Here is a 238,036-nt window from a genome sequence, read left to right on the forward strand (position 1 = left end):
TTCATCAGCACTGATCCTGTTTTGTTTCCACTAAGCAGACTGGGTGAGCATGTATCTGAAGAAAATTTGAGAGAGCATGAATTCTGCTCTTTTAGCATGGGTGGGGTAGCCTAGTGGTTAGTGTTTGCTCATCATGAGACTCAAGTCTGATTCTCCACACGGGTAGTGTTTGAAGCTCATTTCTGGTGTTCCCCATTGTGATAGTGCTGGAATATTGCTAAAAGTGAAGTAAAACCACACTCACTCTTTCAGCAGAGTGGTGGGTTGTTTGCAGGCCTTCCCAATGTTGGAACTTAATTTGGTGTTTGGTGATCAATGCTTGGGTTATGTGTCATGTTCTTTAATAATAAACTTGAAATATAGATGTGCTTATACATCATGAGGTGCACTTTTTAGGACACCTTTAGTACTGTTTACAAAAGGTACCACATGCACATGTGACTCTTAAGACATCAGAAGTTTACATGTTTGGGACAGCTTTTGAAAATATGAATAAAGTGTAAAATGAGAGGTAGTTGTTTATGAGGCCTCATATCATACCAGTCACATCACAATCAAGGATATCAACTGTAAATATTTGCATTGAGGTAAGAGTAAAGCCAATATCTGTGGCATCCTATGAATGTAGCTGAACGCTGACTATCATGTTCTCTGTGAACATGTTACAGTGGACATTTTCTGTCCAAATCATGGTGTTACTTGTCTGTGTATTCAGAAATGTTGTGGAGCATCAGCTGACCAGGTAAAACATAACCATTGTCACATTTTCCCATAAAATGACAAAAGAATTCAATTTTGTTTAAGGTGTTTTATTACAAAACAAAACAGTGCAGCCTGTCTTCCAAAGAAGTAGACTTGAAGAATACCATGTTAAACATAATGATATGTAGTACTAAAGTCATTAAGTTGGTATACACACATACCTTTATGTCTGTCGAAAAGAATCCAACAAACAAGTAATGCCATTGGCTAACCAACAATGAATGTGTCAGTATATGGTAGTTACAATTCTATGACACTGAACATTATACCCTTTGTATTTGCAAGAGCTTAGCTACCACTATAAAAAAAACAGGGCTATAAAATAATCTGGTATTTTGTTATGAACTCATGATAGGAAGCTACCTTTCACAAAAAGGCCAACAGAAACAAAATATGGAAAGATCTGGAGCAAATATAACTCACAAAGCTGAATATTTTAAGAAGGGATGATTTTCTTTTTTCTAAAACTTACAGCATACTTATTAGATAGTAAGACATTGCATCACATGTCATATATATATCAGTTTTCTGCCTATATCGTGAATTTCATTTTTCACAACTTTCTTATTTCTGGCAAAGGGAAGCAGTTTAACATGCTTTCCTAGTACACATGCAGACAACACATGGTTGCAGTTATGTGCAGCCTTAATTAAGAAGAAACTATCACAAAAGTCAGTTTTAATAATAGTCAAGTTCATGAAATATGGTATACCTTTACTATTCAAATGTTTACCACATGCAGCATACACTAATAATTAACCATGTACAGTGATGTGGACGCCTGTGCCTAGATATTCGTCAGCATTAAATTCTGTTCATTTGCTTTCGACGTTAACTTCTACATTGCTGGGGGTTTTTCACATCCATCAGAATAAATGCAATTGATCTTATACCCCAACACCCCAACATACATCTGCAGCTGCTCCGAAGTACAAAAAGATATGTATTATTTTTATGATGTATAAAAACAATATGCACAGCAATCAGAGCTCACTTATGTATGTGACAATGGTAAAATATGGCAACAGAGCCAGTTACCTGATAGCACTTCCTAATGCTCATCCTACAAAACATAGCTCTTTTAATTATTTTAAAATGTCATAAAAATAGATGCATGTAGAAACAGGATGCTTTTGGAAATACTGCATTACAAAACAAATGACAAAGTAAAAAAGAACAGAAAAGGGGAGTTTTCTTGACAGGGCAGAAAATACATCATGGCAAGTTATTGGCATGCATGACATGTCCTGCTGGAACACCAGTTGACTTGAACTACCTTGTTGACTTGAACATTAGCCACCCAGTTACAGTTAAGTTATTAGAAAACATGTGAAGAAGCACATTCTAATCCTGCTGATTTGATGACTGATAGTCAATATGAAGAGAAAACTGACAGAGGATGTCTGTACAAGGGGTGGTTACATTAGGTACTGATGTGGTAGCCACTGGTGGTTCATACAACTGCAGCAATCAGTATCTGTGAACTGTGACAGTGATACTGCTTGTCATGGTGACATAAATAATCTCTAAACATTGGAATTACTTGTAGTTTCTGGGATACCCAGAATATCATAATGTTCAGAAGTTCCTTAATGATGCTGTACCTTTCTTTTTAATTGACTCTACATTATACATGAATCATTAGTCCCATGCACTTCGAATAAAGCATGCAAACCCTACAGTCTATGGAGTTTCAATATTTCCTTTGGACAGATGATAGTAAATTGCATTTCAAACTTGTGGTCAATTTCTGAATGTACTGGGTCAAAAGTTCTTACTTTCAGAGGTTTTTAACTATTTCTATTTGTCATACACCCTTGACCAGAAATGGAATATTGCCCTGAACACCTACAGTTTAAGGAATTTTTAAGATGTTCTCTGGGCTCATTACAGTAAACAGCATTTCATACTTGTTAACAAGTTGTGACTCTACCTTGTCAATAGTTCAAATTTTGAGAGATTATTAACAATTGTATTTGTCACATGACCTTAACAACATATTGAACTAACGCCTTTAAAATTTACAGTTTATGGAATTTGGACCTGTTCTCTGGGCTGATGATACCAAATTGCATTTCAGACTTGTGGTTAACTTCTCAATGTACTTGCTCAAGACTTTTATTTTTTACAGATTTTTAACTTTTTTATTCGTCACATGACTTTCACCAAAAATGGAATAACGCCTTTAAAATCTACAGTTTAGTTAATTCGGACATGTTCTCTGGGCTGATGATACCAAATTGCATTTCAAACTTGTGGTCAACTTCTCAATGTTCTTGCTCAAGACTTCCATTTTTTACAGATTGTTAACTTTTTTATTCGTCACATGACTGTCACCAAAAATGGAATAACGCCTTTAAAATCTACAGTTTAGGGGATTTGGACCTGTTCACTGGGCTGATGATACCAAATTGCATTTCAAATTTGTGATTAACTTCTCAGTGTTCTTGTTCAAGACTTTTATTTTTTACAGATTGTTAACTTTTTTATTCATCACATGACTTTCACCAAAAATGAAATGACGCCTTTAAAATCTACAGTTTAGGGGATTTGGACCTGTTCACTGGGCTGATGATACCAAATTGCATTTCAAATTTGTGATTAACTTCTCAGTGTTCTTGTTCAAGACTTTTATTTTTTACAGATTGTTAACTTTTTTATTTGTCACATGACTGTCACCAAAAATGAAATGACGCCTTTAAAATCTACAGTTTAGGGAATTTGGACATGTTCTCTGGGCTGATGATACCAAATTGCATTTCAAACTTGTGATTAACTTCTCAATGTTCTTGCTCAAGACTTCCATTTTTCACAGATTGTTAACTTTTTTATTCGTCACATGACTGTCACCAAAAATGAAATGACGCCTTTAAAATCTACAGTTTAGGGGATTTGGACCTGTTCACTGGGCTGATGATACTTTCACCAAAATCATGAAAATTATAAATGCCATAGATCTGTAATCAGCAAAGTCACAATTTCAAGATATATCTGTCTCATATATCTGCCAAGATCTGTTGAAAGATATGAAATGGTTTTCAAGTTGTGCTCTGGGAACAAAGCCCACCCCTCCATTTTGAGACCAAGAAAGTAATACGTGGAAACCAAAAACCAAAAAGGCACCACCTTGGGGTCTGCCACACATATCTAGAAAGTTTTGCTAACAGATATTAAGAAGTTTGAGAAGTTTGCTTGAAACACACCTCTCACTTTTCAGGCTAGGTCCAAAAAATTTCCATGGAAACCGAAAAAATAATAAATCACAAGATCCTATACATAGCAAAAGGCACCACTATAGGTTCTGATTGATATATCTACCAAGTTTTGCAGAAAAACATTGAACGGTTTTTCAGTTCTGCTCCGGAAACAAATCCCATCCCTCCATTTTGAGACTAAGTCTGAAACGTTTCCATGGAAACAGAGAAAATAATACATCACAAGATCCTGTACATAGCAAAAGGCACCACTTTAGGCTCTGATTGATATATCTACCATGTTTTGCAGAAAAATATTGCATGGTTTTTGAGTTCTGCTCCAGAAACGAAGCCCACCCCACCATAAGACTAACACCAAAATGTTCCATGGAAAAACAAAAAAATAATATAAATGCCAAAAATCTGTAAATAGCAAAAGGCACAATCATAGGCTGAGATTACTATATCTATCACGTTTGGTCTAAAAATATCAAATGATTTATGCTCCAGAAACAAAATGATTACGGACGGACGAGACACCTTTAAACCACAATTCTAACGATACTTTCAATGGCACGACTGTCAAATGTGCAACGTGAATGTGCCGTTGGCATGTGGAAAGCGGGAAGATCAGTTTTTGACGTTGCAAGAGCAATGTAATGCACATATCGTACTGTGTATGACTTGCGAAAAAACAAAAAAACTGGCACCACTTCTGATTGCAAAGGGTCGGGTTGTCCATTTGTGACGAGCAGAAGACCGTCAAATCATCCTACGTCACCTACGTGACACATTTCTGCTGGCTACACGAACCAGGGCTGAGATGTTAAGAAGACGACTGTCCTCACAGACCATTTGAAATAATTTGTGGGCAGCCAGTCTCCATTCTCAACGTCCATATTGTGACTTGACATTCTGTATACCCTTGTTTTGGAAAGGAGATGTAGCCTAATGGAACTGACTGTGGCACTGTCAGTGTATCGAGTACATCACTCAGTTCTCAGCAATGAAATAATAACAATTTAACCATCTTACCATCTTTTATAGTGCCCTAAAGAAAGAATATTTCTTTTTTGACTCAGCATACTTAAAAACTTGTCTGCACACTTTCTGCAGAAGTCATCAGACTAGAAAAGAAGCAACTAAATATTAGAAAATAGTTTTAATTACTGCATGGATACAAAATTTCAAGAACACAAAATTCTTACACAAAATCATCAAATCACAGCTGTCAGATGATTCAGTCAGCACTGAAGGCTGTACACAATGCATTTCAAGAATAGTCCGAGAAAAAGAAGATGCATTTCATTTCCTACCAGTCTCTTGGGGTGCCTGAGGCTGGATGGAGCTCCCCTGAGCAGCTGCCACAACCTGTCATCTGCCTACTGACTGTTCGCCATGAAGCGCCGAAAGTGCGGATATTGGTGACTGAAATGAGAGAGAGAGTGAATGAAATATTTAGTCTACAGAAGGCTGTGCAGGCTCCAAGTGATCAGGGGAATGATCTGCACCAGCCACAATCAACCATGAGGGGCCAGGTAGGGGACAAGACTTCAACCGGGACTTAAGACCTTGTCGGAGTTTAAGACCTGCTATAGCAGGTCTTCAACTCCAACAGGGTCTTAAGTTCCGACGGGTCCTTTTCAGAAAAGGTAGGGCAAAATGAAGATGCTTTTCATTTCCTACCAGTCTATTGGGGTGCCTGAGGCTGGATGGAGCTCCCCTGAGCAGCTGCCACAACCTGTCATCTGCCTACTGACTGTTCGCCATGAAGCGCCGAGAGTGCGGATATTGGTGACTGAAATGAGAGAGAGAGTGAATGAAATATTTAGTCTACAGAAGGCTGTGCAGGCTCCAAGTGATCAGGGGAATGATCTGCACCAGCCACAATCAACCATGAGGGGCCAGGTAAGGGACAAGACTTCAACCGGGACTTAAGACCTTGTCGGAGTTTAAGACCTGCTATAGGTCTTAAGTTCCGACTGGTCCTTTTCAGAAAAGGTAGGGCAAAATGAAGATGCTTTTCAAACGGAAAGTGGTGACTGAAATGGGAGAGAGAGTGAATGAAATATTTGGTCTACAGAAGGCTGTATAGGCTCCAAGTGATCAGGGATCACAGAGATTGTCAAGAAGGGATAAAAATAATTCCATAAATACTACGAAATTGTTGATATTTGAGTGATTTCCAGTTATGACAGAAATATAATTGACTTTTAAGAGTCAATAAGTGTACTGTCTGTAACAACAACTTTTACGCAACGGTATTCTAGAGAGAACAGGCCTGCTGCAGACATATTAGCTGGTGGAGGTTTTGGCATAGTGGTTATTTTTATGCTTTATATTTAATATGGCTTCATACCAGGAACTATTAAATTTACACTTTAAAAGAATTTATCTGTCTACTTCAGATACAAGACCAAAAATGCAGAGAAATGAGTTGTCATTCTAGGAAAAATTGGGGACATATATATTTCTTTTTTTTTCAAAATGTGAACGAGCTGACTGCGTGACTAGCATTGCCTGGGTAACCTGTCTTACATCAGTGCACTATCAGAGTTGACCCACTTTTGACGTGCGCGGAAATAGCCTAATTAGGTGTGGCAATATGCATCGCATAAGTATTACGTCGGCTGACAATATGTTTTACTGTGTATGGAAGGATTGCAATGAAAAGTTAGGACTGGGCTGAGACATGGCATAGTCTAATGTCAGCCAGTGGATGTTCTCGAGATGGCTTTCGAAATCGCTTCAGCTCCGCCAATGCTACCTGTAGGAAACTGCGTCTAAAAAATTCAAAAGCACATTATATTGAATAAACGGCACATAGGGCCCGGCACATATACTAAATACTTACACATACCTCGTATGCATCTTGTGGGTGAGACATTGCATAACGCAAGAGGCCTGTCATTGAGACATGTATTCTATCCTTAGTTGAATGGAAACCATTGTTGCCCATAAGCCCCGCCCACTAATGATTATTCATGTTCAATCGGGACTTAAGACCTGTCGGGGTTTAAGGGCCGCACACACGTGTCATGTAATGGACATGGGCGTAGGAATAGCACAGTTCACAGTTACAGCAAGAGTCAACCATGGGATGTGTCCGTCATTTCAAGTCTCTGATCAAGCATACACAGTGTGACTCCTTCGCAACGAGTGCGGCCACCTCCAGCAGCAATACACACCCAGACTCGACGTCTCATCGATGTCAGCCTACGAATGACGTCATCCGTAATCCTATTCCAGTCGCTCCTGTGAGTGTCTGTACGTTCTTGTCGGTTCACTTGGGGTGGTGTGTTTGTGCTGTAGAGGTGTTCCCTGTCGTTGTTGGCGAAGAAATAGTATTGCCACGGGTTGAAGAATGTCATCTCTGTATCTCTGAGGGTTGAAGTATCCACGGATAATGCTCAATCGTGTACGCTGATGCCCACAAAAACCCTTCCTATACCATAACACTCGCACCCGGCCATCATTATGGAACGTGGTGAATCGACTTTCATCAGCAAGCGACGTACAGTCCTTGCCCACTGCGTAACCAACGACGACGATGTTCCTGGGACTGTGCCATTCCACGCCAAGAACGTCGAGCTCTGACCTGTTGCACGTGGACGTCGTTGCACGGTAGGTCGACTGATGACATGTCCAAGAGCTGTTGCCACCGTTTTTATTGCCGTGATGACCCGGTTGCGCAGATGTAGTCTGCCTGATCGTGACTATCTTGGGTGCTGCCTCGAATAGCCTGATGATGGTACCACGTGCACAGTTCAGGGCCCTTGTTGTTGGTGCCCATCTTCCTCATACCTAAGGCCCTCTCTCTTTTGCACTGGCTTGACGGTCAGTAGGACGCTTTGGACCATTATCTAAAATCCATACGCATCCGACGTTCGACCATTAAAGCAAATTTCAGTCATGTTTCCCTGTTACATTGTTGAACTTTTTGTCTCTTTCAAGACAGGTGTGACAACTTTTCATGAAATATTCCATATTTTTCGTTATAGACCTACATCTGATAGCCAGATGGCAAATGATTTGTCAGTAGGGCAGGTAACCGGACGGATGGGTAATGAGTTGAACCCGGGTACCCGTCTCATCACCCGGATCACGTTATGAATGAATGAAGTATTAATTGAAAGATTTTATTAACTTTATTTACAACGAGATCGTTGTCTTGTGTTTGAGACTGTGGACAAAACGTGCACTTAAAACTCACAAGATATGAACTGTCAACAACTAAGCATGTCACGTGTAACATGGGATGTATGTGGTGAATTGTTTACATGTAACATGTCTGAACTGAAGAACCGACTAGTGTGATTCAGTATTACCCAGCTATCAGGTTCACATAGAAAGAATTATTCAGTTAACATGATTGGATTGAAAACGAAACTTAACAATGTTGCATGAATAGTGTCGACTTGAATGTAACTTTGAATGTGATTGGTTGGTGTTGTAATGAGGCAAGCTAAATAATTTTTATTTAATGACCCGGTGACCTTTGATGTATTGCTGGAAATGATTCATCAAGTAAAGCAACATGAAATGTAGATAAAATTTAATGATTCGATAAACGGGAGTGTGAATTTGATGTCAACACTGTTTTCTGTGTTTCATCCAGTATGCTTTTCAAAGAATAAGATGTGACAGCGTATCATTACCACGATGGTGTGCGTTGTTCAGTGCCTCTTCACATTACTTTGTTACTTGTAAGATAAATGGTACACTTGTATATTGCCTGTAGGTTGTTGGTACGGCGTTTGTTAGTACCTCCTTGTTTCCTACGGAGGAATGTTTGTTGTTCAGATGTTTCCCCATCGATGACGTACCAGAGCTACAGATAATTTTTCAAGCAGTTGGGTACAATGTATTTACTCCCATGTCTGTTTGTGTATGAGTAATTGCATTTTTATGAGGAGTAACTTGCATTTTGTATACTCCCACTAGTAAAAGGAAATGAGTACATTTACACATAGTTTCTTGTCCTTATTGGGTACTTAACTCTTCTACATATGTAAATATAAATACATCCCAAGAGACTAAAAGCTTTTAGTAATTGTTATATTGCCAAATATTTAGCAGCCATTTCTATATACTCAACAAGAAAGTCATGTGACAATTAGAGTAACCCCGAACAGTGGCTTCGGTATATAGTATAGTATATGTTTATATAAGCATCGCTTACGATTAGCTAATGCTGTTGTAGAGTTTGTGCGCCACGACGAATCATACGCAAGTCAATTTATTTAATTGAGCAATGTACGCAAGGTATTATAGACCTACAGGTTTTACGTGATTCTGACATGTTGCTTGTGCTCCCAGATTTGTAATTGATTGAGTCAATGTGACATTTACATATTGAGTAAAGTACGCAAATACGCACCTTATCAGAAGCTGTGCGTCCCAATCCATCGTGACTTTGTTGAACTGGGAACAAAATGCATTTTTGGCTTTGTGCCTGATGCAACGGATTCACAATATTTCCAGACGCCGCTCTTGATCTCTGTCATGACAGGTATATTAAAGGGGAATATTTCGCAATTAGTGTTACAACGGGTACCCGGTCGGGTGCACGGGTAGGAAATTTGTACCCGTCCAAGCCCTATTTGTCGGGTCCAAGTCAAAGTCGCCACACGTCAAAGTGGCAAAAAACCTTCCAAGTAAAAGTGGCCACAAACCCCTAGTCTAAAAGGCCATACCAAAAAGTCAAAATGGCCCCACAAAAAAGTCATACATTATTTTATTATGTTTCAATACTCATATCATTTGTATAATTTGATATCAAAGTGTAAACATTAGAAACGAAGTTATATCAGACACAACTTGATGTTCATTACACATAAACAAATAATTTTATACAAATAAAAGTATAAGAACAATAACAATAGGCACAAGGATTAACAACTAATTGACCAATGTCGTCTAGATAGCTAGGCACTTCTAGATTCACATATTAATTAAGGTTACACAATGTATGTAATCACATGTTGATAAGTATGTAACGAGCCAGTGAGAGGATACGTTGACATTACACCTTCTGACCCCTTGAAGACTAAAATGAGAATATAACATGATATATGTAATGTTTGCGTTATATTTACAACATTGCATTACAAAGTATATATACAGTAATGAAGAACTACAATGAATTACCAGTATTTACTACACACACACACACACACACACACACACACACACACACACACACATATATATTCCTTCAAATTTGCAGTAGTTCCTTCCATTACGTAAGGGGGGTAGGGGGGAGAGGCGCTGTATTTGTCAACATTAAATCAAACAAACTGCAAAACAAGCCTGTATACCGCATTAAAAGAAGGACGGTTTGGCGTATGAAATTATGTTTCTGTAAAGCTTTTCATGTTTACATAATGAGACCTGGCTCTGAAAACATGATCTCTCCTTCCTGAAAGTCAGTTGAACCTTTTCTTAAGTAGAAATATGATTATAATGTATTTTGTTGTCGGAAGGATTTTATTTTTCTGTTCTTTGTGGTTACAAATATTTGAAAATATACCTTTGGCAAATCCTCGAACATTTGATTGTCAAGAACAAATTAAGGAGTGTGTACCTCCGAAATACGGGACTGAAGTCGCCATGAAAGTAATTATTACCCCAGAATAATTACAACATTTTCCTCCATTGTTCAGTTACACCAGGGATACTCTACAACAGGGATAGGTCACTCGCTTGCTTTCTTTACCATTTGTACTACCATTTGTACTAATTAACGTGTAACACAGGTACCGTAAGACAGTGACTGGGCTCGCTCCCAGCGCAACTTCAGCTGTGTTTAACAGAACTTCAACCAGTTTATTGTATCACTCGGAATTTTACAATAAATGAATGAAAGAATTGATGATTAATTCAGATATCTCATTGCATGTGGGGAATGGAATGGGCATTAACAAAATGTAAACTGACACTGTCACACTGTCCTCAAAATTAAAGTGTAAAACTGTCACAAAGCGTTCTAAAACAGCTTTCCAGTTTTGTCAAATAATAAGATCAACGAGAAAGAAAGAAGTTATGGAACTATAACCCCCAAGCATCAATGGCGAATCAGATCAGATCGGCAATATGTCATATTTTTCACACACCTCAAATACATCCTAACATTTTGTTTTAGATTATGAAACTATCACTATTACTTGCAAACACATTTCACCTGATGGTATATCCCTCCTCATATGAATTAAAGGTGTATGTAAAAGATGTTTTTGAGGAAGTAACTAGGAATACTCAAACAACGGCGTATAAAATTGTAATGGCGGATCAGAACAGATCGGCGATATGTCATATGTTTCACACACCTCAGTTACACCCTAACAAATTTATAAGTCATACAACTGTCACTATTACTTGCAAATACCTTTCAACTAAAGGTCTGTTGTCCTTCTAAAAATTAAACGAATGTGTGAAAGAAGTTTTTATCTGCACCGTTTAGTCTATCTTCGCGGTGAATCGAGAATAGAAGCCAGTGAGCTAGATATAACATACCGACTTGAAACTTTACTACAAATGTACTGTCCGAATACGACACTAGTACCAATTATTTGACTTAAACTGAAGTGACAAAATAGTTAACCAATCTTTCACATGTTGTTACAACACTCAGCGAACTTTATCAGCTGTTGAAAATAAACCGGGCTCAATCTCAAACACTACGCTGCCACCATATTGGCTACACTGGTTACGTAACGACCCGAGACATAGGTTCAGCGGCTTCTCGAGGAGTTTCTTCTCCCACTTATATAGGCTCCCTGGTTACAGGGAAATGCTAAACCGCGTTTCTGGTCATGATCAAATTCCTGGTCGACCCCGCGAAAACGCCCTTCTCAGATGAAATGTAAGGGAATTAACTCTCATTTCGCGAACTCACCAGAAAGATTCGATGTTGTTGTCATAATGACGTCAGAGAAAAAAGGTCACTTGCATCTAGCTATGTCGCAGTTGGAATTACTTCAGACATCTACCGGTAATTTACCGGTTTGCCTATTTGTGCGTGTTTTTTTAAAACTAATACTTTTAATTTTAGCTTTCATATTTCAATACTTGTTCATTCCAGGGGACATATACTTGAATGAGGGTAGGGTACATTTATGCCATACCACAATAACAGATCTTCCAGTACCGACAGAATACCAGTCCACTGCGTGTAATGTTTACTTTTTAAACTTAGGTACAATATGAAGCCGATATAAGCTTCCTGTCATCTCTTCAACAGCCTGGTTGCGAAAGGGACCTACACGTCCCTCGTCAACAATCCACACTTTTGAGGTCGAACAAAACTTCCAAATGCATGACACACGCAAATGCGCTTCACATTCTTTTGAAGAATTCCCTCATACCATTTTATTTTAGAATTTAAAAGGACAATGTACATTGTCACTGGTGTAGAGATTTTCTGGATGAAATCATGTCAAGTAATTTATTTATGAAAATGCATGCTGTGTTCAGAAAAGTGCATCAGTTTCAAATGTAAACAAAGCAAACTTCTGATTTAATACTACTCTAGTTACGGATTCATTTGTCTATTTGTTCCATTCACAGGATCACATTAAAAACTATTTCAGCAATAAAACACATACACTACCTGATGATATTAATCTGGTAAATTCAACAGACATTTTCTGTCATTAACTTTTAAAGGGGCACTGATGCGGAGCAATTTCCGTGGACTGGTGTAAACTTTTGTTATTGTTTTTCTCCCGTGAGTACCCGGATGATATCCCAGAATTCGTGACTGGTTAGTGACCTCTGCTGCGCAGTCCGTAAGCGCAATTGATAGTTTAATTATAGACAGATCAACTGAGGTGAAGTCATTTGTACTTCATTACAAATGTATTATGAAAACAAATGAAACACTTTGAAGGTTAATCATCTGCCAGTGGTAGAAATGGTAAAAAACTATTAGGACGGAAAAATAACGAAGCCAATGTACGTCTCTATATTTTGTCTCATAACCCTAATTAGTTTATTGTCATATTTGTATGATTCTGAAAATTAATAAAAGAACATACGATTTGCTTATACTCATAGTAAATTTCTAACAGCAACATTTATACATTGTATAGATTGCCAATGTAGATCCTATTTCACACACATACGCGATCTAGTGTGTGTTTTCTGTCATACAGATTCTGCTGAATGCTACAACAAATAAATTAAAACAAAATACAAATAATGAATGTAAAACAGACTAATTTGATAGCAACAATGTCAGGCTACTACCTTGTTCAGGAATGTATCCATCAATATCCACGTAAAAGAAATCGTATTCCATTCATCTGCAGCTGGAAAATAATCCTGCTCTGTGTCGCGTGTCTTACAACTGTCTCATTTGTGAAAAAGTAACACATCGTTTCATGTCTTTCGTTGGTGAAAACCAGATAAACCTCTCATTGGTCTCCCAAGATAGCACACCTGGCAACTAACTGTATGATGTCCACTATTCTAAGTAATTTAGTTAACCAATAATGAGCAATCAATCAATCAACGCAAGGGTGGTTAATTCTTTGAAGGGAGGATGTTGTTTTTGCACTCACACTTTACGACAGGGTGTAGTCATCTACACACACTGCCTTTAGACAAATCCGCTAGAAGATAAAAGTAATTAATCAATCAGTGTGTTATCGGTTAATCCTTTGATCGATGTTTGTTGTTGTAACTCAGCTGATAAACCCTCTTGCATCACTTACATGCACATGTTACATAACATACAATACATTTGCCATTACAGACCTTAATTTATAATGTTGAGTATTTACTCCAGACAGGAGAAATGCCAAATGGGAACCTTTGTTGAGTAACTGAAGTGGTGTTGCTACTAATTATACCTGTTATAAATTCATGAATTGACCATCAAGAGAATGATGACAAATAACACGTGTAGGTTTACACCATCAAACGCGAGTTACAGCAAGGAAGATGTAATCTCTGTGTCGCATGCAGCCTGAAAACACTTATGGGCCGAAACTGTTTTGAGGATACCAACGGAATTTTGTTACATAAGGAATACACACAGGCATTTGCTGTGTATTTGGGTAAATACGTGAAATAAGGGGTTTTTTTTACGTGAGACAATTTTCAGAAAGTCATCGTTTTTCTTTTGTTTACGAATTCAAATAAATCAACTGTGTGTTTTATTATCATAAATAATAAACCATTGTAGCTACCATAGCTACCAAAATTTACGTATGCTATTTGCTATCACAGCTGAACCAACACTCAAAACTACCTAAACATAAAGCTTTGCAGTCTTCCGTACTGAAACAAATGGCTTGCTACGTGCCTGTAGACATCATATTTTCATGTAACATGATTAAATATCGAGGTTACAAACACAGAAATAGGATCAAATTGGATCAGTAAGTATACCATCCAAGCATCCGAAAAGAACTACACTGCTGGGATATATATGGTTACGATCAGACAAGGAATATCATGGATATTTTAAACAAATGGCATGTGATGGGCATCCGGCCTCCTGACTGTTTAGGTGAAGAAATTCTGCTAATATGGACAGGAGCCCAGTTCCTTTGTCCGTCACGGTCGAAGGAGTGGGCGCTGACCATTTGCGGTCTGCTTTCGTAATTAGACCGTTGGCGAGAAGCATTATTCGCTCCGCATCAGTGCCCCTTTAATGGCCATCTCTTTTTTCAAAATACATCATATGTTGCTTAGCTGTAACTAGTAGGTGAGCCTGTAGCAAGTGTTTTTAACTTTGGTGTGACATTTACTGCTTGCCATTTATCGGTGCATGGTGAAAAGCAGAGAAATTGTCTGTTTTAGCATGTAACAAAATCTTGATCAACATTTAGCAGTGTCTATTTCTCAAACCGCTGAAGGAGTCGCAATTATATTTATACCATAGGAAACTTAATGTTCTACATTTCTGTGTAATGTTACAGCCCTACTCAAATCGAGGACCACGTGAGCGCAATTCTCGAACAACTTTCAGTTTTATAACCTTATGAATCTGTGTGCCTGAAAAACAATTGGGCATCCAGAAGGTTAACAAACAACTCTTGTGGCATATGATGTTTATGGTAATACATATACAATGTGACAGTCTGGGTGAAACTTGTTGGGTGCATTATTTGTTTGCACCAACACTGAAGACAGAAGGGGAAATATGAGGCCACATGTTCGAACAACACTTTGATATCCATAGTCGGTGCATTTGAAGCACACCACAGAATATTGTTTCAAGATAATAACTGTGCCTAGAGTTACCATAAGAAACATGCTTTTGCAACTACATCAGTTGGGTATGATAAGCACCTCATTATGTTGTATATATTTCTATGTAACAGTACATATTCAAGAATGAAAGGGGCGGCGGGGTAGCTTAGTGGTCAAAGTATTTGCTTGAACCTGTTCTGATTTCCAGCATGGGTACAATTTATGAAGCTCATTTCTGGTGTCACCCATTGTGATATTGCTGGAATATTGCAAAAAGCAGCGTAAAAACAAATTCATTCATTAAAGAATAAAAAGTGGAAATAATGTATGAACTCTCAATTTTTATTCTGATACTGATTTATATGGAAAAGTAATAGAGATCATTTGGCAATAATTTGTGGCACACTAATCAGTATTCCACTGTTTCACACTGCACCTGAACCAATAAGAGCATCATATTTCCATAACACATTCATTGCATAATAGACATTGCAGAAGTCGTAGGTTTAAGCCATCTTTTATTAACTGCAATATATCATTCTAAGAAGAAATGTGTTATTACACAGAACAACAGTTTGTAGTTTTTATGTTATACTGAATGAGCAATGACTTTTATGTCTCACTAACTTTTTGGAAATAAGATCAGTAAATTGTAAACGATAATTGAACACTTCCAGCCATATTCGGGTTAAAATGTTATCACTCTGATGACCATGTTTGTGTTTTAGTAAGATTGGGTCATCTGTTTGTAAAAATGCAAGGTAACATTCTTTGAAAAACACAACATTTTTAACTAAATGTTGGGCAATTGTAAAAAATCTGACAATGTTACTGCTGATATCATTCCAATCTTGGGACAATGACTTCTTTTTAGTTGGGGATTGGTCGCTCTAGTACCTTAAAAATGGCAGTCATGAGGCTGAACTGTTCACTCTCAATCACCTCTGTTTAAAAAATCAGAATTGTTTATTTCTTTCTTGTAGGTGTGTGGGTTAGATTTGCTAATTATGTTCTCTCATATCCAGGACTGGATTTCACTGTAAATACTGTTCATTGTTTATGAAAATAGTTGTAATAACAATGCATAACTTTATGGAACATTGTTTCAACAAACAAATTGGCGCACCATGAGTGGGCCACCAGCTGTTGGCCACTGTCGGCTTGCACATAAATGCACAACTGATGTTGTGTTACCTGAGTGGTAAGAGGGTCCAGCAAGTTTCACCAGCCATAGCATGTTTAGAATTCAGCACCACAACCCCTCGTGAGGATGTTCTCTGCAGTAGGTGACGGGTCACAGACACAGGAAACCTGTTTGTGAATATCCACTGGACACGAATTTGCAACCATCGGATTGTTAGCCCAACAGCTAACCAACTGAGCTACATCCACACTGTCACACAAAGTGTATAGTTATCTAATCATTCCTGAGATGTTACAGTAATGAATGGAAATAGTCGAATAGGTCACGGAGAATTTCAAGAGTTACAAGTAGCCTTTGTGTCTCTTGATTTGAATGTATAGAAAATTGACAAATGATCCTGATTGTCATTTGGTGTTTTAACTGCCATGTGGTGTGAAATGAGCTGAAATGGTGCAAACTGAAAACAGCAGTTGTTGACGTCAGGTGTCGGACATTAAATTCACAGTGTACATGAATGACATTCTTTTTAAAAAAATCGAGTGATTTTGTAACAGAAAGGTGTTGAAGGGAACACAGTAAGGATAATGTGGATCACACTAAGTAATGAGGGAGACATGAGCATGTCAGGTAAAGCCATGAGGGTTAGTCTTCGAATCATTGCTGCAGAGATTAATGCTTCCCAGTGTTGTGTGTTAAATGACTTAAGCCCAAGTTCCAGGATAATTTTATTAGCTCAATTTTTTTACATTAAGCTTCTTATGCAAAATCAATTGTGTATGTAACTAAAAGTAGCAAGCGAAAATTCAGTAAAATCAGTCAACTGCTAGTGACTGGCAGTATTCAAACAGGAGGACACACGATGACAACTCTCCCTCCCAGTGTGGAATGAAAAGTATGGCTCATCATTGAAAACCCATACAAAATCCCCAGATGTGGAGACAGTTCCACCTATGCAATGTCATAATTTTTGTAGGAAACACTTGATATTTTTGTGTGAAATAGATGAATATATACTTTATCATTCAAGGTTATTAAAATAGAAACTTTAAATGATATTAAAGATAAAATTTACATTTTTGCCTGACATGATCAAAAGCCCAGACTGGAATATAATGTAAATAAATAAACTCCATTCTTGTGTAATAATGAAAATTACTGAATGAAAACAATCTATATGTATATTAGTTGCCATTTAGTGCTTCATAAACTGATTCTTGGCATAAATTGGGCATCTGTCGCTAAACAAGTACTGTAAACTCAGTATTCAATATTCAATGCCAAAGCTTGTAGATATTAGACTTCAGTGAAAGGAGCTTATACGCACTCGTTGAACAAGATAACCTCATTGCTATGCTGGCATCATAGGGCATTGTTTTGAAAACATGCTTTGGTACAAAATCACATAAAATTGCATAAAGGGTATTAGTTTATAGTGCTGCATTCTAAAGGTTGGCTTTAGAAAGTGTCAATTTCTTCATATACCATGTAATAGGCATGCTTACCTTGGAGCTGTGGGATAAATGTTTGATATTTGAATTTCTAATAAATTTGATATTGGAAACTAATTTCATCACACATGGTGTCACCACCCAAAGTTCTACCACTTCAGATTTCTAGGCAATTTTGTATTAGGGAGAGGGTGTATGTGTGCGGAAGGGTCCATTCTCATCAGGTTGTATTTGGAGGATGTGTCAGAGGAGATGGGAATCTTCATACTCAAAATTATGTGTTGAGAGCTGATAGCAGACATGCAATATGTGAGATATAATAGGTCTTTAAAATATCAGATTTTTTAGAAATTGAAAATCTTTACTAATTGTATCTGAAATATCAATCAACAACTAAAGTGATATGATGGACAATGTAATGTACACCTTGAAATGTTTACCTTTCAGAAATCAAATACTGTTAACCAAAACATAAGCTACATACATGAAACCAATGTATTCTATCCACTATTTATTCTCCTTTCAGCTCTCCAAGAGGGTTAAGTTGATGTAATCCAGGAAGTGTGTACAGAATTTCAAGATACATTATGGCCTCTTCAAATAGCTGTGACCAGAGAGCTGGGACAAGTGAGAAAAGCACAAAAGCGTTTGACCCAACTTTAACTCTTGAACGTTCTCAATCTGATGCAATTCTTGGTATTCCAAAAGTGGCTGTGAAAAAGCGTACTCTTGAAGTGTCTTTGTCAGCTGACAATGCAGAAGAAAAGAATGAAAAAGAGGAGAGAGTATCTGAAAGCTCTAAAGTCTACTTTGATCTGTCAGAAGTCGGACCAGAAAAGCATTTGGTTGAGAGCAAGGATTTAAAGATACGTTTGAAACTAACTCCAGCCTTAGAACCTATTCTGCAAGAGGCTGAAGATGAGGCTGTCCAAGGAGAGACATTCCAAGACAGGCTGCTGCTTACTTGTGGCAGTGATACATTTGTTCCAGCATCACCAGACAGTGATGACTTTGGAAATGGCGGATCTTTCTATGCCAAGTATCCTCTTCGTTTCCCACATGGATCGTCTTTAAACAATTACCGCCACAATCTCAAGCTGAGTTATCAAACACTGTCACAGAAGCTGGAGGGCTACATTAACGATTTGAAAAGTTGTGATCTGAGTACCCAATGCACCATTTTAGTTCAAATACTAGATGTGGTCAAAGAGGCATGGGACACCCCTGTGTATGGACGTGATCTAGCATATGGGCTTTGTGATATAATTCGTATGGAGGGTCTGCTGGACAGACTAGTATACAATTGTGCCTCTCCTGCGAGGGATCTCCTTTCGGCTTCTGCAAACCTACTGGAGCAAGTGATGTCCACCAAGAACAGAGAGCGAGTTGCCAAAATAGGTTTAGTTACCATTGTTAAAATGACAAAGTCTGCTGTAGGGGACAATGTCATAGCCAAAGCTACAACAGGCATTCTGGAAAATTTGTTCAAACTGTCTGAAGACACATGCTGTAAAGTGATAACTCTGGGAGGACTTGATGTCATTCTACACTGGTGCCGTTGTAGTGACAATCACATCTTGAGAAGATGCGCCAAAGCACTTGCAAACTTATCTCTCTTTGGGGGTGCTGAAAATCAAGAGGAAATGGCAAAAAGACGTGTTCCTGAATGGCTGTTTCCTCTTGCCTTCAATCAAGACAACAGTGTGAGATACTATGCATGTCTAGCAATCTCTGCGTTGGTAGCCAACAAGGAGCTGGAAGCAGCTGTACTTAAATCAGGAACTCTGGATCTTGTCTTACCCTTTATCAATAGCAACAAACCATCTGTGTTTGCTCAGAGTGATCTTACACACAAACAAGGTCGAGATAAAATTTGGTTGAAACACCTCATTCCTTTGTTGTTCAGTAGACGACAGGAAGCTCAGGCATTGGCGGCCTTCCACTTTGCAATGGAAGCAACTATCAAAGCTGAACAGGGCAGGCAAGAGGTAGGTCAAGGCTTTAGAAAAATAGAGACTGTCTTTTGTTGCTTAAAATAGTTCAAAAACCCAAACATCAGTTGAGCTTATGTCATGGATATAAGGATCCTACTATCTCAGGATAACACAAGCTACCTGTGAGGTGCTAGAAGATTAATAGTCTCCAGACAGGTACCTATTTTCCATAGAGTGAACAGAGGCAGTTTTGAACTCACTTGCCTAAGGTGAAACCATGTAGTAGTATAATTAATGAGGGTTTTGGATCCCCATTCAAAACACTAAACCCTATATGACACAACCCGTATCCCACACAAGCTCACAGTGGACACAGTGAGCCGGGCTATTACCATTACTACGCGAATGTCTAAATGGAGAACTGGGTCACAGCAGTGCGCGGTCTCCCGTCGGCTGACAACCTATTAGAGAAATGATTTACATGAGGTATGAATCCTGCAATATGTCTACGATACGAGAATTAAAATTACAAGCGCATGAAAAGGGATTGCGAAATTACTCTCATATGGGGAAGTCTGAGCTCATTGAATTACTATGGGAACTAGCCCCTATACAATTACGATTCACACCTACTCAGCGTGTTTTGGGGAAATATGTGAGAGGATGGAAGTTCAAAGAAACATAGACATTGAAGATGTAAGGCAATTGGTATTTGAAAAAGTGAATGAAGAACTGAATGATTTAAAAGGTATTAAATTTTAACTCAAGTTAAAGATGACACTAGAGAAACAACAGGGGAATGATGCTATTGACCAGACAATTGTTTACTTCAGAGGTAATCAAACACAAGGAAGCTACAACACAACCTGATACTATCAACTCTTCTTTTGACAGTTCATTCGAAAAAATTCGTGAATCACTAGAACGTTTCACTAATATGGGGTCTGGTTGGGTTATTGTTATGATTAATATGGTCTACCTGGATATAGCAAACTATAAGCTGTTGAGAGGCGGAACATACTTACCCCTGCCTAAGTATTATAAGAACAAGCACGCTATTGTTAATGTTAAAAATCGTGGTAATGATTGTGGGAGGATAGCGGTAAGATCTGCTAAATTTCTTGCTGAACGTCATTCTGACAGACTTTCCAGTTATCCGGAAGATGATGGGATAAATTGGGATGGTATTGATGAACCCACCCCTATCTCTCGGTGGACAAAAGTTGAAAAAACAGAATTCAGACTTAGCCATAAACGTATATGGTCACAAAGGTAATAACGTAATAGTGCACAGGATAAGCCCTTTAATGTACAAGGATGGTCGTAAAACGATCAATTTATTTATGACACAACAAGGTGGAAAACATCACTACACATGGATCTAGCATTTCAGCCGACTGTTGTACGATCAATCGAAACATGGGGGAAAGAAACACTTTTGTGAAAGGTGCCTTCACGGGTTTTCTAGGGCTGATCTGCTTGATTCACACAGGGATGATTGTCGAGGTGTAGTGGAGACAGCCGTACGGGTAGATTTGCCAACCGAAAACAAAAATATCTTGAAATTTATCAACTATAAAAATCAGATGCCAGTACCATACATTATCTGCACTGACTTCAAAGCTATCAATAAACCAATCGATACGGTGGCCCCATCCCCTGATAAAAGTTTCATGCAAAGATACCAACAGCAAGAAGTGTGTGGGTGCTGGCTGCTGCTGGCAGATGTGTCTGAGATATTCAGAAAAATGTGTTTGAAGCAATATGGGTTGGACACGGCATGGTATTATTCTAGCCCTGGGCTATCATGGAATGCCTTACTAAAGAAAACAGGTGTGGAGTCAGAATTATTCACTGATTATGATATACATCTATTTATTGAGAAAGGGTTATTTCTGTGGTTTCAAAACGTTATGCTAAAGCTAACAACAAGTATGTGGAAGGCTATAACCCTAATAAACCTTCAACTCATCTACTCTATCTCGATGCGAACAACCTGTACGGCTGGGGTACGAGTCAATATCTACCGATAGGGGGATTCGAATGGGTGTCCGGCTGACAGCTGGATGTTATGAGTATTGCAACTGATTCTGATAAGGGTTATATACTTGAAGTGGTTATATACCCAAAGGAATTGCATACATCACACAACAGTTACCCCTTGGCACCCGAATGGTCGAGTGTTAACCCAGACTGGATGTCTGAATACCAACATAACCTGATGAATGGTGAGGTTCTTGAGAGGCATTTAGAAGTTGGTATTCTAATATACGACAAACTGATATGGATGTCAACTTCTTCTTTATTGTTTTCACAAAGTTTCATCAACATAGCAGATGAAAAATGGGATTAAAATATACAAAAGCTGGTATGGTGTTGTTACAATGGATTAATCAGGAGAAGCCAATGTATTGATAGGTGTACAAAGGTTGGGGATGATAGACTAACAATTTACGAAGGCTAAGATACTAAGGGTGGGATGATGCTGTAACGGTGGATAGCAGATGATTGGTGAAGCCTCGTGTCTAATTGATTTCCCAGGCATTGGGTAGGTAAACCCCTTGGTCTCTGTTCATCTATGGGGCTAATCTCTTGATGTTGATGGCTTCTGGGAGTTTGCGTCATCGCCAATCATGGACGTTCGTCGCTATGATTGTAGTTGCTTGCCAGTCAATGGAGTGTGACGGATTGTTGACAATATGTTCAGAAAGGGCTGACTTTAGATCTGATTTTCTGTGGTCTTTCAGCCTGATGTCTATGGGGCGAGATGTCTCTCCTACATAGCTACTGCCACAGGCACACATAAGCTTGTAGATGCAGCCCCTGGGCTTGTGAGTGGTCTTGGTTGGTGTACATCTGCCATTGGCCTTCAGAATGGTATACCAGCAGTTTTCTTGAGCAGTCGGCTGATGTGGTGGCTAATCTGACCTTGTTAGGGAATGTTAATTCTAACTGGGGATGGTTTTGGTTGGCGTTCTTGCTGTCGCAGGGTTGATGACATGGTTCTGTCTACAACTTGTTTTGGATAGCCGTAGTTCTTAGATGGTCTGTTTCAGTTTGGAGATGGTCAGAATCACAGATTTGGCTTGTGTGGTCAGGGTGGAGACAATTGCACATTCGATCTTGGGGTGATGGTTATAGAGATAGTGAATATACTGGTCGGTGTGGGTGGGTTTTCTGTAGACGGAGAAGGTAATCTTGTTGAGGTAGTTGTGCAAGGACACATCTAGGAATGGTAGTTTCTGTTGGTCTTCTATTTCCATCGTGAACTGGATGCGCAGGTGCTGCTTGTTGAGATGGTCAAGGAGGATAGCAGGGTCATGGTCGGGATCTAGAATGGTGAAGGTGTCGTCCACCTTTCTGTATCAGCAGAGTGGTTGGAAAGGGGATGTGGCCAGGGCTGTCTCTGCGAAGCTGGTCATGAAGATCTCGGTGATTAGCGGTGACAGAGGTGAACCCATGGGGAGCCCATGGATTTGCTGGTAGATGATGTCTTGCTAGGTGAGGTTGGATGTCTGAAAGCAGCTAGAGACTAATTTGACAATGCTGTCTGCCGTGAGTCTTGTGTCCAGGCTGCTGATACAAGAGTCAAGTTTAGCACAGAGGATGTGGATGGCTTCATCAAGTGGAAGGTTGGTGAACAGGTCTACAACATCGTAGCTAACCATTGTGCCAGTTATATGGGAGTCTGAGAGTTTCTTCACAAATGCTGCAGAGTCACTGATAAATGATTTACCTTCTTTGCCTAATGGTGAAAATAATTTGGAGAGGAAATGAGCAGTGTTGTAGAATACAGAGCCACGGGAGCATACAAGTATTCTGGTTTTTACAGGATTTTTGTGTATTTTGACAGTTGCACATGCATAAGGAGGTTGGCAATTGATGGGATTCAGTTTGTTGAACGTGGAGTCACTTATTTCATTAATGTCATATTGGGCTTTTAGGGTCTTCTTATGCTGCCGTTCCAACTGGGTTGTTGGGTCTTTGGGTAGGGTCTTGTAGGTGGAGGTGTCACTCAGAGTGGTATTGACAAGGTTGAGGAAGTCTGGGGTGTCCATGACAACAACTGCTTTCCCTTGTCTGCTTCCGTCATGGTGATGCTGTCATCTCTGCGTAGTTCTGCTATGGCCTTCTCTTCATCTGATGTGAGGTTTCTGCATTGTTTGGGGGTTTTCTTAATGAGTTCTGCTATCTTGCGTCGGAGATAGTCGATATTGCCACCTGGAGCCAGTTGTTGTAGGCTGCTTTCTATGCCAGTAATGAATTCATCTGATTTGATGGTGCTACAGGTTGGTACAAATTTCAGGCCTTTCGACAGGAGGGAGGTCTGGGCTGGTGTCAAGGTCTTTAGAGCTGAGGTTGACCACTGTTTTCCGATGGTATGCTTCCCGGCTGGTGGTGGAGGTGATGTGGGAAGTGGAGGATTTAGCTGCTGCTTGTTGCTTGAGTTTGTTGAATTTTATTACCTGACAGGACTTTATCTTCTCTTGAAGAGAGCTGTTGTTGCTGGAGGTCAGGGATCGAACTTTCTCTGTGAGGTCTTGACTGAGTTTGGCTTCTAGTTGGATGGACGATTTCAGAGGGTTGTCTTCTACGAGGGCCTTCTTGCATTGGAGGTGTTGGACTTGTGCCTTGAGGAGTCTACTGCTGGCCTGATGCAGGATCTTGGAGACGGCTGGTGTGCATGGTGTGATGGGGGATCTGAGTCTGAGTCCATTGGGAATCAGATTGTTGTCTATGCATCTAAGCAGGAACATAAAGTGATTCTTGGTTTTGACGATCTTGGAGTTGATGGCTGAGTTGGTGTTGAGAGTTCTGATTGGCCCATCTCCATGAAGATGTCTGATGAGGTTCTTGAGAGGCATTTAGAAGTCGGTATTCTAATATATGTCAAAATGTTATGGATGTTAACTTCTTCTTTATTGTTTTCACAACGTTTCTGGGCTATTCCTTTCCCCTTCGTCAAGTGGATGCTAGCCAACAGTTAAACAGGATATATATACTAGTAATGTACATAAAGCCAGAGAGGTGATTTAAGCATGTATATACAATTGAAACATAGCAGATGAAAAAGGGGATTAAAATATACAAAAGCTGGTATGGTGTTGTTACAATGGATTAATCAGGAGAAGCCAATGTATTGATAGGTGTACAATGGTGGGGGGATGATAGACTAACAATTTACAAAAGCTAAGATACTAAGGGTGGGATGATGCTGTAACGGTGGATAGCAGATGATTGGTGAAGCCTCGTGTCTAATTGATTTCCCAGGCATTGGGTAGGTAAACCCCTTGGTTTGTCGCTATGACTGTAGTTGCTTGCCAGTCAAAGGAGTGTGATGGATTGTTGACAATATGTTCAGCAACTACAATCATAGCGACGAACGTCCATGATTGGCGACGACGCAAACTCTCAGAAGCCATCAAGAGATTAGCCCCATAGATGAACAGAGACCATGGGGTTTACCTACCATAACATTTTGTCGTATACTGATGAATGGGTCTCTCACAAATGTAGAAAAATTGGTGCCTAATTTGTGAAGCAAGCCAGGTCGAGTGAGGAAAAAAAGACCAGGAAACTGATAGCCAGCCCTGCGTACAATAGAAGTACTATATTCGATGATGATCTGGCGGCCATACATATGAAAAAGAGCCACATTAAACTTAATCGTCCGGTATATGTCGGCATGAATATTCTAAACCTGTCTAAACACCTGATGTATGACTTCTACGACAACGAGCTTAAGAAACAGTATCCTGATAGGGGGACTTGCAGTTCCGTAGGATCCGCCACATGTGAGGTGCTGTACACGGATACTGATTCACTTTTGATGGAGATTCAAACCGAGGATGTGTATGAGGATATGAAAACCAATATACACCTGTACGACACCAGTGACTACCCGAGAGACCACCCTGTGCACAGTCAAATCAATAAAAAGGTCATAGGCAGGATGAAAGACGAATTTGCTGGGACACCAATCGCTGAATACATGGGGTTGAGACCTAAGGTGTATTCGATCAAGAAAGCAATCGACGCTGAAATAAGAAAGGCTAAGAGTGTGAAAAAGAATGTGGTGAAACGACACATCAAGCATACCCTATCAAGCATACCCTGCCTCAATTCCTTTTGGGCTCCTCTTCTTGGTGACTTGCGTCACTCGTTCCTTGGGTGTCCCCACTTGGGGTGTATCCACCTGGGATGTCTCCATGTCCACTTTGCTCTCCGCAGGACTCTCCACTTTGCTGTCTGCAGCATCCCTCTAGTATAATATTATTGTTATTACTTGTTTTATTAAATTTACAATGCTTTGCTGTGATAATCCCTGCTGTCATAGGAGCCAGATACATGCCATATTTGTGGTCGTCTAAATATTGCTTTCTCTTACCACCCACGACTAGTGTTAAGTCTATCACGCTGCTTGTTGTCCTTTTTTTCCTCTGCGTCTAGCATCTGCTCTAGTCATTCATCCGCCTCCATTTATAATATAACATTCTAGTTTTTATTTTTAAAAAATAATATCCAACATACGCTAAATACATAGAGATAAAGGTTAGAATATACAAGACTAGAACTTCAAAAACAATGGGGGTCTCCCCCATACCCCCACCGCAGGTCATTATTAATCTATTACTAGGTAATTACTAAAACATTACTAAAATTTAGTAACATTTACTAAAAATTACTAAGCCGAACCGAAGGTCATTACTAAAAATTATTGGGGGTGTGGGGGCTTCCCCCACTTATGGATGGTTTGCACGAATCTCACATTGTCTATATTAAGTTGCGCATCCATAATTACATATAAATATAATTTCAATTTCAAATGTGATTGAGCCTTCTTAGCTATGTGAATGGTTATCCCCTCACTTCCATTTTCGATGCGACGCCCACTACCATGTACACTGTTATCATCCATTGATCTCATATCCAACCATAGATATGGATAGATCCAATTCACTGGTCACGTTGTCTACTATTGAGTTTCGTCTGATTGCAGGCAGTTTCTTTATTTCATCCCACTGCTGGTATGCTTTCATTCCATGGCTAAATAACTGATTAGTCACTTTGGTGATTTCTGGATTGAAAAATTTCTTGCTGTCTCTTTCAAATGGATCATATTCCTCCACGGGTATGATCAATATACCTTTCATCGATCGCGCTGGTACATTCAAATTGATATTCCAAACGGTATCGTTGTGAGGCAGTGTCCTATCATAGAGGAAGGTCATTTTTCCAGAGTACTGGTTTTGAATCTGCCAGGCAAGATCCGGACTAGTCACCATGTCAAACTCCAACGATATGTTGTCCATCTCGTAACTACCTTCATCACCGTTTGACGTACGCACGACTTTGCTGTAATCATTGAACGTAAGTTCGTATTCAAGCCTGTCGCTTGAAAAATATGATCAAGACTTATTGTTTTAAGACAGAGAAAGATTGGGATGAGGGTGTGCATTTGTTGTTTGCTGTCAGTCAATTCAGGAATGTTTAGGGTTTAGCCCCTTTGAACTTGTATTTGGTCACAGTGTGCATGGGCCTCTAAAAGACTTAAAAGAAGAATGGCTCAGTGACAGACCTGAGATCAATATCTTAGACTATGTGGCTACTTTTAGGAACAGACTATTAAAGGCAAGTGATTTGGCCAGAAGAAACTTGAAAGTTTCACAAGAAAAAATAAAGCTAAACTATGACAGGTTGGAAACCGAACGTGTCAATTGTATTGCCGCACTCTCCCCAGCTATTGATTGTACTAAAAACAATTGTGAAAATGTTGACAACATAGATGATTGTGTTAGCAATGTGAAGTTTGATGATCTTAGTGTTTCACCAAAGTTGAGAAATTGTGATGTGTTAGCTCACCTTGATGAGAAACCATCACATTTATCCCCTGAGCAGAAAGTTCAAATGTCAGATTTGATTTATGAGTTCTCTCACTTATTTCGACCCGTGAAGGTCCCGGGGTAGAATAGGCCTTCAGCAACCCATTCTTGCCATAAGAGGCAACTATGCTTGTCGTAAGAGGCGACTAACGGGATCGGGTGGTCAGACTCGCTGACTTGGTTGACACATGTCATCGGTTCTCAATTGCGCAGATCGATGCTCATGTTGTTGATCACTGGATTGTCTGGTCCAGACTCGATTATTTACAGACCGCCGCCATATAGCTGGAATATTGCTGAGTGCAGCGTAAAACTAAACTCACTCACTCACTCACTCACTCACTTATTTCCTGATGTGCCTGGTCAAACTGATATTGTTAGCCATGATATAGATGTAGATGATGCTGTGCCTGTGAAACAACACCCTTATCGGATGAATCCAGTGAAGCATGAAATTCTGCGGAAAGAGGTGAAATATATGCTGGACAATGACATTATTGAACCCAGTGACAGTCTGTGGAGTTCACCATGTGTTCTTGTGCAGAAGAGTGGAGATGGTTGGCGCTGCTCTGCTGACATGAAAGCTGTCAATGCGCTCTCATGAACTGACTCGTATCCTATTCTGAGAGTGGACGATTGCATTGATTGCCTTGGTCAAGCTAAGTATATAAGTAACTTTGACTTACTGAAGGGCTTCTGGTAGATTCCACTTACAGACCGTGCGAAGAAAATATCAGCATTCGCTACACCAGATGGACTGTATCAGTACAAGGTGATGCCATTTGGTCTGAAGAACGCTCCAGCGACGTTCCAGAGACTCGTCAACAATGTCACATCAGGCCTTGATCATGTCGAGGCGTACATGGATGATGTCATCAATTACGACATGGAGTGGGATGACCATCTTAAAAGGACTCGTGCTTTCTTCGAAAGACTGAGGCGAAGTTAACTGTGAATCTTGCCAAGTGTGAATTCGGGAAGGCACAAGTGGAATTATTAGGGCATGTTGTAGGGCACGGCCAGGTACAACCAGTTCATGCTAAAGTTGAGGCAATTGTACATTTTTCAGTACCTCAATCTAAGAGAGAACTCATGAGATTCTTGGGTATGGCTGGCTATTACAGAAAGTTTTGCAAAACTTCCCAGATGTTGTATTTCCACTTACTAACCTTTTGGGGAAAAATTTCAGTGGGATAGCAGTTGTCAGACTGCATTTGAAAAAGTCACAGCCATGCTCACGAATTCTCCAGTATTGCAGGCACCAAATTTTGAGAAAGCTTTTTAGTTGCAAATTGATGCAAGTGATGTTGGTGCAGAAGCTGTCCTTATTCAAGAAGATGATTCAGGAATTGAACATCCAGTTTACTTTTCAAAGAAATTTGACAAGCACCAAAGAAATTATTCTACCTTTGAGAAAGAGACATTAGGTCTTTTGTTAGCTTTACAGCATTTTGAAGTGTACCTTGGTACTACCACTTTGCCAGTTGACGTTTTTACTGATCACAATCCTTTGACTTTTCTTCACAAAATGAAGAACAAGAATCAGAGACTTATGAGGTGGAGTTTGGCCTTGCAACAGTTAAATCTTGTGATCAAACACATTAAAGGCAAAGACAATGTTTGTACTGATGCACTTTCCAGGTTGTAAATGTATGACTTGATGATGCTGTATGTATCTGTATTTTGTCATAGTAATTCTGCAAGAAGTTTCTCATATTGCTCATATTATTACATGTCATGTAGTTATGTTATCATTGCTATGATTGTAACAGAAAGTTTCTGCGAAACTTTCTTTTCTTCAAGGGGATGAGTGTTACGAGTGTGTATTTTCTGTATATACTCCTAGGCCAAATGTAGTGATATCATGAAAATCACGTAATATGATACACCCAGCCTTATCACCCATACTGCATATCTTGACCATGTTGAACACCAGTGCTTGTCACGACACATTAGACAATGTGGACACTGTTTCAACAGTGGACTGAACCCAGTTAGTTTTTAGTAATTGGATACCTCCTCTAGCCAGTTTCACATCAACAAGAATTTTTGGAGGGTGGGAGGTGTCATACTAATTACTGAACAACACGTTTACTGCTGCTGTGAGATCCTAAAAGATAGGGACTTTTCTAGCATTTGGCCTAGGACTATATATTTTGTTATTAATTCAGTATTAATTATTATTGGGTCACAATGTTTAGTGTTTTGAATATTAATTATTCAAAACATTTCGTTTTAATAGCTGGTCAACACTTTTAGCATTCTGGTTTTCCGGAATTTATCTGCTCCTAGTTTTTGATGTGTCTACTTCCGGGAAACTTATCCTAGGGCATTCTACAGTGTTGATGATGTTCGTTTGTGCCCGAACTTTCTGGAAATGACTGTATATATATAAAAAGGCTGGTTGCTGTGTTGAGGGCGACACTCACACTCATTCACATCACTGCCACGCTTGAAATGCTGTCAACACCTGAATCTACATTATCTGCTGTCGCACCGATCACTGTGTTTACATTCTGCCATAGCTGTTCTCTCTCACACCAAGACTTTGGTGAGTTTACTATATTGTATTTTGTGTCCCATTGACTTAGATTTTGTCTCTCTTGAATTGTACCTGAAATCTGCATTGTTACATTGACTTGTGACTTTGTATACCTTGCTCTCATTGCATAATAACAGAAATTTTGCCACAGACATAAGAACATGTCATGTGTACAAGTATCACACCTGCCTAATTACATAATGTGGCAGAGACATGACACATGTGCCCTAGTCATAAATAAATTTATTTTGTTTATGTATAGCCCGATGTTCATAAATATTCGAATTTTTGGACGTTTATGACTTGTCTTGTACCATTTAGCTGGTTCACAAGGGGATTTCTTACATTGTTGTCACAGTAAATTCTTAACCGTAACAAAATAGATAAAAAATACAATAGAGCCTTAAACTACATAGATGGCGCTGACACCACCCTAATGGCAGCTAGCATTGGATTATGAGCAGTAGGAGTTGGATTGTTGACAACAGTCGTAGCCGCTCCGGTGGTGTTAGGACAGTAGTGATGGGAACAGTTGGGTTGGTGTTTAAATTTGTATCCCGCAAATTGAATCGTAAAGCTAAACACGATGAAATTAGAATTCTTGCTGTATCAAAGTTAAACTCGATAGAAGATCACGTTTCAACCAAGTTCAATGATAACAAAATCTCAAAAGACGAGTTTCATTTGATCATAGGCAAACTAGAAAAATACAACAAAATGAAGAATGAGATTAGATCAACAGTTCGTAAAACCTCTATAAGCGAGGACGAGAAAAAAAAGCACATAAAACAAGGGATACAACAAGCTCAACAGGCATTTATCACGAAAACCAACGGCATAATAGAAGATACATGTTAAACTGCTTCACTGAAATCAATATAATTGGGGAGACCCCCGCACCCCCCAGCCAGCTGCAAGCCACCATGCCACCACCTGCTTATTCACTCTACGTATTATAATGGAAGAAATGTGGTGGGTTGAAGATATATCTTTGGCTGATGTCGAGCCTCTGATTGTTAACAAACTCAGAGAATTAAGGCACAGCATCTATCAGTTGACTATTGTTGTTGGTAGAGATTGCTTCTAAACGTTTTTTATGACTATTGATTTCAGTGCACCAATAAGTTTAGATATGTGTGTTAAAATCTACCTAAAAGAGTTCATAAGACATAAATATGGCAATAATCCCATAATTGACATAGTTACTCCCATAATGATATATCACTTAAATGGATGGGCCCAAGGCAGAGTCAACACGACCCACTGCTGTGACTCAGTTCTCCATTTAGACATTCGCATAGTAAAGGTAATAGCCCGGCTCACTGTGTCCACTGTGAGCTTGTGTGGGATACGGGTTTTGTCATATTGGGTTTAGTGTTTTGAATGTTGGTCTAGATCTTTGCTATTGATATTAATTAGTAGTTTAATTAATGGGGGGTCCAAAACCACCATTTGTGTAAGGGTGATTACGTTCAGAAATATCCAATGATATAACATGCATCAACTTGAAGGTGATAATGTTACATAATCCAGTGTTGTATTATTTGAGTTGCAACTTTCACTTTATAGATTAAAATAGTAAGAACTATGGTCATGGTGCTACTTTAATACAAACCAAAATTGTTCTATATTAATTTTATTGTATGTTGAAACATTATGACCTGTCCAAGTTAAGGCTTTTCACAAACACATCATGTTAACATGTAATAGTCAAGCTATGACAAATCTGACTTCATCAAGTCATGTGTTTATGAGGTTGTTTCAGGATGTAATGGTAATGTGTTGGCAGTTGTCATTATTATTGAAGAGCTTGTATGATGTCTTTGAATGAAATATGGAACATACCTAATATTTGTTATCTCCCTTGAAAATTTCCTCCCCTTTGTAGCTTGTTTGTTCACTGAAACAATAAAAAGTTAGGCTGCCCTACTTCCAGAGAGCAAAACTGGAGGACAGGCATACTGTTACCAATGACATGGATGGAGTGAAAGAAAAGACTTCGAAGTCTGCATATAGACACCATTGTTGTGTTTGTTGGAATTATCATGTGAAGATCGTCAATGGAAAAATTGTCCCTCTTTACTGCTGTCCAGCAAAGAAGATCTTACAACATGTACAAAGGGCTTGGTTTCGGCAAATATAAATTTTCAGAGAACATTTTCATTTCATCAAACAGAATGACAGATCGTGTTCATCACATTTCAGTAATGGCAGATACATTGCTGGTAAAAGTTTACCCACAGTATTTTTCCAAAAAGATTTACTAACATCTTTGAAGTGACAAGGTGAGAAAAAAATGTTTTCTAATGCTATATTTCCACAAATATCTATCCTATCGAAAGTGTCGGCAGTTGTTATGAGCAAACAAAATTTTAAATGATCCTACTCTCATGCTCTTTTCGGAATATTCATCATTCCTTTCTGGATGAAGGCTGTTTATGCTGACTAGTGTTAGATGTATTAACAACAAATTCAGTGAATGACTTATTTTAAACAATATGATTATGATTGCATTAGCTAATTGATTATGTATGGCTGCTTCATGAAAGAAAAGAATGGAGAACTGCATACAGTGCAAAACAAAAACAAATTTCCTTGGGGATAATAAAGAATTATCTTATCTTATCTAAACATTGGGCCCCAACATCTGCATTTTATTAGTTTTATTCAAACTAAATGCAATCAGAATATTTTATGAAGTCTCTAAACATATTTAACAATGTAAAGAAGCCCAGATACTCTCCTCTCTTTCCAAGAGTATGCATCTTGATTATTGTGGGCCAATGGATGCATCAGATATTAGCACATGCATCAATAAATGTGAGCAAACATAGGAGACATTCACAGGAAAAGTTCATTCAAGTGTGCAGACTGACAATAGTCATGCCCCATTTATCTGAACCACAGACATGTGGAAAACTTGCTTTCCAAACAAAAATTCATTAAAACGAATTTACAATGCTGTAAAATTACTCACTTATTCGGAAATCTGTTTTCCATAATTGGACGGTCATTTACACATACAAAATGCTAAATTAAATGCAAGTTTTTGTCTTGTGTATCCGGATGGCTGAGCACCAGTCAGTACATTTACACATGCAAAAATACCTATTGGCCTTGTGAGCCCTAACATAAAAGAAGACAGGAGTCTTTGATGTGTGAGAAGATTAACTACCTGTAATTAGCATGGTGATACAGAGTTAAGTGAGTCCGTGAAACATCACATACTTTTGGTAATAGCATGGGTATCACAGACTTTGATTATTCTCATGGCTTGTTACCACGGTTTAAGTCTAGACATAGTGTATCAAGCAGGAAATATGAAGGTGATGTGCTTGTTGATATATTATCAATCAATAATGATTACATCCGAGACCTATTATGTTCGTTTCATTGTACATGTACATGTGGTCCATAGTTCAGATATCCAAAAATTTGTTTTATCTGGACTATTTCAAGAAAAAGACAAGTGTTTTGATAAACGGGTCTCGACTGTACACAGTCATCAGTTTAATTTGTTTCTTGTCAGACTGACACAGTAAATGAAATATAGACATTAAAGGTCACATGCACCCAAAAAATCAGACATAATTAAAACATAATTATCACTTATAATATATATTGCTGCTTGGTGCGCAGTGGAATTGAAAAGTTGTGTGTACTATTTGGGGAACAAAACGTGATTCTCTTGGCTATAACTGTATGAAATAATCTAACCAACAAACATGGGGAACTAAACGTGAATCTCTTATAATGGAGAAAGAAACTTAATATGAAACTTTAAATTCTATTACCTATACTATCTATTAGTATTCCAAGATTGCTGCACTGTTACAGCTACATATGGGCTACTTCTAATTGAATGAACTGTCTTGAACTGGAATATTTTGCAAATGTGCCCATTTGCGACTATGCTTTTGCCAATCTATCACTTGCAAATTGCCAGTCACAGCATTCGTTGTCATTGCAGACATCTGGATACCTAAATCACCACTGATGCTTTCAAGCCTGAATTCTACAGGTTTTGTGTCAAACGATTCTGTGTGACCGTTAAGAACATTTACAAAGATCTTCTGTGGTTCACCCTGTAATCCCAACTCAGCTGCAATGTCCGCATTGATGTACGACTTCGTGCTTGCATCATCAAGCAAAGCATTTACTGTTATGCTCTTCGTTCCGTTCTTTAGTACCACGGGAACAGTGCGAAGACCTATCAACTTATTTGACATTGGTGGTATTGTTGCATGAGATATTTCGGTTTGATCATGTGTTTTAGACTGTGTGTGCTCTTCATCATGACCCATTTTAACCACCTGCTCAACAACCCGTGGTTCCGCTTTATTTTTCTCTTGGTTGCCGCTAGTAGAATCAACACTGAGTTCATTTGGTCTGAGGTTTGTGTTATGTAATAATCTGTTGTGATTCTTTGCACAACCTGATATACCACATGCCCTATTTTGACGACAGCTGTTCCCAAGATGATTGCCCTTGAGACAACGGAAACAAAGCCTCAGTCATTTAGCTACATTCCATCTATCAGGAACAAGCATACTTTTGAAAGTCTTGCAGTTCCTATGTCCAGAGCCTAGGCCACAAACTATAACATCACTGACAAATGTGCTAGACATTTTTTGTTTGGGGTTTGATCTCTTACCTTGTGTATTCAATCCGCGTACTGCCTCCTTTGCCACAATCTGAAATTCTGCTTCTAACATTATCCATTCTCTGAGAGTCTCTGCTGACTCCTGCCTGTCCCTTTCAAACACCCATTTTTGATATTGTGCTACCATAGTCTCTGTCATCTTTTTCAACAAAGTGACGTAAAGGAGACCATTTCCCAACTCCTCTACCCTATCTGATTCTCTCATGTTTGCGACTGCCACATCCAAAATATCAGCAAATTTCTCCAGATCCTCAACATGACCCTCACGGATTGGTTTAAAATTACTAATTTCCTCATTTTGGATTGCAATCTGTCGCCGTTTCCCACCAAATTTCCTTTCAAGACGTTCCAGAGCAACATCATAAGCTGCTGAACTATGACCTAAAGACTGAATTGATTTCAAGGCTTCCCCCGACAGATATTGGCGTAATTGCAACAACTTATACTCAGGTGTAGCTGGGGACTGATCAATGCAAGTCATAAAGGCAGCCTTCCAACTTTGGTAGGTTTTCACGTCACCAGAAAAGACAGGTATGGAAACACGCTTTAACTGTTTCCACATATCGTTCCCTATGGCTTGATTATCAGACTTACCTGAGCGTGCTGTTTCACTAACATGCAGCGGTAGCTTATCATCCTTACCTTGGTTAGGTCCTTTAGATATCAAACGTTCATGGGCAGCTTCCTCAGATTGCTGCCTAAATGCAACACGAGACTGTCGCCGAGACACAACACTTTGTTGCTGGACACCCTCGTTGAACAGCCTATGCAACCCCTTACCGGAAAGAGAGCTTAGTTCTGATCTGCTAGATTCAGATCTAATTTGTAAATATCTCTCTACAGATTCAAGAACTGTGTTGTTTTCCTCCTCTAATCTACTAAGTTTGTGATCCAACTTGTTAACGTTCTCACGATCGTCCAGTTTAACATAAACCTTTGAAAGTTCCAGCATAACATCTATTGCTTTCACAAAAAGCTCATTCAGGTGATCTACGCTATCCCTTACCTGTTTCTGTGGTGGTAGATCATCACTTTCTATCAAAGAAACGAGTTTATTCCGAGCTTTGGTACAATTCGATTTGGCTGTTGCCTTTTTTTGTTTTAACGCGAACACTCGAACACGTTCGTCTGTCTCCGACAGACATCTAGTTATCGAAGTTGTTGCCCTAGGCTGGCTAGCTGTCTCAGTTTCCGCCATTATTGGGTGGAAGCTTGCTATCTGTCTAAATTTCAAATAAGTTCTATTTCTATTGGTTCTATCTAATGGAACAGAAAACCACGCTCTGCTACCATTGGTGCGCAGTGGAATTGAAAAGTTGTGTGTACTATTTGGGGAACAAAACGTGATTCTCTTGGCTATAACTGTATGAAATAATCTAACCAACAAACATGGGGAACTAAACGTGAATCTCTTATAATGGAGAAAGAAACTTAATATGAAACTTTAAATTCTATTACCTATACTATCTATTAGTATTCCAAGATTGCTGCACTGTTACAGCTACATATGGGCTACTTCTAATTGAATGAACTGTCTGTTCAAAATTCTATTTAACTATATAACTGCATCCTACCTGGACAAGCTAATACAAATCGTGACGATAAGTCACCTTACTCAAACAATCCTGTTCAACACACTGATCGATTCGTCAGTGTCCCACGTGGTCAAGATCACGTGGTCTGCTCGCACGTGAAAAAGCATGCTTCTCTGTGACCAGCGAAACATGGTGCGTTTGTGCGATCCGTCCATATGTTTGGTCTCTAGACCACTGCTTGAAAAAAACAAATAAACAACATTATAAGTGTCTCGTGATTCAAAAGTGCAATATTTTGCACTTGGGCTTACTTTCCTCGAAACGAAGCCTTCGGGATACCAAACCCAGTCATAGTGGGTGGGTGTGCACTGAAGTGTAACGACAGCTTCCGATTGGAGGTTCATTTGCTGATACGTTGAGGGCTCATTGTGTGTTTAGAAAGATGATATGTTTGATGGGCATTTCAGAACTATGGCAAGTCACAAGAAAATGAGAATCTTTATGGATAACAATTTCTTTTATTGTATTTGATGCGTCGTTTCATTATGGATTCATTTACCATTGTCAAACAAAATCATATACACTAGAAGACACTGTTATCCATAAAGAGTGTATATAGAGATGTTGGGCTTTGTAAATACATGTTCTCTGAATTTGCATTCGATCCGATAAAAAATCATTGTGAACTACATTGTAAAGATGGTGAACTACTGCGTGGCTGGAAACTGTCATTCGTCCAAGTACAAAGCAGGACTTGAAACTGACAAGACTTTGCACCAGTTACCCTTAGATCCAGCCATGTGAGAAAAATGAATGTAGTTTGTTTGCAACCCACAGACATAAGAACATGTCATGTGTACAAGTATCACACCTGCCTAATTACATAATGTGGCAGAGACATGACACATGTGCCCTAGTCATAAATCAATTTATTTTGTTTATGTATAGCCTGATATTCGTAAAGTTTTAAATTGCATGTGGTCAATGATTGAAGCTATGTATTTAGCAGACAGGCAGGCAGACATATAGGTGTCATTAAACCAGACATTGAGTTTTCTCTGTGACAGAGGCTGCTTACCAAAATCAACAAGTTTTTATATGCAACGAATAGATTATTTACTTGTTTGTGTACACAACCAAGATTAGACTACTGCTCATTGTGACTTCAAACATCAAGTATTCAACAATATTCAGTAAGCCTTAAATTTTAGCCTGAGTATTTTTTTTTTTAAATTGAATGGATCTAGGTCTTACACATTATAACAATATTATTGTACTTAAGCTAAAAAATTTAAAGTTAACTTAATTCAACATAATATATAACAGCAAATTAGAATTTTACAGTTTATTTAACACGATACTGTGAAAGTTTGAAGAAGCCAGTTACCAAAACACAATAATTCATACTCCTGTTTATGGATCTCGGGGTCCAAGTGAAATCCCTAATCTAACTGGCGTGCTGGTTTGCTTGTTGGAATTAACTCAGCAAAGAGTTCGAAGTCACAACAAGCTAATTACAGGTTTATTTACAAGAAATAGAATAACAAGGGTGGCCACAGAGAGTCGGTACAACCCTCTGGGCTGAGGGCTAGAGCTGACCTGTGTTGGGAGTCTAAACCCTACTCATGGACAAATGGAGGTGTAGACTATTTAACTATAATTAAAACAATAAAAAGATTATGATTTGCTGACTGATGCAAAAATGGGTGTAACCTACAATAGGCAATGAAAGACAGAATAAACAAAATGGGGTGTGTCCTACCAGAACAACTTCAATGACCATACAGGGGGAGTACTTAATCCTGTTTAATCCTGTTCTAAGTGGCATTAATCTTGTTGGCACATTTAGTGGATGCGTGATTGCTTACTCTGGGCTGGATCTTTAACGACCCTTAACTTTTGCATAATGTTTGCATAATGTTATTTTAATGTAGGTGATGGCGATGATGTTTACCTCATCAAAGCAGTTTATTAACCTGTCTAGACATAACTTTCGTCTTAGTGAATGGTTTGTCTTACAGTGGAGTTCTGATTACCTCAGGGTAGGATTTTAAGGATTTACTGATACATGATGAAACTAATATTCTATGTTTATATTTTTCTAATATCATTAACCAGGTATTGCTTGTACTGGTTACAATTCATAATTTCATTATACTCCCTTGTAAGTCGGTTGCATTTGTTTAAGATACTGACATGGTCATCATATCTGAATGATCACATTTAGTTTTAGCCCCCTAAAAAGGTGATACTAATAAACCGAATAATGTGTAAACATAAAGTAAAATTCATAATTAATTTACAGTGATTTGTCTGCAACAGTTGTTGAAACAAGCAGTAATAATATTTATACCTTATCCAGCACTACATGTACATCCAGCTGACTGGATTTGACCAGACACCTTTACCATACCCACACACAATAGTCAGGTTTCCTTGATTTCCTTGCAGCACCCAGAATCGATGGAATCAGTTTCCACTTGCCAATGAGAATGGGAGGGAACGGTATCTATTTTACTGTATGCAATTGAGAATATGATTAGAATGTTCTCAACACTTGAATCCCATTTTCATAAACTCAATACTTTGCCAAGTGTGGTAGTAAACCAGGTGACTTTGCATTCTTGATTCTCTCCTGCAGGCTGGAAACCAGGTTTTCCACTGCTGCGCTCTCAAATGTTAAGCCCTGTCTTGTCGCACTCAAGAAGTCTCCCCAGGTCATTTATTATGCTTTGCTTACTTTCCACCATTTTGACTCAAACTTCAAGCTCACAGCAAGTTATCAAACACTGATGAGAAACTCCTTCATGGCCATCCTGTGTGTTTTGAATGGTGCTCTTTGTCATGTGATTGGATTGGGGCTCCATTAAGGGGCTCAGGGGTACTTTTCTATAATCCTGAGTCACATTTTTGACAAGTGTCAGCAGAAGCAATAGTTTGGATATGCTTCAACTAAAAGACATCTGGTACACCAGTCACACATGATATGTCTAAAGGGGCAGGTTTTTCCTTATCCTGGCTCATGCTTATTATGCTTATCTCCTTTTTCTATGCAAATGATAGTGGAACATTTGTATCAGTTGTAGTTCCCTTGAAGAAGAAATCCTTTTCTGCCAAAACAGTCATGTGACTAGCCATGCTTGTCACTCTGTCCTTCATCGCCCAGGGGGATGGTTGAGTGAACACTGGAATCCTCTATACAGCAGCGTATTCTTTGTTTCTATTTAGATCTTTTATGCCTGTTAAGCATGTATGGTGTTTGGCTATATTTATTTAGCTTTAATGTAACAGAAAATTATCCATATTTTGTGATATTTATTCATCATAATGCCTGTCACCCCCAATGCCCGTCATACATTCATCCATCTTCTTACAGCTTGTGTTTAATTTATCACATCTGCAGTTTTATCGTTACTGTATTTGTGTTGCATCAATAGACATGTGAGGGAGCAGGTAAAGAAGTCATCTCAAGTCACAGGTGATAAAATGGAGATAGTACCCGTAACCGTATGTTGTTGATTACTTCTGAAATTCAGGTGATTTGCTGGTCAGGACTTAGCTGTGTCTAAGAAGAAGTCTCCTACTTCTGAGCTGATGCCATTGGAGAGTAATAGGAGGAAGTCCACATCATCTGCAGTGCAGATGAACCTGTCTTTATCTAGGACCTTGTCGAAGTCAACTCCTTCCAGTAAATCAATGCATCAGAGGTTGTTCAACAAAGACATTGTGCCTCCTGACAAAGCAGACATATATGCTGACACACCAATACCAGTGGAGCCTCATCGCAGCAGCAAGAAAAAGCAGGTGATTCTTCAGTGTTCTCAAACACTTTGTCAACACTGTATGAGGTCCAGCCTACAACTCAGAACTTCAAACCTGGGAGACTTCATGAAACAGTTTAAATCGCAGATGGTGGCTATGATGGAGTGTCAGTTTGCTGATGACATGTCAGAACATTTTGATGACAGATGGCATTCGAGGAAGCATGGACCTTCAAGAACCTATTCCTGAGTGATCTAAATCCTCATCCCACAAGTCTATGGCTGAAGATGGCATCCACGAATGCTCATGATCGATAGGATTTTCATGTTTGGAAGACTCAGCCATCATGGGGGAAGAAAAAGGAGGTTTCACAAACATCTGTGAGACTACAAGAGACAATGAAGTCAGCGAACTCTCAACATTTGGGAACGTACTCAGAGAAAGAAGAAGGGAATCCTCTTTGAGATCCAGTCACTTTACATCAGAATCCCGCAGCCCTCACAGATATAGATCTGTCTGCCATCTGTCACAAGATGGAAATGACAGACGATTGGAGAAGGAAAAACATTCGCAAAGGCACAGTTCATCGGTCCCAGAACTATTTGAGGGAATATATGCAGAAGAGGGTGATTACGTCCTCTCGGAAGCAGAGGTCACATCTTGGATCGTTAACTGCTTGGACTTGGCGTCCCCCTCCAGGGTATTGAATGCAGTGTTCACATACAAGATGCTAGAAGATGACTTCGACACCCTCACGATTCCACTAATTGAACCGATCTAGAAGGTGTCTACAAATGTCCATACAGCATTTGAGGAAGCCGGAATCCAGAATCAACATGTACCAATGTTCAATGCTTTTAAGTTCCTTCTACATCACATGGACCCCTTCATGACCATGCCGGACCTGGATGATCACTTGAAGTTGATCAGCGACTCCCATAACAAGTTTTATAAGATGGAAGACAAGAAGATTGTTCAACTCAAAGCCATGACTAGAAGAATGTTCTGTGGCCTAGCTACACGCTGATCAACAGGGCACTGATATCCAGGTTCCAGACTGAAGAGAATATAATGATCCTATCAGCACCAATAATTTTGACCAGCACTTCATGTATGATCACCTGGCCTTGACATAGGCAACTCTCACCTTGCTACAAAGACAAGGTCTACTATCAACATGTTCATTTAGTGACAGGTTCACCAAACATTTGCTAAGAGCTCCATGGGTGGCGCGTACCATCTTCAGTGGGGAAATTAATGAAGCTGCCAAGGAAGTCACACATGATTCCAGAGAAGTTATGATGATCACGTCCATTGATATGTTGGCCAACGTTGACCATCAAATTCAAACAGGTACAGCAACAGGTCAAAGTTCTCTGTAATACAGAATTCAAAGGAGAAGAAAGTATGCTTTAGCTTCAGAGGTAGGAAGAGTTCCTTTCGATGCTTATCCGGAAACAGCATGGAAACTCCCAGAAGTTCCAGAGGATCAACATGTTGAAGATGGGTTTAGGAACAACTGGACACTTCCACCCCAAACCATTCCTGTACAACATCGTAAACAGTAAGTGGATGTCTACAAAGGTACTGGGAAAATTGGGAAGTATTGGAGGATGACTGTGTCTCACAAATATTGCAAAATGACTACAGGGTACAGCTGACTGCCACACCACCACTGACCCTTGAAACATAAGTTTTCAATTAAACAGACGACCAGGCAGAAAAGTTAAAAGAGCCATCAACTCGCTGTTGGCCAAGAACACTGTAGAAGTGATAGATCAACATCATCTGGCGCCCAGCTTCTACTGCCCAGTTTTCCTGGTACTCAAAACTCCATAGAGAAATTCTGGTTGATATACAGCATGAAGAGATTCAACCAAGACTGTCTCGTCAAGCCAGAGAAATTCAAGATGATGCACCTACCTCAACTCAGACAACTCTTCCATCCAGCAGATTACTTGTCCAGCATAGATCTACAAGATGCATATCTACACAACCTGATTCTTCGGATGTCGAGAAAATACCTGAAATCCCTGTTCAGAGGTCAATATTTCCAGTGGAGCATCCTGCCCTTTGGAATATCGTTGTGGTTATTTACATGAGTGACCAAGTCAATCATCACCTGTCTACATCATAAAGGTCTATGTAGTGCCTTCTACCTGGATGACGGGATACAAGTTCATCAAGAGGCCAGTCCACTCAGATGGCAGTTAGAAGTCTCAAGCATGACAATATCATTTTGGTTGAGAGCCCTTATACTGAAGGCCTACAAAGCAGCAGGAGTAGAACTTCCAAGATCTTCTAAGCCAAACGAACTCAGAGCTTTGGCGTCCACTCTCACTGTCCAAAGAAACTGCTTGATATCATCTACAATGGAGGGCTGCTATTGGAAGTCTGACAGAGTTTGCCAGTCACTACCTCAGAGACATCACTACTGAAGACGTCTCCAGCATTCACCAGTTTTGGCCACTTGTAGCACAACAACTAATGGTTCCACAAAGGCGAGTTATAAATCTCACCTTTATCACATTGACTTGTTGATAACTTTTACTCAGGAGAGTTTTGGTTGAGAATCCATGTGCACCATCTAGACCAGACTATCATGAGTGATTAAGACTGTGTACAGGTAACAATCTTACCCATACACTTATAGCAACAATGTTATACTCACTGGGTTGTATATAGGTAACTAATAAGAAAATACTAGTAAATTTGTCTTAGAGAAGATATGACAAGATGTAGCCTCCCTGAGATGACAGTGGAAGTTGGAAGACCACGATCCAGGAAGTGCCGTTAAGCAGTTCCCATGTGTAGAATACTTGACCTATTTAAGGACAGCTGAAGAATCCACGAAGTGGCCTGACCCACCACCATTTCTGTTAGATTCTGGAAGCATCATAAGCATGAGTCAGGATAAGGAAAGATATGTAATTTTTCAGCAAAATTTATATTTTATACTTATCCTGACTCATGGTGTCAAACCCTCCCAACCTCCCTGCAGAAAGCACTTTTGGTTTCCCAGCAAAGCCAGGTGCAAGGGCTTATTCAGGAGAGCGACAAGCATGGCAAGTCACATGACTATTTTGGCAGGGAAGGATTCAAGGAGGCAACTCATGGGTAAGTGAACTTTTACATCCTGTTCAAGGGAACTGCAAGGGATTCAAGTGTTCCACTATCATTCGCATCAAAGATGGAGATTCGCATAGAAGAAGGAGATAAAAATAATAAGCATAAGTCAGGATAATTTTAAAATATCAATTTTGCTTAAAAATTATGTTTTCTAAATCCATCAACTCCTTACTTGCAACAGATAATTGTTGTTATGAACATGTTTGCAGTACTTTAATTTACCAGTATTCAATCAGGGCCTGCAGCCGCTGGTAGGCTTTGAAATCTACAAGCCCGGAATGAAATCTGCATGCCCATTTTGTCAAAGTCAAACCAATAAAAACAAAAAAGACTAAACTTTACACAATTTCATGCTGTTTCTACAAGATCAGTTACCCAGGCCATGGTGCAAAGAGAAATTTTTAGTTGTTTTAGACTGGTATTAACATTCATAGGTACAAAGCGCATAAATACCAGGTTGTGAAGCTGTATGTTATCATAACTTGATGGATCATGAATGATTCCAGAACATTAATGAAGGACTAAAATATGGGAAAAAATTCCAATTGAAAAAGCATAAATGACAGATGATTTACTGAAGGCCACAAGGGCCTGGGCATATTTGAAACTGCTGGCCTGATACAGTTATTTCAAACGTTTGTTATGAGATGCTTAAAGTGAAACAACAGCTGTCACTGGTCTGCACCTGGTCTTTCAAAACACAAAACTTTCTCTGGCAGGTAAACCATTTGCTGCTACTTACATTTATTGCAAATATCAAATCATCATCATTGTCATCATTAATGTTATTTTTGAACCTATCATTGTTGTCTTCAGATATTCCATGAGATTTGTGCTGTACAGCCTCTAAAGAAGATAGCCGGCAGCCCTAATGCTGTGGCCTCAAAACTAGCAGCAGAGGCTCTGAAGGTGATAGGTGAAAAAATCCCACATCGTCTGTCACAACAGGTGCCTCTCTGGACTGTAAATGATGTCTCCTACTGGTTCTCTCAGGTACCACTAGACACTAAATGTACACTATTCAATTCTACTGGTTTTCTCAGGTACCACCAGTCACAAAATGTACACTATTCAACTCTACCGGGTCTCTCAGGTACCACTAGACACTAAATGTACACTATTCAATTCTACTGGTTTTCTCAGGTACCACCAGTCACAAAATGTACACTATTCAACTCTACCAGGTCTCTCAGGTACCACTAGACACTAAATGTACACAATTCAATTCTACTGGTTTTCTCAGGTACCACCAGACACTAAGTGTACACTATTCAACTCTACCGGGTCTCTTAGGTACCACCAGACACAAAATGTACACTATTCAACTCTACCGGGTCTCTCAGGTACTACCAGACACTAAGTGTACACTATTCAACTCTACCGGGTCTCTCAGGTACCACCAGACACTAAGTGTACACTATTCAACTCTACCGGGTCTCTCAGGTACTACCAGTCACAAAATGTACACTATTCAACTCTACCGGGTCTCTCAGGTATCACCAGACACTAAGTGTATACTATTCAACTCTACCTGGTCTCTCAGGTACCTCTAGTCATTAAATGTACACTATTCAACTCTACCTGGTCTCTCAGGTACCTCTAGTCATTAAATGTACACTATTCAACTCTACCTGGTCTCTCAGGTACCTCTAGTCACAAAATGTACACTATTCAACTCGACCGGGTCTCTCAGGTACCACCAGACACTAAGTGTACACTATTCAACTCTACCTGGTCTCTCAGGTACTACCAGTCACAAAATGTACACTATTCAACTCTACCGGGTCTCTCAGGTATCACCAGACACTAAATGTACACTATTCAACTGAACTGTGTCTCTCAGGTACCACCAGACACTAAATGTACACTGTTCAACTCAACCGGGTCTCTCGGGTATCACGAGTCACTACTGAGTTTAGTATGTTTTATCGCTAAGTTCACCTGCCAGTTCATTAGCGAGATGCATGGAGAAGCTAAGTACTATGTTGCTAAGTTACTACCATATATATTGTCAAAAAATCCACACATGCACGCTGACACACACCAGTCCAGGTGAACTGAGGCCATGGTTGATATGAGGGGACACACAGGTGGTCTGAATTGATGACTATGTTGATCAGGCCCCCCTAAGTAATGGAAGGAATTACAGCAAATTTGAAGGAAATGCATCTCAAATGTAAACAAACGCAGCCCACTTGTGAAACAATTGAAGCGACATCAGTAGTTTAGCGGTAATAACAGAAACACAACGCCCCTATCAGAAACAATGTCAGTAATACTTGAAACAAGATCAGCCATCTTCAGAGATTTCTCGGCTCAGTTCCGTGATTTGTTGGTCCCGTTCTGAAACTCAAACATCAAAACATGGCATCACTGGAAGGAGCACCCGTCTCGGTGAGTTTTGTTTTTAGTTTCTACTGTTTTCATTTTCATAATTATCCATCTTTGACCACCCATGTTGTATGCTTTTAGGTATGAGGTGTTGTTGGAGCTATAAATTATTTTTTTAGGAAAAGATCGTCACTGCTAAAGAGTGTCATAAGTCATGCCACCTGAGGTTGTTTACGTCTGAACATCGGAAGCATCCAGGGGCATGACTTATGACGCTCTTTCGCAGTGACGATCTTTTCCTAAAAAAAATAATTTATAGCCCCGATAACACCTCATACCTAAACGCATTCAACAAAGGGTGGTCAAAGATGGATAATTATGAAAATGAAAACAGTAGAAACTAAAAACAAACTTCACCGAGACGGATGCTCCTTCCAGTGACGCCATGTTTTGATATGTGAGTCTCAGAACGCGACCAACAAATCACGGAACTGAGCCGAGAAATCTCTGAAGATGGCCAACATTGTTTCTGATAGGAGCGTTGTGTTTCTCTTATTACCACTAAACTACTGATGTCGCTGCAATTTGTTTCGCGAGTGGGCTGCGTTTGTTTACATTTGAGATGCATTTCCTTCAAATTTGCCGTAATTACTTCAGTTACTTAGGGGGTCGTGTTGATGCATGTATCCCAAGTGTGTTGATTCATGCTTATGACGTTAATCATTATATTGTCAGACTCAGTCATTTAAAGACTGCTGTCATTTGTCATAGGTGGAAAAATTACGTGTTGTTACTTGATAGACAAACATACCCACAATACTTGAACTAAAATCCTGTGCAACATCATGTTAATGACATAAAGCCTGGAGCTTATGCTTGATTTGATTCATCAGGTACGGATGTTTTTCACAGCCACGGTGTCACCTACATCTGCATCAGTACACTTTGAATCTGTTGGCCAGCTACATTTGCGTTAACTCACATTTCCTTGCATGACCTAAATGAACATCTGAGTTGGTTTAAGTTTCAGAATTGTTTTGCTAGCACAGTCAGCAGTGCCATGATATCACAAAGTCATAGTTCTCACACTCATATTCACACTGACATAACAAAGCTGTGTGCATTTAGTTCACTTTCATAACATATGATCCAAGGTACCTAACACAGAAAACGAACTGGCATAGACATTCAGACTTTATCAATAGTCAGTTATGTTTTCTGCAAATCTTCATAATCTGACATCATTTTGGAATTGTAATATTTGACATGGGCCGGTCTCAACATGAGTTGACTACCTGGGATCACTGATAGTAAAACTAAATAGTATTAAATGCATCTCATAAACTGATAGTTCATTTAGCTGGGATTAAATGTTTTGATAACCCCAGTCCATTGTTATGTACAGAGTGTCTTCTAGGTTGTATTGAAGACTAATTTCATTCTTTGATAGTTTTTCCATATCATAAGACAAGCAGACAACATGTTTTCCCTAAATATTATTATAATAATCTGTCTGCTTCAAAAATGTATCAACTGCTGTCTTCCATACACACAAAACTCATTCAAACTTTGTCATATTTGAAAAGAAATTTGCCAATTTGATATTGTCTTGAATGATATACATGTGCAGTTTTCCTGTGTGAATATCGTTAATGTGACCCGTATTGGAAATAAACTTGTAAGTTGTCAGTAACCTGTAAGTTCATTCAAGACACCTAATACATTGTGTAGGAGGAAAGTGTTGATCATCAGAACAGCTGCTGTGTTTCATAGGTTGGGTTCAGCAAGTATTCAAGTCACGTAGAGGAAGCTGAGGTTGATGGTGATCTGCTGCTTATACTCAATGATGATGATCTTAAGGAAGGCCTGCAGATGAGCTCCAGCATTGTGAGAAAGAGGTAGGAGCCACTCTAAGGACCACTGTGGGCACTACTTGATAGGATATTTGGCCAACAAGCTATTGACACTCTGCTTTTCTCAGTTTGGGTTGATTAACACATACAGCCGTGACAGTCACTTTTGATTACTTAACTTAAATTCTAGAGATTAGACTCATTTGTACCACTGACTCCAGGACACTTAGAAAACACGTAAGGTTTTCTCACCATGTTAAGCTGAAGACCTTCATGTTGATTGGTAATGCTATTATCTTCACAAATAGCTGTGTTTATTTGACAATGAAGAGGAATTAATCTTCAGAATTTTCAACAGAAGTTATTAGAGCCAAAATTATTGGGTTTATGGCATATCAAAGGTAATAAATATTCTTAGAGTTATTTTGTCTCAATGTTGTCTCATGTTCCAACGATTATGTGTTCAGCCCAGTTATATGTTATCAGTAAAATCTGCATACCCTTAAGTTTCATGTTGAAGTCTTAGATTGCTTCAGGCTTTTCTTATTAAGCTGACACACCTTGATGTATCTGGAATACTATTTAAATTGGTTTACACCCATTTCACTCATATCCCCACATATAAATAACTTTATTCAATTTTTTAAACAGGTTCTTACGAGAGTTGAAATCTCTGAAGATCTCTGCTGACTACTCCTCTTGTGATGCAACAGGACTTGACCCATGGCTGATGAGCCTCACCCCAGACCTCTCTCAGTACACCTATTACATGTTACGACAGGGGGTTGATAAGTTCATGCTTCGCTGTCTAACAGAAGATGAGCTAAGGTGTGAATGTGGAATCAACAATAGTATCCATCGAAAGAAGATCATACAGAATCTTGATGGTAAATTTCAAATTGACTGGTTTCACATGTCAGTAAAGAAAAGTCCTCAAGTCACAATCTATTACTGTACCTCCAGTTTATTTATTAAGGTTTGTCATGTGACTACAACCTCTGTAATTGATATTTGTGTAGGGAAGCAGGAGGAACAACATAAAAATTAATAGAATTTGTGTCCACACAATCCATAGGGATGCCGTATTACGACATTAGCTCCCAAGTCATATATTTCTACATGTGGTGTCAGTGACAATAGACAAATGAAGTCTTTACTTAGAATGTTAACATGGCAGAATTCTAAATGACGGTACACTAAACAGCAATACAGGTCACACAAAGCAGACCAGAATTTCCATGGAATCTTAAGTCTGGAGCCTGAATTCTATGTCCTAATTTTTATTTTTGTAATGTTTTCATGATGACAAGTTGTCACCAAAACCATTGTATATATTTTGATGAAATTTGCTATCGTAACCTGTGTAGTTTGGGATTTTGGCCTTTCAGTGAAAAGGGGTTTAGGCAGGGGGTTTAAAAATCCCTTTGCCCAGTGCTTGGTAAAGACAGATTTCATTTTGGTCGGTAAAATAATGGTAATATGATAATAAAATAGAGTTATCTTTCTTTGCTATTTGTCAATCATCAGTCGTGGTCTCACAGTAAAGCTACAGAGACTGAAGCAAGCATTTCTTTGAAAAACTGATCACTCACTGACAAGAAAGCCTGCGTGCACTGGAGTCAACAGTCAGGCCAAGACAGAACAGCAGATGAGTTTCACAGTTTGATGTAAAAATAATGCCACAGAAACTAATCAATAGATTTTTACCAGAAGGAGGGACAAATCCAAAGCAAATATTTGCTCCAAACAGTTAAAAGATAAAAATTATGATAGTTCAGAAGTACATCTTGAGTGTGTGTCATGTTATTTTCACAGTAGTTAAACCAGTGATTTGGAGTTTTTGACAAGCTACAATAAAGGTATAATTTCCTTTCTACAATATGAGACTGAGAGTCAGAAACTCTGCTGAAAAAATAATAACAATTATTTCCAGTAAAGCAGAAATAAAAAGTCTAGTAATCATGATCATCAAATACCAGATCTTGGGCAAATGTCATCTTCACATGACTCTTGTTTCAGATTCAGTATTAATTGTTTTGACTTGAATCATACCAATGTGAACAAAAGTTACGTACTTTGAACAGTAGATGTCCTTAATGTTACTAAGTATTGTTAGTTGTAAATAATTTTTTTTTCCTTATTCTGACTCACGTTTATTTGCTTTATCTTTCCCCTCTTCCAAACAGTTAAATGGAAACTTGAATCCCTTCAATTCCCTTGAAGGAAGGTCAATCTCACACCGTTGAGCTATCTCTCCTCTCACCAAAGACCCCACATGACCTCAGCATGCCCTGTCCTCACTCTCTCCTCAACCGCCCAAGTGGACAGTTGGGCAGTTTCTTCAGGCTACTTTTGTGGCTTAGAACTCAATTCTTTTTGGATATATAGCTCAAATTCTGCCATGGATGCTTTTGTTGCTATTTTGTTTATCATATTTGTAACAAAATATGAATAAATTTTGACTAATTATACCCTGCTTCGCGCTAAATGCGTGGCAGGGTATATAGTATTATGCTCCATCCGTACGTACTTATGTGTGTATGGATTAAAATACCTTAAGAAACATTGACTAGATGCTATTCATATTTGATATCTAGGTTTATCACAGTAAAATGAAGGTCTCAGTCAGGATTGGTGAACTTGACCTTCATCTCAAGGGCACAAGCTTTTTACTTTGTCAGAGAGATATCTCAAGAACTGATCACTAGATTTTCTTCACATTCAATATCAAGCTTTATCTAGGGAAGGCACAGGGCCCAGTTGATTCTGGTGACCTTCAGACAGACAGACAAACAGATATTTTATTCGGTATAAAGGCCAAAGGCCCACAATGCAAAATAAATTAGTTGAAGTAGGTGCACTTAAAAGTGACAGGATTTATGTTTTCAGAGTTGCAGCTCCAGTTTCATGTAGATATTTACAAAATTCACAAACATTTATGATGATATTTTTGTCTTTACTATTAAGTACGTGTATTAAGTTTTGTTAGCTGACATTACCATACAAAAATGGAGTAATAAACTGATTTCTAGCATCATTATATAATTTACAATAAAAAAGGACATGTGTTTCATCTTCAATACCATTCATATTATCTAATTTACAGTACAAACAGACTCTGTCAATCAAGGGTATGCCATTATATCTTCCTACCTCTATACCTTATCCAAAATTGCTACACCTAAGCTTTGCTAGAAGAGATTTTAAATAAAGAGACATTGATAATGCTAGATAGCTTTCCACATGCAGTAATGATTTAAAGTGTTTGAATCTGAAAGGTTATGAACAGTGCCAGACCATGATTGTTTGAGATTATCAGAAAGCTGAAGTTTAAAGCGCTGCACAAATGCCTTGCTATCACCGACATCCTGTGAGAGTCATACAAACCCAAAACCAAATGAAAATAATACATTTTTTCTATATTTGTAGCCCATGTTGTCCATCCTGAATCATCAAGAGATTTCAACATATCATAACACTGAAATGGGAGTCAATGTGATTCTAACTGAATTAACCTACACCAATATTTAACTACTCTTGACATATAACTATATTGTAATGGAAGCCTGCCACATTCCCCTAGAACCATACTACCACTTACATTTCCGCCAACTCTGAGGTATTGCCTGCAAATCTTAATCTGAAGGCCTTCAATAATTTCACCTAACTTCAGATCCATAACACAGTATAGGCATAGTGACAGAATCGAACAACCTGAAGAGATCCTGAGCTGACAGATTACCAAAATTTCTTCGTAATAAAAGATAGATATAAATGCTTTATTACCTTGAGAGAACAGACAGTGGTGAGCCTTAGTCCATGATAGCCTAGGAATAAAAACTATGCCCAGATATCTATAAAATGACACAACTTCAATTTGTTTACCCTCAAAGAACCAGTTTTCATAATGTCTTAAATATCCTGAGTTTCTAAACACAATAATCTTTGTTTTGTCCAAATTGATCTTCATACCAGTATGCCTGCAAAATAACTCCAGTGCATTTAGCCTCTTCTGCAACTGAAGAGCAGTGTCTGTAACTCCTGACACATCATCAGCAAACATTAATGCAAATAATGAATAATTGGGGACTCAAAGTCCTAACACAAAGGCTGCCATTTTCGAATGGATGCTAAGATATTATAAAATTTGCCAGTTATTCCAACGTCCTTTAGATAGTGAAATAAAACTTAATGATTAGCTGTATCAAATGCTTTTGCAGCATCTATAAAAACACAATGAAACCTTCCCCTTTTTTTGTGAGCATACTTTTGTACAACAACATTCAATGAAAACATATGGTCATCAGTGCTATAATTAGCTCTAAATCCAGGGCACCCGTGGCGAGCCACCTCCTCCTGGTGGGTGCTGGGTAACGCCAAGAGCTTGCTGACACCCCCATAGTGGACCCGGGGGGATATTTGGTCCACCAACCCGTTTGCCGTGGGTTGCTGCCCTGTGTCGGTGGAGGACGGGAGTCTGGGGGTTGAGGGCACTGGGGACCTGTGACTGCGTCCCCTTTGCTCAACACACCCCTTCAACCCTTACTTCACCTAGACGGGAGGTTGAATGGGCCCGGTTCAACCATTCGGCTGGTCATGCCAAGCCCTGTGCATAGATTATAAATATATCATTGCACAAATATGATTTGAAATTGAAATTTTGGTCTTGGATTTATTGGCTTCTGAAACATGTTTGATTTTGAATTATGTTGTTTTGTAATTTGCCTAGAGTCGTATGCCCAGAAGGCGGTGGCTCATGGGCCAATCTGGTAGAGTAATTACTTTATGATTATTCTACTTCAGTATATCATCCGAGTATCCTTGGTGTTGCAAGCTGGAGGCCTGCTTGCTTTAGCATTGTCCTTTGTGATACTCCGTGGTGAGTGGGGAGCTCGTATGATGAACCAATTTACATTACCCATGGCTTATGAAATCCCCCCCCAAGAAATCAAAACGTCAACTTGAAATTGATCCTGTTGATACTGACCATAGACCGTCTTTATCGATTGAGTACTGGCCACGTTTCCTTGTAATTGAAACTCCTGACAAGACATCATTAAAATTGAACCCTTTTGCAGTATCTAAGGGTATTCAAGATATTGCTGGAGATGTGAAGAATCTTAGACGCTTACGTTTGGGTGCCCTGCTCGTTGAGTGTGGGAAAAAGCAGTAAGCAACCAATCTGATGGGTATTGATTCTTTTGTGGGCATTCCGGTCACGGTCTCTGCTCACAAGACCCTGAACACAAGTAAAGGTATTGTCAGAGATCGTGATCGGTTGCTTGCTGATATGTCAGAACTTGACATAGCATCCGAAATGAAAGATCAGGGTGTGCTTTATGTAAAGCGTTTTTCAACACGGAAAAGTAATGAAACAATCCAAACAAATACCTATCTGTTTTCCTTTTCTTCTCCAAATGCTCCCAAGTCAGTGAAGGCAGGTTACTGTAACATCCAAGTTGAGACATACATCCCCAACCCTCTAAGGTGTTTTAAATGCCAGAAATTTGGAACTTCTTCGCAGTCACGCACTGAATCTCAATCTACAGCTGATAGACAACAAACTGCTAAAGGTAAATCTAAGCCTAAGCCTGATGCTTCAAAACAACGAAGTGGTAGAGCTCCTAAAGGGTCACAAAATAAAATTCAGTTGTTTAATAAATATGGGTCTCTTGAAGACATTGACGTTTCTGAAAACGTCCATTCTAGGGCACATAGCTTGTCGCCCTCCAAAAGAGTGCGGGGTAGATCCCCAATAAATCCCCCCAAAAGATAGTTTATTCCAATAATATTGTACAGTGGAACTGCAGAGGATTGAGGACTAATTTACACGAATTACAGCTATTAGTCCAAGAGTTTACGCCTTCAGCGATATGTCTCCAAGAGACATATTTAAAACAAACAGATACATTTGACCTTCGTCATTTTAATGCATATCATTCTTTTTCACCTCCGGGTGATAGAGCCGCTGGCGGGTCATTCATTCTAGTCAGACAAAACGTTATTCAAAGCCCTGTTTCACTTAATACTAATATGCAGGCTGTTGCTGTGAGAATTACTTTACATGTAGCGTTTATGCTATGCTCTCTCTATATTTCGCCATCTTCAACGTTTGCCAAAACTGATCTTCAAGCCATGTATGACCAACTCCTGAAGCCCTGTATTATAATGGGAGATTTAAATGGACACAACCCACTCTGGGGTAGTGTAACTACAAACACTAAAGGTAAGTTGTTGGAGGACTTTTGTTCTGACAACGATTTATGTATTTATAATGATGGCTCCAATATGTATTTACACCCTGGTACAGGGACTTATTCTGCCCTTGACCTGTCACTCACAAATTCAGAACTACTTAATGAATTCGAATGGTCAGTCCATGATGACCTCTGTGGAAGTGACCATTTTCCTACTAGATTAAAAGCTGAATCTGATCTTCCTCCATCATCAAGGCGGAATTTTAGAAAGGCAAACTGGACTTTATATGAAACACTGTGTGCTGAAAAGCTTAAACCTGAACGTTTTATTGACGTTCCTGATGCTATTAAATGTTTTTCTGATGAACTGAACTCCATAGCTGATGAGTGTATACCAAAGTCCTCTGCAGTTCCACACATAAGAAAACCATGGTTCAACGATGACTGCAAGCAAGCTAGGAAGGCAAGGAGAAAAGCAGAACATTATTTCCGGCGCCATCCTATGGTGCATAATTTGAATAAATTTAAAATTTAAAATGCTAAAGCACGGCGTACATTTAAACAGAACAAACGCCAATCTTGGCAAAATTATGTATCTAAAATAAATTCTCGGACACCTATGTCCAAGGTATGGAATATGGTCCAGAAAATTAAAGGTAAAGGTACTAAATCTAGTGTCAATCATCTTAAACATGGAGATCAAGTACTTACCGATAAATCAGATATCGCAAATAAACTGGGTGAAACACTCTTCCTCTTCTAATTATTTACCTAAATTCCAGCAGTATCAAAAACAACAAGAAAAGAAAACTATTAATTTCAACTCAGATAATGGGGAAAATTATAATGAAACTTTTTCTATTCATGAGCTCCATACTGCTCTTGATAAAACTCATGATACTGCTACAGGAGCTGATAACATACATTATCAGCTCCTGAAGCACTTACCAGAATCCTGCCTAGAAACTCTCCTAAATATTTTTGATGATATTTGGACATCGGGTAACTTTCCTTCAGCATGGCGTGATGCCATAGTAGTACCCATACCTAAACCTGGACGTGATCATACCGATCCATCCAATTATTGGCCGATTTCGTTAACTAGCTGTGTTTGCAAGACCATGGAACGCATGATAAATAATCGACTTGTTTGGTACTTGGAAACAAATAACCTTATAACTGATATACAGTGTGGTTTCCGTAAAAACAGAAGTACGGTCGATCACTTAGTGCGTTTAGAATCATTTGTTAACAATACACTAATTAATAAACAACATGCTGTGTCTATCTTTTTTGATCTCGAAAAAGCATATGACACAACCTGGAAATATGGTATTTTATATATATAATATTTTAAAAGACTTGCATGACTTCGGCTTTCGAGGTCGTTTGCCTCAATTTATTGCCAACTTTTTAAATAACAGACAGTTTCAAGTTCGAGTGGGTTCTACCCTGTCTGATCATTACAATCAGGATCTGGGTGTTCCACAAGGCAGTATTCTGTCTGTCACACTTTTTAGCATCAAGATAAATAGTTTATCAAAAGTTTTAAATGATTCAATTGATGGATCGTTATTTGTGGATGATTTTAATATTTCTTGTTGTGGGAAAAATATGCATACTATTGAACGGCAACTGCAGCTTTGTTTAAACAAAATAAATAAATGGTGTCTTGAAAACGGCTTTAAATTTTCTAAATCCAAAACTAATTGTATACATTTTTGCAGAAAGTATAAACCACATAAGGACCCTGAACTGTCTCTAGATGGCACTCCCAACAAAGTTGTAAAGGAGGCCAAGTTCTTGGGCCTAATCTTTGACTCCCACTTAACATTTCTGCCTCATATTAAGTCCCTTAAAACTAAATGCCTGAAGGCTCTTGACTTGTTGAAAGTTGTTTCCAACTCAAAGTGGGGAGGGGATCAAGCAACCCTCTTACACCTATATCGATCACTCGTATGTTCGTGGCTGTACCCTCAAAGGGGGTTGAAGTATTGTAAAATTATTGTCCTGCTGAGAGGGTACGTAAGTCCAAAAACATTCACAGTAAATTTAAGTCTACCAGGATTTTAATCGTAGTATTCATGTTCTTTTAATTTCGGCTAACTTTTCGTACAATTGCCAGCAGCTGAAGGAATGGTGTAAATCCAACTAGGGACCATGCAGGTAGCAAAGGTACTGTAAGTCCCCATGGTTCCTAGTGTGGTGATCTACCTTCTGTTGTTGGCGATCTATAGTCTGTTTTTATATTGTATTGTCTAAATAGTGCTATTAGTTTTAACTTTCCATGCTAGTTTTAATTGAATTTGTGATATTCTAGTTGTTTTACTGTCCTTCGTTGACGGGTTTTTACAATGTTTATATGCTCTTTTTCATTGTTGAATGTTCTCGTCACGATATGGCTGAGATATTGCCGATGTGACGTTAAATATTAACTCACTCACTCTAAATCCAGCCTGGTACTCTTTAATTGTATTATTACTCTTTCACCACTTCTGCAGCCTAGATGTTAGAATGCATGTAAAGACTTTACAAAGTGAATCTATTAAAGAGATACCCCAATAATTACTGGGGTCTTGCTTTAATCCTGACTTGAACAGAGGACATATAATACTTGTACCTCACACAGCTGGGAAGTTGCCTGTCATAAATATTTAGTGAAAGAGTAATGTAAGATGATGAACAGAATATGGTTTCGATGATTTGATAAATTCCACTGCTATGCCATCAGGTCCAGGAGATTTATTGTTTTTCAGCTTTTCAATGTTATGGCTCACCTCCTGTTCAGTAGTGATATCATTAAGTCATCATCACACACAGTATCACACACTGCACCTGACGTGTCACATGAAAGTACCTGGTGACCTTCACATAATCTTCAAGATCCTGACAACACTTTGAAGATTTCAGCATGGTTCACTGCATTTTAAGCTTGTCAGTGAGATATCTCAAGAACTGTTCACTGTATTTTCTTCATATTCATTATCAAGCTTTATCTGGGGATGGTGCAGGGCCCAGTCGATTTTGGTGACCTTCAGTTAATTTCAAGGTCGTCCATACATACGTATGGATTGGAATATCTTAACTGTTTTTTCACAGTAAAAGAACAGTCTCAGTCATGTTTAGTGACCTTGACCTTCATCTTAAGGTCACAAGGGGACCTTAGCGTTTTACCTTGTCAGCGAGATACGTCAAGAACCATCCACTGGATTTTCTTCATATTCAACACCAAGCTTTATCTAGGGAAGGTGCATGGCCCAGTCGATTTTGGTGACCCTCCGTTAATTTTCAAGGTCATGGCAACTGTTTTTTGGTGAGTTTCATATACTTGTCAAGGTCTAAGTGACTCTTCAGAATATTTTTGTGTTTGAACAACTACAGTATCAAGAGCGTTTGATGTTTTTGTTGACATTTTACTTCATTATAAGCTACAACCTTCATTTTCATTTCTTTTTAAGTTTGATTTGATAATATGCAAAGGGGGATTATGTCACCTTAGTGACAATGCTTGTTCACACTTTCACTCTGCTCTATGTGACGGTTTCTAACATGTAAACATTGATACCATCACGTCTCAGCATTCAGTTCACACCCTGAGTGTGCTTCTTTTGCCGGATTTGTGTTTGATGTTTCCTTGAATGCATTGTTATTGTATGCAATTGCATCTTTATTGGCTTATATTCTATTATATTAGATTAGATTAATGTTTGAAGTGTGATTGTTGACTTTTCAAATGTGAATTGAAAATTTTACACCTAAGTCACACCACCTGTTATTAGATCCAGCTAGCCTGTGTTGAGGTTGGTGGTGCAGTCTCTCAGGTAAGAGGAAGTCCCCTCTGAAAAAAACAAACCGTCATCACAACATAGAAGACTTGGACATATCCTTGAGTGAGGCAGTCCTCATCATCAAGGCCATGTTCATCTACATTTCCACAGTCAGTGAAGTCCTCAAGGTTGTCAGGTCATCTCTCTCCAGCAGGACACCTCCAGCCACTCCAACCCTCCAGTACTGGAGTCTGAGGTCTTCGTTTCACAGAGGTCTTCCAGTGTAGCTAGATCATTGAGGTCGGCAAACCCTCCTGCTTACAGTCGGCTGTTGCTGGTGCAGATCCAGTTGCAACAGCAATCAGCTGAGATCCTGTTACCATTTAGAATTCTGTCTTGACGCCGGTGTCTGCAGATGAGTCTATAGTCTTCATCCCATAGCAGCGTTTGTCATCCAACACAGATGGCTACAATCCAGATAACCTCATCAATGACATCACATGGACAGCGGTTGCAGTTTGCAATCAACCTGTTGACACAATTAGGTTGGCTGGTGGATCATGTCAAGTCGGAGTTGGAGCCATGCCAAGATCAACAGTTCCTGATTATCAGGTTCCTGACTGTATAGAATCACATCCTGGTTCCAGACGATCACTGACTTAGCATCCAGTCATGCATACTAGACACCTTCAACACTCTGCTAGACGTGGTCTACTGACGTCAGCAGGCTTTCAGTTCATGTGATTTTATATTGATTCAGATATTTTTGCATACAGTCAAATCCCACTGATTTAAATGCCGACGTCTCAAATACTAGTATTATGCATAACTCAGAGTACCTGTCGGTCCATTCACTTCATTCACAAATTGTCATCATTTGCTTTCCTGTTACATTAATTTGTCTCAAGAATATACACGATGACTAGAGAAGGAAATTTGATCCCATGAGATTAGAAAAACAACTTTATAGCTAATCCGAAGCTATTCAGTGAGAAGGTAATTGATGAAGCTAACTGATCCAATAAACAAACCAGCTTGGCTTATGTCTTTCTCTCCATTGACAGCTGCAGTCAAAAGCAGATTGGTGATTTTATGAAACGAAGAATTAGCATAGCATAGAATTAGCATAGCATAGAATTAGCAGATTGAGTTAACTCAATTAAATCAGTTGGTTTATATAGCAGCATTCATTCATGATTTGTATATCATGGCAGAGTTAAAATGTTTCCAGCAGTCAGGCCAATAACCAGTCTAAATTGTAGGGTGAGAACCAGATCAGAAACATGAACTCCATAAGGTAAAAGAGGATGTTTGCAGCGATCACTGCTGTGGAGGCAGGTACCAAATCCAAGAGACTTTGAAATTCCACCCAACCCTCTTTCCACTTGGTTGAAAATGGCCAGTCAGATTATAGAATCCATGTTACAGTCAGGTGCAAAACATCATCTTTTTTTTACTTAAGAAACTCTTGAGTTCAGAGATGTCAAATGTCATGGTGGTAAACAATCAAAGGAATGCTTAACTGTCCTTGTCAGTGCTAATCAGACTGGAAATGATAAGGTCTCTATGGTGGTGATAGGGAAATCTGCTAAGCCGCATTGTTTTAAGAACATCAAAACTATGTAAGTGTTGATGATAACATTGAAACATGCCCCTTCTGGTTTTTGTTATATCCGGAAGAGTAATGTACATATTATAATATAAATTATTTATAATAATAATAATAATAATAATATGTATAAACCCGAAGTACATTACCCCCCAAACGACAAGATAAACGCCTCCGACTTCACACACATGAAAATCGTGATGAATCTGGATGGAACGAGTTTTAAAACAGCCTTTATTGATATCTTCAAAAACTATATCGTGACCGTCAGTAATGCACAGGTGGTGGTAAACTGGAATCAAAACCCAATGCAGTTTTGGCAAAACCAACTCAACTTTGCTGCATGGTTTGCAATGACAGGGTCGGGTGTGACACTAGACTACAACATAGACGAACTGAGTAAGGCAGTCACTTCAACGAGACGCACCTTGAAGGAAATAATTGCTTCTCTTCCCCAAGATAAAGGGTGGAGTATGATCGATAACCCGTACGATAAACGTGCATATGAACGTATTTGTGGGGAGTTCATGTTTCCCACAAATAAAGACTTTCGCCTTCCAGGTCTGAACTCGACACGTGGTTCTATAAGTCCCAAACATTTAGACTCGCTTACACTGATGGTTAGTACATACCCGGATACCATATGTTTATGGGCCCCACAACGAATAAACAGATCCATTTCAGCTGCATAAAGCAAACCGATCCTGGGGCAGCCACTGCCTGGACGAAAATGATCTCAAAAACATTGGAGGGGTTCACTCCTGCTGGCACCATCCGCTTTAACGACTCTATTCAAACGTATGTGTGGGCTGTGTTGGGCTCACAGACGCAGACGCGCTCCGGTATCATAGGTAGTGGAACCGCTTACAACACGCAGAAACAGTTCGCTGCTAACATTGAGGATGCGATAGCATCGCCGGTAGATCTACCTAGTGCTATAAAACGATACCAGGACACTTTGCAATATGCCAGGTCAAAAGTCAACTACGTGTTCGGTGTGGAATTGTACATGGCTCCGAGTGATATGCGTCTGAGAATAAATAAAATAACAGGCTACAACAATGAAATAATCATCGCCACAGCCGACAAGAAATTGGGTGTTAATGCAGACGTCAACGTCTCCTGCATACCACCACCCACTGGGGGTGTGGGGGGAACCCCCACTGTGGCATCACCAGTGGGTATGGAAATTGCCTGACTGGCAGGTTTCCCCCACCGTGCATGTGTCCAATCAGCAGCACATTGATCATAAAACAGCATTGGTTGTCGGAGGGGTCACCGTCAGCTTGTGTCTCATTTGGCTAAAAATGAACCCCAAACCCCTCCTAGCCACAACATACAAAAACTCAGCCACGGCGACAATGAATGCCCACAGATTTTGACCAAACCATGTGGCAGTTTTACTCAGCGTGCTTAGCAACCATGATACGATATTTCCTAGGATACGAGGCAGGGCTGCTGCAGTTTAACCAGGGCCTCTCCTAGTGATTTCAGATATTTTTTTTATCCAGTCTCTGGCATCACCGACTGGTGTGGGGTGTGGTGAAACCCCAATGTGGGAACCCCCTCCAGTAACAGATAGTACAATAGTTGATATGATGAAGCCCAGTGCTGTCAGAACACTGGCAATGGTGATGCCTTGCTCTCGGAACAATATTCGTATCCTTACGGCCAGCGTGGTCTCCTCGTTCAGTATTCTATTGATTGTTTCCCGAATGCGGTGGATCTGGGATCTCAGCTGTTCACGATTCGAGGAAGCGGATTCTAATCATGGGCGTCTCTCGTCTTCTAAAGTACTAATTCGTTCTGTGATACGATGCTTTATATCCTTGTCTTCCATTTCGCTGAGTTTGTTTTTTTCACGAGCTATGTGCTCATTGAGTTTGTTCAGTTTTCCCATGTTGTTCATAAGTTGTTTTCAATCTTCATTGTAATCAACATCAGGAGGAGCAGTAGCTTCAAAATCATCCATTTGGATATCGTCCATAGTTTTGAAATTATATGTATATTAAATATATTAATACATAATAATGTCATATGGTAGAAAACTACATCCTTTTCGAAGATTAAGAGAACCACTAGGTGTCAGTTGGTTAGTTTTACAAACAACCCCAGCAAGATAGACCAGAACCAAGTACTGTAGGTTAGATTCCCAAACTTGGGTGAGAATGACGAACAATGATGTAGGTAGTTACAACATCTCGACATGGTGACTAGTCCGGATTTTGCCAGGCACAATCGAATTCAGTACTCTGGAAAAATGACCATCCTATACTATAGGTTACTGCGACACAGAATGATAGTACATGACAAGAGCGACACGGTATGGAATATCAACATGAACGTGCTGGTGCGATCAATGAAAGGTATTTTAATTATACCAGTGGATGAATACACCCAGTTCAATAGAGACAGCGAGAAATGTTTCAACCCAGAAATTGTCAAAGTAGAAGTGACCATAGAAGGAGTGCCTAATAAGTTATTTAGCCATGGAATGAGAGCATACCAGCAGTGGGACGAAATAATAGAGCTACCAGCGATCAAACGAAACTTAATAGTCAACAACGTGGATATATACTCCATTAATATCGGTGATTACTTAACCAGAAAGTATCCGGTGTGGTTGGATATGAGATTGACAGATGATAACACTTTACACGGTAGTGGGCATCGTATCGACAACAGAAGAGTGGGTATAACTATTCAAATAATGAAGAAGGCTCAAAGATCTGGTAATTTAAAATTATACTTATATGTAATTATGGATGCGCAACTTAATATAGACGATGGGAGATTCATGCAAGCCATCTATTAGTGGGGGACACCCCCACTAGAGGGGTCTACCCCACGATCCACACTGCGCTATAATTTGCAGGCAGATGGGTTGTGGGAAGACCATGTTCATACTGGATTTGTTGGAGGGATATTATAAGGAAGTATTTGTGCCCTACTATAGACGTGAACAAGACCTACAAGGATAGAGCTTGGGTGATGATGGACCCAGACGTACACAGAGTCGACCTGGGGACATGGCTACAAGAGTGTTTAAAATCTTTTCACAATCAATTTAAAGGAAAACCGATGTTGTTCATACTGGATGACTGCAGCGCTAACAGAGATAACAAAAAGAGAGACATGCTATTGTACCTGGCCTTCACTGTCCGGCACGCAAATCACAGCATCTGGGTGCTGACACAAAAATTCAACTCTGTGTTGAAAGATTTGAGGGAGCAGACGCGTTGGGTGGCATTATTTCACTGCAAGGACAGGGATTCGTTTGAGGAGTGTTTGAGAGAGAACGATGTGATGAGTAAACCAGACCGGGAATGGATGAAGAAACAGCTCGCTGAAACTAAATAGACCAACCAGTGGATTACCAAGTAATAGTTTAGTAATGGCCTGCGGCCGGCCTTTATTGTTAATGAAATTTTACTAATGTTTTAGTAATTTTTAGTAATGTTTTAGTAATTTTTAGTAATGACCTGCAGTTGGCCTTTGTTTTAGTAATGCCGGAGTTTTTTTAATGAAATTTTATTAATGGTTTAGTAATTTTTAGTAATATTTTAGTAATTTTTAGTAATGACCTGCGGTAGGCCTTTGTTTTAGTAATTCCGGTTTTTGACGTTCTAGTCATGTGTAACCTAACTTTTATCTCTATGTGTTTAGTGTATGTTTGATATTATTTTTTGAAAATAAATACTAGATTACTATATAATAAAATGGAGTGTGATGAATTACTAGGACAGATGTTAGTTCCATAGGAACAAAAGGACAACAAGCCATGAGACAGACTGATAACACTAGTCGTGGGTGGAAAGGGAAAACAATATTTAGGAGAAAACATCACTGCTGCTAAAATTCGGAAAATGTCAGATGAGGAAATAAATAAATTATACACTAGGTATGAGACACAACTCAGGGCTGAGATGACAAAAGTTATAGGTTTTACTATTACACAGATTTACACATTGCGTCGCACTTTTTACCAATCCCACCGGAACGTTGACTATTTGCGGGAGGACTTAGAGAAGGATCCGTTTATCAATAATGCCTTGAGCTACCTCAGTTGTGCTTTGTATCACAAATACAGCATGTATCTAGCCCCAATGAGGGCAGCAACCATCACGACAAAGCACTGAGGTAGAAGCGGAACGAAAACGGCACAATATGTTATATGCTGTAGTAAAGCTACAGGCCGCACAGGCCGAATACACTATGAGGCGAATGTAGAGACTAGATTTTATCAATGATCAACTCAGGCGCGAAGGTCATTCCATTAGAACTTTCAAGGACGTCGACGAAGCTATGAAAGAACACTACATGTTAAGTGGTAAACAACTGGAACCATTAGGCAATGCGCCAACGATTTCTCAATATTACACTCCTTCAGAGGGTCAGAAAGATCGTGAGTTGGTCTTCGTGGCACTGAATGTAGCAGCGACAGTGTTAATTGTTAAACAATTTGACTAATACCCAATTTTCTAGTGGGTATATATTTTGGTGCCGGTAAGTATATTTACCCTATAGCTTGTTTTTATAGCCAGACTTTGGCATTTTTTTCGTGCGGCTTTAGCTAATTCTTTTATAGCGTCTGCCCCTTTCCAATATCCTTGCGAGTAGAAGTAAATTTTCACCATTATGCATATAGAATTTAAATACTTTCACGACTGTAAGTGTATGTATTGACACCATCCGAAGCTATCCATCATTTTGTATCCATTGGCGATAGAGACGTCTTATTCAAAGTCGACCTGTATATTTTATGTCTGTCACTAAGAAGTATGTTCATCTGGTGTTTGAACATTTTCTTCTCGAATAGGGCCTGTTTGTAGAGGGTATGCTTGATATGTTGTTTCACCATGTTCCACCTTTAGCCTTTCTTAGTTCGGTTTCGCCTGCCTTTTTAATAGAATACATCTTAGGTCTCAACCCAACATATTCGGTGATTGGTGTGCCAGCACATTCATCATTCATTTTACCTAACACCTTTTTGTTGACTTGGCTCTGCAAGGGGTGGTCTCTTGGGTAATCACTGGTATCGTACATGTGTATATTGTTTTTCATATCCTCATACACATCCTCGGTTTGAATCTCCCATCAGCAGTGAATCAGTATCCATATACAATACCTCACAGGTGGGGGCAGCCCTATCAGGATACTGCTTCTTGAGCTTGTTGTAGTAGAAGTCATACATCAGGTGTTTGGACAGGTCTAGAATACTCATTCCAACATAGACTGGTCGATTAAGTTTAATGTGACTCTTTTTCATGTGTACAGCTGCCAAGTCATCATCGAATATAATACTTCTATTGTACGCCGGGCTTGCTATCAGTTTGCTGATCTTGTCTTGATCTTGTCCTCCTCATTCAACCACGTTCTACTACGTTAATGCGTTTTCATAAATTCTCCATCGTTTTCCCGAATATGGAGTTGTTCATTACGTTTATAGGTTTTTCTCGAAGTCATTGGTGGCCAGGTCTGTGTTCATCCTGATGTATGGTTCCATCCAGGGGCTTTGATCGAACTTCAGTATTCTATGTACTTCAGTCAGCTTCATACCCAGCGATAGATACAGCTGTAAATTGTGATAGTGAACGATATACTTTGTTTTGTTCATCACATTCAGTACAAGTTTTTCAATGGGGGATACCCCCAGTGGGGACACCCCACACCCCCAAGCAAGTTATGTTGAGATTAACCTTTATCCGTTCAGGAGCAAGTGAATAGCTGTTATGAGATTGATGTAATTCCACCGGGTACTCTTAGTCCACTTCTAGGATATAGCTGGTGGAGGAATCCGGCGCTATACTCATCACGGTGTGGCTTGCCCCCGTCTGGATCTATTTGAATCCCCATGTTGGTAGATACTGACTCATAGCCCAGCCGTACAAGTTGCTAGCATCAAGGTAGAGGAGGTGGTTTGTAGGTTTCTTAGGGCTATAGCCTTCCACATACTTGTTGTTAGCTTTAGCATAACATTTTGATACCATAGAAATACCACCACGTAACCCTTTCTCAATAAACAGATGCATATTGTAATCTGTGAATAATTCTAACTCCACACCTGTTTTCTTCAGTAAGGCATCCCACGATAGCCCAGGACATGAATAATACCATGCGGGGTCCAACCCATATTGCTTCAAACACATTTTTCTGAATATTTCGAAAACATCAGCCAGCAGCAACACATCCGTTTTCAAATAGATATCATGGTAATCACCTAGATTCTTACAATCCAGTTTTTCCCCATATATTTTTTGCATGTTCGTAATCGTCTTGCGAGACAGACGCGTCTGACAGCTTGCTTTAGAAGCGGTCAGTGGGAGGTAACTCTGTCTCATTAAATTTAGACCAGTCATCCATATATTCATACAGATAAATACCCTTACATAGCAGCAAAGCTCTAGTTTTCTCTTCTGTGTACCGATTTAATTGTAGCCAAATCGTCTGGGTTATTAGCCTTTACCAAACTGTCTAGAGACGACAACAGAAACTGAACACTATCTATGAATCTCAACTCATTTAGTGAAAAGGATTTATATCTTTCCATGTGGTTTCTTATACAGGATATGTTGCCTTCTACCTTTGAAATAGCTTGCATAATCAAGTGTGAGTCATACCCGCGTAGATTGTGAAATAAAACCGGTATATGAATAAGTTCAGGATTTATCATTAAAGGTCACATGCAACCAAAAAATCAAACATAATTAAAACACATTTATCACTTATTCATGACATATCATGTACATTGCTGCTTTTAAAAAAACAAATAAACAAAATTATAAACGTACAATCGCGATTCAAAAGTGCAATATTTTGTACTTGGGCTTACTTCCCCCGAAACGAAGCCCTCGGGAGACTGAACCCAGTCATAGCGGGTGGATATTCACTCAAGTGTAACGACGGCTTCTGATTGGCTGTTTCATTTGCTGATATGCTGACTGTACATTGTGTGTACAGAAAGATGATCTGTTTGATGGGCATTTTAGAAGTATAGCCAGTCACAAGAAAGTAAGATTCTGTATGGATAACAACTTCTTTTTGTGTACTTGATGCGTCGTTTCAGTGTGGATTCAGATACTGTTGTCAAACAAAATCATATACACTAAAAGAAGTTGTTATCCATGAAGAATGTAGAGATGTTGGGTTTGGAAAATACATGTTCTCCGAATTTGCACTCGATCCAATCAAAAATCATGTCAGTAGAGATGGTGAACTACTGCATGGCTGGAATCTGTCATTCATCCAAGTACAAAGCAGGACTTGAAACTGACAAGAGTTTGCACCAGTTTCCGTCAGATCCAGTCATCCGAAATAAATGAATGTAGTATGTTTGCAACCCACAGACATAAAAACATGTCATGTGTATCACACGTGCCTAATTACATAATGTGGCAGACAGGGGACTCGGATGCATGAGTCATAAATCAACTTATTTTCTTTATGTCGTATAGTCTGATAGGTGTTAAGTTCAAATTGCACGTGGTCAATGATCGAAGTTGTGTATTGCATGTTGTCTTTAGCAGACAGGCAGGCAGACATATAGGTGTGAATAAACCAGACACTGAGCTTTCTCTGTGACAGAGACTGCTTACCACAATCAACAAGTTTTTTTACGTAACGAGTAGATTATTTACTTGTTTGTGTACACAACCAAGATTAGACTACATCTCACAACCTCAGACGCTGGGCATGCATACTGTTTCAAGCTCCGCGAACCTATTCACTGTGCATGCGTCATGGGCGCAGCGCAGCACATCTGTTGGAACCAGTTTTCCCCCCAGCGCTGGGGGGAATTTAGTGAAATGTTTGAACTCCGATTTCGCGGGCTTTTTTTTCATTGCGTTTTTTTATCAACTTTAAAGGTTGAATTGGCATTTTTTATGATTTGTTTCGGTAAATGCATACCGAAAGGTACCAGAATCTGCAAAGTTGTGTTTTACGTTGCATGTGACCTTTAACTTCAAATTACACTCATTGTGAGGCGCACCTCTGTATTTGCTGGTAATGTGAGAGTGGTCTCTAACTGAATCACCATTCAGAGGTTTATGGCACATGTGACAATGTGTGCTTTTGTTATGGGCTTTCCGATCTGCTTGGGTCATACGCTTTGGTGTTTTGTCATACAATTTTTTCATGATTGCTTTCTCTTCGTGTTGTAAAGGCTTTAGAAATTGTTCTTGATTTTTTTGTGTGAAACAAAATTGATTGAGATACTGTATCGATTGGTTTAATGATAGTTTCGAAGTTGGCGTAGATAATGTATGGTACTGGCATCTTATTTTGGCTGATAAATTTCAAGATATTGTTGTTTTCGGTTGGCATATCTATTCATATAGCTGTCTTCCCTACACCTCGGCAATTATCCCTGTGTGAATTGAGCAGATCGGCCCTAGAAAACCCGTGAAGGGACCTTTCACAAAAGTGTTTCTTTCCCTCATATTTCGATTGATCGTACAACAGTCTACTAATATTCTTAATCCATGTATAGTGATATTTTTCACCTTGTTGTATCATAAATATATTTATTGTTCTACACACATCCTTGTACAATAAAGGACTTATCGTGTGTACTATTACATTTTTACCTTCATGTCCAAATACGTTTATAGCTAAGTCTGGATTTTATTTTTCTATTTTATTGATCTGAGATATGGGGGTGGGTTCATCTATTCCTTCCCAATTTATCACATCATCTTCCGGATAACTGGAAAGTCTATCAGAATGTGTTTCAGCAGGAAATTTAGCAGATCCTATCGCTGTCCTCATACAATTGTTACCACCGTTTTAACATTAACAATGGCTTGTTTTTTGTTAAAATACTGAGGTAGTGGTAAGTAGGGTCCACCTCTCAACGGTTTATAGTTTGCAATATTCAGGTAGATCATATTAATCTTATCAACCACCCAACCAGACCCCATATTAGTGTAATGTTCAAGTGTTTCTCGAATTTTCCCAAATGACCTGTCTATAGAAGAGATGATAGTATCTGGGTGCATGGTAGGTTCTTGATTACCTCTGAAGTAAACAATGTTCTGGACTGTTGTTTCATTCGCCTGTTGTTTCTCTAGTGTCATCTTTAATGTGAGTTGAAATTTAATACCTCTTAGATCATTCAGTTCTTCGTTCACTTTATCAAATACCAATTGTTTTATATCTTCAACGTCTATCTTTCTTTGAACTTCCATCCTCCAACCTCTCAAATATTTTCCTACAGCACGCTCAGTCGGTGTGAATTGTAATTCTATAGGTTGTTGTTCCTTTAGTAATTCAGTGAGCTCAGACTTCCTCATACATGAATACCCTCGCATTCCACAGTCATGAGCTTCCTTTATTACTTCTTTCACAGTAGGTGTTTTTTTATGATCTAGTAAATCTAGTAATGTTTTCTCATACGAGAATACCCTCTCAATCCACGGTCACGTGCTTGCTTTTTCAACTCATTCACTATAACCGTGTTAGAGTGTTCATAATACATGTTAAACATTTCTCTAATTGTATGTCATTGTGTGTAATCAGCTGCAGGCTTTATCGATCGTGTGAGGCCGTCTGCATTGTTATATTCAACTCTCTCAGTCGGCATGGATTTTATCGATCGTGTAAGGCTGCTAGTTCACATTTAAATATTTAACTGAAGTCAATGTCTTAGATTAATATATTAGGATACCCCTAGTGGGGATTTGTCCACACATTTAAACTGTGATTATTTTATAGGGTGGGGGAATCCCCCACATCCCCTGTTTAAGCGTAGTTGGGGGTTTTCCACCACTATTTGTGAATGGTTTTTGCAGACGAAAACTAGCTGTATAATTAGTCTCAGATGTGGTGCACCTCTGGTTTTCCCGGCAAATTTGCAGGGGATCTGAAATGTGGTCCCGTACCGCTATTCCCTATACTACTTGCAGGGGTCCACAAGATCAGCTGATGTTAGAGTTGGTCAACATCGCAGACAACGTCAGCCTGTGCAGGACGGCCTGTCACATCCGAGGGGCAAAGAACATCTTAGCAGATGCCCTATCCAAACTGGTCCAGATGTCATCCAGAGGCGTTCTAGTTGTTTAGCAGTAGAACATAGACATCCCTCTCATCAACCTGTTTGCAACATGATTCAACCATCAGGTGACAACATTCACCTTGCTGGTGCCAGATCCACTAAGACGGTTGGCTGGACCTACCCATCCAAGTTGGAGCATGGCTGCATTGAGCATTGAGGGTCTACTTAGATAGAACTGCTGAGAAGAGAAGGAAGGTCAAGCATCTCTTCATCTCACTGTCTCCCCCCACAACTGTTGACATATCTCAGATGGCATCTCTTTTTCAATCAGAGCAGTGATCCTAAAAGTCTACAAACAGCAGGTTTAGAGCCTCTGAGGGTGTCAGACTTTCATGAAGTTAGAGCACTGACCTCGAAACTCGCCCTACATGGGAACTGCTTGATATCATCCATCATGGAAGGTTGCTTTTGGAAGTCCAACCATTATCTATGAGACATTTCAACTGAAGATGTATCCGGTATACACCAGTTCGGGCTATTAGTAGTAGCACAGCAACTCTCAATGCCAGCCAGATGTTGAAGAAATCTCACACTAACCTTAACATAAGGGTACTTCCAGATATTAAGACAATCAGACGTCTAGTTTAGCTGAAGTCCACAAAACGTGAGTTCAGTCACAGGGAATACCGTAGGTATGCCCCACCACCTACTCCATCAAATTTAGTAAACAAGTAAGTATGAGTCAGGATAAGCAAAAATATTTTCATGATGAAATTGATATTGTATACTTATTCTGACTCATGAGGTGAAGCCCTCCCAGGCATCCCCTCTCACCACTTGGGCTTCCCTGAAAGCTTGTGGGGGGGGGGGATACTTTCAGGAGAGCGCGAGGACAGGGCATGCTGAGGTCATGTGGGTGTCTTTGGCAGCAAAGAAGGGAGGTAACTCGAGGGTGAGTGATTTGTACATTTGCTTCAAGGGAATTGAAGAGATTCAAGTTTTCACTTAATCATTCGGAAGAGGGGAAGGAGAAATCAAATAAGCATGAGTCATGATAATTATAAAATACCAACTTTATCGTGAAAATTACATTATTTCAGATTTATCAAGTCCTTCTTCGAGCCGACAAAATCTTGTGATGGCAGTTGGAGACCTTACATCCAGTCTTGGCAGTGGTCTAAGGGCAAATGATGTATTTCTGTCCTACAGGCGCTCCAATGGCTCACAACTAGCAAGGTATGTTCTGTATTTGAAAACAGTCATTATGACACATTTGCTGCTACACTTTGGCAGAACAATCAGTTTCGTTTTGGAATTGATTAACTTACCACATATTTCAATGTATGAATGAAATTTTCTTTCTACTAAAATACTTTCTTGCCAAGTGGAAATTTATAGTTTTGGTAGTAGATTAACAGTGTTTGAACTGAAGTTTTTGCCTGTTTGATAGCTGCACCATTGGCAAAATTCATGTAAATTAGGATGTTCTGTGGTATTGTCAGAATCAGATCGAACCTGCAATATATTTTGGAAGACCTGTGATAAGGACATTTCCCAGAAATCATCATCGTTTGAGTAGAACTTTAATGATTTGAAGAGCATTTTGAGACCCTGATTTGTCATGTCAAGCATCGAGATCAGTGCCAATGTAATTGTCAGAAGAATGTTTATCAGTTCAAGAAGCATATGTAGCTCACTCACACTTGTAAGAATTATTCTTTGGTTGGAGAGTCCAATTGAGGTAGATTTTATCTGTGTGTAGTGTTAAGGTTTTTCAGGTGGTGACTGTCTCATCACATGCCAGTTTGACCTCACCTTGTAACCTTGTATGACATATTTCATGGTGCACTGTCTTAACCTTAATGAACCTGATATTTCACATGGATTGTCACTGCTATGGCACAAAGCCATCTGATCCTGTTTTAGACATGCCTTCCATGGCAGCAATGTTATATGTCATTTAAAGTTTGTTAGTCTCCATTGCCAGTTTTGTATATGTATCTGCAAGCTAAAGTGTATTTCAATTGTGAGAGGAAAATTGTTGTTTGCAAATGTCTAATTGATTTTGCTCATTCTTCTAATGCCCTGATATATTTCAGAAAGATTCAGATAAAAATGAGCAACAAAACTGTCAGGGTTTTGCACTTAGATGTAATTATATGAGTACTTTTATGTGAAACTTGAATATGGTTCCTTTATCAATCAGTGCTAGCATATGAATAGTTTCTGTTATCTTTCTGAGTCCATATTCTGGATATAGCCTTTGTTAATGAGCTACAGGGCATTGGTAACAAAGTGTTTTCAACTCACAGGTGTCACCAAAGTGATATTAACTATCTTAGACACACATCCCTTCAGGCTTTTTCACAAATCTTTTGATGGAACTAAAACTTTGTAAGCATTATCCCAGCTATGGTGTCTCTGTAAAATGGTCACAAATTTCAGATTTGATTTATGAGATATGGAACTTGTCATATTTGCCACCTCCCTTTTTTGCAAATAAATTAAGATTAACAATTTATCTGCACCAAGTACATTTTGTATTGAAGATATGATACTGTTTTACCTCACCTGAAGCTCATGTGTGTTTATGCTGACACAAGTCATGCAAGATTGTTTATGGAAATGTCAAGAATCTGACACCTGAAATAGAAGGGTGAAATTGTTAGATGCTACTTGCTCTGTGTATCTGAAAATTCACATACTTGTTCACACAATGTAACTCCATTTGTTCAAGATGTTTGAATCTGGTTTTCAGTACGCCATATTAAGAAAGTTGTTTATGGCTAAGAATGTGTCATTTCTTTGACCAAATTGTTATGTACAATGCACTCTGTCTAACTCGGACTTTGTCTTTCTCGGATTGCTGTTTATACCAGACTGAACTTACCGTCCCTACTTGTCAGACTGCTGTCTAATTTGGTCTTTTTTTAGTTGGACCCAAGCTGGTCTGAATTAGACAGAGTACACTGTGTATATTTGTTGATAGTTCCCTTGCTCAACATGTACTTCATTTTACAATATTTTTTTATTTTGACAAGTATTACAATTTAGCGCTCAAGTATGTTGAAATTCTCATAATGATATATCTCAGAAACTGCAGTACCAAAAATTATGAAAGTGATGACAGTAAAACATTTTTCAAGCTGTTTAGTTTACTAAAGCATCCTTCCTTGACATTTCAAAGTGTTCACTCAAAATTCAGTTGAGCTCTAGTTATGCTTTTTGCACTGCTGTTACTGGTGATCTTAGGTAACTAACATTTGTCAATACCCTTGTTTTAGTTTGCTGAAAGTTCACCTGCAACTTCGAGGATTCTCAGTATTTCTGGATATTGATCGCTTAAGGGCTGGGAAGTTTGATGAAAATCTGTTACTGAGCATCCATCTCTCCCGTAACTTCATCCTCATCCTAACACCGAATTCTCTTGACCGATGTATTGGGGACAACAACAGGGAGGACTGGGTGCACAAAGAAATTGTTGCTGCTCTGGACAGTAATTGTAACATTGTGCCCATTATGGATGGTTTTGAGTGGCCACCCCTGGACCAGCTTCCAGACGACATGAGAGGTGTTGTTAGATTCAACTCAGTCAGGTATCTTAATTTTGTGCATGCAAAATGTTTGATGACATTAAGCCTTTACACATTTATGCATTACTTTCATTAATTATATTCTTACTACCTAAGGGACCACATGTTTTATAACACACCGTTATCAAACTGTTTCATAACAAATGGGATTGTTTTCTGTACCATGTAGTCAGTAACAGTAGGAATCCTGCGTGCTGTTGTATTGTTATCTGACATCCATGTCACAGTGACCTCAGACCATTAGACACCCACAAAACACTGATTGTTTTGTCTAATGTTGACAGCATTAAAACTCTCATTCTGTTCAAAGGTTACCTAGGAGGTTCAAAGGTTCAAAGTAAACCTTGATTCATAGTAAAATCTAATGTTTTTCCCCACAATGATTGGTCCCAACTCCTTTTGACACCAACAGTGTCTTGCACCAATGTGCAGATATGCAGGCTCCATCTGTGATGGCACTGACCTCTTGTGCACTAGTTGTTGCCTATGACTGACCAGATCAACATCAATGCACTTTCTTGTGTCAATTGCACATGGCTGTGTAACCGATGGCACATGCGAAAATAATATTTTACTTTGAAACAATACCAGACCAAAGACATATATTTGGCTTTGACCAACTTTCTGATTATTATCACACAACACCCTGACATGTGAATGCTTTATATTTTATCACAGTCATGTTCACATGTACATCATGAAAATCATGAACACATAATTAGTGTTTTTTTTCTCACAAAAATCATTACATGCTCTCAATGAATAATCACTTTCAAAATCTATATACAATCATACAACCAGGTTCTCCAAATCTCCCCAACATAGAATATCCCTTACTTTTTGTGAATAGTACATCAACATGTTATTTTGTAAATGAATGTCAGTAATGGGCAAAGTTTGAGTTATAAGTAAATTACTAATATTGTCTCTCTGAGTTTCATAATCAAATACACTTGTACTGATATGGTATCAAAAATGCTAGATATTCGATTGTTAGATGTGTTTCCAAAAACACTCACAAAAACTAAAAGGGATGCTTTAATAATGTACTTATCTTTTTTTTTCACTAGATGGGTGCACGACTATCAGGATGCCTGTGTGGACAAGCTTGAGACTTTCCTCACACCAGGAAGTGGGGTCAATGGAGGCAAACATACGAAGGGTTTGTCACATCAGGCCTCAACACAGAGCAACATGTCATCACCATCCCAGGATGATGCACACCTCCGTCCAGCTGACTGTTTAGCAATCAAGTCGCACACCAGTTCACACTCTCTACATGACCTTGTATAACGATGGCTGATATACGAACTTGATATTCACCCACCATGTATGACGATAGGTGATACAGGAACTTGATAGTGACTCTCCATGACAGTGAGAGCCATACTAACTATAATGTAAGGAAGTGCAAAACTTCATGGCTCATGCAACAGCAGGATGTTGAGACACTCTTGTACACTTACCTGTTTTGAGACAATCAACTACTTTTTGCAATGCATTTTAGTAGATTTTTTTCATGACACGCTACTTCTTTAAAGAACAATCACAAACACAAGAAATAAAACTTGATTCTTTTTGAAACGACTCCTGAACTTGATGGTGTCCTATTCATCAAGCAACAGAGAATAGCCTATACGATTATCTTCTTGATGATTCTTCAGGATCTTCTTTTGTAGTCTCACTGGGTGGAGTAGATGTAGGAATTTACTAATATGCTGTAGTATCATTGGCACCAACTGATTCTGATTGGACATGACATCTGCCTGAGGTGCTCACTGGTTCCATTGTAAGTTTTACCCTCATACCCTCATCTTCATATATTTCTTACCGGTAAGTCTTATGCTTACTGTAGAGTGCATTCTTTACAGGATCGGTATGGGCAGTGTGTCTAAAGCAGTCCTTTCTCCATGGTCATTAGTAGAGGATGATGTGAAGGTAGTAAAGTTCTAATTTGCTCCCAGTCAGCTGTTGAAATCTTCTCTTGGTGTGTTGCACAGATTCAACAATCCAGTGTAAGGATCCTCATCTGCCTTGTACTTTCTTGCCTGATTCTGACCTTGACTGTAGCTCCACTTCTCACTTAACTTCTTGAGGCTCTCAAAGTTGGATTGTGGTCCTCCTTTCCTTATCAGGCATATCTGATGGAATGATGTTTGACCTTGATTACTGGTGTTGTGGTTGTGGCATCCTGCAGAAAATCAAAGGAGTTCATGTAACTGGCTACTGTGATTAAGTTGTTTCTCTCTTCAGTGAAGTGTAGATCAGTTCCCAAGCTGTGCTCCAGACCTGCCAGACCTTGATGAATGTTCAACATTGTCAGTGTATTAAGGTCAGATCAACACTAGAAGTGGAAACTTGTCCTTGGGCTAGCTGTCATGATGGTGTGCTTCAGTGTCCATGCGAAGTGTCTCTTGGTTCAGGGAGGCTAGATTTGATGTAGGCACTTGTATTTGACATGAGGGAATGTGAGATTATTCATAGTGGCATGCTGTTTGGCTTGTTATCCCGCGCTGCACATTAAATGTGAAGCGGGGGATATAGTATTAGGCTCCTTCTGTACGTACGTCCGGATTGGAATATCTTAAGAACCGTTGACTAGCTCCTATTCATGTTTGGTATCTAGGTTTATTACAGTAAAAGAAAGGTCTCAGTCAGGTTTTGTGACCTTTACCTTCATCTCAAGGTCGCTAGGGGACTTTAGTGCTTTACTTTGTCAGCGAGATATCTCAAGAACTGCTCTAAGAATTTACTCCATATTCAGCACCGTCTAGGGAAGGTGCATGTGGCATTTATATTTTTCATGATTTCCATGGAAACGATTCAAACTTAGTCTAAAAAAACATCAAGTAACCTTGAGATTTTTTATCCTTCCAAATATGTGTGGGTTGGGGGATATGTCATCTTCTGATGACTCTTTTGCCTTTTGCTATTTACAGATTTTTGGCATTTTTATTTTTTTTGCTTTCCCATGGAACGTTTTGGTCTTAGTCAAATGGTGGGGTGGGTTCATTTCTGGAGCAGAACTCAAAAACCGTTCAATATTTTTCTGCAAAATTTGGTGGTGCCTTTTTCTATGTACAGATTTTTGTGATTTATTATTTTCTCGGGTTCCATGGAAACGATTCAGAATAAGTCTCAAAATGGAGGGATGGGCTTAATTTCTGGAGCAGAACTAAAAAACCATTCAGTATGTTTCTGCGAAATTTGGTCGATATTTCAGACTTGGTCTCAGAATGGAGGGATGGGCTTCGTTTCTGCAGCACAACTCGAAAACCATTTGATATCTTTCAACAGATCTTGGCAGATATATGAGACAGATCTTGAAGTGGTGCCTGTTTACAGATATATGGCATTTATATTTTTCATGATTTCCATGGAAACGATTCAAACTTTGTCTAAAAAAAACATCAAGTAAACTGTCAGATGATTTGTCCTTTCAAATATGTGTGGGCTGGGGGGATATGCCATCTTCTGATGACTCTTGTATGTCATAAGTATTTTGTTGCATGTAAGAATCATTTGAATATGTGGGGTTAGAATCATCAGCATTCCCCTGTAAACATCTTAATGACTCAAAATAGTTGACACATTGCTTCCTAAACCTGTTTCAAACTAAAATAAGCTATCGAGTCCGCATACTTTAACAGTTCAATACTTCAGGTTCATTTGAAATGATACACAGGCACTCTGCTATTGTCTACAGTTCTTATTTTCGTTTCTTATGTATATAAAGTTATATCATTTTCAACAATCCATTTTTTTAAAAACTAAGATACTATGCCAATAGCAAACTGTCATGTTCCATGGGTGCATGGTGGGCAAGTTGTCTAAGGCCCCAGTTAGTGATCCAGTGAGCTTAGTGATCCAGTGAGCATGGAGGTGCCTGGATCAAGCCCACCTGTGACCAGGTTTTAAACGCTATTGTATACTAGGAGTAAACTTTGTGTGCAGACTTTTATGTATAGGAGAAGACCATGTAAAAACAGAGGGGGAGGGATTTCCCGACCCCAGTGGTTTTATATTGTCTACCCAAAACCAAGGAGAAGTGTTTTCTCTAACATATATACCACCAGTGATGAATAATTACAATTTAATAAAGCTACATACCATAAATGAAGCACAAGTGAAATCAGTTTAAATACAGACACTATAAATGGATAATTCAACCCCACTTCCTTCCTTTAGCCCAGTGTCTGCCAACAAAACTGAGATTTGCTGTTCCAATGTTGCTAGGATTTGTACTTTGAAATTATTCTTAAACAATATTCTTCAGTTGATTTCAAACACTCATATATCATTTGAATGTTAATGTTCATATAGAGTTAGGAAAAGATAATTACAAAAATAAAACCTGGGAAGAGGTCTTACTTTCAAAACAAAAAACTCAAATGCAGTCATTCAGGGAACACAAGAGATGACCTAATATAAAGTGAGAATTACACTTTACAGTTTATATAGTGTTGCCACAACCCTCTGCACTTAAATGAACCCATGTATCTGTTGGAATATGACCAGATAACACCTAGATGCATGTTCAGCAATGTGCTTTAAACTTAGACATTGTACTGTGACTGTGTTTACAGTTTAGAACCTGCAACCCTTTTGCTTTCTAGCTTGGGGGTTATAACCACTAGACTGCAAAGGATCACCGTGAAGAATGAGATTGTTTGTCAGAGTGAAATGTGTGTCCTCACAAGACAGGTAGTGTGGGCAGTGCACATGCATTGCGCATGGAAGGCAAGGTGTTTACTGCCAGTCTCATCCCAGATGATTTCAGCAGTAAATACCAAATATTGAAATTATATCTAAAGTATATCTTCAGTTGGTTTAAGCTTGATAAAACATTAACCCTCAGGGTTTCATGCGATTTAGAACCCTTACCTTCGGGATTTTAAATCTCATTGAAACCCTCTGGCATGTTTTATCATACACATAAAAATATTGACTGAATTTCTCTTTGGTCCCCAAGCACTGGTATAAGTATTCTTTAGGGCATATCAGATAATTACCAGACATTTTTGAAAACATTAATGTAACCTTTTCTCAAGTTAGATCAATTTGTACATGTTTTTACTGATGAGTACAGCATTAGGACATATTGTTTCTCATCCTCATTAGCCATACGTAAATATCGTGAGAGAGATTTCCACAGCAAATGTGTCTTACCAACATGGTTCTGTCTGCTACTGTGAAGATTTTCTGAAAAAAAAAGCAACAAAAAATCCTGAAGATGACAGAAAATATATGTTTGAATGCGCTGATGTAAATAGTGTGCATCCCAGTTGGATGCATGGTATATATTGTCAAATGCAAACAACTTGTTTTCTTTGTGGTGTGTTGTTGGGGATATATTTTTCCACTTCAAAATTATGCTTGTATTACCCAAATCACATGAATCAGTCATATCTGAACAATTCTGTGATGGTAGTAAGATAATCATCACCTTTTTATCTACTGTCATACCCAGCAATCTATGACAACATTTTGAACTGATCTCTAACTGATATGTGGTGTCTATTTTCTGTATTGTTACTTTAAAGTTACACATTTTGCTGTTTTAATGATTCCTGAAAGGATATAAATTTGGTGTCAAATAGTATGCTGAACCACAGAAGAAATACACTTTGTTTTGGATTATGAAAAAGTGACAAGGAATTTTGTAATAAGTGACATGCACTTGAATAAGAGGTGGAACATTTGTCAAGTGTCAAAAGCTGGTGATAAGACCCACAGATAACCACCTTCAAGTTGATGGGATATAGATGCAGCTGTTTCACATGTAGATCAGAGTGCTTGTGTTGTCCATGGCAGTGAGGGCAATAAAATACCAGCAAAACTGTGACCCTTGTCATCCAGAATAGTGACTTCACAATGTCAAGGCTTTTCATTCCCACACAACTTATTGCAGAGATGAGAGGCTGCTCATGATCAGTGTATTTCAGAAAGAGATCACACCATATACGGACAAAAACGTCCATGCTATGGTCAGCTGTTAAACACCTGTTTCAGAAATATCCCGATACTACAACAAATCTTATTAACACCATCTTCTTTTTAATTATGTTTCTTCTGTGGTTCTGTATATACTTGTTCACAACATGATTTGGTGCTAACGTTTTACATACATGTGTATCAGTATGGCCTTTTTGCTGTTTTTAGGAGTATCGTACATGATAGTGACCTAGTTTTGTGGTTATCCTTTTTACTGACAATATGACAAGGGTATACGTTTACACGATAATTGGATGGTTCATTGAATAGCCCATCCTAATGTGATCAAATGTCGATGGCAACTGTGCATATGTCAGTTATGCGTATGTCTATGTACTATTTGTCGATACCATTGGTGACATGATGTTTTACTTTAAATATTGATCTGTTGTCATTTCCAGAGATGTAAATATCTGGTTAGAAGAACCATCCGCTTGTTATGCTGTTGTACAAAGCCTGTATACACAAACACTTGATCTATTAATAAGTTACAAAACACAAAATTATTTGTTTTCATGGTGGAATACACTAATAGTTACAAAATATAGTTTCCTGAAACAAAGATGAATTGAAAAGTTTTAAAGAAAGAAAGAAAGAAAAGTTTTGAAAATGTAATTATAATAATATTTGCCATTGAAAATCTCTATATCATGAAGTTACATAAACATATTGTTTGTTCTCTTTAGATTGTGCATTGTAACAGTAAATTACAAATGAAGTATTAACATATTCACAGGAAGTCCTGTATAATAATTCAGTCTGTTAGCAATATAATGACAAAACTGTTTGACTTTGAAGGTATACACAAATGATACTGGATACTTTTTCATTGTTTGTGACATGCTGTTGCATATCTTACATGATTTGTTTAAGAATTGGAAATACACCAAGTATATACCTGTATGTCAACTTGTAGCATTGACTCCGGTGTGTGTTTCGATCTAATGGCTGATGAATAAAGTATGATGCTGCCCTACCATCCCCATGTCTACTTACATGTATTATCATGTCAAACAAGTAAAATTCTGGAGGATACTGTAAAAGGATACCACAAAAGATCCCAGCATCACACATGCCGATAACATGCCTTGGAGTATTTTATGAGAGTCTATCTCTTGCCATGTCAAGAAAACAATAAGCCTATAGCTTTGGGATATTGTCTGGAGCACAAGCTTCACATGTGAATTCCAGTGCACTTACTAAGGTTACAGATTGCCAATGTTGACCAAAATTTTGTTAAATGCCTTTGGGTGTATATCAAAAGACTTCTTTCTACAATAAAGGTGTTTTTGTGTAGTTTCTAAGAGCTTTATCAAGCAATATCTTACGGGGTGTGGTTTAGAGGGCATGTGTATGTAATTATATACACACATGCATGCACGCAAACACACACACACCAGCACACATATATACAAGGATGTCATTGTACTGGTGATTGGATTTGGGTGTAGTAGCAAATGTGTGGAAAGTCTGTACTGTATGAGATCTGATGTCTAACAGTAATCACTGTTATCAGGCCAGCATTATGACTGATTGAAACCTTTGATGACCTGATGTAAGCTGGATGTATATTACAGCCTTGATAATGGTTTATTGTCCCTCCACTTATGCAGAACAGGAGACTATGTATTCCACCAACCCAAACACAACCTCAGAATTTCGTGAGAGATGTGCGCATGCGTAAAATAGTAAGTTTGGCACTTTGCTTAGAATGGTCAGCAACTAATTAATGAAGCTCTCAAGTTTTTTGCAACAAATTCGGACTATGGATACAGACAAGTTTCTGATTTACGGGATCTGTTCCAGAAGTGTCTTGGAGACAATCTGTGGGTCAGAAGAAGGCACAGCTTTCATAGACCTTTTCTTTGAATCACTGACGGACACAGTCTGTGGTCAAAGAGTGGAAACAAAATGGCAACACCTAAAGTGAACGACAAAATCTGAGATATTCAAGAGATATTCAATACCAACGTACACAGGCTCTAATTACCATGGCTTTGATCCCAGCGATCCAGGCGACTGACCACTTAATGGATGTTGCCCTAGGTGAGACATCTGTCAATGTGAAGAACCTTTTGGTGAAATCAATGGATGCCATTAGACTCCTGTCGGGCGCTCTAAGTGAAGTAGATAAGAAGATGAGAGAGGTGTTTAAACCCAAGGTTAGGGCACCATACAAAAGGCTTTGCACAGAAAAAGTGACGACCACCAAGTACCTGTTCGGGTATGATCTGGAATGCCCCCACTTACCCTACCTACGGCAAAGGAAAAGGCCCTGCTTTTTTACCAAAAAAGAAGGGGGAGAGAAAATATCAGTAGACAGTCAACCCCTCATGGACAATGTGGCATCACAGGTGAGCAATTTCAGTCTCATGAATACTCACAATAATTTTGTGGCGGGTAAAATCAGTCCGTATTCAGATGTATGAAAAAGGACAACTTCTGACAGATGGATTATATCCTCAATTAGGGGAGCTCGCATAGAATTCACCTTACCCCCAGAACAAGGATATATTCCTACACCTATTCTTTTTAACAAATATGAAAGGGAAAAGATTGCTGTTCAATTGAGTCACATGTTAAGGGCAGGGGTCATTGAAAAATGTGAGCATCAGTGTGGTGAATTCATATCAAACATTTTTATGGGGGATAAGAAAAATGGTTCTGTGAGAATTATTCTAAACCTTAAACAAGAATGTTGATAATCATCATTTTAAGATGGTAACTTTGAAATCTGCATTATATTTCATGCAGAAGAACTGTTTTATTTTGCATCAGTGGATCTAAAGGATGCATATTACACCATCCCAGTTAATGTGTCAGATAGGAAATACCTTCGTTTTGTTTGGGATAGTGAACTTTATCAGTATGCCGTTTTTCCTCATGGATTAAGCTCAGCACGTCGGATGTACACAAAGATTCTGAAACCTGTATTGTCTCATTTAAGGAAACTTGGTTATGCAAATACGGCTTACATTGATGATTTCGTTGCTAGTAGGAGAGTGAGTGAGTGAGTTTAGTTTTACGCCGCACTCAGCAATATTCCAGCTATATGGCGGCGGTCTGTAAATAGTCTGGACCAGACAATCCAGTGATCAACAACATGAGCATCGATCTGCGCAATTGGAAACCGATGACATGTGTCAACCAAGTCAGCGAGCCTGACCACCCGATCCCGTTAGTCGCCTCTTACGACAAGCTGAGTCGCATTTTATGGCAAGCATGGGTTGCTGAAGGCCTATTCTACCCCGGGACCTTCACGGGTCTGCTAGTAGGAGAAACAAAGATTATGTGTAAAAACAATGTGCATCACACTGCTCATCTAGTGGATTCATTAGGATTTCACCTGAAAAATCAGGGTTATATCCAACTCAAGATGTATCTTATATAGGATTCACAAAAAACAGTGTGGATATGACACTCAGGATTACACAATGGAAAAGTAAGAAACTTACTGCACATTGTAAGCAGGTTTTGGAGTAAGAGTGTTTGACTATCAGGGAATTTTCTGCGTTGATAGGACTGCTAATTGCGAGTTCCCCTGGAGTGCAATCTGCACCAGTTCACTTCAAAAGATTAGAAATTCAGAAGAATAGGGAATTGAAACTCTGTGAAGGCAATTATGAAGCCTCTACATATCGCTATGAAGAATGCAGAGAAGACATTTTGTGCTGGACACAGAATAAGTGTGAATTTTACAATGTGCTCAACAAGAAACAGCCAGATGTTGTAGTGAAATCAGATACCTCAACCTTAGGCTGGGGCGGAGTGTGTGGGGATAGTCATGCTGGGGGAAGATGGTCTGATGTCGAGGCATCCCATCATATAAATTACCTGGAAAAAATGGCTATGTGGCTCAGTCTTTAGGCCCTTTGTAGAGATAAACTTAGTGTGCATGTCAGATTTCTGAGTGACAGTGGTACAGCTGTAATATCAATCATATGGATGGTACTAAGTATCTATGCATTAGTGTAACAAGACAAATTTGGCTTTGGTGCATACAGCGAAAAACCTGGATGTCAGCTGCTCATATTCCAGACATACTTAACACTGAAGCCGATTGGGAATCACGTGATTTCTCTGAGGATGCAGAATGGGAATTAAATACAGAGGTGTTCTCCCATGTGTGTAGTGTTTTTGACTCTGCCAACAATATATCTATTTGCCTCCCGAATAAACAAAAAAGTAGATAAGTTTGTATCGTGGCATCGTGACATCGCTTTTTCTTTGTCATGGCAGAGTGAACTCAATTAGGTTTTCTGCCCTTTCAGTCTCCAAGGAAGGACCTTGCAAAAACTCAGCCACAACAAAGCCCAAGCGATTGCAATCGCTCCACTGTGGACAACCCAGCCTTGGTTTAACAGGCTGTTAGAGCTGTCAGTACACTGCCCCAGACTGCTACCCAAATCAAGAAACCTGCTATGACTCAGACACCTGTGAGACAAAACCCATCCTCTGTGGCAGAAACTTTCGACTGGCAGCTTACAGATTGTCAGGGAATCCCTTGAAGGTGAAGGACTATCACAGAAAACACAAACATCATCCTGCAGTCATGGCGTCCCAGTACACAAAAACAATATGGGACATATTTCAGGAAGTGATGCAGTTTTGCTGTGAGAAAGACATCAATCCTGTTGCACCAACTCTTTGAGAAAGCTTGGAATTTTTCAATGCACTGTTCAAGATGGGCATCAATTATTCTGCCATGAAAAGTGCCAGCTCCGCTCTGTCTAGCTTTGTGAGTTTTGGAGGTACTCCCATAGGACCACATGCAATGGTGGAACGCTTTATGAAACAGGTTTTTAATATACTGAACATCATTGAAAACGCACCACCTGTAAATTTTGAAATAAGGCAATAGAATCTTTTGGAAATGGAAAATTAATGGTGGGAATTTTGATAATAACACACTAGATCGTAAATAACGCTCTACAGTAAAAAACGGATCGTTCGAACACATCATCGAACACATCACATGAAAACAACAAAATTCATGCACATGACACACGAAGGGCACAAATTGCATGCAGAAAGCATGCTGTTCAGGGGTATAAATGACCTTCGGCACAAAACCGTTCTCATTTTCGCAGTACTTTCGTAAGTAAAGTTTTTTCGCCATGCCAAGATTGTCACCAGAGGAACGAGAACAGGCCTTGGGTATGTTGCAGGTCGGCCCTTCAAGCAGAAACATTGCACGACGATTTGGGTGTCATCATTCAACCATTCTGAGGCTTGCTAACAGATACCAACAAACAGGAACCAGCAGGGACCGGCAACGCCCAGGTCAGGCACGTGTTACCACCCCTCGTCAAGATCGAGACATTGTACGGCGCCATATTCGGGATCGAACCTTGCCCGCTGCCAGAACCGCCAACGCTGTCCAGGGTCGACGTGGTTTGATCAGCGCTTCCACCGTCCGACGCCGTCTCCGTGCGGCAAGGTTACGTTGTCGACGCCCTTACGTTGGACCCATCCTGACTGACAGGCATCGCCGTGAACGCCGACAATGGGCTGAACAGCATCGTGTGTGGTTGTTACGACGTTGGCATGGTGTGGTGTTCTCCGATGAGTCGCGTTTTCACTTGCGAAATGCTGACGGGCGTCTACGGGTATGGCGTCGACGGGGTGAACGTTATCATCAGGATTGTGTTGTGCAAACCGATCGGTGGGGTGGAGGCAGCATTATGGTGTGGGGGGGATAAGTTATCACCACAGAACCGCTCTGATTGTTTGTCGTGGCAGAGTGAATGCCGTTTACTACCGTGACAACATTCTTCAGAACAACGTCGTTCCCTTCTTTCACCAGCATCAAGATCTGCACACATTTCAACATGACAATGCACGAGCCCACACTGCACGTGTTTCGATACAGTATCTGGCTAACAACAACATTCCTCTACTTCATTGGCCTGCATTGTCACCTGATTTGTCACCCATCGAACACTTGTGGGATTACATCGGCCAACGCCTCGCACGTCGTCCGCAGATCAACAACCTTGGGGAACTCGACAATGCCTTGCAGCAAGAGTGGAATGCAGTGCCTCATGACTTTATTCAGAGACTTATCCGTTCAATGAGGAGACGTTGCACAGCTTGTGTTGCTGCTAACGGGGGTCATACACGCTACTGACTTTCCATTTTGACCCCATCTTTATTTCATTGTCAGCTGCATTAAATCTTCACTGTTGTGCTTGATTGTTTTTTGCTTCTTTTCTTTATCAAACATTGGTCTACACAAATATGTAAAATTTACATAGATTGCTCACTTCTGCTCTTAGAAATCCACAATTTTAGGGGTGGTGCGTTTTCAATGATGTTCAGTATATTTGCCCTGCTTTACACAGATATACGACAACATGAGATGTGTCCTTAGTTCTAGATTACATTAAAACATTGGGTAGCCCTAGTCTAGAGAGTTTACTGTGGTTAAGTAGCCCTAGTCTAGAGAGTTTACTGTGTAAGTAGAACACTAGCTACACTGATATTGTTATTGTCTGGACAAAGACTGCAGTCTCTACATCTAATAGACTGTAAAAGTGTAGAGATCAAGGACAGTGAACTTGTTATCAGATTTGGTGATCTTTTAAAACAAACCTGGCATAGTTTTCACCAAAGAGTATTAGTTTTAAAGTCATACCCACAAAAAAGGTTGTGTGTTGTGGAGTCTATGAGACTTTACCTACAAAAATATGCAAACTTGAGGGGTGAAGAATCACCCCTGTTCATCTCCACGCAAAAACCCCACAAGAGGGTGACAAAAGACACTATTTCATGTTGGGTGAAGGCTGTCTTAACTTTCTCTGGAGTGGACACATCTGTGTTTAAGCCACACAGCATCAGAGCAGCCTCGACTAGTACATACAATACTCAACACTGCAGGGTGGAGTAATGAATGTACTTTTAGGAAGTACTATGACAAACCCGTAACAGTAACTGGTGGAGAATTTGGGGAAGCTATATTGCAAGCTAACACTTAAATGACATCTAGTAAAAACATTTAATTAATGTGATAAATTTGTAACATGTTTCTTTTGATACATTGTTAGTAAACTTGAGACCAACATCAATTAGTCTGTTTTCCATTTCATTTCACAAATGTGATGAAGTGTTATAAATGCATACCTTACTCTAAACATCTCACGGAATTCTGAGGTTCTGTTTGGGTTGGTGGAATTTACAGTTAAACAAGACTTACCTGTAAGGTGATGGTTGATGGTCCACCAACCTAAGCAGAAATGAGGGATTACATGCCCATCCTCTCTCCCACCCATGGATATCTTAAGGTATACATTTATTGCTGAAGTCTGATTATTTTACCCATGCGCACATTTCTCACGTAATCCCTCACTTCTGCTTAGGTTGGTGGAATTATAGTCAACCACCACCTTACAGGTAAGTCTTGCGTAACTGTAAATTCAGCAGCATTTGTACATCTGTCCATCCATATCCAAATTCTTGTTACTGCGATATCCCATGAACTCTTTTTCCAATACCTTCAACTTTGGTGACAGCCAACATTAGGGGATTTCGCAGACACCAGTCAAATGGGGTGACCTTAACCTTATTTTCAAGGTAACCATGGCTTGTTAACGCTATATCTTATAAACTGTTGTACCTAATGTCTTCAAATTTGGTGACAGCCCACATTGGGGCATTAGGTAGACACCAGGCAATTTGGGTGATCTTGACCTCATCTTTAAGTCTTTGACCTCTTTTCTAGCTCTTGTTAACACGATAGACAGCTTTTCCGTAAAGGACAGACTCTTGGTTGACTTGGTGAAGGACTTCACCTGGTTTACTTCCATCGCTGTACCATCCAGTGGTACATCACCATCAACAAAATCAACCTCAAATTTCAGATTGTGCCCAACAACCTTGACTCGCTTAAAATAGCTGTGGAATTCCTTGCTTTTATCGTGAGTCTTGACATTCATCACCAGAGGATCATCCAATAAATAAATATGTGAAAAACATTAATCAAACTCCAACCTCCAGAACTGATTGACATATATAAACGATTAAGAGAGGAACGAGGGTGGTGTGCTCTGTTATCAGACATGATCCTTCTGGTCAGGCAGTCAAGACCCTGGATGTCTTGTTTTGTCCAATCAACTACTCCAAAGAATTAGGAGAGGACTGGCACAGCAAAAGTATTGGTGGCTTTGACCTTGTTTTGAGCATTTAGCTCTGAGCTCCAGATTTTCTTTAAGCGAGATTTATACTGAGCCCAAAGTTTATCTTGAATCTGGGCATTCTGGAGCTTGTCTCGAATTCCAAGATAGGTGTACTTTGATCTTCCACAAGATGCTCAATAACTCCTCCCCCTTGTAATCTAACTGATCTATCATTAGTTACCTTGCCAAGTTTCAAATGAAGAGTATCACATTTGTCGAGTCCAAAAGTCATACCAATATCATTAGAGGACTCGACAAGGGGAACCTGTTCTTTCAATTTGGTATCACTTCTGGCAGGGAGCTCAATGTCATCCATGTAGAGGAGATGAGTAAGAGGTGTTGAGGATCTGTGCTGAGGAGGTCCGGGATGGTAACCCTCATCCCTATTCCAAATGCAGAAGCTATTAAATTAGATTAAGTACACAAACTAGAGGTGGGCCCTAGGATATTCTCTCTACTCATTTCTCAAAGTTTTAAAGTTGTTTTGCAGTATAATAAAGAGTGATGGGTATTTAGAAGGTGTACCACCTTTTATGCATTTTATGTAAAGACTTGCTAAAAAGGTTAGTTATACTTTAGGCATTTCTAATACAAACTGTCATTCACACATGAATGTATACTGTAAATCATTAAATTTTTAGGAGCATGATATTTTTGCGAAAATTGCGAATGACTTGAGCATGCAAAAATATCATGACACAATTTGCTGGCAGAATGCAATGAATAATCAGCAAACAACCTGTCCTATCTTCGCTTTATTATTCACCAGTAAATATGTTTAACAATAGATATTAAGCAACGACAACAACGCGAAGAATGACTAACTACTAGCATTACTCGTACTCAAGTGTCACATGTCAAACAATGGATATCTGAACAAAAGTCACTCAATCAGTATGTCCAATAGTCCAGACAGGCGCCATCCGCGCAACACACATTTCTTAGTGACTGTTTGAAAGGCCGAGACCATCCAGCGGGCATGGATAGGTTTCATGACAATTATTTGGAGATCAAAAGCTTCGCCCACACTGACTAAACTGGTCCTTCATCAGTGCCAATTTATTAGAGTCATTCCATTTCATTTAATCCCTTTGAACTTTGTGTTTTAAGGAAAACATCACTGATTGCATACATGCCGAAGTACTCCACTGAATGGTGTTTATAATTAGTGGCAAACTTTAATATGTGATTGGATTTACTCCACGTATAACTTTCAGATGCAAGTAAGCTTTGAAACTGTCAAACTAAACTATGTTTTGAGACTTAGGCAAGTCGCAAAAATATCGTGACGCAAAAACGTCTGTTGGTCGCCACTCGCAAAAATATCGTGACGCAAAAATTTCGTGATTTACAGTATCACATCTGCACCATACATTCCTGAAAACAATCGTAACAGTTATAAATGTAGCTAAGCGCATGTACAGGCCGCCATTTGTTTCGTCCTCAAAATTTGGCTTATCTATGGACACATACTGTACTGAGATAATCTTTTATGGTGTTGTTTTTGTAAAGGAAATATTACAGCCATTCATTGTTATGTGAATCTCATCTTAATACTTTCTTGGACCTTGAACTTCATGAGTCATTTCTCAGTGACACTCGAGATGCAAGGTTTCAAGAACTTCTGTTCCCTACCTGGACACAATGTTTGAAGCCCATTTCTGGCATCCCATGCTGTGATACATGTACTACTGGAATATTGGGGACATGGTGGGCAGGCTGGCTAAACCGCCAGGCTAGTGATCCAGCGAGGTTGAGGTTTCAGGATCGAGGCCACCTGTGACCGAGTGTAAAAACCTTGGAGTCAACTTTGTGTGCACTCTTTCAGTGTTGTCACAACCCCTAGAATACAGTACACAACCCTGTGCACTTAAAAGAACCCACGAATCTGTTGGTATATGACCAGATGGTGGATACATGAACACGTGCCTACACCTAGTTGCGGGTACAGCAACGTGCAGTAAACTTGGACAAAGTGCTGTGACTGAAATAATAATAATAAGAGTATTTATATAGCGCTGACTTCCACAACACAAAGGCAATGCTCAAAGCACTGACAAGTCACAGTCAATATGCACAAGATAATCCACAGATTTATGAAACATATTTTTGAAACAGGTATGTTTTGAGTCTCTTTTTGAAGAGTGGCAGAGTTGGCACTAGTTTTAGATGAAGGGGCAGAGTGTTTCAAAGGGTAGCAGCTGCATACTGAAAGGACTTGGCACCAAATGATTTGAGTTTCTAAGAAGGTACACACAGGAGAAACTGATAATGGGAGCGTAGAGTTCTGGAAGGAGTGTACAGTGTCGTGAGGTCTTGAAAGTAGAGAGGGCCCATGTTGTGAATTGCCTGGTAAGTGAGAATCAGTGTTTTGAATTTGATGCGCTCACGAATATGAAGCTAATGGAGAGATCGTAGAATGGGTGATATGTGACAAGATGACTTGCTTCTTGTTATAATACAGGCAGCAATGTTCTGAATTGTTTGTAACTTATTGATCAATTCATTTGAAACCCCAAACAATAAACTGTTACAGTAATCTAGGCGAGAGAGGACTAAAGTTCTCATGTGTCCCAGTCCACCCAACTGTCAATTGGATACCTCGTTAGAATGAGAGAGCTACGATAAACTCAGTGCATCTAGTGGCAGCAAGAGTTGTATACTCCCCAGGGAGTTGAGATTGAGATACGATGTGCTGTTGAGATTGACATCCAGTGATCGAGGGAAAAATACCAGTGCCTTGAGCATGCACTAGTGTGTGGATATGTGCGCTATATAAATATCCTATATCTATCTATCTATCTATCTATCTATCTATCTATCTAATATTGCTAAAATCAATGTGAAACTAAACTCATTATCTCAGGAACTTTGATGATCATACTTTTATAAAAATCACAAACACTTGGTCAATTCCAGCCTTTAAATGGAAACTATCTCTTGGACTAGAAGTAAAAGAATAAACAGACAAAGAAATATATTGCACAGAATGAATTGCACTTGAACAATGTGGAGGGGTTACAGGCATCAACACTAACAACTGCAATTTGTATTCTCTGGTGTGCTCATTACATGTTCAAAACAAAGGCAATCCTACAAAACCACTGAAAAATTATCATACTTATGTTGGTGGGAACTAAACGAACTGTTCAATAACCATATCTGCAACAAATCACTTGCTAATACAGAAAACAACCGGTAGGTGTCAGGAAGGTCACAACTGAATTGTTCCCCTCTGAAACTCCTGCATAACACTCATGGGTCATGACATGAAGCAGACATTTCACCATGACAAGCAATACACAAATGGCAGGTCTGCTGTGTTCTCACGTGAAAATAAGTTTTGGGTTCTTTAATGAGCTTAAAGGAACAAAATATTATGTCAGTATTAGAACAAACATACCATATGATCGCAGTCCCAAACCTGCATGTTTGAAAGGACACCAAAACATGTACAAATGTAGATATAAAACCAGAAAAAATCCAGAACTTATGTGTTGATAACTACTGCTGACTATACTGAGACATTTCAACTCGCCTCAAATAAAAATGGATGAATAAAATGGTCTTGGCAACTATATTAGTAACAGACTGAAACCTTCTGAACATACTCAGGCTTCATAATTCATGGAAACCAGCATGTTAAATTTCAGCTTCCCAGGTTTTGGGAAGGATTATGGGAAAAGAGTGCAGCATGAAGGAATCTACTCTGGTAGATATGCAGAAGACCACACTCTGGTCAGACAAACAAAACAAGACAACACCAATCTTTAGGTGAAGTGAGCTAAAATATAAACTGACTACAAGATGTTGCAAGTATATCCCTTCTTCAACACAAAACAAAAATGCAAAATCTGTAAAACAAAAAAAAGGATGGTTTGATAGAATTGTTCTTCCCAGAGTTACAACATGATAAATACAAACAAAATCACAATCTTGCCTTTTGTGTATGATTTCTATACATACTTTATAGACACAATGTTATTAACCTGTGTAAATGCTTGTGTGAGGTTCATCTGGTTAGCAATATCAGGGCAAGCACAAACAGTCCAAGATGCCAAAACAGTAAGAACAAAGACTGTAATACCATGAAATTACTGCAGTAAACACGAATGTATAAAACAAAAATATTTTTCCAATGTTAACAACAAACATCCCAATTAATAGTTTGTGGGTGACTATAAAGCATTAATACCAATGTTTCAGAGTTCAACAGCATAATACCATAATGCCACAGTGTATCACAACTGGCCCATTCCAGATTGAACAGGCTCTATAACATTAGTTGTGGCACTGGATACTTCACTGACATTAGTAAGTAAAACTGAATAAAGAAGAACATCTGACTAGTGTATTTAGACCAGATAATATCATTGTACATGGTCTCTAATCATACTTGTTGAACACTAAATAGCTTCTTCACAGCAATTCACAGAAAACACAAATACTTAAATCATTAATTAATTTAGCAATACAACAGACATTTTTCAGATGCAGGTAACTGGCCTCTATCATTGGATGTGTTTTTCATCTGCATAAACAATTCTTTGGTAGAGGACATGCAATCCATTCCATTTATCAAGCTTTAAGATATTTTCATCTTTTGATCTGCAAACAAACATATTATAAATTCCTGGGAGTATTTCCAGGCAACACAGGTAAGGATTCTCTAAATATTCTTTATCCTTCTTTAAAGAATGTACATGCATGGAAATGCACTGGAATGCATGGGAACTAATGCATCACTATTTACTGCAGCTTGTAAATGAGAAAGTCTGAGATCACAGTCATACTACCAAGATGCCAGGAGAGGAGAAACTTGTGTCACTTATAGGCTATTAAAGGACTGTTAATAAAAGGAATACAAAGTTCATAAAGAAATGCTATTAAACAACATTCAGAAAATGTAAACCAGAAGTAATGTGGAACCCAGTATCTTGACTATGACCTTTGTGGATGTATCCAACACTGTGATACAAGTTCAGGCCAAATAATGCAGCAGCCAGCATCTTGAGGCTTGTACTATGTATATACTGCATCTGTCAGCATCACCTTCATACACCATCGTACATGCACAAGATGGAGGTGTGGATAGTTATCACTAAAGTCACAATTAAACTAGGGCTGGGCTCTTGTTACAGAAAAAATACTGACACACAAAACATATTTATGTGAGACATCCAGTCCCTAACTGACTGATCTTTCCTCATATTTGGATACTAAGACCCAGTAAAATACATCATGTTACTCCAGTTATATACTAATCCAGCATGTACTAATTCAGGGACAGTTTGAGAAAAACAAGAAGTTTATGATATTAAACACTGTCATGACGGACCTCTACCAGGTTCATGTCAAAATTGTCTTTGAAACTACGTAATGGAAATACCTTTTGAAAGCATAACTGTTTATCATTGACACTTGCTTGCACATTGTGATAGGACATATACAAGTCAGCATTATTGATTGCTACAGGTGTGTTCAGGTGAGCTAAAAACAGCCATATTACCCTGTGTGAAAATCATAAAACAACTGAACTTAACAGATGTTTACACTGAAAAGCACTGATCCTGAGAATAGCAATCGCAAAGAGTACATCATGAAACAGTTTCAGGTTTGGATAAATACCAAAATAAACCAACTGAGATGTGTATTGCATAAAAGCCATCAGTACTGCCCAACATTAAAACCAAGATCAGAAGTAAGTCCAATTACATAAAATTAGTATTAGTACAACATACCATAAGTTTAAACAATCTTGTGAAATGTTTTACCACACACGTGAGAATATTATGCATGATACCATCAGAAATCTCAACTCTTATAAATGAATAAACTTTCTCAACCAATGTAAAACATTGTGGCTTATCAAAAGGGCACACAGAATGTCACAGAATGTCAATGCATACCAGCTTTCTATGATGAAGTCTACTGTCAGTATACTGCTGACTATCTATCATGTATTCTGGAGGATACCACTGAATGGCCCTGGTGAGAGCAGATTGCTGTATATGCGTTGTTAACTAGTTGTGGTTACTTAAAGTGAGCTGTTGGACAGGACCCTATTTAGGAGCTGTCTGGACTAGTCACTCTCTTGCCTGTGTCAAAACTGGCTTCCCTCTCATAGCCAGGGCTGCAAGCTTCCCCCTTGCTGCTCTCATTGCTGGGACTCCAGTGGAATGAGGGTTGTACAGAATGCCGCTCAAAGGATCCCTGACTACCCATACTGACCAGCTGGCTACGTTTGGTGATTGTGTTCACTTCTCCACGGAGGAACTGTTCCAGTTTGTCCACACAGGCATCCTGGTAGTCATGGATCCACCTGAAGATAAACAGTTCATCTGTCTTTCAGTCCTACCAACTTGGTGCTCTCACATTAAGCAATCAAAATATGAAAAGTCATAGTATTGACGCATGTTTATGTGCCTTTTGTCAGCTGTGATACTAGTTTAGTAGAGTACCAAATACAACAACAGCAACAAATGAGCATTGGCACCCATGCTATTTCCTCTGTAACAATGACATCGGAAACATCAACTGCTGAGGCCACATTGAAAACGTAACTCAATCCCCTACAAACAAGTCATATCAATCACTGGTAAGGAAGATTCAGCTTTATTTGTCCAGACATTTCTGAGGATAATAATGTTTACAATGTACAATGACTGAGCAATAGCCATTAAGGAGGTCAAATCAAAGTCAGCACTTAAACTACAACGTATCACCAAAAGAAGAATATAAATGTTGAACTCCACTACTAGTTTCACCTGTACTAATTAGAGAATACATCAGATTATGGACTTTAACAGAAGACAACGCTATAAGTGGTTCCACATCATTATAATTCACTTGGATATGTAGTCAGTGGTTCAAAATGTCAAGACTATCTTGGGTACCAGTTCCAAACTTCCTAATAACATGTACCTGATGAATTCTATTGTATTAAGCTTCCAGTGAATTTACATTTTAGTTTGTGCAACAACTAGCTGCATTTTCCACGATTTTTCCATTAAGCCCTCTTTTGTATTTGTATCTACCAGTACATATGTGACAATGTCTTAATATGCCAGGATGCCTTTTCCATAATTTGTCCATTCTAACTGGTTTTGCATTTACCGGTACCATGATATGTTACAGTACCTGTATATACACTGGGTTCACCACATGACCTTCTTCTTTCTCCATCTCATCATTGTTTTATGTTCCCACCCTCCTTCGTCACGATATGGCTGAAATATTGCTGATGTGACGTTAAATATTAACTCACTCACTCTCACCCTCCTGACTGACTTCTCCATAGGTTGTGTGGGTCCTAATTGTCTATGAGCTGGCTTTGTCTATTGACTATACATGTAGTACATGCCTATGCACTAGGTTTTACACAAGTTGTCAAAGAGATGACACCTATGATACCTATGTGCAGGTCTCTGCCAGCTGCCATACAGGTAAACATACCTATGTGCAGGTCTCCGCCAGCTGCCATACAGGTAAACATGCCTATGTGCAGGTCTCCACCAGCTGCCATACAGGTAAACACACCTATGTGCAGGTCTCCGCCAGCTGCCATACAGGTAAACATGCCTATGTGCAGGTCTCCGCCAGCTGCCATACAGGTAAACATACCTATGTGCAGGTTTCTGCCAGCTGCCATACAGGTAAACATACCAGCTGCCATACAGGTAAACATGCCTATGTGCAGGTCTCCGCCAGCTGCCATACAGGTAAACATACCTATGTGCAGGTCTCTGCCAGCTGCCATACAGGTAAACACACCTACACGCAGGTCTCCACCAGCTACGATATGGGTAAAATTGCAAATTTGGTATTGTACTTTCTATTAGCTTTATGTTTCATTCCCCACTTGGGGACAATTCTGATATTCAGCCATTCCTCTTTGGAGTTAAGAAGCATCTTCAATCAACATGTCCAGGTTCAACCAAGACAACTGCACTGCACCTTGACTGGATATCAACCCCCAATAACCAATCCAGCCCGAAAGGTATATTTCCATATATATCTCTCTCAAAATAAAGAGTGTAGAAGTGAACACAGCTCACATACCCCTGCTTCCCACTTTGGGACATGGAGATGACTGATACTGATATATCATGGGACAAGGATCAGCAGCTTGCAAGACTTTCTCCTTGACTCTACTAAACTTTATATACATGTTAGATGATAGTTTTGCCATCTACACAAATATTTGCATATATGAAATGAAGAAATTAACTATTTAGAATCAATCAGAATTATATTTGTACTTATGACATGAATGAAACAACCCATGTAATTACAGAAAATAAATCATCAGTTGTCCCAGGTTCCAGTATCAGCTATCAAAGGTGAGGAGAGGAGAGAAATATGTAGTCTTTTCACAGACAGGTTTGCTCATTACTGTTTTTAAAATTAAACGAAACTGTATTATTGTGTTGTTTATCAGTAGAAGAGGACAAATATGCAAAGAAATACTGTACAGGAAATAGGACATCACCAAGCATCACAGTACCCACCTGACCTTTGAAATACATATCATATTTGTCTTGCTATCACTAGGTGAGGTGCCTATGACGACACTAAGGTGGAATAGATATTCACATTCTCAGAGAACAGATAAAGGCCATTTCAACAAAATGCAGCTGTAAACATAGCACCATGGACATTACCTGATCCCATTAAAGAAGCTGAGATGTTTCATGTCATCAGGCAGCAGATCTGGTGACGGCCATTCAAAGTTGTCCATGACTGGGATAATGTTGCACTTGTTCTCCAATGCAGCAACAATCTCCTTTACAACAAAGGAAAAACGTTTCAAGTTCTTTTATTCTGAAGGCGTAAGTCAACATTACTCAGTCATCAGATTTCACAAGACTCGATTATTTACTGACTCCCGCAATACAGCAGGAATATTGCTGAATGTGGCGTAAAGCTTAACTGGTATCTTGTGCTGCTCAATCCGTCAGTCTGTAACATCAATATCCTTCTGCTGTTACTAGACACCATCCTAATGATAATGAGTCTCTTCTAGGGACATATAACGGTACATTCTGCAAAGTTTCAACTTCACAGACTATGTAGTAAAATCCTTATGGGGCATGATACCTGGCCACCTCTCTAATTCAGCCAATCTGACCAGGGTTAAACAGTGGACAGAAGTTTAGTTTCAGTCAGATAGTTATTTTACTCTTTTTGCACTGAAACAATATCTCAATTTCACACAAGGCATTAAGGTTGCAGTGTGCACCAGCAGATCATTATCATCATAGGATATTTATTTAGCACACATATTCACACGCAAGTAGTACACACTCAAGGTGCTGGGGTTTTTTCCCCACAATCACTCATCCCCTCAATGGATGTCAATGACACATTGCGTTATCCATTTCAACTTCTTTGGGATCATACAACTCTTGGAGTCACACCATACACTTGCACTGCACAAAGACACAACAGACACTTGCCTTGTGGACCCAGTCCTTCTTGTCCACATCTCCAAGACAGCGGTCAAGCGCATTTGAAGTTAGAATCAGGATGAAGTTTTTGGCCATTTTAATGCTATACAGCAGGTTCTCGTCAAATTTGCCTGCACGAAGCCTTTCAATATCAATAAAGACAGAGAAGCCACGAAGCTGTAGATGGACTTTGAGGAGACTGCAACAAAGTAGGTTTTACATCCAAAAATATTATGCACTGAGTAGATATCTCACAAACTGTAGTGTTTCAACATAAATTTACCTACTGAACTACTTCAAAAACGAACCAGCATGATAAAACTTGTAATCTCTCTGACAAATGAAGAAAAAAACTTGTCCTTGCTGACAATGAAATAGTAAATTAAGACGGAAACACAAGAAAAGGAAAAATCAGTCATTTATCATTTAGTGCAACCATGCACAACTTGCAATTTGAATAACAGGCATGACCATCATATGCGTTGAGCAGGACAGGAGTGTTGTTTTGCTGATGAAAGTGCATGCTGTATTTAACAGTTTGGGAGCCTGTATTACCCTGTTGCAAAATGTGAAGATGTTGATCTGATACCATTTAAGGAATGACTGTTGTTCTTCTCAGTACCGTTGTATACCTCTGAGTTGTAATTCGACCATGACAGATGTGAGGATGTGTCTTGCCATGACCACCAATCCTTCTCTAAATCATAACATTTCCACCAATGGCTCAACTGGTCAGTTACTGAACTCAACAATCAATGTTATGGTCTTCACTTTGACAACAGATTTTGATCCTTCAATCTGCATCACTCAGATGAAATCAGGACTCATCAGAAAAGACAGCATGTACACGCACACAGTTCTAGCTGCTGAAATTGCCATCTGTTACTGTCTGGGGATTGACGATAGATACCTTTGTCGGGAAAAGTAGTGTCTGTTCTTGAGGCTGGATTGAACCAGTTCCTTAAATGACTTAAGAAATCAAATAATCTTGAGTCTGAGCCATGACACATGGTTACCCTGGGTGTGGTCCATTACATATTGTAACAGTTTGTTATAGTTTTTAAAGCCTTCAGGCCACATGACCTGTAGACAAACCGATCTCAAGAAACCAACCAGCTCTTTCTCTCTCAACTGATAAATGTGGCATTATGTAAAGTCAACAATTTAGTGCTTTTTAAAATTTTCAGTATGATTTTGGTACACACTTGAATGATCAGTCAATGTGTTGTGGACTCTGTATAATGCAGTTTCATGTGATTTGAGGACCAAATAATGCAGTCTGTAGGAGATGCTCACTTTATACATAGGTTACACTTCATCAAACATGAAAAGGGTATGGAAGGGGTATGAAAACGACATCATATACCAGAATGAGCAAGAGAAGATCAGAAAAGATGTCAAATTTGCAATTAAACATCACTAGAAAAGATTATTCACCTTTTCAGTTTTAATTTGTTTTTACTAAGCATAAGTGTCTCATATGCAAGGGATTACCTGGGCTGTGCAATAATAGCGGTAACACTAATTGCTACGAGGGAGGAGTGCAGAGAAAGGGACAGACGGGGTCAGCACAGCACAGGTTAATGAATAAATAACTTTGTCGGCACTTGTGCACATACTTCTTGAACACCTGGCTGTGCCTATCTATGCAATCCCCATTCAAAACAAATAGGGAACTGTGTCAATATTTCACTGATAGTTTCTTAAACATCTTTCCATATTTTCATGACTAAACTTCAACATTTAATACCTATTATGTTTCTTTTCATGGCTGACTTTCCATCACAGCTCCTATAAGTTTTGATATCATTCCTGCATGCTGATTTCCCTCCAGGTCTAGTAGTTTAGTTACAGATAGTGTCTGTAGTCTCAGACTCATTAACTGCATCACAGTTCACAACCTCTTCACAGTCTTGGCTCAGTGGAGCTGTTGGGTTCTAAGCAGTTGTGTGCAGATGATGTTGATATTGTCTTGCATCTCATGTTGTTACATTGTTGGATCTTGGAGAGTCACCAACCAATTTGACAACTCCTGGCTTCCATGACTGCTTTTCTTGAATCCTGATATGTTGTCCAGGAGTCAAGGAAGGTAAGTCTCTACTACCTCAGTCTGCTGATTATGTTGTTGCTTCTGGTCCAGTACCTCAGCAAAGCACTGGACACAGATAAGTGACTTTTCAGGCGCCTACTCATTAGCATTTGAACTGGTGATAGGTTGACCATGTCAGCTGGTGTATTTCTGGATTCAAGAAGAGCTAATATTGGATTTCAGCCATACTTGTATCTTCTTACTAGTTAATCTATTAACAACCCATAGATCATGATAAGATCATTGACATAAATGAGTTGCAACCCCTTAGTGTACATGTAAAATTGTTACCCGTACACAGTCTTAATCACTCATGCTAGTCAGGTCTAGATGGTGCACATGGATTCTCAACCCAAACTCTCCAGAATGAAGGTTATCAACAAGTCAACATGATAAAGGATGAGATTTCCAACTCCCTTTGAGGAAACTTTAGCTGTTGTGCTATAACAAGTGGCCCAAAAAAAATGCAAGAGACATCTTTAGTGGCATTGTCTCTGAGATTGTGGTTGGCAAACACTGTGTCAGACTACCAAAAGCAGCCCTCCATTATATCCATGATATCAAGTGCTCTGACTTCATGTGGGTTGGAAACTCTTGAAAGATCTGGTATTGTAGGCTCCAAATATAACAGCTCTCAACCAAATTGATATTGTCGTTCTTGAGACTATGGATTTCTCTGCTGACAAGGGTATGAACAGGTGCTTGAATTTTCTTCTGCTTGTTTCAGTCTTTTGAAGATATATCTTCTGGGCTCTGACAGGACACACGGGTAAGTCTTGGATGTCCTCTGGTCCAAGGATCGAAGATAGCGCAGGGATGTGATATGTGGAACGAATGAAGTCACATCAAAGTCCTAGATGTACTGCAGCACAGTCTCCCACGTCATTGGAAGTCTCTGACATCTCAGCTTCCGGTAGGGTGTGACCAAAGTCAGCATTCACGTTCAATAGTAGTTGAGATTGTAGACATTCAACTTGTGAATACACCATAACAAGTACATCTTGAGACTGTCTGGCAGAGAGATCAGATCTGTACTGTCCAGGTGTCATACCAGGACATAATTGTGGTCTTCCTCTGCGAGTCAGGTCCTATGCGGAGGTATCATGTTTGTCGTGGTAACAGAGAGATGACCGCTCCTGGAATCATGGCTTGGATCTTGACCCAATGATCTTCTGGGACCACAATATGATTCTGTGTTGTGATGAACCTTATACCCAGGAGCTGAAGATCTTGCTGGTTCCAACTTAGACTTAATGAAGTGTACTAGCCATCTAAGTTGTGCGAGCCTAGCTGCCATCTGAGTTGACTGGCTTCTTGATGAACTTGAATCCTGTCGTCCGGGTAGAAGGTGCTGCATTGACCTAGAGGATGTAGATAGGTGATGCTGGGTTTGGTCAATCACGTCAACAACCACAGTGCTGACAATATTCCAAAGGGCAGGACGCTCCACTGGAAGTGTTCACTGCTTAACAGAGTTCATCTTTAATTTCTCTGGCTTGGTTGAATCATTTTATGTTGCATATCAACCTGAACTTCTCTTTGGAGTTCATCTTGGGAACTGAAAAACTGAGGAGTACAATTTGGGCATCAGATGATGTTGATCTACCACTTCTGAGGCATTCTTGGCCAGTAGTGAGTTCATGGTTTCTTCTGCCTAGTACTCTGTGTAGTTGAAGACTAATGGGTTGAGGGTCAGCAGTGGTTTGACTTCCGTCTGTACTCTGTAGCCTTCTCACAGTACTTGTGAGATGTAGCCATCTTTCAATATTCCCGAATTTTCCCAGTCCCATTCTCCCACTGTCAATGGTTGTACAGGAATAGCTAGGGGTGGAAGAGTGGAAGAGTTCACTTGTTTTGAACCCTATATCATCAACATCTTGATCCTCTGGAACTTATGGGAGTATATCCTCTGTTTCCATGCTGTTTCTGCTTAAGTGTCGAAAGGAACTTTTCCCACCTCTGGAACTGAAGCATACTTTCTTCTCCTTTCTTCTCAACGAACGTTCTTTTAGTCTTGTGTCAACCTTCTTGTATTCCACCTTAAAAAATTTATTTCGGGAGTCATTGATCAACATCAAGTCATCATCCATGTCTGGTGCTCACGTGACGGGGTCCATGTAATGCAGAGGAAACTTTTTAGCATTGGACAATGGTACATGTTGATTCTGGTAATGGTTGTTTTCTCAAAGAAGGTTTGCAGACACCTTGGAGATAAATTCAATCAGTGGAATCATGAGGCTCTCAAAGTCATCCTCCTGCATCTTGTATGTGAATGCCGTGATTCCTTGGACAGGGATGCCAAGTCCAAGCTGTTTGTGATCCAAGATGTGACCTCTGCTTCTGTTCTTTCTTCCTCTGCATATACTCTCTCAGACAGTTCCAGGTCTGCTAAACTGTATTTTCGTGAACCTTCCTTTCGCGTACCTTACTTTCATGAATGTTCCTCCTCCTCCTCCAAACATCTGTCGTTTCCATCCCAAGATGACACTGATCTATGTCTCTGGGAGCTGCGTGAACATGAGCATTCGCCAACGTTGTCTTTTCCTGTAGACTTACATGTCTGCTTTGTCAGGAGGCACAATGTCTTCGTTTAACAACCTTTGATCTGTTGTTTTACTGGAACGAGTTGACTTTGACAAGCTCCTAGGTTAAGACAATTTCACAATTTCTATGATGGCATCAACTCAGTAGCAGAGGATCTCTCCTTAGACACAGCTAAGTCCTGACCAGCAAAGGACAACTGCCCCTGTAACGTACACTGCAAATCACCTGAATTATGAATTTCAGCGGTAGTTAACAACATACAGGTATTATTTCCAGACTTATCACCAGTAACTTGAGGTTACTTCCTTACCCGGTCCATCACACGTCTTCAGATGTAATACAAATAATGATTAAATTGCAAATCTGATAAATGAATACAGTATCTGCAATGCAGTCTGGAAGAAGATGTATGAATGCATGATGGGGGGCATCAGGAGTGAGGATCAGGTGCTGATAACCAGTACCTGCAGTCGCTGCAAGATTTCGTCAAATGTCAACAAACTACATTATGATGAATAAATGTCACAAAAATGTAATTTTCTGAATAAAATTGATATTTTGTACTTATCCTGACTCACAAAAATGGAATTTTCTGAATAAAATTGATATTTTATAATTATCCTGACATAATGTGCTATAATGCTTATCTCTTTCCCCTATGCAAATGATAGTGGTACAACAGAAATCCCTTGAAGTTACTTCTTGAAGCTGACATACAATCACGCTCACCCTTCCTTTATCCCTTGGCATCCTCATTGGTCAGGAAATGCCCGAACATGAAACTGCAATGGGATCCAACGTGCCATAAGTGGGGCAGCTGGGAGGGCTTGACACCATTAGTCAGGATAAGTATAAAATATCAATTTCATTCAGAAATTTACATATTTTCGCTTATCCTGGCTCATGCTATTATGCTTACAGAATCCGATGGAATCAATGGCAGGTCAGGCCATTGATTGGATTCTCTGGCTATCTACATCCAGTATTTCCTCCCATGGGTACAATACAGCACCATGTCAATCCAGTTCTTATAGGTCTACTCAGGTCTAATGTAACTTTACATCAAGATTTCCTATCAAGACAAGCTGTGACCCTTCTCATTTACAAATATCTCATTTACAGGTCATAATCACTCATGCTAGCCTTTTTGAGACATGGACTCTCAACCATTTTGAGTGTTTGGTTTCTACAGGTCACACAATAGAAGGTGAGTCTAACTCAGAGCCTTTGTGGAACCGATAGTTGTTGTGCTACAACGAGTGGCCTGAACAGGTGAATGCCTTAGACGTTCTTTGTGTCTACGTGTCTGAGGTTATGGTATGCAAACATCGTATCCAATTTCCAGAAGCAGCCCTCCATTATAGTTGTAAGCAAGCAATTTCCATATAGAGCAAGTTTAGATACTAGGGCTCCAACTTCATGTGGATTTGAGGCTCACAGAGGTTCAAGTCCTGCTGCTTCATAGGCCCTCAGTACAATCCTTACTGAGATACCATATATTACCATATATATTGTATAAGCTGAATTCTGAGGACCAAAAAAAGCAGGCTTATCTATGAGAAACAATTTCACGAAAGTATTTTCTAGGTCATCAGTGCCCTGTCAGAATGATCTTACAGGTTAGTGGTATATCTGCCAGGAAGTCTGATATAAATGATAAATAAAATACACATTGAAGTATAAAGTTTTCATTATTTCAAAATATTTTGGCTTTTAGTCATTATTAAGTTTCGTACCTACCTATTTACACACAATATTAATAAAAAAGGTATAATCCTGTCCAGTCGCTATTTGCAAATTGACATGTCAATCCGATCAGTTGTTTCCTGTGACTTCGCATAGAGTGATTGCTTCCTGTTGTTTTGTAATGCGATGCAAGCAATACACAAGCACTGTTAATAATGCACCCGATTGCTTTTGTTTTATTGTTTGCACAAGCACTTGCAATAAGTGGGAGATTATTGGAATAGGGGCATAATTCCTTCTTATTTATAACATGTCATTTTAGAAGTATAGCCAGTCACAAGAAAGTAAGATTCTTTATGATAACAACTTCTTTTTGTGTACTTGATGCGTCGTTTCAGTGTGGATTCATATACTGTTGTGAAACAAAATCATATACACTAAAAGAAGTTGTTATCCATGAAGAATGTATATAGAGATGTTGGGTTTTGAAAATACATGTTCTCTGAATCTGCGTTCAATCCAATCAAAAATCATGTCAGTAGAGATGGTGAACTACTGCGTGGCTGGAATCTGTCATTCGTCCAAGTACAAAGCAGGACTTGAAACTGACAAGAGTTTGCACCAGTTTCTGTCAAATCCAGTCATCCGAAAAAAATGAATGTAGTTTGTTTGCAACCCACAGACATAAAAAACATGTCATGTGTATCACATGTGCCTAATTACATAATGTGGAAGACACGGGACTCGGGTGCACGAGTCATAAATCAACTTATTTTCTTTATGTCGTATAGTCTGATAGGTGTTAAGTTCAAATTGCACGTGGTCAATGATTGAAGCTGTGTATTGCATGATGTCTTTAGTAGACTGGCAGACAGACATATAGGTGTGAATAAACCAGACACTGAGCTTTCTCTGTGACAGAGACTGCTTACCACAATCAGCAAGTTGTTTTATGTAACGAGTAGATTATTTACTTGTTTGTGTACACAACCAAGATTAGACAACTGCTCATGACCTCAGACGCTGGGCATGCATACTGTTTCAAGCTCCGCGAACCTATTCACTGTGCATGCGTTATGGACACAGCACAGCACACCTGTTGAAACCAATTTTCCCCCCAGCGCTGGGGGGAATTTAGTGAAACGTTTGAACTCCGATTTCACGGGCTTTTTTTCATTGCGTTTTTTTTCAACTTTATAGGTTGAATTGGCATTTTTTATGATTTGTTTCGGTAAGTGTATACCTAAAGGTACCAGAATCTGCAAAGTTGTGTTTTACGTTGCATGTGACCTTTAAACATCATGTCAGAGGGTCAAGTTCAAGGTGACAAAAGCCAAGATGTCAGTTGAATTACAGCACACAATCACTAAAAAAAGATGGAAATAGTAAGTTGTAATGTATATTTGACAACTTTTACGAGTACAGTTGTTGATTGTATTCTTCAGCTTATTCACTCTGATTAATTATCTCTCTGAAACATTTAATTTTCTGTTTGACAACTTAATGATGTGGACCCGCTGATGAAGCACGTGCATTAGAATTTTTTTTCAATAAGATTGGTAAAAATAGCTTGAAATTCCAATTCTGTCGGGTTATTGTGGATATAGAGAGGAAAACAAACATGGATTTTTCAGAAAAATGGTCAGTATAATTTTTATTAGGTATTATTTTCACTTGGCATACTTACGTTTTACATCCAAGACTGTAACTGCCAGATGTCTTGTCATGTGAGCTGACCACAACCATAGCGATCATTTTACATCTAAGACTGTAACTGCCAGATGTCTTGTCATGTGAGCTGACCACGACCATAGTGATCATTTTACATCCAAGACTGTAACCTTCAAGTGTCTCTCAGTATGGGCTGAACAGGGACCCATTGAGGGGATCGGCTTATGCACGAAACATACTATTTGGACACTGATATTTCAAGAGCTGTCTTAGTAGATAATGGGAGGAATAGGAGCTTGAATTTTTATCTCCTTATTTTAGTTCATTGGATATATATTTTGAGAGCTCTGACAGGGCACAAAGATAAATACTGTGTATCATGTGGCCTGAGGACTGCAGATAATGCCATGACATGGAATTGTCTGTCCAGTTGACCAGACAGTTGATTTTTAGCGATAAATTCTGAAATGTGAGCTGCCATTGCTAAGGCAAGCATAAACAGTGTTAATAATTCAAAGGATGTCCGTTCAAGTGGCTCATAGGTATCACTGGTGAGATGCTGTAATGGAACATTCAAGTCCCAAGCTGGTGCTATAAACTTTCGGTGTTGGTCCTCAAACTTAAACGAGCATAGTACAGCTAATAAATCTGTCACTTTCGTCAGCTTTATGCCTGCTTTCATGGTGCTAATTGAGCTGAGAGTGGTTAAGTAGGTTGATAGCATTTATTTATTAAATTAGTCATAAATGACAAAAATAATCCACCACCTGAGGATATGAGGCTTTTGATGCTGTAAAGCCTTTCCATTTGGAATATGTCTCAAATCTCATCCATTTGTCATCATATAGTGTGTGAGCACTTGCTGAATCAGCAAACAGGGTTTCCTTAAAACTTCTAAATGATGAAGTAGCAGACAGTGAACATTTCCTCAAATGTGAGCATTCATCTAATGCATCCTTTTCATTTATGAGTGCATCAGCCACACCTGCAGATCTTGTGCGCAGGGCTCAGTCATCGCAGATGCCTTTTGTTCCCTTCCTTCTGCCAAGCGGCACTCCATGATGTTCATCATCTGCCCCATGTTAAAGTAGTTAGAAGGGCACCTGATGAGTGACTCGTTGATCCTGTAATAGTCGCTGAAGGTCTAGTAGATGATGAGATCACTTTCTGACAACCAGCACCTCGGGTAGCAATGAAGGAGGATCATCAAATATGTCACTTTGTTGGAGGACCTCAACGCTGACCTGCGGTTCAAATTCAATAACAACCTGGAAGCTGATGACTTTGTCCCCGTCAATGTAGATGACTTCAGCGTCTTAAACTGCCACAAGCCTAAATCCGATGGCGCCCTCTCGTGTAAATTAGATGTTACCTCCGCTCTTTCCAGGCTTGGCAATTCACTAGAAACATGAATATTAGCAGCGGTAGTTAATAAACACTTACTAGCACAATCAGCTGATTAACCAGACATGACTTGAGAATGCATTCTAATTTTGTCCCTCGCACATCTATAAACAGCAAATAAAAATAAGGTAAATTCTGTCTCAGATAAATTCTCATGGAGCCTGACAGTGAACAAGGGAAGAACAAACTGTAGTGCAAGAAGGACAGAACAAATGTGGACAGTTGGTACCTACAATGGAGCATGATTTCATCAAATGAAAACAAATTTCAAGTGATGAAAACATGTCCAACAACATGAAATTTACATAAATTTATGAATAATGTTGAGATTATAATGATAATACAAAACCGAAAGCAGAATAAAGCTGAATTTAGATTAAGGACCAAAATGTATAAGGATAAATATGCTGTATAGGGACTCCAAAGTGCCTCCAGCCGTCTTGCAGGATGATGGAGGAGAGAGTGACAAGAATGGGCGGTCAAGTGACTGATCAGGGCGCCAACGGATAAAGGCAGGCTACTTGTGATTGTACATCCGCTTGAGGAAGAGAACTTCAAGGGATTTCAAGTGTTCCACTACCATTCGCATAGAGGGAGTAGATACGCTTAATATAGCCAAAAGCCATACACAGCTTCATTTGGATAAAGGATCTAAATATGACAATGATATGGTGCCATATACGGGACTCAATTGCTCACGCAACCATCTGCTTGGGCGATAAAGGAGACAGTGACAAACATGGCAAGTCACATGTTTTGGTGGGAATGGGTTCAAAGGAGACAACTCGTGGGTGAACTTTTAAGTCCACTTCAAGGGAACTAAAAGGGATTCATGTGTTCCACTATCATTCGCATAGAGGTAGATTAGCATCACATACATGAGACAGGATAAGGATAATATCTATATTCATAACTAAGGCCATGCAGCAGCACTTTGGTGTACTGCTGTATAGTTGCTTGACTGGCATTTTGGAAGCTGGTGGGTGACATGACAACAAATGGTATGGATTTAGAACTTCTTTTATGTTTACAACACAACGTTTCTGGGCTAATTTTATTACTTCTTGCCCCTTTCATCAGGTGAATGACATAGTATGTTAATGAGCAAAATTATATAGTATAGAAGCCAGTGAGATAGTATTTACAGATGAGATGTACAGAGATCAAGAGGAATTTAACTGAATTGTTGATATATGGGATGTACTGACTGTTTATACAACTAGAAGGATAGCATTAACTTGATAGGATGATTGGAAGCCAGTTATGAAAACAATGATAGGAGAACACATGATGGGCTAGAAGCCACTTATGTAAACAATTTTAGGAAAAACACATGAAGGCATGTACAGCGATAGCGGAAAAACAAAGAGATACATGTTCATTGATGGCTATATTCTGTGCACCACACATTTGGTAGGAAGACACCCTGATCTCTCTTAATTTCCCGTTTGGAGCGGTGGATCCAGATGGCCTCCGTCAGTTTTTCACCAGTTGTTTACATTTTGGACGTCAGCATCCTCCCAATTTATGGTGTGACCGGGATTTTTGACGACATGTTCTGATAGTGCTGATTTCATATCCAAGTTTTTTACCAATGCTTTGATGCGAATGCACAGGGGCCTGCCTGTTTCACCTATGTGGCTGATGTCACATGAACATTTCACTTTGTATACACCCCTTTGGGCTTGGGTTAGTTTGGCTGCTTCCTTTACCACTGAATCTTAATAAAGACTTTAGGGTTTTTCCAGATGAGAAAGTAGTGTCAATGCTGGCACTTTTCTTTAGAAGTCTACTGATGTGATGACTGATGGGTCCAACATAGGGAATATTCACACAGACTGGGGATGGTTCGTGTTTCGCTGGAGGTTTGTCACAATGTTCTAAGGTCCTTTTGAAGATGGTTTCTACTAGGTGTTTTGGGTAGCCATTCAGGGTGATGAAGGTAGATTTGAGGTGGGCTATTTCTTGTTGAAGGTTGGAGGGGCTGCATATGTTCTTGGCGCGTCTTGCAAGGGTTGAAACCATGGCTCTCTTGATAGTTGGAGTGATGATGGATATACTGGTCGGCATGAGTAGGCTTGCGACGGAAGTGATGAGCTGGTTTTTGGAGTTCTTGGATGGTGATGTATGGGAGAGGGAGTTGATGTAGTTCCTCAGTTTCCATGGTGAACTGTATACACTGGTGTTGTTAGTTCAGATGGTCGAGCAGGATGGAGGGGTTGTGATCCTTTTCCAGGATGGTGAATGTGTCATCCACCTTCCGGTACCAGCAAAAGGGTTGGATGTGGGAGGTGAAGAGAGCAGCTTCTTCAAAGTCATGTAGATCTCTGTTATGAGAGGTGACAGAGGAGAACCCATGATTAGGCCATGTATTTGCTGGTATGTTTGGTTCTGCCAACTGAAATAAGAAGTCTCAAAACAACTGTGCACAAGATTGATGATGCTGTCTACAGATAATTTGGTGTCTATATTGTTGATGCAGGTTTGCAACCTGGGATGTTAGTAAACAGATCTACGACATCACAGCTGACCATGGTGCCATCTGTGTCAATGTTCTTGAGTTTCTCAACAAATGATGAAGAGTCACTAATGAAGGAGTGTCCTTCATTGCCCAATGGTGCTAACAATCTGGACAAGAACTGGGCCGTATTATAACACACAGAACCACAAGAACACACCAGTATCCTAGTCTTTACATGAGATTTGTGGTATTATTATGGTTGCACGTGCATAGGGTTGCTGAGAGTTAGTGGGGTTGAGCTGGTTGTGGATGATATCTTTCTAGTTGTATAAAAACTGAGTACATCCTGTATATCAACAATTCAGTTAATCCTCTTGATCTCTGTACATCTCATCTGTAAATACTATCTCACTGGCTTCTATACTATATAATTTTGCTCATTACCATACTATGTCATTCACCTGATGAAGGGGGCAAGAAGTAATAAAATTAGCCCAGAAACGTTGTGTTGTAAACATTAAAGAAGTTCTAAATCCATACCATTTGTTGTCATACTACCATATAGTTTTAATGCATGAAACGATTTGACCTGTCACCGATGAGGTTTTGGACAGTCTCGCTATTTCCACTGTGAAAATAGTTTGTTGACATGTGATTGTCCAGCTACAACAAATATGACTTTTAGCAAAACAAAATATGCACATGTATTAATTTCCTGCCAGCTACACTTCCTTTTGAGGTGTGAGTGGATGCAGTATGATAACGATTGCTGTTAATAATGAAGACCAAAGTATGTAATTTTCTTAATAAAATTTATATTCTATACTTATCTAGATCCTTACTTTCCTCTTCCTGGCAAAGGTAGTGGAACACCTCAAATCCCTTGAAGTTCCGTTCTAAAAGAAGCGAACGTAAAATTCACACTCACCCATATATTATCTCCCTTGCCACGCACATGGTCAACTGACTGCCATGATACTTCACTCTTTCCTATAATCGCCCAATACGAGAATACTAGAATTCAGCGTGGCTGGGAGGGCTTCATCATAAGATTCATCATCTGCGTTGTGAATTGTTGAATGAAAGCGCCTGCACCGAATGCCCGAGGTTGCAGTCGACATGCAACTGATGTCTTCACTCCGTATCATCAACAGAGACTCGTAAAAAAATTATTACTTTCTTCTAAAGGGACTATCGCCTCCCCGAATGATTTCTTCATCAAGGAGGGATGATTCTGCGATGATCTTATAGATGAAGATTTCGACTTCGATGACTTAGTTTTCTTGGCCTGTGATGGCCCTGCCTCAACAGATGGTCTCTCCTGAATCTTAGGAGGGGACTTGTCCAACCCTGGACACAACCTAAGACATACGGCTGGCATATCACTGGAATGAATCTCAGCATCAATAATTACATGGTTACCCGATTTTATTTCACTAGATTTAGGCATGGCTAATGTAAGCCAACTTTGCTTATTACTAGCACGTCTGTGAACAGACCATAAATATAATTCTGCTTCAGACAATTTAATGCAAAATTTACAATGAGTATGAGCAGAACATAAAAGGTTTATACATCGGCCAAAGTACAAGCGACTAAGTCTCAGTTGATGAAATACGTGTTAGAAAAAGGCACAATAATCACCAATTTATAGAATAATAATAAACATATACAAGCCAAAAAATGCATACAACACAAATTTAGTTAGAAAAACCAAAAGAATAAAAAACTTTTTGCCATATACGGGACCCCAGATGCCTCCAGCCGCCCTCGTCGGGCGAAAGGGAAAGAGTGAAGTATCATGGCGGTCAGCTTACCATGTGCGTGGCAAGGGAGGTAATACATGGGTGAGTGTGAATTTTAGATGCACGTCTTTTAGAATGGAACTTCAAGGGATTTCAGGTGTTCCACTACCTTCGCCAGGAAGAGGAGAGTAAGCAATTAAGCATGAGTCAGGATAAGGAAAAATATAAATATTAGAGGATAAACTTGCGTGATTCAATATGGATTTGTTGACACTATTCCCAATGACTGACAACAATGATAGCATGAATGACAGGCTAGGGGGTCAGTTTATCTACAGAACATACCATTTTGATACTGATTCAAAATAAGTTAAGTTAGGGGTCAGCGTATCTGTGAGATCAGCTTATCTACAGTAATATACAGTACTGTGATGGCCATCACGAAGATTGAGAAATTATTTTTCCATTTCAATTGCAAAATTCATAAGTTACGAAAGCTTGTAAATGACTAGTCATTACAAGATATCTTCTTATGTATTTCCCTTTCGTAATTTTTATAGTTAATGGCAGTGCAGAAATTATGACCATAATTATCATGTTCCCAGTCGACGTCGCTCGTTGTTATTGCGTCCCCCTGAGCAGGCAGCAAGGATGTAGCAGGACGTAGAGAGACGCAGTTGTTGATCTTATGATATTGGAGGGCATTTAATGAATTAATTACATACCAGATTACCTTCTTAGGTGATGCGTCTTCCCCTTTATTTCAGTGGTTTCATGTTGTGAAAGTAGATCCCTCAAAAGAATAAGGACGTAACAGGATGTAATATCTCATGATTTGATTGGTCTAGAACTGACATGTGACCATTTTCGTGCACCTATAAATATGATGCGATCCAATTTGGGTCATTCTGACTTTGGCAGTCTGCAGGTCAGTCTCAAACTAAGGGCAGATAATTCAGCCCGAAAGTTCCCCTTTTCCTTACAATTATAATAGCTGATGCCATAAATAGACTGCACTTTTCGAACACAGACACAAATTATTATCTTAATAACCACTGGTCCATGCACATTAACCTTAAGCTTAAGAGGGATCTACTTAGTGAAAAAGAGCATTGTGCTACATTATATTTATACCCATGAATAAACAGCTATTTATTCATTGAAAAGAAGTGTTTGACTTTTTCTGAAAACAAAACTGACAAGGTTTATTGAAAGTTTGAGTCCCGGCCGCCACAGTACTTCAAGCATAGTTTGGGTTCAATTTGTTTTGCATATTCTATGATCATTCATAATAGGGTTATGCTTTTCTAAAGTAGTTCAGTATTTTTCAAGGATTGACAATAACTGAAGATGGTAACACTGAAACTGCTACAATGTCACCAAACTCATGCATCAGAAAAGATGTGGAGAGGTATCGAAAGGCCTCATAAGTATTGAAATCTGTATAAAACAAATCTTTAAGTCAGAAAACTAAACTTGTGGCCTTCAAATTCCCATAAACACACTAATTAGACACCCTCTCCATCCAAGTCATTTGTCCCAGCATCAAAGAAACATGAGATGGCCTAAAAGTCGGACCAAGAAAAGTCGGGCCGGGCCGGGCCACCGGGTACTACTAAAAATGGATTGCAGAATATTAAAACGAAATCTGCGCATTTGGGTAGCTAGAATTCCAAGTATAGTTTGGCTGAAAATGTATAGTTAACGATGAAAAACCTAAATTGATAACATACAGAGAGTCCCAGAGAAAAGACATTGTCTTGTTGTTATGTGTTCTCCTTGATATGTCTGTGTGAGAAGGTTACTTACTTCTCTTAGTGCGTCAGGTGTGACATCCTGGGGTTCTGGGCAGGAAGTGACAGTGTTTTTACAGCTTTTCTTTCCTTAATTAAAACATTTGGGGTTTCCTAATTAACCTTTATTGTCTCATGCTGAATCAGCAGAGGATGTTTATGTTAAAGAGGAGCGGGAATTGGCGAGAGCCAGTGGGCAACTGTGACATGGTTATAAATATGTGTTAAAAGATTTAAATTTACAAGTACACATGACAGACAAAATGTAATAATATCTACCTAAATAACACTTAGCAGAGCATGTGCAAACACGTTTCCTCAAAGCGCAGGACTCTTTTTCTATATAGTCTCAACATACACATTGTATCACAAGCGTGCGGTCCGGCTTTGCGTGCAAGTTCCGTCAGAAGCATTTTTCATCTCTCAAATGGACCTTTAAGTGTACTTAAATCCATAGATTGGTATCATATCTACCTAAACATCACATTGTAGTGTTACAAAATGCAAAATGTAAAGATAACCGGTCCCTTAAAGTGAATTACGTGTCTTTCAATCATAGCCTCGACCAAAAGTGCTAAGTCTCTGTTCGGCCCGACTTGTCCCGACCTCTCAAAAGCATCTTATGCCTCACAGATGTATCTTAAGTTCTATTTAAATCCATAGTTTAGTATCATATCTACCGAAATACGGCTTTATAGAGCTTCAAAGCGTTGTATTTGAAACAATCATGTTGCTTAAAGTCAACCCTATTTTCTAGACATTCTCAATAAAGTCAGTATCACAAGCTTTCGGTCCGGCTTGGCCCGAGCTCACTAAAGCAGCTTAAACCTGATACATGTATCCAGACATATTTGAAATCCATCGATTGGTATTATGTCTACCTAAAGATGTATTTGTGACCCAATGAAATGCAACATGTAAAGATAACCGGTCCCTTAAAGTGAAGCCCTTTTCGCTCTACATTCTCAACATAGCCTCATTCAAAAGTGTTAAATCTCTGTTCGGCCCGACTTGGCCCGAGCACTCAAAAACAGCTCAAACCCCACGCATGGATAATGATTAGTGTTTACATACATAGAATAGTATTATATCTACTTAACTAATCCTTTCTAGAGTCTAAAAGCGAAGAATTTGATGGAAAAAACGTTGCTCAAAGTGCAGCACTCTCTTCCACATATTCTCAACAAAGACACTCCGGACTTTCTCTGGCCGTCAAATTTAAGGCATCTTACGCCCCATAGATGTATCTTAAATTCTTTTTTGTCCATAGGTTAGAATCATATCTACATACATATCACTTTATAGAGTTTCAGATGGTTGTATTGGAAACAAACACATTATTTAACGAGAACCCGACTCGGCCCGTTCTCCCAAGAACACCTTAAACATCACACGTATACTGATTAACGTTTACATCCATAGAATAGTATTATATCTGCCTTACTAGTTCTTTATAGAGTCTCAAAACGGAGTATTTGAAGCAAGCACCTTGCTCAAAGTGATGCCCAGTGTTTGGTCTGCACTGAGGGGGGGGAGTTAAGGGGTTGTAATGAACTTGATGGACTTGTTAATTACACCTGCATCCAGCTTGCTTAATTACCCTTGTCTAATTGCAATCAGTTAGGTTTTGCGATTCAATCAACATACTGTTGCCCTTAATTACCTGTCAGGAGCCTTCAGAGTTGTTGATTACTCCACCGTTTCTTTATAACGTTTTTCACTGACTAACTGACTAAATTACAAATACTAAAATGAGACATTTGTTTCATTATATATACATGAACATGTACATATATAATAAACTGATAAAATAGTAGAAGATATTACACCCAATTATATGACATGAAACGCTTGAAAGGCTTGGGGTTTTTTCAGTGGTTAAGAATATAGAACTTTCCCGCACATTTTTATAGCATAGACATCAATGAATACTATCACAGATACAGACAGACGAGTGAGGCCATTCATGGCATGATTTAAACATAGCAGAAACTTAATACCTATCAGAAGATAGGAATTTGAGTACGACATATCATGGTTACATAATTTGAACATACGAAACTATGAAAACACATCCAATACGTCTCTAGGTTGTCCAGTTCCAGACCAATAGAAATTTGGTTTCACTGCATGAGCTTTGCAACACAAAGGACTACTCAGAGATGCTGTTTCTGGATGTTGTAAACGTCCAGCCTTTCAGATACACTTGCTTTCCTGAACACACATACAGACAATAAAAGCATTAAAGAGGGCCGTGGGAGCAGTATATTTTCATAAACCCTCATTGTCTCACGTAACCTTCTCCAAATGTATCACTATAAAACTGTTTTCAAGTCATATGATCTGAAAATGTCTGCATTACTTCTTGGCGACTCGTTGTTGAAGTATGTTGGACGTTATACGGAGAAAGAAGGGATCGTGACAAGGTCTCTGTCCGGAGCCAAGATGGCTGATATTCCCGATCTCTTGCGGGACATTGAGAACTTTAAGGTAGGAAACAGTTGAAGTATGTAGGATTTTGCACAGAATGAGGATTATTTCACGTGCGTGGTCGTAATATATCATTGGATATTGCAAGCTACAAAGCGCATATTATATTTTGATCGCCCATATGGATTCATTTCTGAAGTAATTTTTAATTCAAAATTGTTTCCAGTTCATCATCGTCCACGCAGGGATTAATGACCTGGCGTACATACCTAGGACGCCTGGACAGGTCTTGGTCAACTTTTCGAAACTGGTTGACATTATAGGAAACGGAACCCTGGGTATTTCATCTAGTTTTATGCATCTATTTAAAACATGACATTTGAATGCCTGTTACGTTTTTATGAATAAGAACAGTTTAATCTGACATTTACTTATACAAGCGGTTGCAAAGTAAGGTCAAAAGGCCAAGGCATTGTCCGACTACTGATTAGTTATTCAGATAAATTCAATATTTCAGATTTCAGCGGGTGCGGAAAAGATCGGATGGGTGCACATAATGTTTTGTATACTAAATTTCACAGTGCTGTGTTACTCCTTTCCGTTGTCATTAGTTAGGTTGAAGTTACTTTTGAGAACTCGGGCCAAGCCGGACCGAAAGATTGTGATACTGTGATTTATTGAGAATGTCTAGAAAATAGGGCTGACTTTAAGCAACGTGCTTGCTTCAAATACTACGTTTTGAGACTCAACAAAGAGGCATTTAGGTAGATAGAATAGTCAGCTGTAATTGTAAACACAAAACAGTACACGTGTGTTAGGTTTAAGCCGTGTTTGAGAGGTCGGGCCAAGTCGGGCTGACCAGAGACTTAACACTTTTGATTTAGGCTATGTTGAGAATGGAGAGCGAAAAGGGCTTCACTAAGGGGCCAGTTTTCTTTATATGTTGCACTTGATAACATTATGAAGTAGTATTTAGGTGGATATGAAGCCAGTCTATGGATTTAATTACAATTGAAGATGCATGTTCTAGGTTTAAGCTGGTTTTGAGAGCTCGGGCCAAGCTGGGCCGAACTATTGTGGTTGAGATGATGTTTAGAGTGTGGGGAAGAGTTGATATCTTACATGCTTTAAATACTATGAATAGTGAATTTATGGGGTGGTATTAATTGGATGTAGACGTAGGAAACATTTTCGTGCCAATAGAAGCTTGTATCCAAATGAAGTCAAATATTTATGCATTTTAAATCTTGTTTCGCTTATCGATTCCACTTTTAGACGTAACCTTGGTCAGCCAGCTCGCAGGAAACTCGTCTTCATGAGTTTTAGCCGATTTATTCGTAGTAAACTGTATATGGCACGCGTTTGTGGCTTAAAATTCATTATTATTATCAAGGATGTATGTTGCATTAATCATTTGTAGGCATGGTGCTCATTAATGGGTTCATTATCCAAAAATATATTTGGCCCACCGTGGCCCGACTTTTAGGCCATCCCTAGAAACATCTAAAGTCTCAATATGGATTCTCTACCTGGCTAGCTGAGATCCGTTCGATCGACGGTAGCTGATAAATGCATCAATTGTCTTCTCTGAACTTGTGAAAGCTCCATCAGTGATGTCTCTACAGATAAGCTGAGGGCTTGTCAGCATGGTGGGGAGGCCTGCCTGTTCATATTCTATAATGAGAATGAGACAAATCCATCTTAATGTGAACTACGACAAACATTTGCAAGTGCTTGCTGCCAATACAACAAATTTCCTTTGAGGTTCTGAAGCCTTGAAGCTCAAGGTAAATAGTTCACACTGAGTCACTTTGACCTTCCACACCTATCCAATCATATCAGTGGCTGCTGTCTTACCTCTCACCCTCTGCAGCATCATCATGCGATGCACACCATTGTTGATATTGCAGTCAACTTGCAGGTGTTCTTCTGTCAGTAGGGCAAGCATCTTGCGATCTACACCACAATGCAGCATCTGGTAAGTGTACTGGGAAAAAGCTGGTGCCACCTCACTCAACCAGTCATCCAACTTGCTGGGATCACATGATGTATAATCTGCCGATATCTTCAAATCACGCAACTCCCTTAAAAATCTGAAATTGTACAAAATCAAAATATTATAAAAAAACAAACACACAACCTTTATTGCATCTATAGCAAGAGAGCTAAATCAAACAATTAATTAAACATATATATATATATATAAAGATTCAAGACATACTGTTACAATGGTAGTCTCATTATTGATTTTCATAATTTGTTAACATGAATACTAAGGACTAACATCAAAACATACAAAATTTAACAAAATCTTATCAGGAGAAACATACATGATACAGCTACCTTGCTCTGACAAAAATACAGAGATGAATAGAAAAACATAACATTTTAACACCCAGGACATTGCACACAGATACCAAATTTAACAACATTTTGTGATCAAATTACTGAGTAATTATTATGAATTTCTTGTTCAATATTAATAATAAGATTAATGTTCTCCTTCATTGATCAAACAGTTTCTGACAAAATTATGTTTACATTAGAAGAACATTTGATAGGAGAATTATGTAATTTTCTGAATAAAATTGATATTTTATACTTATCCTGACTCATGCTTAATTATCTCTTCCTCTCTGCGAAGGTAGTGGAAGACTTGAAATCCCTTGAAGTTCCCTTCTAAAAGAAGCAGACGTAAAATGCACTCACCCACCGGAAGCCTTCCTTTTCCCGCCCCAAAGGTCACATGACCCACAATGCTTGTCACTCTCTCCAAATCAATACGCCCGACACGAGAATTACTAAGAATTCAGCATGCCTAAGAGGGGCGGCTGGGAGGACTTACGTCATGAGTCTGGATAAGTATAAAATATCAATTTTATTCAGAAAATTACATATTTTTCCTTATCTTGACTCATGCATAGTTGCTCACAGAATCCGACAGAAACTGCTGTGGGTCAGGCCTCGCTGGATTCTGCTGGCTGTCAAAATTACATCCGATCCCTAACGGGAACTTGTAACGGCGATAATTTGGTCCTGTTCTTCCAATATATATCTGTAGTTTGCAGGTTGACCGCATCCAGTTGAACTTGTCTTCTGAAGAAGGCTTCATTAGCTGGAAGGTGATGATATCTTGATTAAGTAGTGTCCTGCCAGGATCTAATGTAACTAAATGTCAAGATTATAATCAAGACCAGTTGCGACCATTCTTCATGTACAAGTATCTTCATTACGAGTACAGGGTCATAATCACTCATGCTAGTCTGTTCTAGATGTGCACATGGACTCTCAACCATTATACTCCGCAGAACTTTTTTGTCTCCACATGTCACATGATAAATGGGTGAGTAAAACTCAGCACCTTTGAGGAACCGTTAGTTGCTGCGCAACAAGAGGCCCAAACTGATGAATGCCAGTGACGTCCTCCGTGTCTATGTCTTGCAGGTAATGATTGGCAAACACAGTGTTTGACCTCCAGAGGCAGCCCTCCATTATAGTCGATAGCGAGCAATTCCCGTGCAAAGCTAGTGTTGAGGCCAAGGCTCTCACTTCATGTGGATTGGAGGCTCGTGGAGGTTCCAGTCCTACTGCCTAATACACTAGCTTCTATCCACACTGAGAAAGTTTTGCAGGATACTTCCAAAGGTGTCTCAGTAGATATTGGGATATATAGGCACTTGAATCGTTGTCTCCTCATCTTGGTACATTGGAGATATACTTTCAATGCTCTGACTGGGCATAATGATATATCCTGTGTATCAAGTGGCCCTAGGACTGTAGAAAACACCGGGATGTGGAATAGTCTATCATGTTGTCCAGGCAGTTGATTTTTGGTGATAAAGTCCTGAACGAATAGTCCCATGACGACTTGAGTCAAATCGAGTGCGACTGATGTCCAGAGCAAGTAGTTCTGACGTTCGTGCTGCTGAGAAAGTAAGTAGTAGTTTCAAGTAGAAACAGCATTTTCTGTGTCAGTAGTTCAAGCGATGTCCGATCTAGCGGTTCGTAATCATCACTTCAAAGGTGGTGAAGCACGACATTCAAGTCCCAAACTGGAGCCTTAAAGGAGCGCTGATGCAGAGCAATTTCCGTGGACTGGTGTAAACTTTTGTTATTGTTTTTCTCCAGTGAGTAACCGGATGATATCCCAGAATTCGTGACTGGTTCATAACCTCTGCTTGGCAGTCTGTATGCGCAATTGAGAGTTTAATTATAGACAGATCAACTAAGGTGAAGTCATTTTTACTTCAATACAAATATATTATAAAAACAAATGAAACACTTTGAAGGTTAATCATCTGGCAGTGGTAAAAATGGTAAAAAACTATTAGGACGGAAAAATAACGAAGCCAATGTACGTCTCTATATTTTGACTAATAACCCTAATTAGCTTACTGTCATATTTGTATGATTTTGAAAATTAATAAGAACGCACGATCTGCTTATACTTATAGTAAATTTCTAACATGACAGCAACATTTATACATTGTATAGTTTGCCAATGTGGAATCCTATTTCACACACATATGCGATCTAGTGTGTGTTTTCTGTCATATAGATTCTGCTGAATGCTACAACAAATAAATTAGAACAAAATGCAAATAATGAATGTATAACAGACTAATTTTATAGCAACAATGTCAGACTACTACCTTCTTCAGGAATGTATCCATCAATATCCACATAAAAGAAATCATATTACATTCATTCAAATAATGGCATATGATGGGCATCCGGCCTCCTGACTGTTTAGGTGAAGAAATTCTGCTAAGGTAGACCGGAGCCCAGCCCCTATGTCCGTCACGGTCAAGGGAGCGGGCGCTGACCAATTTGCAGTTTGGTTTTGTAATTAGACCGTTGGCGAGAAACATTATTCGCTCCGCATCAGTGCCCGTTTAAATCTGCATTGTTGGTCTTCCAGCTTGAACGAGCATAGTAAGGAGCGTAGTTCAGGTACTTTAGTCAACTTGACTCCTGTTTTCATGGTGATAACAGAGCCAAGTGCCGCCAGACATGTCCTTAGTCCTTAGTATTTCACAAGTGACATAGGTAATCCACAATTTGAAGGTGAGTAGCTTTCATTGCAGTGAAGCCTTTCTTCCTGGCACAGGTCTCAAATACAATCCACACGTAAAGCTGGTACACTGAAGGATCCATTGTGTCGGGGATGGGAGTAGAGGGCATGATAGAACTTTGGCCACGATGTTGCGATCACCTGACATGTAACATGCCTTTATGTGCAGATTCAGATAGTCGACTATGTTGAAAAGTAGAATGTCGATTCCAGCAGTAGCAGGCTGTGATATCTTGTTGATCCCTGCTTGTTTATGTGGATTACAACTTTAGGGTTGTCTGTGTGAACCATCAGTAGTTTGTTCCTCAACCCATGAAGGTTCCGGGGTAGAATAGGCCTTCAGCAACCCATGCTTGCCATAAAAGGAGACTGTGCTTGTCGTAAGAGGCGACTAATGGAATCGGGTGGTCAGGCTTGCTGACTTGGTTGACACATCATCTGTTCCCAGTTGCCCAGATCGATGCTCATGTTGTTCATCACTGGATTGTCTGGTCCAGACTTGATTATTTATAGACCACCGCCATATAGCTGGAATATTGCTGAGTGTGGTGTAAAACGAAACTCACACACTCACTCATGTTTGTTCCCCAATGCTGTCGACCAGAGACGAAATAGTTTGATTACCGCTTTCATCTCCAAGTGGTTGATATGTTGAGCTTCCTGCTGCAACCTTGTTGTTCAGGTAAGCACCCCAGTCTTGTAGTAATACTTCTACATAAGGATGGTTGGTGTAGACCGGCTCTAACAAATACGTTCCTGCGCAGACATTCGACTGGCGAGTCCACCATAGTTGGTATGGTCTCAAGATGTCCGTTGTCGTAAACCGGTCAGGATGTGAAACCGTGACTCAGGAACTGCTGTCACAGACGTAGATGTAAGCGTCTTACTCTGGTCACATCCTGAGGTGACGTGAGCAAACTGAGTAGACATTGTCACTGTCATAGTGGTAACGGAGCAACATACAGCTACCAGAGGCTAAATCAGCCAATTTAGACATGACTTATGAAAGCTGACATTGCCTGTCCCTTGCATGTCTACAAACAGAATAAATATACTGCTACAAAACTTACAGCGAGCAGCGGAAGAACAAACAGACTCACATGCCAGACAAACTAAATGCGGATCAACCGCTGACAGTTATAATCTAAGTCCCAGTTGACGAAATTACATGCTAATAAATACCAATTTAGTTACAATTTTAATATAATATGATGTATATACATTAGTCAGATACTATATACGACATATATTTAGTCAAAGGACCAAAATAAATTAAACACTTATCTCTGTATCAGGACCCCAAGATGCCCCCAGCCGACGTCGTCGGGCGATGAGGAGAGAATGACAAGCATGGCAGGTCATGTGACCTTTGTGGCGGGAAAAGGGAGGCTTCCAGTGGGTGAGTGTATTTCACATCAGCTTCGTTTAGAAGGGAACCTCAAGGGATTCTAAGAGTTCCACTACCTTCGCAGAGAGGAAGCAATTAAGCATGAGTCAGGAAAAGGAAAAATAAAGACTATCATCAAAGTGCACAGGTTAAAGTGAAAATCACTGTGAAAATCAGAACATTTATTACAGAAAAGTTTCTTCTACATGATACATGAACGTGGGTGCACGCATGCACATAGTTTCCTTGTAGTTTTAGTTAGTGTGGGACGTGTATAGGCTACATGTGCGTGCGTGCGTGTGTGCGTGTATCTCTCTCTCTACGTGTGTACACACATACATATATGCAGATAAAGGAGTTTTGACAAGAAGAATTATCTAGGCCGATTTTTTTTTTATTTATAGGTCAAAACAAGTGATCAAGTGACTTCTCCAGATGAATGAGATTGAATAAATACATAAAAAAAAAAATGAATTCCTATGTTGATGGTGTCAAAGCACTTTCTTGTATATATGGGTGAGTGAACATGGTTTCACACTGCTTTAACAATATTCAAGCAAGATCACAGAAGGGAATGAGCTTAACACATTGTACCCATGTGAGGAATCTAACCCAGGCCTTTTGTGTAATGAGCAGACACTTAAAGGCCACATGCAACCAAAAAATCAAACATAACTAAAACACAGATATCCCTTGTTCATCATATAAAAAATGCATTGGTGATTGTGAAAAAACAAAAAAACAAAATTATAAGTGTATAATCGCAAATCAAAAGTGCAATATTTTGTACTTGGTTTACTTCCCTCAAAACAAAGCAGCCACGATACCGAACCCAGTCAGGGCCAGCAGTCTAAGTAACCTTAGCATCAGCATTTTTCGTTAAACTCCACTACTGAGTGGAAAGTCGCATGAGGTAACCTTTCAGATTGACCAATCAGAACACAGCTTACGAAATCACGAAAGTGGACATTCACACATACCTTTTGAACTTTTTATCTCGAAAAGGTTTGTACCTGAACGATTCCAAATGCTATTTAGCTTACAGTCACTTCCAGGTGACGCACATGGCACACGTTACAACTATGTACACAGTCGCTGAAAACAGTGTTTTGGGCAATATTCAAGGATGTGATCTTGCGGAAATATTAGCTAATGGTAACCATGTCAACAGAAACCCCAAAGCGTATATACTGCAAGTCAAATAACTGTGTTATATGCAGATTTTTGTTTGTGGAGAGATCTGTGTCAGTGACCTGAATATTTTGTCCCTCTGATCCCTAAGCAGTAGCTGTCGTCTGATTGGTTAAATTTGTTTAACCATCTCACTATCGATTGGACAGTCATAGGTCGCTCAAAGATTACCTGATGTCACCCTCTACTAGGGTTAGTTAGACTCAGTGGTGGAATGTAATGAGACTGTCAGGGTCGGTGGATGTGCACTCATGTGTAACGATGCCTTGTCATTGGCCGCTGGTTCATTTACCGATACGCTTAGCCAGCCCTCTGTTTATGGCTTATAAGCCCGATAGGTGTTAATGTCAAATTGCAAATGGTCAGTAATTGAAGTTGTGCAATGCATATTGTTATTAGCAGACAGGCAGGAAGACATATAGGTGTCAATTAACCAGACATTGAGTTTTCTGTCACGGAGTCTGTTTATCACAATCAACATGTTTTCATGTAATGAGTAGATTATTTATTTGTTTAGGTATACAACCAAGATTAGACTACTGCTCACGACCACATACTCCAGGCAGGCATACTGTTTCAAGCTCCGCGAACTTACCGCGCATGCGTTATAAGTGCAGCATAGCATAGCTGTTGACACCACTTTTACCTCCAGTGCTGGGGAAATTTAGTGAAATGTTTGATCTCCGATTTCACAGGCTTTTTCTTCATCGCAATTTTTTTTCAACTTCCTTGGGTGAATTGGCATTTTTGATGATTTGTTTTGGTAAGTGTACACTGAAAGGTATCAGAATCTGCAAAGTTGTGTTTTATGTTGCATGTGTCCTTTAACATTACAATTAGACACCACACATTCCATACTAACCTCTTTCTGGCAATCTTGCAGTTTATTCCTAAACTGCTTAGCAGCTCGTCTTCATCAAGCTGCAGAAGAAGATCACCATCTACCGAGCACTTCTCAAACATGCATGCATAGCCCTCAAACCCAACCTGCAACAGGAGGAATGTGGTATACATTATACACACTTACAGTTCCATAAATATTACATACACATTCACAGACCGGTATAAGTAGTGAGTGAGTGAGTGAGTGAGTGAGTGAGTGAGTGAGTGAGTGAGTGAGTGAGTGAGTGAGTGAGTGAGTGTAGTTTAACGCCCCACTCAGCAATATTTTAGCTATATGGTGATCAACAACATCAGCATCAATCTGGGCAATTGGGAGTGTGAGTTAAGTTTTACGTCGCACTTAGCAATATTCCAGCTATATGGCGACGGCCTGTAAATAATCGAGTTTGGACCAGACAATCCAGTGATCAACAACATGAGCATCGATCTGCGCAATGGGGAACCGATGACATGTGTCAACCAAGTCAGCTAGTCTGACCACCCGATCCCGTTAGTCGCCTCTTACGACAAGCATAGTCACCTTTTATGGCAAGCATGGGTTGCTGAAGGCCTATTCTACCCCGGGACCTTCACGGGTCTGGGCAATTGGGAACCTATGACATATGTCAACCAAGTCAGCAAGCCTGACCACCCAATCCCATTAGTCGCCTCTTACGACAAGCATAGTTGCCCTTTATGGCAAGCATGGGTTGCTGAAGGCCTATTCTACTCCGGGACCTTCATGGGCCCAGTATAAGTAAGGCATCATATTAACAATGAGTTAATAGTATGAATACACCATGCCTTTTAGAAAGTGGTCAAATGTAACAAATGTTATACATGTATATACCAAGTGAGCCATCAAACCGCAGTGGCTGAGTGGGTTAGACAGCTGACTTTGTGGTCTGGTGATTAGGTACCTGGCTCTGACAGTGTGATTTTGAAACCTGGATGGGACTAGTAGTATATAGAACAGTACTGGTAAACACATATAAGATGATCCACGACCTGACAAAGGACCCCAATTTGCATACTTGGGAACGCCCCACAGAACGATCCACTTGAAACAAGAGGGAGACAGGTTGTCTGATAAATATCGAGAAGTTCATTTCCCCCATGCGTTTCACGCATGAATTGTTATATTACACTCAACACAATATACTGAGCAAATATGTTTAGGACCACCGATCCATTTCAAGAAGCAAATGACACTTTCCTGGGTTTTTTTAAACAAAATTGTTGAATATCTAAAATGCTTGTCAATGCCCCAATCATCTATTTGTCTTCGTCTTAACTAAAGGTCAGCGTGGAATATCAGTATCTTATGCCTGAAATTGCAGTCTTATCATTCAAAGGAATATGCAGTGTTGTTTTAATGGGTAAAGTTGACTTTTCGTCTGCTAAATATTAAATAGATAATAACTACATATAGTTAATTGTGTTTCATTTAACTTTTTAATATGTTAAAAGTTATCTGTTACTGAATGGTGGTGGCTAAATCAGAGTAGCAAGGGGGAAATATTTTTATCCCATAATTTTGTTCCTATTTCTCTGTACAGGCTGATTTTTGTCCATAATTCCGCTGGTGATCGACCGGGAATACATGTCTTGGAAATTTACATAACCGGTTCCAGAGAAATGGTTAGAATTCAAACAATATTTCCAAATTTCTGTCATATTTTTATTATGGTCACCAAAAGTGTGTACAGAAACCTGAAAATACCTTTTGACATTGATAGGTCAGTGAAAATTTGTCGGTTTGGGGATTACTCAGTACCAGACACAGTAGATTCATCAGTGACTAAAAAATATAAAATACAGACAACTCACCAAAGATTACTCTTTTTTTATGACAAAGTATGGGAACAGTAAAAACCTGATATAGTATGTGTCAATTATTATACAAGACACAAAAATGCTGGAAAATTAGGCGGACTTACTCATTTATCACTCTCTGAATCAGTCTCGGTGTCTGAATCACATGCAAGTCCCAAGTCAATCACTAGTCTGTCAATTTCCCTTTCTACTGCGATTTCGCATTGCCAGTAACCATCTTCAATTGTTTTAACATGTTTACAACATTCCGACCATTCTTTTGCACCGATTGCAGACATCCTTTCATTCATGGCAACTCTTAAGGAACTTTTTGTGAACTGTAAGTTTTGTGAAGCGACATAATTTTTCACATTTGCCCAAATTAACTCAATCGGGTTTAGTTCTCCCTGGTGTGGAGGGAGACGTAGTACATCATGACCATGTTGCTTCAACATTGTGTCTACTCTGTAGACAGGGCCCGATTTGTTGGATTTTGCAAGAAACAATAGTTCGACTTTAAGCATTTTCTCATCAAATGTTATATTGTGCCTTTGTAGCCATGCTTTTATGTCATCTTTTCTGTTGGCGGTTGTCGGACATCTGTACACTTGCTTGCTATGATATGGTGCATTATCCATAACGATGACAGAGTGCAGTGGAAAGTTTGGGATCAACTTTTCCTGGAGCCATTTGGAAAAATTATCAAAGTTCATCTCGTCATGATAGTCTGCTGATTTGAGTTTGGAATAAAAAACAAGCAAAGCATTTGGAACAAAACTGTTTTCAACCCCTGCATCAACCACAATAAGCCGAGGTCCGGTGCCAGACGCGGGTTGAACCCCACTTATTACGACTTCACCCTCAAGTTGCCAACACTTTGGGATAATGTGGTGTACATGCAACCATGTTTCATCGATAAAGATGAGTGTTCGATTTTCTTCTCTGTATTTCTTTATTGCACGCAAGTATTGCAAACGCTTGGAAACAATGTCTTTACATTCCATTAAAAGTTTACAGTTTGACTGCGTTTTTCGCCACCTAAACCCCATGTCTTTGAAATTTTTTCGAAAAGTTTCCTTAGAACCCTTGTAGTTCAACTGGCACTTTGCCATATCATACATCGTATTCTGAGTGGGTAGTTGTTTTTTTACGCTATATAAACTTTGCACAAATTGACGGACTGCACACTGGTCGAAATCATCAAGTTTGTAACTGCAAGTTTTGGGTTTGCGCAACTTGGTGGGACTGATAAATGTAGGTCCACTCGCACTCCTACCACCTTCTGCCTTAATGCGCTTTGAAGTTGCCGTTGAGAGTCCAGTAGCAAGGCTACTTTGTAAAAGAGAATCTGCTTTGGTTGCACAATTTTTGTCCATATACATAATAACATTGTATGCTATCTCCCTTGCCTGAGAATGAACTATTTGCCCATGTTTTCATAACTTGGACATTTTTTACTACAACTGAAATCTGTTAAACAGTATTGAGACAGGTGTAAAACAGTAGCGAGACTGGTGTTAAACAGTAGCGAGACAGGTGATAATCAGTAGCGGTGTTGATTTCATGTCACGGTTAGCATGTATTGCATGTGCATAATCGTCCTGTACGCTACCTGTAGCAGCCAAGTGTACTCGCCCAATTCATTGTACCGCCTCTCTTGTCACAAATGCGTTTAGTGCGCAGGATCATCTAATATGTGTCTAGCAGTAGTACATAAAATGGTAGTATAGTATATAGTATATACACCAGGGCTTCAAAACAGTCCACAACCACAAAAAAACAAAAAAAAACCGAAAAAGACAATGTAGAAGTTCCGGAATACAAAAGGCATCTCTACAAATTCCACTGGTGGAAATGCACTCCAATTAGAAATATTGCGAGTGTATGGATTTAGAAATGCCAGGAACCAAGCTGTCGAGCAAAGCCTAGAATGAGATCCGATCACTTTGGTATGAGAAGAAGAAATACCACATATCACAAGCCAGATAAACGATAATCTGCGATCAGGTCACACCTTCTACCAGTGTTACCAGATCCCTTGCCAGTTTCTGGAACTGCATTTGTTGAACTTTCACGATTTCGTAGAAGATGGCAAAATAGTGGATTTCATCTGCATCTACCACCCCAACCAATTTCTACCTGCAGAAGGCAAACTCTTAAACGTTCTCGAAAACAACTCTCCGCAGTCTTTGAATCAGGTGACTAGATTTGCAAATGTGGTGCCCTCAACCACTGTGTCAACAACAAGAAATGCGTTATGTGAAAAACACAAATCGATGGACTACGCACCCCCGAACGTTCAGGACAACCCCATGAACTCCAGGAGGATGTAGAAAACATTGAGGAGGAACAAGATCAAATCAATCAAACTTTATTTCTGTACAAAAGCCATCGGGCCCATATACGAGGGGATGTCAATAAGTTTTGAACCTTGAGCATTTTTCATACCCAGGTGTCACAGCCTATGGTACGACAATGAACCTTGGGATGTAGCTGATGTGATATATAAGTTTTGGTATCCTACTCTCAGAAGTTATTGAACAGCTCACAGTGACAGAGAGAGACCCCCCTCACGGCAGTGAACATGAATAAAATTGAGTATAGAGCAGTAATTAAGTTTTTAGTTCTTGAAGGAAACTCGGCGAAGAACATTGAAGAAAGGCTTTCAGCAGTTTATGGGAAGTCTTCCCCTTCATCTGCTACCATCAAACGATGGGTCAATGAATTTAAGCAAGGTAGAGAGAGTTAGAGGACACCACAGGCATTTCACATGGATCCATCGAGACAATTCTTCACGAACATCTCGTCTTGTCTAAGTTATGCGCAAGATGGGTGCCAAGAATGCTTACAGATGAAATGAAGCAAACAAGGGTCACCATAAGCAACTCCATGCTAACCAGATACAACAAGAATCCCGAAGATTTTAACTTTAGGCTAGTAACCTGTGATGAAACCTGGATCCACCACTATGATCCTGAGAGCAAACAAGAATCCATGGAATGGAAACATGTCATTTCTCCCAGGACCAAAAAGTTCAAAGCCTCCAGATCAGTGCAGAAGGTAATGGCGACAGTCTTCTGGGATAGCAAAGGCGTCATCCACATAGATTACTTACCAAAAGGAAGAACAATGAATGGGGAATATCATGCTAACTTGTTCAGGCAAGTGCGACAGTCAATCAAGGAGAAGCGCCAGGGCGTGGTATTCTTCTACATCAAGAAATGCTCCAGTACACACCTCTCGCGCTGCAACCGCTGCTATCCAGTAATGCGGGTATGAAATCTTGCCGCATCCCCCCTACTCTCCAGACCTGGCACCAAGTGATTACCATCTGTTCCCAAATCTTAAGAAACACTTGCGTGGTTGTAGATTTCAGGATGATAATGAACTTATTGCTGCTACTGAGGCTTGGTTTGAGGACCAAAATGGCGCCTTCTACAGAAGTGGCATCAGCGCCTGGCAGAAAAGATGGAACAAGTGTCTTGACTCACAAGGGGACTATGTTGAAAAATAAATGTGGTTCATACCAATATTTTGTTTTTCTATGCAAGGCTCAAAACTTATTGACATCCCCTCGTACATACAGTTTCAACATACAACACAAGTTACATACATGTATACACACCCATCCACATACATATATACACATACTCTGAACTTACAATGTGGGTTAATAAGGGTAAAATCTATAAGCGTATGATATAATACAAATACTAGTGTGTGATGTGGTGTTTAATATAATCAGTCTTGTAATAACTTACATATGCGTTCATAGGAGTGCATTATATATAAACTGAGCAACTATGTACATTATTTGTCGAAAGTAGATTCTTAAAGTTAGACATGTTCGCAATGAGGTCACTGGGTAAATATTTACGACGTAAATCATCATATCATACAAATGATAGTAAAATGGTAGTCGTCCTCTAGGCCTCCTGAACAGACAGGACATGTTCTCAGATTTGTGTTAATTTTATACCATCGTCCTTCATTAAATTTTAACCTAAATAATCCAGCTCTTAATCTAACTAAATATTTACGTAATTTGTAATCTGCAATTTCAAATAAGTATTTTTCAGGGTTTAATAAGGTTTTGAATTCTCTGTACAAAACATAACGTGTACTGTTGTCAAGATCAGATCTCCAGTTTTGTTTAAAAATATCCACTAAACGCGTTTTAAATATTCTGATAAAACTTACATGATTTCCAACAGTTTGTGAAAGCCAAACAACTCCAAATCCATAAGAAAACAGCAAATACCGTATTTTTGAAGCCCATGTCTCATAACCTAAGCTATCAACATAAAAATTTTTTTATAGGCTTTCCTTGGAATTTGATCTTTATGCATAGTTGTTATTTTAACCCAGTAGTTTAGACAACAGGCAGCTGCGTTTACAAAAATGGGATAACGGTCACATTCACCATACAGCACTGCGTTAGGTGTCTGAGATCCAACATTTATGTATAACTTACAAGCAGACAGATGTATTTTCTCAATACATTAATATTTTTTATAACCCCACATTTCTGAAGCATATAATAATATTGACTGTATGTGACTATCAAATATTTTGAAAAAGATATCAGGTGATAACGCACCAATTTTTCTAAGTTTGCAATTTAATTCCATTAATGCCTTTTGCCACGTACGGAGAGATCTGATAATGACTTGCCGAAGCTAACATTGCAGGTGAACAGAAAACCAAGATACTTATAGCTATTGACTATTTTAAAATTATTACCTTTAAAGTACCATACATCTGTACCTTTAAGTCTAACTCCCCTCCTAAATACAACAATATTAGATTTATCAAGGTTAACATTTAAACCCTACTTGTCTGAATACAATGCTAAAATGTGTAGCTGGTTTTGAAGACCACATTTAGTGTCTGAAGCTAAACTAACATCACCAGCGAAAAGTAGCATAAAAATTCCTATCATATCCGGAAATAACTGAATTCCATGTTTTCTGTTTTGTGAAATTTCTGTGGAGAGCTCATTTATGAGTAGAGAATAGAGTACTGGACTTAGCATACAAAGTTGTTTTAGACCAAAAGGACAGTTAAAGTAGTCCGTGAAATGAGAATTACATTGTACGCATGATTTAACGGAAGAGTAAATCCTTTGAGTGCTAGCATCATTTTTCCATCCAAACGATAGCTTGACAACAATTTCCATAATTTATATCTGTCTATTGAATCCAAAGCCTTCTTAAAATCTATAAAAGCAACAAACATTTTCTTTCTTTTTTTTGCTCAGGCATTTTTCGATTAGCTCATTTAAAGTGAAGATATGATCCACAGTAAAATAACCTTCTCTAAAACCCGCTTGGGTTTCTAATATCTTGTTCTTCAGAACTGCCCATTGTGTTTCATCTGTGAGTAAATCTAGTATATGTTTTCTGTCATATATGTTATCTACAAATGTTTGTTCATCACATGGTTTCCATTCATATTTTACGTTTCCTGTTGTTGCTCATAGTTACTTTTTGCACATTTACAACTAAGTACTAGTGGCATGTGTTTGCTTTCAACTCTATCACCTATTTCAAAACTAATAAAGTTCTTGAATAAATTGGGGGATGAAATAATAAGATCAATTACACGAGATCCCTTGTCGGAAATGTATGTGAACTGACCTTGTTCATCACCTCTCATGCGACCATGAACAACAAATAAGTTAAAAACATAACAAAAGTTCGGAAGGAAATTCCCAAATCTGTTTACAACAGAACAGACCCATTTCAATATCCAGAAGGTGTGGCAGATGGTGCAATTGGCCCAAAGATGGGCTTACTTTTCGATGGCCACTGTGTTTGTCTTGAAGGTTATCTACAAGACCTGGATACACAACAGCCCGCTGGCCCACATACCAGTCCACAAGAAGACAGAAACATCCAAACCAATTCACACAACAACCAAAACCAGGAAGCCCACAACATGGAGTAGAAAAAAAGCACAGCTGGAGGTACAGATGGGCAAGGCATTGTCATACAGGTTTTCAATGTTCGATAAACAACCATCAATCTCGATTTCTTCCGAAATCTCAAGTGGGAGGTAATCCTGGGGTGTGTAGTCCATCACTTTGTGTTTCCACGGGATTGCTCCAGGATTTGTTTCTCTTGGTTGGAGAAGAAGATGTGGGATAACTTCCCCAGCAGGGTCTGGAAGATTTCGGCCACATCGGAAGTTGCTGTCTTTGTTTGTGGCTTGGGATCTACACTACCTCGGATTCTCGTATGTCTGGCTTGTATTAATATGTGGTATTTCCTCTTTGCTTCCCAAACAGACAAACGGCCTGATCAGATATCGGTGTAGGCTTCGCGCAATAGCTTGGTTCCTATCATTTCTATATCCATACACCCGCAACATCTCTAATTGGAGTGCACTTCCTCCAGCAGAATTTGTAGAGACACTTTTTGTATTCTGGAACCTCTACTTGGAGAGTTGGACTGTTTGGAGTCTTCTAGGCCCTGGTGTACTATTGTGGTCCCGTACCCCCATTCTATACACTGTTGCACATTTACTACCTACAATAAATTATGGTTATAATGAACTTGGAGAGTCCACCTTCACTAAAATAGACAGCATGCAGATGGAACCAAAACACTGTACAAACTGAATGACTTGTTTTCAATGACTCATGGGACTTTCCCTATGATGAAAGCGACATAAAAGTATGAACTGTTTTGATTTTGTAACAGACAAATAGTAAAGTATTCAAAGAGTTTGTGTGATGGCATGTGTACAGATGGGTGTTAGATGCAGAATCAGATGAATAATGGGAGATGGAATGAGTGGTGGGTGTTGGCATGAATGGGTCTGCAAGTGACTGCATGTATGAAATGAATTAGCACAATCAGGGAGTTTTCATGCAAACTTTGTAGTTACTGTAGTACGTTGTTTCCCTGTTTGATTTTACCATGTTCACAGCAATACCTGATTGATCCAGTAGACAACATCCTCAACACTCCACAGTGGCACCTGTTGAGACAGCTTGCGAGGTATCTCCTCCCCGATTATCTTCAATGCTTCTGCAGCCAGTTGGGATGCTGTAGAGTTAGGGGTGCTTGCCAATCGCTTCAGGGGTTCCACACAGCCAATTTCATATAGTTCCTATGTCATACAATTCCAAACCATTTAAAATGGCACAGTAACCTGACAGTCTTACTTTCCAAAGAGCTTGAGGAGTTTTTGAACTCATATGATGCAAAAAATATATTAAATTAAACAATAACTTTCAATGCACATATTTTCCTAAAGAAAACTATCTCTATCATAGCATACCCATGAATTCCTGCTTGACTCAACCAACTGTGGCAGTGAAAGATAAAATTCAAGCAAGTAAATGTTAGGGTTAGAGGGGTGTGTGCTGGTTAAACATTTCACACACAAATTGATGCATTAATCAAAATGTTCTTCAAACACTTTTCCAAGGTAACGTCAGTAGATGCCAATGTTTTAATGTTCATAAATCAGAGGATTTACAGATCTGCTAATCTTTATTAAAGTAAACTATTGCTTGCATACATGACATTAACATAGAAAAATGTGTAGATGTATACACCTGCCTACACTTCTTCATAAGAGGTTTATATGCCAGTTAACCCATGCTTAAAGAAGAAGAAATTCTTGCCAACAACAAACCTCCTTTTTGTTTTGTTCAGCCTTGATTCCTGCTTCCATGGCAAAGTGGAAAGCAGCTAGAGCTTGAGCATCCTCCCTCTTGCTTGACAGGACTGGGACTAGACGACGAAGCCAGCCCAGGGACCGTCCTTGACGATGTGAGGTGTCCATCTGGGCAAACTCTGCTGGGTTATGGCTGGCAAGAAAAGGACTGACCAACCCTAAGGTGCCAGATGCCTCTACTGCAGCTTCAATCTCCTTGTTAGCTACCAGCACAGCAATTGCCAGACATGCATAGTATCTGACACTGTCATCATTTATAAAGGCGAGAGGAAACAACCACTCAGGAACCTTACGCTTCGTCATCTGATGTTGGTTTTCGGGGCCACCATACAAGGCCAAGTTTGCAAGGGCTATTGCACAATGTCTCAGGGTCAAGCGGTCATTACAACGACACCAATGTAAAATAACATCCAGACCACCAAGCTGGATGACATTTGTACATGTATCTTCAGATGTTTTAAAAAGGCTTTCTAGAATTCCTGTACTTGTACGGGCCAATTCACAATCACCTTTAGCTGTAACTGTCATCTTTACTACTGTCTCTAACCCAGACTCAGCCACACGCCTTCTATTGCCTGTTGTTAGCACTTGTTCCAATAAAAATGCAGAAGCAGTTCGTAATTCCTTATTACTGGATGCACAGTTATTGACTATTATGTCCAGGGCCCGTTCTGTCCTCAGGATATCACACAGACCATAAGCAAGGTCTCGACCATATATCTGCATTGACCATGCTTGAGCTATCAGTACATTCAGTTCTTGCAAGGCATTGATCTGTTCAGGAACAGATCCCATCTGCAGCTGTCGAATGTTCTGTTTCAAGGAATGAGAGTATATCTGAAAACTGGATTTCATATTGGCTTTAAGTTTGTTGGCTTGCTCACTTGACTGACCTTGACTTGATTTGACCACTTTCACTGATGTTGATGTCTTCTCCACACAAGTGGATATTCTCCCTGAAATGTCATCCTCACTGGTGCTGCAGCCAAGGCTTGACTTGCTGTCACTTGAGAGAGAATGCTGGCTATAAACGTGACTAAGATCTCCTGTCTGAAGCTCTTCATCTTGCATGATAGTCTCTAAAAATCGACCAGATGACACTCGTACCATTCTGCCCTGACTCTCGCCAAGCTCAACTTTCTCAAATGCTTCAGCACGGGACAAATCAAGGTAAACTTTGGAACACTCAGATACATTTGTGCCTCCATTGAAATTCTCTGCCATACTAACTAGGTTGGATAGTTTTGACTGTGCTTCATCCGGTGAGTTCAGCAATGCAGCATCTGACTGTGACCTCTGCAAGGCTTTGTATGGGTCATTCTTACAGAAGATGCCATCCTCTTCCTGAGAGAAACCTGAAGCTGAGTGCAGACGCCGTACACTGTGACCATCATTGCTGATATCATTGTGCTGATCAGACTCTGGCTCATCCAAGGAGGCCATTGTGTATGCTATGTGAGGCAGTGTGTTGAACTTCAGGCCACCTCTTCCACACTGATCACAGCCTGAAACATATCATCATAGTGAAGAAAATGTTACAAAAAAAGTGTTAACAATACATACAAAATGAAACATACAACTTTATGGTTGACAAACTGTTATTCATTGCATAGAGTGATGTTTTGATGCAGATTCTTACATCGTTATCAAGCTAGACAGGAATACTGTAGGCAATTTCGTTTTACTTCCCACACAACAAAGCAAATCCTGCACATGGCTTATTATAATTTCCAGTTGTCGCAGTCACAAAAAAAATGAAAAACATTTTTACAGACCAGTCAAAAGGCTTCAATACAACTAATAACCTATGACTTCAAAGCATTTCGCACGAACCGTACAACACATTCAAAGTTCAGAGGCATGTAATTACCCCAAACATCGTATAAATTCAGGTAGCTTCACAAATTATCATTGTGCCGACCATTGTGCACCATCTAAAGGTCACATGCAACCAAAGCATCAAACATAATGAAAACACAGTTATCACTTATTCATGACATATAATATGCATTGCTGATTGTGAAATAAGAAATGAACAAAATTATAAGCATACAATTGCAAATCAAAAGTGCAATATCTTGTACTTGGATCTACTACGCTCGAAACGAAAGACATATAATATGCATTGCTGATAATGAAAAAGGAAATAAACAAAATTAAAAGCATACAATCGCAAATCAAAAGTGCAATATTTTGTACATGGGTCTACTATGCTCAAAACGAAAGACCTGTGATACCAAACCCAGTCAGAGCTGCTGGATGTGCACTCAAGTGTAACAAAATCTTTTCATTGGCTGGCTCATTGGCCGATACACTTAGCCGGCTCTCTGTTTATGGCGTATAGCCTGATAGGTGTATATTTCAAACTGCATGTGGACAATGACTGAATTTGTGCATTGCATATTGTCATTAGCAGACAGGCAGGCAGGCAGGCAGGCAGGCAGGCAGGCAGGCAGACATTCAGGTGTCAATAAACCAGACGCTGAGTTTTCTCTGTGACAGAGGCTGCTTATCACAATCAATATGTTTTTTATGTAACAAGTAGATTTCAAGCTCCACGATCCTATTCACTGCACATGCGTATGGACACAGCACAGCACAACATAGCACAGCTGTTGAAACCACTCTTTCCCCAAACTCTGGGAGAAAATTATTGAATCATTTGGACTCTGTGAACATAATCATTCAGTTTCTGGGGGCAGTGGACTGCTGCGTATAGTGGCTGGCTTCTCCACCACTGCATTCAGAGTTTTTGTCTGAATTTGTAGACACTTCAAAGTCAATGTTATCTGGCACACAAATATTACTGGGTCTCAGGAACCTCCGATTCCTGCAGTTAGTCTTTCCATCACTTGTTTTCCCCATGTAAGACCTAGGCGCACTTGGCTTTGACTGCACTTAGACTGGTATCCATGAGTTTTTCACTGTAACATAACACTGTCCACGAATGAGGGGAGGTAACTCCTTGCACCACAGTCAGTCATAGTAAACTTGTATTTCTCGTCTCATCTTGTGACTCTCCTTCACACTGACCTTAAAGTCAGTTGCAGCAGTGGATCTGCTGCGAGTATCGTTGATTTCAAGCAGCATCCCAGGAACATTTGGGCTGGTTATAGCCCCAGTCCATCCACAGGTGTGTTTCCCTAAGCTAACATTGCTTTATATTGGTCTTTGGCCTTGATCATAATGTTCTTCACCATTTGAACAGTGCGTTTCACCTGTCCATTACTTTGCGGCTACAACAGGCTGTTCATTACATGACGGAAGTGGTAGTCCCTAGCAAATTTAGCAAATTCACTGGACACATACTGAGAACCATTGTCACTCATCGCAGTGTCTGGGATGCCATGCTGGTACACTTGTCTTTTCAGCTGCAAAATAACACACTCACTTTTCAGGTCATCTTGGCACACTCAGGCCATTTGGAGTAGTAGTCTACACATAAGAGGTAGTCATGATTGCGATATTCAAAGATATCTTTAGCAACCTTTGACCACTGTCTGTTTGGAAGGTCTCGGCTGATCACAGGCTGTTTTGTGTTAGAGTTTTGATTCTTGGCAGACACTGAACACATTGACATGGTTCCTTCAACATGTTTTGACATACCGGGCCAATACACAACATCGTGAGCAAAACTCTTACTCTTTACCAAACCCAGATGTGGTTCATGAATTAGCCTGAGAATTGCTTTTCTCATGGACTTTGGCACAATTAGTCGATTTGTCTTTAACAGAATGCCATTCATACTGGCTGTCTCATCTTGAAAACTCTAGTATTCCCTAATTTCAGTTGGAGTTTCTTCTTTTGACTAAGGCCATCCATTCTGTTCTGCTTCTTGAAGTTTTTGCATCACTGGATCATCTTTCGTTGCTTGCTGCAATTCAACCTGTATCTCTGGGGCGACTGGTAAGTGTGACACAGAGCAAAAAGCATATATTTTTATGCAGTCTACAGGGGAACACCCTATTAATTGATAAACTTATAAATAACATCAAACAGGCTTATGCCATTGAAAGGTTTATTGCTTGTAAGAATAACAAATATAATGCCTTTGAAAAAAAATGGTCACCACTCACAAAAAGTTTCAAACTTTAAGTACCCATAGATTTCATCTATATCGTCTTTTATTTGTGTTACTTCTAAATGTAAACAATCTACAATTACTAAACTGAGCTGTCCAACTGTACAATCTTAATAACGCTTTTAATATTATGTCTGGTTGTTGTGTATAACTGTGACAGCTGATACTGACTGAATCTTCTCCCTGAAAACATTTAACCATTTTTTTCAGTTTTGGGACTCAATATCTAGAATCCCTTCAGATAAATCGTTGAGTCTTACTGTTCTATTATAGACTTATAACCATACATTTTGCAAACTCTATATGTAGCTTGAACACACAATCTTAATTTGAGAAAGTAACCATGATTGCTGTTTATTACTGCCTCTGTAGCAATTGATTGTCTTTACTTTGAAAACATTGTACCATTCTTTGAGCCTTTTAACTCAAAGGCTGCAGATTTTTATTCAGGCAAATCACATGTACTTCCGATTTACTTTTGGCTTATAGCCATACATGTTGCAGATACTATACCACTCTCAAATCTTTGCACATCAAATATGTGTATACACCTATAGTTGGACAAAGCCCATCTGATATGGTGGTTCATATGCTTATAGTTATGCAGTGGCTCTGTCTTTGCAAATTGTTTGCCACTCTTCAATCACTGTAAATCAAGAAATTAACTTGTCAATAAATTAATGCGCCTTCAAACACACTGCCTAAAATGTGCCAATAAATTAATGCACCCCTCTTTACAGAGGTAGGTATACCAGGAAGTGAAAGTTGATAATGTGTTCGGAGTTATATAAACAAGTTCGCCATCAAATGTTTACCGCTAACTGGCAGTGAGAGGAGTTCATCTCAGGATGTTGTCCTAACAACAAGTACTCAAAACATAAGCCAGTCACCTCGGTTTCAGTTGACAAGATTAATAAAGATGAAAGGGCTTATCTAGACTGTCATTTCTTAAACTGAGAAAGTGTCAGAAAACCTGGACAGCAGTGATAACATTGGCGTTGACCTCAGGATTAGTGTGATGAAACCCATTCATGCCAGGTGGATGGTATGGGCTTTCGAAAGCGTGGCTAAGAACTGAGATGCTGTATTACGTGGGTGGCAATTAGCCAGACTGTCTGGTGTATTTAAGTGATTAACAGGAAATGACGCTATTGTGAGTACCAGAGACTGTGAGTACCAGAGAATGTTATTTATTGCTGTGTAAGTGCTCATGTCAGCAACAATAAAATTTTGAATCCTCACTTTAATTGTCTTCAGTTATTATCACATTGAAAAAGTAGACTGAAATGCGTTTAAAAGATAATGCGAGGAACAAATACACGCATTTTTCCCATTAATTTATCATTCGCATTAATTTCTTGATTTACAATATTGTCTTTTTTAAAAATCCTTAGACTTCTAATCAGACAACTTACCTCGGACTGTGTATCTCAATGGCCTTCTGGTATTGCTACTAGCCTGTGGTCATTTGTGCCTTTCTCGAATTTTGTATCTCTGACAATCAGATTAACTATATCTGATGTTAGGTATCACTGGCTTATAGCCATGAAATTAATTGCTGCGATTCTGTAAGCAATTCTAGTACTGCCATAGAATTACAACCTTATATTGTCAATGCCCATCTGTTTGCTCTTTGTATTGAAGCCTGCAATACATTCCCATGAACAATACTCAAGTGATTGTGTATCTAGCATGCTGGAAATAACAAAAATGAAAAAAAAAATAACACAGGGTGACTCTTCCATGGCAGTGATTGTGTATCTAGTTTGGTGGAAATTACAAAACTGGAAAAAATATAAATAACCCAAAGGGTGACACTGTTCATTTCCATGTCAGGCACAAGCTCTTCACTGGACTCTGGTAAGTATAGTCTGCTGACAGCATCCAAAAGAAGGATCTCTTTTCCAGGCTTACAACACATTAATGTCATGCCTTTGAATGCTTATCATGAGATGCTGCAGTCTTACAGGTGCTTGAGCCGATGGTTTTCTGAATATGGCTTGGGGAGGTTTGTGATCTGATTCAACCATAACTGACCTGGCAGAGACATAGTGATGAAATTTGTGACAGCCAAGTATTATGGCCAAAGTCTCTCTTTCCATTTGGACACACTTCTGTTGTGTGTACAATACATATGCTATGGGATGATCATCATTTAGAATCACAGCACCCAAACCTTTTGAACTTGCTTCAGCATTCAAGGTAAGAGGCAAGAGGTTTCTTGCCATCAAAGTATGTCAAAATCGGTGCTTCAGTAACCATTTTCCTCAAATAGTAAAAGCCTTGTTCTTGTTTCCCAGTGCCATTCTACCTGTTTCTGGAGCAGTTTTCTCAGTTTTGCATTGACCTCTGTCGTGTGAGGCAGGAATTTGCTCAGATATTGAACAAAGCCACAGAAAGTTCTGCTTTGTATTGTGGTCAGTTCAACAGCTCTGATCTCTTCCAGGTCCAGTTTAACACTGTCCTTGAACAGAACATGTCCAAACATGTCACCTCCTCACATCTGAACTTGCACTTGCTTGGACTCAGCTTCAGGTTGAATTCTTGAGCTTTTTGGAGAACTTTCTGCAAGGCAAAGTCATGGTCTTCTGTTTTCAACCCCTATACAAGGACATTGTAAAGCCATGAATGATGTCACACATGAGCAGTTCCTGATGCAAGCATTGGAACCAGCTGAAACAGTCATCTGATGACAAATGCTGTACTCGTACTCAGTGTAATACAGTGCATACAGTAAAACCCATGTGGGCCTTTTTGTTTACTTTTGTGCACTTCCCTAGTGCAATTCCATTCCATGTGTTGTTTTCTTGAAACAACTGTCACACTGTTGAATTAGATACATTTGATTGCATTATATAAGAAACGACCAGCTGACTGTGAACAACTACAAACTATTCCTCTGTCAACAACCATTGCATCTTAAGTGGGTGCACAAACATCACAAAATAGTTCAAAGCAGGAAATCCTGCCACAAATTTTGCAAATAGAAAATAAATATCATCAGAGTTTACATACGTCAGCGCTTACATGGGATGGTCTGTTGTATCAAAATGACATTGTAAAATTTTGAATGATACAAAGGTACCTTGTGTTTAGAATAGTTATCGTTTATACATTATCGTGGCAAGGTTTACATTTGTTAATGTCACAATCGATACAACATCATATTTCCTTTTGTGTCTGAAAATCCACAATACAAGGATACAGATGCATGACTGCCCCCTCACATGATATATTTTGAAGCTTTTGAAGGAGTGCTGCAAGTGCAACATTAAAACATGTTGAGGTAAGACAGCCATTCTTCACTTTCCTCTTAACTCCTGAATGGTGGTTAGGCGTGTGTTGGACAGAGGAGGACAAGGTATGAACATCCTGACAACCTCAGGGTCAGCATTCAAGGTAATTTGTGTGTGTGTGTGTGTGTGTGTGTGTGTGTGTGTGTGTGTGTGTGTGTGTGTGTGTGTGTGTGTGTGTGTGTGTGTGTGTGTGTGTGTGTGTCTGTGTGTGTGTGTGTGTGTGTGCGTGTCTGTGTGTGTGTGGATCAGGAATCAATATTCCTAGTGACTGCACTGTCACAAAAAATGTCACGTTTTCGGTATCAGTGAATGTTATGGACTCATACATCAATTTAAATATTTGTTCTAAAGTTACCTTTCAGAGATATTGAAACATGAGCAATCCACCTTCTTAAGACTTCTTGTACGTTTTTACTGCACTTCATACCCCATGTCCACAGGTTTGTTTATGTTCATACGGACCATTCCATCCAAACATCTAAGGTTGTCAATGATCATTCTGAAATATTCACATATTGATAAATTAGTGTTAACAATATTGTCGCTATATCCAAACAGAATAGTTAATGTATATATGTTATGCTAACAAATGATTCTAACGTAAATTAATTTTGCTACGTTTTCCTGAAGAAAGGACTAAGGCGAACGCCCCCTTACCCAAGTAGTTTGTTCCGTTTGGGTTTTACTAAAAGAGGACACGAGCGACATAAAGGGCGCTGGCATTAATGCCTCCTTGTGTATTTGTTCGTTTCAGCATCTGATTTTGGAAACGTGATCTTTGCATCGGATATCGGTATCAGTATTGCGGAACTAAGCAATTTAGATCTAGTCACTCCATTCTCGTATTATAATTCCCGTCCAGTTTTTGACTCGAAACTGACGCTGAAACACTTCTTCCGGTTCGATGGTGCTTGATAGAAGGGAAAATGGCACAAGGCATGAAAAAGTTCGCCAAACCAGCACAGAAATGCAGGAAAAACCAGAGGCAACCTACACGGAAAACTGGGCCCAAAAAAGGTTGATGTGAAATGGGTGACATGTGACTTTTTTTTAAAACAAGATAACGGACTGTATAGATCTACATAGTTCATATCATATGAATAAACTCGTATTCCAGCCAAGGCCTACATCGAGCACACCTTGGTATAGTGCGAAGTCGTCTAGTTATATGCTGGACTATGATCTACAGTGAGTTTGTACATTCGGGTTATCTGTTCTTGCACAAATGGGCCCGCACTGAAAGTTTGGCTCGAGTGCAGTTTACCGGGCGCGCTACTTGGGGACTGCTGAGCGCTTGCTAATGAGCGCGCTGTTGTATCCTTAGCCATTGGAAACGAAAGGTTTTAGAATTTTAGGGGAAGAAAAAGATTTCTAAAAAGATCCAAAAGTCCTAACCCTGACAGGTTAAGCTGACCTAACCTAACACTTATCACATATATACTGGCCTCTCCTATTCTCGCGGTACTTAGAATATCAGCTGAAAAAATAATATAAACAGTTCTTTTCGTATGTATGCTTGTTGTTTTTAAATGAAGAGATTCCCACTCTAACATCTGCATTCATCAACTGCTTGATCCATCGAGTGTATTATCTCACTTGAGCTCGATGAAAAACATGGTCGACTGACGCTGACTTTTTGAGGCATCTCCTATTCTTGCGGTACAATGAGAAAGTAACGTTATTAGGTGTGAGGAAGGGGAATCTTATCGGGAAGGGTGGGGGAAAGTTATGATTTTTCCAAGTTGCTTAAAACTCATGAATATTCGCTATAGTGCAAAATTTTGATAATTCACAGACTTCGGTCACTTCCTAATTACTGTTCAATGATGTAAACCACCGCTAAGCATGACGCATCGGTGACCTCGGCAGAAAATGTGTTTACTGGGAGAATAGGAAACCCGTGAGAATAGGAGACGGCCCTATATGTAAAAGTAGGTATAATCAGTCATTTTTTATTTATGGGAATTTTTCAACCAAATTTGGTGTGTTACTAGAATTAAGTTTCAATAAAAACAAAACACTTTGATTTTCATGTGAAAAAAATTATTAAAAAGTTCTTAGATTTGCAGGACACCCACCCTGAGAAATAAAAGTAACATTTTTTTCAGCCATTTTTTTTTGTTAGGAGCATTTAAAAAATTCTTCTGCACTTCAAAAAAAATATGTTTTAGTATTCTAGTTCTGTAATGGTATCCAGTCTATCCATTTTGGTGATGGCAGTCATATATTTACAACATACACTATGGAAATCTGGCCCTGTAGGAGTAGCACCATATCAATAATTTTTGGAGCACCTTTGGAATTCAGCACCACAATTTCTCGTGAGGACGTTTCCAGCCGTAGGTCACATGTCAGTGAGACAGGCAACCAGTTTGTGAGAACCCGTCGGACACGAACCCGCGACCTTCGGATTGTTAGTCCGACAGCTAACCGACTGAGCAACGTCCACATTGTTGCACAATGTGCAAATTTAGCTAGTCATTCTTGCGACATCACGGAAATGAACGGAAAGATTCGAATTGGTTGCGGACAATTGCGAAGGTTACGGGTAGACTTGGTGCCTCGTTTTTTCAATCTACCGATGGTTGCCGAATGGTCCCGATATCATTTGGCACAATCGTCCTATTCCGTAATCTACAAGATACCATGCTGTGTTGAATGAGCCGATATGGTTCGAACTGAAAACAGTTGTTGACGTCAAGCGTCAGATGTTGATTTCACAGTGCATGCATGAATGATGTGCTTGTATAAAATCATTGTGTGCTTTCGTGACAGAAAAAAGTTGTAGGGAACCCAGTAAGGATAATGTGGATCGCGCTAAGGAATGTGTGAGACATGGGCATGTTTGGTGACGGCACGAGGGTGAGTTAGACTTCGAATCATTATTGAAAATATGTGGATCTAGAGGTGAAAGTTGCTGGAGGCCGATTTCCATCAGCCCTAAATTTCGACATTAAACCATTTCATCGTTTATTTAACTTTTGACGTTTTTGGTCTCCCCTGTTTCCTTGTGAACAAAGTTTTAAAAATGGAAAAGGAGAACAATTGGTACTCATGCATTTACCTACTGTATTGGATTAGGTCCCTTGCCCTAACCATAAACTTTAACCCTAACCTTAACCCTAACCCTTGGAATAATTCTAATAAATAGAATACGCTCACCTAACTGGCACGAAAATGGCTGACATATCCAGTGTAATGAATTCTTACCGCTTCGATAATAAATATTTCCTTGTAATGGTGCAAATTACTGAATGACAAAGATATGTATGTATATTAGTTTACAGTTATAATTCCTTTGATCCAAATGGTTACGTTTGAAACCAAAATATAGAATATATTTAGATTATTTTAATTGACCAAAACTGCGAATAATAAAACATGGTGCAATGTGACCAATGTAAGTCATTCTTACTAAATTTAAAAATACAAAATATATAAATACACAAAATATAACACCTCAGCACCTCTTAATACAAAGAAATATGAGCATATTAGTCAAAAAAGAAAAAATATTTAAAACTGGTGCTAATGAAAAAAAAATTGCGCATCCGCCAGGAACTACTACTGGAAACTCGCAACATCATTGGTTTTCTGTAATGACATGGCTGGTAGAGATGAAACATCAGTGAGTGGAGCTTATAAGCACTCGCTGAGCTTGACAAACTTGTTGCTATGCCAGCGTCATAGGGCACTGTTTCAAGAACGTGCTTTTGAACAAAATCACTTACAATTACGTAAAATAGTATTATGACGTGTCTTTAAAGTTAGTGGTGCTGCATTCTAAAGGTAGGCTTAATTTTTAAACTGTTTCGCATTTTTATAGGTCTCATGATTAATGTCTAAAGGTGAGTAAAACATCATCAAAATAAGCATATATATTCATTGTCGTGGTACAACAGGCCTTTCCATCCCCAAAGAGTGACAGTAAAATTGAAAAAAAAGAACATCTTACATCTTTTATAAAAATATACGTTTGACCTTACAATTTGAAGGTCATGTGATACAAGCATATGTAAACATGTTCAGCAGAAAAAATCTAGTGTTCTACCTGTAAAAGTAACATAAAGTTTTATGTGAACTAGTGCAAGGGATAATTTATCAAAATACACTTTGTTTTCGACACACACAAAAATTATTTAAAAAGTTATTAGCATTTTAAACACCCATTCCGTCAAAAGGCTACCTCATTTCTTTCCAGCCATGTATTTGCTTGGGTAATTTTTAAAAATATATTTCTACACTTCTGAAAAATATTGGTATGCATTGTACTTGTTTATTGGCAACAAGTCCGTCTTTTTTGCAACAAAAGTAATATATCTAACACATACAACTGCGACATCTGTAACTGACAGAGTGGTACCCAACTCAGCTGTTTCAACACCATCATAAATATATGACATGTAGTAATGACTAGAAAAAGACAATACATGTATAAAAGTTTGTCAAAATATGAAATCACCAAGTAAAATATAAGGACTTCTTGCTCCTTTCTTAAGACAGGAGCAACCACATAAACATTCTACGGAGAGCATAGTACCACTCCAAACTGAATAAATAAAGTTCTCCTACAACATAATCCATCATAAAATATATATCACTGGGTTGAAAACTAAACTTGGTCCCAGTGACATAAACAAATCTCAGCTAAGCCCATTTATATCATTTACAATATCTCATACATGATGGATTGGCACCATATCTGATATTTGGAGGTCAGGGTTGAGGTCTGTTTTGGATGGGATCATAAATTGTAGCGTATTGTTAAAGCAAAACCAGTTTTCTGTTATCCTGACAGTGTGTAGTTCACATGAACGAGTGCGCACATGTACGCACTGGATGTTGATGAATGTAGCTGCCTGCTTGCGGACCACATGGCTGTGGACTGTACTTAATTTGGAGTTAATGATGGAATACACTGTTAAAGAAAACAGCTGTTTGTCGTTGCTGCCAAGTTCATCACATAATTTGGCGACAAGGTAAATAATTGTGTCTCTGAGAAAACTTTTTGTTTTGGATATTTGGTGTTTTGTGTCCACAAAACAACAAAATGGCGTCGCCTACCTCCGGGAAGATTGACAAATTTAATCCAGAAAGTGACAGCCGGGACATATATTGTGAGAGGTTAGAGTTGTACTTCATAGCTAGAGGTATCAAGGATGATAATAATGCCATGAAGCGGGCTGTTCTACTTAGTGAAATGGGTAAAGCAGCCTACACACTTCTCCGGAATTTGTGTGCTCAGACGAAGCCTAAGGAAATGTGTTTCGCCAATATAGGGAGAGTGATGTATGATCATCAAAACCTTACACCGTCAGTTATAGTTGAGAGACTGAAATTTCACAAAAGGGATCTGAAGCCTCAAGAGAGTGTGGCTGCCTATGCTTCCGAATTACAAAAACTGGCAAGCACGTGTGACTTTGCTGATAATCTCGATGATTCTCTTCGAGAGAGACTTGTATATGGCATCAACAATAATGTGATTCAAAGAAGGTTGTTATCGGAAAAAGCTTTGGATTACAATAAGGCTTTTCAATTAGCTCAGTCTATGGAACTGGCAGCAAAGAATGTTGAAGATATTAGAGGGGGTGGTTCAAGTAGTGCAGCATCTGCAGGGGGTAACATGCACAAGATGACTTCATCTCAACATGCTCCTGTCTATCCACCATGTGACAGATGTGGTTCATAGGTTCTCCGGACTGTCGTTTTCGCAATGCAAAGTGCTACACTTGCGGTAAAATTGGCCATATGGGCAAGGTGTGCCTATCTTCACATGCCAGTAGAGGATCGCGTCATGGTCATGGCCGGTATTGGTATAGAGACCAAGGCCGGGGTCAGGATCCCAAGAGTTCTGCCACTAGTCAGGTCACTTCAGATAACAGTGATGATGCTGAAAATGAAGATGAGGTGTTGGCCATTTATAAGTTGGAGACTTGCTCTGCACCAGCTGTTGGGAAGAGAGAGAGGGAACCACTTATGTATGTTGATGTATCACTTAATGGTCATCCATTAAGCATGGAAGTGGACATAGGTGCAACATTTTCAGTGATCAATGAAGGTACTTACAGATCTTTAGGGAAGTGTCCACCCAAACTTGGACCTGCCCATACCCTGTTACGTACTTAGGTGAGAAGATACCACTCCTTGGCTCCTGCATAGTAGAAGTAGGCTATGGCAAACAGGCAGTGGAACTGCCAGTGATAGTAGTGCAAGGGAGAAGAGCTAATCTCTTTGGTCGTGATTGGCTACAGCATGTTCGCGTAGACTGGGGAACAGTGCTTAGAGTGGACTGTGATGATGTTCAAAGCATACTTAACTCTCATCCAGATGTCTTCAAGGAGGAACTTGGTGAAATAAAAGAGACAAAGGTGAAGATTGTCATAAATGTTTCTTCACAACCACGCTTCTTGAAGCACAGGAACATTGCATATGCCTTGAGGGATAAGGTAGAGAACGAACTCAAACGTTTAGAACAGCAAGGTATCATTAAACCAGTAAAGTATTCAGAATGGGCTGCACCCATCATTCCAGTTTTGAAGTCTGATCAATCTTCCGTGCTTATATGTGGAGATTGGATTGCATCCACTAGAGGAACAGGTCAGTGCCATCATGTCCGCACCAGCACCTCAGAATGTGACAGAATTTATGTCATTCCTTGGGATGGTCCAATGCTATCAGAGATTCCTACCCAATCTCTCAACTACCTCAGCACCATTACACAACTTAGTACAGAAGGATACTCCATGGTCATGGAGCAAGAAGCATGATACAGCATGTCTCACTCACTTGTCTTCATGTAAGCTATTGACTCATTACAATCCAGACCGTCCACTCAACTCAGCAGCTGATGCTTCACCTTATGGAGTAGGTGCAGTATTGTCACACATCATGCCAGATGGTTCTGAGAAACCAGTGGCGTTTGCCTCTCGTTCCTTGTCTTCTGCAGAAAAGAACTATTCACAGCTTGATAAAGAGGCTCTAGCTATAGTTTTTGGAATTAAGATGTTCCATCAATACCTGTTCAGACGCAAGTTTCAACTGATGTCGGATCACAAACCCCTTGTGGGTTTTCTGGATGCAGAGAAAGGTATCCCTGTGATGGCCTCTGCTAGACTGCAGAGATGGGCTTTAATGCTCACGGCATATGATTACAGCATTGTGTACAATTTACTACAAACCAGGCTCCAAGTTAGCCAATGCAGACTGTTTGAGCAGACTGCCTCTGCAGACCTCTGTACCACCTGTTCCAGGAGACACTATTATGCTCCTCCAGAACATGGCTGAATTCCCAGTGAATCTAAGACAAATTCAGATTTGGACAAGGAAGGATCCCTTGTTAGCGAGAGTGAAGAGGTTGGTTGAAAGGGGGTTTCCTGAAAACCTAAAGTCAGACACAGATCTCCAGCCGTACCTTCAAAGGAAAACAGAACTGAGTGTTTAGGATCATGTGTTACTCTGTGGTAACGGAGTAATTGTTCCACCTCAGGGTAGGATGTGTTATGTGAAGCACAACCTGGAATAGCAAGGATGAAAGCTATTGCAAGAAGTCTTGTATGGTGGCCAGGCATAGATTCAGAGTTGTAGAACAAGGTGAGAACTTGTTCCATATGTCAAGAAAGTAGCTCTGCACCTATCGGAGCAAGGTTGCATCCATGGGACTGACCGTCTAACCCATGGTCATGCCACAAAATTTCCGAGTCCCATGCTGGGATTCGAACGACGGACCCTCTGATCTGAAGTTGGACGCCTTGTCCACATGAGCAAAGAGGTTAACCCTGTCAGCAAGCTGACAAGGTAAGGATATCATCTTTGGGATGACTCCATGCCCTGCTACATACTCCCCTGTCAACAAAAGGCACGTCCCGGGCCACATAGTTGAGTACTGAGGCTTATTTTGTTGCCAATGTAGCGGCCACAAAATTTCCGAGTCCCGTGCTGGTATTCGAACGACAGACCCTCTGATCCGAAGTCAGACGCCTTGTCCACATGACCAAAGAGGTTAACCCCGTCAGCAAGCTGCTACACCTGCACATTGATTATGCAGGGCCCCTGCAACGGCTAGTGCAAGGTAAAATGTTTCTCATAATTGTGGACTCTTCACTCTAAGTGGATGGATGTGTTTCTTGTCACTAGTGCAACAACAAACGCCATGCTGGAGTGTCTTTGGAGAACATTTTCCATTCATGGTCTACCACAGATAATTGTTTCAGATAATGGGACATGCTTCACTAGCGATGAATTTGCATTGTTTGTCAAGAAAAATGGTATTCAACATATATGCACATCAACTTACCATCCAGCATCTAATGGTTTGGCAGGGAGTAGTGTACAGACTTTCAAACAAGGATTTTTGAAACTGAGTGGAGGTTCCATTGATGCCCAGGTCTCAAGATTTGTTCCGTTATAGCAATACACCACAGACTACCACTGGGTCCTCCCCAGCACAGTTACTGTTAGGGAGACGTCTTCGTTTCCATCTTGATCTACTCCACCCCGACATTGTTGCAAAAGTTCAGCAAAAACAACAGGAGCAGGCAACCCACCATGATATGCATTCTCAACACAGAGATTTCACTGTTGGTGATCTAGTATATGTCAGAAATTTTCTTGGTAAACCCAAATGGTTACCAGGGGAGATAATTCAGTGTACTGGCCCTGTCTCCTTCAAAGTCAGCCTTGAAAACAACAAAGTGGTGAAGAGACATGTGGTTCCTAAATCTCCTGTCATGTTCTCACCAGAACAACCAGTGCCTGGTTTTGTGTCCTTGCCTCACAAACCAGCTCAGAGTGTTACATCACCTACTTCAGTTGAATTAAGAAGATCAACTCGTGAAGGTCGAGCGCTTTGTGAACCTGTGTATTTGTGGTACTTTCAAAGTACTGAATTTCCAAGTATATGTTTTATTTCAGAATTCTCAGCATTTAAAGAGAATGTTTAGTTGTTAAAATTGTTCAGTATTGTTAAATAACAAGTTGTTAACTAAAGGGGAAGAATGTAGTGTATTGTTAAAGCAAAACCAGTTTTCTGTTATCCAAACAGTGTGTAGTTCACATGAACGAGTGTGCTTATGTACGCACCGGATGTCGATGAGTGGAGCTGCCTGCTTGCGGACCACATGGCTGCGGACTGTACTTAATTTGGAGTTAATGATGGAATACACTGTTAAAGAAAACAGCTGTTTGTCGTTGCTGCCAAGTTCATCACATAAATACTTAAGCAAATACTTTCCAGCAAATACAGTTTCAGTCGCAATGATCTTGGGGGCTTATGTATCCATTTTGGCAAAGTTTAATGTACAAAATACCAGGTAATGTTATTGCTTGAAACAGTGGTACCTAGTCTTGTTCTTTCAACTCTATCACAGTTTCTCAATAGAGGACAGGTAAAATGCCTCAAAGAAATGCTAATGACAGTATACAGGCCAAGTTGCATGTTAATCATGCAAATCTGATGTAACACTAGCCACCAATCTGTGTCAATCTAAGTAGCCTGGCTTTTTCTCTTTCTTCTCTTCATTTGGTCAGCTCATGCAACTGAAAATGGAGACAATACAACATAAAATGTCGTCATGCTCAAATGTTAAATGTTACTAACTTGTGTATACAAACAGTAACTCAATCACATTTTAATTCACTCTCTGTTAGTTGTATTTTGATAACCATGTTGGTTTTATGAAAAAGTATGTCAACTCAGTCTGTGTGCACACTATATATTTACACCAAATTTGTGTTAAAATATGATTGATCGGCAGTAATAAATGACTTATATTCATTCATCAGTTCAAGATTTGTCGTATCGCAAGTATGAAATATGTTGTCACTCACCTATTTCACATCAAAGATGATATATCCACGCTTGTTGACAAATACAATCTCAGCTGGCAGGCTCTGTATACATCCTGGTTCCCAGGCCTCTCAATGTTAATGAGAGGCCCGTGAACCAGGATGGTTGCTTCATTGTAAGCGAATGTTACTTCTGGTATAGACCATTGGGTCCTTTCCATTTTTATTTTGACATCAACACGTTCTTCCAAAATAGAATAACTAGTGCAATTTGAATTTGGATAATTCTTCTAACTATGAGAATTTTTACAAACATGTGCGCTTTGCATAAATATGTTTTTTACACTTCAGAAGTTTTTACCTTCACAAAGTCCCCATTTGATGTCACATTTCTCAAATTATGATAAAGGTGTGTCTAGCATTGTTATCCTTCTTTCCACTGGTTCGCTTGTATTCTTTGTGCAATCAGAGACAACTTTACAAATGTGCGTAAAAGCACCTCACTGTTTTTACACCATTTTCTGACCATGTTTTTGCGCTTACAAGAAGAGCTGTTTCGGTTATCTCCCCTGACTGGATATCGCTTATGACGTGTTTTTAAAGTTTGTGGTACTGTATTCTAAAGGTAGGCCTGTTCCCGCTTGTCAGGAAAGGATGAGAAATGTCAATGTGTTGTACTCACAGACATGTCTGTGTGTTGTACTGACAGAAATGTCAGTGTGTTGTACTCACAGAAATGACAGTATGGTGAAGTAAACATTCAGGGAAACAATCAACAGTGTCAACAGAAGTGTTGTTACCTCTCAGCCTTCAGCAACATCAGGTTTAGTATGTTTAAGGTCATCAGGACTCAGAACAAAATGCTCAGTCCCGAAGTGTTTAACTTGATATGCGTCCACTTGCCATTATTCACAGCAGTACTCACAACATTGATAAACACATTGAAAACATGTTCCTCACATTACATTGGATTGTTAGTAGACGTGAATTGTGTGAAAGGTGTGAAATCAATATGTGATTGATTTGTTTGTTTGTTTGCTTGTTGTTTAATGGCACAGGGAGCTAATGAAAAATGTCATGATCATCAATCTGTGCAATGGGTGTGCGATGATGTGTCAACCAAGTCCAAAGACCTGACTGCCTGATCCTATTAGTCGCATTTGACTGCCATGGGCTGTAAGGATAATTTTTTATCTTCCTGCACATGTTTGAATGGAAAGGGGCTCCATTCCTAAGAATTTTAGAGTCTTTGTTGATGTGTTTTTTGGTGCAAAGGAGTATCTTACCCCATTGATCAGAAAGATTGTTATAGTGGATTCCAGTATAAGGACAGACATAAATTTACTATGCTTGCATATTTAAGAAAGTTATGCTTTAAGAATATTTGGATATAAACAATCAAGAAATTACCAAAGTAGAAGTTGATGACTATTTACATCAAATCAACATGCCCAGATATTTTGTAAATGTAATTTTGTAAATGTAATTTACATGAAATCTTTTACAATATCAAATGCAGAGTTCATACCCTTCAAAAAGCCTGGAATTTTAGCACTTACCCATAAAGTTAATAATCCTAGAAAATCTAGTTTTGCCTTAAAAAGCCTTGAATTTCAAGCTAAAGTTTGTTGAAGTGAAGATTGTGTTTGCTAAGTAACATCTAAAGTGTGGATGTGGATGTTTGAAATATATATTGTTTACAGTGTTTACAAGTTTGTTTTCAAAGTATGAAGATAATTTCCTAATCATACTAATATATTCTTTCATTCATGTTTGTGGTGTTTGGATGGCTGCAGACTTAGTGAGGTCTGCTGGTCTTACCTTAACTCATGAAGGCCGAGAGGCACATATGTGCGGCGAATTAATTAGCTTCACAGGGAGAGTCACTTATGGATGGAAATGAAAAGCGCCTCTTATTCAGCAAGAGCCGCACATGTTCGTCAGCAGTGAGCACCTCCCATTCAACAAGAGACTCACATTTTAAATTCATAGTGTACCTATTATTTCAATCAATTTACTAGTACAGCGATTTACATTTTAAATTCGTACTGTACCTATTATTTCAATCAATTTACTAGTACTGATCAAGCATTAGCTTTTCTTAAGAGAGAGGCTACCTTTTCTGTTAATCAGTATTTAAGTGTTTTGATAACAATTGCTAGCAATGTCATAGGGTTATACAGGTAAATGAGCACATGTCTGAAAGGGGATCTTGAGATATTGTAACTGGAGGTAAGTGTTTGTTACTTGTCACTGGGAGTGAATACTATTTTTGCACATTGATTGAATTAACAGTGACAAGGATACAAAACCTTCTTCTCAATGCAAATACTACCTAACAAATGCAAAACAAAATCCGAAATGTCAAAGACATACAAAGCATTCAGAGTAGAATACTTTGAATTTACGTTGTACTAGGTTATATAATGATTTGTAGACATAAATAGCAATACTGTATTTCACCCCATGTTCGTATAGTTTTGAAATAAACCAAGTTACTAATTTAGACCTAACTCAATTGCGACTATTGATTTTTCATAATTCTAAATTTGATAATGTTTATATAATGAAATATAATGTGATAACTATTGCATCGACTCATAATATAATTGACACATATGTGTATAATATATATATATATTATATATATATGCATCCGTGTTATTGCAATACTGAAATCTTTAACTGCGTTTGTTACAAAACACATTTGGTAATTTAAAACATTCTTAGACATAGACACAGATAATATCATAAGTTATTACACATAAACCATACAAAGGTAACTGAAGCATTTTGTTCAAGCTGTTGAAAGTTTCATGATGATGTGAAATAAGATTTTTCAACATGTTCAATGCAATTTACATAAGCTTTGTTCATAAAACATGTGTATTTGCTCTCTGTAATTATCTGATCCAGTGTAATTAGCACATGTATCAAAGAACTAAGTCTCTATTGATCCATCGTCAGTAAAAGCAGGATACTATATCAGTTACGGAATTGATACACATGCGTGTAATCATTCAATCAGCCAACAGTAATGAGACATTTGAACACCTCTTTCAACCTCGAAATAACAGCCTCTGGCAGAATGCATGTCCATTTACGCCCTTGTTGAAAGTGTTGTCCCATGACAAGTGTAAAACAAACTAATGCACTGTTATATCATTGGACAACCTGTTTTATGGAGTCACGTCCACCATTAATCCTTTGAACCTTGTTTGGATTCAGTATAAATATAGCCATACCCATCTTCGGAAATATTTGGGGGATTCAACTGCTAGTGTATACATTATAATAAATCATTATCGTGTCACTTTTTGAATTCTATAATACATGTACTTGTATTAGGATACTGATTTGTAACAATGTGCATATTATATTCGGGGTAATAATAATCGACTGTAACCCGCTCCTTATTACCCTTATCATTTCAAGCGCTTTGTTTGACTTATCGATAAAAAATAAAATGTTTTTTCGATCTCTAAGGAAAAATAAACTTGCCAAAGTGCTTATTAGTCCTGTACATTTCATGCATTCTTACGATTATGTATGTTCACAATACACAAATATTTTCATGATAGCTAGAGTTGTAAAGCAGAAATCCAGCATATTGATTGGTCAGTGATATAGCGAATAATCAATCTGTATCCACGCTGTCTAGTGACCAAACATGTTCTTCGAAATTTAGCCCATGTACCCTCACCTGTCATTTCCACTGTGACAGGTATCTCATGATACGATTGGTCATAGATAAGAAATCAGCCACTATATTGACTAGTTGAGATACAAAACGTTCTTTTCAGGAACCATGATGACACCATGAACCTTTGTCATATATATGTGCAAGGAATAGTATTATATAGTATGTATATATGTATGTTTGTATGATAACGTATGTTTTCTGAGTTATACCTAGATGAACCAAAGTGACAAACTGTGAATCTGCTCAATGTAAGTCACAGACTGTGTATTACTACTTTCCTTAAACATTCAGTATACACTAGCAATGTATCAGCGAAACCGGTTCCCAGTTCATTTGCATGCGCCACATCACAATATGTTAGACAGGGCCCAGTTTGTGTCTGTCTGTGCGTCTCGTGTGAACATGCAACAGAGAGAAACCTGATATGCGAGAGTGTGAGTTTTAACATAAAGACTTATTGCTTGGATGGCAAATCATTTTTACACAGATAACAAACACACAGGTGCAGAGTATAAATTGTAAGATGCGACTAACCGGATGTTGTGGTCATCCTTGCTGACATGGATGATGCATATACCAATATATACATGTATAATCAATATATAAAAAATGTCTTCTTTTTAAATGGCATTTTAGAAGTTTGTATTCAGTCTGAGTCAAACTCATTGCCATGGAACCGCAAAAATATTTTATTCAGAATTCAAAACGACCAAAAAACACCAGTATACTACCAGACCATTCTATTTGTCAAGTTTGGTGACGAAAGAGTGAACGGTTTTAGAGTTCTGCTCCAGAAAAGAGCACCACCACCAATTTCAGTTGAATTCAAATATGTTGTCATAGAAGCGCAAGAAGATATTTTTATTTGGAAATCCATAGCTACATATGGATCTATGTGTCAAGTTCACTGAAGAAATAATGAATGGTTTTAGAGTTCTGCTCCGGTAAAGAGCACCACCACCAATTTCAGTCAAAGTCAAACTTGTAGCCATGGAAATGCAAAAAGAAAATTTTATTCAGACATCCAGAATTACCAAAAGTGATGACTAGTCAAATGTGTGTTCATGTTAACTGACGTTATTTTATATCTGTGTTTCCTGTTCGCAGAATTGGTTGACAGGTCATTGTATCCCCATTGTGCAGATCTATGCTCATGCTATTGACCACTGAATTGTCTGGTCCAGACTCAGTTAATTACAGACAGCCACCATATAGCTGCACTATTGTTGAGTGCACTGTATTTTTAGCAGATTTCCAATGATGCATCAGTGAATCGTGATTTTACTAATATTGACAATACAGTTATGATAATGTTTTGTTTTTGTTTCAGGAAGAATTGACATAGCACCTAAGAAGACTAAACTCCTTGATGAAAAAAAGTGGAAAAAGGTATTTTAGATACATTTGGATGCAATCATTTTGATAATGGTTATGACTTAGTAAGGTTTTGTTTTATGGCTACCCCACCATATGATGGTTGTGAAAAACAGCTTGAATGTTTAGACGAGCTGACAAGGCATGTGAAATTTTGTATTGACTTCTAAATTCCCACCAGTGATGTAACCTGATTCAGTGCAAATGGTTTGGGAAGGATGATATTAGTTGCAAAACCCTTTATGAACAGTTAATAGAGAAGGATGCAACAACCAAACTTCAGGATTTAGGTAATGATGTATTAGAGGTTGTAGTCTTTGAATGTTAACAATGGTAACTATTCTCTGAATTTAAAAAAAATCCAAAACCAATGTGCTTCGAGTTTCAGGAATGTTGCATTGATGGTATACTGTCCTGTCCTCAAACTTCTGGGTGCACTATAGTAATCTATACGCTATAAATTGACTGACACCTAAAGAACACTCTTTATTTGCCACATCCAGATTTTTAATAGTACATACAATGTATTGCACCTTAAAGGGGCACTGACGTGGAGCAAATAGTGTTTCTCCCCAACGGTCTAATTACGAAACCAATATGCCATTATTTAAAAATATCCATGGTATTCCTTGTCTGATTGTAACAAAATATCCCAGCAGTGTAGTTATTTTCCTGATGCCTGGATGGTATAGTGACTGATACAGTTTGATTCTATTTCTGTGTTTTTTTACCTCGATATTTGATCATGTCATATGAAAATATGATGTCTACATACATGTAGCAAGCCATTTGTTTCAGTCCCAAGGATTGCAAAAATTATCTTTAGATAGTTTTGAGTGTTGGTTCAGCTGTGACAGCAAATATCGTACGTAAATTTTGGTAGGTATGGTAGCTACCCTGGTTTATTATTTATGATAATAAAAACACACAGTTGACTTATTTGAATTCGTAAACTAAAAACGATGACTTTGCCTATAGTAGAGAAATCTGAAAATTTTCTTGTGTAAAAAAACCCATTTATTTCACCTATTTACTAGTACACAGCAAATGCCTGCATGTATTTCTTATGTAACAACAAAGTTCCGTTGGTATCCTCAAAACAGTTTGGGCCTATAGGTGTTTTCAGGCTGCATGCGACACAGAGATTACATCTTCCTTGCTGTAACTTGCGTTTGATGGTATAAACCTGCACGTGTTATTTGTCATCATTCACTTGACAGTCAGTTAATGAATTTATAACAGGTATAATTAGGGTAACACCACACAGATTACTCAACAAAGGTTCCTATTTGGCATTTCTACTGTCTGTAGTATACACTCAACATTAAAAATTAAGGTCTGTAGCGGCAGATGTATTGTATGTTATGTAATATGTGCATGTAAGTGATGCTGAGTTACAAAAACAAACATCGATCAAAGGATTAACCGATAACACACCGATTTAGCCAATTAACCACCTTTGCATTGATTGATTGATAGCTCATTATTGGTTAACTAAATTACTTAGAATGGCGGACATCATACAATTAGTTGCCAGGTGTGCTATCTTGATTCACCAGTGTGAAAGACCTGAAACGATGTGTCACTTTTTCACAAATTAGACTGTTGTAAGACACACGACAGAGAGCAGGGTGATTTACCAGCTGCAGACGAACGGAATATCATTCTTTCATGTGGATATTGATGGATACATTCCTGAACATTGTTGCCATAACATTGGTCTGTTTTAAATTCATTATTTGCATTTTGTTTTAATTTATTTGTTGTAGCATTCAGCAGAACCTATATGCCACAAAACACACACTAGATTGCGCATAGGGCTTGTGTGAAATAGGATCCACATTGGCAGTCTATACAACGTTTAAATGTTACGGTCATGTTAGAAATTTAGTATAAGTTTAAGCAGACCGTGTGTTCTTTTATTAATTTTCAAAATCATACAAATATGACAATAAACTAATTAGGGTTATGAGACAAAATATAAAGATGTGCATTGGCTTCGTTATTTTTCCGTCCTAATAGTTTTTAACCATTTCTACCTCTGGCAGATGATTAACCTTCAAAGTGTTTCATTTGTTTTCATAATACATTTGTAATGAAGTAGAACTACTTCACCTTAGATGATCTGTCTACAATTAAACTCTCAATTGCACACACAGACTGCACAGCAGAGGTCACAAACCAGTCACAAATTCTGGGATATCATCTGGATACTCACAGGAGAAAAACAGAAGGAACAACCAGTCCATGGAAATTGCTCCGCATCCGTGCCCCTTTAAATGAGTCTGAGCCCTTATTCTCGAAACGTTCTTAGCCCTAAGCATTCTTAACTTTGATCGTAGCCAATGTGCTAAGAATGGACTTAAGAAGTTCGTAGGGCTCTGAACTTTTTGGGAATAGATAGCCTAATGTACAACGAGCCTTAGTAAAGTATATTGTAAACGTATCTAATCTCATGTTGAAGGCATCTTGCCCTTTTATCCATGGAGTCGAAACCACCCGGAACATAAAAGCCCTGATCCAGTTATTGATCAAGGACATCTCTGGAAGCTAATGCAGAGTATGAGAACTTACCTGGTTGATCATGTGACCACCAGTTGTAGTCATTCTCTTATTACACAAGGGTACCGATGTCCAGAGCCCAGAAACGATCCGTTCCATCTTCTTTCCAATCACCAATCCTCAAGTGGATAGATACATTCACAACTGGGTTCAGCTACCCAGGTTTGTGTCCCCAATCCAGGACTAGCTTGGGATCACCTTGGTACTAATGCAGCAACTATCAACAGGTGAACACCACAAATTGTGTTGTCTTCCTAAAGTCTCACAGATCTGAGGTTACATTGTAAATACAGAATAAACAATGTTTTTTTCTTCTCAACTTGATCTACTTCTCTCAGTGGTATAATGTGGTGCTTAGGTACAGTCATCTTTGGTGATGTTGTCCAACAACGAGGTGATCCAGGCTCAAACAGACATAATCTGTCCTCTTCTGGGCAATCAGATTAGTCAAGTATGAACTTTCTGCAGAGTTTGAAAATTCCCGTGTTCCTTGTCTATCACTGACTAAATGTAGAAGGGATAAGCGAGGGTCAGCTGACTTATGACTAGACTAAGACTTAGTCTCTGAATATATATAATTTTGACAGTAACAAACCAACCCATTTTAATTGAAAAGGAGACCCAGGGAGACCAGAGATGAGCCTGAGGAAATCTAGATTTGCTTCATTTAAGGCTTTAGCACTGCAGAGAAGCCTTTGCATCAGGCAAAATAGTGTGTTTCAGGGACTGTGAGACAGACTTACTTATGACAGAAAGTTAAACAGTGCTTGCATAGATTTTCTGCCTTTGACCTGAATGATGTGTATGTAGAGCACAGCTTTGAAGAACTTGCCATCTAGGACCGAAGAGTCTTGTGAAGCTGGGGCCTGTGGAAATTAGGCGAACCACTACTACTGTATCTTTGCTCTGTCATTTGTGCAATGTCCATGGGCAAATGATATGACAAGAAATCATGTAACTTGGGACAACCAGGGGTTTTATGAGGCAACCCAACAAAAGTGTGACTATGACCTGTGCTTAGAGGAGGAATCTTTTTGAATCAGTCTCTTTCTGAACTTATTTCATTGTTGTTGTCTTCCTACAGATAAGGGTAAAATGCAGTCCACCATTTTACCATCTGACAAGTGCTCTGAGTGAGATATGATAACTTAGAAAAAAACAATACATTGAATATTCCTAAAACTTATCCTGTCTTAAAAGATGGATTTCCACGCAACTAAGCCAGTGCTAAACAGATAACAGGTTGTTCTGGCTCAGAGAATGACTACAGGTCACATTCATGTTCTGGAGCTGGGTTGTGTTTGGGGTAGCTGTTCAGAGAGGTTGAAAACTGTTCCAGGTGGTTTCTACTCCTCAGTCAAAAGAACAAAAGAAAGTCCTCTAAGTGAGATAGGATAAGTATCATGAACACGCAATTTATGAGGAAAGATTTAAGTTTGAGTTATAATTTATTTGTTTTAGCAGTATAATGTCTTGTTCTCGGATCTAGTGGGTTGAAGCCATAAACTGTAAAATAATAATTGAAATGCCAAATTAGAATGTCACATTCAATCATGTATTCTATATGATTATTCATTTAACTAATAATGACATCTTATATACGTTTCAGTGCTTACAGAGGGACATTCAACTTAATATTGAGCAAGAAATATCAAAGAAAGCAAGTGCTGTTGAACCCAAATCATTCACAATTTTCAAGCCTGTTGATTCAGGTAGCTCTGTAAACAAAAAGAAAGTGAAATGAATAAACGATTCAGGTTGTACTGTGTGTGTTAAGTTTTCTGTTATGTCTTAATTTGGACATTGACCATGTGTCCTTACCCTATCAAAGGTGGGATGGGGTGATGGAATAGACAAGGGAGACAAGACAAGAGACAAGGATAACTCGAAAGAAAGCACTTAGTGTGTTTATTCTCCACAGGATATGAAAATCCAATAAATCAATGTTTAAACCACATAATGCACGACCTTAGGTATTGTCCTTAAAAGGGAAAGAAACATTAACATCAATTACAGGTCTGACCTCCAGTGGCATCAGCAACAGCTGCACATCTCATCCCCCATGCTGTTACAGAGACATCCAATGAACCTCCTGGGAATGTTGTAAGCATCAACAAAACTCTGTTGCAACCTGCTGTTGGTAAATTTGTCTTTCCATCTCATCCCAGGGGTTTTCGATGGGATTCAAATCCGGGCTTAAAGCTGTCCAATCCATGGTCTGGATGTGGTTGTTTTGAAGGAATGTCTGTGTCAGTCTTGCTGTGAGCGCTCTCACGTTATCTTGCTGACAAACAAGATGATCTCTTCGAGCAAAAAAGGGACCAATTAGTGGTCTCAACACTTCGTCCATGCGGTGCTGCGCAGTAACACTCCTACCACGGCCTTGCCCATTGTTCTGAAAGATTACATGTTTACATAGGTGCCTAGCTTATGGCCCGCCAAAACATGAAGGTTTTCCCCAATGATCTCTCTCCAAACCACATGGTCCTGAGAATCTTTCACCTTGATGACGCCACATTCTCACTCTGCTGTCTGCGGTATCAATACAAAAGCGACTTCCATCTGAGAAGACTGTCCATTGCGGTTGCTTTGGACTGCTGCCCAGTTTAATGGAGCACGTCTATGTCGTGGTGTCAAATGTGAACCAACATATCGTTGACGTCAACAACCATCCTGAGTGAGACGGTGACGTACAGTATTGTCGCTAATGGTTCTGTTGTGTCTTCCTATGTTTTTACTGGCTATTGTGGTAGCTGGTTTGAAGCGATTCCACAAATGACACGTGGACGTCCGTGTCCGCTACGAGGGTAGTCAGCGATGGCGTTGTATGCTGATAGGCAGTCTGTAGATGGGGCACTTACTGCTGTCTGACATTAGCACTTAATGGTATGCAGTCTCCATTCCTTGTGTAACATCATAAGAGCAACATCGTGCACAGAATGCAGTTTTAACTTCACGACCTGTCTCTGCACAGGCAAAATGAAAACAACTAAGTGAACATTTTGGTGATATGTGACATCACGTATGCTGCGTTTGTGTTAAAAATTATTCTATTGCGATGGAAAACAGTGTTAACGGAAATAATTACACATCTAAAACCTATTCAACACTGTGATTTACATCACAGTAGATAGTGATGAATTTCGTTTTTCTTTTGGTAGTGAGTATATGTACAGACAGTCTGTTGAAGCAGGGAGACTATATATAGATAGATTGTTGTAGATTATCCCTCGTTAAAGTAAAGCCTTATTTTCTTTTTCATTCGCAGCATAGCTTGAAACAAAAGTGTATTCTCTCAGTTACGATTTGGTCAGGACTTTCAAATACAACATACACTTCATAGATGTATACACATGAGCATTAATTGAGCACCACAAAAATAATTGTCGATTGTAACAGAAAGTGATCAAAACAGAGAAATCAACCGGTTATATCTAAATACACATGCAGTTAGCATGAAATTCATGTGCTGGCACAAATGCATGCTTTTCATGTTCAGGTCCTGGCATGCTACAAGTGACTGAGGGTATAAATAGGTGAAATGAAGTATTCTCATTTCTTTCTTAACGACACATCAAAAAGTGAACAGTGCTGAAATTGAACTTTTTTGGACATGCCGAGGCGTAGGCTTTGTCAAAAATACCAGATGGCAGATTATTGGTATGCATGAAGCTGTTTTGTCCTGTCGCAGCATTAGGTCCAGATTAAATATCAATCTCACTGTCATTTGTCTCCTAATAAGGAAACACGCAGCCGCTGGTTACGTCAAGGATCGTCCATGATCAGGAAGGCCGAGCAAGACCACTCTCCGTGATGACCGTGCCCTAGTTCGCCTAGTGAGACACAGGCCTATGACCAATGCCAAAGATCTCAGAGAACAATGGAGAGTGGGTGTTCGTCTCTCAACCAGCACCATCCAAAGGAGGCTCAGGTCCACTGGACCCCGTGCACATCCAGTCAGATGTCCCTTACTCACAGATAGACAGAAGGCTCAACGTTTGGCGTGGTGTAATAAACGGCAGAGTCACAATCTGAGGACATGGCGCGGGATCCATTGGTCCGATGAAAGATGTTTTCTTCTTCGTGTTACTGATGGCCGTTGGCAAGTTTGGAGATGGAGTAATGAGGCTTATCAACAGCGGATGATCCATGCAGCTGAACACTTTGACGGTGACTCTGTAATGGTGTAGGGGTGTATCTCCTATGACTGTAAGCAGAATCGTATCACCATTCAAGGGACACTCATTGGTCAGTGATACCAACAGGAAGTACTGGAAGCTGCTGTTGTCCCGTATTTTGATAACCCCCCCCTTCCCCAGTCGTCCAGCATTTATGGACAATAATGCTCGGCACCATTGTTCTAGAGCTGTCATTGCATACTTGCAAAACAACGCAGTTGACAGATTACCTTGGCCTGCGAGAAGCCCTGATCTCAACCCATTTGAGCATTTATGGGACCATCTGGGGCATCAGGTTCAAGTAGGGGATCCACCTGTTCAAAATCTACAGGAATTAGCCCATTCTCTTCATAGGGAATGGCAGAGGATTCCAGTGATGCGCATTCGGCGTTTGATTTCCAGCATGAGGAGGAGGGTTGCAGCTGTTATCCGTGCTAGGGGAGGATACACCAAATACTGATGTCACCATTACTGTTGGCTTAGGATTGAACAGTGAACGTTTTTGGAGAACTTTGTGTACGGTGGACCACAGACATTGTCTGTGTGACCAAAGGTTTTTCAGTGCCCCCATATGACCATAAATTAAAGCCGAAAGTAGCAGTAGTGTTGGTAGCTGATGGATTGACACTTTAGATGGTTCAGTTAACGAAATTACAACCACGTGTTTGGTTTCCATACCATGAATGACCAGTGTGTTGTGTTCAACACAATCTTATAGCATGAAAATGGATGGTGCTAAATTAATGCTCATGTTTATATCTTCAATTTTGTTTACATCTATTGAGTGGTATTATATCTACCTAAATTCAAAAATGAACTATTGCAACAAACATGTTCCTTAAAGTGAAGGACTCTTTTCACCTTTCTCAACAAAGACTCAGTCTCATATCATAGGTCCATAATGCTGTCAAAAGCATCACAAATGTATCGTGCAATATGTTCACATCTGTAGAGGAGTTCCATATCCAAATATATACTAATTGAAAAAAGTAACTGCATAACAAAATACGAGTTGTTTCAAAAGTTATAAAAATAAGAATAAATAAACATGCAGCAGAACACTTTGCATGAAATTTGATGTCCTGTATTGTTTGTGACACATGCACTTTGTGCTACATAAAGTTATTTACTTTTGCATGCTTTTTGACAGCTGAAATTCACACACCTGATACTGAAAAGTATCAGTTCCAGTGCTGTACAAAACCGACAAGGGGAACTCAGCTTCTGGTCCAGAACAACGTCAAAGTTTGCACCAATGTCACCGAGGCATGTGACAAGACTGGGATAGTGTTTTGTTCACTGACGAGTTGAAATTTCATATGGACAGCTCAGATGGCATGGCTATTGTGTACTGACAGCGAGGTGAACGGTATGCTGACACAGATAAACAATTTGGTGAGGGCAGGGTTATGGTATGGGGAGGCTTGGGATAAAATGGAGGACCGTTTAGGTCAAGCCCACTCGCCTACCCAGAGTTCCATGCGGTGAGCCAGCATAGTAGTGTTATGGTAAGTAGTAGTATTATTAATAGTGGTTCTGGACCACGCCAAATATATAAGCTATATAGTATCAATAATGCAATCTAGACCCCTTTTCAAAAAACTCCAAAACAAAGAGACACAACCCATCTTCCTTCACACAAGCCTACTGTGAGGGGTTGCCGTCCCTGTGGGCCGGCCTATTCTTTCTACTACTAAAATGTTTAAATGCAAATTGATCAATACGGGCTGAGGGAGTTGGGGGTCACACAGTGCAGACGGCCTCGATAAAGTCTGCGCCAGCTGGGAGTTGGTTACGACCTTATCAGTAATCATGTGCTATATTCAGAGTAACGATATCAATTATGGGCTCAGTGTTGTATTCTTGTCTTATCATGTCGTTTAGGTAGCTGGATATACACATATGTAAACACTGAATTCAGTCAGAAAATACTCTTTGAAAAGACATATTCATTAATAACAATTGTCAACTGATAGATGCCATGCTATAATTCTTTGAGTTTGTTAAGAATCAGAGGCTCGGCATCAGTCAAAGATATATTTTCAGCCCGCCACAAATCCATTACATGTATTAACATAGGTGTGAATAAATCTCTAACAGGGCGATTTCTGAGGAGTCTAAAAAATTTTTGCAATTACTCTCTATAAACAGGTGGTGGTGGGGAGACTTGCAGTCAGCTGTCCACAGCACCCCATATTTTGACTTCAGCGAAACAGTTTAACATGTATCTTCTGTTATGCTATTGGTTTTCGTTGTAAATGCTTGCTTGGCTTGTATCCCTTGTTTTATATACTTTTTTTTCTCGTCCTCGCTTATAGAAGATGTTTTATGAACCTTCAATCGGATCTCTTCTTTCATTTTGTTGTATTTTTCTAGTTCACCTAGGATCAAACGAAACTCCTCTTCTGAGATTTTATTATCACTGAGTGCGGTTGAAATCTTTATTAACTTTGTACCAGCAAGTATTCTAATTTCATCGTGTTTCTTTGCTGTGCGATTCAATTTGTGAGCAACATATTTAAACAGCGACCAAACCGTTCCTGTCACTACAGCTGCTAATTCAAGTCCTAACAACACCGGTGTGGCTACGACTGTTGTCAATAGCCCAACTCCTACTTCTCCTAATCCCATGCTAGTTGTCATTAGGGTTGTATCAGCACCATCTATGTAGTTTAAAGCTCTATTGTATTATTTATGTAGTGATGCCCGGGTATCACGCTCTTGTTCTAGCCAACATTTTATTTCACATACAGTAAAATTCCTTTATAACAAACTCCAAGGGACCACTGAAATTAGTTTGTTATATCCATAGTTCGTTATTCACGAAAATCCATTGAAAGAACAATAAAAACACACTACAGTGTCTATAGTATGCTACAGCTACGAGGTACTCAGTTTATTCATGCATTCATTCATACAACAATTACATACGTTTCACTGCAAAGTCAGTTATCTTGCTTTGTCCACGCTTAGACAACTGCATGCGTGCCACCACCTCGTTCAAATCCACCAGCAAATCAAACGAAGATATGTCAGTTGTCTTTTGAGAAACCAGAAAGTTCTTCAATGTTTGAAGCACCATGTTGGCATCGGCAAAAGAAGGAGGGGCCTGGTCTGGTTCATCACAGTTCGTTTCATCATCGTCACATTCCGAATCAACTCGGGAGATTCTATTGCGCTGATCGGATACAGCCTTCTTAATGTCGTCATCAGAGGGGTGTTTGACACAGATTGAGTTTTCTCAGTTGGTTATTCAAGCCATTAATTACTGGTACATGGGACTCACGGGTTCACCATACACTGATTTCAAAGTGAGCACCACTAATTGGCAATGACACTGATTGAGTTCGTTCAGTTCGTTATTCACACCGTTAATTAGTGCCTCCTGGGATGGCAAATCAGTTCGTTATAGCCAGTAAGTTCATAATAGAGAATTGGTTATTCACGACTTTTTTATATGGTAACATACAGTGGTTTATTCATGACTTTTAAACCAGTTTGATATAGCCATCAGTTCGTTATATCCGTGTTCTTTATAAAAGTATTCTACTGTATCTGTTTCAGTCAAAATCCGTCTGCACTTCCCTTTATATTTCCCTCTTCATCTATGGCTGGATACAGCCCCATTCTGTGTGTCTATAATATAGTTTATAAATTAGTTTTTAACTATTTGTCATTTAATTTTTGATTAATATATTGAAATCTTATAAGGTTTACGTTATCGTATTGGAAAATGGGTGAGATACCTGCTTCTGAGTTATTCATAATACGAACCCCATCAAGGCTTCTTGATGGTGGATAGTCTTCTCTTATTATGATTCGACAATGTTTATTGTCATGCCTTTTATAATAATTATCCAAAGGCCATATGAAAGTTTTATTGGATCAGTGGAACTCTCTGCGAGAAATACATCTATCATTAATTGTGTTTGGGTTCGCAATATAAACATCCGAAAAATAATCACGTTGGTAATCGTATATACTGTGAATGACTAAACTGGCATTTGAGTTGACTGGAGCTAACATGTTGCCAGCGTGATCTGGTATTCATAACACTTGTATAGAATTATCTTATAAGGGTTTAAAGGACGTGAGAAGGATGCCGTTGTTGGTAATTTTGGAAACGAGATCATTTTGATTAAATATGATGTAAGGGTTGGTTAGTGTTAAATTAATTACCCATTCAAGCTTTGTAAAATCTGCTAGTGGTATTCGTTTGTATACGCTATCTTTAAAGTAAAAGATGCATGGTGTGTCTTCCTCACCAGGTAAATTGAATCTCTGTGTCTCCTAGATCACCGAGTGTTACACTGGAGCTTACCACTGTTTATATAAAACTGTTAGAAAATTGTTTCCAATTGTTTTTCTGGTAATGCCTCATGTATGAACTTTAAACTAATAAAACTGACATGCTCGGTTAGAAAAATCTTGGTTAGAGATACAATGTCTTCCAATATCACTGTGACATCTCGCAAACTGATGTGTGAATTGCCCCCCACCCAAAAGTAAATTGAGCAAATGCGAGCCTGGTGTTTTTTAACCCTCAGGAGTTTGATTCCTTTAACGATCTCAATATCGCTCTGCAGTGGTTCCCCTAGGAAGACTTGCATGGCCAGCGTGGTACCATCCTCTATGTTTTCTAGGAGGATAGTCACACCACTGAATTCAGAAACCAACTGCAATACCGTGTTCTCCCCAGCTTTACACGATAGCATGGGGACTGCTGTACTCGAGGCTGATGTGATGATTACACCATGTCTTTGTGATGGTACGTACACCACGAGCAGGATTCCATTGTTTACGAATTTGTTTAGGTAGTGGGCGTTTTTTCCCTGAAAACGTATGGGGAAATTAGTGTTATGTTGAGAAGCCAGTTGATTTGAGCTGGTAACAACGACCACTTGGCGTCGCTATTGAGTAAATGTTGTGGTTTGTTCATCTCAACAGCCATTGACAATTCAAAGTCTTCTAAATCATGCAATTTGCCACTGAATGATGGGTCATTGGGTGTATTCTCCATTCATCTGCGCTGTTGTGTATTGTGTGTTGCTGGCAGACCCTAAAGTTACTACCAGATCCAACGGTGACGGTAACTTCAACTTCTTTGTAAATGCTGTTCATAAGCTTAAAAGCATATGTTTTGCCATCTATTCCTGTGTCATCGAACCCTCTAGTATCACCTAGGTCTGATAAACTTGTATTAATGCATCTTTTTATTCTCATTCCTGGCCCTTGATTACTGGCCATTTTGTATATGCAGTGTTATGCTTAGGTAGCCTATATTTACAGTATTATTTCTTGTATCTAAAAATGATACTTTTAATTCAGAAATATTACCACTTGTTAATTATTTATACTGACACGATGAAAGTGACTGTGCGTCCTTCATTGTATTTTTCTGGGACAGCCCTCAACAACGTGGAAGGACGTTCATTTTGTATGGTATCCGTTGTGGTAATCTGATCAAGATGAATATGCATAGCTTGTGATATGGAATAAGATCTGGTAATTTCGAACCACTGATGCTCTGGCCAGGGGGTATTGAAATTGATGACAACCCTAGCGTCTCCGCCAAAGGGTGACTGATTATCAGTCTGTTTTTCCCTTGTTATCTAACACCACTGTTCCATTTGAGTGATTAATTTAACCTCAGCTCCTAAGTGCTTGAAAATTTAATCCTTGAGAGAACACACGCTGTAGTAACCATCTTCTATTGCGTTTTGCGATCCATTGATGTATAACAAATTATTTTTATTGTTGATGTTTATCCATCGCGGGTTGAATGCTCTCACCGTTCGATATATCCAGAAGCATAATGGACATATTATAATATAAATTATATATAATAATAATATGTATAACCCCAAAGTACGTTATCCCCAAAACAACAACATAAACACCTCCGACTTCACACAAATGAAAATCTTGGTTGATGCGGATGGATGTGTTTGAACATTATGGGTTTTCTGTCATGAACGTGAAAACAATACACGCATGATTTAACAACCTGATGCAGTTCTGACCGAATCAATTCAATTTCGCTGTGTGGTGCGCAACGACTGGATGTGGCTTGACATTGACAGATACTAGATGTGATGAACTGGGTAAATCTGTGTTTACATTTCATGTGTACTACCATATCAGACGCATTCTTAAAGAAATAACTCCACCAATACCTCAGGATAAGGCATGGAATGCAATAAACAATCCGCATGGTAGACGGGCATACGAACGAGTTCGTAACGAATTCGGTGTTGATACGAAGACAGACTGGCATTTGCCATTCCTGAATCATGGATTAGGAATTCCTATCATTGACAATCAGTCTGTTGCAGAAGCCAGCTACAATGTGGTTAAAAATGGGGTTATAAGTCGTATCACTACTTTAAAACAAACGAGTGGGATGACCGTTACTTGGCTTTGGATGACAGCAAGGATTACTGCGTTTGAAGGTTCAAACAAGGACCAAGTGATTCCAATCGTGTGCATCTCTCATCTTCTAAATTGCATAGTCATTCCTTGATACGACCCTCCATATACCCGTCTTCTATTTCCCTGAGTTTGGTGTTTTCACGAACTATGTGCTTGTCTAGTTCGTTCAGTTTTCCTATGTTGTTCATGAGTTCTCTGCGTACGCGTTTCAAGGCTTCATCAAGGCCGTACAGTTCCCTCATTGGATATTCAAACTCCAGCAATGGTTTGTTCCAGTAACTACTCAACAGTTTCTCGATACTGACAGACGCTTTTGTGGCACGCTGTGTAATGTCAGTGGGGGTATCCTCTACAAGTTCAGATCGTATGGTTTGCAGATCTTGAACAACCTTAGGAGGGCTTTGTAGTCGGCTGTCCGCAGGACCCTTTGGTTTTGCACCACTGTAATCCGGCCTGTTTAGGTTTTCACAGATAAATTCAACACCACCATGGCCAGAGTTGACAAGGCGAGTAGTTTTCCAGTTTGCTTCTTAAAGAGGTCAACCTCCGGGTTATCCTTAAGACATAGAGTGTTATTATCTGTATCTAAGAAAAACTTAGAATATTCTCGGTACAGAGGCTCGATGTAGTTTTTATTGTTTTTTAATCTATCGTAATAATCATCTACTGTTGTTTTCAAAGTTCGTCGTAAATTGACGGTCTAGTTAACTATGTTTCATCTGCATAATTAACATCAGGAGGAGCAGTAGCTCCAAAATCATCCATCTCAAAATCAAACATATTTTGAAATTATATTATATTAAATATAAATATGTATAATGACTTACGGAAGAAAGCTAAATCGAAGCTTTTCGAAGATTGAGAGAACCGCTTGGTGTCAAAGCCGTGCGCCAGTCGGTTACTATTATGTTACTATTCCCAAACTTGGGTGAGAACGATGTCATAGTGCCAGGTACGGCACGATTGGCGTTTAACATCACGTTGACGTGAGCTTGTGAATAATGTGGGTCGTGCTATAGTCAAGAAGACCACCATAAAAATTAGTGGCAACGAGGTGCTTAGCATAGACGACAGCAATGTGTATTACTGTTACACAGACCAATGGAAAGGTGAGGGAGAACGCAACAACAATGTGTACCAGATACTCGGCAGCAGAAAATCGAATAAGTTACGTGTCAGATATGCCTTCACGCCTGATGAGACATCGAAAATACTGAATAGTGAAAAAGCAATCGCTGAAGCGTATGGGAATAGGTTTTGTATCCCGCTTGACTTTAAGTTGTTAACTGGGCACACACCATTTTACCTAGCCGCATTGGGTGACAGGCTGGAATACGAACTCATGTTCAATGATTACAGCAAAGTCGTGAGTACACCGGACGGTGAAGAGGGTAGTTATGAGATCGACAACATCTCATTAGAGTTTGTTAACTGGGCACACACCATTTTACCTAGCCGCATTGGGTGACAGGCTGGAATACGAACTCATGTTCAATGATTACAGCAAAGTCGTGAGTACACCGGACGGTGAAGAGGGTAGTTATGAGATCGACAACATCTCATTAGAGTTTGACATGGTGACTAGTCCGGATCTTGCCAGGCAGATTCGAAATCAATACTGTGGAAAAATGACTATCCTGTACGATGGGATACTGTGACACAGAATGATAGTATGTGACATGAGCGTCACCATATGGAATATCAACATGAACGTGCCGGCATGATCGATGAAAGGTCTTTTAATCATACCCGTGGAGGAATACAGCCAGTTCAAAAGAGACAGCGAGAAATATTTCAATCCAGAAATCACCAAAGTAGAAGTGACCATTGAGGGAGTGCCTAATCAGCTATTTAGCCATGGAATGAGAGTGCACCAGCAGTGGGATGAAATGATGAAGCTACCGGCGATCAAACGAAACTCAGTAGTTGACAACGTAGTCAGTGAACTGGATCTATACTGCGTGAATGTTGGTGATTACTTAAACAGAAAGTACACGTTGTGGTTGGATATGAGATCGACGGATGATGTAATTATGGACACGCAACTTAATATAGACAGTGGGAGATTCGTGCAAGCCATCTACTAGTAGTGGGTGGTCCTGTGGACAGCCGACTGCAAGTCGCCCCCACACCCTCAATGACCTGCTGTCGGCCAGGAGGCACCACCACAATAAATCTACTGGGGGGTGTGGGGGTCACCCCTACTTACCCCATGATCCACACTGCGCTATAATATGAGGGCAGACAGGTTGTGGTAAGACTGTCTTCGTACTGGATTTGTTGTAGGGATATTGTAAGGAAGTATTTGATAAAAACATTATCCCATGCCCTACTATAAATATGAACAAGACTTACAAGGATAAACGGACCCAGACGTACACAGAGTCGACCCAGGGACACGGCTACAAGAGTATTTAACAGTGTTTCACAACCAATTTATAGGAAAACTGACGTTGTTCATCCTGGATGACTGCAGCGCTAACAGAGAGATAACAAAAAAGAGAGATGCAATCGTACCCAGCCTTCTCTGGCCAACACGCAAATCACAGTACAGTATATGAGTGCTGATGCACTAAATTCAACTCGGTGTTGAAAGATTTGAGGGACCAGACGCATTGGGTGGCATTATTTCACTGCAAGAACAGGGATTATTTCGAGGTGTGTTTGAGAGAGAATGATGTGATGAGTATATCAGAACGGGAACGGGTGAAGAAACAGCTCGCTGAAACTAAACATGCCAAGCTCATGTTGAAAACCGACCAGCAAGCGGATTAGCAAGTAGAAACCTAGCAGTGGCCTGTGGCCACCCTTTGTTTTAATAACATTTTAGTAATGGCCTGCGGTCTTTAGTAATGTCTTCATAATGTTTTAGTAAATGTTAGGTTTTTTCAGTAATGTTTCAGTAATTTTTAGTAAAATGTCTGTTTTTGAAGTTTTAGTCGTGTGTAACCTAACCTTTATTTCTAAGTGTTTAGTGTATGTTGGATATTATTTTTTAAAAATAAAAACTAGAGTACTGTATTATAAAATGGAGTGCGATGAATTACTACAGCAGTTGTTAGTTCCAGGGGAACAAAAGGACAACAAGTAGCGTGACAGACTGATAACAGGTTGTGGATGGTAAGGGAAAACAATATTTAGGAGAAAACATAACTGCTGATAAGATTCAGAAAATGTCAGACGAAATAAATAAATTATACGCTAGGTATGAGGCACAACTTGGGGCCGAGATGACAAAAGTTATGGGTTCTGCTATTACCCAGATTTAGAATGGCATAGCGTCGCACTTTTCACCAATCCCACCGGAACATCAACAATTTGTGGGAGGACTTAGAGAAGGGCCTGTTTATATGCTTTGAGCTATATCAGTTGTGCTTTAAATCACAAATACGGTATGTATCTAGCCCCAATGACGGCAGCAATCATCACAGCAAAGCATTGTAAATTTGATAAAACAAATAATAACAATAATATTATAAAAGATGGATGCTACCCAAGAGATAACCAAGGTGGGGACACCCCACACCCCGACGGAGGAGTCGAGTCCTGTGGAGCCAGTGACGCAAGTCACCAAGAAGAAGAACCAAAAAGGAGTTGAAGCTGGAGTTGAAGCTGTTATGAAAAATGCCTCACACGTGGGGGCACCCCTATCCGGAAATTGTTTCTTGAGTTTGTTGTAGTAGAAGTCACACATCAGGTGTTCAGAAAGGTCTAGAATGCTCATACCGACACAGACCAGTCGATTAAGTTTAATGTGACTCTTTTTCATATGTATAGCTGCCAAGTCATCATCGAATATAGTACGTCTGTTGTAGGCTGGGCACGATATCAGTTTCCTGAGCTTGTCTTCCTCATTCAAACGGACTAGCTTCACGTTGACACGTTTTCGTAAATTCTCCATCGTTTTACCGAATACGGAGTTGTTCATTAGTTTGTACAGGTTTTTCTTGACGTCGTTGGTGGCCAGCTTTCGCAGGTCTGTGTTGATCCTGATATATGGTTCCATCCATGGGCTTTGATTGAACTTCAGTATTCTATGTACTTTAGTAAGTTTCATGCCTAGCGATAGATGCAGCTGTAAACTACGATGGTGAACGATATTCTTTGTTTTATTAATCAAATTCAGTACCAGGGGGCCTGCGGACAGCAAGTCCCCTTACCCTCAAGCAGGTTATGTTGGAACTCAGACATCCAGTCGGGTGCCAGGGGGTAACTATTTTGAGACTGGTGCAATTCCATCGGGTACTCTAAGTCCACTTCAAGTATATAACCCTTATCAGAATCAGGTGCAATACTCATGACATCCATCTGCTGGTCAGGCACCTATTTGAATCTCCCTGTTAGAAGTGGGGGATACCCTCACACCCAAGTGTTTATTATAGATTGAAAATTACACTCAGGCACCCATTCGAATCCACCTGTAGGTAGATATTGACTCATAGCCCAGCCGCACAGGTTGTTGGTGTCGAGGTAGAGGAGGTGGGTTGTAGGTTTATTAGGTTTATAACCTTCCACATACTTGTTGTTTGCTTTAGCATAACATTTTGATACCATAGAAATACCACCGAGTAACCCTTTCTCAATAAACAGATGCATATCGTAATCTGTTCTAACTCCACACCTGTTTTCTTCAGTAGGGCATCCCACAATAATCCAGGACTCGAATAATACCATGTGGGGTCCAACCCATATTGTTTTGAACACGTTTTTCTGAATATCTTGAAACATCAGCCAACAGCATCACATCCCTTTTCAAACATAAATCATGGTAATCACCTAGATTCTTACAGCCTAGTTTTTCCCCATATGTTTTTCGCGTGTTCATAATCATCTAGCGAGACAGACGCGTCAGTCAGCTTGCTATAGAAGCGGTCAGTGGGAGGTAACTCTGTCTCATTAAATTTTGACCAATCATCCATATATTCATACAAGTAAATATCCTTACGTAGCTGCAAAGCTCTAGTTTTCTCTTCTGTGTATCAATTAGTTATAGCCAAGTCGTCTGGGTTATTAGCCTTTACCAAACTGTCTAGAGACGACAACAGAAACTGAACACTATCTATGAATCTCAGTCTGTTTAGCGAAAAGGATATATATCTCTCCATATTGTTTGTGATACAGGATATGTTGCCTTCTACCTTTGAAATAGCTTGCATAATCAAGTGTGAATCATACCCGTGTAGATTGTGAAACACCATGGGGATATGAATAAGTTTCGGGGTGGGGGGGTGGGGCTGCTAGTTTGGCCATCACAACGAACAACCATATACCCAAACCCACACGCTTCATGTTCTTGATTTTTCTGCCTGAAACTTTGATTAGTGGACTGGGCCACTGTATCGATTAGTTTAATAATAGCTTTAAAATCTGCGTAGATAATGTAAGGTACTGGCATCTGATTTTTGTGGCTGATGAATTTCAAGATATTGTTGTTTTTGGTCGGCATATCTACCTGTACGGCTGTCTCCCCAACGGCAATCACCCGTGTGAATCGAGCAGATCAGCCCTAGAAAACCCATGAAGGCACCTTTCACAAAAGTGTTTCTTTCCCTCATACTTCGATTGATCATACAACAGTCTACTAAAATTCTTAATCCACGTGTAGTGATATTTTTCAACTTGTTGTATCATAAATATATTATAAGTTATCACATCGTGTCGAGGGAAATACAGGGTTTTATCAGTCCCGAGTAAGGTTGTATTTCCTGAGCCGGAGGCGAGGGGAATACAACCTTACGAGGGACTGATAAAACCCTGTATTTCCCTAGACATGATGTGATAATGCATTTATCTAGCTGAATGTTTTCACTATATCAAAACAAAACAACTTGCTGCCATGCTGACACCAGATGATCATTTGACTCAATGCACCGCACCTTACTAAAGGCTTGTCGATGCACGCTTTTCTCACTTCGCGTTGTCACGGAGGCATAGCAGGGTGATATGACTTTCGTAGTGGGAGTACACAACTTTTATACTCCTGCTCGCAGCTCGTGATGGATGTACATGGTATTTTATCAGAGTCACGTGGACCAATCAAAACTCGACATCCTTACATGAAGCTAGATAATGATTGTTCTACACACATCCTTATACAATAAAGGACTTACCCTGTGTACTATTACATCTTTATTACCTTCATGTCCGAATACGTTTATAGCTAAGTCTGGATTTTGTTTTTCTATTTTATTAATCTGAGAGATGGGGGTGGGTTCATCTATACCTTCCCAATTTATCACATCATCTTCCGGATAACTGGAAAGTCTGTCAGAATGTCTTTCAGCTGGAAATTTAGCAATTGTTACCATGTTTTTTATCGTTAACCACAGCGTGGTTATCCTTAAAATGTTTAGTGAGAGGTAAGTATGATCCACCTCTCAACGGTTTATAGTTTGCTATATCCAGGTAGATCATATTAATCATATCAACAACCCAACCTGACCCCCTATTAGTGTAATGTTCTAGTGTTTCTCGAATTTTCCCAAATGATCTCTCTGTGGAAGAGTTGATAGTGTCTGGTTGCATTGTAACTTCATGATTACCTCTGAAGTAAACAATGTTCTGGTGAGTTGCTTCATTTGCCTGTTGTTTCTCTAGTTTCACCTTTAACGTGAGTTGAAATTTAATACCTCTTAAATATTTCAGTTCTTCATTTACTTTATCAAATACCAATTGTTTTATATCTTCAACGTCTATATTTCTTTGAACTTCCATTTTCCATCCTCTCAAATATTTTCCTATGGCACGCTCAGTAGGCGTGAATTGTAATTCTATAGGTTGTTGTTCCTGTAGTAATTCAGTGAGCTCAGACCTCCTCATACGTGAATACACCCGCGCATTCCACGGTCACGTGCTTCCTTTTTCAACTCTTTCATAGTAGGAGGTTTTTGATATCTTTCCCCTAATAAAGTTAGTAACTCAGACTTCCTCATACGAGAATACCTCTGCATACCACATTCATGTGCTCACTTTTCAACTCACGCACAGTAGTCATATTACAGGGTTCATACTATATGTGAATCATTTCTCTAATTGCTTGTCACTTTATCAATCATTTGAGGTCGCATCCAACTCTCAGCCAGCGCAGCTTTATCGAGGCCGTCTTCACTGTGTCTAGGGGGTTCCAGATCCTTTTTATTGATAAGTATAAGGCCTGTATTGATTGTGGTCCAGAACCACTATTAATAATGCTACTTAAGCCATGGCTGTGCGGGAGTGTGCGTCAAACCCAGAATCATTGACCTTAGCTGAATGGGCGAGCTTTTTCTTGCAAGGGGCGATAACTCTCCTTTTAAGTGATATAAGTGACGGTCCAACCTCTCGCCTCTGGCCTGGCTCCCGACTCAATGTGCGCAGAGACAACTTGATGCATGTATAGACAGAACCCAGATAACATGTTGTATTAACAAATATTCCCCCTGACAAACCACATATTATCGAACTTTAACTTTGTATTCTGTAATCAGCAGTTCTTAAAGAAAACATTAGGCTATATAGGTTTGTTAGGAACTAACACAGAAAATGTGTTAAAATCAAATATTTGTTTTTTATGACATAAATTCGAACTTAATCCTAAAATTACTCTACGAAGATACGTTTATGCATATATACACACACATATATATTTGTTACGTCCGTTACAGTTATTTTACGATCACTTCACCATTGTTTCTCACTTCTCTCTCTATCTGCTAAATATTTGTGTTGTCAAAAATCTCAATCCCATCTTGTATGACCGGCAAGGAGCCTATATAGAGAGTATCCCTGATTTAGGTAACAAGACTTTCAGTGTTTCACATTTCACAGCTCGCAGCAGTTAAGAACACGAATGCAGTCATATTGGGCCATAGTACTAAAGCGATTTGAGTACATATACAAAGAAAATACACAGCGGTTTTAAATGTGTGATACTGAGACAAGTAGTGCCAGATTCAGATTGGTTCCCTGAGTCTGTAGCGTCTGGCTGATGCCCCGACACTCAGGCAACCACTGCCGAATGGCGACCTTGACTGCGGGGAGACACAACATATATTTACTATAGAAAAAGCCGAGGATTTTCATCGATACTAAGGCAAAGTGTATGGCCATCGTTACTTACAGTGTTGGAAAACGTTATTTAAGAAGTTCGAGACACGAAAATTGTCATTACATGGGCGATATGTAAACAATGACACACTTTCCACTTTCATCACCGATATGTGCTCTGATATTTCGAGTCAGCTCGCTATTGCCACGACATCGTACACATAAACCATGGATCTGAACACCCGCACTGATAGAAAATAGTTAGCATCTTCATTTTAGGAAATTTGATGACGAAAATATCTCCAATTATGTCCCTAGGGTTTGGCATTCTGATATTTTTAGTCTCTAGAAAAAATAAAACAGTTAGCATACATGCCAGTATCATTCAGAAATATTTATGATTATAATAAACATGGTGAATCAAATGATCAATACTACACACATATATACAGCTCAAACAATGAATTTGGTACTTTATATTCCTAAACTGAATATACAAAAATACATGATATGATTGGTATGTTGATTAATTCATTGGCACATATATTTCAAGAACTTCCATTCCAATATTTGTGAACTATTGAATTAAGGGTGATATTTTTACCTATGCAACCTGTCATGAGAATTGTAGTTTTTATGGATTGAAGCCAGAGTATACATTTGCTGTACATTAATTATTCTGAGCATGATAACCCTGGTGTTCGTGGAATGCATCTGATACAAATCATCTGACATAAGCAATTATTCAGTCAGATATCAGTTAACCAGTTTGGTTAAACGCTGTTATGGACTTTTTGCTTTATTTTATTATACTTTACATCAGTGCATGCATATATATATTAACTCACCATCATTATTTTGCTCAATACTTGTTGACCACTTCACTATTGTGATTTTATTTTTTTAATCCTAATTTTATGGAGTGTATCTAGAAATTGTATATTTATATAGCTATTGGGTAGTATGTTAACACCTAAACTTATTTGGATTAAAGTACTAATTAGTCTTGGTGCACACAATAAAAAAGGATGCTATGACATTGTGCAGATGTCAAAAGGAAGGTGAAAGTAAAATAATGTCAAGATTAATAAGATATTTAATGCTACGATTGTTTCCATGGTGTGTAAGTGTGCAGAAATATAGGGGATCTCATGCTGTAAAATTATTGAAGATGCACCGCAACAATGTGTAAACGGTTTCTCAACACTGCAAACAATGCAATGGTTTGGGAAGAATGTGGCAACACCCCTCTCCAACTTAAAAAGCTTGTGCACACAAGGGCTATAAGGTACTGGTGCAGGCTACTGTAATTTAATGAATGCGAACTGTCTTGCCATGGCCGTGCACCACGGGGTGCTCATTAAATTATTCTGTTGAGATTTGAATTTAAACATATGTGATTAGCGCAAGGTCTGAAGATAATTCACCTTTTGAAACAAAGCTCATTTTACAACCTACAACAATCATGATGTAGTTCTCTCAATAGTTTGTCTGATTCCTTCTATTAAGAGCATTTTAAATCACTGTTAAATGTGGAAAAGAATCTTACATTCCCTATTCATATACACTTTAGACCATATGTAGCAGGTTTAAACGTCCAGTCGATTTTGGAAGATACACGCATGTCCCAAACACTGAATGATTGTAAATTTTGTATATTATGGGAAGATCTTTTGTTGAATATAAGTTCCATATGCATGTATTGCTTGTATGTGACCACTTCTCAACCATACGAATATTGTATGTATCTTAAACAATTATATGTACAGTCCTGCATTATAGTATGTTTTATGGGATCAATGCTTACACTGTTGATCTCTGGACTGCCTTGTCCAGACTTGATTGTTTACAGCCCACCGCCATATAGAGGGAATAAAGCCGAGTGCAGCCTTAAACAACAAACCCACCAACATCTTTTATCTGAAATGTCTACATCTGTATCAGAAAATGGCATGACAACAAATAATGCAGTTGCTTTGTCCACTGCTGTCCATAGTGGTCGACCTTAACGTCATTTGTTTAACGTCATAATTTTTCTTTTGAAGATTCAGCATTCGGTATGTGTGTGTGCGTACGTACGTATGAATGTGCTTGCATGCATGCTGTCAGGTAGGTGGGTACGCACAAACATACGTATATGTGTGCGCATGTGTGCATGCGTATTTCTCTTACACTTCGGACTTCGGATCTTCAGCGCCCTATGCTGAACTATATGCTCTTTGCACCTTTATCTGTCAAACGATTCCACACTCCACGATGCCGTGCAACCTTGGAGATAGTCAACGGTCCTGAATGTCTTCCATGCTTGCAAGCGTCAACGATCCATGACAATCGAAGAAAGACGAACAATGTTACTACACATTATTTCATCTCCCCTCTAATGTGCTAGGTGCTCCTTGTGAGCCTGGGTATCTTTGAAACATAAACAACCAAACTACACTTTTCCAGATTTGAACCTCAAGTTTGAGTTTTCTTCTTATTCGAGTTTCGGTTTTTGAATCCTGAATCTGAACATATTTTTCAAATTCGGAATACAAACGAACGGTGTCAATATACATTATCTCATGCCTGCTAATGTACAAGGTGCTCCTTGTGAACCTGGGTACCTTAAAAACATAAACGACCAAATTATAGTTTTCCATATTTGAACCTCAAGTTTGAACTTTCTTCATACTCGGGTTTCGCATTCGAGTCCCGAATCTGAATATTTGTTTTCCACATTCGGGATTCATTTTCATCACTGGAGTGTGTGCGTGAGTTAAGATTTTAAGACACATCTGCAATATTTCCGCCATATAGTGGCTGATGACAGGTTGAAAGTTCATAATCGTTTATGGTAAAATGTAAAACCCCGTGAGCAAAGGACAGTAAAATAACTAGTTCAATTTAAAACTAGCATTGAACTCTAAAATATTTTAACTATATATAACAATACAATCTAAAAACAGGCTATATATTGCCAGCAGCTGAAGGTAGATCACCATACTTGCAACCAAAAAAATCAAACATTTGGAACACAATTATCACTTGTTGATGACATATAATATACATCGCTGATTGTGAACAAAACACAAATAAACAGAATTCGAACGTATAATCAAATGAACAATATTTTGTGCTGGGGTTTTCATCCCTCGAAACGAAGCACCCGGGTGTGTGTATATAGAGACGATCTGTTTCATTGGCATTTTAGGAGTATGGTGAGTTTTAAGAACAATTCTTTATGGGTGGCAAATTATTTTATTGTGTACAATGCGACGTTTCGATGTGGATTCTTATGCCCTTGTCAAGCAAGAGTTATGTTAGGGTTTGTAAATACATGTTCTCTGTATTTGCGTTCAATCCAGTTAACAAATACTGAGATGGTGACCTACTGCATGGCTGGAAACTGCCGTTCGTCCGGGTAAAAAGGAGGGCTTGAAACGGACAATCTGAGTTTGCACCGTTTTCCTAGCTTCTGTTTTTTTCGGTATTGTTGTACATTTGTATTCTTTACCTCTTTACTGTTGTTTTAGCGCATCACTGGCCTCCTCATGTTGTGCTTCGGTATCTTTACCCCATCATTGGGTTATAACCATTTACAGAAACTTCAAGTTGTCTGCCGGACAAGGCAAAGTAGATGAAAACGTCGCACATTCTCTACGACATGTAGTGCTACAGTAATCCCACAAGTCCATATAAAAGTCCCTTTCGATGTATGGCGGGTAAATGCTGACTGATCTTCTTACGATATCTGAGTCTGTGTTGGAATTGCCTGTAATTATGAATGCTGCCATGGTTTAATTTCCTGTTTAATGCCCGATCAGAACGAACATAAGGCTACAAAATACATATCGTATGGGTTTAACACTTTACACATTTCAGTTACTCCTTCATGTCTCACTGAAAGTCTGCCTACATTGCATTTACCACTGGCTCAACTATAGGATTCCTCGGATCCTTTCCGTCCTTAAATATTTTCATTGAGAAGTCGGCCGTGGTGTAGCCTTGGACCAGTCCACTAATTGATATGACGTCCACGTTGTCATCGCAGTAGCTGCATACACTTGTCTGGGTTATGCCTCCACTGGCTTCAATTATCAGTTCAGGGAATTCCTTCTTAAGGGCCACAGCAGTTTGGGACAGAGCCTGCAACACATCACACTATTGTAACGGAGTGTATTGTGACGTGATTAACGGGTGTTCAGAAACACATAAGCTGTAATACACAAAGTTGCTAACACCGACAGGTGCGCTGCGTCTGTTCCACTCACTTAGTCATTACGCCAATCCAAACGTTGGAAGACAGATGGTATAAGTGTGTCGTGTGACGATAACTTGATCATACAGTTTCCTCAAGGTGTAGCTTTGCACTGTATTACGCTGCTTTCCCCTGGATCGATTGTCAGAACAACAGAAGTGGTTTATATTGCCAAGTTAATTCAGCTGAAATATGTCAGTATATGACTATTTTACCTGTCTTAAGTCAATCCGAGAAACTGTCGACAGACATTCGACATCTGGACAAGGGAGCATTTTGATGGAGTTGTCATGAGGGACTGTCTCAATTCTAATTGCGAAAAAGGTTCACAACACATTTCCTGAATAACGTGTTTTTACTGTACATAATGGTAACATAGATGCCCACCTCAGGTGAGAAGTTATCCAGCATGACCACATGACACCCAGCATGTGCAGCTTCTCTGGCTTCCTCCAGACACCGACACTCGACTTCTATCTTGGAGGAGAATCCGCTAACAACACGCACGTCTTTCACAGCCTGCAACACCAATATATATATATATATATATATATTCCCACAATATCTCAAAACCTAGGCTACAGCTTCCTGAACTGATATCAAAATAACCAGTAATTGTTTTTTTTTCTTTTCGCAGCATGGACTTAGACTTTCAGAAAATACATGACAGCAAGGTTCTGGCATACATAACGTAGGGGTGTTCCGCTGCATTAGGTGCTAACGATTCACCACACCGTTATAGTGGACTTCTGAGGAAGCACGAGGTCACAGGTGAAGGTTAGGATTCAACGAGTGGACTTACCACCAGTAGTTGTACAACGTCATCCTGGTCGGCTAAACTATTAGACCAGTGTGATTCAAGGTGCCAAACTTATTGCAGAAGTCTATCTTACAGATTCCCCCGGTAAAAACGTGACAATTCTATGTGGGTTGAAAATACGCTGGCATGATCGCCATTAAAATTAACGATGTCATGCCTACGTACAACCGGGAGGAGTCTCCACCATTAACCTCGAAGAGGTCATGATTTTTCAAAAGGATTTCATCGGATTCAACAGAATTTATGGGTACAAAAACATGCATCCCGTCGGTTTAGAGTACATTCGTCAAATATTGTCGGAGGACCAACTTAATATCATTTCGTGTGAGAGTACATACGCACATATGAAATGTGCATTCGGCATACTATCGTCTCGCTAACACTATAACAAGTACGACAATACGTTTGATTTATTAGCCTTTCTCAAGGCCATCCCCATGCTCACTAAAAAGTGATTACTTCCTAAACTATTCAACCGATTTTCATGAAATGTCGCATGTGTCTCGGCAGATGGTTATCCTATAACAAAACATTGTGAACACTCGATGACTTCATTCGATTAATTAAAACTTAATTACAATAAAATGTTGAACATTTTGCCTTTTCCCAGGCCGACCCCGTGCTCGAAGTCCGTAACTCGAAAACTATTCCACCAAGTTTACTCATATTTTACATGCACACCCGCGGTAGTATAGACAGTAGTGCGCTTTGGATAAGGTACTTCCCAAGGGCCAAATTCTTAAATTGGGCCTTTGGGCAGGACGTAATACAAAACCACTATTGTCTATACTACTTACGTAAGGTCTGCCGACGTAGAGAGATGTTAACTGCCATTTATTTGATGGCGTTGAGAGTCAAGCGTCCTGCCCGGAGCGGGGTTTAATTATGACAAAACCTTTTGATGACTTTAACTGCCAATTTCAGTTAAACATATGCGTACTATTTCGAAATGAAAACATGTATATCAGGCCTTGCACTATGCCGCCGTATTATTGTTACAGATGTCGCTGGTTATGACGGATACTTCTTAAACTGACAATAGGTCCACGACGTTTCATTCAGCAACGTCGCGCTGTTTAACATCTACGCATTCTAGGCTACCTTCTCACCTGCTCTTGCTTTTCTTCTTAAAAGGGTAGTATCTAAGGCCACGTACTACCGTATTTTCTCTAATAAGCGCTGTGTATCTATGCGTCGGGGGTAAATCAGCTCACTACCAACGACGGTAATTACACCCAGTAAGCGCAAAAGCGCAGTGTCTGGAAGTCCGTTGAAAAAAACTGTGCTCTAGTGTTGTGGTCACGAGAGCCAAAGGCTTGGTTCAAAGCAGAGAGATGTGCGGAATAACCTTATTTTGAGGGTTGAGGTTGTGGAAAACTAGTTATAACTTCAATGCCACATCATAATAAAGGTGATATATGTGTCATATCTTATCCGACTACAATAAACTCCTTACGTGGAGGCAACTTAGATAAGATTACCTGCTCTATACTGCCTGCCGTCCATATGTGGTTGTCTTTCAGCATCACCATCGACGACAAATCGTACCTGTGCGTGGCTACACCACCAATGAGCAGAGCATATTTCTCCACCATACGAAAACCAGGAGTTGTCTTCCTTGTTCCCGCAAGTTCCCCTCTCCATTCTACAGACTCTGTCAGCTGTTTCAACTTCCTAGCATTAGTAGCTATACCACTGGCCCTTGAGAGGCAGTTGAGGGCCACTCTCTCTCCAAGTAATAGATGTCGGACTTTGCCAGTAATGTTCGCCACGGTGTGGATAGGCTCCAGGAACTTTCCCTCGTCAACTAGCCATTCAACTGTACAGTCTAGTTCCCGAAACACGGCGTCAACAAACGGTTTCCCCGCGACGACTGCTGGGCTTTTTAGAAGCAGCACCGCCCGTTCTTCCTTCTCCCCAACCACAAATCCTGCATAGTCAAAACTTGGGGTGTCTTCCTTCAGCCACTCCCGTGCTAGGTGCCGCAGGTTGGTCGGGGAAAGGATATGCGAGTATCTGTTACAATATATGCTATCCAATGTACTCTCCACAGACATGACGACCAGCTGGTCACAACCCCGACCTGTCACAAGTAGGACACTGGATCGAGACGAGTTGTGAGCTTCTGCCTTGAGGCTCCATATGGGGAGGTCACCACTGGCTGTAGTAATAGTTCCCTGCGAAATCATATGATAACGGTATTGCGATAGGTAAAATAGGTGTCGCACATGCTGAAGTTAATCACACATGGAAGATTACTACGACTGTTTACGTATTGCCTGAGGACAACATATCGTTCCCACTGACGACCCCCGGTCTCAACCACAGGTCTAATGTCAAAGAAAAACCCGGAGGTTAACTAAACGTACCACGAAAACATGACAGAAAGAATGATGGTTATTTGGTGCAACGTACATTTATGATCCAGTCCGTGGATGAAATCACTGTATGTTTGTTGTGCTCTCGTTTGACAATAATGTGTCAAAGTAATAGCGAGTACTCCCAAACCTGTGTTGTCACAGTTCATTACGTGTCTACATATCGACTGAAATGTATCGTAGTGCGGCATCGAATATGAATGCATGTAGAACTAACATAGGTCGGAACTGATAAGAACATTCAGTCACAAACACGTGTATATACATGAACATGTATATGCAGTGGGCCCCGACGATAAACCCTCTCCACACTCGGGAGTCAGGCCATATTGACATTGTTCTAGCAATGTTATTGGGTGTGATTGTATTTTATAGTGTGTGTGCTGAATACTGCATGTATAGAATGTAACGCCCGGTGTCTTTTGAAAGTCCACATAACCTGATTATTGACTGCACGTCGCCACTGACGTAGGTTGGTATGGTAGGACCAGTCCAGGTACTTGCCTGCAGTAGCATAACAGGCGATATGTCTCAGCAAACTTATACAGAAGTCAGGTCATTAAAGCTTGCCTTATTGGTTTCTCTGACGCCCGAACGCAATGAAAGCCATAAAATACGTGCTCCGAAGTGTAGATCTGTGGAGTGTAATTTTTTTCCGTCATTTGTTTGTAGGATCGCGACTAAGTTATATAAAAAGCCACCGCGGTGCCACGTGGCTGACTAGGGTTGGTTGGTTTGTTGAGGTTTAACGTGGCAGTCAACACTGTTCCATCTATATGGCGGCGGTCTGTAAACAATCGAGTCTGGACCAGACGATCGAGCATGGGACAATTCTGAACCGGACTTTTACGGGTGGCTGCCTAGGGTGTTACACAACAAACAGAAAATTGTTCTCAACAAGGCAGACTTTCAGCTCAAAGTTCAGACGTTCCAAGAACTGCATATGTGATCAGCCTAAGATTAATCGTTTTAACCCAAGTGTTTTAATATCATTTTATTATCCATACAGTGAAACAAAACCGAGTACGTAAAAATCATATGTTGCACACGTGTAATAAACCCTAAAATGAATTTTATTGGTCAGTTATCCGACAATGACCCCATTGGAATGTGGAACTACTTTTTTCATTCACAACTTTTTACTACAAATTTACTACGAATGTTCAGTCTCGCTACTACGAGAACAAACCAATGAAATGCTATCAAATACAAAACGTTACAAACAAACAATTTTGCACAGAGTGGGGACCTCTTCGGAGGTCCAATATACGGGGGGACATTCCTCATCAAGCTTGACAAGTCTCTATGGCAGTGAGTGAGACGAGCCGTTACAAACCGTCGCAGGGTTGCTCCCGCTCCTCTCAGTGACTCTTCTGACGACGAATACCTTTCCCATTAACAATATTACCAGTTATACAATTCTTACGGTTACTTAAGTTGATAAACATTAAATTCCAATTCAAAATTTGTATTTTTGTCTTCGTGCAAGAATAGCTAGCCAATATGTCGCGCTCTTTTCTTAGTAGCATTACGCAGGGAGTTTACGTCCATAGTGCCGTATCACAGTGTATTCTTACGCGACCTTGACCTTTACGTAAAGCGACAGCAGCTGATTTCGTTTTACGTGGAGCTGTTTAGAAATAAAACGTTAGATACAAATGGATAATAAAGAAATTCACACACACGCGAGTGTGTCATATTGTTTTTACGAAACGAGTGTCAGAAAAATTTATATTTATGTATTTATATGTATTTTTTCTGACAATCGTTTCGTGAAAAAAACAATATGACACTCTCGCTCGTGTATTAATCTCTATTTTCTCCCCGCAGAGATCCAAAATGTCTGTGTAGTGAAACTTCATTACTGTTGTGACTTGTACTGTAGAATTTAATGAATATGAAACGTATTTGGAAGGTAATGTAAAACATTGTCAATCACAAACGATGAGAGAGAATCTCACCAAAGTGTCCACTGATATCAAATATATCAACACGAGTTGATAAAGTAACAAATATCCGAGGTTTCCCGAGGATATTTTTACCCTTATCAACGAGTGTTCATATAATTGATATCAGTAGACACGAGGGTGAAATTCTATTTATCATCCGAAATCATTCTTCATTATTTTTCAATGAAAAACGTACATCTCTGAACACAGCACTATCATTAGATTTGCAGTGCAACGATGTCATAACATTGTGACGTCAGGGCGAAAGTGTGCTTCATTACACTATACATGGTGGTACAACGAACTATATTTCTTTTCTATTGAATAATTTCTAAGCCTAATTTCGATCAATCTATAGCAGAATACAAACGACATGAATTAAGAATCCTCGCACGGGGCAAACTGACGCGCTGTTCTTTTGACGTGTCAGTCCCCTACGTTAAGCCACACGTTACTAGAAAAACAAATGATGAACAGTTTGGTGACGGTTTATGTTCGAGTTAAATATCTTCTCTAGATCATTTTAATTACATCTCTTAAACCATACAAGGCAATAGGAACGTCTCATTTCTACTACCAACGAAAGTTTAGATCAGTACATTCAGCTGAAGCTGACTAGTCATGCGACATTCCACGATTGCATTGTGGGAATATAAACATTGCAAACATTACCGTGTCTCTGTAAAAATTTTACTCGAACTATGAGACATTTTGTCCTTCGGAAAACATAAACGTAATGTTTCCACCAGTGATGTTAGCTGTGTTATGCAACTGCAAACCAAGAAACGGGGTGCAACGAAGCAGTTTATTGTGGGAGGCGGTTAGACCCTCAAGTATATATATCCAAGAAAGCCCACGCAAGTCTAGAAAATGTGGCAAGTCTAGCTTTCCTTGGCTTCAGAAAATGAAGAAAGTCTCAGGGCTCCATTTCATAATATTAATTTTTTTCTCTATGAACGTTTTTTCAGTAAAATATGTTCATTTCAGAGACTAGCTGTTAGTCTAGGATGCGGTACGAGGCGACGGCAACTGACATCTATCGTGACGTCGGTTACATTGTGACGTAATGCAAAAACAGTTCGATTACAAGGGGGCAGAGTGGAATGGCGCAGTCACGTGAACACATTGTGACGTAATACAAAAAGTGCACATTATCGTCTGATAAAGTATTGTCGGCGCCTTTGATCTTTCACCGAAGCATCTTAGGATTATATATATATTACATGTATTCTTCATGACACCCTTGGCAAATAATAACAAATAAATAACACTGTCAATCTGGCATATGTATCAACACATAACCCCAAGAATCCGGAACGTTTTCAAATCGTAAGACAAATTCCAATTCTAAAAGCTGATATTAAAATGAATCGAATTATGGCAGATGTAACTATGTTAAAAAGTAAACGCCAAAGCCGTAACTTAAAACACATATTGACTCGCGCCAAATACGACCCATGTATTAAACATACAGGAATCATTGTCTCAAAATGTGAACGTGGAACTTGTGAATCTATACTTGAAAGTTCATGTATAACGTTCAAAAACAGGAAACACCTATTTCATGTACACTCGTGGACTCCTCCGCAAAACATATTGTTTATGTTATTATATGCCAAGGGTGTCATGAAGAATACATTGGACAGTCACAGAATGCGCGTCCATAAACAGCAGTTGTTATCTACAAAAAAGAATCTTACTTTCTTGTGACTCGCCATTGTTGTAAAATGCCCATCAAACAGATCATGTTTCTGAACACACAATGAGCGATCGGAGTATCAGCAAATCGGACTCTCCAATCGGAAGCCGTCGTTACACTTGAGTGCACATCCACCTGCTATGACTGGGTTCGCTCTCCCGAAGGCTTCGTTTCGAGGCAGTAAGCCCAAGTACAAAATATTGCACTTTTGAATCGCGATTGCACGCTTATAATTTTGTTTATTTGTTTTTTACAAGCAGCAGTATATATTTTATGTCATGAATAAATGATAATTATGTTTGATTTTTTGGTTGCATGTGAGCTTTAAGCTTCTTTGGCAGTGATCCTAGAGTTTGGTATTGTAACGTCATCAACTCTGTGACGTCATGGCTTGTCAGCTGTTTTCATAGTGATGTCAAAGGATTGTGAGGTCATAAACTGACGATGTGATAGCATTATGACAGTTCCGTTGTTCCGATATCTGTTTGATAAAAAAAAAAATTAAAATAAAGAAATTTTACTTTGAATTTTGTGTGTGTAATATTAACTTTGAAAAAAAAATTGTGACATTAAAAACAGTTGACTTTGATGACGTTTTTCCTTTTTGCAATATTCACTTTGATAAAATGTAAGTTTGATGAAATTTTAAGATCTAGTGTTCATAAAACCAGTTTAATTGAGCTTGGGTGCTACTGTTGTACAACATCATGCAAACATGGCAATATCATTACAAGGTACAGTAACCTTATGTATGTCACAAAAGAGTGCTTCCTTACTTTAAAAATTCTATCATTTGTTATGTATTAAATCGGGTCAGTAAAACTGATACTAAAGCATACCAGGAAGAAGGTAATAGATCTGTTTGTTCCATATAGAATATTGTTATATGGTACATATGTTAAAATGAATAAATGTTGAAACTGAACTAATTTCTTCATGTTACTTTTATTTTGGGGTGGGAATTGTCCGGGTAGGAATTGTCCTAGGTGGGAATTGCCCTAGGTGGCATTTGTCCGGGTGGGAATTGTCCTGCTCCCGTTTGATAAATACACGGTGCGTTGCAGGTGGGAATATAGACTAGAAATAGAGTAAGCAGATGGATGACTTATTACAGGCTTGCAACAGCTCGAAGCGTTTCTCACTCTTCCGAAAATGTCAGAGGGATTACCGTTTGCTCGTCTGACCCTGAGGACCTGGGATGTAAGCTGTCTTTATCAGTTTGTCAGTCAAACAATTCTTGTTCCGCTGTCGTATTTCCCCAAGTAAACCACCATTTTGGCTTGAGAACGAAGCGACCTCACTCAGCGACTGGTGCGACTGCAAGTTGGCACTCTGTTGTCAGGCGAATCGATGTACATCGCTTTCAAGCGATTGGTTATTATCAACGCACCCACGGTTCGCTCTACCACCTTGTAAAGTGTAATTAAGCACATACGCTTGCATCTGACGTAAGCATGCTTTATTACAATATACTAGTGCATGGTGGTAGAGCGAACAGTATTTCTTTTCTAAGATGCCATGTTTAATACTTACTAAGGATAATTTCGATTAATCGATGGCAGAAAATAAAAGATGGTGAACTAAATTAAGAATCCTCGCACATGGCTAACTGACGCGCTACTCTTTCGACGTGTCTGCCTCTCTTCGTTACACAAACGTTACTAGAAAAACAAATGATAAACAGTTTGGTGACGGTTTACGTTCGGATTAAACATATTCTCTAAATTATTTCAATTACATCTGTGATTAGCGTACAGAATATGAAGCGATATGAATGTCGCACTTCTACTACCAACGTAAGTTCAGATCAGTACATCCAGATGAAGTTGACTCGACATTCCACGACTGTAGGCATGTAAACACTGCGAACGTTACCGTGTCGCTGTAAAATTGTGAGTCGAACTGTGAGATTTTATCCGTCGGGAAACATACACATGTTTCCCCCGGTGATGTTAGCTGAGTGAAGTAACATGACACAGGATGCATAGAGTAGTTTACTGTAAGAGGCTGTACGAGGCGATAACAGTTTAAATGACATGAATCGTGACGTCAATTATATGGTGACGTAATGCAAAAGTGTTCGACTATGAGGGAACAGACTAGAATGCCTCGACTGCCGACGTGAGAGGGCGTGTCAGGGTGAGCTTTACAGGTTGCATATTGGATGACAAACAAAGGGCACAGAAAAGGCGCAAGACAAAAGAGAAAAAAAGCGATGGCAGCCCAAACAACATTGTAAAGATCCCTAAAAAGTCAGATGAAAATACCTCACTACCCTCGATCGACAAAATACAAGAAATTGCGACGAATCAAGGTTATGGAGGTTCGAACCATGTGTACAACGGACACGGATGTGTACCCCTAACGCCCTACACGCCTGCTCCACCCATCGCTGTCTCGGTTAGCTCTATGGGGTCATCTAGACCACAGCGGGTATCAGACCTGTTTCAGCGTCTTAACATGATGGACAATAAACATGTGAAGCTGGATTCGATCGAATCGAATATAGCTGGCCTTGTGGTTAGAGTGGACAGTATGCAGAACGAGGTGCGCGTACTGAGAGAAGCCGTAGACAGCACGGAACAGGCAACCATATACCAGGATAAGAGGCTTGAAGATATCGACAAGAGACTCAACAACCAAAGTAACAAATTTGAATCCGTAGACAAACGAATCCAAGGTGAGTCAAATGTCTTGAATATTAAAGATCTGCATGAGAAAGTCATTGACATACAATCAAGATCAATGAGAGATAACTTGGTCTTTGTTGGACTGCCAGAGACAAAAGATGGAAATTATGAGACTGAACTTAAGAGCTTTATCACGGAAACACTGAATGTTGATAAACCAATCGAATTTGACAGAGTTCATAGACTCGGAGCCCCACGGAACAACCAAGAAGTAAAGGATACGCCTAAACCAATGGCTGCTAAATTAAACAATTACAAGGACAGAGATTTAATCAGACAAGCATCGTTTGATGAACTGAAGGGAACGAGGTACTTCGTTAATGAACAGTTTCCAAAGGAGATCGAAAGTCGACGTAAACAGCTGTATCCAGTCAGGCGTGCAGCTCATGCGTCCGGGGATCGTGCAGTTAGACGGATAGACTCTACACTAACGGTAAGGGCTACGAGCCAGATAAAGCAATTCGTAGCTCCAAGAACGATGTGATCAGGCGAGAACTGTTCACACCAAAATAACATCCAGATGTGGCCTCAACCCCGACAACAACCACAGCGACGACGCCAGCAATGCACACGGCATAGGACAAGAGAGAACATACGTCTCTAAATGGTAAGCTCAGCGTTCTATCTCTGAACGTATGTGGCTTACGTACCAGGCCTTTAAATACTGACTGTGTCCAGCATTTTAACAACTATGATATCCCATGTTTCACTGAAAACAAGGTGTGTGATCTGGATGACATTGTGATCCCAAACTTTAACCTATTCACCAATAACAGGAGTAATAACGGAAGTAAACGAACCTCTGGAGGTATCCTAAAAAGGCGAAAGGCTGTTTACAACATCATGTATCCCTTGGCCAAAACATCTGATAATGATACTGTCGTGTGGTGTAAAACAGACTGGACAGGACAGGGGATGCGTCCATCCCCGGACGCATGGACGCAGATCTAGCACTCGGGTGTGTCTATATTCCTCCGGAGGGCAGTAAATACTTTACCAATGACATGTTCACGATGTTTGAAAACGATATTATTAATATGTGTAGTAAAACCAACTATGTTTGTCTTACTGGTGATCCGAACTCACGCACAAAAACCCTAACTGACTATCTCATCATAGACGAGTTTATTACAGATAATACTATCGATGCTGAGGTTATTCACTCTAACTTACAAATTTTAAAGGACCTTGATGTCCCCTTGAAAAGAGCCTCCATGGATACCATTGCCAACTCTCATGGATATAAGCTGTTGGATGTGTTTAAGAACACTGGATTATACATAGACAATGGGCGAATGGGATCTGACCGAGAAAATGGGAAATTCACTTGTAAAATTCAATCGTAGTTGACAATTGTTTAGCAACATCAGAACTGTTTACTATATTAGATACGTTCTCTATAGCTGAATGTGATCAAACATTCTCTGACGTTCACTGTGCCTTGGAGTTTACTTTTTTCTTAAAAGTAATGAGAATGATGTACAGAAAACTGTGAGTGATAGTGACATAAATTATGTACATTTTAGTACTAGAATTAACAGATGGAATAATGACAAAGGAACTGAATTTTCCAATCACATTGATTCTAAATGTATAGAATTACTATGCCTCAAAACTGACAATGCAAAAGCCAACATACAAGAATGCATTACTCATGTCACCAACTCAATATGCAAAAAAATAACTACTGCCGCAAAAGCAACGTTTGGATGTAAAAAGATGTCCCCAAACAGGAAACAATCGAAACCGTGGTTCGATCAAAACTGTAAAACGGCAAGAAAATCAGTACCATAAACCTGAACGTATCTTTGGCAAAAATAAATCCGATACAAACCACAAAATGTTTATTACGGCCTGTAACTACTATAACAGAACAATAAAACAGGCACATCCAGCCTACAAAAGGCAATGTGCACAAAAATTACGACCGGCACAAAAATCCACTCCAAAAACGTCTTGGAATACTTTAAAATCTTTCTCAAACAGGCGTGATAATAATGTCAGTATTGAGCTGGTGAAGCTTTTTAACTGCTATAAAAGTATGAATGAGATGAGGTAAACATCGACATGAGTGAAATGAATGAAGGTGAGATAAACCGAAACCGAAATAGTTTGTGCAGTGAAAGCGCTTAACAACGACAAGGCTTGTGGTATTGACGGTGTACACAATGGATATATAAAAGCAACGCTTGATGTTCTCATGCCTGTATATGTTAGATTATTTGATTGTGTGTTTAACTATGGAGTTGTACCTGAATCTTGGTCAGTCGGTTACATCAGACCAATCTGTAAGAATAAAGGGTGCCCATCCAATCCTAAGGTATAACAGTTGTAAGCTGCTTGGGCAAAGTTTTTACTTCCATACTATCCGAGAGATTACACAACTTTTCAGATTCCATTGGACTCATAGGTACAGCACAAGCCGGTTTCCGTAAAGCTTTTTCTACTACAGATCATGTTTACTTATTGAAATCCCTTATCGATATATACAAATGTCTTGATAAAAAAAAACTCTATTGGGCTTTCAAAGACTTAGCAGGGACTTAGCACGGTAAAGGGACTTAGCACGGTAAATTGTTTCATTGAAGAACAGCTTGGTTTGTATATAAAATTATTAGCACTATTTATGCAGATGACACTGTCTTACTATCGGAAAGTGCTGAAGAATTACAATTAAGCTTAGACAATTTCTCATATTATATATTGTGGAAACTTAAAGTTAACTTAGATAAAACCAAACTTGTAATCTTTTCCAAAGGCTATGTAAAGAACAAATACAGGTTTAAACTCTTTGATGAGGAAGTAGAAGTTGTTCGAGAATACCTATACCTGGAGATTCTATTTATTGGCAATGGTAAGTTTGCTAAGGCAAGTGAGAGACCTGCAGAACAAGCAACAAGGGCGATGTTTTCTGTCTTTAAAACCATTAGGGAACATGAAATCCCAATTGACTGTCAGCTGAAACTTTTTGATCAATGCATTTTACCAATTTTATTACATGGGTCAGAGGTATGGGGTATGAAAATGAAACTATTCTAGAAAAACGCACTTGAAATTTTGTAAATATATACTTAAAGTAAGACAATCTACTCCCAGTTTTATGGTTTATGGGGAACTTGGTAGATACCCAGTTGAAGGAATGAAACAAGAATCATATGCTACTGGTGCAAAGTCATTACATCATCAATAAGTTACTGCCTATAGTATATAACGTCATGTCCAATATGTCCACTTGTACGGATATTCAATGTAATCTTTTAAATATGGTAAAAAATATACTTCAAAATGTTGGATTATCATATATATGGCAGTCCCAAAGTTTTCCTTCCGAAGCCTGGCTGAAATAGTCTGTTAAATACACACTTATAGATCAGTTTAAGCAATCATGGAATGCTGACCTCCAAAACTCATCAAAAGGTAAATATTACTCCCCATATAAAAATACGCTCCACCAAGAGCCTTTTTTAACCAGCCTCCCATTGAAACAACGTGTTTGGTTAACAAAATTGAGAACGTGTAATAACAGATTACCGATTGAAAACGGCACATGGTGTAATATTAACACAGAAAATAGACTATGTACTATCTGTAACCACAACGCTATATGAGACGAATTTCATATTATCCTATCATGCAGATGATGTAAGAAAACGTATTCTCCCTCAGCTATTTTTGTAATAATCCCCATAATGATAAATTTATTTTCCTTATGAAATCTGAGTATTATCCTTTAGTTAAAAAATTGTCTTATTTAACTAAAATTGTATTTATCCCTGCTTTAGTTGCACATCTATATTATATTTATATGCATAGTAGCCATAATTGCACATTGTATTCATCCCAAAACATGTATGTTCTCTCTATCATTTTGTATGATGTATGAGAATAAAAAATCCTGAATCCTGAATCCTGAATCCTGACATCTACACATTGAGACGTAATGCGAAATGTGCACGTCATCGTCTGATAAAGTACTGTCGGTCCCTTTGATCTTTCATCAAAGCATCGTAAGCGGCCTTCACATGGCAGTTTGACAACACATGTTGAAATTTTTTAAAACGTCAAACTCTCGCTCTCACTCGTCAAACACATGTTGTCGAACTTTCGTGTCATTTAAGCGCCATGTCTCTGCCTGTGCGGCCATGTGACAATTTCGTTTGTCTGCGATTGGTCGCTTCTGAACAATACGAGTTTGACAACACTTGACACGTTGAACTCGAGTTTGACAACACTTGACACGTTGAACCCGAGTTTGACAACACTTGACACGTTGAACTCGAGTTTGACAACACTTGACACGTTGAACTCGAGTTTGACAACACTTGACACGTTGAACTCGAGTTTGACAACACTTGACACGTTGAACTCGAGTTTGACAACACTTCGCACTTTGAACTCGAGTTTGACAACACTTTGCACGCTGAACTCGAGTTTGACAACACCCAGAGTGTGATAGAAAAGTTGGACATTGTGTGTCAAACTTTAGTTTGTCGTGTGACAGCCGCTTTAGGAAATGTTAACATCACCTGTAGATGTCGCTTGATCTTGAGCTAGTGCACATGCAGTACATGATGATGACAAATTAAAATTGATGCACATGCCTTGCTCATGCCTGCACCAATGACATTTCACTTGATCGCGGACAACCTGTCGGCGGCACTCATAAATGCTTATACAGGTCAGTTGTCAGGTTGGTGCTCTTCTTATCCTTGTTTGCTAGTTCCATGTATACTCTGGGAATACCTGCCCCCAAAAGTCTAAAACACCCTCCACGTGTTCTCCAGGAATCTCTATGATTTAAATAGTATACAACACCCATTACGTTTGGGAGTGGGAAATACTCTGGGAGTAGGTGCTCCCGTTAACAGGCTACTAAAACTAACACGTGCTCTCTGGAAATGTCCTCTCAATAGTCTAACACGGGTGCTTTGGGAATGCCTTCTCCTAATATCCTACAGCAACTTACACATCTTCTCTTGGAATGTCGTGTCCTAACAGTCTACTAAAACTAACACGGGTGCTTCGGGAATGTCTTCTCCTAAGACCATACAACAACTTACACGTGTTCTCTTGGAATGTCTTCTAATAGTCTGCTACAACTAACACGTGGTCTCTAGGAATGTCTTCTCCACATAATCTACAATGATCAAAGGGTGTCCTACATGAATGTCTCTTCTGATAGCCTACAGTACGTAGATCGATACTCATGCTGTTGTCTGCATCGTCTGGTCCAGACTCCAGTATTTATGGACCACCGCCATATAGCTGGAATAAGGCCGAGTGAGGCGGAAAACTAAACTAAACTCACTCACTCACTCACTCACTCACTCACTCACTCACTCACTCACTCACTCACTCACTCATAACATTCTCAAATTCACTACACAGCTGTTCTCTGTATTAAATACAGAGATAGTGACGGTGCTCATATCATATGGTGCGTATCCGATTATATTTTCTGAATGAGTATGGACCATGGAGAAGACAACAAACACACATCACAATTCTACTTATAAACTGTGTACTTAAACAATGACCCATACTTTTATTCACTCACTAGTCATATTCCTGACACTGTTCTGGTTCTCGATGGAAGGGACACAACTCTTGAATGTTTCAGACATGAAGCGCCAGTAAATAGCTGAAGTGACATAGGTGGTGACAACGCAAATGTAGGTGTGCTGTGTATCAGTAGTGCGGTTCACAAAAAAATCCCATTAAATACATACTGACGAACTGAACGTATCGAGAACTCATGTCTAAGTGCATTGTGTTTCAGATCATAGTTCACCGCCCGTTATGTGTCAGTGTTAGCTGTCCAGGGTTCTCTGTTCGTTAGTAATCAGTGTTAACCGTCCAGAATTCTCTCTTCGTTATGCATCAGTGTTAACTGTCCAGGGTCCTCTGTTCGTTAGTGTCAGGGTTAACTGTCTAGAGTTCTGTCTTCGTTATGGATCAGTGTTAAATGTCCAGGGTTCTCTCTTCGTTATGTATCAGTGTTAACTGTCCAGAGTTCTCTGCTCGTTATGTATCAGTGTTAACTGTCCAGGGTTCTCTGTTCGTTATGGATCTGTGTTAACTGTCCAGAGTTCTCTGTTCGTTATAGATTAGTGCTAACTGTCCAGGGTCCTCTGTTCGTTAGTGTAAGTGCTAACTGTCCAGGGTCCTCTGTTCGTTATGTATCAGTGTTAACTGTCCAGGGTCCTCTGTTCGTTATGTATCAGTGTTAACTGCCCAGGTTTCTCTGTTCGTTATGTATCAGTGTTAACTGTCTGCAGTTCTCTGTTCGTTAATGATCAGTGTTAACTGTCCAGGTTTCTCTGTTCTTTAGTGTCAGTATTAACTGTCTGGAGTTCACTGTTCATTGTGGACCAGTGTTAACTGTCGAGGTTTGTCTGTTCGTTATGTATCAGTGTTAACTGCCCAGGGTCCTCTCTTCGTTATGCACACACTGTTAACTGTCGAGGGTTCTCTGTTCCTTATACACACACTGCATCAGTGTTAACTGTCTAGGCTTCTCTGTTCGTTAGTGTCAGTTAACTGTCTGCAGTTCTCTGTTCGTTATGGATCAGTGTTAACTGCCCGGATTTCTGTTCGTTAGTGTCAGAGTTAACTGTCCAAGGTCATCCGTTCGTTAGTGTCAGGGTCCTCTCTTCGTTATGCACACACTGTTAACTGTCCAGGGTCATCTGTTCGTTATGTATCAGTGTTAACTCTCCAGGGTTCATTGTTCTTCGAGTAGGTATGTTAACTCACTCTGAGACATTCCGACCTGTGTGTCTGGGGTTCATGAATGGTTACAGGCACGTAATTAACGTAGCTCTTTCACGAGCAGTTTGAGTTTATATCTCCACATGCGACGTAGAAGCCGACCGTGAAGTGTCTTTTGTGTATTGAATGTACATGAACGCTCTGGCGTCTGGTGGTAATATAACAATCCATCCGCAATCTCAACTGACTCGAACCCACAAGTGCAGTCACTTTTGTATCGATATTCTATGGCATTTTATAAACATTTGTTTAATGGGTCATTTGTTTGCTTTACTAACACTAGAAATTATCGCCTACGCGACTGTGGTAAATTTCCGGAAGCTCGGTGTTTTCAAGTAAAGACCACGAGTCAAAACGCTATCGACCAATGTGTTTGATTGAGTAGCGCGCCACCAACTCGAGATGTAGCGAATGATTGGTCGTTCTTCCTCAATGTTCAGTTTGGTCGCTAGATGGCGAAGGGGATTACTGTCACCAGATCGATCGGAGCGGCAATCACGTGACAGGGACAGATTTTAAGAGCATCGTGTCTCGATTAGTTGCCAAGAGGATCCTTTTTTAAGTTTCTTTGAACACCGATGTCTTGTGGAAATGCTGACCGTCGGATACAAACGCCATGAGAGTTGAACAGACGTGATGACAAGGGACAGATAAGGCTAAAGTCGCTGGTAAGTTCTTTAGGGTTCGATCGGTTGCTGAAGAACGGAAGCTATAGACAAATCTCAGAAATCGATCGATTCTTTAGGGTCAGCAATAATCAATTATAAGGAAGGGACGTGTGCGGCGCCTGGCAATTTCGCCATTCCTCCCGCTGTGCGCTAACTTGTCTGCGGCTCACAACCCCGTACAGCCAACATCATGTTGTGCTTAATATGCATGTACTTGTGTTAACACTTCACGAAGGGGAGAGGGAGAGGGAGAGGGAGAGGTTTTATTTATTATTTCAGGTTATATTACTAGGAGACGTTCTTTGCGTTTGCGACGATGCAACGCGGTTGAAACGTGTTGCTTGCCAGTGTATGTGAGAACTTTCCTCCATGCCCACCTCCATGTCTACACGTTCGGTCCGTAACCGAGTTATTAATAGGACTTTCACAAGTTATGATGAATGTTTTTGGCAGAGTTGCCTGTAAATATTAATCGCAGACCCTGTTCTAGAAGACATGGTGCTTTTGTTGTCATTGTACTCGCACACGTTCGGTTTACTCGGAGTATAGCACAAGGGGAACGTACGTGTTCCCCGACAGTTTGTATGGATAGCTGGAAACCTATAATTGTCATCCGGCAGTTCTGGGTGGATACAGCTTGTTTTCTTATACGGCAGTTCCTATAGTAGCTTCAATTAGGACAGCTGTTGTAGTTGTTATAAGGCAGTTGTTATAGTTGTTAAAGTTGTTATACGACATTTGTTACAGCTTCTATACGTAACTTCTTATTGTTGTTATACGTCAGTTCTTATAGTTGTTATACGGCAGTTGTTATAGTTGTTATACGGCAGTTGTTATAGATGTTAGACGCCAGTTCTTATAGTTGTTATACGGCAGTTGTTATAGATGTTAGACGTCAGTTCTTATAGTTGTTATACGGCAGTTGTTATAGTTGTTATACGGCAGTTGTTATAGTTGTTATACGGCAGTTGTTATAGATGTTAGACGCCAGTTCTTATAGTTGTTATGCGGCAGTTGTTATAGTTGTTATACGGCAGTTGTTATAGTTGTTATACGGCAGTTGTTATAGTTGTTATACGGCAGTTGTTATAGTTGTTACACGGCAGTTGTTATAGATGTTAGACGCCAGTTCTTATAGTTGTTATGCGGCAGTTGTTATAGATGTTAGACGCCAGTTCTTATAGTTGTTATACGGCAGTTGTTATAGTTGTTAGACGCCAGTTCTTATAGTTGTTATACGGCAGTTGTTATAGATGTTAGACGCCAGTTCTTATAGTTGTTATACGGCAGTTGTTATAGTTGTTAGACGCCAGTTCTTATAGTTGTTATACGGCAGTTGTTATAGTTGTTATACGGCAGTTCTTATAGTTGTTATACGGCAGTTGTTATAGTTGTTATACGGCAGTTCTTATAGTTGTTATACGGCAGTTGTTATAGATGTTAGACGCCAGTTCTTATAGTTGTTATACGGCAGTTGTTATAGATGTTAGACGCCAGTTCTTATAGTTGTTATACGGCAGTTGTTATAGATGTTTGACGCCAGTTCTTATAGTTGTTATACGGCAGTTGTTATAGTTGTTATACGGCAGTTCTTATAGTTGTTATACGGCAGTTGTTATAGTTGTTATACGGCAGTTCTTATAGTTGTTATACGGCAGTTGTTATAGATGTTAGACGCCAGTTCTTATAGTTGTTATACGGCAGTTGTTATAGATGTTAGACGCCAGTTCTTATAGTTGTTATACGGCAGTTGTTATAGATGTTAGACGCCAGTTCTTATAGTTGTTATACGGCAGTTGTTATAGATGTTAGACGCCAGTTCTTATAGTTGTTATACGGCAGTTGTTATAGATGTTAGACGCCAGTTCTTATAGTTGTTATACGGCAGTTGTTATGGTTGTTAGACGCCAGTTCTTATAGTTGTTATACGGCAGTTGTTATAGATGTTAGACGCCAGTTCTTATAGTTGTTATACGGCAGTTGTTATAGTTGTTAGACGCCAGTTCTTATAGTTGTTATACGGCAGTTGTTATAGATGTTAGACGCCAGTTCTTATAGTTGTTATACGGCAGTTGTTATAGATGTTAGACGCCAGTTCTTATAGTTGTTATACGGCAGTTGTTATAGTTGTTATACGTCAGTTCTTATAGTTGTTATGCGGCAGTTGTTATAGATGTTAGACGCCAGTTCTTATAGTTGTTATACGGCAGTTGTTATAGTTGTTAGACGCCAGTTCTTATAGTTGTTATACGGCAGTTGTTATAGATGTTAGACGCCAGTTCTTATAGTTGTTATACGGCAGTTGTTATAGATGTTAGACGCCAGTTCTTATAGTTGTTATACGGCAGTTGTTATAGTTGTTAGACGCCAGTTCTTATAGTTGTTATACGGCAGATGTTATAGATGTTAGACGTCAGTTCTTATAGTTGTTATACGGCAGTTGTTATAGATGTTAGACGCCAGTTCTTATAGTTGTTATACGGCAGTTGTTATGGTTGTTAGACGCCAGTTCTTATAGTTGTTATACGGCAGTTGTTATAGATGTTAGACGCCAGTTCTTATAGTTGTTATACGGCAGTTGTTATAGTTGTTAGACGCCAGTTCTTATAGTTGTTATGCGGCAGTTGTTATAGATGTTAGACGCCAGTTCTTATAGTTGTTATACGGCAGTTGTTATAGTTGTTAGACGCCAGTTCTTATAGTTGTTATACGGCAGTTGTTATAGATGTTAGACGTCAGTTCTTATAGTTGTTATACGGCAGTTGTTATAGATGTTAGACGCCAGTTCTTATAGTTGTTATACGGCAGTTGTTATAGTTGTTAGACGGCAGTTCTTATAGTTGTTATACGGCAGCTGTTATAGTTGTTAGACGCCAGTTCTTATAGTTGTTATACGGCAGTTGTTATAGATGTTAGACGCCAGTTCTTATAGTTGTTATACGGCAGTTGTTATAGATGTTAGACGCCAGTTCTTATAGTTGTTATACGGCAGTTGTTATAGATGTTAGACGCCAGTTCTTATAGTTGTTATACGGCAGTTGTTATAGATGTTAGACGCCAGTTCTTATAGTTGTTATACGGTATTTCTTATATTAGCTTTAGGACAGTTGTATTAGTTGTTATACGTCCTTTCTTATAGTTGTTACACGGTAGTTGTTTTATTGGTTATACGGCAGTTATAGTTATAGTTGTTATCCGGCAGTTGTTAAAGTTGTTATAGTAGCTTTACAACATTTGTTATAGTTGTTATACAGCAGTTCTTATAGTTGTTATACGACAGTTGTTAAAGTTGTTATAGTAGCTTTACAACATTTGTTATAGTTGTTATACAGCAGTTCTTATAGTTGTTATACGACAGTTGTTAAAGTTGTTATAGTAGCTTTACAACATTTGTTATAGTTGTTATACTGCAGTTCTTATAGTTGTTATACGACAGTTGTTAAAGTTGTTATAGTAGCTTTACAACATTTGTTGTAGTTGTTATACAGCAGTTCTTATAGTTGTTATACGACAGTTGTTAAAGTTGTTATAGTAGCTTTACAACATTTGTTATAGTTGTTATACAGCAGTTCTTATAGTTGTTATACGACAGTTGTTAAAGTTGTTATAGTAGCTTTACAACATTTGTTATAGTTGTTATACTGCAGTTCTTATAGTTGTTATACGACAGTTGTTAAAGTTGTTATAGTAGCTTTACAACATTTGTTATAGTTGTTATACTGCAGTTCTTATAGTTGTTATACGACAGTTGTTAAAGTTGTTATAGTAGCTTTACAACATTTGTTATAGTTGTTATACTGCAGTTCTTATAGTTGTTATACGACAGTTGTTAAAGTTGTTATAGTAGCTTTACAACATTTGTTATAGTTGTTATACTGCAGTTCTTATAGTTGTTATACGACAGTTGTTAAAGTTGTTATAGTAGCTTTACAACATTTGTTATAGTTGTTATACTGCAGTTCTTATAGTTGTTATACGACAGTTGTTAAAGTTGTTATAGTAGCTTTACAACATTTGTTATAGTTGTTATACTGCAGTTCTTATAGTTGTTATACGACAGTTGTTAAAGTTGTTATAGTAGCTTTACAACATTTGTTATAGTTGTTATACTGCAGTTCTTATAGTTGTTATACGACAGTTGTTATAGTTGTTATACGACGTTTGTTACAGTTATACGACAGTTATTGTAGATGTTATACGGCAGTTCTTATAGTCGTTACTCGGTAGTTATACAGCGGTTATTACGAAATTATGTTTGACGACGTTTGGTTTGAGACACAGTATAGTACTCCTAATGGAGTTATTTGGATGTTGCTAATCTAGTCCTCAATATCCAGTGTCACCTCCCTCATTGACGGATCAGACTATGGAGTGTTTGGCGACGTCATCAACAGCTCGACCGCGATGCGAAGCATAGCTGTATGGTTGTATGGCAAAGGTCGGACATCACGTGACTGAGCTACTACCGCGGTCTTCGGCTGCTCAGATCTCTACCAAAACCACTGGTGCTTTCTGTACGTGATTAGGCCGCAGCAAATTTATTGCCGTCGTGGCTGCTACGTTACATGAGCTATAGACGGGAGAGTCATTAGATAAATCTGGGAAGGAAGCTTTCCACAGCACAATTAGACTAAAAACTAGCCTCTGAAATGAACATATTTTACAGAAAAAAGTTCATATTTAAATAAAATAAAATATATTTAAGAGGGTCCTGTGACTTTCATTTGTGGAAATCGAGACTTGCCACATTTGCTGGACTTGATAGGGCTTTCTTATATGTAACTGTTTCAGGGTCTGTCTGACAGACTACTGCACAATGTCTAGTTTTATCTTTGCATCGAATGAAGTATTATGTTCCTCCGAACTTAAGAACAGTTGCACCCAGTCATAGCTATTTGACTAGAATATATTGACTATATTTGAACTGTTTGACTAGAAAATAATAGTCTACAGTCGTACATCTATATACATGATGTGCAGGTATCCGCATCACATGTGAAGTAAATGTACTGTTACTTACATAACTACTGATTGACACGTCTGCTTGAGATAGCTGATCGTCTTGTACGAAGGGCGTCTCCTGTCTTCTTTTTATGGTACATGATACGTGCCATATGATATACTTCATGATATAGTGAGCTAGTGAGTTTAGTGTTACGTTGCATTCAGCAATATTCCAACTATATTTTCGGGATCAAGGGATCTTCTTTGACAGGCATTTAGAAGTTGGAGCAGTAAGGAAGGATGAAATATATGGATGAACAACTCCTTCTATCACTTGCTTGTAGGCGGTCTTAGAACCTACACCGAAACGTCGCACTCATAGCAATATAGAAGTTGTTCATCCATAGATTGTCATCCTTCCTTATCAAGAGATCAACAGCATGACCATCGATCTACACAAGAGGGATGCGATGACATGTGTCAACCCAGCCAGTGATCCTAACCAGCCGATCCCGTTAGTCACCTATTACACAAGCATGAATTATTGAAGATCAATTCCAACCGGATCTTCACGTGTCTGTATGATACATTATACATGTTGCATGTTATATGCTAACATGCTTCATGGGATATGCTGCATGATACATGTTATATGATACATGCTACATGATGCATGCTACATGATACAGGATATATGCTGCATGCTACATGAAACATGATACATGTTATATGATACATGCTACATGATGCATGCTACATGATACAGGATATATGCTGCATGCTACATGAAACATGATACATGTTATATGGTACATGCTACGTGCTATAAGATACAGGCTACTTGGTACATGATACATGCATTAAGATACAGGCTACATGACGCATGCTATGTGTACATGCTACATTCTGCACTCTACCTGATGCATATTGTATGATACATGCTATATAGGATACATGTTGCATCTTATATTAAGCATTCGTTCTGATATTGTCCACTTTTTAATGTGTTTTTATACGGTTATCTATGAACAGTAAGTTATCACTAAAAGAGCCGCCGTGTGAAATGTGTTTAAGTCAAGAAACATTTTGCTTTTAACTGTGTCAGCCATAAAGCACTGACTTCACCTCTGCCATACACACACACCCTACACCTTGCAGCCATCTATACACACTCGCCCTACACATTGCAGCTATTGTTACACAGTCACACTGCACACCACAGCTGTTAACACACACTCTGCACACTCCAGGTATTGACACACACCCTGCATACTGCAGCTATTGATGCATACCCTACACATTGCAACTATTGATACGTACCCAAACACTGCAGCTATTGATACGTACCCAAACACTGCAGCTAGTGATACATACCTACACACTGCATCTATTGATACACACCCTACACACTGCAGCTATTGATACAAACTTACATACTGCAGCTGTTGATACACACTCACCCTACACACTGCAGCTATTTATACATACCCTATTCCTTGCAGCTATATATATTGATACACACCCTACACACTGCAGCTACTGACACATAGCCTACACCCTGCAGCTATTGATACACACCCTACACACTGCAGCTACTGACACATAGCCTACACCCTGCAGCTATTGATACACATCCTACACCCTGCAGCTATTGATACACACCCTACACACTGCAGCTACTGACACATAGCCTACACCCTGCAGCTATTGATACACATCCTACACCCTGCAGCTATTGATACACACCCTACACACTGCAGCTACTGACACATAGCCTACACCCTGCAGCTATTGATACACATCCTACACACTGCAGACATACCCTATTCCTTGCAGCTATATATATTGATACACACCCTTCAAACTGCAGCTATTGACACGTACCCTACACACTGCAACTATTGATACATACCCTGCACACTGCAGCTATTGATACACACCTTAGACACTGCAGCAATTGCCTCATACCCTACACACTGCAGCTATTGATACATACCCTGCACATTGCAACTATTGATACACACTCTACACACTGTAGGTGTTGACACACACCCTACATACTGCAGCTATTCATACATACCCTACATACTGCAGCTATTGATACACACATACTCTACTCACTGCAGCTATTGACTCATAGGATACACACTGCAGCTATTGATAGATACCCTACACACTGCAGCTATTGATACACACATACTCTACACACTGGAGTTATGAGACAAAGCCTACACACTACAGCTATTGATACACACATACTCTAAACGTTGCAGCTATTGACTCATAGCCTACACACTGCTGCTACTGATACATACCCTACACATTGCAGCTATTGATACATACCCCGACCCGTGAAGGTCCCGGCGTAAAACAGGCCTTTAGCAACCCATGATTGCCATAAAAGGCGACTATGCTTGTCGTAGGAGGCGACTAACGGGATCGGGTGGTCAGACTTGCTGACTTGGTTGACACATGTCATCGGTTCCCAGTTGCACCAATCGATGCTCATGTTGTTTATAACTGGATTGCCTGGTCCAGACTCGATTATTTAAAATAATTGCGGCGTAAAACTAAACTCACTCACTCACTCACTAATACATACCCTACATATTGCAGCTATTGATACATACCCTACACACTGCAGCTATTGATACATACTTACATACTGCAGCTATTGATACATACTTACATACTGCAGCTATTGATACATACTTACATACTGCAGCTATTGATACATACCCTACACATTGCAGCTATTGATACATACCCTAAACCCTGCAGCTATTGATACACACGCACCTTACACACAGCAGCTACTGATACACACACACTCTGCACATTGCAACTATTGATACACACATGCCCTACACACTGCTGCTATTGATATACACATACTCCACACGTTGCAGCTATTGACTCATAGCCTACACGCTGCAGCTATTGATACATACCATACACACTGCAGCTATTGATACACGCATAGCCTACACACTGTAGCTACTGACAAATAGCCTACACATTGTAGCTATTGATACGCATATACTCTACACACTGCAGCTATTGACGCATAGCTTACACGCTGTAGCTGTTGACATAACATACATACTGTAGCTATTGTTACATGTCCTAGACAAAGCAGCTATTGATACACACTCACCCTACACACTGTAGCTGTTGATGCACATACCCTACACACTGCATGCATTGATAAACACCCGTCATTCACACTACAGCTATTGATACACACCCACCATTCGCACCGAAGCTATTGACACACACCCACATTACACACTGCAGCTATTGATATACACCTACCCTACAAGCGGCAGCTATCGATATACACCCGCCCTACACACTGACGCTATTGATTAACACCAACTCTGCACACTGTAGCTCTTGATGCATATCCACCCTACACACTGTGGCTATTGATACACACCCACCTACATACCGCAGCTATTGATACACAAACACTCTACACACTACAGCTATTGATACACACCCATACTGCACATTATAGCCACTGGTGCACACCTCTTACACTCAGCAGCTGTTGGTACACACCTCTTACACACAGCAACTATTTGGTACACACCTCTTACACACAGCACCTATTGGTACACACCTCTTACACTCAGCAGCTATTGGTACACACCTCTTACACACAGCAACTATTGGTACACACCTCTTACACACAGCAACTATTGGTACACACCTCTTACACTCAGCAACTATTGGTACACACCTCTTACACACAGCACCTATTGGTACACACCTCTTACACTCAGCAGCTATTGGTACACACCTCTTACACACAGCAACTATTGGTACACACCTCTTACACACAGCAACTATTGGTACACACCTCTTACACTCAGCAACTATTGGTACACACCTCTTACACACAGCAACTATTGGTACACACCTCTTACACTCAGCAGCTATTGGTACACACCTCTTACACACAGCAGCTGTTGGTACACACCTCTTACACACAGCAGCTATTGGTACATACGCACCCTACACACTGCAGCGGTTGATATATCCCAAACTCCCACATGAATGTATGTTATCTCTCGTATCGATACCATTGTCCATGACCGGGTGTTCGGCTACTCTTACACACAGCAACTATTGGTACACACCTCTTACACACAGCAACTATTGGTACACACCTCTTACACACAGCAACTATTGGTACACACCTCTTACACACAGCACCTATTGGTACACACCTCTTACACTCAGCAGCTATTGGTACACACCTCTTACACACAGCAACTATTGGTACACACCTCTTACACACAGCAACTATTGGTACACACCTCTTACACACAGCAACTATTGGTACACACCTGTTGAACACAGCAGCTATTGGTACGTACGCACCCTACACACTGCAGCGGTTGATATATCCCAAACTCCCACATGAATGTATGTTATCTCTCGTATCGATACCATTGTCCATGACCGGGTGTTCGGCTACTCGCGCAAATGCCTTAAATAATCACTTTGAATAATCTCATGCTTTGTCTTTCAACGCTTTTGTAATACCACCAAACGTATCTATTAAAACACTTGCTTATCTCCTGACATAATCACTATGGTGGTATGTTGTCAGTAATACCACTAAGTGTGTGAATTACTCTCTGATTCTAGTATGAATAAATTTAATGAGATTTAACAAATACATTAAACATTTGAAACTACTGGCCAGTGTTCTAAACACAGAACCCGGTTGTGTATCTCTGTAGGACCTTCCTTCACCAAGGCTAAGATTAAATCTTTTGTTGTCAAAATCGACGTTTTCTATAACAAGGTCGCTTTGATGTCCACTTCTGAACTCAGAGCTCTCCATTACTGCAATTACGCTACATATAGATAATACAGCGGAGTAGCTATAATCAATTATGTGTGCTTCTTTGAAGAGGCTGTCTTCAGTCTTTCCTCGTGATTCTTTAGATGCGTATGCCTACCGGAAGTTTGTTGTGAAGGGCTTCTGTGCGAGCTGCTGGGTACTGACATATTGACCGCTGGCCTCACAGAAACTGCCGCTAATGCACTAGCTTGTTCTAACCATTTTGATTTTCGAGTCGATGTCTTTAAATGTGGATTTTTAGCATCTTTGTCTGCAGGATTGCAATTAGCCTTTCTACTCACAGAGTGGCTATTGAGTTTTTTTGTAACTGCTTTTACGACTAAAGATGTTTATAACGCATCTCTAAACATGAGAGTGGGACCACCAACTAGTTCCAGGGAGGTTCCCTGCGACCTGATGTTCGTGTACAAGGAGCAGACTCTACCACAATTATATCACTGGAACACCAGAACGAGATGTTTACATACATACACTTCGTCCGATAGTATCTGACTGAATGGCATTAAATATAGAAAAATATGATGTTGACATGTTAAATAATAGTTAGATGTACTGATGCCTAGTGTTTGGAGAGTAACATTATCGCAGTGATGAGCATGAGATGCTCAGTGTTTGTTGAAGAATAACACGCGATATACGCTGAATGTTAACGCAGTGGGCGCGAGATGCCCAGTGTTTGATACATATGAACACATTACCTAATGAATTATGTATACGAAAGTGAGAAGTTAACTGTGGGTACCAAAAACACTCTTTTTTTGAAGAGATTCTGTACATGTGTGTTCCAAAGGAACTTTACATTAATCCGCCTACGCTGGTATTGTGTTAGTCGAGACACGTAACACAAGTTATCTCTCGAGAAGTTCCATCCGGTAATCGCTGTGTCTTTTGTCGGGAAACAGATCAGAAGCCAATATGGTGCCCTCCACTGTAGCACGTTTAGTATTGAAAGACGGCACAGGTCATCCCAGACTCTTCTGTCGGAAACTGCCAGTTGTACATGTATAGTATGTGTAAGTATATTGCGCAGTCGATGGCAAGTTTGGTTCTGTGGAGCAAGCACACTATCATTCTATATTGTAAATTTTCCTAAATAGCACTGCGGCACTCTTATTACAGTTTGAACAAAGACACAATTTAGCACTCACAAACAACAAGAACAACACATACACAGTTGCTTTCGTATAGGTCACTGTCACCCCGGCTGTTACATCGGGAAGACAATAAGAGAGTCTGCCTGCACTGATGGCCTAGCTAGCTGTCGTTCTGTTTCCTCCAGAAGGTCGTACCACACATGCCACCTACTCTGAATTCTGCACAACCTTACTGAGGAATTATATTCCAAGACAGCTGTTCTAATCAATACAGATTTGTACACGTACGTATTATCTGATTAGGATATCCAACCGCGGGATATGGTATCGACCTTCCCCAGACCTGATTGGTGAGGAACCTTAGCAGACTTGTCACGCAAAGCCACCACGGTCATACAGTCAGTCTCCTGCGATTCACGTCAATGTCGGGCTTTCAAGCCCAGTAGCACTAACACGTCGTTTCATCTTATTTGTTGCATGCAGTTGATATAAAGATTTATGTTAAAGTTTGGAACACACAGGAATTTTAAATACAACTGACCCTACGCCCGTATGCAATGTCGAGGACATTGGTTGTGCTTCAGCGTCAAGTCACAAAGGAATTTTTAAGAAACTCGGAACGGATATTGAACTTTGATCCACACCTGAATTTTTCTCCACAGATAAGCACAATTTCCACGCAGCGAAAGGTAAGCTAAGAAAATGTCACAGACTTACTTTCTACTGCGTGTTCATGCAACATTTGTGGAAAAGGTCATACTCCATCGCCTTAAAAATGTTTTTGTTACAACATAAGTCAGTAGTGAGAGGAATAACTTTTTTTTTCTGAGAAACTAACTTTCTGAGAAACTAAGTTTTGTTGCATTGTTTGAGAACCGTTTTCCGCGGTGACTGAAAAGTGAGGAAATAGGGGTAATCAATGCATCGGAGTTTTTATTCTGCAGCTGCTATATGGTATGTATATGTCATAAGTATTAATACAATGCGTGTCTTTGATGACAGTTTAAATACCTTTGCAGATGTAATTAGTATCGATGAAATATCAGATTTAAAACCTGAGCACCTGGTTAATGTAATATTCGCTTCTTTTCGTAAACATGGATTACCCTGACAATGACAAGTTCAAGTTTAACCTTTTTAAAAAGACAAAATATGGATCAGTCATGATTCACATAGATCATTCTGAAGTTTCGGTTTAGTTGAGGATTTTTCGAAGTGGACGACCCCGAAAAAATGCTCCACGACGTGAAGACTTGTCACTGGTTTGTGGCATTTGAAGCAAAATGAGATATAGTGATGACCTTTCACCCTGTTGTATTATGTACGTCACACAGGGGATCCAGTTTCTCCATATATTGGTGTATCCATGGAAACAGAGATGATAGTCCTTGTCGCCATGGGGGTTTAGTTGGAATGTGTGTAAAAATTGGTTTTGAGCAGAATATTCAGTTTGTACTGTGACATTTCGACAACAATGATGCTAAGCTATGGAAGATATATGCACATCTACTGTCTTCCTGAAAGAGTAAAGTAACGCAGGAATACTCTTGATAAAACTGCCAAACATGTCAAACATGAATATTGATATATTGACTGTATTCTGATTATTGACAAGCTAAAACCTGATTAGTGTATGGAGCAAGGAAACTGGTTCAGTGTCTATACACATAACCTCTGTGCATATACTAGTACTGGTTCCTAGGCATTCCCCAGTCTGTATCACCACTGACCACCTTGGCGTGTTTACTGCTGTCGTGATTAACATCCGTCTTGTTGCTGGAATACAGCATAAACATTGCATTCTTCTAACTGAATTGCAGATTCCAAGCAAGAAGGTATCCATAGATAGTGTTTAATCAACCACATACAGAGGTTTTGTGCGATGTCCCTTTGCTGTGTGATATAGCCAATGGCCAATATTGATTGTCTTGTTTGCCCCAAGAACTACCTCCGTGTTGCGGCGTTGAAGCACCCACAGATGATAGGTCCATTACTGACTCCTCCTGACTACTTCCACTCTATAAACTCTATTTCCAGGGAAACCAATACCGTATTTAATTACGTTGTCTTTGTAGACGTTTTTCTCAACGGTTATAGATCTTGGTGAAAAGCCAAACGGCAAAACCAGACTACCAGCATGCAGCTTAAATTAGATTCAATCAGGGCCGATGATGTTTCATAACACAAGTAATTAGTGTTTTACTTGACGCACGCATGCCGCCAGGGAACAGTTCTGACTTTTTGTATCTCTTGCATCCAAGAACTGCTGAGAACGTTTATTCTCAAGTCAATGTTGTTTGATTTTCGAGATGAAGAGGCAAGCTAACGAACTAAAAGCCTCCCCGTTAATACTGGAGTGAAATGGCTGTGGGTTGGATTGTTCCTACCGGAGCTGTATTTTTAGGATTATGAAGTGAGGGAGGCGGTGATTTGAGGACCGAAGGTTCTGCTCGTGTATCAAGGTATTTTCTCGTTGAACTGATTCTACTTAGTGTAATCAAGTTTCCGGGTCCTTAGCAGGCGGTAAGCGTCGTCAGTCCAGGGTGAAAAGAAGTCAGGTGTTCGTGGCATTCCCCGACGGCCGCTCTCAGCTTCTTGATTACACACAATACATATTAGACTCATAAATACGGTAGTAGTGAAACTAATTATCTTTTCAGATACGTGTAGCTATACAATCAATACCCCTGAGGCGAGTACATATGGACGAAGTACCCGTGCGGGTACAGGGCCACTGATACATGTGTGCTGTCTGACTGACTGATTAGAAACCATGGTAATACGGGGTTCTCGTGCTGACGATATTTAACTCGTGTTTCTGGCATGCTGGGAACACTTAAGGTTCACCTCGTCAGTGGTTCTCAGTCATCAACAAAAGAATACGTTGATAACACTATTATAGCTGTGCCTCTTAGAACTCTGGCAATGAATGTCAGTGCTCAGTAATAGCAGGGGGTAATGTGAAGTGCTTGTACATGTGTTAGTAGTGGGTTGTACTGTGAGTCATATGTATAAGTAGTGAGATGTACTGTCAGTTAAATGTATTGGTAGTTGGGTGTACTGTGAGTGACACGTGTTAGTACTGGGGTGTACTGTCTTAGTAGTGGGGTGTTCTGTGAGGCATATGTGTTACTGGGGTGTTCTGTGAGTTTCATGTGTTAGTAGTGGGGTGTTCTGTGAGTTTCATGTGTTAGTAGTGGGGTGTTCTGTGAGTCATATGTGTTAGTAGTGGGTTGTACCGTGCGTTACATGTATTAGTAGCGGGATGTACTGTGAGTCATGTGTATTAGTAGTGGGTTAACGTTGTACCGCGTGAGTTACATGTGTTAGTAGCGGGGTGTACTGTGAGTCATGTGTATTAGTAGTGGGTTAACGTTGTACCGCGTGAGTTACATGTGTTAGTAGCGGGATGTACTGTGAGTCATGTGTATTAGTAGTGGGTTAACGTTGTACCGCGTGAGTTACATGTGTTAGTAGTGGGGTGTGCTGCGAGTCATGTGTATTAGTAGTGGGTTGTACCGCGTGTGCCGATGTCTGGTTTTCATCCAGTCACTCGCTTGATGTGTGCCAGTGTCCGATGTGAATTTTCTTTCACACATTGAACTGCGTCAATCCTGGATCTATCGCGTTCCTAATTAATTATTTCATGTTGTAGTTTCAAAAGAAAGAAAATGGAAAACGTTTGTGTTTGCCAATTAGATCTTCCATGCGACCACCATCGGAAGTTCAGTGTGATAGCGTGTGAAGGATGTGTTCACATAAATGACGATGTGTCTTATGTTATACTTTTGTTCTTCCATTCAAAGGTGTCCTTTTGAGGAGGTCCAGTCTGCAAAACTGGCGTAGGTGAAGATGTTTTCCGTATTACGACAACAGGTCTCATGAGAGCTCCAGTCACGAAGATAGGGACGACATTGAACACAACCCCCCACCACACACACACAAACACACACACGCACGCACGCACGCACGCGCACACACACACACACACACACACACACACACACACACGCACGCACGCACGCACGCACGCACACACACACACACACACACACACACTCCCCACCCCATTTCCTTCTCTTCCCCGGGGTCTGGAATGGGAGAAGATCAGTCACACCAATTATGTGTGCACGTTCCGAACCGTGAACTTGATTTATGTCACAGGCCTGTGTTTTATCTTGCGACTGTAGTTGACCAGACGGGCAGTAAACATAATAAACACGCTAATTAAATGTGCAGAAACAATCTTTCCAGTTATCGACCAGTGCCCCCTCGGTACAAGCAGCGAGCACGAGCAGTTAAAGTTAAGCACCCTTCCCGCTAGACGTGATTACATTAACCTCTACATGGTTAGAAATATTCCCATAGGGCACAATTCATCATTCGCTTTCAACTTTTTGTTTGCTGAAATAGTTGAGATTTCTTTCTTGCTTGCGTTTTCATCCCTGAAGAACTGGTGGTGGTCCTAGCTCTGCAACTTAGAGGTCGATCGTCTTATCCCACACTTCGTTGTTGAGATAGGGTGTTGTATTTGTAATTTGTTGTTTGAAAATTGAAGGCTGATAAACCTTCCTCACTGAAGCCGAATTTTCCCGGTATCGATTGGTTTCTTCATTAATGCCAAAACAATGTGCGAGTCCTACACGTGGAAAGCACATTCACATTGTGTGAGCACGTGCCTCCAACTGCCCGGCACAAGCCCGGCCAGATATGTCACCACGCCCTTGTAAAGTCCTAGCGTCTCATTCGTCCAGGATTTCAAACACAACTTGTTTAAAAATACCAATGCTTCCATAAGAAATGAGTATTTTTGAAAGGTTCTCTGAGGGTATTTGCTGTATGTACTGTTGTAGGTTATGATGGTATTTGCAGCATTTACTGTTGTAGGTTATGATGGTATTTGCAGCATTTACTGTTGTAGGTTATGATGGTATTTGCAACTTGTACTCTTGTAGGTTATGATGGTATCTGGAGCATTTACTGTTGTAGGTTAAGATGGCATCTGCAGCATTTACTGTTGCAGGTTAAGATGACATCTGCAGCATTTACAGTTGTAGGTTATGATGGTATTTGCAGCATATACTGATGTAGGTTGTTATGATGGTATTTGCAGAATGTACTGTTTCGAATTGCTTTAAGTATTTGCAGTATTCAGTTGACGTTTGTGTGTGCTATTGTGCACGGATTGGGTTTGACAATGTGTCGGTTACATACATCCATCGATGGTCCACACACACTTGCTGCGTTTAAGAGTAGGTTGTCGTTATAGTAACGATGAATGTAAAATGATACAACACAACATTTTGATCCCTGTCCATAGATAATTTTCTCAGGGCGACACCATTACAACTATTAACCTTACTTCCTTAATGTGATAAACATATTTGTTTCACAATCGAGCAGTGTGAAGTATTGCCTCACTGTCGTAAAGCTAAGCTATGTTCTTAGCGATTTATTGTATTTTCGCTTGTTTCAGACCCCCCTCGATGTGTGGCGAACATGGATCCGTGCTTTATAGTGGTCATCATCTGGATGACCTGGTTGGCAGATGCCTGTCACTTTCCAGACTTCATGCAGACACAAAACAGTACACAGCCCTGGTACTCACATGTCAGGCACGACAAGTCCAGATCAAGAGTCATAGTTGTACAGGGGGCCACCATTCGTATTACAGACACTTTGCTATCAACAGAGGACCAGTGGAACTGTACTGTTGCTTTGAGGGACAAGTATGTGGTACAGAATGACCAAGGGTCCAATCAGATGCTGTTTTCCTGCGTTAAGTTCTTCAGGAGAAGTAGGTCAATAGTACAGGTAGCATGGTCCCAGTCCGGCAAAACGTTAGACCCTGAACATCTCTGCTCGGAGACGAGTCTAGTAACGGACCCCTGGCTTCTGGTGGCATTTCATCTCTTAGAGTCTGATTTTTCCCCTTGCTCTGTGTCAGGTGGCTTCAACATGAAGATAGAGGACTCTAATGGAAAAAGAAATCCATGCAATTTGATGGACCTACCCATGCGTCTTGAGAGTGACTGTCTGGCAGGGGAGGGAGTCACTTTCAACTACCGTTCCCAAAACTGCCTTCCTCTTGTGTCCATGCGCACTGTCCAGGAAACGATATGCGTGGCCAGCTGGTCCACCTCGCGCAGCCATTTCTCCGTACTAAGGAAGCACAACGTTGACGACCTCTGGTGTCTCAGGATTCCCCGACGGGAGCGGCTCACCATGCACTCCACCCTGTTCACTGACGTGGCTTGTGTAGACCCAGAGAGAGACACAAAGGAAACCGTGGCATATCTGACGCTATATTTGGAGCGAGTTGTGTACAACAACCTGTGCGCTGATGAGTATCCTGAATGTGCCGATATGCCGTGTAATGGCTACACCCGCAGACAATGTATGAAGACGTGCCGAGCCTGTGACCCGCGGAGGCCGGCGGCGATATGCTCTTTCCCCAGGAGCTATCGGGGTTCATTCACCCTTGTTGACAGAGATGGGACCAAGTCTGTGGAAATAAGTGAATCTTTAATGACTATACAACATGTGGGCACTTTTAAGTGCATGGTATTTAGTGGCAGCCCGTCAGCTTCCAATCATATCTATAGCACTGTGTCAATTACTGAGAATGGCTGTCGGCCCAGGTATAACTGTGTGAAGCTGAAGAAACTCGGGCCCTCTGTGTTAGCTTACAGCCTCAGTCAGAGTCTTGTCTGGCCCAGCGTGGACTCACAGCTCAGCGCATCCGCATGTGACAAAAGAAAGTTTACTGCTGATTTAGACCCAATATCCGACCTTTACAGATCTCACTATGACACAAAGAAACCTATAGTTGCTGAGTACCCGCGCCCTGTAAGTATGGCTTGTAACCTGACATCAGCCTATACCATACAGGCCATGTTTCAGGATGGCCACATCTGTCCAGGCAGCATGTATGAAGACTGCAAGGAGCAAAGTCGTCTCAGAATGGATTTTACTGAATGCCTCTCAGCACCTTTGGTCAATGAGTACAAGTGTATAGCTGTGTTTGAAGGGCAGTATTGGGAGAAAATTGTCCTAATTCAGAATATCTTCGACAAGAGTGATGTTCGTTGTATTGTGTTCAACCACCTGAAGAAACGAGAGGCCCTTATCATGAGGGCTGGGGAGTGTGATAAACTTAGCTGGAGATTTGCTAAAAATGATGTGAGGAAAGCGCTAGTGACGCTCCAGATCAGGCAAGATATGTTTCCGTGTAAGAACTTACCAAGCATAGATAGGACTACATCAGCCCGGAAAGACCAGCTGTCCAATGACAGTGTCTCCACGCTCGTCACTGTTGACCCCACCCCAGGCCCTAATAACCCCTCCCGTCCACAGTCTGATGACAGTTACCATCACGTAGACAGTGCACAATCTGCTGCTAATCCTAAGTACGGCGTCAGCCTCTTCATCGTAGTGTTCGCTGTCTACTCAGGTCTTTTGGTGTTATAATGCATTCATACATTATTTCTCCGGTGAGATACTTTATAGCCGACAGCTAAGAGATTAATTAATTATTCATTGGCTGTTTCGTTAGCTTAATATACAACACGATGTTCTTTTCCCTGCAACAGTGTTTGATAGTTTTACCTGAATTTACAACGATACATATTATAGAAATGAACCATGAAGGTATGAACCTGTGTCCGTCTGCTGTCATACACTATGGTTTGTCCGTCTATTGTAATACATCGCGGTGTGTCTGTGCACTGTAATACACCATGGTGTGTCCGTCTACTGTTATACACCATGGTGTGTCTGTCTACTGTCATAGACATTGGTCTATATGTCTACTGTCATACACCATGGTGTGTCCCTCTACTGTCATACACCATGGTGTGTCCGTCTACTGTCGTGCACCATAGTGTGTCTGTGTACTGCCATACACCATGGTGTGTCTGTCTACTGTCATACACCATGGTGTGTTTGTCTACTGTCATACACCATTTCTGGTGTCTCCTGTCGTGTTATTGCTCAAATGTTACTAAAAGCATCTCACTCACCCAATCAGGATTCCACACTGTCATACACACCCCAGCCATATTGTCATTGTGAACAATCGTTTAGGTATGAAGGTTACGTGAGCTGCAGAAGCTTGTAAACGCCACGTTGTATCTGTCTACATCCCCAACATGATCCCAGGCGGAGCTGGTTAATGGCAGCCATTTGATGAGGAAGACTTTATATAAACAAGGATGATGTTGTAATCTGTGAAAGTATCTGAAGTTCTTACGCCTACTGCATGTCCATAACAAGACATTTTTGTTTGTACATAGTTTCGTTCAACCATCATACTGATGATGTGATTCAAGTTGTATTTTTTTTTATGTGTGGATAATAACTAAGGAATCCTTGTATATTTCGGTGACTTCATGATATAGATAACAATTAGTATAAGAACATTTTCATCATGTATTGTTGTCAGTGTTGTTGTCTTAGGGGGGAACACCCTCCTTGTGACACTCTCCACCAAGGACGCTGGATGTTGGCAGTACGTATGGGATACCTACTCACTACTGTACATGTAACACGGTAGAGTAAGCACACACACGACATCCAGTTCCACTTGGTAATACCGTATGTTAGAGTGTGTCTCTATTACATTTGCTGGACCCGAACAGCCATTGGTTTAAGATCATCACTCGGTCAATTTCGACATGGGATGTAAGATCAGTAAAGACGGGTACTGATTAGGTTAACACTTGGACCAGACCACCGCTGCTGTCTAATGCTGTTAGAACTCATCTAGTTATAGTCTCCCCATGGGTGTTACAGGTGAAAGTCCAATGATCGTATTAACTGCGTCAGCGTGAACTTCTATACGCACTAGCCACATTGAACCACTTGCGGTGAGAGGCAGATGTTGAAAGGCAAGCCCCTTTATTCTCTACTACTGTGTGATCCTTTGTGTCATTAGCTGTACACGGACACACGAGGCTAACTGACGCTTAATAAAAACAAAATGCTACCTGTTTCATTGTCAGATGTGTCACTGTGGATCTGATAAAGAACTGTCACGACTAAACACATTTAGATCTCTTGTCTTTCCATAAAGGAATCATGAATAATTAGTGAAACTATACACACCACTGGATGCCTGCCAATTCGGTGGTTGATCTGTCACCTGTCACACACATACATATATAATTAACATACCATCTTGGGTATTTCTAGGAATGTTGACCGTATGTTTAGATCCCTGTGTCCCAGCCCACATGTTCATCAGCTGAACATCAGTCATCCACACAATTTCTATGTGGTGATCCAGAGGAACTTTGTTTAAAAAACAACAACATATTTATCACTGGCACATTCGTGTAGCTGTGGCATGCAGTGACATTGAAAGAAGCATGTAAATATTGCAAACTGTTTCAGATGTTGCATTAAGCATTCAAATGTTACAGCAAAATACAAAATGACTTTGAAATTATGTTTTATGATTGCAAGCTGTTTCAAACGTTGCATTATGCATTCATATTTTGCAATATATTACAAGATTTTTTAGGGGACTCACTGTATACTAGGATGGTTCAGTGACTCATGTGAATACACGGTGACTCGTTGATACTGCTAAAGCAAACAACAGAGCAAAACTTTTTGATTACTGTCATTTTACTGATCCCATCGGGATAAGTGTAGTAAACAGCCTTGTAAAATCAACAACTCTCTGCATAGGCATACTTGTTTTGGCGAGAATACTGATACCTTAAAGTTTTGTCTTTGGGAGAAAAACACACTACGGGAATACGAATCGTTGACAGACAGATTATACGACAATATACAACATTTGCCCACTCACGGGGAACTAGCGCGTTGACAGACAGATTATACGACAATATACAACATTTGCCCACTCGCGGGGAACTAGCGCGCTGACAGACAGATTATACGACAATATACAACATTTGCCCACTCGCGGGGAACTAGCGCGTTGACAGGTTGAGAAAATGTGTTAAATATTTTTGGTTCCAGAAAACAGTGGGAGATTTAACCTTTAGTCAAATTACATTTGTGACGTCATAACATTGTCTACTCGCTCCATTATTTTTCAGGAATGGAGCGATGTGTATCAGTTTCAAATGTAAGACTTCGATAGTTCGTACCCTATCATTACATTTTGCTTTTAACAAATTTGTTACCAATATTTTGAATATAATTTAAGTAGGATAATGTCATCGTAACTCTCCATTCGTTAAAATAATGGGCCTCAGCTCCAATACTTTTTAAGGAATGGAGAGTTACATCGACATTACCATCTACGTACGCAGGTACAGGTTACTGGCTGACTTTATGGTCCTTTATGTACACAGTTAATCGTATAGAACCTAAACAATAGTGCTTTCCTTTGAACATTAAGTCAGTTACGTATAAATGTATAACGCATATTGTATTAGATCCACCGGGATAACGTATACCAGCAGTACACAGACGTACACTGTTTACATAATAATACACAATAAGGAGAGGGTGTAGGTTCACATATTGGTAAGTTATTAAAACTGTTGAATTCCTACATGTGTTGTTACTATATGACTAGTATGTCTGTCAAACTGGTTCCGAGATCATCAGTAAAGCACGTTATGTTAATCTTAATGACTGGTAGAACTGCCTCATAACAATTTAAGGACGTGTGTGCGCTCGCGTGTGCTCGTGCGTGTGCTTTGGGGAGGATGTTGAGGATTGTTCTGAAAACATTTGCAACAAAGCACTATAAGTTTAAATCTGACACACATCAAAGTGATCGGACAGTTTTGTGTTCATGATCTAAGCACATTTGTTTTCGAGTAGTGTGCGTTCCAATCAAAGAGTCAGATGCCTCCACGGCAGTTGTTAGGAGAGAGTTATGGTAAGGCATATGTGAAGGCTGTTAAAACAACTTTCTGGAGGGACTGCAAGATGAGAACAGATTGAAAATCAATAGTGAAGTCCGAGTGTGTTGGACGGTGAACAAAGGCTTCAATGAGCCACTGCCAGGAATTGCCAACATCTTACTGACCTCATTAGGTGGTAGTCTGGCAGCAGGCAGTGGGCATGTGTGACGAGTTACTGGCAGCCCGATAGAGAACATCGAGTGATACTTCTTCAAGTTCCGTACACTTGCCTATCCACTTATGAACATGACTACAATACATTTATACAGATAACTTACTCTCTGAAACGACTTTCAAGTGCACAGATGAAGACTGAGATAAATGTTTGAGATTAATATACACCTGGTGATATGTTTCCAAGGTGGGTTTGGTCGAAAAGGATAACAATAGCCAATATAACTGACGATAGGGATGTAGATTAAGTACGGCGGGGTAGCGATAGCAACGATAAAAATTAAACATAATGATTCAAAATGGCCATGTGTGGTGGATAAAAGGATGGCGACAGGATTACGCACAGTGGAGTAAACGTTGATCAAGCAGATACCTTGATCCTTGGGTTTTATCTTAATATTTTCTGTTTTTTCAAGGTTTGGTTTTCAGAATCTTGGCTCGCTGCCATGAAATATGCGGCCGGGAATTTTGATGAGATTTTCCCAAAGAACGGATTTCTTGTCCAAAATGCCCACAGAGGTCTCGTTTTCATGTTCACTGGTTGCTCTGGGTGTTTCTCCAATGTTCCTTGGAGTGAAAGGTAGCTTAAAAGGAAACGTGTCTTTCGTGAAAACTTAGATAAATTTCATTTGTCAACTTCCGTTTTCCATTTTACAGAAGTACATGTACTGTTAGAAGTTTACGAACGCCTTGGCGAAAAACGAAAGTGACCAGTGTTTATAACGACCTTCGTGCGTCCTGTTGATTTCTTTACCGCCTGTACATCTTTGTGGCTTTTCCGCCATGGCTACCGGTTCTTTTTTCGTACATATCATTTTCTAATGTAATCCATACTGGACATAATGTCCTATGGAATGTTTAAACTCTAAACACGCATAGATTATAAGGATACTTGTAATACAAAATGCGTAAAAGTGTATGAAACTCGCTAAACGTTGAAACACTAAATATATTTTACTTTTAAACATGTGATTTCACCAGGGTTGTGTTCCGTGCAGGATTATCAGTCCTTACTACATATGGCCTGCGTGTGTCTACATTCTGAAGACAGCTGCAGAGAGAAGTACTGAGCACAGACTCCAGCTGCGTCATACAACGGATGACACTGCCACCATGCTGGTGACATGCCTCTTCCTCATACGGAGGACGACAACGACGATTGACTAGAACTCAACAAAACTAGAAACTTGACACCCGCATTATGTGTATTTTAGTTTCGTGTGCCGTATACACGTGTATGATTCAAGGCACTAATCGGCTACGTGTGTGTGTGTGTGTGTGTGTGTGTGTGTGTGTGTGTGTCACTGGCAGGCTTAATGCTCAGCATTCCGTTGCGGCAGTTGCACGTGCCCTTGGTTGTATATAGAGTAGTGGTTAGCCCAAAGCCTGAGATGGTGTTTGTGGCTCCAAACTAAGAGGACCTTCTTGTAACTTTCGTCATCTTCACAACAGATCTCTGACTGTTACCTCCACCAGCAGACAGATGTCAAAATGTAGATTGTCCGCACAGACGATCAGGAATACTTAGCGCAGTGCAAGCTACACAGGACCTGTCTGACGCTATTTTATCGGGCTCAACGTTTACCACTGGCCCGCAGACATGGCAGATTCAGTCATATGTAGTGGAACAAACTTGTATTCTGACATGAGACGCGCTTTCAATTGCCTTTGCCGATGGAAAGGCACTGGTGGGTCAGGGGGCTGGGATATCTCACCACAGTATTGTGTTCTTGAGGCTGTAAGATTTGGAGGTGGAAGTGTAACGGTTTGTGATATGTGTCACGACTTTGTAGGTCACAGTTGTCATCCAGGTGAATCTGACTGCCATACAGCATATACAAGTTTTGACACTAGGGCATTCTGCCATTCAAGCAGCTTCCTGTTCTATAACTGACACCTCATCACACTGCAGTTCTTATGACTTACCGTTTCACACACACGAACCCAAATGGAATCCTTCTGAATGTACTGATAAGGCGATTGTTCTGGCAAATGAATCAATCCCAGACCATGCAAAACTAGACGAATGCGTGCGACCGTCCAGTGAGGGTGCCCAAACAGGTACCTCCTGTGACCATGAGGAGGCGTTCTGTTGTCGTCACGGATACCCTAGAAGGAATTCACACTCATATGGGATTCTGTTTAACAAGTGTCAAGTCTAAAATTGTTCATGAATGTGCACACGCGCACCTTTAAAAACATCCGCACTAAAATATACTGCCTAGTGTCATACGGCACATGCTGGCTGTGTATAGTGCCATATTATACGTCATGTGCAAACTGGCTGTCAACTACGTACAAGTTGGTGAAAAAGGTCATTGTTCATTGTGGAGGCAACACGATCCCGCATATCACACTTGAATGTCGGGCAAATATGTCTCCTCTCCACGACATGTTGTTACGGTATCTGCCAAAGTAACGTCTTTTATTCACGTAACCAAGGCATCGATTAATGTGATCACACTTGATATTTCTATCTAAATGCGTTTCACGGGTGAAATTTCATTGTGCACGGATTCTTTGAAGAAACGTTTCTGTTGTTTCCTGCAGGCATCTCGTATTAGGGTGATGTTCTTTACCCATTAAACATGTGCGATATCGATGTCAACCCGTTGCTGATTGTGCGTGACTCCCGTTCGTCTCCCGGGTTCTCCCGCCTTGTGTGGAAGCGCCATCTAGCTAACCGGCTTGTATGGCATCATTATCGGAGACTACAGGTTGGATTAGTTCATTAATTAGCCAGCGGGACTTTATTGTGCTGTACACAGAGCACCTGCAGGGGAGTTGCAGCACTGGACTGTGCCCAGCCGCTCTGGGTCGATAGTCATATGAAACTTTAATCATGAAGGTTCGATCAGATAGGCATTTAGCGCTGTAGTTAGTGGGTTCAGATTTCCACTCACTGACCAAAACAAGTTATACATTCGTGACACATAAACCCAGAATATAAAAACCTGTTGTCGAACTACTTTATAAAAAAAACCCAGACAATCACATATACAGATGTAAAAGCACCAGATCTTCAACTATAGAAAATACAGCATAAAACAAAGGTAGAAGATCGTTAACTGAAGGTTGATCACCACACTAAAGACGTTTGCTTTCTGCATGGACCCTAACTAGAAGTACAACATCATTTCACCTGCTGGCGATTGTGCTATGTAGATATTTACAACTTTCTAAACAATTAAATGACCCTTTAAAAAGACAATGATTGAATGATAGTCCGGTAAAAATGATCCTTAAGTTTTAACACTGAAATATTGATGCCATGCAGTGAAAAAATCAGTATAGTCAACAGACTGACTTAATTCTTATGTAACTAACTTAACCCCACTTGAGTGAGACACTTGTTTGCATTAGATCTCGGTGTAAGTTGTAACGACAGGTTTGTTGTCAGTATAGCGAAGTACAAGTGTTGAGTGCTGTTGAAGCTGCGACATCAGACAGTGTCACCAGAAATTCCAACATGGATTGGTAATCAACAAAATAGTATGTCATACTGGCCAGTAATTCAATAATTTCAATTAAAAGTGGGTGTTTAGAAGACATGTTTTAATGCCCTGAAACACAAGAGAAGAGCAATCTTGAAGATATTGTTCTGGATCAATGACAGTAGCACTAGCAGCGTCGCCATCTATAGATTCCTCTGTGAAGATAGATTTAAAAGTATCATAAGTGTTTCTTAATGCATTATATTGTTGTACGGTAAATAGGTTGCTTTATTTAAATTCTGTGTTGTCTACCTTTTTAGCACTGACTATGAAAGAGAAAACCTGGGGCTTTTTTCGAAATCGATTTTAGTAGAAAAACCAGCACATTGTATTCTTATTCCAAGTGGTGGAATACGTGATGATTTGTTGTGGTAGAATGTAGAGGATCAAAAACATTCATATGCAAAGTTGGATTTAGAAGAAAGTAATTAATAAATCAACCGTAAAGATAATTCATGACGGCGTAGTTTGAGAGATGGCTCATCAGCCGCTACATATAAACCATGAGTCGTTGAGGCTCTGAAGTTTCCGAGACAACGCCTTAAGCCTTGGTGATGGACTGACTCTATATATGGTTTCAATTGCTGTTACAAGCTCTACCATAAAGGATGGAGAATAACAGCTCTGTAAAACTGGAGGAGGGGTTTGTTTTCTTTTAGCATTCTACCAGCATCTGTCCTACTAACTCACGACCAACAATCGGAGATACTGCACATCATTACTGAGGCTGGGCTCTTTGACGCGGGGTGGGGGACCACACCCACAAACTTACTTTGGGATGTCAAAAGCGTCGTGAAAGCCGTTATGAAGTCGTCCTTTTTTCAGAGCACACTGGAAGGGAATGATTCTTGTTATTGATACTACAGTGATATGTCAGCCTGATTCTTAGTGTCCCAATAACAGATAAGCGCTCGTGTCTTGCATTAATGCGGCATTTGTGCTCATATTTTGAATGACCGCTAAAGGGCATTTGCATACTTTAAATTGGTAGAACTCGGTGAAAGGTTCCCAGTAGGTCAGTCTAAGTTTGTGGTCTGAAGACTTTGGATCAGTTTTCTCCAACACCAAAATGTGTGTGATCATCCACAACACAGGTCGAGATTTGAGAAACCAGACTAGGGGAAACATCGCACTAACAGTCAGTCTTGTATAGCTGTTCTCGCGCAAGTTACCAGGACAGCTGATCAGCCAGCACGGCCTCCACGGTTTAGATCGATAGGACTCAACCCAACACAAGCACTGAATTGTTTCCTTTATTCAGAAAGTGCAGTCCTCAACATAATGTGTTACATCTGAATGACATTGTGTATTCACAAGTGACGAAATTAAGTTAGGAGAGACCTGTCGTCCTGGTGTATGGTGTAACGCTGCCAAATAAAAAGGATACGGGTAAAAGGTATACATGGTAGTTGATCCAAATGTCGGGTGTCGATTCCATTTTGGATGACTCCAGAGATGTTTGCAACGTGACGTAAGGTGGTTCATTTTTCAGGGATGCTTATTGAGCGGGTGGACGTTAATGATACACCTGCATTATGTAATGCATGCTGATGCTGATGGTAATAATGTGCAGCGAGTTTATCACGATATATACACATTACACCCTGTATACATCGTGCCCTGATTACATACCCTTGACCGTCCATCATGACACTTAGGTGCCCAGTCAACGTATATCGGGATGATTTCTTTGTATTGTTAAACTCAACTCTTGGCAGACTTTGTGTTATGTGTAAGGTTCTAAGATTTGATAAAATCGAAGTTGAATAAGATGATATAACACAAATATACTTGGCGTCATTAATGAAGGGTCGTCTATTGGTGACACTATTTCTTAAAAGTCGTAAAATCTTCGTTTTTGTTTGAAACATTTAACAACTGAATGTTTTACAACCCTTTGTAACAGTATGGAAAAATGCATGGGACCGTTGAAATGTCATTATTACATTCTTTAAAGTTGGATATATTCTGTTACATATGGCACATTTGTATTCAAATTGTCAGCTTGGAAATGCACCTGCTGCTTCTTGTCAATGATTTGCACGTGCAAGTCGCTCTATCCATGGAAAGTGGAGGACAATGTCAATGTCGTTCATTGTTCAGGTAGCTGTTTGGAAGTTTAAAATGATACGTTCTTTTATAGTTGCCGAAAGGGCTCAGGCTATAGGAATTTTGGAATTTGATCAAACTCTGCGTCCGGGTGCTGTCCGCTGTAATGGGAGTCAGAGTGCTGTTGGTAGACTATGGCAGAGATTTCAAGCCAATGGATCCATGGAACATGCACTTCGACCAGGTCGCCCCAGTGTCACAACTGTCCGAGATGATAGGCAAATGATTAAAGTAATGCCAGAAATGCCCGCAAAATGCTTATTTGACAATGGTTGATATTTCAAACTCTAAACGTATATATAATCACTCATACCAATTCGACCTAATATGGCAGATGGGGAATCACGATGTAGCATTCCATAATCGTAGTGATTAGTCGTAAACTATCGAATATCTTCCACGGTAGAAACCCATCTAAAAAACATTCCATACTGTGAACCACCAGACAGGCAGACAGGCTGACAACGTTCACGTAACGCATGGGCACTACATGTCAGGGACCGTCTCAAAATATCAAGTGTCAATATCACTGCTGGTTGTTTACGCTAATGAAATCACAACAGGTGTAACATGGCTGACGTTAACGCTGTCCCGCAGGCGGTATTCATCCTTGATTTTGAGAACACGATCTTCAGCCTTTTGCCACACTTCTAGGGTAATTCTCGCAAAATAAGCATACACAAGCTCTTTAATGTCTGATAGCTTGAATGTGGTATTATGAAATACTTACAGTTACCCCAGATCAGCTCTATGGGATTGAGCTCACAGTGCCGTACTGGTGTACGCAGAGCTATGTGGCCTTGTTTTGCTGTGGTAATGATCATCAGTTTTCTTGACCTCAAAAACAAAGTCACAACCTCCAATCAGTACCTTGCTACAGGTGCCAGTATGCAAGACGATGAGGCATCTACCTTTACCTTTTAGTTTTCTCTAAACACAGCTCTGTCACCTTCCCTTTCGGCGTACCGGAAACCCATTTCTACCAGAGCTACAGTGTTGTTTTTTGAGACATTTATGCTATCTTTAATCTTTAATCTGGTATTGTGTATTTTAGCACACGTCGATGGGAGTTTGCGTTCAAACAGTTTATTATCTGCACGACGTGTGACACCCTGGCCATATCCAGTTTGTATTTCCTACCTGGCTTGATTTTCACACGACCCCGGAGGTAATTGATGTACAATTTTGCACACCTAACTATATGTCAATTAAGGGCTTTACACATTCTAGAGTAAACCTGGGCTTAGATTTTCGAAGCCCTCTTAGCCCTAAGATAGTCGTACGTTAATGTTAATGTATGGCAGAGACGACTATCTTAGCGCTAAGAGAGCTTCGAAAATCTAGGCCCAGGTCGTAGCTGACGAGAGGTTCCCCCCTTTGATTTTCCAGTATGAAATAATGGTATAAATTTGAAATTACTTGTTCTGCAGATATAACAAGTTGCCAATTAGTGCTCATACACAAAGTGAACCTTCTATGGGTGAACAAGATCATCTATGCGATTTGAATTATAACTTTTTACGTAATTATTGTGAACATAACTGTTACAAGAGTGCCATCTTTTTCATATACTGATGTTAAAAAATACAATCATTTATGTTATTGAATGTGTTTAGTCTTCATGAAAAGAAGGTCACTGTGTTCTGTAATCTGATTGGTTGAAAAACATGCCGGAAACTACAACACTATTCACTGCAGAAACATCGCAAGCAATGGGCGATCATTTTGAATTGACTGGTACTCTGCCTCTGCAAGCTGGCTACACAAAGTAGTGCAGCGATAGCGCAGCGCGGAATAGGGCAGGGGAACCAGTCTATCATTTTGAATTTGTCTTCCCTAATCCGCTAGGTGCGCTGATCCGGACGGTCCAATCTTAAACTGACAGCGCATGTCGTATGCGCGATGTGAGCCATACGTGTTACCATTACACTTAGAGACAGTTAACCAGTATAGCCTTCACTTATAACGTTGACGCCGGTGCATGGACAGAATATCTTTCCCTTTTACGATGATATATCAAGTGTTATGTCCTAAACATTTTTTCCATGATTCTACGACACACCCTGGATAGGCGTGACTGTTTACTTTGCAAGTATGAATCGCGAAATGGCAGTTCGAAGCGTTGGAATCAGCTGATCGTTTACAGGTCCTGTTTTGTTGACGTTTTGCAATCGGTTATTTAAGTCTGGCACTAGATGTCTCAGTATCACACATTTAAAATTGCAGTGTATTTTCAGTGTATATGTACTCAAATCATTTTAGTATTTACGGCTGATATTGCTGCATTCCTGGTATTTACAACGGCGGGAGCTGATGCGGAGCGCGAAATGTGAAACACTGAAAGTCTTTTCATGTATATTTCATCGGGGCGTTCATGATGGGGTTAGGATTTTGGACAACACAGATATTTAGCAGGTACAGAGGAAAGTGAGAAGGAATGGTCAAGTAATTATAAAAACAGTAGCGGACGAATTATGTCAATCATCGCCTACATGTAGCCAAATACGATAAACATGGGCATAACTAAAATCTACGTTTTTATGTCTGTAACGGTTTGTGATGCATGAAATATAAATTCACTGTATAGGCACATAATACACAAAGATATTGCAAATTTCTACAATGACTGCATTTTAAGTATCATCAATTAATTGTATAAATTGACATGTTTTGTTTTTCATAAGTTTTAATAAAGGAAATAATATTAAAATATTAATTTATTAAATATACTATTTCAGACACAGAAGAAGCAAAACTACCATTAGGTTAAGTACACCTTCAAGTGCACTTTCCAAATTCTATTTTCATTGCACAACTAAACAATGCATACATTCATATTGATAATAAATTTCAATCTGTAATATAATAAATGGTACTGGTAAGTGTTGTCAGCATCAAATGGTTTACATTTTCCTGCAGTGTCTCCACAATCTCGTTTTCACAATGATCAGATTATTATGATAGTCATGAAAAAGCTCACATTTTATTTTTAGAGCTCGCTCTTATGTTTTGTTGCATTAAATTGATTTTTCAAATTCTAACACAAATATATCAATAAAGTCAATATCTTTTCCCACTTTACATTGAATCTGCACTGTACAATGTTGTAATTCCATCTGATTCTTTGTATGCTGGTGCGTGTGTACTTTTATATTACATTACACATGCATGACTTTATTCAGTCATTGTACATTATCCTGTTAAATTTGTAATAATATATATAAATGCATAAACATATCTTCATATAATAGTTGTGGTGTTAAATTCGATTTTATATCATCTAAAACATATACATGATATATTTGATAATAAACACACTTTCTGTGTTAATCCCTAACAAACAGATATAACCTAAAATTTTCTTTAAGAACTGTTGAATGAAAATTAGAAAGTTAGATAGTTAAAGTTAGATAGTAAATTGTCAGTCATGGGAAATATTTTGTCAACTCAATGCTACCAAAACAAGAAACATATGAAATATATTTCTATCATACACATCCGCTTGGGCGGTCAGAATTATATGTTGTTTGTTGAGAGAAATCTCTGTAAATGACTATTTATATTAAGAGTTTAAAATGGGGTTAAACTTTTGTAAGAAATGAACCAATAAATTCACATATATAACACGACTCACAATACTGACTGGTGGACATATTTTTCAAGGGGGAAATATTTCATTTCAAGCTATGGTGACGTGTATCTGATGCAACCGACTAATTGCTTAGATAAAAGGTGTATGGCAATTGCATATGTACACATAAAAATATACAGTAGTGTCAGAATTTAAAAACAAAATGGATTCAGATGAGTGAGGAACTGCTGCTCAAAACGTAATGTATATGTTTCTAAGTAACTGTTACAGTCTATACAGAATTTCTTCAATTGTCAGGGATGTGTAATAATCATAAGTTCTCGATAAAGAACTTCCAGGGGATGCTCGTTCGCCGGAGGTGTAGCCCCAATTTTTTTTACATTGAATCGGTGGTTGTATAGGAAGTATTTGTAAGATATTAATGTGGCAATAGTTAAAGAATTACTGTTGGGAACAACATAACGGCTGATTACGTACAACAAGAATTTCCATTACTTCACCGATGCTACGACACCCCAGACTTGCACTGTCTCGTGTTCTGTCGTAGGAAATGCCGTGACAATATACCGACTTTACATGGCGTTTTCCTTGTTATCTTCTATCGTGTCAATTCTTACTGTATTTGGAAATTAAACAACGGATGCCTTTCTAAACTAAAAATCAAAGCAAAAGACGCGTGAGTTAATGGCTTTTCGTCGTAAACGATATTTTTTCAGTTAAGGGGAAACACGGCAACGCGTAAGCTGGGTTCTGTCTTCTTCATGTAGCAAGTTGTCGCAGCGCACATTGACTCGGGAACCAGACCGGAAGCGAGAAGTTGAACCGTCGCTTATATCATTATAAAAGGAGAGTTATCGCCCTTCGCAACAAAAAGATCGCCCATTGTTTTGTTATGTCATCAACAATAGGTGACGTCATTCACATCATATTGTGACGTAAGGTTAGACTGACGTCACAAATGAGAAACTCCAGATGTTACCATGGGCCATCTGAAATGACCAGCTGATGACACTTCACTGCTGTACCCGTACTCGATGTAAACGAGTGCAGAAAGTAAAACCCTTTGGTTTACTGTTTTGTTCACAATATCGATAAACATCATGCTTTGCTCAATTTCCGGGTGTTACTGAGTATTTGCAGCACGGGATTATTTAATTTGAAACCTTCGGCTGACGTCGTCGGTTCCAGATGTATTCTCGTGCTCCAAATACTCAATAACATCCGGAAATTGGTCATGTTTATCTCCTAATTAAAAAGTCTGCATTTCAAAACTACCATTTGTACTAGATGTTCTTAAATGTCCTGTGAAGTCATCCCTGAAGTGCATTTATTCATTTGAGCTGTAATATCCAACTAGGTAGGTATATGTATCATATATGTGCTTTTATCTTGTGTCAAATTCATCATGTTGATATGGAAGCCAAAACATATATTCCAAGCATTTCCGGCATTGCTGTGACACTGCCTTACGTGACAGACTCCTGAACACAGCTTATCTGCAGACAGAATACCTCATTGTTAACAGATGTAAGGATATCCAGGAGGACGGTTCGTCGACAACAAAAGGGCAGCCGGACACTGCTTGTGGCCGACCTGCAGTTCGTCCACCCCCAACGCAGTCGCGTTTGAGATAGAGTAGATATCAAGGCAGCTGGAATCAACTGATCTCGCGTTCTCTTCACAGATGAAAGCAGATTCAGTTTGTCCTTCCATGATGGTCGGCCGAATTTTATCATCTCAATGAAGAGCGAATCATGCAGTGACTTTACTGCACGGTCGGCGGTAATGGTACCGCACAGCGTTGTCGGGACAAGATTCTGGCTCCTATAGCAGCACCATTCCTGCAAGCATTCCTGTAGTCGACCCTCTTTACTGCAAGATGACAATAGCAACGATGAGCCTCATAGTACCACGACTGTCATAAACTTACTTAGCCAGCACGGTGTAGAGCGGATTGGGTCGCCAGCATGCTCAGCATCTTTATTACGTATGAAGGCCACTGGCCCATATACGTATTAATATACATATTCTAAACAGGTATGAAGATGTGAACGAAAAGAGGAAACGATTTCTTAAATGATGTACCAGTGCCTTGGACGCGCGAGGAGGGTACAAAAGATCTTGAATGGCCAAGTGCTTCATGTTTGTCATGTTCTATACAACCAACCCACGTTTGCTGGTGTTGTTTGAACACTTTGTCTGTACGTCCCGATGTGTCACGTTTATCAGCACATTAAACATCGTGATGACACTCTGAGTTCTATATTTTTCTGAGAAACGTTTCTTTACATGTATATATTATTTGACCCTTTATTATTTTTCATCTTAGTATAGTATTGAACTGCAGTAACTACATAATAACGCAAATAACTGATTCTCCATTTCATTGTGTTTTATCAAAGCGATGGAAGGCATGTTGCGCCAAATATGCTTTCAAAATATATGGCTTATGACTCCATGACACCATTCAGATTAGTGAAGGATTTTATCCAATGCATTAGTTTTGTCACAGCAACCGTTAACTGAAAATCTACCCGAAACTACGCGTGTTCTACGAAGTATCAAACCTGAAATGGGTTCTTTCCTTTCAAAGCTCAATACAATCCATACAAAGATTTTGAGTCCAGCAAATTCACCACCAATATCTCGTATAGAAGAGAGAAACTCACACAAATGTCTGCTGATATCAAATATATCAACACGAGTATATAAAGTTACAAATATCAGAGGTTTCGGGAAGGTATTATTACTGTTATCAACGGGTGTTGATCTTAGAAGACACCAGGGTGAGATTCTCTTTATCAAAAACATCACTCTTCATTGGATAACAATGAAGAATGTACATCTCTAAACACAGTACTACCAATAGACCTGTAGTACAGCGATGCATTGTGACGTCTTCAAGCTCGTAGCATTGCCAGGGCATTGTAGGATATCCACTGTCAAAACAGTATCTCCAAGGGGATATCGTTTCATGTCACAACTGCAACACAGTGTGGGAGGATAAAATCAAGTTAGGAGTTTCTATACATCCAGAGAAGGTATCTGAGACAAGTGGAGAAGGGGGACTTTCTGCAATTCAAAAACAAGAGTCATCAGGAGATGACAACAGCCCATCCCTCCATTTGATATTAAGTCAGAATCGTTTCCATGGAAACCGAGAAAATAATAAATCACCAAAACCTGTAGATAGCAAAAGGCACCACTTTTGGGTCTGCCACCAAGTTTTGCAGAAAAATACTGAACGGTTTTTGAGTCCTGCTCCGGAAAACGAAGCTCATCCCTCCATTTTGAGACTAAGTCCAAAACGTTTCCATGGAAACCGAGAAAATAATAAAGCAACATGTACATAGCAAAAGGCACCACTTTGGGGTCTGCCACACATATCTACCACGTTTTACTGATAGATATTAAGAAGTTTTTGAGTTACGCTCCGGGATGGAAACACACCTCTCACCTTTGAGACTAAGTCCGAAACGATTCAATGGAAACAGAGAAAATAATAAATCACAAAAAACCTGTAAATAACAAAAGGCACCACTTCATCTTCTGATTGATATATCTACCAAGTTTTGCAGAAAAATATTGAACGTTTTTTTTAGTTCTGCTCCGGAAACGAAGCCAACCCCACCATTAGACCAACACGAAAATGTTCCATGGAATAACAAAACAAAACAAAAAAACAACAACAAACAAACAAACAAAAAATGCCAAACATCTGTAAATAGCAAATGGCACAACCATAGGTTCAGTATATTATATCTATCAATTTTGGTCTTAAAATATTGAACGTTTTTTGAGTTAGGCTCCGGAAACAAAATGATTACGGACGGAAGGACGGATGGACACACAGACAGACGAGCACAATCGAGACATTACAGTTATATACTACTCATCAAAAGTTTAAACTCACTTAAATCACTCACTATGTGCTATGTACATACATATCATTACATCGAAGATGAATTTCTCCACTGAAATGGAAGAACCAGCTGGAAAACCTTATGCAGATGAACTGCACCAGACTAATGCATCAAATTGCTGAAGAGTATGTGCTAATATCTCACATTTTAACAGCTGCGTATTGGTGTAAAATGTTAAGAATTCGCCAATTTTCACTGAGTTTTATCATTTATTGACCTTATGACAACAATCTGTTGAACGTTACCAATTGTTTTACAATACATCAGTGTATACAGTAATCAGTATGAACCATTTTGCCAAATCTAGTTTAGAACAGTTGACGGAAGGAAGTTGCTACATTTACTCTAGTGAGTCTAAACTTTTGATGGGTAGTATATATTGAAGATCCTTTAAATAACGGTCAAATGGTCAGGTCCCTTCAAATATACACAGGGAAATAAGTATCGCAACACTGTGAATTGTAGCCCCTATGTAGCCATTTTATGGTCATATCATAATCATATTCTTTTAATTATCATTCGCGCCAACAGTGTGACGTCAAGCTGCCAGGTGTCCAGTCTCTACTCCCTTGACAGTTGTCCACCTAGGATGAATTTCCATATCAGACTGTCAGACATGGAACAGGTTTCTTTGCCAGCTGCAGATGAAAGACATATGGTCCCTTTACATGGTTATTGATGGATACATTCCTCTAACAACGTAAGAGCCTGATACTGTTGAAGACCAATTCCAACCTGGATCTTCGCGAGTTATTTTGGTGAAGCACTTCCTCGGTATTCTGAAATTTTGTTTACATTGTTGCAACATGTTACACAAACTATTGAATTCCGCTGAATGCTATTCATACAAAAATGTTTGATAAGCCAATGAATAAAACCGTTTATTTTTGGTTATTTCACAAATTGGCTGCACAAATCTAATTTATTATTATTAATAGTTGTATATATATCTTTACCTAACCCCTTTGTACTTACACCAGTGACAGAATGCGGCTTAGTTCACTGTCAAATAATTAAATCTGTATATTATCATATATCATACTGATTAAAATTTATAGAACATTGAAATGGGATCTGAATTCATCTGCCATCTTATCATCCACGTATAAACAATCCCTATTTAGTTGCTAAGCTGTGATACTTTTATGAAATTTCAAATTAGACAGACAGATATTTCCAAATATCCAATGGGCTTCAGTGATTTTCTTTCCTGCTTGTACAGGCCATAGAGACGAATTAATGTAACACGTAAGGTATACATTTTCATTTTTTACACATCATGTATTCAAAGTCACCACTGGGTCATGGGTTGAAAGTAGCTCCTATGCAAATTAGCCAAGTTTTAATCAGGTCAGGCCTGCTGTCTTGTCCTTGGTTTCCATTGGGTAAAGATGAGCAGCATATTGATTGGATGTTGAATTTAGTTGCATTTTGAAGTGTGAAGGTGCTTCACTTGATGTCTTTCTCCCAACTGGGCAAGGTGGCTTGAAAGTCATGAGTACAGGATTTTGACTTGGGTGGATTTCAGGTTATACTTGATTATTATATAAAAGGAATAAACTGCAAACATATGTTTAATTGTTGAAAGGTTCATTTATTGTATATTGTAGCTGAACCTATGTATTTGGTGGAGGCATATTTTGACTCGGGGTTAGAAGCTGGTGGTGTCAATAATTTCACTTACAGTTGATTCAGATTAATGTTGGAGTTCAACAGATGGTAGTTTTACTTTACTGGTGAGAATTAGCATTTCCATGTAACTGAAGCATTACAATTGAGATGTATATTTATTTTGAGTTAATATGTTCAGTGGTAGTACAGCATTTGTTATCTGAACAATGTGCAATAAATTGAATGTGATAAAACAGGTATTTTTGATGGAGCATTATATTCATATACTTTCTTTCAGATTTGTATTATACAATCAAAACTACAGTAAATAAACCAGAACCACAGCCTCAATGGACCTTGGTCTTGTGTTGTTGAGTCATCCCCGTTACATTAACACCCACCAACTTGTACATCAAAATCTGCAAATATCGTTCACAGATGATTGTCCAGTTGGTGGTGCCTTCACCATCAACCTCTGATTTCAAGAATCATATCTCCAGTGCCTAATTAACTTCAGGCATATTATACCCAATCATACACTCCAATACTTTGTTTTCACTGCAAAATGATTTATGCGATAATCATACTATTTCCCTCTTGTGCAAGAACCTATGACAAAGGCTTGTCACACTGTTGCAAAATAATAAGGTATAAAACACTTTTGTTGTAATTTTGGGTTTTAGCATCACCAATCTGAATACACAGTTCCATCAAAAGGCTGCAATATATGTTTTAGGTGTCAAGTGGAGTTGACTGCTCAGCTAGTCAAGACTTGGTAACATCTATGTTTTGTGATTTCTTTATGGCTAATGGTCCAGCAGTGGAGCTTCATATCAGCTTTGCATCAACAACACCATACTGGATGCTTGTGCTTCTTAATGCACTTCATTTGTGTGATAGCTGAGTAACAGTTGAGTAACAGTTGAGTAACAGTTGAGTAACAGTTGAGTAACAGTTGCAGACAGATTTTGAGCACACTAGATAACACATTTAACAAAATAAATAGAACAAAGTAAATCTATAACTTTAGTTAGAATGGAAGTGAGCACATAAGGCTATAATGTACCTACCTGATGTGAACTGCTAGAAAGACCACATATGTGTGCTCTAATTAGTAACTCTATACAAGGACTTCAAAAGGCAAGGCCAAATCCAAGAGAAAACTGATGACTACAGACTTGCAACTTGGACAGTATACTGTTGATGAGTGGTTGTATTCATGTAAACCAGTATCTACACACATAAAACTGACCAGCTATGCACACCATCAGTTTATTCAAACATCATCTTGCATCATTGAACACAATATATGCACAACAACACTGTAGAGAAAATAAAGGATAAAACAACATAGTTTTTTTGTTATATTGCTACAAGAATAAACAATTTTATTATGCTGGAAAGTACAAGGTGGACAAGAAACTCAACGACATAATCTAACAAACTAGCCTGCAAACAGAGATTGTATTGAGCCTGTGTGACTGTATGGTATCTAATGAAGCCTCAGATCGTATTGTATAGAAAATGAGAGTAAAATATATCCCTGCATGAACATGATATGTGAACATGATATGTAGGCATGAGGACCATATGTACCAGGAAGGCAGCCCCATACTACAGGGGCACCAACACATAGTCATCACCAAACACCTCGCCAACATATGTAGTTTGGAAATGATTTCAGGATTCATATCAATACACATTCCACAACAACAGTAAATATGGATACATCCTAAGAGATTCCTTAAATGCAACCATCTCAAGCTGCTATGTTGGCAATCTTGGTCCAGTGGTCGGTTTCCCATTTAGTAGTATTATTAACAAACCAGATAATTAAAAAATAAACTAATAAATACAAAAGAACAGAAACACATTAAAAATATCAAACATATTTGTGAGTATATACACTTTTACATATCAATAACTAAGGATTGGGTAATGCAGCTGATTTGTAACTGTTTACTAAAAATTGTATATGTACTTGTTTATGTCAAGAGCATAAGCCATATTTAAATGTATGTAGAAATACTCTATCACAGATCCACAATGTAAACAAACAGATACTCTATGTATGTCTAAGACAAACCCTTGACCAATCAATTCTATCACAGATCCACATTGTAAACAAACAGCTGCTGGAAGTATGTCCAAGACTAAACTTCCCCAAACTCATTCACCTCAGCTGTGGGTTTCTGTACCAGTTTATTCTTTCACAGCTGGAGATACAGACTGAAGAATGAAGAAATTGGTAGCAATTATTATTTTTGTTTGACATGCCTAAATGTAGTATCTCCTGTTTGATGTAGGAACAGTACACATATTTTAACAGAATATATTTTACAAAGCATTTGGGAAGAACTGTATATGATATTTCAGGTGTATATTTTCATTACCTTGGCTAAATGTACCACTACAAATACCACAATGGGTGACACAAATCTGTGGGTAGTGAAATGACTTGAAGAAACAAGCTGAGTTCAGATGTGACTAAACAAACCTGTCCCTTATGCATTAATCATGACTCTACCTCCCCTTAGATGGGACACACTGTGACTTGGTCAAACTACCTGGCACAGAGTTTTTTGTGTGTTTGTTTCCACTTTTAATGGCCTACATTTGTCCAATTCCTTGTTTAATTAGGGTTCTATTTAAAGGGACATAACTATGTCGATCATAGTAAATGTGTTATGCACCAATCAGTATTAAATCTATGCAGTAAATACAAGTGAAAAAATATACCAACACAAAAATATTGAGAGACGCAGTGGAAGGTCTTAACACTGAATATATTTTGCAGTTATTCTTAAAAAAAAAAAAAAGATTTGGACCATTAATCCCCACAGACATAGGTGAATATAATAATCTTGATTCAACAATGTCATACATTGATGTCATTGAAAACACATTTTTCTAGACTGCAGTTTTTTTGTAAATATAACCTATGGACCACAAGAAATGATGGATTATCTGCCCCTACTTAATTCCTCATTTAGAACTTTCAAAAGGACAGATATTCCATACTTCTTCATAGCTCAGGGATGTGGAAATATACCATAAATATAATTCTGCATAAATAAAAGTCATTGGAAGGATAAATATCAATAAACTGGTAAATAAAATACAACACGTTATTGCACATACCACTTACATCATGTCTAACATCACAAAAGTCTCACCACAACCCTAAAACATTTATAATACCCATTAATCAGAAATGCAGTTACATCTTTCTGCATGCACATCACTGATGGGTCAGTTGATTCAGTCAACAGACACATGTACCAGGTCCATGTACAATCATCCAGCCAATCCTAATACAATTATGGATATGAGAATTTTCACCTCTACACAAAGTGATGTGCACGTAGAAAGACTTCAGTAACCATGGCAGTCAGATGCCAGAACTATTCCTAAACATCATTCAATCATACTAGGTCCACCACTTCTTGTACCTAGGTTTCTGAATATCATTAAGTGTCAGTTTGTTCTTGTAAATGTTTGTGATAATGAATACACAACAGCTGAAGACAATGACCTATGTTTCTAAACAATTCCATGAGAACTTACAGAAACAGGTGATCACATTCTGTCACCCCCACATGGTTAGCAAGGTGTAGTCATCTGGGTACATCCAGACAGCTAAGTGATGGCAGGTGGAGAAACAGGTGATCACATTCTGTCACCCCCACATGGTTAGCAAGGTGTAGTCATCTGGGTACAGCCAGGCAGCGAAGTGATGGCAGGTGGAGAAACAGGTGATCACATTCTGTCACCCCCACATGGTTAGCAAGGTGTAGTCATCTGGATACACCAGGCAGCTAAGTGATGGCAACTGGAGAAACAGGTGATCACATTCTGTCACCCCCACATGGTTAGCAAGGGGTAGTCATCTGGGTACACCCAGGCAGTGAAGTGATGGCAACTGGAGAAACAGGTGATCACATTCTGTCACCCCCACATGGTTATCAAGGTGCAGTAATCTGGGTACAGCCAGGCAGCTAAGTGATGGCAGCTGGAGAAACAGGTGATCACATTCTGTCACCCCCACATGGTTAGCAAGGTGTAGTCATCTGGATACACCAGGCAGCTAAGTGATGGCAGGTGGAGAAACAGGTGATCACATTCTGTCACCCCACATGGTTAGCAAGGTGTAGTCATCTGGATACACCAGGCAGCTAAGTGATGGCAGGTGGAGAAACAGGTGATCACATTCTGTCACCCCCACATGGTTAGCAAGGGGTAGTCAGCTGAGTACACCCAGGCAGTGAAGCGATGGCAACTGGAGAAACAGGTGATCACATTCTGTCACCCCCACATGGTTAGCAAGGGGTAGTCATCTGGGTACACCCAGGCAGTGAAGTGATGGCAACTGGAGAAACAGGTGATCACATTCTGTCACCTCTACATGGTTAGCAAGGTGCAGTAATCTGGATACACCAGGCAGCTAAGTGATGGCAGGTGGAGAAACAGGTGATCACATTCTGTCACCCCCACATGGTTAGCAAGGTGTAGTCATCTGGGTACAGCCAGGCAGCTAAGTGATGGCAGCTGGAGAAACAGGTGATCACATTCTGTCACCCCCACATGGTTAGCAAGGTGTAGTCATCTGGATACACCAGGCAGCTAAGTGATGGCAACTGGAGAAACAGGTGATCACA

The 238,036-nt window shown here is 39.5% G+C and overlaps 5 protein-coding genes and 1 long non-coding RNA gene across 7 annotated transcripts; 3 read left to right on the top strand and 3 right to left on the bottom strand.

Moving 5' to 3' along the window:
* The first annotated feature begins 11,854 nt into the window (after positions 1-11,854).
* On the top strand, positions 11,855-79,515 carry LOC137296476 (NAD(+) hydrolase sarm1-like). Of its 2 annotated transcripts, none has more exons than XM_067828268.1 (8): positions 11,855-11,972; positions 18,277-19,738; positions 44,015-44,191; positions 47,303-47,427; positions 48,034-48,269; positions 70,050-70,185; positions 72,234-72,545; positions 73,613-79,515. In XM_067828268.1, the coding sequence occupies exons 2-8, from the start codon at positions 18,338-18,340 to the stop codon at positions 73,833-73,835; spliced, it is 2,610 nt and encodes an 869-aa protein (XP_067684369.1). In that variant the 5' UTR covers positions 11,855-11,972; positions 18,277-18,337; the 3' UTR covers positions 73,836-79,515. The 2 variants fall into 2 exon arrangements, with proteins under 2 accessions (XP_067684369.1, XP_067684374.1); XM_067828273.1 differs by having other exon boundaries at positions 11,855-11,949.
* LOC137296497 (uncharacterized) lies at positions 74,677-81,662 on the bottom strand. Its single transcript, XR_010957644.1, has 3 exons — positions 80,512-81,662; positions 77,712-77,744; positions 74,677-74,733 (listed from the first exon to the last, which is right to left on the bottom strand). It is a non-coding gene; the product is annotated as an uncharacterized lncRNA (long non-coding RNA).
* A 7,952-nt stretch (positions 81,663-89,614) lies between these two features.
* LOC137296448 (NAD(+) hydrolase SARM1-like) lies at positions 89,615-140,060 on the bottom strand. The gene is made up of 9 exons (XM_067828243.1): positions 139,753-140,060; positions 131,979-133,525; positions 131,271-131,447; positions 122,497-122,621; positions 115,840-116,075; positions 115,512-115,656; positions 96,169-96,358; positions 95,374-95,495; positions 89,615-93,032 (listed from the first exon to the last, which is right to left on the bottom strand). The coding sequence occupies exons 1-9, from the start codon at positions 139,820-139,822 to the stop codon at positions 92,777-92,779; spliced, it is 2,868 nt and encodes a 955-aa protein (XP_067684344.1). The 5' UTR covers positions 139,823-140,060; the 3' UTR covers positions 89,615-92,776.
* A 204-nt stretch (positions 140,061-140,264) lies between these two features.
* Positions 140,265-158,582, top strand: LOC137296508 (leydig cell tumor 10 kDa protein homolog). Its single transcript, XM_067828313.1, has 3 exons — positions 140,265-140,414; positions 154,214-154,272; positions 158,429-158,582. Exons 1-3 carry the CDS (start codon positions 140,324-140,326, stop codon positions 158,561-158,563), a joined length of 285 nt encoding a protein of 94 aa, XP_067684414.1. The 5' UTR covers positions 140,265-140,323; the 3' UTR covers positions 158,564-158,582.
* Positions 158,583-178,674: 20,092 nt separating this feature from the next.
* On the bottom strand, positions 178,675-182,676 carry LOC137296519 (nicotinate-nucleotide pyrophosphorylase [carboxylating]-like). Its single transcript, XM_067828323.1, has 3 exons — positions 181,996-182,676; positions 180,082-180,213; positions 178,675-179,582 (listed from the first exon to the last, which is right to left on the bottom strand). Exons 1-3 carry the CDS (start codon positions 182,569-182,571, stop codon positions 179,349-179,351), a joined length of 942 nt encoding a protein of 313 aa, XP_067684424.1. The 5' UTR covers positions 182,572-182,676; the 3' UTR covers positions 178,675-179,348.
* A 13,807-nt stretch (positions 182,677-196,483) lies between these two features.
* LOC137282249 (uncharacterized) lies at positions 196,484-216,017 on the top strand. Its single transcript, XM_067813984.1, has 2 exons — positions 196,484-196,669; positions 213,063-216,017. The coding sequence occupies exon 2, from the start codon at positions 213,086-213,088 to the stop codon at positions 215,054-215,056; it is 1,971 nt and encodes a 656-aa protein (XP_067670085.1). The 5' UTR covers positions 196,484-196,669; positions 213,063-213,085; the 3' UTR covers positions 215,057-216,017.
* The last annotated feature ends 22,019 nt before the right edge of the window (positions 216,018-238,036 follow it).

Source organism: Haliotis asinina, chromosome 1 (genome assembly GCF_037392515.1).
Source record: "Haliotis asinina isolate JCU_RB_2024 chromosome 1, JCU_Hal_asi_v2, whole genome shotgun sequence".
NCBI classification, from domain to species: domain Eukaryota; kingdom Metazoa; phylum Mollusca; class Gastropoda; order Lepetellida; family Haliotidae; genus Haliotis; species Haliotis asinina.

Excerpts from the sequence above, each read along its gene's own strand:
- LOC137296476 (XM_067828268.1), top strand. The coding sequence starts at position 18,338 with ATGGCCTCTTCAAATAGCTGTGACCAGAGAGCTGGGACAAGTGAGAAA. Across the intron at positions 70,186-72,233 it reads AATGGCTCACAACTAGCAAG|TTTGCTGAAAGTTCACCTGC; the intron begins GTATGTTCTGTA and ends CCCTTGTTTTAG. Across the intron at positions 72,546-73,612 it reads GTTAGATTCAACTCAGTCAG|ATGGGTGCACGACTATCAGG; the intron begins GTATCTTAATTT and ends TTTTTTCACTAG.
- LOC137296448 (XM_067828243.1), bottom strand. The coding sequence starts at position 139,822 with ATGAAGTGCAGTAAAAACGTACAAGAAGTCTTAAGAAGGTGGATTGCT. Across the intron at positions 133,526-139,752 it reads TGTTTCAATATCTCTGAAAG|GCTGTGATCAGTGTGGAAGA; the intron begins GTAACTTTAGAA and ends GATATGTTTCAG. Across the intron at positions 122,622-131,270 it reads TTGTCTACTGGATCAATCAG|GTTGGGTTTGAGGGCTATGC; the intron begins GTATTGCTGTGA and ends CTCCTGTTGCAG.
- LOC137296508 (XM_067828313.1), top strand. The coding sequence starts at position 140,324 with ATGGCACAAGGCATGAAAAAGTTCGCCAAACCAGCACAGAAATGCAGG. Across the intron at positions 140,415-154,213 it reads GAAAACTGGGCCCAAAAAAG|GAAGAATTGACATAGCACCT; the intron begins GTTGATGTGAAA and ends TTTTTGTTTCAG. Across the intron at positions 154,273-158,428 it reads ATGAAAAAAAGTGGAAAAAG|TGCTTACAGAGGGACATTCA; the intron begins GTATTTTAGATA and ends TATACGTTTCAG.
- LOC137296519 (XM_067828323.1), bottom strand. The coding sequence starts at position 182,571 with ATGTCTGTGGAGAGTACATTGGATAGCATATATTGTAACAGATACTCG. Across the intron at positions 180,214-181,995 it reads CGGCAGGCAGTATAGAGCAG|GCTGTGAAAGACGTGCGTGT; the intron begins GTAATCTTATCT and ends TTGGTGTTGCAG. Across the intron at positions 179,583-180,081 it reads TGGATAACTTCTCACCTGAG|GCTCTGTCCCAAACTGCTGT; the intron begins GTGGGCATCTAT and ends GATGTGTTGCAG.
- LOC137282249 (XM_067813984.1), top strand. The coding sequence starts at position 213,086 with ATGGATCCGTGCTTTATAGTGGTCATCATCTGGATGACCTGGTTGGCA.